We start from the raw sequence: 234555 nt of genomic DNA, 5'->3' as shown, positions 1-234555 counted from the left end.
AGAAAACATAAAGTGGTGGTGGAGGATTACGGAGTATCCAAAAACTAAATGGGAAAAAACCCAAACATTGGTACAGTATGCTAGTGTAAGTGGATAACTACCTAATGAAGTCAGAAAATGACTGATCAAAACACTCTCAATATATGTATTAAAGTTTGGCCTTTAATAAATCCAAGTTAAAAAGTGGGATAGACAAAATACAATAAAAGCCACCAATACGAAATAACACAAACAAAAATAAATAGACCACAAGGGATGATCTACTAAATGTAGAAACAATCTGCCTATGTTCCTATAACACCTATTCCAATGTGGGAGACCATTTAAACAGACATAGTTCTACATAAGCGAAAGTATGGGGGAAATTGCTGCAAATCTTAAAAATTATGAAGTAAAACAAAGTTGTTTTATTTTTTTTATTTAGCATAATTGAAAACTGCACACAACATTTTTTTCAAATTCAAGACTATTAGTCAAAGGAACATGTGCCAAATAATTTCAAAGCAGGAAGCCAGGGACATGAATGAAGAATTTAGAACAAGTTCAGAAGATCAGTAGAGAAACAGATCATATAATGCCAAAGATCTCATGTGACAAAGCTAGGGTCCTTGTTTGCGTATTAGTCATTTATTCAGTGCCACAATGGATTAAGGTGAAATAGATAGTGACATAATCTATAGTGAAGCATAGACTATTTTTTTATTTTATCAAATAAGAAAATACTTAATACGAAGCACAGAACAACTAGCTGCACCTTTCTCCAGGAGAATTGTATTACCACCCAAAAAATAAATCCGCAATAAAAACTTCACCAACGTTTCCATGAATCTAGACTTTTGTCTATTAATTTAAAAGGATTTTAGAATATTATTGGGTTAAATAAATGCTTGTTCTGCTCACTTTTTACATTCAGGGCTCCGATAAATTAAATTTAGAAAAATACCCTTTTCATGTCCCGAGGACTCACTCTTGTGGAGCCTCCCACTCAGGCCCGTGTGGAGCAGGCATATTCTCATGTTCTTGCCAAAGAGAAGCATTGAGGATTAGAAGGGCATGCATTGCAAACGTCGTCCTCCTGAAAACAATGTCATTTCATAATTGTTTATTTTTTTTTTAAAGCACTAAATCCATTGCTTCCCTATGGCTAGCATTATGGCACATTCAATGTCCTCCTGTAATATAACCAAGTCTGCCTCCGTTATAGGAGAAGTAGCACCCTCTAGTGGCTATCAGGAAGATAGACTCTAGAGGATGTGTTTAGCCCTATTATGTAAACTTTGCCATATTTACGAAACTACATTGTTTTACATTGCAGGAATAAAACTATAAGGCAGCAGAACCCAGACCACTTCTTTAAAGGAAAAGTATAGTGCTAGGAATGCAAAGTTGTAATCCTAGCACTATAGTGTCCCCCTCCCTCACACATCGCCTCTATGGCACTGTCACTCACCTGATTCCAGCGCCGATGTCCCTTGGTGCTGGTTCAGACTCCGCCTCAGCTCCTACTGAGCAGAAGGGGGCCTAATGAGCATGCGTGGAGAGCATGGTGATCGCATTGAATCAATGCTTTCCTATGGGTTTTAGCGGATACTGGTTGTCCTCACCAAATGTCGCCTAACCACCAGGAAGTGCCTCTAGTGGCCTAGGGTCTGCTAAACAGCCACTAGAGGTGGAGTTAACCCAGCAGGGTGATTATTGCAGGCTTAAACATATAGGGGCACTGCACCCACACCATTTCAATGAGCTGAAGCGGTCTGGGTGCCTATAGTGTCCCTTTAATACACTAAACATCAGTGAATTGTGAGATTTAGACATAACCAAGCTAACAATTTCTTCCAAATCTGCACCTTTTGTCTAATTTTTTGGCAATTTGGTGGTAATTTTCTAACTAAACAAGGGTTTATTAAGTAAACACAATAACTTATGCCACCAAAGAGACGTTTGGCCACTTGAGGTGGACAGGCAACGTGACCGTGAAAGAGACTGTGTTGGGAGCAAGGATAAGAGAGGTATGAGTGACATCAGGGGAATGGAAAATGGATGGCGTGGCTTAATAAAGCGATGGTTAACAACCAGTCCTTCCCCCTGGAGAGGTTAGTTTTCACCAAAACACCTGGCTATGTCATGTGAACCCCAGCAATTTGCCATCTATGAGTGGCGGTGGATCCGGTGCCCAAACTCAGGAGAGGCGCAGCTGGGTTTTGAGACAAATTCTAAAAAGCTGCTCACACACACAAAGGAGTATACAGTGATAAATACCTGCACACATTTAGTTATAGAAAATGTTAAAAAAGGGGAGAAGAAATAATTGAAAAAATGCTCAAAATCACAAAGTGTGTGTCACTCCAAATCACACAAATAAAATCAACAGAGTATAATAAACAATATAGTGAGCGCAAAAAATGTGGTACATAAACCAAATGTGAATAATAAAACATGCAATATTACCATGTATCTGTATGTCCTAAAAATATAAAACACAAGACATAGTATATAGCCTGTATATAAAGATAAAACAAATGGAGAAGAAAATATCTCACTCACATATTTCTGAGCCTATATAAGTGGCTCAGACTGTAGGCGCCTTAGTAGGAGACCAAATAGCTGGAATGGTGGTATAAAAGGTTCACTGCAAATCTTCCACTTTCCTCCTGGACGTATTTCTCATAAATACCAAACAGGGATGTAGATACAGAAACGAAATCGTTATTCATACAACACAGCTTAAAATCTGGATCTCCAGTAAAGAATATAATGCACAACGCGTTTCGACCAAAGGTCTTTTTCAAAGTGCACTTATATAGGCTCAGAAATATGTGAGTGAGATATTTTCTTCTTCATTTGTTTTATCTTTATATACAGGCTATACTATGTCTTGTGTTTTATATTTTTAGGACATACAGATACATGGTAATATTGCATGTTTTATTATTCACATTTGGTTTATGTACCACATTTTTTTGCTCTCACTATATTGTTTATTATACACATTTAGTTATGCAGCGTCTGCTCTGGCATTGATGCCTTGATTCCTGCGTGTAAAATAATTGCCTCGTTTCCTTTGTATGTGTGGCAGCCGGCTTTACAAGTGGTGGCCCTGGCACTTAACAACTTGGATGTAGGCATACGGGGGCAGAATGAGAGTTACCCCTGCCCGGCCGACAGAAATGACCATGGCTTCTCCGGGGGGATCTGCGAGTGCTACGACTGCAGTGTATGACAAAATATGTGCTTTAAGTGTCTCTGTCGTCAGAACATATCATTACAATCCTCAGTTTAAACACTAATTTAAGGATAGTAAGATTTTCTTCAACAAAAACAATGGTTTTAGATTTGTCACTGTTTCAGGGTGGAGGCCGCCATCTGGGAATTACATCACAACGTTCAAAGTCGGTGAGAGTTCAAAAGAAATAACAGAAACGTTCCCAGCTTTTGGCTGTGCAGAAAAAAAGGCCATTCCAACACAGGCGATGCTTTGTTTCAAAGCAGTGCTGGTAATTTGTTGAATTAATAGAAAAAAAAAAATGAAAAATTGCTGAACAGATTTAAAATGATCAACAGTATTCACAGTTGTGAAAAAAAACAAAAAACCATATGCTGCTGTATAAGTGATTTCTGATAACTGAGCTACTTTAACACTATACAAACCTGAATCAGAAACTAACATTCTATGACCAGTGTATTATCTCTATATATTGCTCTCATTGCCCCTTTATGTTATTGATGAGAATTCTCTGGTATCGACATTCTATGACCAGTGTCCTATCTCTATATATTGCTCTCACTGCCCCTTTATGTTATTGATGAGAATTCTCTGGTATCGACATTCTATGACTATCTCTATGATTATCTCTATATATTGCTCTCACTGCCCCTTTATGTTACTGATGAGAATTCTCTGGTATCGACATTCTATGACCAGTGTCCTATCTCTATATATTGCTCTCACTGCCCCTTTATGTTACTGATGAGAATCCTCTGGTATCGACATTCTATGACATATCTCTTTATATTGCTCTCACTGCCCCTTTATGTTATTGATGAGAATTCTCTGGTATCGACATTCTATGACCAGTGTATTATCTCTATATATTGCTCTCACTGCCCCTTTATGTTACTGATGAGAATTCTCTGGTATCGACATTCTATGACCAGTGTCCTATCTCTATATATTGCTCTCACTGCCCCTTTATGTTACTGATGAGAATCCTCTGGTATCGACATTCGATGACCAGTGTCCTATCTCTATATATGGCTCTCACTGCCCCTTTATGTTATTGATGAGAATTCTCTGGTATCGACATTCTATGACCAGTGTATTATCTCTATACATTGCTCTCACTGCCCCTTTATGTTACTGATGAGAATTCTCTGGTATCAACATTCTATGACCTATCTCTATATATTGCTCTCACTGCCCCTTTATGTTATTGATGAGAATTCTCTGGTATCGACATTCTATGACCAGTGTCCTTTCTCTATATATTGCTCTCACTGCCCCTTTATGTTACTGATGAGAATTCTCTGGTATCGACATTCTATGACCAGTGTCCTTTCTCTATATATTGCTCTCACTGCCCCTTTATGTTATTGATGAGAATTCTCTGGTATCGACATTCTATGAATGACATGCCACCACTGAACATATCACGCAGTCTAACCCACGTGTGCTATTCTCACCACAAACCTTTCATTTCTATTACCGACTAGTGAAGTGTTCTCTATACATACATAACATTAAAGTGTTAATTACTAAACCATTCATTGTCAGGAATTCACTAAGAAATTGCAGATCTTAGATCCATATCGCCAAAATTGGAAACACTCTGTAAGTCGGCTATTTCCAATTCACTTGTATATTCCTAGCAGTTCATAGTTTAGTAAATAGCCCTGATCATATTATTATTTACATCCACACAAAAAATAATAATATTGGTTTTCTAAAAACACCCGTCTCAGACAATTAGCGAACCTATCAAATCACCTGGTTTACATTATGCTAAGCCTGCCACCATATCGCAGTATCACAGTCTACTGCTCTATAGATAGATACATGTATCCATCTTACAAAATTACGCCCTGCCCTTAAACTCCCATTACTCCTGGACGGCAGCCAAGACTATAGAACACATCAGCCCCGATACATACAATAAAAACCAGAGGAAAAATCACCATTGGAGTGATACTAAAAAAAAAACTCCAGTCATTTAAATGTGTATAGCAATTTGGGATAGTGGGCAAGTATCTATTTTCTTTGGTTTTTATTACATTTATCCATCTTCCTACCACACTTTCACCCTATTTATCTATATACCCATCTAACTACCTACCTTATATGGCAGTTTGCCCACGCTATAATTTAACTCAAATTATATCATCAAATCAGAACGGGGAGGGGGGCAGAGGCGTAATAGCCAACATTTTTTTTTATTTCTAATTGACAGCTCTTCTTTAAATTGCAATGTGCAAATGGAGGATAAAGCGAGATATTCCGAATTTAAAGCAACAATTGATTTGAGTCAAACATCATGTTAAATCATGGCACCAAAAAAAAAACTGTTGCAGAGAATAACGTCTCAATGAGCTTGTTTTACTTGCAGAGCGACAGATAGAGACTTTCAGATTGTAGTATTAAATCCAGACTGATGCGTGCTCCCTCTGCTGGACTTTGGTAAACACTGCAATAAACGCCTCTCCATTAATTCATTCTCCTGAATCATTAATTACTCGTCAATTACTTAACCCTCTAACTGCCAGGCTGACTTGCATCACAAATTGTTAGGTTCAGAAGGGTCTATATCCGTCGCTCAATATTAAGTAGTAATTAACTATTGTCTTCTAACCATCGTTTTATAAGTTCAAAGTTTTTATCCATCCATCTGATATTCTCTTCAATGTTCTCTCTTGCTTGCTGGACACAGCGGAGCTGAGAACCCTTTTCGTTCAACTGCTCGAAAAATCCTGCCACCTGCAACAAAATATTCACAATTATTATAAGGGCAAATTTATGTCGTGTTTAGGGGATAATGGACCTATAGGGATAGAGAAACCTAGATGGAACATTCCAATAAGAAACAAATTGAAATTTGTGGAAATAGAAGAAAAAGGAACTGTAAATAATATATAAATAATCCATAATCTGTAAAAGGAGAATCTGGTCAACATTGCTCTTTTTCCTTAAGGTGAAAACAATCCCTTTCCAAGATGTCCCACTGTATCACAAGTAGTGAGGGTTATTCGTGAATTGGGAAAATAACTGCAAACTTTAACTCAAAATATCCAATTAAAATATTCCAACTTGGCTACTTTCCCAGCTTGGTTATTTTGGGCGAATTCCAATACAATTCAAGGTTTAGTGAATATCCCTGATTTAGTTTGAGAAAAACAAACAAAAAAAACATAACGTAAGGACATAATTAAACTTCTACAGACTACCGGGGTTGTTCTTTAGAGTTGTGGGAATTTGATGAGAAATACAAATTTTAGGGAAAATTTAGGCAAATCAGAAGAATTGTCTGCTAAATTCTTCATAATACTTTTATTAGGGCATAATCTCAATTTATTTGTCCACGACACATAGTAGATATCAGCGTGATAGGTGCAGAGATGGAGAGTGATCTAACATTATCAATAGACTGGGTGATGGGTGCAGAGATGGGGAGCAGTCTAACATTATCAATAGACTGGGTGATGGGTGCAGAGATGGGGAGCAGTCTAACATTATCAATATACTGGGTGATGGGTGCAGAGATGGAGAGTGATCTAACATTATCAATAGACTGGGTGATGGGTGCAGAGATGGGGAGCGGTCTAACATTATCAATAGACTGGGTGATGGGTGCAGAGATGGGGAGCAGTCTAACATTATCAATAGACTGGGTGATGGGTGCAGAGATGGAGAGCGATCTAACATTATCAATAGACTGGGTGATGGGTGCAGAGATGGAGAGTGATCTAACATAATCAATAGACTGGGTGATGGGTGCAGAGATGGGGAGCAGTCTAACATTATCAATAGACTGGGTGATAGGTGCAGAGATGGGGAGCAGTCTAACATTATCAATATACTGGGTGATGGGTGCAGAGATGGAGAGCGATCTAACATTATCAATAGACTGGGTGATGGGTGCAGAGATGGGGAGCAGTCTAACATTATCAATAGACTGGGTGATGGGTGCAGAGATGGGGAGCAGTCTAACATTATCAATAGACTGGGTGATGGGTGCAGAGATGGGGAGCAGTCTAACATTATCAATAGACTGGCTGATGGGTGCAGAGATGGAGAGTGATCTAACATTATCAATATACTGGGTGATGGGTGCAGAGATGGAGAGTGATCTAACATTATCAATAGACTGGGTGATGGGTGCAGAGATGGGGAGCAGTCTAACATTATCAATAGACTGGGTGATGGGTGCAGAGATGGGGAGCAGTCTAACATTATCAATAGACTGGGTGATGGGTGCAGAGATGGGGAGCAGTCTAACATTATCAATAGACTGGGTTACGGGTGCAGAGATGGAGAGCAGTCTAACATTATCAATAGACTGGGTTACGGGTGCAGAGATGGAGAGCAGTCTAACATTATGAGTAGACTGGGTGATGAGGATACTGCACTCATCAGTCTTGGCTAAAAATAGTCTTCCTTAACCCACAGTCTGGACTGCTACGGCAGATAAACTCTACACACATAAAGCACTTCAGTGATGTAATTTTTTATAACAATTTAGAAAAGAGCAGAGTTCAATAGAAATCGGAACTTTGATAACCAGGGGCAAAAACTCCTCCCCAGCTGCCACTCAGACAATAAGGGAGCTCCATAGAACTAACACATGTAGCAGACACACTAGGTTAGAGTGCACCTGCCTTCCCTCCTCTCAGTGAGATGTACTTCAGATGACCGAGAAGTATCAGAAAGTTGTGATTGAATGCTCATGCACGACTCCAGCACAGAGATCTCTCAATGAAAATCTTCTGATTAGACAATTTTTTTGGCACACGGAAAGAGGGGAGGGCTTGCAACGGGTGCAGAGAACAGATCTGCAGCGTTTGTATGTTGTTTGTATTTACCCCCAAAGAAAACAGGCAGAAAAAAAAATCCTTCGTGTTTACTTTGCTAAATAGTGAAACAAAAAAAGTGTGAAAATAAATGTAATGTTCATTAAATCTTGCAGTAAATGTCTTAATAATAAACATATAAAAAAAAATCCTTTCCTTTTAGGTTTGAGCTGAACAAGTTCCAGGGCAAATCACACACATTGCATTAATAGCCAAGATGTGAAAAGGGGGCTCATTTCTCAGTCTTCCTATAAGATCCTATAAACCACATGAACTAAAGTGCACAGTATCCTTGTTTTACTCAAAACTTAGAATATTTTAATTAATAGAGAGTTGATGTATCACGCACATATTCCATTTCAGCAATGAATACTGTATCTGTATATCACTGGAAGTAACATTCCTCCTTACTGTACAAAGCCATTAAACTGACCCTTTATAAATAACAAAAAGCTAAAAGTAGGCAGGTACCTCTTGAAGCCATTCCTTTGTTGAATATAGTTTTGTGACTCCAACGACCATGTCGCCAACTGTTCGCGATCCCAGCTCAAACCTGAAACAGAAGTAGTTTGGATTATTATAGAGTGGCACTGCATCCATACGACGACAATCCATAGGTAGCCTGCAATGCTTACTTTTGGACAAAACCATCCCAATTGTTCTTCAGAAACTCCCAAGCCAACATGTGACCATGTGGGTTTCTGCTGACGTAGGAAACAATATGTGGAAGGTCTTGAGTTTTTATATGGTGTCCTTTCATACCCTCGTCCATCAACCTGGAAAATATAAAAATCATTATATTAGTGGTAAATAAACAAGCGTGGTGACTGAATATCCAGTTTGTACCCAAGAAGGACAGTAGATGTGTGGGTGATGATGGGTGTTATGACGGGGAGCAGTAAGCAGAATGGAGGAAGTAGTGATCTCAGGACTGGCGAGGAGGAAGTTATTTGGGGTAAATATTTGTTCCAAGCGTTTGTATTCTGTATCCAGAATTTTAACGGATAACTTAGAACAGGTGATAAATGCCAGTTGTCAGTTGACGCATTCCAGATTGAAGCCGCATTCCAGATTGAAGCCGAGGACAGTGGGGACAAGATTTCTGTTAACAGCACTTCGGAGTTTACCGGTTTGAAAATAGTTTACCCCCATAAGGCATGGGTCCTCAAACTCCGCCCCCCCCCCCCCCCCAGATGTTGCTGAACTACAACTCCCATGATTCTTTGAATTACATAGATAGCCAGAGAATCATGGGAGTTGTAGTTCAGCAAAATCTGGGGGGCCGGAGTTTGAGGACCCCTGCCATAAGGTAACATGGCACCCAGGACCACCAGAAACCATAACAATGTCATTAAGCTGCAGTTGTTATGGTGCCTGGAGTGGTCCATTAAAATTCGATAATATCTCGACAGAGGCTCTTTTCTTTTATCTAGTCTTGGGAGAGGCTGCATTAGTGTAGCCCGTAAAATCATGGCGGGCCGAGGGAAGAACCAACCAATACATGCCTATATTGGTAAAATAATGGTTAAAAATGTGAATTTCACAATATCAGAAATATACATAGACATATAGATTTATACCTACAATGATGGAATGTTCTAATACCTACCATTGCAGTTTCTCCTTGTTTGGTGTTAGACTCAAAGCTAATTCAATCAGATGCATTTCACTGTTGGACAGACTTGTTTTGTATTTTTCGAAGAGAAAGTCCCATCCGTCGGGTTTCTGGCCTCCCACAGCATAAACAGCCAAAGCAACATCACGCGGCAGACTAAAAGATAAAATATATACAGAGACTACGAGATGAGAACAAAGCATTTCATAGAGAACTTAATTTACTTGTTTCACAGACTGGAAGATCTGCGGTTTCCAGACTGGGGAGGCCATCTCTCTTTGCACCATTCACAAAATTCTCATATAAATAAAAAATAAAAATGTAAGAAAATGATCAAGACATCTGCTTTACACTAAAAACAGTTTGCTTTACAATAAAAAAGTAAACACTCAAGCTAAATAGATAATTTAACAATATATATATTTTTTTTAAAATAAGAGAGAAAATGATTTTGCTTTTACCTATTTCTGCAAACGAAGTGAGTCTGTCTAATAATAAGTAACTGTAACCAGTAAACTCTCCTGTTGATGACTCTGCAGCCGTTAACTAGTGGGAAATGTTCACTAATAAACTACAGAATTTCACACCTGCCACAGATGTGTGTTACACTAGGACAAAAACCACATTATATGAATAGAATTCACTGTATCGGTACAAACTGTGTACATCTCACACATTGACAAGTTCAGTATTGCAAGCTTCCCAGTCCGTAAACTGGGTGTAGAACTGAACAGTAATGGACAAAACAAACATACGTTTTACCATTTCTCACAGAGGGTGTAGGAAACTGAGTAAGAGTGAAGGTACAAGACCCCGTGCTTGCAGCTGGCTCCTCACTAAACCCCAAGGAAGATGCCCTCCGGGGACAAAAGATAAGAAAAAAGGACGGTGGCTAAAACTGAGTACGAGTGAAGGTACAAGACCCCGTGCTTGCAGCTGGCTCCTCACTAAACCCCAAGGAAGCTGCCCTCCGGGGACAAAAGATAAGAAAAAAGGACGGTGGCTAAAACTGAGTAAGATTGAAGGTACAAGACCCCGTGCTTGCAGCTGGCTCCTCACTAAACCTCATGGAAGCTGCATGATAAGAAAAAAGGACGGTGGCTAAAACAGAATCAATTGCAGTAATTGTGAGTGTGTTTGTGTTTGTCCAATGTGGTTATTCTCTAAAGTAAGTATTGTCAGGAATTTAAAATGAATTTCAAAGTTCAGGCCAAAATAGTTAAACTAGAAACATAGCTGACTTGGATAATATTTCCATCTCAGCTATTATGGCCTTAAATGTGAAACTCACTTTGCATTACCAATAATTCTCACTTGGTGAATTAACGTAGTGTCTAGCAGGGAGTGTATATTTATGGCAATGTGTATCTGTATCCGTGTACCTGCCAGTGTGCAACAGTTTGTGGGTGTCTGTCAGTGCAAATCAGTGTTTTCTGTGTGTGCCTAAGTTTTAAAGCGTTTACAGTTGCAAGAAAAAGTATGTGAACCCTTTGGAATGATATGGATTTCTGCACAAATTGCTCATAAAATGTGATCTGATCATCATCTAAGTCACAACAATAGACAATCACAGTCTGCTTAAACTAATAACACACAAATAATGAAATGTTGCCATGTTTTTATTGAACACACCATGTAAACATTCACAGTGCAGGTGGAAAAAGTATGTGAACACCTAGACTAATGACATCACCAAGAGCTAATTGGAGTGAGATGTCAGCCAACTGGAGTCCAATCAATGAGAGAAGATTGGAGGTGTTGGTTACAGCTGCCCTGCCCTATAAAAAATACACACCAGCTCTGGGTTTGCTTTTCACAAGAAGCATTGCCTGATGTGAATGATGCCTCGCACAAAAGACCTACGATTAAGAATTGTTGACTTGCATAAAGCTGGAAAGGGTTATAAAAGTATCTCCAAAAGCCTTGCTGTTCATCAGTCCACGGTAAGACAAATTGTCTATACATACAAGTTCAGCACTGCTGCTACTCTCCCTAGGAGTGGCCGTCCTGTAAAGATGACTGCAAGAGCACAGCGCAGACTGCTCAATGAGGTGAAGAAGAATCCTAGAGTGTCAGCTAAAGACTTACAAAAGTCACTGGCAAATGCTAACATCCCTGTTAGCGAATCTACAATACGTAAAACACTAAACAAGAATGGATTTCATGGGAGGATACCACAGAGGAAGCCACTGCTGTACAAACAAAACATTGCTGCACGTTTACAGTTTGCACAAGAGCACCTGGATGTTCCACAGCAGTACTGGCAAAATATTCTGTGGACAGATGAAACCAAAGTTGAGTTGTTTGGAAGAAACACACAACACTATGTGTGGCAAAAAAGAGGCACAGCACACCAACATCAAAACTTCATCCCAACTGTAAAGTATGGTAGTGGGGGCATCATGGTTTGGGGCTGTTTTGCTGCGTCAGGGCCTGGACGGATTGCTATCATCGAAGGAAAAATGAATTCCCAAGTTTATCAAGACATTTTGCAGGAGAACTTAAAGCCATCTGTCTACCAGCTGAAGCTCAACAGAAGATGGGTGTTGCAACAGGACAATGACCCAAAGCATAGAAGTAAATCAACAACAGAATGGCTTAAACAGAAGAAAATACGCCTTCTGAAGTGGCCCAGTCAGAGTCCTGACCTCAACCTGATTGAGATGCTGTGGCATGACCTCAAGAAAGCGATTCACACCAGACATCTCAAGAATATTGCTGAACTGAAATAGTTCTGTAAAGAGGAATGGACAAGAATTACTCCTGACCGTTGTGCACGTCTGATCTGCAACTACAGGAAACGTTTGGTTGAAGTTATTGCTGCCAAAGGAGGTTCAACCAGTTATTAAATCCAAGCGTTCACATACTTTTTCCACCTGCACTGTGAATATTTACATGGTGTGTTCAATAAAAACATGGCAACATTTCATTCTTTGTGTGTAATTAGTTTAAGCAGACTGTGATTGTCTATTGTTATGACTTAGATGATGATCAGATCACATTTTATGACCAATTTGTGCAGAAATCCATATCATTCCAAAGGGTTCACATACTTTTTCTTGCAACTGTATCTGTTTGTGTATCAGGTGCAGTGTGAGTATCTGTGTGTGCCTATGTCTTACAGTGTGTATCTGTTTGTGCGCTGGTGCAGTATGTATTTGTCAGCTTTTCTGTGTGTGCCTATGTTTTACAGTGTTTACAATATTGATATAATAGTAGAAATAAAAGGTTTCCAGGCACTCAGTATTCGAACCACAGGCAGGTTTATTGGCCCTTCATAGGGCAGAGCAAGCTTTCGACTTGCTAAGAGGTCGAGAGCTAAAAGCGTGACAAAGATCTTTTAGCAGGTCAGAATATTGCTCTGCCCTTTTGAGCCAATAAAGCTGATTGTGGCTTTAACACTGAGTGCCTGAATTTTTTTTATTTCTACTATTACAGTGTGTGTTTGTCAGTGTTTCTGTGTGTGCCTATGTTTACAATGTGTCTGGTGCAGTGTGTGCCTATGTCTTACAGTGTGTCTGGTGCAGTGTGTGTTTGTCAGTGTTTCTGTGTGTGCCTATGTCTTACAGTGTGCCTGGTGCAGTGTGTGTTTGTCAGTGTTTCTGTGTGTGCCTATGTTTACAGTGTGTCTGGTGCAGTGTGTGTTTGTCAGTGCTTCTGTGTGTGCCTGTGTCTTACAGTGTGTCTGGTGCAGTGTGTGTATGTCAGTGTTTCTGTGTGTGCCTATGTCTTACAGTGTGTCTGGTGCAGTGTGTGTTTGTCAGTGTTTCTGTGTGTGCCTATGTCTTACAGTGTGTCTGGTGCAGTGTGTGTCTGTCAGTGTTTCTGTGTGTGCCTATGTTTACAGTGTGTCTGGTGCAGTGTGTGTTTGTCAGTGCTTCTGTGTGTGCCTGTGTCTTACAGTGTGTCTGGTGCAGTGTGTGTATGTCAGTGTTTCTGTGTGTGCCTATGTCTTACAGTGTGTCTGGTGCAGTGTGTGTTTGTCAGTGTTTCTGTGTGTGCCTATGTCTTACAGTGTGTCTGGTGCAGTGTGTGTTTGTCAGTGTTTCTGTGTGTGCCTATGTCTTACAGTGTGTCTGGTGCAGTGTGTGTCTGTCAGTGTTTCTGTGTGTGCCTATGTTTACAGTGTGTCTGGTGCAGTGTGTGTTTGTCAGTGCTTCTGTGTGTGCCTGTGTCTTACAGTGTGTCTGGTGCAGTGTGTGTATGTCAGTGTTTCTGTGTGTGCCTATGTCTTACAGTGTGTCTGGTGCAGTGTGTGTTTGTCAGTGTTTCTGTGTGTGCCTATGTTTACAGTGTGTCTGGTGCAGTGTGTGTTTGTCAGTGCTTCTGTGTGTGCCTGTGTCTTACAGTGTGTCTGGTGCAGTGTGTGTTTGTCAGTGTTTCTGTGTGTGCCTATGTCTTACAGTGTGTCTGGTGCAGTGTGTGTTTGTCAGTGTTTCTGTGTGTGCCTATGTTTACAGTGTGTCTGGTACAGTGTGTGTTTGTCAGTGCTTCTGTGTGTGCCTATGTCTTACAGTGTGTCTGGTGCAGTGTGTGTTTGTCAGTGTTTCTGTGTGTGCCTATGTTTACAGTGTGTCTGGTGCAGTGTGTGTTTGTCAGTGCTTCTGTGTGTGCCTGTGTCTTACAGTGTGTCTGGTGCAGTGTGTGTTTGTCAGTGTTTCTGTGTGTGCCTATGTTTACAATGTGTCTGGTGCAGTGTGTGCCTATGTCTTACAGTGTGTCTGGTGCAGTGTGTGTTTGTCAGTGTTTCTGTGTGTGCCTATGTCTTACAGTGTGCCTGGTGCAGTGTGTGTTTGTCAGTGTTTCTGTGTGTGCCTATGTTTACAGTGTGTCTGGTGCAGTGTGTGTTTGTCAGTGCTTCTGTGTGTGCCTGTGTCTTACAGTGTGTCTGGTGCAGTGTGTGTATGTCAGTGTTTCTGTGTGTGCCTATGTCTTACAGTGTGTCTGGTGCAGTGTGTGTTTGTCAGTGTTTCTGTGTGTGCCTATGTCTTACAGTGTGTCTGGTGCAGTGTGTGTCTGTCAGTGTTTCTGTGTGTGCCTATGTTTACAGTGTGTCTGGTGCAGTGTGTGTTTGTCAGTGCTTCTGTGTGTGCCTGTGTCTTACAGTGTGTCTGGTGCAGTGTGTGTATGTCAGTGTTTCTGTGTGTGCCTATGTCTTACAGTGTGTCTGGTGCAGTGTGTGTTTGTCAGTGTTTCTGTGTGTGCCTATGTCTTACAGTGTGTCTGGTGCAGTGTGTGTTTGTCAGTGTTTCTGTGTGTGCCTATGTCTTACAGTGTGTCTGGTGCAGTGTGTGTCTGTCAGTGTTTCTGTGTGTGCCTATGTTTACAGTGTGTCTGGTGCAGTGTGTGTTTGTCAGTGCTTCTGTGTGTGCCTGTGTCTTACAGTGTGTCTGGTGCAGTGTGTGTATGTCAGTGTTTCTGTGTGTGCCTATGTCTTACAGTGTGTCTGGTGCAGTGTGTGTTTGTCAGTGTTTCTGTGTGTGCCTATGTTTACAGTGTGTCTGGTGCAGTGTGTGTTTGTCAGTGCTTCTGTGTGTGCCTGTGTCTTACAGTGTGTCTGGTGCAGTGTGTGTTTGTCAGTGTTTCTGTGTGTGCCTATGTCTTACAGTGTGTCTGGTGCAGTGTGTGTTTGTCAGTGTTTCTGTGTGTGCCTATGTTTACAGTGTGTCTGGTACAGTGTGTGTTTGTCAGTGCTTCTGTGTGTGCCTATGTCTTACAGTGTGTCTGGTGCAGTGTGTGTTTGTCAGTGTTTCTGTGTGTGCCTATGTTTACAGTGTGTCTGGTGCAGTGTGTGTTTGTCAGTGCTTCTGTGTGTGCCTGTGTCTTACAGTGTGTCTGGTGCAGTGTGTGTTTGTCAGTGTTTCTGTGTGTGCCTATGTCTTACAGTGTGTCTGGTGCAGTGTGTGTTTGTCAGTGTTTCTGTGTGTGCCTATGTTTACAGTGTGTCTGGTGCAGTGTGTGTTTGTCAGTGCTTCTGTGTGTGCCTGTGTCTTACAGTGTGTCTGGTGCAGTGTGTGTTTGTCAGTGTTTCTGTGTGTGCCTATGTCTTACAGTGTGTCTGGTGCAGTGTGTGTTTGTCAGTGTTTCTGTGTGTGCCTATGTTTACAGTGTGTCTGGTGCAATGTGTGTTTGTCAGTGCTTCTGTGTGTGCCTGTGTCTTACAGTGTGTCTGGTGCAGTGTGTGTATGTCAGTGTTTCTGTGTGTGCCTATGTCTTACAGTGTGTCTGGTGCAGTGTGTGTTTGTCAGTGTTTCTGTGTGTGCCTATGTTTACAGTGTGCCTGGTGCAGTGTGTGTTTGTCAGTGCTTCTGTGTGTGCCTGTGTCTTACAGTGTGTCTGGTGCAGTGTGTGTTTGTCAGTGTTTCTGTGTGTGCCTATGTCTTACAGTGTGTCTGGTGCAGTGTGTGTTTGTCAGTGTTTCTGTGTGTGCCTATGTTTACAGTGTGTCTGGTGCAGTGTGTGTTTGTCAGTGCTTCTGGGTGTGCCTGTGTCTTACAGTGTGTCTGGTGCAGTGTGTGTATGTCAGTGTTTCTGTGTGTGCCTATGTCTTACAGTGTGTCTGGTGCAGTGTGTGTTTGTCAGTGTTTCTGTGTGTGCCTATGTCGTGCAGTGTGTGTTTGTGTGTCTGTCTGGCACCATTTTCTGTAGGTGTCTGGCTTTGTGTATCTGGGTGTGTCTGATAGAGTATATATATTTGTTTCTGTTGGTAGAAACAGACACAATATACACATCTTGCTTCATAATAAGTGAACTGTTGTAGTGACACTACTTTCTCAGTGCAATGGACAATGTATGTTACAGTATTTATATTATCCTATAAGAATGAGTCATTCAGCTCAATATCCGATTGAAGAATGTGTCGACAAGCTAATGCTTTGTAAATCATTTGGTTCCCTGAGAAAAAGAAATATTAATAACCACTGCCTTCGATACACGTTAAAGGTGACTTTTGAAATGACACAGACCTGTATGTTCCATTAGACTCCCGCCATTCTCTGAAAAGGATTTCTGCTTTCTGTACACAAGGCTGGTAGCCGCGGACACAGGCTAGGACGAGCAGCGAACTGCGCAGCATTCTCTCCGTTACTGTGCCATCGTCTGTCCACGTCTGCACGTCAATCAGGTTGCGAAACAGATTCAAAATGTAAGCCTGTGAGTGGCAGATACAGCGTGTATTAGACGAATGGCCAACAGAAACACTTGACATGGTTTTAACTATTACAAAGTATTCAAATGGCCTCACCTTCATTTTCATCTCAATGTCCTTCATGTCCCTCTTCTCCATGAGTTTGTATATTGGGACCAGCTTGTCCATGCCTTGAGACACTGGCATAATCTTGTCTTCGTTTTTCAAGTACTGAGTCATACTCAGAGCTTTATCAATGGGCAGTTTCCCGATGCTGGCAACAACACGAAAGAAATAACGATCATAAACATGGACATTCTAGGTGTTGTGTGCATCACTCGGATTGTCAAGGAACATTAGTCTTAAAGGGGAGCTGTTACTTTGCTGGAAGACACATCATTAGAGGAAAACAATCACCTATAAATTGTATTAGCCATTATCCATATGATACTGGCTAATTCTATTAAATGTATATTAAATGATTTACAATAAAACCACAATCCTGTTTAGTCCCGGCAGGACAGTTAGGGCATGCATTGCATTCGGCTCTCTATGCTCTGACAGAAACATAGAGCAGAATTATAGCTATTACTGATGGAGGCGCCCAGTTCCAGGGCAGAGAAAAATACAACAGTGTGGGTTTCTACTTTTAATTCAATTTTTCATACCTCGCTATGGACAGATTAGTTAAACGTTGTGGATAAGAATATCTAAATACTAATCCTTGGAAGTGTCCATAGAGACAACTAAACAGGCAAAATCTCTCTCTCTCTCTCAGATATTATCTCCCATATACATGTTATCTATCCTTTATGGTTAAATATCGTGTGCTACTAGATGGGACCTTATATTGAAGCATGAAATTAACCTCATGATATTTTTCATAATATAAGACGCATTCATAAATTTACATGAAAAAAATAAAAATAAAACCACTAGTTGAATGTCTTTAGTGTCCCTTGCGCCCCCCTATTGGCTTTTCTTATCTCCTGTTATAGGCTGGTGCTCCCAGTGAGCGGCTTTCAGTCAGACCAGGTATAGTATAATGAAGATCCTCTATCATGGTCCGTGAGGCCACACTACACAGAATGACTGGCGGGAGGTGGAGCTCTGTGCTCTACTCTCCCTCCAATCACTTGGATGTTCTGCCCCTCCTCCTCCGACCCACCCATCCAATATAAGATGCAGTTTTTTTAACCCAAAGTTTTAGGTAGAAAACTCTGTCCTATATTCCAAAGAAAATATATGCAGCTAAATTATTAAAAAGGTCCAAGAACTGAGTTGGATAATGTCCTTCTAATGGGGTATTTTGGCTGTCATTATCAATCGTCCGTGTGGAGGGCAACTTTATGTGACTGGGTCTCACTCAGTGACATTTGTAAGAAAACCTTGACTAATAGCATATATTAAAGTATTCATTTATCATCTAATAAAACAGTTAAAACCGTCTCTCATCTTGCTCTCAGATCATTTATGGTACTATTCCAATCAACTAACTATGCAAACCACAATCATTCCACAAAACAAGCCATTGTACGGGAACCTGACCAGATCTATCATACTTACTTATACCCCCTAGCCGAGCTCCAATCTGGCCTGGTTATTGATGATGTATTGATTATTTTGCAGGTGTGTTGTGGAAAACAATTGACTGTATTATAGAACACGGAATCCACAGTCATCCCTACCTTACAAGCTGGAAGGCGTTGCTGATGAGGCTAGCCCGGTCGTTGCTGCTAATAACAGTGTGATTGTCTTTTAAGAGTTTGATCAGAGAATTCCATCCTTCACCTTCATAGTGGACTATGTAGTAGCCAGACATTCCCACATTAAACTTTATCCAATCCACTTCTTCTGAGAGGGCCAACACATCTACATTTCATACGAAAGGAAAATATGTTTTCGTTCTTTAGCAATGCATGTCCATACTGCTCACAGATTTTAATGCTGCTAAATTTAAAAAGCCTTCAAACATCATAACACCTGTGTAGCTCGGAAATTTGACCAAATAACTTGATCCATTAATAAAACCTTAGGCGCAGGTTACTCTATAGCTAGCGGTAAAATAGGGCTCAAGAAGAATTCAAGAGGACTATAGGAATGGGCCGTTCATCTGTGATTTACGGACCTTGTTAGCTGTGTGCATATAAAGACAGGTGGAGAAGACCTACCTTTCTTAGCTGTAAGCAGGAATCTTTGCACTGTGTTAGACTTGCTAGTGATGTATGTCAGAGGGATATGCCACAGCAAACTAAAACAAAAGGAACAACATGTTAAATAAATATATTTTCATTGCATACATATATACATATGAATGTATATAAATGTATGTTAAAGACTAATTATCTAAGGTGGTTATTTAAAATTAATTCCTGCAGTTAAATCATCAATGATCCATAATTTGAGTGTGTGTGTGTGTGTGTGACTGCCTGCCTGTAACTGTGTGTGTGAGAGAGACTGCCTGCCTGTAATTGTGTGTGTGTGACTGTCTGCCTGTGACTCTGTGTGTGATTGTCTACCTGTGACTCTGTGTGTGAGTGTATGCCTGTGACTCTGTGTGTGAGTGTATGCCTGTGACTCTGTGTGTGATTGTCTACCTGTGACTCTGTGTGTGAGCGTATGCCTGTGACTGTCTGTGTGTGACAGTGTGCCTCTAAGTGTGTGTGTGTGTGACTGTCTGCCTGTGATTAGGAGATGGTGTGTGTGTGTGTGTGTGTGACTGTCTGTTTGTAAATGTATGTGTGACTGTGTGCGAGTGACTCTATGCCTGGGACTGGACTGTTGCTAATATTGTTGTATTGTTGTATAAAAACATTAATTCTATGGGGGCTGAGCAGGGGCTTTTGAGAGAGAGGCTGTTTTTTGGGGGGATGGGGGTGCAGGAGTTTTATGGAAAGAGGGTGCAGGGATTTGTTTAAGGGGGGCTGAGCAAGGGATTTGTGGAAGGGGGTTGTTGTCAAACACAGGATCAACCCCGGCTGCCAAATGCTCTGGGTACGCCCATGCTCATGGGATTAAAGATTTAGGTTTAAACAGCACTACTTGCGTAGAGGGGTTTAGCTTATCTTGTGGCATCTGTATGAATCAGATCTTGTTCTCTGTAGTGCGTTGTTTTGAGATTAGAAAAGTAAGCATTACAGATTCTTTTTAACAGCCTGAGTATTCACAATCCAGAACTTTAGTTAACAGCCAGACTTTACCTTACCCCTTATACTTATACAGTTTCAATGCATGAGTCACTTAACAGCACCACCTCCTGGCCGCTATGCTAACTTTAACAAACAGCCCTGTGATACAACCTCTCATTATTGTAACTCAATGTATTTTATCATTTTTAAACACTCCAGGCACCCAGACCACTTCTGCCCATTGTATTGGTCTGGGTGCCAACTCCCACTACCCTTAACCCTGCAAGTGTAATTATTGCAGTTTTTTTTAAACTGCAATAATTACCTTGCAGGGTTAAGTCCTCCCCTAGTGGCTGTCTATTAGACAGCCACTAGAGGACACTTCCTGCTCTATAGCACAGGTTTTCTGTGCTAGAGCGTCGCTGGACGTCCTCACTCTGTGTGAGGACCTCCAGCGCCGCTCTATTCCCATAGGGAAGCATTGACATTCATTTTCAATGCTTTCCTATGGGGTGCACTAATGTGCATGCGCGGCACTGCCGCGCATGCGCATTAGGTCTCCTCGGCCGGCCGGCGAGATCAGTCTCGCCCACCGGCCGACGTAAGCAGAAGGAGGAGCGGCGGGGGAGGAGGAAGCAGCGACGTGGGACCTGTCGCTGCCTCTGGTAAGTCACTGAAGGGGTTTTCACAGCCCCAATCCCCTTCATGCTTCCCGGTTACCTACTAAATCGTAAAACCAGACGCTACCACAGTCCATGCTGATAAAATATACCAAGGCAAATGTGAAATGTAGTATGGGCAGGTACCAAATGTTATGTATACTCACTGCATGATAGACCATGTCAAACTGTTACTGTGTATTACCAAGCAATACTGTATGTACCTAACAATATCAGCTGGATGAATTGTATGATGCTATCCTGTTTACTGCAATAAAAAACTATATATGAAAAAAAAAAAAAAATTAAAAAAAATGATGCGAGTGCTATGGGGAGGGCCGCACATGTGCATTGATGTCCTTCTACCAGGTGACGTCAGAAGGGGCGGGGGGCTGGAATCGGGTAAGTACAGTAAGAGTTTTTTTTTTTAACCCTTACACTACAGTGAGTAGTTGTTACAACCAGCTCAGTCTTGTTCTCCACTCACATTCTAAGAGCATTCTACAGCAGCTCTTAGAATGTTGGTGAAGAACAAGTCTAGCAGCTTAAACCCCCCCATAACTCTCCTAAAAAATGAGTTTTCAGTCAAAATAAAATTTGAAGATTGGCCCGTATGGCCCCAATCTCAGATTAATTAAAATATAAATGAATAGTTTGCCAGCATGTAGAAGATCTATTGCTACAGTAAGTGTATTTACTCCATTCTTTCAATGTATTACATGACATGTGACTTTGTAACTGTACCGCGCGGATTCTGCATCCTTGGTGCCTTTGAGATAATGTTCTTGCTGAAGTTCAACATATTTTCCCTTTAGTGTAACAGTAACCAACGGGAAGCCTTTCTGTAGCGTCCAAGTGTTCATAATTGATTTAACATCCATGATTTCTCCTTGAGACCAGTGCTGGGAACAAAACCATACCTTATATTATAATTTAAAGGCAGCATTAACAAAGCTAGTAGGGATTATTGCCGCGCATGCACATTAGGTCTCCCCTGCCGGCTGACGTCAGTGGGGAGGATTGGAGGCGGAGCCAGTGCCAAGGGACACCGGTGCTGGAATCAGGTGACAGAAGGGGTTTTAACCTTTTTTGCACAACTGGGGGAAGGGGGAGGGCTTGATATAGGGGGGCACCTTTGTTTTCCTGGCACTATAGTTTCCCTTTAATTTTTACTTTGAATTCTCACTTTAGTGAATAAATCTATGAGTGTATTGCCAGTGAACATTACCAAAGGATTCTCTAGAGTATTGGGGACAAGCCAGTAATGCCGGGGGACTACGGGACTTAATGTGACTACAAGGGAAGATTTGAAATGACCGACAAAATATTGTACTTTGTTAAAGGATTTGAATTTTTTTGATTCAATGTGAGAATCAATTTTATGGAAAACAAACAGATTTCTAGGACAAAGGATGAACTAGTTTTATATCTTTTAAAGTAAATTGTAAGTTTAAATGGTTGTCATTATTAGAATATAATGAAATACTCGTATAACTTACAGACGCTTGACGGTTCTTCTTGCAGTATCCACTGATCTCCTTTTGGCCATTAGCTTTCTCCTCCGAAGGACAAATCTATAAAAAATAGAATATGATCGAGCAGGGTCCTCTTCAACCTATTGTTCCTGTAAGTTTATTTGTAATTGTCCTATTTATAGTTAAATCCCCCTCTCATAATATTGTAAAGCGCTACGGAATCTGTTGGCGCTATATAAATGGCAATAATAAATAATAATAAATAATATAACCCCATAGGGTGTAGACACCATAACAGTGAATTATGGTGAATTGTAAACCACATTGCAAACGTCAGACTAAAATAGTCAAACTTTGGCTATAGCTCAGATGGAAGAGTTTTTTTTTTGTTTGTAATCAACTTTGTTGCCTTAATTATGGTTTTAATTAATTAATTTGCTTTTACATTCACTACAATTCGATGTTTATTAAATAAAACCCCATAGGTAGTATTCTGAAAAACTGGCAGAACTTTGGCAAACTTCTCAAGACTAAAATACGTTTTCCCACTTTCCTACCGTGTGTATCACAGAGCTCCAAAACAATAAAACTCACAGTAATGTGCAGTATGTATCACAGAGCTCCACAACAATAAAACTCACAGTAATGTGCAGTATGTATCACAGAGCTCCACAACAATAAAACTCACAGTAATGTGCAGTATGTATGAGTGTATCACAGAGCTCCAAAACAATAAAACTCACAGTAATGTGCAGTATGTATGCGTGTATCACAGAGCTCCAAAACAATAAAACTCACAGTAATGTGCAGTATGTATCACAGAGCTCCACAACAATAAAACTCACAGTAATGTGCAGTATGTATCACAGAGCTCCACAACAATAAAACTCACAGTAATGTGCAGTATGTAGGAGTGTATCACAGAGCTCCAAAACTATAAAACTCACAGTAATGTGCAGTATGTATGAGTGTATCACAGAGCTCCACAACAATAAAACTCACAGTAATGTGCAGTATGTATGAGTGTATCACAGAGCTCCACAACAATAAAACTCACAGTAATGTGCAGTATGTATGAGTGTATCACAGAGCTCCACAACAATAAAACTCACAGTAATGTGCAGTATGTATGAGTGTATCACAGAGCTCCACAACAATAAAACTCACAGTAATGTGCAGTATGTATGAGTGTATCACAGAGCTCCACAACAATAAAACTCACAGTAATGTGCAGTATGTATGAGTGTATCACAGAGCTCCAAAACAATAAAACTCACAGTAATGTGCAGTATGTATGAGTGTATCACAGAGCTCCACAACAATAAAACTCACAGTAATGTGCAGTATGTATGAGTGTATTACAGAGCTCCACAACAATAAAACTCACAGTGATGTGCAGTATGTATGAGTGTATCACAGAGCTCCACAACAATAAAACACAGTGATGTGCAGTATGTATGAGTGTATCACAGAGCTCCACAACAATAAAACTCAGTGATGTGCAGTATGTATGAGTGTATCACAGAGCTCCACAACAATAAAACTCAGTGATGTGCAGTATGTATGAGTGTATCACAGAGCTCCACAACAATAAAACTCAGTGATGTGCAGTATGTATGAGTGTATCACAGAGCTCCACAACAATAAAACTCACAGTAATGTGCAGTATGTATGAGTGTATCACAGAGCTCCACAACAATAAAACTCACAGTAATGTGCAGTATGTATGAGTGTATCACAGAGCTCCAAAACAATAAAACTCACAGTAATGTGCAGTATGTATGAGTGTATCACAGAGCTCCACAACAATAAAACTCACAGTAATGTGCAGTATGTATGAGTGTATTACAGAGCTCCACAACAATAAAACTCACAGTGATGTGCAGTATGTATGAGTGTATCACAGAGCTCCACAACAATAAAACACAGTGATGTGCAGTATGTATGAGTGTAACACAGAGCTCCACAACAATAAAACTCAGTGATGTGCAGTATGTATGAGTGTATCACAGAGCTCCACAACAATAAAACTCAGTGATGTGCAGTATGTATGAGTGTATCACAGAGCTCCACAACAATAAAACTCACAGTGATGTATGGTGTTTTAACAAAATGTAATTGCTATTTAGCGACAATTAATAAGCTTCTGTGTCCATAATCATAAAGGTTTTCAGTGATGTCTTGACCCTAATCACAGACCCCACCCCAATTCGCACCAAACGCGGACCATGCAAGCATCATTCTCAACAATTTAAAATGATGGGAGGCATGCAATCCTATGAAATGGTCATTAACACTGTATTGATCTTACTTACATCTGTCATACTGTCCCATAGGTCTTCGTTTTTAGCACTGCGGTAGCTATACCGACGTAAATAATGTACAATACCAGCTTCAAAACTTTCTGCACCCATATATTCTCTTAGCATATTCAGGATACACGCACCCTAAAAAAAAACGTAAACTATTTAGATCCCTATACTAGGCAAGTTAGAAAAATGGCAGTCACAGGTAACTTCTAACATAATAAAACAATATTCACAAGTTTTCACACTGATAGTGATATATATGTATTTTCATTTTAAACTTAAAATGTGCCATTGCTTAGAAATCACATTGTTCATAACAAATTGAGCAATATTTTCTTTAGGAGATTATGTAAGCAGTGAGTTTTGCTATTTGATAAAGTAATTTTAAAATGATCGATAATGATGATTAAAAGAGTTTAGTTGAAGCGTGTTGATTCATCTAGCGAGAATTTTTATTCAGTTTTTTTTGTTAGTGGCTTCTTTTAGATAAAAAAAAGTATGTTTAATACTCCTTTCTTTAATTACACAGTAATACCAGCCACCTCCCCACTCCCCCCCAAAAAACTAATTGGTGTAATCTGCTTGTGTCATTATTAAAAGCGACACACATGTAAAATGGGCAAAATGTGACATTAATTTTCCCTACACTGTGCAACCTTATAATATATATTCGCTGGTTACATCAGCTGTAATGTGCCTTGGACTAGACACCTAACAATATATATCTGCCTATCTCAAATCCTTATAGGTTGTGAGCTTGTTTGAGCATGCCTTTTTCACCTCACAGTATCCCCTTTCAATAATTGTTACGCGCTTTGGAATATGTTGGCGCTTTATAAATACTAAATCATAATCGATTCTATACAACTCCACAGCTATAGATATATAGATCCACATGATAACACACACAAATTCACAAGGAACATATGAGAAGGAAGGAAAAAAAAACAGACACAAAAAGCTTCACAAATGAATGAGATCCTTCAAACTACATTGAAATACAGGCATTCTTCCCTTTACGACTTACCTGTTTAACGACGGACTTATGACCAGCTCTCTAGCCGGGGTTCAAGGGATTCCCCAAGTTAGAGAGCTGGTCTATGTTTGTGGAATGTTCCCTGAACATAGATTAGAGGGACTCCCTGCTCTGGTGTGCTTGTCTATGTTTGGGGAAATTTCCCCGAACATAGACCTGCACTTTGTGCGCATGCTCTGTAGCGCATCTTCACTTTCCGACCGAGTCGTAAGAATGGAATCCGGTTGGTAAGTGAGGAGTATCTGTACACAATTATAACAGTTTGTAAATTAATTCAGCTGTATAAATTAATACAGCTGTGGACTTCAGTTTCTATACAATCTCACACATAAAAATGGACAAGATGTAAAAACATTGCAGTACCTTATCATAGGAGACTTCATCAAACATTTCTTGTATCTGTTCTGGGGTTTCGACTAGTGCAGAGACAGCGTGAGATGAGTTTAGGGAATCTACATCCATGGCATGGAAATATTTGTCCAACAACAGATCTTCCTGAAGAACAAAAGAAATATTTAGCACGGTCATGTATGACCATGTCTCACGTAAACTTAATTTAGAAACATACAGCTCACTCAACTGGACAAACACTCAAAGATCCTAGACTTTGGTGAGCACAGCTCCGCTCCTGTAACCTCTGCTGTCTATAAGATGTGCACTAGCCAAGCGGAACTATGCAACCTAATGTGAAATGGCCCAGAGAACCCCAACTGGGCCAGCGATAGCCAATATACATTCAACAGCCACAGATAAAAAAATTACTTATCTGGAAACAGACATAAAAAAACGAAAACATATTTCTGAAATCTGCCAGAAATGTACTTTGTATACCCCGTATCGACCACAAAAATGTTATCAGCATTTTATTTTATTTTTGTGTAATTTTTTTATTTATTTATGCCATAGTCACAGGTTTACAGTGAACTAGCCATGGAATGAATAGATAAATATAAATGTTGTTTTTACATTTCTAAGCGCAGAACTCGAAAATATAAGGTACAGTACAGTTACTAGTCAATAGTATAAAAAACATGGCAGGCATTGGATGTATTGTGTGTAGCATGTAGGGCTCAGTGTGGAAGGGGACGTTTAGGAAATTAAGGCACATTAAAAAATGTACAAGTTGTGTTGGGGAGGGAGAAACAAAATACAATTGAACTCACGACTTGCAGTTCTGGATACGTGATGGCAACGGCTATATACTCCATGAATTTTGCAAATCCTTCATTCAGCCAGAGATCGTTCCACCACTCCATTGTTACCAAGTTCCCAAACCACTAGAAATTTGGAAAGTCACAGATAGACATTAGAACACATTCAATTGGTGAGTGAAGTTTAACTCTTTGACTGCTGGGGATGTATGATTTATGGCATATATGATCATCTATTACAACAGACTGATTTAGACTAATAGGCGTACGGACAGGGTAGGAATTGATGATGATGCACCGTCCAGTTCCGGATAGTTGTTCTTTGTTTCATTACAAGACTTATAGTTGTGTTTAAAGAAGAAATATGTATCTACTTGATGCAGGATAGCAACTGGCACTCCATTCCACAAAATAATAAAATCAGTATTCTCAGCCATCCACTGTCCGTCATGCGGACGTGTAAATTCTAAAATATATTTATATTAATTCTAATAATAATAATTAATAATGTGGCCAGGGAGAGGGCTGCTCCCAAACTCTTTGACAAGGAACTGGAACCAAGAGGGTTCACTGGGCTGCAATGGTTTTAGAAGCACTTATAGCTGTATGAAGTGAATGACCAGCCCTCTGTCCGAGGGAGAGACACCAATCTTTCTCTACAACACTAATGGTAGTAAAGGAATACGATTCCAGGACCTTCTGTAGACAAATCAAATATATTCAGGCAAACGCTGAATAATATGGAGGAAACACACAAACTGTCAGATCCAACATTGATACATTTACTTCAATACTAAAATGCTTGGGTTTCGGCTTCCCAGATCTGCCATACCATATTTCCTTTCTGTAATACCAGTGCATGCCTTATCCTGTTACTGTAATACCAGTGCATGCCTTATCCTGTTACTGTAATACCAGTGCATGCCTTATCCTGTTACTGTAATACCCGTGTAATACCAGTGCATGCCTTATCCTGTTACTGTAATACCCGTGTAATACCAGTGCATGCCTTAATTTGGTACTGTAATACCTGTGTAATGCCGGTACATGCCTTATTTTGTTACTCTAATACCTGTGCTATACCGGTGCATGCCTTATTTTGTTACTGTAATACCTGTGCTATACCGGTGCATGCCTTATTTTGTTACTCTAATACCTGTGTTATACCGGTGCATGCCTTATTTTGTTACTGTAATACCTGTGCATGACTTATTTTGTTACTGTAATACCTGTGTAATACCGGTACATGCCTTATCCTGTTACTGTAATACCTGTGCATGACTTATTTTGTTACTGTAATATCAAAAACAAAAAAACAAAAAAATTCACAATACTGCTATAGGGAAACAAAATCAATGTACATACTATGTCATTTTTCAAGGTTATATCATGGAAACATTTCTGTGTGTTTATTAGTTGGCTTTATCTCTGGCACCAACCTGATGGGCAAGTTCATGAGCGATCACCATGGTTATCCACAGTTTTTGGGAGGCTGTTGATATCTTTGGGTCATAAAGTAATGAAGATTCCCGGTAGGTTGTCAGCCCCCAGTTTTCCATGGCACCGGACTGAAAATCAGGAATGGCAGCTAAATCTTTAAAATAAAAGTAATCAATAATGTCAAAGCTGTTTTTTTTTTTTTAAACACAAATTTGCAAAGAGGAAGGATTAATTTGCTTTAAAAAAATATGAATAATAAAAGTAATGTGTGAGACAGGCCAGGATATTACTGTGATGCTGTGTTTGTCACTACTGATGCTGCAGGCAGGCAGGCAATCACAAAAAAATGTCACTACCCAGGGGTAGCGCATGTACGTAGCTGTTAAACCACTCTTACACGGGCTGGTTGCCCTAAGTTGAGTTAGCATGAAGCTTCTAATGATGAGCTCACTCCTTGCTTATTGGAGCATCGAAGAATATACCTGGCCCAGCAACACCAGATTCTAATGCAGGACTGCCAAGAAAACCTAGAACTGCTTGGGTATATCTCTAATGTTATAGCACGAATTATAAAAACAATATATACAGGTTGTCAGTCAGCACTGTAAAAGGCAAAGGGGTGGGAGGGTAAAGTAGCTTTCTGTAACCTATATTACACAACTGAGGTTTAGTTACTCTCACTATACATATGTCAGGGGGCTGTGGGCAATTGGGGTTCATGTCAAAATAGTTTGACTTAAGTTTTCCATAGAAAAGAAAAACAAAGAGCAACACGTAGTGTTTCTCCACAGTAAAGAAAAACATAACGCAGCACATTTTACTGCCCATATAACCTGTATTTCAGCTCTAATTGCTTAAACAATTACGTTTTATTTCAGCAAATGTGTTTTTTCATGCGATTTGATGTTTTTCTGTCTCAGTTTTAAAAATTACCTTGCTTTGGTAACGGGTATGGAATGTCAAAATAGTCTTCATAAAAGTCCAAGAGCTTCACTGCAGCCTCTAGAGCGTAAGCACCCTGCTCGATCTTTTCTGGGACGGCATACACAGAGATCTAGCACATGGGTGTGAGAAATATTTAGAATGTTGAAGCCCTTAATACGTTACATTCATTTTATTGTGAAGCGCTGCGGACTAAGCTGGAGCTATATAAATACCAATAATAATAATAATAATAATATTTTTTTATTTTTTTTTACAATCTTTATTTTGTGTTTTTATAAGCAAAGAGTGAATAATAAAATGAGTTACAGTGTTAACAAGCATCAAGCAGTTTAGAATAACAAGATACAAATTATGGGACAAGTTCAGGTATGCACTTCCGCAAGTTGGTACAGGTGCGTAAGACAATTATCAGTACTGTCTATCTTGCAGGGGTAACAATTAACATCAGTATATCCAGAAAATACAGAAAAGGTCGCAAAGTGTATGACCCAGATCTACTGAGGTGTACCTGGTCAGATCCAAATAACCCTTGTATTGAGTCACCACCACCTATGCCTGGGCATACTTGGGGGTACTGTTCGGGCAGTCGCTTAGGTCGTGCCCATGTGGGCCAAAGAGTATGTAGTTAAGGAAGGGCAGTCGTGATGAATTGAATTGGGGGGAGCGGAGACAAGGGAAGTGGGTGAACGGGGAACGGAAGAGAAGTAGAAGGGTGGGAGAAGAAGGGGGGGGAGAGAAGAGGAAAGTAAGAGAGGAAGGGAGAGAGAGTAAATAAAAAAAAGGGGGGGGCGGGGGTGCCAGATGGGGCGGCAGTGAGGGATTCCATTTCGGAAATCTCCTCTACCCTATTTATCCACTGCTGGAGAGTAGGCGACCCCAGGCTTCGCCACAGGGTTGGGATCAGGGATTTAGCTGCTGTGAGTAGGTGTTTGGTTAGTGATATCTTGAAGGCCTTTAGGGGCACTGTGGTGTGGTGTAAGAGCATAGGGAGCGGTTGGAATGGGATGTTTGATTCAGTGATTTCCCTGATTTTGGTGTTTAGCATGGTTCAATACGGGGCGATGTCAGGGCAGGACCACCAAATATGGAGCATTGTGCCCGTGTGGGACCTGCAGCGCCAGCATTCCTCAGGGGTTATTGGGTTCATTCGGTGGAGTACGTCAGGCGTCCTGTACCAGTTGGTCAGCACTTTATAGCTCATATCCTGGTACTTAGAGCTTATGGAGCATTTATTGGTCAGAATATATATCTTGTCCCATTCCTGGTTAGTGAGTGTCTCCCGTCTCCCACTCCCATCTCATCGTGAATCTTGGGGTCTGTGGATCACCTCCTTGGAGGAGCATACTGTATTGTGTGGAGATCCCCCTGAGGATATGTGTTCGCGAGGTGCATAGGGTTTCGAACTGGGTAAAGGTTATGTATAGCCTACCACTCAGGGAAGTGTAGTACCCTTTGACCTGGTGGTACCAGAACTGTTGTAGCCCTGTCGGGTGACCCGCAGAGTTACTACTCTGCGAGTGTTTTGAGAGTGTCCGCGGTACCCCATTGGCGTAGGTACGTCCAGTCCGAAATAGGGAAGCCCCGTAGGCCTTTTGGCCTCAGGCCCTCCGCGAGGTTGGGGTTATTTGAGATGGGGGTCAGTGGTCTAGGGTCTGTGGTCAGCTGGTGGGAGTATCGTAGGGAGCACCACACTCATAGGGATGTACAATGAGAGTCCTTTGCGTGGGGGATTAGGAAGTCTGTGGATGCGTAATGAGGAGATTACACGGTGTGCAAGGCACAGGGGCCCAGCTCACATAAGAACAGCATAGTAACCTTCCTAACATGTGCAGGTGTGCGGGGGCAACAGCTATGAGTTCAGGCAAATGCAGTGCCGGGGGGGTCCTAAGTTCAGGGTACAGACCAGGGCCCGGGAGACCAGGACCCAGGGGGAGCGCTCACCTCTGGTGGTAGGCCTTGTTGGTACTGGGATTAGGTGGGTCCCTACTCTTCTGGGCCTCCTCTGTGTTGTGGAGGGCCAGGCCATCCTCCACTGGCGGTTATCGGCAGGGTCCCAGACCTCGGAGCTTGCTGTGGGAGCGGGCCGTCGAGTATCCAATTCAAGACTGCCACCGCGGGTAGCTTCATTGCGCGCAGGAAATGGGGGGGGGGTCGTTGGGCCAGCGTACTGCAAGCCAGGTACGGGCCTGAAGGCATGTACGGGCCTTTTGTCCTGTAGCAGGCGTGTGAGGGGACTGAGAGCTCTCCGCGTCTCCAGGGTCAAGGAGGAGAGGTCCTGGAACAGGGATACCTGTGCATCCATGAATTGAATGGAGGCCTGTGATCGGGCCACTCTCATTATGGCTTCCTTGAGCTGGAAGGACAACAGGCAGCATACAACATCCCTTGGAAGGCCGGCTCTCCTAGGGGCTCGGAGGGCCCTATGGGCACACTCTATGCTCTAAGTCGCCAAGGATCTGCGTGAACAGTCATAAAAAGATTTCTTGCAGGAGCTCGCCGTCGGTCTCGGGAAGGCCCTGGATGCGGATGTTGTTCCACTGACCCCTATTGTCTAGGTCCTCCACCTGTCGCCGTAGCTCGAGGAGCACAGAGCCTTGTCTGGAGATTGCCAAATCTGTGACCTGGTAGTGTTGCAGAGCGCGTTCGCCTTCAGCTTCCAGCTCCTCCACGCGGGTTTTCGAGAGATTTGTGAGGTCCCTGCGCACTTTGGTAATTTCTTCGCGGATCGCCGCTCTCAGCTACGTAAACCATAGCCATTTTTCTCACTACGGGTAAGCATGTTCCTGGAGATGAAGGTAAGTTTTTTTTCCCCTTTTGCAAAGTGAAAACTGCCTTGAGTTAGGGCTTTGTGAGCTGGGGCCCACGAGCGACTACAGTCTGCGTCCGTCTCCCTCCATGGGCAAGCCAAACCCCTGAATAATAATGTTATTATTTCATTATCATAACATACTTCTTAAGTGTCCCTATGTAGGAGGGACAGTCCCTATTTTGAACCCAAATCTTTCTGTCCCTCTTGTCTATCCAAGTCTATCTAGAAGCTTTATATATCCACAGCACTAATACCCTCATTAATGTCTCTTTAAAGCCTGTGTAAATATGATGCATTGTTATTGATCTAAATTACATTTTAGTTGTATAAATTGTTATAAGTAAGTAACCTAACATTTTTAAGAACAATCTTTCCCTGGCCACACCGCCTCAAGCATTGAGTGGCATGCTCACAATAAAAGGGACAAACGTATAAAATATAATAATATGGACTTGTCACATAATATCAATGTATGGTTTTGTTAGTTTGTTTTGGGTTTGTTTTTATTTTTTTATAAAGATGTCTGAACTCCTTTTGCTAATTTGTCTCAGTTCTATGCCTTTGGTGGAATCTTTTGGGTGTGAGTTAGGTTATAAGCCTTTTATACTTCTAAAGTAGCTAATTACCACTAACACTAATCTGCAGTAATATTTTAATATACTATCATTAAGACTTTGAGCAGAATATCTCAAACTCTGCTTTACACAAGCCACGTGCGTCGAACAAGGATGCACACGTTCCTTAAACACTGCATCTGCCATGCCTTGGTTTAAAGGTGCCGGAACATATATAAACCAAACCTTACTTCTGTTTTGGGCATATGCAAATATTACAAGTTTTTAGAATGAAAAGTGCACTTGCTGAAGTGCTCTATGGGTGAGGAGTAGCCTAGTTTAACCCCAGTTTATAAAAGTGCTGGTTTCTATGAGAAATCAGCAATTTTAGAAATTTGCTGTCACTCAAACAGCCAGGGAGATTTGCAGACTCCTTCTACTTGAGCGTGCCTGCCTCCCCACTCACCAGCTCCAGACCTCAGACCAGACGTGTGTGTGTGGTCACAAACCCGCATGCGCACACATATCTGTGTGCACCAATTCTCAATAAGAAGCCTCTGATTAGTTAGTTTCCTGTTAAGAGACTGCAAGCCTTTTCTGGGGAAAAAAAAGAAGACTGCTTGCTAAGGCTGCAGTTAATAAGACTGAGAGGGGGTGTGTGGTCTGACTGTCAATGAGACTAGATGTGTCTTACTAGAGCTCCGAGCAAACGCGCCTAAAAAGCTAACAAAAGAGACCTTTTTCTCCAGCAATATCCCCCACGGAGATCTCCAACATGGAGAAGAGACTCCCCAAGAAACAGCCGAGGAGGGGTACCGAATCCGGGGGAACCATTGGCACATAGAGAGGGCGCACAGAGCCCTGAGAAGCCAAAGAAACAACGTTAATACCCCGAGAGACGTCATAATCCGCTTCCTTCACTATAGAACTAAGGAGGCACTTATGAAAAAGAGCCGCGAGGGGCCCATATGGTACGCAGGGGGGGTGATATCCCTCTACCATGATCTGGCGCCCTCCACACTGCAATGAAGAAGGGACTGGCGACCCATAACAGAAGCCCTGAGAGGAGCCGGCATCAAATATGCGTGGGGTTTTCCCTTCAAGTTGATGGTGTTCCGTGGAGACAAGGCGCACATCCTCTCCCCGAGAGGGGACCCTCACCGACTACTTTGTGGCCTTGGAGTACAACCGCCACCCGATCTTCCCAACGTAGCGATGTATCCGGAGGGCCTTCCCCAGCTGCAGACGGAGTGGCGTGGGCAGGGACCGAGAGGACACTGATAACCAAGGATGGTATTGTATTACTAGGCCGCAGACTGCCCTTCCCACCCTGGGGACCCGAGCCCGAGGGAATTTTGGGTGTGTGTTTATTTTTTGGGGAGGGGGGAGAACGGGAGGGGACCCCTATTCCAGGCCCGGGTCCTAGCCTCTAAGCAACCCACTTATTGATTTCTCGTTTTCCCTGTAATTTTTGTGCATTGGGGACTGCTTACCATGAAGGCCCGGAGAGATGCCTCCCACTCTTTACACGAGGGTAGCAGAGGGGACCTAGTCCTACGCCTCATCCATGCGGGGATCTAGCCAAGACGCAGTGGTACAGCCGGGGCAGCGACCAGACGGATTGGGAGGGGGACGGGGCGATATTGCTCATACAATCCCTGACTGGCCCGCCTTGACAGGGCGCTGACTCTCAGTCACGCACACCTGGACCACGAAGCTTATGGTTCGATCCTCCAGGAGGGACTCCAGGTTTAACTTGATATTGTGGTTCAGTTTGTTTTCTTTTCCCTTTCCTTCGTTCCGTATAGCGGCTCCCCCCTGGGGTGCGTCCCTCTCGTTAGCCACGACCTTTACTGGCCCCCACCCTATCTCCACTTGGTAAATTACTACGGAGTTAATATGGCGGCAAGGTGGCACGGGACCCTCGCATCCCCACGAGGGAGAAGAGTTTTGCAAAAACAGTTAGGGGGACAATGAAAAAAAAATACAAATAATAATAATAAACAACAAAAGGAAAAACAAAAATAATAATAATACAATAACGATTGTAATGGGATAAACAATAAGTAAAATGCGAAAAAAGAAAAAGGGCAAGGAGGGGGTAACGAACATAAAAAAAAAAAAAAAAAAGGGAAAAAACAAACAAAAAAAACCCTATTATTGTATGTTGTTACGGGAGGGGGGTAAAAATAGGTAGCATACTGCAGTGGAAGGGGAGGAAACCTAAAACTTGTCGAAATTTTAAGATTTGTACAAAATTTAGATGATGCTCCATTCTACCCCCCATACGATAAGAAAGGTAATCGAGTCACACAAAGAACATACAATGAAAATACACACAAAATTGAACGATAGAGGGGGAAAAGGGGGAGGGAGGAAGAAAGGGGATAACATACAGTAAATAACACAAACTGAAAGAAAACGAAAAAATATTCTAAAAAAAATCAACAACAAACACAGAATAGACCGAATCCAAGTTGGGAAACCTACACTGCTACTTACTTCCACATTCTCACCATAAAATCCACAATGCCCCAGGTCCCAAGACCGTATGTTATCTACCCACCTACCCGTCCTTGAGATGGTGTATTCTTGATTCTTAAAGGAGCTTTGGGCAACCCTTAGATGGGTTGGTTGGATGCAAAGGGAGACCCCTGAGAGGAGAGGCAATTGTTCACTTACATTAGTCATAACCGATACACTGCTTGGCTAGACTGGAAACCTTGCACACACGTAGTATGCAGGGGTTCCCATTAGGGTGGGCAACACACTTGGGCCTATGGTCCCAGCGGCACGAATGTCAGCCGCCTCCACACGGAGAAGGCGAGATGCTCCCAATATGTCCTACGCAGGGTCTTCTTCTCTTCCATTAGATCAGTTACACGGATTATGTTGCCTATATGTGTACCATGTTGGTCTATGTTTATTGAATCTGTTATGTTTACTCTTTTCTGTATTGCTAACTGAGAGTCTTGATTTGACAGAGCTTAAGCCGCGCACAAGTTCACTAGTATTAACCGCATGACAATGTACACGATTGGGACCCTAGCTTGCCGTAGTCGCATCTGACCCGCCCCTGCCAGACGAGGGCTGAGGTTTCCATAGATATGGAGGTAGTGACAGTATAGTGGTCCCGGTAGGGGGGAGGGGTCTGGACTGCCCTCACTCCTCAGTGTCCCCCGATCTTCTCCAACTACTATATGCCTCAGGCCGGATCTCTCCAAGTAATAAACCTGCGCCCACTGCCCCTGTAGGGACAAAGGAGGTACGTTAGAGTATTGAGACGTAGGGAAGACATAGCACCAGGAGGCGGGGATGGAGTGGGACGGTGAGGGCAGGAAGGATAACCCCATAGCTTAGATTAGATTCAGCCAAAGGCTGCCATAAATGGCCCGATTGGTGGGCGGGGATTGATCGGGGGGAGGGACCGGGATCCCCACCGATATTCAGGGCGTATGAGGGGTAAGAATTTTAAATATCAGCACCCAGGTATTCATGCGACTATCACCGCAGAGGGTGGAAATGTAAACGGCGATTAAATAGGGCTAAGTGACCGGTCGCGGTGAAGCCAAGAAGTCAAAATAGGATAGGACGCGTGCGTAGGAGACGGAGCTTTAGGGATCCTCAGTTTCCTCCACACGTTGATAGTGGCGGGGACGCGGGCCCACGCTATCCACTACCTTCTGGCGATTAGTGAGTCCAGAATTACCTTCGCATCGGACACAGTCCAGATGCCATTGTTACTTTTCTCTTATCTCTTTTCCCTATCTTCCTCTATTTCTTCCTGTCCTGTATCCTTACTCTCGGGGGTGGAGGGGGTGGCGTGCGGGGTGTTGGTACCGTGGGAGTGCCCTAGCACACAGTTGGGGCTCACCAAGCATCTACAGAGACAAAGCAGCTTAGTTGAGATGAACACACTTCATGATGGAGATCAAGATCACCACATTGAACGTAAAGGGCCTAAACGCCCCCAAGAAGCGACGCCTCTTGTTTAAGGAATTAAAGAGGATGAACTCGGAAATAGCTTACTTACAAGAGACCCACCAGCTAAACAGGCTAACTTTGGATTGCGAGACCACACGTATACTGGCTCATTCGAAGCTAGATCACATCGTAAACGGAATGGAGTGGCCATCGTTATTAAACGTACTTGCCCCTTCCAGATGACAACCCAGGACGCCGACCCGGAGGGACGATACATCTTTGTATCGGGCACTTTGCATTCACACTGCATTCATTTGATAAATATTTACGCCCCAAATCAACCAGACGCTGGTTTCTGGGATTTGATACGGGAAAAGGTTGCAGCGCTGCCGCATGGCATGATCCTCATGGGAGGGGATTTTAATGCAGCCCCGTGTCCGGCGATAGACAGAAGCTCGAGAGACGGAGGCCCGAGATCACAGGGGAGGGGAGGTCAAGACCGCATGCTGAAAGAATTTATGGCAGGTTCAGGGTTGGTAGACGTATGGCGGGCACAGCACCCAGTAGATCGAGATTAAACGTTTTACTCGGCCCCCCACGGGACCTACTCCAGGATTGACTTGTTCCTGGTCAACGCAACAGGTATGTCCAGGATTGTGGGATCGGAGGTTGGCAATATTTCCTGGTCAGACCACGCGGACGTTTCTATCGTACTGGGTAACTTATGTGTGGCGAGTCCTTGGACCTGGAGACTAAACGCATCATTGTTAACTTAATCAAATTGGCCACAAGGAAGAAGAAAATGAAGCACCATCAGCTTGAAATCCTACTGAGACAACTGAGGAATCTTGAGCAGAAACACCAATCCGCCCCAGACGATGAGACATACGAGTTGCTGGGAGCAGTCAGAAGGAACATACATACCCTTCTGTTGGACGACACGGCCAGGTCCATGACGTGGTTGAAACGCACGTTTTTTGACAAGGCCAACAAAATGGACACGCTCCTGGCTAGGACGCTACGGCCTAGGCAAAACCGGTCCCGTGAGGAATTTCCGTGAGGGTCAAGAGGAGGACGACATCTTACATTATTTGGAAGGCTTAGGTCTGACCAAACTGACAGGAGAGGCAGTGAATAATCTAGCGGCGGAAATCAGTGAAGACGAGGTCGACAGAGCTATATCGAGCCTGAAGGGTAACAAAGCACCGGGACCGGATGGATTCGACGTACTATAAGACCTTCAGAGAAGAGCTTGCGCCCCAACTGATGACGCTATTCAATCACTTGAGGCAAGGGGAACACCTGGGCCCTGAGATGGCACTGGCCACGATAGTTTTACTGCCCAAACCTGAGAAGGACCCGCTTCATCCTGAAAACTACAGGCCCATATCGTTGATTAACCACGACTTGAAGATCTTCTGAATTCACTTATTCACGCGGATCAAGTCGGATTCATACCAGGTAGGCAATTATTTGAAAACACCAGACGGAATGTCGACCTCATCTGGAAACAAGTGACCACTGGAACACCTTCTCTAGTGCTCTCCATCGACGCAGAGAAGACTTTTGATAGGGTTAGGTGGCAATTCTTGTTCTCGGTATTGAAACATCTCGGCTTCCCGGAAGAATACATGCGAGTCACCAGAGCAATGTACCACGACGTACGGGCACAGATACAGATAACAGGGGCCCCACTGAAACCATTTCCAGACAGGGGTGCCCTCTCTCTCCCCTCCTCTTCGTGCTGGCTTTAGAACCCTTACTACAGGCAATACGTAGGCATCCAAGCATTAGAGGGGTTAGAGTAGGTGATATGGAATTCACAGTTTCCGCCTATGCCGACGACATCCTCCTGACCGTCACGAACCTGATTGAGTCGATGTCGGTGTTACAGGAAGTAATACGAGAGTACGGGGAACTTTCCGGATACAAAGCAAATATCCAGAAATCCAGTGCTATGTCAATCGGATTAACGGCGGCCGATGCGGCCCTGATAAGGGAAAAGTATCAAATTCGGATGGAACCGAAATCCTTAAAATATTTGGGCGTCCATCTAACGGCAGACCCGGGACGATTATACTCTGATAACTATGACCCCATGCTACGGGCGCTGATAGGTGATCTGGAGAAGTGGACGGATAAACCTATCTCTTGGATAGGGAGAATTAACTCTGTAAAAATGAACATCCTCCCCCGTATCCTATTTTTATTTCAGGCTCTACCTGTCCGAGTCACAAAATCTCAACTGGTACCGTTACAAAGGGCGATAGGTGATTTTGTTTGGCAAAATAAGAGACATAGAATAGCCAGACAAGTCCTGTATAGGAGAAAAGATAGAGGGGGTTTGGGACTACCGAACCTGTATTACTACTACCTAGCGGCCCAACTAACTTAGGTGGCCATGTGGCACTCCCCAATGGGGGAACGAAGGTGGGTGGAAATAGAATCCATGATGGTTGGACTCGACGTCCCCCAGTTCACGTTATGGGTCCCAAAGGACCATAGACCTATGATAAGAGTGACATGCCCGGCCATTCTCAATTCACTTCGATTATGGGATGCTAACAGCGTCAAATATGGGCTTACTTCCTCCCCCTCCCCTATGGCTCCGATAATCAGAAACAAAGAGTTTCCACCTGGAATGGCCCCTAGAAACTTCCGAAACATAGAAAAAACTGGGCTGCAACGAATCCACCAACTTTATAAAAACGGGAAATCATACAATTCGAAGAACTTCAACAAGGTAACCATTTGACCCCTGCAGATTTTTTTCGATATGTTCAGATTCATGACTTTGCTAGGAGACCCCACATTAAAGCAGCAGCCCAGGGAAAGCTGTCTTTTTTACGAGAGATTATGTATGGAGGGAACCGCCCCCAAGGGCATGATCACGCTTCTATATGCCCACTTTAGCACTGAAACTAAAGAATGGGGTAGATTGAAATACATCGATAGATGGGAGGTGGACCTGGGGGAGGAACTAGAAGGAATTGAGTGGCATGAGATTTGGGAAGCGACCAAGAACGTTTCCATATGTGTCACGTTACAGGAGCAGGCATGGAAAACCATGCTCAGGTGGTATTCTACTCCAGTGACATTACACAAAATGCGTAAGGTAGACACGGAGGATTGTTGGAGGGGATGCGGATTACGAGGCACGTACATCCACATGTGGTGGGAATGCCCGAAAATACACGGCTTTTGGAAATCGGTAGAGGACCTATTAAAACAGACGTTCGGCAAACCTTTGGTCATGGACCCATGGATCTACCTGCTCAACAGATCTATCGAGGGATGGACAAAAAGGGAACAGAAACTAGTGCACGTTATAACCTTAAGCACGCGCAGAGCAATAGCAACGGCATGGCTCTCGCCTGAGGGACCGGAGATTCGAGGGGTCATATCCAGGATTAAAGCAGGATACGGGAAGGCAGAGTCATGGACGACCTGACTGCGAGATTAAAGGGGACGACCGTATCTTTTCAAAGGACTTGGGAACCATGGGACAATAGTTTGGTGGGCTCCAGTGGTGACTGAAGGGATCTGTAAGAGGAAAAATTGGGGACCAACACTGCAGGGACCCAGCGGTGACCGGGACTCTGACGGCCTCGTATGTTGAGTTAGGGCTCCTCATTAAGCTGCATAGCCTGGAATAAACATAAAATTCTCGATGGGAGGCAAGGCATAAGGGAATTACAGAGAGGCTTGTTCGTGTGGGCTTATGTCAACTATGTTTTTGTCCAAGAAAGTTCTTTTCATTGTTGGCTTCTGCGCAAGCCTGAAAGTTGTGAAGTACTTGCTGTACCTATATTGTGGAAAATAAAGAATTAAATAAAAAAATAAAAAATAAGACTGAGAGGTTGACTTGTTCACGAGGGTAATGTTATTTTATTTTAATGATATTTTGAGCATTTACTTTAACCTTAGAAACTCTGCTATAAATTATTATAATGTATTATTACGTTTTTATATGTCTATATTTATATTGTATTCTCAATGATTTATATATTTTAAATAGAGGTACTCTTACTAACCATATAGTATTGTAGCTAAGATATCTAAGACTAAGAGGCACAGAGTACAATGCTCTGTCTTAGACTAGTTGCATTCGTTCACATTTTGGCAGGTCGTCCTGAATTAAGTAACGAACGCTCCATGTGAGTGTATGAAATGACACAGACATTGGCGCAATATGTTTAATCGATCAATTTCTGACAATAATGACATTATTATAATATTAGCTAAGTGGAGCGCTATTCAACTTTAAGATATGCACACCACATGTGCCAAAAATCATATATATATATATATTATTTATCTGTGTTTTTTGTACACTTAGAGTGTATATCTAAAAGCTAAAAGTTAATTTATTATGTAGGTTGAGATTCCACACAAAGTGTGAAGCCGCTTGGGTAAAAAATTAATATTCACATACTGAAAGCTATATTCACTATAGCACTGGTACACAATGGCATGTTTTGAATTGTTTGACCAGAACTATATTAATTGAAAGGGGAGGGGAAATAATTATATAATTTGCAATACATTGATGGGCTCATTTTTCATGCACTTTTAAAATAATTTTCCTATATCATTGCACGGACAATATTTGGATGAGCCAAATCAGCAAAATGCTGTTAGACCAAGTATTGTTTTTTTTTTTTTTACTTCGGTCGAAATATTTCAGCTGAAATGTTGTTTTGCATACAGCACTGTTCAATAGGCAGAGAATACCAACCATAACAGGGTTAACTCGTCGCCATTATTGATGGCTACAATGCACACAGACAATGAATGCCACCTGGGAGGATTATCAGTACCAGTGTTGCTTTATGTGCCATTTATTCATTCCAAAAAGTGCATTTTATGGTAATTTGATATTTATTTCCATGGGATAATATCTTTATTTAATTTTCTAATCTAAGAAAATGACAAAATCTTTTGCCTCGGGCAAAATCTCTTGAAGAAAAAAAAAAAGCATCTCTCTAATAAAATTCCATATTTGGTCTTCTTTGGAGGCCTTTGATATAAGCCCACACTTCAGAGAATGTTCAGTGCTGGGTTATCTCCAGGAGGCCAGTTCATACAGCAGCTACGTTGGAGAATTGATTTGCAAAATAAAGTGAGGGAAGCCAATTATCATTAAACATTCTAAACCAGCGATTGCAAATCTATGGCACAGGAGCCCTCACCGGCTTAGGTGTCTCTAAAGTGTCATCATTAATCAAGGAGACCTAGTTAAACCGGTCGTATCTAGCGAACAGAACTTTTTGATCCTCCCGTGGAGGAAACGTGTCCGAGTAAGATGGCCTCTGTGAAGCAATGTATTGGACCAAAATAAAGAATTCACTTTTATTAGATGTTAAATAAATATCTGTTGAACACACTGTTAGATGAACAGGGCTTTCCTCCACGCATCACTAAAACACGACACGTACTGGATAATTTATTAGAAACCAGGATGTTACATTAAAGAGCATATATCACTTTTTTTAATATGTTTACTTATCCCTATATCAAAGAAACATGTATTTGTGAGGTGTGCAAATTATAATTAAATGTCTTTATCCTCCAACTGGGTGCCTCCGTCTTAGCTCCCTGTTAATCATGGTTATTAACTTTGTCCTTTGCACATGGCAGTCAGTGAAGAGAAAACATACAGAGAAAAGGAGAAATTAAACAATGTTTATCCTTTTCATTTGTAATACGTACTTTGGCCTCTGAATTTGGTTTTGTTGCTCAGTGGAGCTAAACTCAATAGGCGGCAATTGCCCAGAGCACCTGCCTTGCAAAGACTTCTCATCGAACTGCATTGGGGTGTCTGTGATTGGACAGTCACAGAAGTCTGGGCGGAGTTAGAAGGGGAGGGCTTGCAAAGGCTGCAGACAAGAGAACTGCAACTAGTTTAAGCAGTTTTAAGATATACCCTTTATTAATAAATGCATAGTAAAATACATGCATGTTTTCATTTGAGTTATATCTACTAAATAGTGATTTGGATTTGGCAGTGGAGTGTCCTTTTAAGCATTTGTTCATTTTACCTCCTTGAATCAGATTTCTTACCTTGACTCCATGATCCATCACTTGACTGATTGATTTGAACTCCGATACAATGAAAGCCACCAAGTATGTGCTCATCTTAACACTGACGTCAAAGTGGTCTTCAAGGAGCCCTTTGCCAATATTTACAGTTTTCACCTAAAGAGAAAAGAGGAACGTACATGCTTCAACAGAAATAGTGTAATATATTTATAAACAAAAGCAAGCAAAAAATAAACTTTCAATTAAATTAAAAATTAAGCTTTTCGTTTGCCGTTTCTTGTTGTTGTTTGTGTTTATGTGAGTGTATCTATGTATATTTATAGTTGGTAACAGATGGAATCGGTATGTTTTTATCGAACAGATAGAAGACAAATCCCACAATAAACTACAAAAATTCACCACGGACAGATTGCACACCATAATATTTAAACATTTGTATTAAAAAAAAAAAAATAATAATAATAATAATTAACTTATACAGTTCAAAACTTGTTAGACACATTGTAGACATATTTCTGACCCTCCAGGTATAGAGCAGTGGAGACATTGCTCAGTGAGTCTGCCAGGTGTTCATGCATAGACAGGGAGGTGGACACTTAGAGAGTACATTATTGTATTTATTTTAAGAATCTTACACAAAGCGTAAGAGTAGAAGTTAGATGAAATGGCAAAGTTAGTACATACAAAGTAAAAAATAAGAAAATGAAGGAAGGAGCTCAAACACAAGTGCGTGGGATGAGAGAGACAGACTGGAAGGGGACAGGCACAGGACAATAGGTATAAAGGGAAAGAGAGAGGCAGAATATGGGCTTTGAGACAGATGTAGGACAGCTGAGAGAGGCATGGCGGAGAGACTGACATAATACAGGTAAGCTCAGGTTGGAGAGAACCGAAAGAGACAGAGGGGAAACAGGGACAGAGAGGTAAAGAGAGTGAAATAACAGCAATAAGGGATAACTGAGAGACAGAGAGTGCTAGAAAAGGTGGAAAATAAGAAAGACGCAGAGAAAGACAGATATAAAGCATGACGTGGAAACGACTGAGCAAGAGATGGAATCACATTATGTGGAAAAAGAATGAGAAGCGATACACAATTTCAAAAGGTGAAACGTTTCATTTTGTTGATAGGTCATATTGATTGCTACATTTGTACATTTCCGTTTATAAAAGGAAAAAGAACACGTACTATAGGCATGTTAGACACTGCGCTGTGTCTGGGTTCTCTTCGGATCTTTATTAAGAATGACGCTTTAAACGCTGGTTCGTCGAAACAGGGAAACGCCATCCGTGCGGCTGTTGGCTCAAACTGGGTTGTAGCAAGTACTCTGCAAAAAGTGAGACATATATCACGGTGAATTCTAAAAAAAAACACCTAAATTCGAACTTCTCCCAGAAGCAGCTCTATACAATGAAAATTATACATTTCCTCCAAAACAGGTGTTATTTGTGTATTCGCAGGATGGACATTCCATGAAAATAACTTGCATTAATGCTATAATTAAACTAGTGCACTCCGAGAAAATTTGGCTTAGTCAAACCATTTTTTGGGACACTCGAATTTCAGTCTTAGGCCAGGTCGGCTCAGCAGAATTTTGGAACTGAGCTTTAAATTCGGGAACCGAATCAAAAGAACAAAAAAGTGTGAACACTGGCCAATCAGTGTGCTGCAAAACATAGACATAATATGATATTATAACATAAATGTTACATACACTGATTGGAGCATTTTTCCACCATTTTGTTCACAGTTCAAGTGAAATAAAGTAACCGATAGAGAGAAAAATAGAAGTAAAAATCTATATTTAGACTTTCTATATTTAAATATAGATGTTCCTACTTTTTTTCCCTTTATTGCTTGTTGCTAGGGTAATGATGTAGATATAGACAATAACAGATACAGATCCAGATAAAATAAATAAAAAGTTTATTTTGTTCATATGAACAGTCTATTTATTTTTTCTGGATCTGTGATCCTGTTGTTGCTGCTGGAATTTCTGCGGTACTTTTATGCTGAACACGTGGATACCACCTTGGTGTGGAGATATGCTGTTTTCTTTTTGATACATTGTAAGTGCAATATATACAATAAATTGCTCTACTTTTCGTGCAATCTGCACTATCTATTGTCTTCTTTGATTTGAGTGATTAAGGAGATATCCCATATTCCAAAGAATTTCATCGCTGGAGGATTGTCTATATCTACACCATTACCCTAATATTAAAGGGACACTATAGTCACCTGAACAACTTTAGCTTAATGAAGCAGTTTTGGTGTATAGAACATGCCCCTGCAGCCTCACTGCTCAATCCTCTGCCATTTAGGAGTTAAATCCCTTTGTTTATGAACCCTAGTCACACCTCCCTGCATGTGACTTGCACAGCCTTCCATAAACACTTCCTGTAAAGAGAGCCCTATTTAGGATTTCTTTATTGCAAGTTCAGTTTAATTAAGATTGTCTTATCCCCTGCTATGTTAATAGCTTGCTAGACCCTGCAAGAGCCTCCTGTATGTGATTAAAGTTCAATTTAGAGATTGAGATACAATCTGTTTGAAAGTGAAACCAGTTTTTTTTTCCTGCAGGCTCTGTCAATCATAGCCAGGGGAGGTGTGGCCAGGGCTGCATAAACAGAAACAAAGTGATTTAACTCCTAAATGACAGTGAATTGAGCAGTGAAATTTCAGGGAAATGATCTATACACTAAAACTGCTTTATTTAGCTAAAGTAATTTAGGTGACTATAGTGTTCCTTTAAGGGAGACATGCCTGAATTAACCATCTTCCTGGGAGTTTTCTACCACCCCCACCCCCCACTTATGTTAATTGTACTATAGTATTTTTATATTTTTTCCCAATAGATATGTACCTATGGTAGATTCTACCAATTACTATACAGATACACGGTGCTTATGGTAAAACTACATCTACTACAATTTATTATAACCACTTTTTGGTGAATTACACAACACTCTCCTTTGGTTTTTTTCTTTTTGTATTAATCTATAGCATTATATACATATACAACGTGGGGGTTATTTGATATCTTTAAGGTTTTATTACAGGATATTGTGTTAGTTTATTTCACTCTTTACAGAATACTGGCCGTGTTTAAATAGCCTTCAGCATATATGTATCTGTCATTTAGAAATGACGAGATCAGCTTTAGGCATGTCCACTTATCAAGGAAAACCACATCTCCCAACCGTGAGCTGTATGTAACTGGGGCAGCACCTGAAGGTTTTGAAGGGGTGTGCCAGTGTAATCATGTGTCACTGGTGCCACCATCCAAATGGGCTTTCGCACCAGGAAAGGAGGCGCAGGCACAGAAGGGTTGTTTCAGCCACGCATGAAGGCACCCCACGCACTAAGTACTGCTGAAGAAATCTCTGCATGGTCCTAGTGCCCCCAGCACCATCTACATGTGGCTCCCCAGTACAGCTCAAGGAAGTGAACAAGTGTCTATTAGAAGAGTCTTCAGGGTATGGTGCACTCATGGTGGGTCAAGCTAAGCAAGTGATAGGGGGTCGTGTTTAACAGTAATACATGCGTGAATTAACACTTGTGGTGCTGTCAACACAAATACAATACCCCTTTATGAAACACCCTCTGCTCACAACATTAATGGAACACTATAGACACCCAGGCCAGTTCATCTCAACGAAGTTGTCTGGGTGCAGTAGTCCAGTCCTTTTAACTCTGAAATGTAAAACATTGCATTTTTATTTTATTTTTTTTGAAATTGCAAAGTAATTTACATTGCAGGGTTAAATACACCTCTATTGGCTGTCTTCCTGACAGCCACTAGAGGCACTTCCGCTGCACTGACCGAATAAATTCAGTCATGCGACGTGGAAGCTCATAGGAAAGCAGTGAATACAATGAGGAGCATTGGACTGGGATATTGGCGAATGAGGCCACAGCTCCTTGATGATGTTGTGGGAGTAAGAGAGGTGAGCAGGTAAATGGGCGAAGGGGGGCTATCTAGAAGTAGGGACATGGGCACTATAGCACTAGGAATACAGATTACAGATTTGAATTCCAAACGCTATAGTGTTCCTTTAACCCTTCTCATTAGACGTAAAGATCATGTATAAGCAGATTAAAAGAACTGGTCCCAGGACAGAACTCCAAGGCACTCTACTTACCACTTTTGTCCAATTTCAAAATTTCCATTTACAACTATTCTCTATTTCTCTGCACTATTTTTACCCCGTATTCTATTCAAGAACATTATTTTTCATCTAAACCAAGGATTCACGTTTTTATTAATAACCTTAGCAAAATCCTAGTAGATCACAACTACTGGATCACCCTAATCTATATTTATACTAATTTCTTCATAGAACACGATTAAGTTGGTTTGTCATTACATCTTTCATAAAACCATGTTGATTCCTGCTAATGGTATTATTGTTCAAAATGTAATTTGATTATCCCTTAACAGATCTTCAAATAATTTCCCAAGCACAGCTGCTAAGCTCACAGGTCTTTAGTTTCCAGGTTGAGTGTTTGAACCCTTTTTAAATATAGGCACCACAACTGCTTTACTCCAAACCTCTGGTACAATTCCTGAAAGAAAAGAATCTTGAAAAACTAAGAACAGTGGTATGGATATTTCTACACTAAGCTCCCCAAGAACACATGTGTGAATACCATCTGGCCCTGGGGCTTTTTTAAAAAAAATTATCTAATTTATGTAGCACCATACCCTGTGTTAACCAATCACTTGTTTGCTGTAAGGCTTTTTTAATAGGGAATTGCAAATCTACAACCATAGATTCTTCTTCCCTGTATACTGAAAACAATACAGTCCTGATCTTCTTGATTAACTCACCATCTCAAATTCCAATGGACCAACACTTTCACTCTTAACCTTTTTTGCATTAACGTACTTAACTTTTTTTGAGCTGCTCTCTTTGCCTATGAGCTTTTAATTTTCAAGTTTATCCCATCTAATCATCCTTTTGCAAGCCTCTATTGGTTATAGGATGCAACTGACTCCTCTGAGGTTAATGTGGTGAACAGATGTGCTCTGTACAGTAAATATTACCTGATCTCTCCATCTGCGGTTTTGTAGGTACCTTTATAAAACCCACGGAAGCTCTGAGAAAGGTTAGCGTGGTACTCAATGTATATAGTGTAATTCTCCCCAGGATTTAAAGGTTCAGAAGCAATAAGTGCAATTTGCTCATTTGTGGGGTCTTCAAGGAGACGCAGGTCTTCGTAGACTTTGCTGCTTCCACGTTTTCGTTCTATACCGGTCTTTGTGACATCCAGGTGTTTGCTGTGCAGTACCACAAACTGTGTTTGGCGTGTTACACTTACGGTAATCTTGGTGAAGCCACTGAAAGTGAGGGTGGTTAAATTAGGATGGATGAGGAGGTCATACTGCAGTGGGATTACAAAATCTGGCAACCGAAACTCTTTCCATGGAAATAAATTGCCACCCGAATCTGAATTGACATTGATGGAAGAACAGCAAACCAGACGAGAATTTAATACAATACTCAGAAATCCCACATAGAGGAGACTGATCATAGCTGATCTGAACGGTTTAGTGTCGTTTCCCATCTGTCGTCACTTTAAGAACAAGGCGCAGTCAAGGGCAAACCTGAAAATACAGAGACCCTCCTGAGTGTACAGAAAACACATATAGACCTTTATATTAAATAGGCTCATAAACATCTTACCCTCATGCTTAAAGATGGTAAAACTATGTAAAAGAACACTTTACTATAAAAACAAAACAAAACAAAAAAACGTTATTGAACTCAATATCAAAAAAAAATCCCACAATAAAAGAATTGGAACAATCTATAAAATAAGTTCATTTGAAAGCAGAAAGCCAGAAAGTCTGAGCGGAATGTTGACTGGTGTATGAGAAACATTATTTTAAATAAACAAACACTCTCCTGCAGGGGTGTATCTGGGGGGGAGGGGGGGAGGGGGCGAGAAGGGGGACTGTCCTAGTGGGCTTTTGAAATGCCATGGGTCTGATTTTAACGTCTCCAGATTTCTGCAATTGAAGGTGTTATTTTTTTCTCAGAATTATATCTACTCCTTTAGTCAGGTTTTTTTTAATCTTTCTAACCATTTTTACTGATTCTCTTAGTTATGCAATTATGATTTATGTAAGACTCTAGACTAGTGGGAGTCAACCTTTTAATACCTGCCGCCCACTTTTGTATCCTTGTTGATGGTAACATTTCCTTACCAACCACCAGTGCCACAGTAACTAATTTTATAGCGCAAGTGCAATTTTTTTAATTTCTTTTTTTTAGAAAGGAGGGTTTAAAATAAAATAAAAAAAGTACTTTAATGTATCTATTTCTTTTTCCAAAAGTAGAATATTTTCTATTCTACTTTTCTCCTGTGTGTGCATGTGAAGGGTGCTGTGTGTGCATGTGAAGGGTGCTCTGTGTGTGTATGAATTGTGCTGTGTGTGTGTATGTGTGTGAGAGGGGGCAGTGGTGTGTGTGTGTGTGTATGTGTGTGAGAGGGGGCAGTGTGTGTGTGAAGGGGCAGTGTGTGAAGGATTCTGTGTGTGTGAGTGGTGCGGGCAGTGTGTGAGGGGGGCAGTCTGCGTGTGAGGGGGGCAGTCTGCGTGTGAGGGGGGGCAGTCTGCGTGTGAGGGGGGGCAGTCTGCGTGTGAGGGGGGGCAGTCTGCGTGTGAGGGGGGGCAGTCTGCGTGTGAGGGGGGGCAGTCTGCGTGTGAGGGGGGGCAGTCTGCGTGTGAGGGGGGGCAGTCTGCGTGTGAGGGGGGCAGTCTGCGTGTGAGGGGGGCAGTCTGCGTGTGAGGGGGGCAGTCTGCGTGTGAGGGGGGCAGTCTGCGTGTGAGGGGGGCAGTCTGCGTGTGAGGGGGGCAGTCTGCGTGTGAGGGGGGCAGTCTGCGTGTGAGGGGGGCAGTCTGTGTCTGTGTGTGTGAAGGGTGCACAGGGTCTATGCTGTGTGCAGGTGGGTGAGATGTGAAAATCTTTCTTAATGTCTCCCCCTCCCTTCGTCTTCTTACCTTTTACCAGGGAGGGGGGGACATATTGCTGTAAACCCTGGTGGTCCATGTTAACTATAGCCTGCAGCTCCTCCATCTGCAGGCTGACTCTCCTGTCCTCCTGCGAGCACAGCACTGTATCGGAGCGTTGCCACGCGTCACCAGCCTGAAGACGCTGACGTCCATAAGAAAGCATTAAGTAATGCTTTATCTATGGGTGTTTGAATGCGCGTACGGGTCTTGCAGCGCATGCACATTTGGATCTGATGTCGCCAGGGGGTGGAAAGTTCCCCAGCATAGAGGGAGCCAGGCGCTGGAGAAAGGTAAGTGGCTGAAGGGGTTTTAACCCATTCAGCCCAGCGGGAGGGGGGCCCTGAGGGTGGTGGGAACCTAATGACCCTATAGTGCCAGGAAAACGAGTTTGTTGCTCCTTTAATCACTGGTGAGAGGTCAGTTAATTTGCTGAGTCTATCTAAAACTTCATCTCACTCCCTGTTAACTCCCTGTAAGTGATTAACACATGCAAATGTATTGGATTATGAATAAAATAAAAAAATGAAAATCTTCCAATCCACCTTGCTGCATGGGTTCCAGACTGTACTAGTCCAGACCATATAAATGTTTCTGATGCAATCCACATCAATACTCTGGTTATTCATTACTGATTTAAAGGGATACTATAAGTGCCAGAAATAGCCCAAACCCAAAGCTGTAAACATTGCAGTTTCTCAATGAGCTGAAGTGGCCTGGGTGCATACAGTGTACCTTTTAAAGCAATTACCTTCAACCTGAGCTTCAGTCCATGTCTCACGGAGGTTTATCGTGCCAGTTATCTTAAAGGACCACTATAGGCTCAATGAAGTGGTCTGAGTGCAGCTTAAAAAAATAGCAGTTTCAGAGAAACTGCTATGTTTACATTGAGGATTAATCCAGCCTCTAGTGGCTGTCTCACTGACAGCCACTAGAGGCGCTTCCGCAATTTTCAGTGAGAAAATTGCACTGAAATGACGCGGGACGTCCTCACGGAGTCCAGTGTCAAATAAAATCCCCAAAAGGAAAGCATTGAGAAATGCTTTCCTATGGACTGTTTGAATGTGCGCGCGCCTGGACGTTGGCAGGGGGAGGAGAGGTCACCAGTGCTGAGGGAGCCCGGCGCTGGATTAAGGTAAGTGGCTGAAGGGGTTTTAAGCCCTTCAACCCAGCGGGAGGGGGGTCGACCTATTATCCTTATAATGCCAGGAAAACGGGTTTCTTTTCCCGGCACTATAGTGTTCCTTTAAAATCCAGGCTCAGACTTTAGATTTATGTAACTTTGCTTGTAAGGCCAAAGTAGTCAAACTGTAAACATTCTCTAAGTCAGCAATGCTTTCAGTTTGGCTACTCTGGCCTGAAATTTAAAAGTCACTTTGAATTCTAACTTCAGTAAATAATCCTGCTAGTGTGTCAGTAAATGACAAAAACAATGCAAAATTAGAATATTGATTACCATGCCACAGAAACAAAAAGATTTTAAAAAAAGAAGCACATGTTGCCATGTTATCGTTTGTGAAATCCCTCCTGAATCTTAATTTCTTGTTTTGGAATGTATATATAACTCCTATACTGTAAGCTACATCACTGTACCTCCAATATGTATTCTCTCTACCTTGTGTAAGCAAATATCAAAGTACACAATTGTATCATAGGTCATTATATGGAGTTTAAATTATAAAAAGAAAAAAAGAAATGTATACGATCAGATTTATTAGAATTTAAATAACATTTTAAGTCCAGAGCAGCCAAATTGAAAGCTGAGCTGGTTTAGAGCATTTTCCTAGCTCTGTGGTGGAATCTCGGTAAAAATAAATTTAGTAGGCCGAGATTACCACGTGGCATGTGTACGTGCATATGCTGACGTATCGATCAGTTGGTTGCACGAGGCAAGATACGATCAGTAGTGTACGGAGCATGTGCAAGAATACAGGATATAGTATTCCCCTCCTCCATTGTGCTGGACAAGCCATGCGGTCAAACAGGAAGTTAATTCTTATTTGTGTTGATTGGTTAAGAGAATGTGCGGGTGGAGCTTAATATGGGAGGAGTTATATGCCTATATAAGGAGCCTGCACTATTGTCCGGGGCTCAGAACTTGTGGTATTTTGGTGACGCTAGTCCCTCTGAGTCCCGATCGGTGATCCAATAAAGAATCTCTTCCTTCCTGAAGAAACCTGTGTCCATCTCTCTGTGCTTGGCTTCCGTCAGTTTCTCCGGTATCATTTGGTGCATTGGCCGGGAAGCTCATCGTTCAACGGTAGCTGAGAGGCAGAGGCGTGAGACGGTCTATCTTTGCCCACGTTCTCTACGGCTGCACCCCTGAACTTCTGCGTGGACCTCCCTTCGTCTCGGCGCCACTGGGCCGTTGTCCAGGAGATCATCGGCCTCTACGTGAGAAGTGCTGGGGTGTCCCCGTCGATGAGTGTGAACTCAGGTTCAGGAACGAGGAGGTAAGACAACTGCTGTTTTAGACGGCAGGACCCACTAGGGGTATACCGATTGTGCGGTAGGCCCAAAGGGGTTTGAATCTGTGTATCTGCCCCCTCTGTCGGAGGGAAGGAGCGAAGGCGCACCGCTCGATCGAACGCTCTTTAGTCAGACCGTTTGATTCTGTTAGTCAGGCGGGGCTCTGGTGTAAATAGCCCTAGCCGGACACCGGTGTCTTGTCTTGATACCGGAGAAACTGACGGAAGCCAAGCACAGAGAGATGGACACAGGTTTCTTCAGGAAGGAAGAGATTCTTTATTGGATCACCGATCGGGACTCAGAGGGACTAGCGTCACCAAAATACAGCAAAGTCTGAGTACTGAATACATAGAGTACATTCCTTATATAGCACTGTAGCTCCTCCCACAATTAACTACACCCACACATACCCTTAACCTATTTAATGAATAGAGTCTAAACTCATCCATCCGGTCTAACCACGTGGCTCATCTGATACAAAGGAGAGGGACGCGTAATTCCAGTTCTTACATTCCTGCACCTGGTCAGTACAGTGATGACAGTATCTTAGCTACGTGTTATTAACTAACTGATACTACAAACACATATACATACATATGCCTTGTGGCAATCTTAGCCTGCTAAACTTGTATTTTACTGGAATTACATCACAGTCTAGACTAGCGTTCTAGGGTGTACATTTTGTTCGCTAGGTCGGAGGGACCGGGAGACTAAGCGGCGTCTGTGTAAATTCGGTTCGCTAGTTCTCATCCTATCTGGGCTAAGTGGGAAGGCGTGTAAATTTGGAACCCACTAGACTTTTGATAGTGCGACTAAGAGGCGTCTGTGTAAATTCGGTCCTCTAGCTCGCTATATATGTGGTGATTGGGCAGTGTGGCTAACCAAAACGTATGTAGATTGTTTTTAGGTAGTCCATCAAGGTACTGGCCAATAGTTTAGTTGGGAATTGTAAATGTGTTAACGATTGTTTAGTAAAGTGTATATCTTGTTAGATAGCGCGAGCTCAGCCGTCTAGCGAGAGTGTTAATAGTGTGTTGCTGTATTATAGTGCACGGTACCATAACCCTGTATATTTACTGACACTGTATATAAGTACTAATCACTGTCGTCCATTGCATGTTTTAACACCATAACCACTAATAATTGTATTGTGACCTTAACTTGTGCTTTGACCTATGCTAACCGTACTGTAACCGCTATTTGTAAAAGACGATGTTACTGGGGTGTGTTATAGACGGGTAATTCGTATATAGAGAATTATAGCGTGGGTGACTGTATAGTTACGCCAAAGGGCATAATATTGATTATATAGTGACTGGTGTAACAGCTGTGTGTGTACGGGAATTCCCTGAGTGTTTATTGTTATTGTGTACGTTTCACTTGGTAACCGTACCACGTGGTGCTGTTGCCAGAGGAAACGGGTGTGACTGTTGAATAGTACGCGTGTATAGTATTCGTTGTCGACGACGTTCCATTGTTAAGTATGGGTGCGTCGCAGTCAACGATTCCGGATCCCTTAGGTTGTATGGTGAAGAATTTTAAAAAGGGATTCAAAACTTGTGATTTTGGGGTTAAGATGTCTCCTGTACGTTTAGTTACTTTGTGCACTAGGGAGTGGCCTACTTTGGTTGCGGCATGGCCGCCACGTGGCAGTTTGGATCCAACTCTGGTACAGCGCTTACACGTGGCTGTATCGGGTAGGCCTGAACTTTACGGCCAGTTTCCTTATATTGACTGTTGGAGACAGGCCGTAAATGACTCGCCAAAATGGCTCCAGACATGCCACGAGGAGCAGTGTCGCCTCATGGTAGCTAGGACTTGTTCGTCCACTAGGACCGGTGTTAGGCCCATTTTGGACACGCCCCCTGAGTCCGAGATCCCTTTGCCGCCCCCTTACTTTCCGTTAAGAGGAAGTGACGCAAACGCAGGAAGTCCTGCACCCCTCCCCTCATTACCCTCATCCACTTCCGCTTCCTCCTCCAGTACAGGATCCACCCCCCCTCGTACTAAATCTCCCCTTCCGGAACCAGAACCCACCCCCATTAGAAACGAATATCCTGATTTGGCGCCACTTCAGACTTCAGGTCAAGCTTCATCTAGCTCGGCTCGAAGTGTTTTATTTACGACCTTTTCCCAAAACCAACCTCCCACATCCCCATACCCTATCTCTCCCCGACCGGAACCCATGACTGACGCCTCTCTACGTAGCCCCATCCAAACCCGACAGTTGACTGGTGCCCAACAATTAAAGCACTATCAGATGCCTCTTCGTCTGAATCCCGGGTCAGCTTATATCGATGCCGCAGGTCAAATGGCACACGCTGACCCAGTCTTCGTATATGTCCCATTTACCACAACCGATCTTTTAAACTGGAAGACCCATAATTCCTCGTATACTGAGAAACCACAAGCTATGACTGATCTGTTCACCTCAATAGTACAGACGCATAATCCGACATGGGCTGATTGCCAGCAGTTACTAATGACTTTATTTAACAATGAGGAAAGGACAAGAATAAATCAAGCAGCCATAAAAGCACTAGAGGATAGAGCCCGTGCTTTGAACCAAGCTAATCCAGCAGCATGGGCCGCAACACATTATCCCAACACTGATCCCGATTGGAACGTAAATGGTGCTGATATGGTTCAACTCAGAGCCTATAGAGACGCTATAATTGCTGGCATGAAAGCAGGAGGAAAGAAAGCCATTAACATGTCGAAGACAGTTGAGGTGATCCAGAAAAGCGATGAAGCGCCCAGTGTCTTTTATGACCGATTATTGGAGGCATACCGCTTGTATACCCCCTTTAATCCGGAAGACGCAGATAATTCCCGAATGGTTAACTCCGCCTTTGTCAGCCAAGCATACGGAGATATTAAGCGCAAGCTACAAAAGTTAGAAGGGTTTGCAGGTATGTCCATCACCCAACTAATGGAGGTAGCAAATAAGGTTTATATGAACAGGGATACAGAAAGTAAGAAAGAGGAAGAGCGCAAGATGCGTAAAAAGGCTGATATGCTAGCGGTAGCGATCGCAGGCGTAGATAGACGGGGCCCAGATAGAGGCGATAGTAAGTGGAATGAGGAACCTCTAAGTAGAAATCAGTGCGCTTACTGTAAAGAAGAAGGGCATTGGAGAAATGAGTGTCCGCGAAGAGAACAGTCTGAGAGAGACAGACCTAGGTCAGGTTACGGAAACTTTAGAGGCAGAGCGAGAGGTAGAGGAGGCCCCGGAGGGAGTAATGGTTATAGAGGGAGTAATGGGAACAGAGGAAGTGTTAGGGAAGACAGGTATATTCCAGCAGCGCAAAGGTCCCGCGATAGAGAAGGTAGGGACTTTGTAGGATTGGCTGACACGGTCATGGAGGACTATTGATACCGACCGGGCTCCATCCCCCTTGGTCGAGCGGAGCCTATGGTCGATGTATCAATAGGGGGAAAAAGGAGTGCGTTCATGATCGACACTGGTGCTGAACATTCAGTGGTGACTAATCTAGTTGCTCCTCCATCTGGAAGGACTATTACTGTGATAGGAGCAACTGGAAGAAGTGCTGAAAAACCGGTTCTTAAAAGTCGACTCTGTACATTGGGAGGCCACGTAGTAAAACATCAATTCCTTTATATGCCTGAATGTCCAGTCCAATTGCTGGGACGTGATATGCTATCAAAATTACAAGCGCAGATTACGTTCCTACCAAATGGAACAACATCCTTAAAGTTTAATGGACCTTCAGGTATTATGACTGTATCCGTACCAAAGGAAGAAGAGTGGCGACTTTATACAGTGTTGACTAGCCAAAACCCTAGGAGTGATGAGACATTATTCAACATACCAGGAGTTTGGGCAGAGAACAACCCACCAGGACTGGCCCGCAATATTCCACCTATAAAAATTGAACTGAAACTTGGGGTTTATCCAGTGAGCCTAAGACAATACCACATCCCGCAGAAGGCTAAGAAGAACATTCAATCCTATCTGGATAAGTTCATACGGTATGGTATCCTAAAATTCTGTACTTCCCCCTGGAACACCCCATTGCTGCCTGTTCAAAAGCCCGGTACAGATGAGTATCGACCTGTGCAGGATTTGAGAGCAGTCAATGATGCGGTTGTTAGTATACATCCAGTTGTACCCAATCCATATAACCTGCTTGCTTTAATTCCGGGCGGGGCTACTTACTTCACAGTCTTAGACCTCAAAGATGCCTTCTTTTGCCTCCGAATTGCCGCAGAAAGTCAATGTATTTTCGCTTTCCAATGGGAGAACGCTGTAACGGGCTCAAAACGCCAAATGACTTGGACAAGACTACCCCAAGGGTTTAAAAATTCACCTACCCTATTTGGTTCAGCTCTAAGTCAAGATCTACTGGATTTCGAGTCCATCCCAGGAGAGTGTGTATTGTTACAGTATGTAGATGACTTGTTGATAGCAGCAGTTACAAAAGAAAAATGTCAGCAAGCAACGCACGATCTACTACACATTCTCTGGAAGGCAGGATACAAGGTGTCCAGGAAGAAGGCTCAGTTGTGTTTGCCAACTGTCAAGTATCTGGGATTCCATATCTCTGAAGGTCAAAGGATTATGGGGCCAGAGAGAAAAGAAGCTGTCTGCCAAATACCAATACCCAAGAATAGAAGACAAGTGCGAGAATTCTTGGGGGCAGCAGGCTTCTGTAGGATATGGATTCCCAGCTATGCGATACTGGCAAAACCTCTGTACGCAGCCATCAAAGGTACAGAGCACGACCCCTTCTTATGGACTCAAGAACAGCAAACGGCATTTGAAGATGTGAAGAAGGCTTTGATGAGTGCCCCAGCATTAGGTCTACCTGATCACACACGACCATTCTACCTATATGTACATGAGCAAAGAAGAATGGCTGTGGGAGTATTGACACAGTACTTGGGATCATGGCAAAGACCTGTTGCCTACATGTCTAAGCAACTGGATGCAGTGGCCAGCGGACTTCCACCTTGTCTAAGAGCCGTAGCTGCAGCCGCCCTGCTAGTAGCTGAAGCCGATAAACTCACTCTGGGTCAAGAACTTTATGTACGAGTCCCACATGCAGTACAGACGTTGTTGGATTACAAAGGAAATCATTGGTTTAGTAACAGCCGTATGACCAAGTATCAAGCAATGTTGTGTGAAAACCCAAGAGTGCATTTAGAGACTGTAAACACCTTAAATCCAGCTACCCTTTTGCCACAACCTACTGAAAGTCAACATGATTGTTTGGAAGTAATGGATGAAGTATTTTCAAGTAGACCAGATCTTCGTGATTTTCCCATCCAGAACCCCGATGTTCAATATTATACCGACGGCAGTAGTTATGTGAAAGAAGGGATCCGCTATGCAGGATATGCAGTAACAACAATAGACAAGGTGATAGAAGCTCGGCCACTGGCAAAAGGAACATCAGCACAAAAGGCAGAATTGATAGCACTAACACGAGCGTTACAATTGGCTGAAGGTTTAAGAGTAAATATCTATACGGACTCTAAGTATGCGTTTTTAACCACTCATGCCCACGGAGCTTTGTATAAAGAAAGAGGACTACTGAATTCAGAAGGCAAAGAAATCAAGTACGCAGCTGAAATCCTACAACTATTGGAAGCAGTGTGGGAGCCGAAAGAAGTCGGTATTATACATTGTCGAGCGCATCTGAGAGGAGATGGTGATGTAACCAAAGGAAATCGGATGGCAGATAGTGCAGCTAAGCGTGCTGCTGAATCAGGAAGACAGGAGTATGTGGGGCATATAGCTGCTCTAATACCAACCCCACTGTCTCAATGGACTCCAGTTTATACAACTCAAGAAGAGGAGTGGTTAAAGACTGAACCGGGAAAGTATTTGGAGAACAAGTGGTATCAGCTAGAAGATGGAAGAATAGTCATACCAGCATCACTAGCAGTAGAAATTGTCCAGAACTATCATAACGGGACACATTCTGGGAGAGACAGTACAGAAGAATCTCTCAGGAAACATTTCTACATACCAAGATTGTCCAACTTGACTCAGGCCATTGTACGTAGATGTGTAACGTGTGCTAAAAATAATGCAAGACAAGGACCAGTAAAGCCACCAGGAGTCCAGTTTATGGGGGGACTCCCCATGTCCGATCTACAAATAGACTTTACAGTGATGCCTAAATCGGGTGGACATCGTTACCTGTTGGTAATTGTGTGCACCTATTCAGGCTGGGTAGAAGCATGTCCTACTCGTACAGAGAAAGCAGGAGAAGTTGTGAGATTCCTGCTACGAGAAATAATACCCCGATATGGACTACCCTGTTCTATAGGATCGGACAATGGTCCAGCTTTTGTTCACCAGTGCCTACAACAACTGACTCATATGCTTGGTATAAAGTGGAGGCTTCATACTGCATATAGACCCCAGAGTTCTGGTAAGGTAGAGAGAATGAATAGAACTATTAAGAACCAGTTGGCTAAAATGTGTCAGGAAACCCAACTTAAGTGGAACGTTCTCTTACCTATAGCTCTATTGCGAATCCGCAGTACCCCTACCAGAAGGATGGGCCTCTCTCCTTTTGAAATCATGTATGGGCGACCACCTCCCGTACTTGGTAACTTAAGGGGGGATTTGAGTCAGTTGGGAGAAGGAATTACCCGGCAGCAGGTTGTAGAGTTGGGTAAGACTATGGAGGAGGTACAGAAATGGGTACAAGATAGATTACCTGTGAATATTTATCCCCCTGTTCATAGTTATCATCCAGGAGATCAAGTGTGGATTAAAGAGTGGAATAATGTACCGTTAGGGCCCAAGTGGAGAGGTCCTTATGTTGTTCTTTTGTCTACCCCTACAGCGATAAAAGTAGCCGAAGTGACTCCGTGGATACATCACTCCAGGGTTAAGCCAGCAGCAGTCGATTCTTGGCAAGTTACAGCAGATCCAGAGAATCCCTGCAAGATCCGGTTGAAACGCACTACTCAGTCGGAGTAACGAGGAATCGTGTGGATTACAAATTTTATTGTTACAGGTGTGAGTGAGAAGGCCATAATAAAGCCTGTCCGCTTACCAACACATAGTGTATAAGCCAGGAAAGTCTCGAAGGGACACCTGTGAAGACGAGCAGAACTCCATTCCCTGCAGCCCTCACATCCTGGAAGCTGAGGCTCCATCGCACGGACGAAGACTGAGGATGACGGCGAAAGATGTGCTTTTGATTGTGTTTATTTACATGTGTTTTTATATTCAGGAAGGTAGAGGTACCGACACTCCTAGCTGTGAGGTATGCATTAAGACTACGAGAACAGGTAACCATATTTCCCAAACCCTAATTTGGCATTCACAATACGAATGTAAAGGAGAGGTATCAAGATGTAGATACCTAAATATAGACTATAGTGTGTGCCATTTAGGAGTAGGAGAACCTAAGTGCTTCAGTCCAGAGTATCAACCTCGTACAATTTGGTTGACTCTCAGGAATGGAGATCCTCAGGGGACCCTAATTAATAAGACGGTGTTAGAATCCGTATATTCTTCGGGTGTTCTGCTATTTGATGCATGTAAGGCGATATCAAGTGGTAGAAAGCCGTGGAATGTATGTGGGGATCTTAGATGGGAGAGGACGTATGGATCTAACGATAAATATATTTGTCCCAGTAGTAAAAATAAATATGTGAGTCCTAGATGCCCAAATAAAGACTATAACTTTTGCCCATATTGGTCTTGTGTGGGGTGGGCGACTTGGGGACAGACAGTAGATAAAGACATGATAGTGACTAAGTTGCCGACTAGCCCTTATTGTAAGTCTATGGAATGCAACCCAGTCCATATACTTATTAATAACCCCGACAAGTTCTTAGATAAGTATGGCAATTTATTTGGGTTTCAAATATACGGGACGGGTTTAGATCCTGGGACATTATTGTTTATAGGAATAGAGACTGATACGGTATCCTCCCAGACTCATCAAGTATACCATTCCTTTTATGAAGAGATGAGTATAGATAATAAGATCCCCCATAATGCTAAGAACCTGTTCATTGACCTAGCTGAGAGTATTGCCGGTAGTCTTAATGTTACCAACTGCTATGTGTGTGGAGGTACTAACATGGGAGACCAATGGCCTTGGGAAGCAAAGGAGGTAATGTCCGGTTCTGAGGCAGTTGACCAACTAATATCTACACAAGCCGATTATCATTTGAGTGTTAGAGGTAAATCTGAGTGGAGATTAAAGACCTCCATCATAGGTTATGTTTGCATAGCAAGGAAAGGAATAATGTATAATACTTCTGTAGGAGAATTAACTTGTCTAGGGCAAAAAGCTTATGATGATGATACTAAAAATACAACTTGGTGGTCGGCTTCAAATGTCTCAGAACCATCTAACCCGTTTGCTAGATATGCCAGTTTAAAGGATGTGTGGTTTGATCTATCTATCACATCTACCTGGAGAGCCCCAGCAAATTTGTACTGGATCTGTGGTAAGAAAGCCTATTCGGAGCTGCCACAGGACTGGGAAGGGGCATGTGTGTTGGGTATGCTCAAACCATCCTTCTTCTTGTTACCTATTGAAACAGGTGAGACTTTAGGTGTTAAAGTGTATGATGTGAATCATAGGAAGAAAAGGGGACCCTTAGAGATAGGCACCTGGGAAGATAATGAATGGCCTCCCCAGCGTATTATAGATTATTATGGGCCAGCCACGTGGGCAGAAGATGGTACCTTTGGTTATAGAACCCCTATTTATATGCTCAACCGCATTATAAGATTACAGGCGGTGGTTGAGATTATCACTAACGAAACATCACAAGCGCTCAATCTCCTAGTGAAACATAATACCAGGATGAGGACAGCAGTATACCAGAATAGATTAGCCTTGGATTACCTTTTGGCAGTAGAGGGAGGTGTATGTGGGAAGTTTAACCTAAGCAATTGCTGTCTTCAAATAGATGACGAAGGGCAAGCAATAGCTGAGCTTACTAGCCATATGGTTAAACTAGCGCATGTGCCTACTCAGGTATGGAAAGGGTACAATCCAAGTAGTTGGTTTGGTAGCTGGTATGAGTGGTTTGGAGGGCTTAAGGCAGTGGTAGGTGGAGTCCTACTGATCTTACTGTTGTGTCTACTCCTACCGTGTCTTATACCCTTAGTAGTTAGGTCTGTGCAAAGCCTGATAGGAAGTATAGCAGAGAGGAAGGCTGCTGCACAGATAATGGCGATATATAAGTATAAGGCTCTAGATCAAGGAGAACCAATGCAGGAAGATGAGTGTTAAAAGATTCACATCATAAGATAAGTCTGGTCTGGTTCAAGGTAACTTGCGGTGTAAGCAAAACTAAGGTTATGTGATGCCTCAAGTAATTGTAAAATATCAAGAGGCATCAAAGGGGGGAATGTGGTGGAATCTCTGTAAAAATAAATTTAGTAGGCCGAGATTACCACGTGGCATGTGTACGTGCATATGCTGACGTATCGATCAGTTGGTTGCACGAGGCAAGATACGATCAGTAGTGTACGGAGCATGTGCAAGAATACAGGATATAGTATTCCCCTCCTCCATTGTGCTGGACAAGCCATGCGGTCAAACAGGAAGTTAATTCTTATTTGTGTTGATTGGTTAAGAGAATGTGCGGGTGGAGCTTAATATGGGAGGAGTTATATGCCTATATAAGGAGCCTGCACTATTGTCCGGGGCTCAGAACTTGTGGTATTTTGGTGACGCTAGTCCCTCTGAGTCCCGATCGGTGATCCAATAAAGAATCTCTTCCTTCCTGAAGAAACCTGTGTCCATCTCTCTGTGCTTGGCTTCCGTCAGTTTCTCCGGTATCAGCTCGGCTACTTTGACTTTAAATCTCAAATAAATCTCACTTTTACTTCACCTTTTAATCTTAATTTAGTGAATAACTCTATAAGTGTATAAACGAAGTTCCCCTTTAACAAACATGCACACGCTCCTTAGTACGTTTCAGGTTACGGTACTCGATTAATGTAATATTAGCCGATTTCCTGCTTTCATTCAAATTCACAATGAATGTCTGTAGCACTTATTCAGTATTCAGTACTAGCTCAGAGCACGTGCTCAAAATGGCTGACAAGATAACGTCTGCCTATAAGTAAACGTGTTTGACAAGGGGATTTCCTGAATCAAGGCCACAAATCATAACGCTATATATATAAACATAAAAGCTTACTTAATAAAATGCAGCACGTACGATCTGCTTTTTTTTTTTTTTCTTGTCAAAATGATCAAACAAAACAGCTGATCGTCTGTTCGTTCATGTCTTACAACAATTGTATACAGTAATACGGTAAAGTTATCATAACATAATTATAATTAATGGCAATGGGTAGGTTTTTATTTCGATATTATATAACACTCATTATTCACTGAACAATGAGTGACTCGGAAGCTGAATTGTAAAACATATACAGAGTTATTCACTGCAGTGAGAATTCAAAGAGAATTCAACGTACATTTTATATTTAAGGCCAAAGTAGCAGCTGACAGAATAGCGGACTTAAAGATTGATTGCGATTTGGCTATTTCGACCGTAAATTTGAAATTCACTTGGAATTTTCATTTTAGTAATTACATTGTTAGGCTAAAAAACTATTTGATAAAAAAAAGTCTCCTATTGAGAATTTTATGTCATGACCAATCTGGAATAAATTGATAGTTTGCAATTCATCGTTTACTAAATAAACCGTAATTAAAGAAAAAGGGTTTATTCACTAAAACACAAAATTGCAGTAAATTAAAAACCATATTGCGAAAACTTCAGGGAAATATAACTGGTTTGAAAAAAATATTTTTTACAGCTGAGTTATAATCACAGCTTCTTTGGTTTAGCCTGAGTTTTGTAATTAGGTTTCCATTTAGCATAATTCACTGTGTAGTAAATCAACCATAGCATAGTAAAAGGCCTCAGTATGGTGAAACTCATGAGAATAACTCACAGGTTTGTTCAATAAAGTGAGAATTGCTCTGATGAACTTGACATTTAAAGAGTTACTCCAACCACCATGACCACGTCAGTGATTTGAAGTGGTTATGGTGGTATGAGTAAGTATGTGCAAATACTGCATAAAACACTGCACATACAGAGATATTCTTAATTGTGAGACGGGGGCTGGTTCCCCCCCAGCACACGTGACACCGGCAGTCCAAAACTCTGTATTCATGATAACTAAAACCATTTTATTTCAGGTTTTACTGGTAATTGAGAGCAGGGACCTTTCCCACAGTACCCAGTACGGCATATTACGCTGAAAATAAATGTCCCCCCTCTCGGTAAGATTATAGTAACCCTTTAAGGCTACAATAGCTGGGCTGGAAATATGAGTTTTTTCTTCGAATTCGACCAATGTGCCCTTACTTTTTAAAATTAACTTTACATTTCTGACAATTCTCACTTCAGTGAAAAAACCTGCACGTTTCGCTGGGAATGTATTCTGGCTCGGTTATTCGATCACACACATTTTGATTATGTAGATCAGGTCCAATGAAAGCATCTAATTTACATGCAGGAAAATGACTTACGTGCACCAAGAACCGAGATGTCTTGCTATGTATCAGTCCTCGGTAGCCTTGTGGGTAGAGAGGGGTTAACACCGTACGACCCCAGACTTTAAAGAGTTTCCATAAGGCTGACAAATCCACACAAAGCTTTCTCTCCCCTGCATTAACACGGCCTCGGCAGGCTTCAAACTTTCACTTTCACTTCTGTATATAGTAGGAAGCAAAGAGAAAGAAAAACAAAAAACTTTATTAAGATAATGTGTATCAATCAAAAGCAGTGTGCCACACCTCCCATCTGTCTTTATTTTGGGTACAAATCTTTGTCCTTCTTTTCTATCCTAATGTCCCTCTTTTCTATGAGCTCCATATTGTGTCTGTGTCTGAGTGTATAACAAAGCTCCATAGCATTAATACGCACAGTAATATTATTATTATTATTATTTCTATAGCGCCAACAAATTCTGTAGCGCTGCATGTCTTTAAACCACAATAAACCCCTCACGCCTGCAGATTTCTTCAGGTACCTACAAATAAAAGATTTCGTAAAACTCCCATGGGTCCGGGCGGCTGCCCGAAAACCCATGACGTTTTTCGAACAAATATGCCTTCAGGATCATGTGCCTACGGGTCTGATAACTCGGCTGTACGCTCACCTCTGCTCTGAAACTACCGAAGGGGGAGATCTAGCTTACACTGAACAATGGGAGAGGGACTTGGGGGAGCAATTGGAGGGAATAGAGTGTCAAGAGATCTGGGAAGCCAATCACAAGTCCTCCGTATGCGTAACGATACAGGAGCAGGCCGTTAAGACGATGCTTCGTTGGTATACAACTTCTGTAAAGCTGTACCAAATGAAAAAGACCCCCACTGACGTCTGTTGGAGAGGGTGCGGTATGAAAGGGACATATATCCACATGTGGTGGGAATGCCCACTGATAGAACGATTCTGGCAACAAATTGGAGATTTACTACTCCAGGTGCTGACCAGCCCCCACCTATTAACATATTAAAGGGGCACCTTAGTCACCAGAACAAGTACAGCTTCATATAGTTGTTCTTGTGTATTTACTCAGACAGCCACTAGAGCTGCTCCCTGGGTCACGGAGATGCTTAACCTTTCACATAAAGATGTACTGATTAAATACATCTCTATATGGAGATGCTGACTTGCCAGGTGGTGTTTCTCACCACCCTCTTCCCCACCTCCTTGGCTGAGATAATCAGAATGGTGATAATTCTATAGGAAAGCATTGGATTGGCTGAGATAATCAATTCTGATGATGTCAGCCAATGAGACCGATCAGTGGCAGAGCCAGTTCCGGCTGACTATTTAGGGGGGAACCCAATAAATAATGCTTTTTATTTTGCTGGTAGCTACTAGTTAATTGGTAGGAGGTGGGATTTGAGTCACTCATCTCGGATTCTTTCATGATTGTTGCTGGAAGGATCAGGGATAAAGGTGGTGGACACATTTCTGCCAATCAGAACAGGTATAAGAGCACCTAACATAATGCATAATGTTTTTAACACTATAGCCGGGTCACGAATACAGAATACATGTTTGTGTTCCGCCCCGATTTAACCCCTTAAGACCGCAGCCAAATGTACAAGTTGTGATCCAAAAAAAACGTAAACAAAACCTGGCATTTGCGCTATATGTCTGTCCAACCATAATTCACCTCTTTCATATTAAATGCACCCACACTTATTATATATAATTTTATTCAGGAGAAACAGGGCTTTCGTTTAACATCAAATATTTAGGTATGGAACATAATTTAATATGAAAAAAATATTACAAAAATGGGAGAAAATAAGAATTTTTTTAATTTTTTAGTTCTACGTGACATTCTAACTGTGAATGTCATAATACTGTTTGCTTTTACTGCAGTAACATACACATATTTGTATTCAGCGATGTCTCATGTGTAAAACAGTACCCCCTATGTACAGGTTTTATGGTGTTTTGGGAAGTTACAGGGTCAAATATAGCATGTTACATATTTCAGTTTTTTCACATTGAAATTCGCCAGATTGGTTACGTTGCCTTTGAGACCATATAGTAGCCCAGAAATAAGAATTACCCCCATGATGGCATACCATTTGCAAAAGTAGACAACCCAAGGTATTGTAAATGGAGTATGTCCAGTCTTTTTTTAGTAATAACTTGGTCACAAACACTGTTTTGAAACACTAATATTTGTGTTCAGCGAAGTCTTCAGAGTAAAACAGTACCCCCCATGTACAGGTTTTATGGTGTCTTGGAAAGTTACAGGGTTAAATATAGTGCTAGCAAATTAAATTCCCTATAGTTTCAGCATGGGTTGTCAGGCAGGTCCCGCTAATTGTAATTAATAAAATGGCCTAATTATGTAAAATGATTACATAAATATATGCGTAGAATTATTATATATATATGTGTGTATATATATATATATATGGGTGTATATATATGTATATAATCTTTTTTTATTATTTTTATTTATATATAGGTATATATTTAGTGATATATACGTTTTTACTTATGTATATAGATATATATATTATTTCGTTCTACATGTATTTTGATATCAATATATATATATATTAATTTTAAAATACAGTTAGAACGAAATTACGCATGTTTATATATTTTTTATCTATTTATTTTGTATTATTTTTTTTATTTTATTTTTTAACGTATTTATATATTTATTTATTTTTTATTATATATTTAATCCATATCATTGTACGTGTATTTTGATATTAATATATATAATTATGTATATATTAATATTAAAATACACGTAGACAGTGTATGTATATTTATGTGTATATGTGTATATATATATACTTAGATCATATATATAATAAATATATATATGATCTAAGTATATATAATGTTATTTTTACACTGATTTAACATGTTTTATTTTATTTTCAGGCAGCAGGGGGAGTACCTCGCGATCACATGGCCCTGGGGGGCCGAAGAGGACGGAGGGGGACTCCCTGGGCTCCCAGGTAAGTCTCCCATACCGCGATCGCCGGCGTGGGATCGCCGGCGACCGGGTAAGTACATAAGATCGCAGGACGTTCTATGCCGCCCTGCGGATTTTAGAGCCATCTAAATAAGGACGGCATAGAACGTCCTGCGGTCTTAAGGGGTTAATAAGCTTTCCAAATGATTAATCTGCAGAAGTCACCAATAGAGTGTATGGGGATTTTTTGTAGATGAATTAGATAAATCCTTTGGAAAGTTTTTGTTGGAAATCTTATTATATTGAGACCTAGAACCAGAACTGGTATTCCTGGCCCTATATTGTTAAAACCACAATGTAGGTGGCTTGCCCCCTCTTAAAAAGAGATAATAAAACTTACCTTATTTCCAGCACCACGTGGGTCTGCCGACGCTGAACCCTGCATATGATCCGCCTCCTTGCTGACATCAGAATTTCCGTATACAGCCAATCTAATGCTTTCCTGATAGGCTGAAATCGACAAGGAGGGAGGGGGCGGGGACAAACGCCGGCTTGGTCAATCAGCACTTCCTCATAGAAATGCATTGAATCAATGCATCTCTATGAGAAAAATTCAATGTCTCCATGCAAAGTGTGGAGACGCTGAACAGCAGTGCTGTAGTAACAGGAAGCACCTTTAGTGGCCATCTGAGGAGTGGCCAGTGGAGGTGTCCCTAGGCTGTAATGTAAACACTGCCTTTCATCTGAAAAGGCAATGTTTGCATGAAAACAGATAGAAAAAAGGGAATAATTATACCCACCAGAACAACTAAATTAATAAGTGTCCCTTTAAATGAATTCACACTGGCAGAGAAATAGCAAATTTTAGGGGTTCAGCATTGGTGGGTCTGTAGGGAGACTGTGAGGGGCTTTGCACCCTCAATCTACAAATACAGAACCCCAATGTATAGGCCACAGACAATAGGAGGACATATTTAGTTCCAAACCTGAAGGTCACAGCTTGCTTATTATAATGCTACATGGCCTGTCATTGAAATAGGACCCAAAGAGAATCTGGGGGAGGGGGGGGGGGGGGGGGGGGGGGGAATCAGCCTATAGTACTCCTAGCCCAATTTAGGGAGCTTGCAGTTTTCTACAGTGAAATTATATATTATCACTAGGGAGTGTACTAAACAAGTAGCAAATAAGTAAACAACTATTTTAACAAATCGTTAGTTTTTCTTATCATATGATCTTAAAAGCCACACCAGATTTTTGTGGGGGATTCGTCCCCCACATACTCTCGGTTCCTACACCCAAGTGACCTTGTTGGAAATATAACTATATATCTCTCTGAGCCTTGATGGTTTTTAGTTCATCACAATCCACTATTCAGAGAATAAAGTGTGTGTTACTTGGTGATGACTAGGAGGGGGAGAGTGGGCAGTCTGCACTGGGTGAAAGGTGATAGGGAATTGGGTAATTAGTAGACACTGATCTCTGCAGCTCCCCACTGGACACTAGGGATGATGTTCCACTTCTGTTTTTCATTTAAAAGCACTTAAGGGAGGCTGGGTGAATATAATATTATATTATAGTACATTATGGTCACCCAGACCACTTTATCTGATTGAAGTGATCTGGGTGCAGTGTGACTGTCCTCTTTATCCTGTAATGTAAAACAATGACGTTTTTGAGAAACCCCAATATTTACTTTGCAGGTTTAAGTTCACCTCTAGTGGCTGACTATCGGTATGAGAGTTAAAAATCAGACTTGTGACGAGGAAGCCGCGTAAGAGAGTATTGAGTCAATTTTTAATTCTATGTGTTGCTTAGCTCAGAAATGCTTAGACTTAAAGGAATGGAGGATCTCCTCTAAGCTTGTCGTTCCAAAATTATGTTAATCGAATAATAATAATAATTGATATTACGAGATACTATGTTCATCTGTTATTTTACACCTACATCATTGAACAAGAATAGCTACAATATCTGCTACAATATCTATTTCCTTACCTGGCTATACTGTCAGAGAGACTTCAACTTCCAGACCAAAAACAATGCCATGCTGATGAGACCCACAAGGTTGAAACTGCTGTCCATGGCTGGTTTCTGGTCACTGGTCCTTTTGGATCAGTTAAAAAAGAAAAAAAGCTGTGTTTGAAACAGTGTCCATTGCTAAGGGTTTCTGCAGAAATGCAATATGAAGTTTGAACCACAATGCGTGTCTGTGCTTAATTGCACGTCAAGCCGGGCCCAGCTTGCTGTCAGTTTGCCCCTGCACCAAAAAGTAGGTAAAAGCGGGTGCAAAATATACAATATGGGTAAATCACTGAAGTGACTATGGTGCTTGGGGTAACCCTTTAAGTATCATTTAGTATTTTTTTTGTTTGTTTTAATAAAAACAAAGAAACAAAAAAGAATGTTCTGTAATAAAAAAAAAGTTCATGGGGTACATCCTAATTAAATTTGCCGCCTAGACTAATGCTAATATTATATTAATAATTTGAAGTATAAAATGTCCATATTGTGACAACGTCACCTATAAGACGTCTAGCTGAGGTAGGGAACTAATAATGTAATGAAGAAAAATTGCCTTAAGAACTATATTTACATAGTGAAAAACAAACCTTGCACTGTCAATTATTAATTGTATTTAATACCTTTCTGTGCTAAAGTGTAGTTGCTGAACTAGCAATATTATATTTTTTAATGACATCGGTTGCTGATCTACCTATTCAAAGATATTATTTTCACATTTAAGATTGATGTATAAATTTACTTTTAGAAACTGCTTACACCGGCAATGTTCTGGACATATTTGCCAAACTGTCAGAAATGTTATCAGGGCATGTCTGCATTTTTAACGCCTGTCCCTGAACAAATTGTGTCTTAAAGGAATACTCTAAGCACCATAACCACTACAGCCTGGAGTGTTATCTCAGTTTGTCACAGGGCCCAGTGCCGTATTCTGAAATCCTTCTAATTTTAATCCCCTGATGAGATTGTCTGTGATATTATTAAAGTAATAAACGTGTCATATTTATTTTGCTGGTAGCTACTAGTTAATTGGTAGGAGATGGGATTTGAGTCACTCATCTCGGATTCTTTCATGATTGTTGCTGGAAGGATCAGGGATAAAGATCTGCCAATCAGAACAGGTATAAGAGCACCTAACATCACGTGATTACTCTGACCCTGCCCGTGCGATCTTGCTACCCTACATTAGTTTCTGCTATCTGACTAACGTTGCAAACAACGAGAGCCAAGCAAGTTTCTTAAAAAGATTAGGTAAGGAACCTCGGTCATGTTAAAAATGTTCTGGACATATGAAGTGAATTTGTTAAATTTAATTGATTAAATATTTGTTATGGAACAAGGAGGGTCCCTTTTATTATTATTATTATTATTATTATTTTAAATCCCACCATGTTTTTCTGAACACACATATTTTCCTTATGTTAATGGGCAGAGCAGGAATAGTGCTGCCCTGCAGCATGTAAAATTTGTATACATAAGGATTGCACAATGAGATATTATGGATTAAAACTGATCCCTATGTTTTTCATGCATTATGTAAGTAATTTATGCCTACGGAGCTGTTCCAATCATCACTTAGGATGATTGGAACTGCTTTATAAACAGATAGAAACAGTACTGCAGCTGTTAAACATAATAGTTCACTGTTCAGTCAATTGGTCTATCTGACTGGCAGACACTTACTCCACACATACATCTGCAGCTCAACCTGTTTTACAGGGAGGAGAGAGAGCTTAATACAATTAGGTCAAAATTCATATTAAACATTCTGACAGCCTTGATTGACAGCATTGAGAGGTTGGCTTACAGCTGCAGTAATTTTAACAAATTGCTACAGTTCTACAGTTCAAAAACCACAAAACAAGCCACGGTCAGGGTTATATAGAGCATCACAAAACAGGCCAGGGTGATATAGAACATCACAAAAACCACAAAACAAGCCAAGATCCAGGGATAGAGAGGATAGAATAATCAAGGATTAGTCAGAGCAGATACCAAGCAGGCAATGAAAAGGAAAATGCACTCTCGGTTACCAAAACAGAAACCACGACGAAGCAATGACCTGTCCGTAACGAGGTTTAAACAGGACATGCATCACCATATTAGTGAGCGTCACAAGGGATAGTCCAGGTACGAAGTTGAACCTTCGTCTGAAAAGTGACATTGGCATGGAGCGGTATAAAAGGACACATGGCTTCCTGCACCAAACATTACGCCAGCATAATGCGCAGTGCAAGACTGGCCAGCAAGGCGATGAGGCATAGGAGGAAGTACTGGAGGTATCATGAAACTGGTATCTTTAAAGGAGTGTCTCTTTAATAACTTAATTTCTCCTAATGTCGTACAGAACATATATGCCGACAATCAACATATATAATATATCTCCCAGAAAATGTGGTGGAACTGGCAATGCTACAATAATCTATTGTCAACTACTCAGCATCTGCGATCAAAGTCATGTGGTAACGCAACAAAAAGTCACCTCCCTTTCATTACCAATAAACCATGACCACAATTATTTAGAATGGATTGACGGTTGGTTTTTAAAAAAAAATCTTTTTGTGAAATGTCCACATGAATGACTTCTCCGCTTATCTCCCTAAACATTCACAGCAAGCCACACACGGCAGAAGTGTTAACTATGAGTGAACTCGTATATGTTTCATGTGACATATCTGTATGGTAGTAATCTGATAATACAGCAACACTTTAAGAAAACACAAAGTTTCATAACCCACACCCCAAAATATCGTTAAAAAGATTAAAGGAACCTTCTATAGTAAAACTAGCGTGTTATTGGTCTATTATTAATTAATAATGGTTTATTGATAAGGATCAAACATTATATTCTGCAGCACATGAAACATTTCAAAGACAAACAGACAAATACTCATACACCACCACTCATAACACACACGAACCCAACTGACACACGCATACGAAAAAAAAGGTAAAAAGTAAAAGAGGCCTGCTAATGTTGAATGTTTATAACTGTTGATATTATACAGATATGCTTTTGTAAGTCTATAGCACTATCTAAAACCGAAAAACTTGTAAACTTTCCTCAATAAAACAATGACTGACAAAAAACAAATACTCGTACACATTGTGACAAAATACAAAGCAGCATTGAAGCAGACCTGTCTTACTTGACTTATAAAGGTTAATTTGTTCTGAAATACTGAATATGTATTCAATCTAATGCCAAAACATTCCATGGTGTCTTATGTATGACTACGGGGCAAGGCTAGACCTCTCCTAGGCAACAATAAAAAACAGGAAGGTGTACAATGCACCAGAGAAGTGGAGCGTGTAAGGTGTACTATAGGATACGCATACCCTTTGTTGGGACGTAGGGATTAAGCTGTAAAAAAAGGGACTAATAGTGTAATAATTTCAGGGGTATAAGTGGACTGTAGGGGTCCAATGGTCCAACTCACATTGGCTGGCTCAGATCGTATAGGCAGAAGTGAACTAGGTGACAATCCCCTCTTCTGTCCGCTCAAATATGGTATATGAAATGAAAAAGAAGTGGGGAAACAAACCAGTAGACTTCTGGTGTAGTATGTAAGGTATGATAAAACAGATACACAATTAAAAGATCTTGCTAACCTATTCCAGAGCCCATAATGTCTGGCTCAAGGTGATAGTGCTCTGTGCCTATGAGGGGGCACACCCTTCTTTTTAAGCAAGCATAATAAATATTACAATTAAAAACAAAGTGTACACCGATTGAGAAAGCCCTAGTAGAGGGTGAAATGCGTATCGGAGGAGGAACAAGGACAACTTGTTTGTATTCTTGGCAGCTAGCTTTTAATACTTTGTTTTTAATTGTTATATTTATTAAATAATATAGTCTTATAAATCACTCCTGCCTGCTTGCTTGAAAAGAAGGGTGTGCCCCCTCAGAGACACAGAGCGCTATGACCTTGAGCCAGGCATTAAGGGCTCTGGAATAGCAAGATATTTTAATTGTGTATCTGTTTTATCATACCTTACATACTACACCAGAAGTCTACTGGTTTCCCCACTTCTTTTTCGTTTCATATACCATATTTGAGCGGACAGAAGAGGGGATTGTGTCACCTAGTGTACTTCTGCCTATACGATCTGAGCCGGTCCTGGAAGGCTCATTCCCAGGTGAGTTGGACCATTGGACCCCTACAGTACATTTATACCCCTGACGTTATTACACTATTAGTCCCTTTTTTAAATATAATAATAAAGAAATATAGCTACTGATTATTCCAGGAGAAAAATTAAACCTGTGCTTTAGTTCCCATTATATTTTGGCGATATAAACTGCCCCTCAATCTACAAGGGAGATAGAGAGATAAGGTATGCTAATTGTGGTGGAAAAGATCTGTATGCATAGCTAGAACTCCATCCGCTGAAAGTCTCATACAATATGAATTATTGATATAAATTGATTGATACTTAAATAACAACAATGACTATGCTTATAAGTGCAACTGTGCTCTGACTGAACCCGCTTGCAGGTAAAATAGTGGATTTAGAAAGTGAATCTCCAACTCAGCTAGAGCGAAAGCTTGGCTCAACTTTGCATTATCGGATTTCAGCAGCCAACAATACCATAACAGTTATTTGATAAACTATACATTTTCAGGAATTCACTGAGAAATGGCAGATTTAAAGGAACACTCCACTGGAAAATATTTTATATTTTAGCAATTTTTAACCCCTAAGAAAACATACATGCTAAAAGATCTCATGCCTGCGGCCTTTGCCAGCCCTCCCGTTTTCCCCCAGCAGAGACTTTCAGTCTGTGTCAGGAATAGACCTTCTGTGTTGTAGCTGCAAGTGCGCGCATGCACACACACAATCACAGCCTTCGTACTCTTCTAAATAATACAATAATTCTTCTGTGATACAGCTCACTGAAAAGGAGGGAGAGGCAAGGGCGAACAAAGGTGGTTCTGCCCCAATTCTAAAAGTTCATATTTCTAACCAATTGTGAAATTATGACAGGCTCCAGGCACGTAAAGCACTTCAGTAATCTGGTACTTTGTGTGTAGTGTTCCTTTAAGACTAAAATAACTGAGTTGGAAATACAGTAAACTTGGATACATTTCCAATTTGGCCAATTTTGGACCAAACTTTACAATACCTAGCCGAACCACGCAAGTCACACCTTTGTGAATAACAATGACTACTGGCAGTTTATATATCACATTATTAATTGCAAGGAGCGGACAAGGAAATTATACATTGTAGGCCAAAATAACCTGTCTGGTAAAAAAAATACTAAATTCAAGAATCTTCCCATTTGGCTATTTATATGTAAAATGTATAGCTCCCTTCTCAATTCTCTGCTGTCAATCATTCAATGAATAAGCTCACAATTGTATTACTAATCGAATCTTAATTTACTATTTGTTTGTTTGTGACTGTGTTATTATATCCCCCCCTCACCCCCCATTGTTATAGTTTGCAGTTATTGAAGAAATAAGAAAACAGTATTTATATTTTTTCCCTCTCAGTTAATTTTCTGATTATTTTTTTACATTTAGCAATTTAAAAAAAAATTTTTTTTACATTCCCTCCCCCCATGTTTAACCCCTTAAGGACCAAACTTCTGGAATCATGACATGTCATGTGTCCTTAAGGGGTTAATTCTAAAGCCCAATAAGACATGATGCTGTGTGTTCCCTGCTAAGCAGTGAGTGTAGTGTAAACTCTCCCCCAGTGACACAGATCTCACTAATACATGACAGGATCAAAGCACACAGCAGCCATTACCCTTCCTGTGCTCAGCAGGAGGTAGTACTCAGTCAGATGCTGGCTGGCTGGGGAGGCTGCCTGTTGGAGATGGTTGCCAGCCCAAGGAGGGGTGGCTTGTAGAACACAAACAGTGGTGGGTGCTGTTTGTCATGGGCTGTGGGAGGAGAGACATGTTAGCTGCCAGGGAGGGGAGAGGAAGTGCAGCACTGAGAGAGCTCCCTCCTCCTCCATCACAGCCCAGTCCAATCCCAGCTCTACCCCAGCAAGCTCACAGAGAGGGCTGTGAGAGCACATGATGGCAGGGAATTAAAAGCTCTGTTTGCAGTGCACCCCCTGACACCCTACTTCAAACCCACTGCTCCCTTGGGCACACACTGGGCAGCCTGGACCAGCCTGGGCATGGAGGACCAGTTAAACGGTAAGTGGGCACAGGGGCAGTGCTAACCCATCTAGGGGTTACTTGAGGGCAACTAGCCCAAATAAGCACAGAGCCAGCCCCTTGTTAAAGAGGACTATTATGGGCATACAGATCCTGGGGCTGCTGATTATCTCACACTGTGCTGGTTCTGTGCTGTGAGCAGTGTTTACAGGGGGGTTGCAACATTGTATCTAGCGATTGTTGTGGTTACGTTGAAGTTGCAGTCAAACTATTGTTGTTATGACAGGCGATAAGATCATAGAAGCATCTTCAATCTAAAGTAGCCTTTCCAGTGTTCCAGATCTTTACTGGGCATTGGGCAATACCTACTCTGGTAGTGTACCTATCTGTCTAGGATTGGTTGTCACTCTGTGGACACATACTGTGCTCTAAAATCGATTGTAAGCTCTTTGAGCAAGGCCTTCTGCACATTAAAGTGGTTCTATTCGTTTTGGATTTCTTTGAATACCCAATATAGAATCTGTGCTATATATTAGTGCTTTGTTAGAATGTCCTAGGGGGGGGACTCCTTGTCACAGCCATACAGGGCTTGCAATCTATACCTGCCTTCAAATATAAAGGGGAAGGTCGCAGAGAGTCCCAGTAAGGTGTGTATATAAGCACCTGTTGGCTAACTTTAATATTTAATTCCTATAAATGTTGATTTCCAGCAATTTAAACTCCGTGCACAAGCCTGCAAATGGCATGACTGATTCTAGCCTGGCAGTGAATTATCTAAATATTCCATTTATGATTTCTGTATATATTTGCATTTACAAGCATTACCTCTTTGCCAATTTGTTTTAGATCTGTATTTCAATAAGCCATCAAGGTTAACGCACAAACCAAAAGGGAGCAGGAAGTGTTTTTCAGACAAACTAGTGGTTAACATTCTTTGCTGCAGAATTGCATGTGTGAGAGGTGTTTGCCTTGCACTTCGCTGTCGTTTATAAACCGGCAATGCTTGTCAATTTTAAATGCCATTAAATACTGCTTTCCCAGTAATAACTAGGCAGGCGTATGACCTGCCACTACTGATGTTCTCCGAGATGAAATACATTTTCAAATGATTAGGGAAACAAGTACAATAAACTAAAAATGGTGCTTTTAAGTATAACAAAGTTAAAAAAAAAAAAAAAAAGGCATGCACTGAGGTTAGAGGTTGCAGTTGCAATCAAGAGTGTTAAAGCTTTTTTTCTAAAATGATGTGATTTGTTTACTGGATATTAATATAATTTACAGGGTTATTTACAAACGTGAGAATTCAAAGGGAATGTCAGATTATATTTAACATTATAGGGCCAAAAATACAAACGTTTATTCCTGACCATATAGTGTTCAAAACACTATTTAGGTTGCTGGCCACCCCTTGGCCCCCTTAATAGGTTATTTCAGCAACACAAGGGGGTTCGTCGGTGCTGGCCTCGCCACCGATCTGCCTTCTTGACTGAGATTGCCAATTTAGATGATCAATCAGCATCTTCTCTTAGAGATACATTGAATCAATGCATCTCTGTGTGAAAAGTTCAGCATCCCCATGTGACACGTGGAGACGCTGAATGGTAGGTGCTGCACTCTGTTCATCACTGACTCAGGAAGCACCTCTAGCGACTGTCTGAGTGGCTGCCACTGGAGGTGTCCCTAGGCAGCAATGTAAACACTGCATTTTTTTTCTGTAAAGGCAGTGTTTACAGTAACAATCCTGCAGGGACTGACTACATTCACCTGAACAACTACAATAAAGGGACACTGTAGGCACCCAGACCACTTAAAGGAACACTATAGTCACCTAAATTACTTTAGCTAAATAAAGCAGTTTTAGTGTATAGATCATTCCCCCTGCAATTTCACTGCTCAATTCACTGTCATTTAGGAGTTAAATCACTTTGTTTCTGTTTATGCAGCCCTAGCCACACCTCCCCTGGTGCCTGCATGAAAAAAAAAACTGGTTTCACTTTCAAACAGATGTAATTTACCTTAAATAATTGTATCTCAATCTCTAAATGGAACTTTAATCACATACAGGAGGCTCTTGCAGGGTCTAGCAAGCTATTCACATAGCAGGGGATAAAAAAATCTTAATTAAACAGAACTTGCAATAAAAGCCTAAAAAGGGCTCTCTTTACAGGAAGTGTTTATGGAAGGCTGTGCAAGTCACATGCAGGGAGGTGTGACTAGGGTTCATAAACAGAGGGATTTAACTCCTAAATGGCAGAGGATTGAGCAGTGAGGCTGCAGGGGCATGTTCTATACACCAAAACTGCTTCATTAAGCTAAAGTTGTTCAGGTGACTATAGTGTCCCTTTAAGCTCTTTGAAGTGGTCTGGGTGCTGTGACCCCTTTTGCACTTAGTGCTGCATTGCTAAACATTGCAGTTCCAGAGAACTGCAATGTTCACATTGCATCACTAAGTCTGCCCTCAGTGGCTGTCTCCCAGACAGCCACTGGGGGCGCTTCCGGAATCGTAACAGACTTTTGGTCCGCTATCTGGACATCTTTGATTCAATGCTCTCGTTTTGGGAGGTCTAATGCACGCGGCATGTGCAGTAGACCCCACTCATCGCGGGGCCGCGGTTCGACCCAGCGACGAGGGACATTGGTGCTGGGATCAGGTAAGTAAATAAAGGGTCTTTAACCCTTTATTTACCGTGAGGGGGGGCGCGAGGGAGGGAGAGGCAGAGGAATCGGTAGTGCCAGTAAGACAGCTTTTTGTTCCTGGCACTACAGCATCCCTTTAAGCTGTAGTTTCACTGGTGACTATAGTGCACTTTAAGTTCAGAGCTTGCTAAGAGCATTTTTCCAATTTGGCAATTATGACTTAAAATTTTAATTGAATAAGCCCTGTTACACATTTGTTCATAACACACACTATGTATAACATAAAAAGCAGAACAAATTATGTACGTGACAGCCAGTGAAACTGGTTTCATGAATTGAGGGGTATTACTGCTGATTTGAGTTGGTGATTGAAGGAAGTTTGTTTTTTTTGGTGTGCACTCGTTCCACCGTAACTCTTTCTCCTTACAGGGTTACTCTAAACACCATAACCGTTTCAGTGTTTTGAAGTGGTCGTGGTGTCTGGAGCCTGTCTGTGCAGCTTTTTTGCTGTGAAACACTACACGTGTCAAGATTGAACCCCTCTACTGCCAGAGGTGTAACTCATTGAGGCGTCATTAGCTATACTGAAACAAAGGTTCCTGGTGGCTAATGTGAATCCTGTGAAAATTACACATCTGACATGCTGGCGCCAGACAGCCAATCTCAGCACATAACCCACCACCCATTGCCCTCCTCTTATTTTTTTATAATAAAATAAAAGTACACTTTAAGTACCTATAATGCTATATCTTGTTTTCTAAAGGGCAGATAAAGGGGTTTCTTATATCCAATATATGTACGTAGCACAATATTCGGTATGAATATAATATTAAAAAATGGGGTAGCCCATCCCCCCCAAAAAAAATATTTTAAAACAGATCCACTTATCAATCCTGATTTTGGAAATGCTTTGTATGTCTCAGACTCAGTCATCTTTTAGCATCGATAGATACAATTGTGCCAAGGAAGACATTTAATATCTTGGAGCTAAAGAATTTGGTACACTGGGAAATACTGTTTTATTGTTTAATAGTAATAATTTAAATCCAAAACCACAAAAAAAGTATATACTACAAAACCATATAGTTCTAGAAAGTAGACACCCCATAATATTTTACTAATTATTTTCACGTAATCGTTTTATCACTAAACACTGCCAAAATGTGCTGATGTGTGGAGCCAGGTTTGTGGGGAATCATAGTTAAATTATACATATGTGCTTTATTTGGTAGCCCTTTTTTCTATTTGGCTTGGCTTTTGGGCTGGAATAGCAAACTCCAAATTCCAATTACCCTATTATGATAAACATTCTCTAATTTTGAATTGACACTTAGGTATTTTCCCATTGACGCTATCTGATGAAGACACTTTATCTGTGTCACTATACTGACCATTGCCAAACTTTGACCTAAATTACATACCGGTAATTTCATTGTCAACACAGTGTTATTTGGCTTCTAAATGTATTTTCTTCTGCTGTTGAAGGCAACAAAAGTTTAGGGCTTTTCAGATCTTCTTTAAAACCACCCAGACTTTCATTGTAATATTTCAGTGGTTTTCAGCCACTGTGCCCAAACCACAGTATAGTGGGTTTGCGTTGTGCCACGAGCACGTTGATTTAAGGGCTGTACTATGCTGGTCTTAAAAATGTCCTATGTAGCAGTTATATAAAAGTAGCCAGTTTGGCTATAAGTATGTGCACATCTCTCTGGTAAGGTTTTTCAGGTAACATGTGACATCAAGGCTTCATGTGACATTTATAATCTAATGAAAAGGAAAAAGAAATTGCTGTGCGAGGAAATTGTTCGTATTTTTATTTTTTTTTGTAAATATAATTTTTATTAACGTATTTTCAATGATTTTACAATACGAGGTATGCAAGAGGGAACAGGACTCGCAGGTCCCTGGAAACAGTAACAAATAATAATCGCTGGTGGGCTCGCAGTCCCCAATAATACTATAGAGACTCACAGGTCTCTTACTTTTTGATCGACATGTTTAGAGTCGTTTTTCATTAGTTGCCTCGATGGTGAGACTCGCAGGTCTCTCACTGTACTAGACGTTCGTGGATGCGCAGATCCAGTTGGTGACAATTACAGCTTCAGGTATGTATAATGTACAAGAGCCCTGGGGCACTTGGTTAGTGTAGCTTTCTGTCGTGATCTTTAACATCCTAGCATTCTAAGGTTCTACCCCCTTCTTCCTTAACAGTAGATAGTTGTATTTAGTAGGTCATGTCTCAGCTGGGTTAGCCGGGTGAGTTCCACTTTATGTCATACCCTTAGTCCAAGCTCGTTAGTCCACTTCAGTGACTGACCCGTGTGTCTCTTTTTGTAAGTGTGGGGGGTGTCTCTGTCCATTTTCTCTATCGTGTGTTTAATGTGTTTTCAGCCTTGTCTTAGCGGTTGGTGTCCGTGTTCCACCTCGCCATGTTAGTGTGGCGTTGGTGGCCTACGTCTTCATGGTGAGCCGTGGTGTGTTTGGTACCCTCCACTGATATGCAGCCTTAAATGTGCCATACAGCACCCTATCTTGGTTATGTGTGATAGTGCTGTCGTCGGGCTATTGTACGTCCCTGAGTCGGTTTCGTGTCTTGGTGTTGTGGGGGTGTAGCTGAGTACGGGAGGTTGGGTTTCCCTGTCTAGGACGGTCTGTTTGTCTCCGTCAGATCGGGCCTTCGGTTCGTCCAGGGTAGTCCCCCGTCCCTTTCTCTGAGTCTCTAAGGGTGCGGTCACTAAGTGTCCATGGCGTTGCTGGTGGTCTCGGGGGTGTCTTTGTGTCGGGTAGCATTGACCTTCGGTGTGTGCATACTGTTAAGTGGGGTCTGTCGGTGTTTTCTCTGTAGGATTGGGGGAAGGATGGGTAGGTGGGGGTGGGGTGGTCCGGTCCGTCGTCAGTCATCAGTCCTCCGTCTCCCTGGGTGTTTAATTCCCGTTTTTAGGTTGGGTGCTGGGGGTGAGCGTCGGTGGTTATCCTGAGGTCTCGTTGGAATTTCGGTTTCGCTGTCTCTAGGATCCAGTATGTCCATATGTCAGTGTATGTCGTCGGGGCATTGTTCGTCGTCAGTGTGAGTTCCTCTATTATCCTTAGTTCCTCCATTTGGTTGAACCAGGAGAGCAGTGATGGTGTCACAGGTTTCTTCCAGAATTGGGGGAGTACTCGTTTGGCTACATTTAGTATCCTGATGGTCATGGATTTTTTATATTTTGAGTGGGGAACTGGTGTATGGTGTAGGAGCATCGCGGCCGGTTCCAGGGGGGGTGGTCGTTCTGTGAACTTCCCTAGCATTTTGTGTATGCCCTGCCAGTATGGGGTGATCAGTGCGCAGTCCCACCAGATATGTTTCAGTGTGCCTTCCTCTCTTTCGCATCTCCAGCACAGACTGGATAGGCTTGGGTTCATTCGGTGTAGGAGATGCGGTGTTTTATACCAGTACGTCAGGAGTTTGTAGGCCGTTTCCTGCGTTTTACTATGTGTGGAGCAGTGGTGTGTTAGGTAACATATCGATTCCCATTCCCTTTCCGTGAGTGTGATTCCTAGGGCTGTTTCCCATTTACCCATGAAACGGGGTGGATCGGTCGGGAGTTCCGACTGTAGCATGGAGTACAGAGAGGATATCCCGTGTGGGAGTGGGTCCGGTTGTGCGCTGATTCTTTCTATTGTGGTATATTCCCTGCCAAGCGCTGACCCCTGTGGTAGGGTGTGAATGTAGGCTAAGAGTTGGGCATAGCGAAAGCGGTGCATGAAGGTGGGGGGCGTGTCTTCTAGCATATCTGTAAGCTGTTTGCAAACCCCACTCTGTAGAGTGTGATGTAGGCGCGGGGATGTGCTCGGGATGATGTTTCTGAGAGCCCGTGGGTCTAGACCTGGGGGAAAATCTTCGTTATGTGTCAGAGGCATAAGGGGGGAGGGGTATGGTGACAAGTTCCCCTGTCGTTTGGCCTTCCTCCATACTCCCAGGGTGTTTTTCGTATATACGGACATGGTGTGTCCGTCCGTCTGTTCGCGTCTCCATGGAAGTCCCGCGATCGGTCTACCTGCCTCCGTCTCTTCTACCGTTTTCCACAGCTTGTGGACCCCTTCCTTGGACCATTCTACAACCCTCTGTAGGTGTGTGGCCATATAATAAAGTCGAAAGTCTGGGAGGGCCAGTCCCCCTTTGTCTTTGGGTCTGGTCAGTATGGAGAATTTTGCTCTAGGTTTCCCCCCGCCCCATATGTATCTGGTCATTTCTTTCTTGAGCGTGATGAAGAAGGGTCTCGGGATTACAGTGGGGATGGCTTGAAAAAGGTACAAAAGGCGCGGGAGGAGGTTCATTTTTATGACCTGTACTCGCCCTAGCCACGAGATATGGGGGTATGACCATTCCCGCATGTCTCTCTGAAATGTCTGTAAAATTACCGCAAAGTTGTCCCTAAACAGGTCTTCTGAGTGTTTGGATAGCCAAATACCAAGATATTTAATCTTGTCCTCGGCCCATTGAAAGGGGAAGCTACTTCTTAGGGTTTCCGTTCTCGTGTGGGGTACGCTAACGTTTAGGATATACGATTTTCCGTAGTTAATTTTCATGTTTGATAGGTCCCCGAATGCCTGTAGTTCTCTCATGATGTTCGGTAGTGTGATGGTAGGGTTGGTCACCACAAAGAGTAGGTCGTCCGCGTAGGCCGCTACTTTATGGTGTACTGGGCCTGTCGTCAGGCCGGTCACGTCTGCGTTGTGTCTGATGTGTGTGAGAAACGGCTCCAGTGCTAGAGCGAACAGGAGCGGCGATAGGGGGCACGCCTGTCTGGTGCCATTATGGATGGTGAAGGCGTTAGTCAGTGCCCCATTAACTAGTACCTGGGCAGTGGGCTCGCTGTACAGGGCTTCTATCCATTTCCTTAGGTGGGGGCCCAGTCCCATGTGTGCAAGCGTCTCAAAAAGGTATTCCCAGCGTACTCTGTCGAAGGCCTTCTCCGCGTCCGTGGACAGCAGGAGGAGGCCTCCTTCGGCCTTTCCGCCGCCGTGCATGAGGGTGAGTGCCCTGATGGTGTTGTCTCGGGCCTCGCGTCCCGTCACAAACCCCACCTGATCAGGGTGGATCAGTGATGGGATGTGCTTCGTGAGGCGCGTGGCGAGGACCTTCGCCAAGAGTTTGACGTCGCAGTTAATTAACGAAATGGGTCTATAGTTCCCACAATGTTCCCTGTCTTTGCCCTCTTTGGGTATAACAGTTATGTGGGCTGTCAGGGCCTGCTTGGGGATACGTTCCCCGTCTCGTACCGCATTGAACGCCTCCACCATTGGTGGAAGTAGCTCTTCTGCGTATGTCTTATAGTATTTCACCGGCAGGCCGTCTGGCCCTGGGCTTTTACCGGGTTTGGTGTTCTTGACTGCTATCGATAGCTCCTCTATAGTGATGGGCTCGTCTAGCGTTTCGGCGATTTCTGCGTCTAAAGTCGGCATTGGGTACCTCGTCAGGTATGTTTGGATCGCGTGGCGAAGGCGGGCCTTCGCCGGTTCGGTCTGTGGTTGCGGGAGGGTATATAGGTCCGTATAATATGCGCGGATTGTGTTCATGATGTCCGACGGGAGTCGGTGTAGGGTCCCCGTTTTGTCCCTGACCCTGTCTATGTATGTGTGTAGCCTCTTTTTCCGTAGCATAGCAGCCAGAAGCTTGCCGCTCTTATTCCCGTGTAGGGTAAAGAAAGCTTTATGTCTCGCGGCGTCTCTGTGGTGTTTAGAGTGGATTAGCGTAGCTAATTCTCTTCTGAGTTGTAAGAGTCGGGTTTGGAGTGTGTGGTCTGGGTCGAGTTTGTTTTGGTCATCTGTGTTGTGGATTTCTTCGAGGAGGCTCGCCTGTCTCATTTCAGTTCTCTTTTTTATGATCGCCCCTTGTTGAATGTAATGTCCCCGTATCACGGATTTGTGCGCTTCCCAACGTATTGTCGGGGATGTGTGTTCGGCAGTGTTAAGGGATAAGTAGTCTCTAATTTTGTCGCCTATATGGGTTACGACCTCCGTGTTAGTGAGTAGGTATTCGTTTAGTCTCCATTTCGGGGTAGTGGGGCGAAAAAGTGGTGATTTTAATTTGAGGGTGACAGGTGCGTGATCTGACCAAGTCGCCGTTCCAATCTTGGCTTCGGTGACTAGGGAGAGGTCATATTGTGTGGTGTATATGTGGTCTATCCGGGAGTATGAGTTGTGTGGGTGGGAGAAGAAGGTGAAATCCTTTGTATCTGGGTGGTGTGCTCTCCAGCAGTCAACCAGGCGGTGGCTGCGGAGTAAGGTTTTAATGTTTTGTCGTTGTTGCGTGGGAATATGGGAGGAGCCTGATGATGTGTCCCATGTCGGGTCTAGTGCGATGTTGAAGTCCCCTCCCAGTACGAGGGTCCCCTCTCTGAACTCCATGAGTTTGCGGAGTGTTTGCTCGAGGAAGCGGTAGTTTCGCGTGTTGGGGACATAAACTGTCGCGAATGTGTATTGGCGCTCAGCTATTTTCCCCTTAAGGAACAAGTATCTGCCCTCCTCATCCGTCATGCTTGTTCCCCCCTGGAACGGCACGCTTTTATGTAGTAGGATCGCTGTTCCCCTAGCTTTACCCCCGTGATAGTCACTGTAGTAGCCTTGTGTGTATTGGTGGTTAGTAAGTTTGGGTCTGGTTCCCTTTTTAAAATGTGTTTCCTGTATCATAACTATTGAGGCTCTCTGCTTGTGAAAGTCCCTTAGCGCTCCGGATCTTTTCTCCGGTTTGTTTAGTCCCTTTGCGTTGATAGTGATAACGTGTAGAGGTGCAGGTGTCAGGGCCATTTCTCTCGTCATGTGTGTATCGGGTGAGCGTCTCGTCTAGTTCCTGGTCTCTTTTGTATGGGAGGTGTAGTAGTAGTACGTGTGTCGTAGTCGGTAGGGTTGTCCGGAGTCAAGTATAGGTGGTAGTAGGGTGTACGGGGGGGGGAGGTTGGGTAGGATAAGGGGTATGTCTCGGTCTAGCGACCGTTAGGTATAGACGTCGGGGAGTCACAGTCCGCGGCACCACCTGTGGTGCACGTGGGTTGCTCACCGTTTGGTCGGCGTCTCTCCTACTAGGCGTAGGTCGGGTGTCCGGGCGTCAGTGTCGGCGTCTCAGTGACATGTCCCCTGGTGTCCCTGTGCGGCTCTGAAAAGGTGATTAGATGGAATGTGTTCGGCTTCCCCGTCTCGAGGTGTTCCTTTCTATGGGTTTGTGCGTGTTGGTCAACTCACGTATGTAGCATGTCCGGTCGCTACTGTTAAGTGTGGTACAAACAACAGTATTAGCATTATATCATTCAGTACAACAAGTATCAACAGTTAACTAGCATTTCAAACATTATATATTTTTTTTTTTTTTAAACTATGGAAGAACATCAAGAGTGCCGTTACCCCTCTCTCCTTCGGTCCCCCCGGCTGTGCTAACTGGTGCATCGTGTCTGTCAATATTTCTTTCCTGGCTATTATCCCTCTGACATCTCTGTTGGCTGGGGTCCCCGCCCCGGGTGGGCCCCGCCGGTGCCACCGCCCGCCCGCTCCCCGGAGTTCGTCACGGGTCAGGCGGGTGGCAGCAGCCGGGCCCAGCCGGCGCTCGGGGCCCCCCCTCAGCTTAAGGTAAACATCGCATTTGAAATTATGAGACATCACATTGCTTACATTTCCCCCCCGCTGCCCCCCTCCCCCCCAATGAGAGTCCCAGCAATGCCTGTGGGGTCCGTTAGGTTACCCTACTCCACTGAGCCGTGGAGCCCTTGATGTGTGCTCGGTCTTTGTAGTTTCTTCGTCTCCGTAGGGGGTCGGGTCTCTCTCTGGGGTGGCCGGTGGCCGCGTAGCGGGATCTATTCGGTGTGTCCGAGGACTCTGTTTTGTCAGGTCGGTGTTAGGATTGAGTGTTCAGTTTGGTAACGGTGCCGGTGGTGGGCCTCAGGATGGGGGGTTCATAGTGCTCAGTCCTTTACATGTTGGCGCCTGAGGGGCGCGTGGTTTGTTGCCTTGTTCTCCGAGGTCTCGGTGGTTGCTGCGGCCTGGTCTGCATGTCGGGTGAGAAGGTGTAAAAGGCTATCGGGTCCGGCCAAGGCATGTGTATCTGTGGCAGTTGAAGGTCCCGTACAATGTCTCTGAGGTCGTCTTCGCTCTTTACCATGTATGGGCCTGTATTCGTAGTGATTTGTAATCCGGTAGGAAAGCTCCAACGGTATCTAATTTTGTTGGCTTGTAATACTCTCGTGAGGGGGCGCATGGCCCTGCGGTACGCTAGGGTTGCTGGTGATAAATCAGGGTAAAGTTGCAATTCCGCGCCTTTGTGCAGTATTTGCCTTTGGTCTCTGGCGGTTTTCAGGATATCTTCCTTAACTTGGAAGTGTAGTAGGCAACAGATGACGTCCCGTGGGGGGGACTCCGGTGGGCCTCTGGGCCTAAGTGCCCTGTGTGCCCTGACGAACTCGACGGGTGTATTGGGCGGCCTCAGCAGTAGGGCATTAAATATTTCCGTGAGAGTTTCACGGATCGGCGTGGTCTGGTCTAGTTCTTCGGGCAGGCCCCGGATTCTGAGGTTCTGTCTTCTCCCTCTATTATCTAGGTCTTCCATATGGAGGGCCATTTGGCGGAGCTGTGATTCTTGTCTGTTCAGGGTGTCTGCGGTTGCATTCTGCGCTGACATGACATGGTCGCAGTCTGCCTCTAGCTGTGCCACTTTGCTGTGTATCCCCTGTAAGTCTTCCCTCAGGGCCTGCAATTCCCCTGCAATCGATTTGTGAAGGGCCTCATTGGCCTCTTTGAGGTCTGTTTTCGTGGGCAGGTTGCTCAATATAGTCGCCCAGTCCAGCTGGGGTGGGGGTGGGTCGGGTGGTGTAAGTACCTGTTCTAGGTGCCCGCCGCATGGCAGGGCCGCATGGCTTGTGCCTGATGTTTCTGCGTCCCCTGAGGCCTGATCGGCCTGTTCCGTTTGGGCCGTTAGGAATCTGCGCATGTTCGCAGTTTGAGTCCCCCTCGGGGTGTCGGTGGTCGTAGTGGCGTGCTGGGACCGGTGATTTCTTCCCATATTTCTGTTGTTGAAGCTGGTGAGACGGGTTTGTGATCTTAGCCTGCAGGGAGCTCCTGGTTCACGCCGCCATTCCGCTCGGCGCTCAAGCCACGCCTCCATTGTTCGTATTTTTAAATGTGCTGATTTTTTATGATCTTCACGTTTTGGTATCACCACACACAGCATGATGATAGAGAGTGTGGCTAATGATTCTCTTAGAGAAACATCGTATTCAGTGCTTCGTCATGAGAAGCACTGGATTGTTGGCGCTTGACAATTGCCACCCCTGCTCCAGGTATCTGCCATGCATTTAGATGAACCATTCTCACCGCGGGTGGATTGGACATCTGGAACCTGGATTCTACCTTTTTTTTTTTCCCTCTAATGCTTTCCCATAAGATGGGAGGTCTGAGTGACTGCCACTAGAGGTGTTACTAAGCAGCAATGTAATGTGTTTATATTGAGAAACCTGCAGGGACATACTATACATACCAGAACCACTTCATTGAGCTGTGGTGGTTCTGGTGACTATAGCATCAATTTAAGAATTGCATTTTTATAGCTGAAAATAAAGCTTAGTTTGTTCAAATCAATGCTGGCTCCTAGAGAAAATGTGTCAAGCCCTGTTTTATAGTATCTGTTAAGGCAGGGTTAGGCAACCTTCAGCATTCCATATAATGTGGACTACATCCTCCCTGAGGCTTTGCCAGCATTATACCTGTAACAGCTTTCTATGAAATGTAGTCCACAACATCTGGAGTACTGAAGGTTGCTTAGCCCTGTGTTAAGGTAATGCTCACCTCCTGTGCAACGATGCCAGTGTTTTCATGACTGAAGGTTTGTGGGTGTTACAGTAATGTGTCCCTCTCTGCCCAGTCCATTCTACCTACACAATACTACTGGCCCTGCGTGAGGATACATCTTCTCTTGAGCAGGGCAGTGCTCCTGACGATGATGTCAATGCCACTGCAATGCACTGTTGTTGCTCCTTGTAGGATGGTTCTCCTGCTCTCTCTCCTGTCAATCAACTCTATTATGACTCTGTGACTGAAACATTTATTGACAGATGATTAGGGACTAAAACTGTATTTAGGTTTTAAAGAAATGTTGCATGTTTGTTAGGAATTATGAGTGCACAATATAGAGATTAAGTTTTATTTGCAATAAGTGTGTACCGCACAAATACACTTTTGGAGCTGATCTCTGCCACCCTTCTCAGTAAATTGCTCTTGTTATGGCAAACATGACTTGGTCAAGCAATCATTTACCTGTGTCTTCTCTAGAGATTATCTAGACATTGTGAAGGAAAGTGCCCATGTATAGTCCAAAAGCCATTTTTATTATGGAAACGATGTTCTGTGCGTTATTTGGAAATTCAAGTAACGCCTGATCATTCTCCACGTCCATTGACAGCTGCCATGATCTTCGGGTAGTTATATAATTTTATCGATTTTGCTCACAATATCACCAGCACAATGTATCGATTAAATCTTCACCCACCTCGAGGTAAACTTGCAAGTCACACATTCAGTGGGTGACGGGTTTCCGTTAAACATGTGTTGTTGTCTTTACTGTTATCCTTACCTCCCACAAATCCAATCTATTTGTTCCTCTTCTACCTACCAGTTTCAATTCAACCTGAATTAGTGTAAAATACAAATACATTTTTTAACGCTTGTTTGTGTATCAAATAGGATTTGACAAATCAACAAGCACAAATCACCTGTCAGCTTCCTGAATGTCATGTAAAACCAAGATAGTTTGCCTTGACATATTACAAGTTTACTAATCTGTTCTTAAACAAGAAAAGTAATTAAAAAATCTGCCGTAATGGCACTTGGGAACCGGTTTGTGAAAGTCAGTTCTGTTTTAATAGTTTGCCTCAAACATTGCTGTGAGTGTGTATCTTAAACATCTTCTGTTTCTACGAAGCGTGCAGGATTTCATGTACCCACCTGTGCTTTCACAACCACACGATCAAAGCCATGTCTTCCATATGTGAAATCGGGGCGGATCTTTTTTTATTTCTTTGTTTGTATAGACGGCTACAAAGACATCTCTCCTGCTCTTTCACATTGTTTGCGTCTTTGTGTCATGCGAGATGTCCCCAGAGATCTTTTCCATTCTTCTTTAACCCCTTGAACGATCTTTCAGCGCTTTATCCTGCCTGGTTTTATTTTATTTTTATTGATTTTTATTATTTTAATGGTGCTACACCATTAAAATGCAGAGAAGAATTGCCCCACCCCCCTCGCATTCTTCACATAGGGATGGTCAATGGGGCCAAGTAAATTAATAGACCTGGGACCCCTCTCTGACCCCTGGGCCCGAGGCAGCTGTTATGTTGTTTTAAGGTTAATCTGGCTGGTTTTAAATATATAATTGTGTCTTCAAATCAAATCAATACAAGTGCAATTTTTGGTGGTCTGTTGATTAAAAACCAAATTTAAATAACCCGGTGCAATACGTGGCCGTCCAGACTTTGAAATCCAGATATTTATTTTAAAGGATCACTATAGTGTCAGGAAAACAAATTTGTTTTCCTGGCACTATGTAGTCCTTAGGTTTCCCCCACCCTCATGGTCCCCCTCCCTTGGTGCTAAAGGTGTTAAAACCCCTGTGACGAAGTGCCCTTTGCCACTTTGTCCTGGAGAGGCCTGCTTGCCTGCCTCCTCCCCTGCGACTATGGCCCTGGACTATATTGCCCTGTAAAACTTACATTTGGGGGTGGCGAAACCGACCTCGCCACGTGTCCTTGGAGGGGGCTGATTGCCCGCCTCTTGCCTTTGGACTATGGACCAGACTTTATGGGAATGTGATACACCAGATAGCTATACCATGGAGCCTATTCATATAATGAAAGACTATGGGAAAGACTTTAGCTCCATGGCAATTGTACTGTGTGAATAGGATCTGCGCGCTATTCGGTAGTTTTGTGCGCTCAGATCCCAGCTATCTGGGGATATGTGAAATGTCTGTGTGTTATGGATAAAAAGTAACTTTCTGTATTTTAAAGTGTTTTATGTCTTTCTGTAACCATGTGGTTAATGGAGTCTGCTTCTAGCCCTGGATAATTGGATTACTTTCCTCTTTGTCTCCAGGATAGAGGCCTATGTAAAACCTGTCTAAACTGGTTTGCCATGCGGCTAGTAAGGGACAAAAGATACTTTTAGTAACTTTTGAACCCCTGGTCGGATTCATGCCATTTTTTAATATGTTGTTCCCCTGAATGGTTTGATTGTGGATATGTATTTTTATGTGAATGTGGTGTATGGTTTTAGAGTTATGAAAGTTGAGTAAAAAGTATATTTTAACTGTATGTATAATGGGATTATGTGTCACACTAAGGGGAGGGGATGTGTGGGTTGCAACCATGATACTATTGGTTATTTTATGCCTCCCCCTGGGTGTGGCCTGTATGTGTACACTTGTAATAAAAACCAGGCTGGGTGTTCCAGCACCTCAGACCTCTTCTGACCCTCAATACGTAGCCTTGTCTCGTTATTGGAGGGAACTGCTATATCACACTGAGGATTGCTATGCTCTGCATATTCCTCTGAGCTTAATCACTTGGCTCTTTTAAGAGCTAGTCCGGATACGCTCTCCTGGAGGAGAGGTCTTCCCCACACGGTCCTGGAGGACAGAATTCGATCCAGGGTGGAAGGAAGACGGCGAGGCTCCAGTTAAGCTACGTGGTTGTGGAGCCTGCGGTGGTTGTGGTGTCGTCTGCAGTGCTTGGAGTCCTCTGTAAGCGCTAGGAGCATCCATCAACGGAGGGTACTTGGTCGGAGTACACAGAGCTCCGTTACAACCCCTTCAGCCACTTACCTTCATCCAGCGCCGGACACCCTCAGCGTTGGTGACCTCTCCTCCCACTCCGAAGTCGGCTTTCCTATGGAGGTTCTGCACGGTGAATGCGATTTTTCGCATCCAGCGTCGCAGAAGCGCCTCTGGCGGCTGTTAGCGGAGACGGCCACTAGAGGCTGGATTAACCCCTTAAGGACCAAACTTCTGGAATAAAAGGGAATCGTGACATGTCATGTGTCCTTAAGGGGTTAAAGGGACACTATAGTCACCTGAACAACTTTAGCTTAATGAAGCAGTTTTGGTGTATAGAACATACCCCTGCAGCCTCACTGCTCAATCCTCTGCCATTTAGGAGTTAAATCCCTTTGTTTATGAACTCTAGTCACACCTCCCTGCATGTGACTTGCACAGACTTCCATAAACACTTCCTGTAAAGAGAGCCCTATTTAGGCTTTCTTTATTGCAAGTTCTGTTTAATTAAGATTTTCTTATCCCCTGCTATGTTAATAGCTTGCTAGACCCTGCAAGAGCCTCCTGTATGTGATTAAAGTTCAATTTAAAGATTGAGATACAATTATTTAAGCTAAATTACATCTGTTTGAAAGTGAAACCAGTTTTTTTTTTTCATGCAGGCTCTGTCAATCATAGCCAGGGGAGGTGTGGCTAGGGCTGCATAAACAGAAACAAAGTGATTTAACTCCTAAATGACAGTGAATTGAGCAGTGAAATTGCAGGGGAATGATCTATACACTAAAACTGCTTTATTTAGCTAAAGTAATTTAGGTGACTATAGTGTTCCTTTAAGTGGTCTGGGTGCCTACAGTGTCCCTTTATTGTAGTTGTTCAGGTGAATGTAGTCAGTCCCTGCAGGATTGTTACTGTAAACACTGCCTTTACAGAAAAAAAAATGCAGTGTTTACATTGCTGCCTAGGGACACCTCCAGTGGCAGCCACTCAGACAGTCGCTAGAGGTACTTCCAGGGTCAGTGATGAACAGAGTGCAGCACCTACCATTCAGCGTCTCCACGTGTCACATGGGGATGCTGAACTTTTCACACAGAGATGCATTGATTCAATGTATCTCTAAGAGAAGATGCTGATTGATCATCTAAATTGGCAATCTCAGTCAAGAAGGCAGATCGGTGGCGAGGCCAGCACCGACGAACCCCCTTGTGTTGCTGAAATAACCTATTAAGGGGGCCAAGGCCAGCAACCTAAATAGTGTTTTGAACACTATATGGTCAGGAATAAACGTTTGTATTTTTGGCCCTATAATGCTAAATATAATCTAAACGTAATTTAGGTGACAATAGTGTTCCTTTAACCCTGCAATGTTAACATAGCAGTTTCTCTGAAACTGCTATGTTTACATCTGAAGGGTTAAAACCTGGGGGACCTGGCACCCAGACCACAACATTGAGCTGAAGGTCTAGGTGACTATAGTGTACCTTTAATAATGCATCAATGTCCAGATATTGAAATGTAGCCTGCAAGTTTTAGTGAATCTAGGGAGAATTTTCGCCTATCAGTATGCAACTTGTATGTACGTAGCGGGGAATGTGGTGCGACTAAGAGTAAGGAGACTACCCCAATTCTCCCCCCAATAATGACAAACAACGAATATTGGATGAAACAGGCCACAGCATTTATTAAACTTACAACTGTAGGACTCATCCGAACTTTATTCTTTTTCTTTAATTCAAATATAAATAAACATATAAATATTTACATATACATACCATAATTAACATATAAATTACACTTATTGCCCTACAGCCTCCAACTTAAATAAACGTCCTTGCCAACGAACTTAACCAGGTGCCTATGCACCAAAACTTTACCCACTGGTGTCTCGCCTCCCCCCTCGTCCAAACCAAAAATTCCCATCATCTTAAATGCTCTACCACCAGCCGGCTTTTTGCTCGGTGGGCACGTCCTATTCGGTAACTTAAAAGTTTACCTTACAGAGCAGGGGAGGTTGAGACCCACCATGTCCATCTCCTGACATTCCATCTGGTCCCCAACCCTGTTGGCAAGGACACGCTCCCCGCTAGCTGTGACGGAACAAAAACAGAAAATTAGGGTGGGTGGGAGGGAAGATGTTTGCTGGCCAGAATCCCAAAATGCACTGAGGTAAGATGATCCCTGCCCCACTATAAACCCATAACCACTCCCCTAAACACATATAGCCAATTACTAGCACCATCCCCACACTCATACATGTGCCCTTGTCCGTTTAGCTGTGCTGACTCCCCAGGGCCTGAATTGCTGATATTGTGAACAGAACGATAGAAAAACACATCCGAATACTCCGAACAGAATTGGCCACTATCTGCTTGCAAATTTTATTCAACCAAATGAACACAATTCGTGTGAATTATCAGGCAGATAGGAGCCCATATTAATACAAAATTCGATTTAGCATTTATTATGTATTCTACCAATAATTAATTTTTCTTTTTGCATTTTAACATTTTGGCTGCTGGCTGCTTGTGTTGTCGGGGCAAACACAGTGAATATCTGTATGGTCAGCAGTGAAACGCAGGTGGATTTTCCTGTACTGGATTTATTGAGCGGGAACCCAGCTGTATCTTATATTTTTTTTTTTTTTTAGGATTTTACATATATTACTGATATTACTGATATTAAAGAATATTGTAGGTCACTTTAGGAAGAAAAAAAACTATGAAGATTCTATTTAATATGTATTTCTGCTTATTTTTAAGCTCTTAGTGAAATCACTGTTCGAAACACCATAATGTCTGCATTGCTTCTAGAAAAAACTAAAAGGATACTACAGTGATCAAAACCACTTCAGCTTAATGAAGCAGTTATAGTATATAGACCATGCCCCCCCCCCCCCCCCCCCCACACCCCCACAGTCTCACTTCTCAATTCTCTGCCATTTAGGAGTTAAATTACTTTTGTTTCTGTCAATATAGCCCTAGCCACACCTCCCCTGTCCGTGACTGACACAACCTGCATGAAAGCAAAATGGTTTAATTTTCAGTTATTAGTATTATTATTGCCATTTATATAGCGCCAACAGATTCCGTAGCGCTTTACAATATTATGAGAGGGGGGGATTTAACTATAAATAGGACAATTACAAGAAAACTTACAGGAACGATAGGTTGAAGAGGACCCTGCTCAAACAAGCTTTTCACTTAAGAAGTTGTCATTTCCTGCTATGTTAAATCACTACAATAATCCGTTTTACTTGCCTTTTTTCCAGCGCTGAGACTCGGTACTGCCTGTCTCTCCGCCACCTACATAAAATGTGACGGCAGATAAGATCCATTCGGCCCATCTAGTCTGCCCAATTTTCTAAATACTTTCATTAGTCCCTGGCCTTATCTTATAGTTAGGATAGCCTCATGCCTATCCCACGCATGCTTAAACTCCTTTACTGTGTTAACCTCTACCACTTCAGCTGGAAGGCTATTCCATGCATCCACTACCCTCTCAGTAAAGTAATACTTCCTGATATTATTTTTAAACCTTTGTCCCTCTAATTTAAGACTATGTCCTCTTGTTGTGGTAGTTTTTCTTCTTTTAAATATAGTCTCCTCCTTTACTGTGTTGATTCATATTATGTAGTTAAAGGGACACTATAGTCCCCTAGACCACTTCAGCTCAATGAAGTGGTCTGGGTGCCAGGTCCCTCAGGTTTTAACCCTTCACATGTAAACATAGCAGTTTAAGAGAAACTGCTCTGTTTACATAGCAGGGTTAATCCAACCTCTAGTGGCTGTCTTCCTGACAGCCGCTAGAGACGCTTCTGCGACGTTGGATGCAAAATTCGCATCCAACTGTGGTGGAATCTCGGTAAAAATAAATTTAGTAGGCCGAGATTACCACGTGGCATGTGTACGTGCATATGCTGACGTATCGATCAGTTGGTTGCACGAGGCAAGATACGATCAGTAGTGTACGGAGCATGTGCAAGAATACAGGATGTAGTATTCCCCTCCTCCATTGTGCTGGACAGGCCATGCGGTCAAGCAGGAAGTTAATTCTTATTTGTATTGATTGGTCAAGAGAATGTGCGGGTGGAGCTTAATATGGGAGGAGTTATGTGCCTATATAAGGAGCCTGCACTATTGTCCGGGGCTCAGAACTTGCTGTATTTTGGTGACATTAGTCCCTCTGAGTCCCGATCGGTGATCCAATAAAGAATCTCTTCCTTCCTGAAGAAACCTGTGTCCATCTCTCTGTGCTTCGCTTCCGTCAGTTTCTCCGGTATCATTTGGTGCATTGGCCGGGAAGCTCATCGTTCAACGGTAGCTGAGAGGCAGAGGCGTGAGACGGTCTATCTTTGCCCACGTTCTCTACGGCTGCACCCCTGAACTTCTGCGTGGACCTCCCTTCGTCTCGGCGCCACTGGTCTGTTGTCCAGGAGATCATCGGCCTCTACGTAAGAAGTGCTGGGGTGTCCCCGTCGATGAGTGTGAACTCAGGTTCAGGAACGAGGAGGTAAGACAACTGCTGTTTTAGACGGCAGAACCCACTAGGGGTATACCGATTGTGCGGTAGGCCCAAAGGGGTTTGAATCTGTGTATCTGCCCCCTCTGTCGGAGGGAAGGAGCGAAGGCGCACCGCTCAATCGAACGCTCTTTAGTTAGACCGTTTGATTTGGTTAGTCAGGCGGGGTCCTGTGTAAATAGCCCTAGCCGGACACCGGTGTCTTGTCTAGACTAGCGTTCTAGGGTGTATATTACGTTCGCTAGGTCGGAGGGACCGGGAGACTAAGCGGCGCCTGTGTAAATTCGGTTCGCTAGCTCTCAACCTATCTGGGCTAAGTGGGAAGGCGTGTAAATTTGGAACCCACTAGACTTTTGATAGTTATCGACTAAGAGGCGCCTGTGTAAATTCGGTCCTCTAGCTCGACTATATGTGGTGCTTGGGCAGTGTGGCTAACCAAAACGGGTGTATATAGTTTTAGGTAGTCCATTCAAGGTACTGGCCAATAGTTTAGTTGGGAATTGTAAATGTGATAAAGATTGTTTAGTAAAGTGTATATCTTGTTAGATAGCGCGAGCTCAGCCGTCTAGCGAGAGTGTTAATAGTGTGTTGCTGTATTATAGTGCATGGTACCATAACCCTGTATATTTACTGACACTGTAAATAAGTACTAATCATTGTCGTCTATTGCATGTTTAACACCATAACCACTAATAATTGTATTGTGACCTTAACTTGTGCTTTGACCTATGCTAACCGTACTGTAACCGCTATTTGTAAAAGACGATGTTACTGGGGTGTGTTATAGACGGGTAATTCATATATAGAGAATTATAGCGTGGGTGACTGTATAGTTTCGCCAAAGGGCATAATATTGATTATATAGTGACTGGTGTAACAGCTGTGTGTGTACGGGAATTCCCTGAGTGTTCATTGTATTATTGTGTACGTTTCACTTGGTAACCGTACCACGTGGTGCTGTTGCCAGAGGAAACGGGTGTGACTGTTGAATAGTACGCGTGTATAGTATTCGTTGTCGACGGCGTTCCATTGTTAAGTATGGGTGCGTCGCAGTCAACGATTCCGGATCCCTTAGGTTGTATGGTGAAGAATTTTAAAAAGGGATTCAAAACTTGTGATTTTGGGGTTAAAATGTCTCCTGTACGTTTGGTCACTTTGTGTACTAGGGAGTGGCCTACTTTGGTTGCGGCATGGCCGCCACGTGGCAGTTTGGATCCAACTCTGGTACAGCGCTTACACGTGGCTGTATCGGGTAGGCCTGAACTTTACGGCCAGTTTCCTTATATTGACTGTTGGAGACAGGTCGTAAATGACTCGCCAAAATGGATTCAGACATGCCACGAGGAGCAGTGTCGCCTCATGGTGGCTAGGACTTGTTTGTCCACTAGGACTGGTGTTAGGCCCATTTTGGACACGCCCCCTGAGTCCGAGATCCCTTTGCCGCCCCCTTACTTTCCTTTAAGAGGAAGTGACGCAAATGCAGGAAGTCCTGCACCCCTCCCCTCATTACCCTCATCCACTTCCGCTTCCTCCTCCAGTACAGAATCCACCCCCTCTCGTACTAAATCTCCCCTTCCGGAATCAGAACCAACCCCCATTAAATCCGAATATCCTGATTTGGCGCCACTTCAGACTTCTGGTCAAGCTTCATCTAGCTCGACTCGAAGTGTTTTATTTACAACCTTTTCCCAAAACCAAGCTCCCACATCCCCATACCCTATCTCTCCCCGACCGGAACCTCTAACTGACGCCCCTCTACGTAGCCCCATACAAACCCGACAACTGACCGGTACCCAACAATTAAAGCACTATCAGATGCCTCTTCGTCTGAATCCCGGGTCAGCCTATATCGATGCCGCAGGTCAAATGGCACATGCTGACCCAGTCTTCGTATATGTCCCATTCACGACAACCGATCTTTTAAACTGGAAGACCCACAATTCCTCGTATACTGAGAAACCACAAGCTATGACTGATCTGTTCACCTCGATAGTTCAGACACATAATCCGACATGGGCTGATTGCCAGCAGTTATTAATGACTTTGTTTAACAATGAGGAAAGGACAAGAATAAATCAAGCGGCCATTAAAGCGCTAGAGGATAGAGCCCGTGCTTTGAACCAAGCTAATCCAGCAGCATGGGCCGCAACACATTATCCCAACACCGATCCCGATTGGAACGTAAATGGTGCTGATATGGTTCAACTCAGAGCCTATAGAGACGCTATAATTGCTGGCATGAAAGCAGGAGGAAAGAAAGCTATTAACATGTCGAAGACAGTTGAGGTGATTCAGAAAAGTGATGAAGCGCCCAGTGTCTTTTATGACCGATTTATTGGAGGCATACCGCTTGTATACCCCCTTTAATCCGGAAGACGCAGATAATTCCCGAATGGTGAACTCCGCCTTTGTCAGCCAAGCTTACGGAGATATTAAGCGCAAGCTACAAAAGTTAGAAGGGTTTGCAGGTATGTCCATCACCCAACTAATGGAGGTAGCGAATAAGGTTTATATGAATAGGGAAACAGAAAGTAAGAAAGAGGAAGAGCGCAAGATGCGTAAAAAGGCTGATATGCTAGCGATCGCAGGCGTAGATATACGGGGCCCGGATAGAGGCGATAGTAGATGGAATAGGGAGCCTTTGAGTAGGAATCAATGCGCGTATTGCAAGGAAGAAGGGCATTGGAGGAACGAATGTCCACAAAGAGAGCAGTACGAGAGAGACCAACCCAGGGCAGGTTACGGAAACTTTAGAGGCAGAGCGAGAGGTAGAGGAGGCCCCGGAGGGAGTAATGGTAATAGAGGGAGCAATGGGAACAGAGGAAGTGTTAGGGAAGACAGGTATTTTCCAACAGCGCAAAGGTCCCGCGATAGAGAAGGTAGGGACTTTGTAGGATTGGCTGACACGGTCATGGAGGACTATTGATACCGACCGGGCTCCATCCCCCTTGGTCGAGCGGAGCCTATGGTCGATGTATCAATAGGGGGAAAAAGGAGTGCGTTCATGATCGACACTGGTGCTGAACATTCAGTGGTGACTAATCTAGTTGCTCCTCCATCTGGAAGGACTATTACTGTGATAGGAGCAACTGGAAGAAGTGCTGAAAAACCGGTTCTTAAAAGTCGACTCTGTACATTGGGAGGCCACGTAGTAAAACATCAATTCCTTTATATGCCTGAATGTCCAGTCCAATTGCTGGGACGTGATATGCTATCTAAGTTACAAGCGCAGATTACGTTCCTACCAAATGGAACAACATCCTTAAAGTTTAATGGACCTTCAGGTATTATGACTTTATCCGTACCAAAGGAAGAAGAGTGGCGACTTTATACAGCGTTGACTATCCAAAACCCTAGGAGTGATGAATCCTTATTCAACATACCAGGAGTTTGGGCAGAGAACAACCCACCAGGACTGGCCCGCAATATTCCACTTATTAAAATCGAACTAAAACTTGGGGTTTATCCAGTGAGCCTAAGACAATATCACATCCCGCAGAAGGCTAAGAAGAACATCCAATCTTATCTGGATAAGTTCATACGGTATGGTATCCTAAAATTCTGTACTTCCCCCTGGAACACCCCATTGCTGCCTGTTCAAAAGCCCGGTACAGATGAGTATCGACCTGTGCAGGACTTGAGAGCAGTCAACGATGCGGTTGTTAGTATACATCCAGTCGTGCCCAATCCATATAACCTGCTTGCTTTAATTCCGGGCGGGGCTACCTATTTTACAGTCTTAGACCTCAAAGATGCCTTCTTTTGCCTCCGAATTGCTGCAGAAAGTCAATGTATCTTCGCTTTCCAATGGGAGAACGCTGTAACGGGCTCAAAACGCCAAATGACCTGGACAAGACTGCCCCAAGGGTTTAAAAATTCACCTACCCTATTTGGTTCAGCTCTAAGTCAAGATCTACTGGATTTCGAGTCTATCCCAGGAGAGTGTGTATTGTTACAGTATGTAGATGACTTGTTGATAGCAGCAGTTACAAAAGAAAAATGTCAGCAAGCAACGCACGATCTACTACACATTCTCTGGAAGGCAGGATACAAGGTGTCTAGAAAGAAGGCTCAGTTGTGTTTGCCAACTGTCAAATATCTGGGATTCCATATCTCTGAAGGTCAAAGAATTATGGGGCCAGAGAGAAAAGAAGCTGTGTGCCAAATACCGATACCCAAGAATAGAAGACAAGTGCGAGAATTCTTGGGGCAGCAGGCTTCTGTAGGATATGGATTCCCAGCTACGCGATACTGGCAAAACCTCTGTATGCAGCTATCAAAGGTACAGAGCACGACCCCTTCTTATGGACTCAAGAACAGCAAACGGCATTTGAAGATGTGAAGAAGGCTTTGATGAGTGCCCCAGCATTAGGTCTACCTGATCACACACGACCATTCTACCTGTATGTACATGAGCAAAGAAGAATGGCTGTGGGAGTATTGACACAGTACTTGGGATCATGGCAAAGACCTGTTGCCTACATGTCTAAGCAACTGGATGCAGTGGCCAGCGGACTTCCACCTTGTCTAAGAGCCGTAGCTGCAGCCGCCCTGCTAGTAGCTGAAGCCGATAAACTCACTCTGGGTCAAGAACTTTATGTACGAGTCCCGCATGCAGTACAGACGTTGTTGGATTACAAAGGAAATCATTGGTTTAGTAACAGCCGTATGACCAAGTATCAAGCAATGTTGTGTGAAAACCCAAGAGTGCATTTAGAGACTGTAAACACCTTAAATCCAGCTACCCTTTTGCCACAACCTACTGAAAGTCAACATGATTGTTTGGAAGTAATGGATGAAGTATTTTCAAGTAGACCAGATCTTCGTGATTTTCCCATCCAGAACCCCGATGTTCAATATTACACCGACGGCAGTAGTTATGTGAAAGAAGGGATCCGCTATGCAGGATATGCAGTAACAACAATAGACAAGGTGATAGAAGCTCGGCCACTGGCGAAAGGAACATCAGCACAAAAGGCAGAATTGATAGCACTGACACGAGCGTTACAATTGGCTGAAGGTTTAAGAGTGAACATCTACACGGACTCAAAGTATGCGTTTTTAACCACTCATGCCCACGGAGCTTTGTATAAAGAAAGAGGACTACTGAATTCAGAAGGCAAAGAAATCAAGTATGCAGCTGAAATCCTACAACTATTGGAAGCAGTGTGGGAGCCGAAAGAAGTCGGTATTATACATTGTCGAGCGCATCTGAGAGGAGATGGTGATGTAACCAAGGGAAATCGGATGGCAGACAGTACAGCTAAGCGTGCCGCTGAATCAGGAAGACAGGAGTATGTAGGGCATATAGCTGCTCTCATACCAACCCCACTGTCTCAATGGACTCCAGTTTATACAGCTCAAGAAGAGGAGTGGTTAAAGACTGAACCAGGAAAGTATTTGGAGAACAAGTGGTATCAGCTAGAAGATGGAAGAATAGTCATACCAGCATCACTAGCGGTAGAAATTGTCCAAAACTATCACAACGGGACACATTCTGGGAGAGACAGTACAGAAGAATCTCTCAGAAAACATTTCTACATACCAAGATTGTCCAACTTGACTCAGGCCATTGTACGCAGATGTGTAACGTGTGCTGAAAATAATGCAAGACAAGGACCAGTAAAGCCACCAGGAGTCCAGTTTAGTCCAGTCCAGACGAGGACTGAGGATGACGGCGAAAGATGTGTTTTTGATAGTGTTTATTTATGTGTGTTTTTATATTCAGGAAGGTAGAGGTACCGACACTCCTAGCTGTGAGGTGTGCATTAAGACTACGAGAACAGGTAACCATATTTCCCAAACCCTAATTTGGCATTCACAATACGAGTGTAAAGGAGATGTATCGAGATGTAGATACCTAAATATAGACTATAGTGTGTGCCATTTAGGAGTAGGAGAACCTAAGTGCTTCAGTCCAGAGTATCAACCTCGTACAATTTGGTTGACTCTCAGGAATGGAGATCCTCAGGGGACCCTAATTAACAAGACGGTGTTAGAATCCGTACATTCTTCGGGTGTTCTGCTATTTGATGCATGTAAGGCGATATCAAGTGGTAGAAAGCCGTGGAATGTATGTGGGGATCTTAGATGGGAGAGGACGTATGGGTCTAACGATAAATATATTTGTCCCAGTAGTAAAAATAAATATGTGAGTCCTAGATGCCCAAATAGAGAATATAACTTTTGCCCATATTGGTCTTGTGTGGGGTGGGCAACTTGGGGACAGACAGTAGACAAGGACATGATAGTGACTAAGTTGCCTACCAGCCCATATTGTAAGTCTATAGAATGCAACCCAGTCCATATATTTATAAATAACCCCGACAAGTTCTTAGACAAGTATGGCAATTTATTTGGGTTTCAAATATACGGGACGGGTTTAGATCCTGGGACAATATTGTTTATAGGGATAGAGACTGATACGGTATCCTCCCAGACTCATCAAGTATACCATTCCTTTTATGAAGAGATGAGTATAGATAATAAGATCCCCCATAATGCTAAAAACCTGTTCATTGATTTAGCTGAAAGTATTGCCGGTAGTCTTAATGTTACCAACTGCTATGTGTGTGGAGGTACTAACATGGGAGACCAATGGCCTTGGGAAGCAAAGGAGGTAATGTCCGGTTCTGAGGCAGTTGACCAACTAATATCTACACAAGCCGATTATCATATGAGTGTTAGAGGTAAATCTGAGTGGAGATTAAAGACCTCCATCATAGGTTATGTTTGCATAGCAAGGAAAGGAATAATGTATAATACTTCTGTAGGAGAATTAACTTGTCTAGGGCAAAAAGCTTATGATGATGATACTAAGAATACAACTTGGTGGTCGGCTTCAAATGTCTCAGAACCATCTAACCCGTTTGCTAGATACGCCAATTTAAAGGATGTGTGGTTTGATCTATCCATCACATCTACCTGGAGAGCCCCAGCAAATTTGTACTGGATCTGTGGTAAGAAAGCCTATTCGGAGTTGCCACAGGACTGGGAAGGGGCATGTGTGTTGGGTATGCTCAAACCATCCTTCTTCTTGTTACCTATTGAAACAGGTGAGACTTTAGGTGTTAAAGTGTATGATGTGAATCATAGGAAGAAAAGGGGACCCATAGAGATAGGCGCCTGGGAAGATAATGAATGGCCTCCCCAGCGTATTATAGATTATTATGGGCCAGCCACGTGGGCAGAAGATGGTACCTTTGGCTATAGAACCCCTATTTATATGCTCAACCGTATTATAAGATTACAGGCGGTGGTTGAGATTATCACTAACGAGACATCACAAGCGCTCAATCTTCTAGCGAAGCATAATACCAGGATGAGGACAGCAGTATATCAAAATAGATTAGCCTTGGATTACCTTTTGGCAGTAGAGGGAGGTGTATGTGGGAAGTTTAACCTGAGCAATTGCTGTCTCCAAATAGATGACGAAGGGCAAGCAATAGCTGAGCTTACTAGCCATATGGTTAAACTAGCGCATGTGCCTACTCAGGTATGGAAAGGGTACAATCCAAGTAGTTGGTTTGGTAGCTGGTATGAGTGGTTTGGAGGGCTTAAGGCAGTGGTAGGTGGAGTCCTACTGATTTTAATGTTGTGTCTACTCCTACCGTGTCTTATACCCTTAGTAGTTAGGTCTGTGCAAAGCCTGATAGAAAATATAGCAGAGAGGAAGGCTGCTGCACAGATAATGGCAATATATAAATATGAGGCTCTAGATCAGGGAGAACCAATGCAGGAAGACGAATGTTGAAGATTCACATCATAAGATAAGTCTGGTCTGGTTCAAGGTAACTTGCGGTGTATGCAAACTAAGGTTAAGTGATGCCTCAAGTAATTGTAAAATATCAAGAGGCATCAAAGGGGGGAATGTGGTGGAATCTCGGTAAAAATAAATTTAGTAGGCCGAGATTACCACGTGGCATGTGTACGTGCATATGCTGACGTATCGATCAGTTGGTTGCACGAGGCAAGATACGATCAGTAGTGTACGGAGCATGTGCAAGAATACAGGATGTAGTATTCCCCTCCTCCATTGTGCTGGACAGGCCATGCGGTCAAGCAGGAAGTTAATTCTTATTTGTATTGATTGGTCAAGAGAATGTGCGGGTGGAGCTTAATATGGGAGGAGTTATGTGCCTATATAAGGAGCCTGCACTATTGTCCGGGGCTCAGAACTTGCTGTATTTTGGTGACATTAGTCCCTCTGAGTCCCGATCGGTGATCCAATAAAGAATCTCTTCCTTCCTGAAGAAACCTGTGTCCATCTCTCTGTGCTTCGCTTCCGTCAGTTTCTCCGGTATCACAACGACCATAGGAAAGCATTGAGAAATGCTTTCCTATGGACTGTTTGAATGTGCGCGTGGCTCTTGCCGCGCATGCGCTTTTCGCTCCACTCGGGAGCTGATGTTGGGGAGGAGAGGTCAACCGGTGCTGGATTAAAGTAAGTAGCTGAAGGGGTTTTAACCTTTCAGCCCAGTGGGAGGGGGACCCTGAGGGTGAGGGTCCCCAAGGATGAGGAAAATGAGTTTGTTTTCCTGACACTATAGTGAGTTTCTATCATATCCCCCCTGTTTTGTCTTCCCTCCTAGCTATACATGTTTAACCTTTCCTTGTAAGTTTTATCCTGCAATCCATGAACCAGTTTAGTAGCTCAGATCTTGAGGTTAGGGCTCAATCAAATATTCTATACTCTGCCGTTTTTAAGTCCAAGATGCATTATCTTGCACTTATCCACATTAAATGTCAGCTGCCACAACTCTGACCATTTTTCTAGTTTACCACCAACAACATCACGGAGGAGGCTTGGCCTTCTCCATTGATGTCAAATCGAATACTCCTCATAGATGAGCATTGAGGACCTAATGCGCATGTGTGGCGAGTGCTGCATGTACATTCACGCTTGAATCAATGCGACGGGGCAAGGTTAAGAGAACATGACCACTTCATTACGATGTAGTGGTCTGGGTGACTATAGTGTCCCTTTATTTTCTCTATGACAGGGAATTAAGCAGTTAGACCACAGCAACCTGAGCTATGCACCCAAACTACTGTATTTAAACTAAATTTGTTTTGGTGCTTATAGTGTTTAAGTGGAATGTTCACATGATGTCCACCGATCTCTTTCATGCTGGAGGCAGCAACACAATAATGAGATGGATACTTTCTTGTAAGGTAAAGCTGTGTACATGTGTGATGACCTGAACCTTCCTTGGCAGTGAAAGTCTCCAGCAGTCTAAAGCTTAACCCTTTCCACTCGGATAAGATTTCAGTGTCGTTCACCAAATGTATTTATAGAAATCACTTCGTGGGTGCGTTTTTTTTTTTTCCGTTTTTTTCAAGCCGCCTTTATCCGATAACGTTATGTCCCTCTGGGTGAGCCGTACGATCGTCAAACTTGTATGCTATTCATATATCCCACCAGGTGGGACATACGATCGGAATGAGAAAATTAAAATGTCCCACCCTGTGGGACAGTCGACGGGAAAGGGTTAAAAAAAGGTATCAGGACAATCTCTACTTTCAAGCTCGACCTTTAAACGGTATCGCGAATCTTGATGACCTCTGGTCCAATCAGATGTTTTTCTATGAGAATCTTTGGATATGTTTGATGTCATTAGGCTGTGCGGAAGAAGTACCTTTATTGGGTGCCTGTTTGACAGCCAGATGAGACTTGCTCCCAACAAAAATGGATTTATCTGCAGGCCTAACCAACCTCACAATTGAGACTTACCGAGCAGAAGAAAATGATAATACTGCCTCCCAGATGTGTTTATGGCAAAATGACTGTTGTGTAACCATACATGCCTGCACTTATTCATTTCTTTTTATCTCAAATACACATATTAAACCTCTACATTAATCTATACTTCAAGTTTTATTTATTTATTTCTATTTTAGATCCGTGTTTGGCTCATTACAGACTGCAATATTTGTCTTATTGTGACTTTATCGCGAGGTGTTACTGTACAATCACTTTGGCTTACAATGTGTAAATTTAGCCTTAATTTGTTCGACAACATTCTTCGAGGAAAACAAGGCATGTTATGCTTCCTGTTACGAGCTCAGGGTTTACAGTAATTGCTGTTGAGTACTTTTTTTAAATAAACACGGAAGAACTTTGTGCACAGTGACAGGCACATGCAATGCTGTGAGTCATGTTTGTGTTTGATACAAAATATTATTTCTCACTTCTAGCCAGTGGACTGTACAGATCAGTGAAAACATTCAGTTTAAGACAAATCAGAGGTCGGACGTTTTGCGGACCTCTCCCATAAGTTTTAACTCCAAGTAAAAGATGTAAGCTTGAGCCCAGGTCAGGTTGCTATTGGGGTTAAAGGGACACTATAGTCACCAGAACAACTACAACTTAATGTAGTTGTTCTGGTGAGTAGAATCATTCCCTGAAGCCATATTCATGCAAACACTGCCTTTACAGTGTGTCACGACAAGTGACCCCAACACAGGGATGTATCTATCGCAAGGCAAATAAGGCATTTCCCTTGGCGGCAATTTCCAGGGGGCGAGGAAAAACCCCAAATGCCCAGGCTAGTGCATTGTTTGCCTCGTTTCATGGGGTGCCCAAGAGCTGGCCGGCTGGACACCTTTTGGGCTCCCCCGGGGTAGGCGGCCAGTTGTTTAGCGGGCGGCGAGGGGACACTTTTCCCTGAGCTCTCTCTGCTCAGCTCCCTCGCGCATCTTGCACTGATGCCGGGACTTGTAATATGACGTCAGTCCGGCACCCGGCATCATTCTGCGGCGCGCGAGGAAACGGAGCAGAGAGATCACAGCTGCCTCGCTGAAAACTTAGAGCACCCGCCCTCCTGCACGTCCGCCTGCCTTCCTGCCCAGCAGCCCGGCCAGCAGCCCCACTGCACTAGGGGAGCACCATTTCAAAATACACCACAGCTCCAAAATGCAGAATAGTCTAGGTATGGCCAACGTCAAGGAAAACCAGAGATCAGGATAACGATAAGGAGTAGCCGAGTCAGGAAACCAGAAAACAGGGAAAACGAGCCGAGTCAGGATACCAGAAAGCAGAATGGTCAGTATAATACAAACAAAGTCAAATGCCAAAACACAGACAGAAATCAGTATAGCACTCGAGGGAACAACCAGTGAACCACAATAGGGCAATGAACAAAACCAAAAAGCACAGGTCCGTGTGATTAAGGTAATTTATCATGACACAGTGTTTACATTGCCCCCTAGGGATACCTCCACTGGCCACTCCTCAGATGGCTGCTAGAGGTGCCTCCTGGGGCTGCTGCACAGTGTGCAGCACTGCCGTTCAGTGTCTCCACGCTCTGCATGGATACGCTGAATTTTCCTCATAGAAATGCATTGATTCAATGCGTCACTGAGGAGCTGCTGATTGACCAAGCCGGTGTTTGGGCCCACCCCTGTCCTGCCACCTTGCCGATTTCAGCCAATCCAATGCTTTCCCTATAAAATTTATAAGGTATAGTTTCCTACTTTTTTAAAGGGGTTGAGGAGGGGAAAACCACATAAATGGTTGTATTAACACTATTGGGTCAGGAATACATGTTTGTGTATTTAATGCAGTGACACATTAAGGTGAGCCTACAAATGGCTTTATTAAAATATTTTGTAATACTTATAAAGTGTTCTCGCCTATCAATATTCTAAAACTCAATGCTTATATTTCTTTATACAATAAGTGTTTTATATACCGTGACCTATTCCCTATCCGATGAGCGTGTATGGAATTTCTGTTATCTCCAGTGTTAAAATGAACTTGAAGTTGGATAATACAGTGAGTAAGGTAATTAGCTGCAACATTCGGCCGAACATACTTGGATTGCAGGTGACACGAAAAGAAAACAGCAGTTTGCTGTGGTCACTTGTGGTTTTGGTTTGATAAACAGCTTACGTGACAAAATTGCAGAAAATATTAACCCCTAATGAATCTGGTGCTCAAAAGGGGATCAAAAAACTGTCAGGAGTATTAATTTTGCATCAGCATTATCTTGTGGCTCTACAGCCAATCACGAGAAACTTTTCACATGTTGCCTTTTTCTATCCATTTTCTTTTCGTATGGGCATACTTGTGCACATGCGGTGTAACTTCACCATTCTATATCTGCAGAGATAATGACAAATTTAGAGGGATCGGAATTAGAGAAAGGAAACTGCATTTTTTTTTTCTTGAAACCTCAACTTTCTTGCATTTCTTGTAGTTTCCTAAACACATGAACTATTTTACAGATCTGGTGCTGTATAAAGGTTATATACTGTACGAGGACCTTTGTCGTAGATGCACAAACATCCACAATACAAACACATTCTCTGTCCTGATAGCATTTTCCAAGTTTCCACAAAAAGCCACAATATTGAATGGATTTTCTATAGGTTGACTTACAGTATACATATGTTACTCAGGAGTCGATTGACACACACATTGATACTGTCTTTGGAGTCTTTCCTATTAAATTATCCTTGATGGGATTGATCCAGGGTAATTTTTTGGGTTTTATCCTTCTTTCACTTGATTGAAAGAAGATTGACTGAGCCACGTTGAGGGTGATCCCTACCAGAAGACTATACAAAAGCACACCCAATATTGGTCATCAAACAGGAACCAGCCGGCACCTCACCTACCTCCCTACAGTTAGACCCGACAACCATCATGACCTGGGGACACCCACCATTCAAAATCATTGGCGTTGTAAGAGCCCCCACCTGGGAGCCTTTTCTTCTCAAAAGGTGCTGGTCTCGACCTAACGCACCACTTTTTTTTTTTAAGACAATCTTTATTTTCGTTTTATATTTGACATACATCAAGAGGGTGATACAAGTGTACATTTATCAATAGTCATTGAAAACAGGTTAATTGGATGAAAAAGTTAACATCGGTTTAGTAACATCAGAGTCTACTATTCATTCGTTATATATGCACAGTAACATCAAAAGAAGGTAAAACTTGTAACAGGGATTGCTTCCTACCAAATATGGGTGACAGCAATTGTACGGGGAAACGGGAACTCGGGGCGTCTCTACCAGAGGGGGCGCTTTAGGGGCTATCCCCCGCTAGCGGGTAGGACGTTCCGAGGGCGAGATGAGGAGGTCAGTACCGCAGGAGGGTTGCACGGTTATCAAGTTGCTTATACCCTGTGAGATGGATTTTTCAGTCAGTTGGTAAGTGAGAACCGTCTTGTTTGTCAAGTTATTGCTATCATCCTGTCTGAGGTTGGTACGTGTGGGTATACTATGTCGGTAGTTCCGGTCTCTTAGGTCCGTTTTTCGGGTATCTGGCCATGTCTGGGAGCAAGTCGCACGTCTGGATTTGTGCGGGCGGCACTCAGGCAATGGACCTGTGCATTGTAGGCATTGACGTTGTCAGTGTCCGGTCATCTCAAGGCCTTACAAGTATGTAGCGGTAGGTATGGGGTACGGTGGAGGTTGGAACTTATGAACACAGGGGGCGTCCATTGAGGGAGGGCGTTTATGAGGTAGGGTTAGTCCTTACTCAGTCGACTGGTTAATTGTCCATTGTTCGGTCAGGGGGGGCATGACAGGGAAGGAGGGGGAGGGAGGAGAGGGGGGGGGGGAGGGGGTGGAGGCCTCCGGCTTCCCGCTCCATCCATCATAAGGTACCACAACCATGGCGCCCAGGTACGATCACATTTCTCTAGCCTCCCATAAAGCGCTGCCGTGAGTGATTCCATATGGTGTATTTCTCCCACCTTGTCCAGCCACTGCCAGAGGGTAGGCGCATCCTTCTGTTTCCACCTAGTTGGGATTATTGCCGCTGCCGCGGACAACAGGTGTTTGAGTAGTGATTTTTTGTATGCGGAGATGGACATGTCTGTGTGGTGAAGGAGCATAGCGAGGGGTTGGAGAGGAACGGTAATATCCGTTATGAGACGGATGGTCTCCCTGATCTCTGACCAGAAGGGAGTGATATCAGGGCAACTCCACCAGATATGTATAAAAGAGCCATCGGGGGCCCCGCACCTCCAGCATTCGTTTGGTATACTCGGGTCTATACGGTGTATGATGTCCGGGGTTCTATACCAGTGTGTGAGGATTTTAAAGCTAGTCTCCTGAAGCTTAGAGCTGATGGAGCATTTGTGAGTCAGTATTAGGATCTTGTCCCATTCCTGCTCTGTGAGCGTGGACCCTGTCTCTGATTCCCATCTCGCGATGTACCTCGGATGGGGCTGATGTTCGCCGTTGAGCAGGGTCGCATATAGCTGCGAGACCCCCCTTTCCGGATGGGTTTGTGCTATACAAAGGGATTCGAACTGCGTGGGCGGTCTGGTCAGGCAATGTTTATTAGGGAAGGTCGCGTAGTAAGCTCGGATTTGGGCGTAGTGAAAGTGATCAACTCCAGTTGGTGTCTTGTCCCCCAGTATATCGGTGAGAGGTCTGAGGTGGGTACCCCGCAGCAACTGCCGAAAGCTGAGCCAGCCAGTGTCTGTGAAAGCGCGTAAGTCTGAAGGCGTGAGTCCCCCTCCCACCCGTGGGTTATGTGTGATGGGTGTAAGGGGGCCGTCGGTGGTGGTGAGTTGGTACGGGAACCGTAACTTACACCAGACTCGCAGTGTGGCGTCGGTCAGGGGATTACCTGTTCGTAGCGCTGTTAGAGTGAGTGAACTGAGCCACAGGCGGGAGGGGAGTGTTCCTCCCGTCTGCGTCCGCTCCATGGGGACCCACAGTTTGGCCGTGGGACGTGCGTGCCAGTCAACAACCCTGAGTAAGTGTGCCGCATGATAGTATCCCCGGAGAGATGGGAGTCCCGCGCCTCCTTTACTTTTAGGGCGCTCTAGGAGCTTCCTGCTTATTCTGCTTGCCTTACCGTTCCAGACAAACTGCCGTATCGCTGTGTCTAGTGTTTGGAAGAATGACCTGGGTATCGTAATGGGGATGGCTTGAAACAAGTACAGGAGGCGCGGGAGTACATTCATCTTCACGGCATTAATTCGGCCAAACCAAGAGACGTAGAGGCCTTTCCAGCGATGAAGATCCGCCTGAAGGACTGAGAGGATGGAAAGAAAGTTTAACCGGAACAGGAGTGTTAGGTCACTGGGCAACCAGACGCCGAGATACTTGAGTTTCGTATCACACCAGGAAAAGCGAAACTGCGACTTTAAGTGCGCGACTCTCTCGGCGGCGAGTGAGATCGGCAAGGCTTCCGATTTGCTGAGATTTAGCTTGAGATTAGAGATCTCACCGAAGATTCGGAAGGCCCGGAGGAGATTAGGGAAGGAGACCGTGGGGTTATCTAGAAAAAACAGCATATCGTCGGCATAGGCGGCAACTTTATGTTCTGAGTGGTGGTGCCTATACCCGGTGATACCCCCGTCCCGTCTGACCGCCTCTAGGAAGGGTTCTAGAGTGAGGGCAAACAGGAGGGGGGACAGGGGGCAGCCCTGCCTGGTACCGTTCCGAATGGCGAAGGGGGCTGAGAGACCGCCGTTAATCCGAATGCGGGCCGTCGGGTTTGTGTACAGGGCGAGGATCCACGAGCGTATGTGGGGGCCAAACCTCATGTGGCTGAGGTTGGCTTCGAGGTACTGCCAGTCGACCCGGTCAAAGGCCTTCTCCGCGTCTGTGGAGACCAGGATTAGGCTACTATTTGTCGATCTAGCAGAGTGGACCATGTGTAGGGCTCGGATGGTGTTGTCTCGAGCCTCCCGTCCCTGAATGAACCCCACCTGGTCGGGGTGGACCAGAGTGGGGAGGACGCGGGCGAGTCTCACGGCTATGGTTTTTGCGAAGAGCTTAAGATCGGCATTGAGGAGCGAGATCGGTCTATAGCTCCCACATTCAGTGGGGTCTTTCCCCTCTTTAGGTATGACCGTGACCATGGCGCGGAGGGTGTCCGTCGGGAACCGCCCACCGTCCAGCAAGGAGTTGAGACCCTGTAACAGATGTGGTAACAGTATGTCTTTGAACTTTCGCAGGTATGAGACCGTCAAACCGTCGGGGCCCGGTGCTTTATTCGACTTAGAGCTTTTTAGTGCGGCGGCGAGTTCCTCCCCCGTCAGAGGCTGTTCTAGCTCCTCGGCTAGTTCCTCCGGGAGCGTTCGGCCTATGTGTTCTGTGAGGAAGGCATTTATTTTGTGCAGGTGCTGGGGTTTATCTGAGCGTCGTGTTGTGGTATCTAGATTATATAGCTCCTCATAGAAAAGCCTAAACGTGTGCAAGATATCCGACGGTGTCCTTCTCAGTGTCCCATCCTTCCCTTTACTCTGGTGGATATGGTGTTGTCTCCGTTTCTGCTGCAGTGTGCGGGCTAGTGTGCTACCGCATTTGTCAGAAAACTCATAAAAGTGTCTGTGGGATTTGCGTATGGTTTGAAGTAAGTTCTGGGATAACAGGTCTCTAAGCTGCCTACGTGTGTCTGTGAGGCGTCGGTAGGTTTCGTCCGTCTGGTCGCTTTTATGTGTCGTCTCTAAGGTAGCTATTTCGCGTAGCAGCTCCTGCGTTCTGGCTGAGCGCTCTTTTTTCCGCCGGGAGCACAGTTTAATCATGTGTCCCCGTATTACGCATTTATGTGCCTCCCAGACCGTGAGGGGTGCAGTGTCTGGCCTAACATTGTCTTGGAAGTATTGGGTCAGAGTCTGGGTTATTTGTGTGGCGATAGCGTCGTCCGTCAGGATAGTTTCATTTAGCCTCCAGTGGCGGTCACTGGGTTTGAAGAGCGGTGACTTAATGGTGGCTCGGACCGGTGCGTGATCAGAGTCGTGCTGTAGCCCTATCGAGGAGGACATGAGGAAGGGGAGGTATTCCTGTGCTAGGAAGATATAATCAATTCTGCTATACCTATTATGTGCTGCTGAGTAGCATGTGAAATCTTTATCATCAGGATGCGCCACCCTCCAGCAGTCCACCAGGCCCGATCTGGACAGGGCTTGCTTAGCTTGTCGGATACAGTGCGGGGGGATGGCGCTAGAGCCCGCGGAAGAGTCCATCTGGGGGTCCAGGGGGATGTTGAGGTCACCGGTTAGGATCAAAGTTCCCTCCCGAAACCTCTCCAATTTCACGAGAGTTTTTGCCAGGAATCGGTGTTGCCCTTTATTGGGGCAGTAGATAGTAGCGAACGTGTATTTGTGGTCAGCTATTGTGCCCTTAACGAATAAAAATCTGCCCATGGGATCAGCCTGTGTTGCTGAGCTGAGAAACGGGGTGTTGTGGGAGAAGAGGATGGCAACCCCCGCACGTTTAGCATCAGGGTGGTTAGCGTAGAATCCTAATGGGAATCTCCTGTCTTTGATCTGCGGGGCATCACCTCCTTTCAGGTGAGTTTCTTGTAGAAATGCTACTGAAACCTTTTGTGACCATAGAGTGTGCAGCAGATGGCGCCTTTTATTAGGGGAGTTGAGACCGTGGACATTATGTGACCGCAGGAGCAAGGGCGAGGGTCTGAAGCCCGACGCCATGTCCGAGCAGTGGCACCGTACTCTTGGAGGGAGCGGGGCGCCGGGGGTAAGGAGGAGGGGGAAAAGGGATGTAAAGGGCAGAGAGGGGCAGTAGGGAGGGGGGTGGGTAGGAGAGGTTAGGGTGCTAGCCCGTGAAGGGGCTCTGTGGTATAGGCAACCGTAGCCCTAGGTCTAGCTAGGGTGACCTAATTTACAAGAGGGCCGGTCGCAGGGGGTCTCGGAAGTCGAGCGGGTGTGGTCTGTCAGGAGATACCAGGGACCGCGGTCCCTCGGACCACGATATCGTTCAGCAGGTCTTCTGGGGGTCTCGTCAGTAATCTGGTGTGGGCGGGCTGGGAATTTAGTCCGGGCGGGATTAACGTGTATCCCCAGGGGCGTCCCACCGTAAACCGTCAGGATCGTCAGAGCATTCGGGCGACGGGCACCGGGGAGGGGGGCACTATGTCCTATGCTATGTCTCTAGGGGGGTAGCAACGGTAGGGGCTATCCAGCCATGCCGTGGTGGGTCGGGTGTAGTGAATGAATTCGTGTCCCGGTTCATGAGCCGTCTCCGGGCCGTCCGGGGAGGTAGTAGAAGAGGGGGGGGGGCGGGGGGGGCCGACCCAGCACCGACCCAGCCAAGGGGACCCGGTGGGTACCTCAGTCAGGCCAGTCCAGGGATCGTCTCACACAGAGGCAGGATTATTCGGGTTTTCACAAACAGTACTTATCATGCAAAGTCATACATTGCTCTCGACATTCCCACTCAGCCCGCTCAGCCCCGGGAGCGAAAATACAACAGCAGCATGGCAAGCATAACATAAAGGCAATTAACGGAAAACAAACTTTATGGGTGCGTGGAGGCATGTGAACAGACATATAACAGGACTGGGGGACGAGCATATTCAACACAATACCATGGGTAGGTCAGATCACCCCAGGGAGCCCCCCCTCCTCCCCCCCGCTAAGGAATCATATGAGCGGCACATCGTATGGGTGGGGGGCAGTTGGTGCCCTTGGGCTAGAGTGTCGTAGCGGTGTGGCCATCAATTCTGCTCAAAGTGCCAAGAGCCCCAAACAATAAGATCAACCGATAACATGCGGGTGTGTAATAAACAGGGCAGGTTACATTTCACAAAACATGTGACACTCCAGTCTAAGCAAAGAACCCCCAATGTTCCCGGGCCCCCACCACCCAACCCTGATTCAGTGTGTGTCTACTCGGCCCCAGTTTATGGGTTATCATGCGGGTCAACAGTTACTGGTGAGGTGGACGGCGGGGCAGGAGGGGAGGCAGACCTCCATTAAGTCGGTCCGCGAGAGGGGTCCAGGGCAACGGCATGGCATGAGGGGAAAGCAAAGCCAGGATACCTCATCTCAGGAACCCCGGTAAGGTGAGTTCCGCTACACGGCTGACCCGGGAGGCATCGGTGAATCCCTCGCCCGTACCCCACCCAAGAGACAGTCAGATCGTAAGAAGTGCAGGCCCACCCCAATAACCCGTGGTGTTCAGAACTATAGGCCCCAGGCCCCCCTTACCCTTGGCAGGATGGGGAATGTGGCAGCACCCCAGTGGATGAAAGTGTGGGTACTTATCTGGTATCGCGAAGCCATGGGGTAACCTCAGCAGGTTAAGTCAGTGCAGGAGGGCAGGGAAGCTCCGGGGCCCGTGTGGGTCAGTCTATTCTTCGGGTTCATCAGGGCCTCCCCATCGCGTGGGCTGTGTGTCGCTCCGTGCCTGGTTACGTAGCGGTGCCGGTACTTCAGGGTTGTCCGGGCGGGCCGGAGGTTGGTCCAAGATCCAGTTGCGGATGGAAACCGGTGGCAAGTCCATCGTCCTCAGGAAACTAGGTATGTCGTTGGGCCACCTCAGTGTGCACCACGTGTTCCCTCGCTTGGCCTGGAGGCTGAAGGGAAAGCCCCACTTATAGGGAATACGTTTTTCTTGGAGAGCATGCGTGAGAGGCCTCAGTGCCCTTCGTGCATCTAGAGTGAGGGTGGATAGGTCTTGATACAGCGAGATAGTGGCCTCTTGGAAGGTGATGGTCTGAGGGCGCGCCGCTCTCATAATGGCGTCCTTGAGTTGAAAGGACAGGAGGCAGCAGATCACATCTCGTGGTAGGCCGTCTCTCCTGGGGGGGCGCAAGGCCCTGTGAGCACGTTCTATTTGAAAGTCCTCTGGGGCGTTGTCGCCCAGGATGTGGGTAAATAACTGTGTGAGGGTTGAGGTCAGGTTTTCTTGGTCAGTTTCTGGTAGGCCTCGAATTCTAATATTATTGCGTCTCCCCCTGTTGTCCAGGTCCTCCACTTGTCTTCGGAGGTCAAGCAGCACAGAGCCTTGCCTCGCTGTGGCATGGTCTGCCTATTGGGAGTGTTGTATGGCCCTGAGGTTCTCCCCTTCTAGTTCTGAGACTCTCTCCTCTAGCGCTGAAAGGTCTCTCCGTACCTCCTGTATCTCCTCTCGTATCGCCGACCGCAGCTCCGCCACTAGGGCAGTCTTATCGGACTTTGAGAGCATGTTAGCTGAGATGGTTGCCAGTTCGGCAGTGATCCTCGCAAGAGGGTCTCCGCCGGTCGCCCCTGGCTCCGAGCTTGCGTTACTCTCCGCCCCTGGGGAAGCGGCCGCCATCTTGTCCGCGTGTCTCGCGGGTCTCGTGCTATCAGAAAAGGAGAGGAATTCATCTAGCGGACCTGCGGTTTTTCTTTGCGGGCTGGACCCAGATGGTCCCGGGGTGCCCTGGCGCTTCGTTCTGCCCATCGTTGTGGTGTAGTGTGGCATTGATATGGGGCTTTGTGGTCCGAGGCGGCGGAGCTCCTGTGGTGTGCGACTCACTCCATGCACGGCAAGCCACGCCCCCTCCTAACGCACCACTTTTAATACAATGTTATCAATGCAAAAATTCAACTTGTTTTTCTCTGCATCTTTACAGACAACTGATGTGCCAACTGTACTACGCTTGCTGTATGTATTGTCCCTTTAGTTTGTATAATGTTCTTGAAAACGATCTTTATAAATGCTACATAAAATCTCAAAATAAAGAAATTTGAAGAAGGGAAAAAAAAGGAGCCAGCCCTATAAAATGACAGAGCAACTCATGTCGAAGCAAAGGTCCCCACACTGCCTTCTTGGAATACGATTCCAAAGCACTGCTCGCCAGCCTGTAATCTCATCCAGCGCATGTTAGTAGGCGGGAAATTCAGCAATGCTCCGCATGATGTAGCCGCTGGACTAATAAAGAAGCAGTTAGATACTCAAAGCCCTGGGTGGCATCCTGATATTCTAGACTGCAGTCGGTTATGGCTAGATTCTGGAGACCACCTCTCATTGTATCTGAGATCCTGCAGCCACAATCCTTTTTGGTTCATCTTCCAGCCCAACCATCCAGTGTCCTCCCATTGCTCAGGGTTTTCATTTCCTGTATGTGACTTTTGGCAAGTTACTGTCCTTTCCATGAAGAAGGGGACACCTGCCGTGAAAAGTGTGCGCGCCTTGGTTATTGTAATCCTGTGTTTGTAGTAGTAAAAAAAAAAAATCTTATAAGCTTTCACAGGGTTATAGCCCAGCAGAGTACAGCATGATAAACCTCATCAAATTAGTAATGTGTATTGTGTTATTTCCATTTTCAGAAGTAAATGCCAAAAATCCCTTTTTACTACTCCTATATCAGTTATTTACAAAACCACAACCTTTGGGAAATTACCAAGGAATGTTAAGGATAAAATATCTGTGCTGGAGTTTTTTTTTTTTTTTTCTTATTTTAGTCTTAAAAATCCCCCACAATTAAATAACCGTATTTGTGTTCTCAATGGTAATGAGTAATTGGTAATCTTCTCAGCATGAGACTGTACCCACAATATTCATATACTGAAATTACCATTATTTAAATAGCCCCAACATATTCCGCAGTGCTGTACAATAGGTTAAAGACAAACAATTCTAATTGGGCTGTCGCTGAAAAGCTATTTTATACATAACACACAAAGTGCACCATTATCCAAAGCACGGTTTGTTTTTATCTTGTAGTTTGGTGGGTGATGTTCTAACGTTTTTGTCTATGCTCATGTGAATTTGGGCTGTGTTTCCTGTCATAATGAAAGAGGAAGTTGTGCTGTAAATGATGTACCCGTGACACTTGCAGTTATGACGACGTTGCAACTTTCCTCACTCTCAGTTTGAAAGAACCTGCACAAAGCTACAGTTTGTGTTGAATGTTCCAGGAATTCTAGACTCAAAAAAATGTCCGTTCCCCCTTCCAGCGTTGTGCAAGCAGTTTCCTTATAGCCATGAGCACTTATCAGATTGCAAGCCTGTGTGTTGGTGGCCGCCCCATCGTATCAGCAGATCTCACACTTTAAAGGCCTAAACTAGTTACCAGGATTAAAAATAACTTGTCACCATAAGCATGCGTGCACAGCTCCTGAATGAAACTAGTGATGAGTGCAGAACTAATCTCAGTCACTTCTAGGTCCCAGCATAACCATCATCTGTGCCACCAACAAGGGCAATGAGAATTATTTTTAAACTTAAAGCTGCACTGTCACCCCCCTGAAAAATTTGTATTTCATAATTGAATATTTATGAAATACTCATTATGGCTGTGTTGGAATGTCACTGAAGTAGGGACTACTTTGTCTGTGTATTTCTCCTCCACCTGACTTTCTTAGACTCGGGGCAGATTCTAAGTGTTAATCCCGACACCAGTGATGGCTGCATGGAGTTGGCTGTGTCTGTCTATGGAGGGTCTCGGGGGATGCATGCGCAATAGTACAGCAGTGATGTTGGCTCCTGTTGCTTCAGCGCCATGAGTTGAAGAGGAGTAATGCAGGGAAGATGGCTGCGATCGAGAAAGGGACAGGTACAGGTAATCTCACTCTTACCTGCCCCCCGCAGCTAACGGACCACCAGCAGTGTTGTCCCTGTCTGGGAATTAAGCAAATTGCTAAATAACAGTGCCGTGTTATGCCTAGAGTGAAAAGTGGGACCTTAGATTAGGGATTTGGGCCCAAAATAGGGTCTGTCCCTTTTAAAGGATCACTATAGTGTCAGGAAAACAGTGGTTTTCCTGACACTATAGTGCCCTGAAGGTGCCCCCACCCCTTCAGCAGCTTACCTTATTCCAGCGCCGGACTCCCTCGGCGCTGGTGACCTCTCCTCCCCCACCGACGTCAGCTGAGCCGTCCAACGTCACAGGAGGCGCATGTGCGGCAAATGCCGTGCGCGTATTCAAAGTGTCCATAGGAAAGCATTTCCTATGGACACTCTGCGCGATGGAGGCATAATATGCCTCCAGCATCGCAGATGCGCCTCTAGTGGTTGTCCGGAAGACAGCCACTAGAGGATGGCTTAACCCCAAATGTAAACATAGCCGTTTCTCTGAAACGGCTATGTGTGCATCTGAAGGGTTAAAAATGGAGGGACCTGGCACCCTGAAGTGGTCTTGGTGACTATTGTGTCCCTTTAAATACCGACACTGGGGAGGTACGAAATTGATCAGTTTCACTTTATGACAAGATAGAATGCTGCCACAACAGTGACACTGCACTCATATCAAACTGTCTTTTTTATTTATTTATCCCCATTACTCTACCATGTCCTGCCTGAGCTGCTACTGACACTCTTACACTCTTAGATCTTCACTTACATTTCGTGCAAAGTCACTCTCTTTTAGTTTCCATTTCACAGGTTGTTTTGTCAACACCATAAGCGATCACACTCATTCCCACAGTAATTATTTTATTTTGATTTTGAAATCCACCACTTCAGTATCTGCAACCACGAAATCATTCCCCTTCCTCTTTGCTGGAGGGTGTAATACTTGTTGATTAGCAGATAATACGCAGTACCAAAACCACAACCTTACAGATATTTCACACAAACAAAAGACTGTGTGTGTGTGTATTGAATATTGTAAATATTGTACTTGCTGGTAAATGCAAGTACATAATCTCTGTAGAATAGTGATCTAATATTTTATTTTTGGATAAGAGTTTGATTAATATACAAATCATCCACCTTGGTCTTCTTCCAGTACAAAATTTGGTATAATTAATAACACACGACGTGGAAATAGTCTCTCTACAGAGCAGCTCTCTCACACAATGCTAGGAACTAAGGCTGGGGTAAAGTGTCATGTGATCTTGTGTTTAAAGGTACATGGATGAACTACAGATAATTTTAGGGCATATGCAATCACCTTATCAGTGCTCAGAATTTGGGCAGCTCTGATTGGCTACCACGCTGGGGAGCATGTCATCTTACGTTTAGTGGGGTGACCTGCACCTTTTATGGTCAGGCACAGGACTTGAAAAGCAAATTACGTCATTGTCTCTCCAACCCATCCTCCTCCCTCCACAATCACAGTCCTAATAAACCTATCAAGGAACAGATTGCATTTCAGGGGTAAAAAAATATTTATTTCTGTTATCTGCACATCTAAGTTATTTTATTAGCAGGAAATTCTCATATCATGCGTATTTTTGTTTATTTCCAGCGTTGTAGTCCTTTTAAATAAACGATGATTAAAAAGGTGGAATTGAGTTAGTGTGCTTTTATGCATCATTTACATGAACTGTTTAAATGGAGCAGTTATACGGAGTACTTTTTTCATTTCAAATGGTATATTGACTCCGACAATGTGAAAGACATAACATGACAAAGTATTTGTGTAAAAGTTTAATTTGATTCTACAGATGTCTGCCATCCTTGTGTAACTCTTAAACAGCCTTAGATCGTGACGTTGAAAATTAAGTCTTGGCTGGGCATGGTTTCAAACCAATTAAAAAGAAAATTCTTTCTGGAGATATAAAACATTGTATATCAGTCATCCAAGGACAAAAAAATGCTAAACGTACTTATTGTGTAGCGAATCTTACGTGAGGCCATTTAAAACCATGTTTAAGGAACATGTCATATCATAAGTGGTGGTTTTGGTCAAACTGTTCTCTCCTGCAGTGGCGAGTTCATCCTTTTGGAAGGGTGGAGGCTTCTTAATCTTTCTAAACCATAAGGTCTGGTCTGTTTATTGAGGGGTGCTGACATTGTAGCTGATGGATATTAAAGACTTTGTTTAGAATTTGGTTTGGGAGACGATTGTTAATCCAATCTTCTTCTTCAAACTGAATCCCGAACCTGTCAGTGTTATCTAGGAGGAAAGAATCTCACTGACTCCACCCTTGGTCTATCATCATCCTGAAGTGTATTCATATTCAGGTCCAAAATCTGATAGATGGCCTACTTACTTCAATTGTTACTGGATAAGGGCAAGATAATCTAAACCTGGTCCATGTAGACGAGATAACCATCATGATCAATACTTGTTGCTAAAATAACTTTGATCATTATGGCAAGGTAAATGATTTACAACATACAAGTAGGTAGGGGAACCTAGAAAAATATATCTGGAGGATATCTCCTATCATCTAAGAGGAACTGGTTGGGATATAATCCCAGGGGCTACCTCAGGATATCACAAAGCATATTTAAGCCAAACATGACTTAATATCTGAGATTAATAGAAACAATTTGCAGTTGTCTCTGCTAATTCAGTCCCTCACCCCTTATTGATATACCTGGAGAGGTGATGACTACTGAGATAAGCCGTGTAGTTTTGTCTCCCCAGCTCCAGTCCTGTTGGACATGTTGGCGAAGTGAAAGGGACTGAATAAATGAAAATAGCAGTTGCCTGGGAAAGTAACTCACACCAAGCTCAGAATGGAAGATTTTATCCAAGATTAAAGGAACCCTAGTTTTTTTATTATATAAAAAAAATACACAACACCGAAGAATGTATCTGGGTATATAATACTATCTTATGGTTTAAGGCTGTAGAGACATTTCCATAATACATGCAGCAATATTATGTATTAGAAGAAACAAATAGTACATCAGTCTCGCTCTTTGATATGACCTGTTTTATACTTTTCCCCTTTGAGTAAAAGTGCTGCTTTTCTGGTTTTGGCAAGGGTAGAAGAATTGAGCTTCTAGAACCTCCTGCTGATAAAACCTGTGAGGCTGAACGTGTTGCACTGTGGAAGCTTTACCCGTTAAAACTGGTTACAGATTTTTGATGGGTTTTGGCATCTTTTGGGAGGAGCAAAACAAGTCATTTTTGTACTTGTTACGAGGGCTAATGATTTATGCAAAGCAAGCTCTGAAGGTACGTGTCCAAACATATTTTGCACATATATACACTCATGCATTTGGCTTTATTTGTATATTCCTGGTATCCTCACTATTCTAAACATTAGTAGTTACGTGAATTCCAAAATTAAAATAATAGCTTCCTGAGTCAGGTGCAATTGGGATAAATGATAAAATGAGCTTCTGCCGTGGACGTGACAGTTGGCAAAAACAGAAAGCATTTTTCATATTTTGACCTTCACGGTGGGCGCTACTGCATCTGTCGCATTCCAGTTAGTGTCCTCGTGTGAATGATGGCTAACTTAAGCAAAATCTGTTATTTTCACCTGTTATTTCATTCATGTTCTTTTTTTCTCTCTTTTTTTTTTTTATTTTGCACTTAAAACTAGAAATAAAATGTGAACATTTCTTTCCTGAACTTGTACAGCCTGTCACAGCACGCCTAGGAAGGTTTTTATTTAGCCGTAGCCTTGCGTGCGGCTCAGAATTCTCTCTTTATAGATGTGATCTGATATTTGTTCTTCGTCGATTCAGTCACTTTCTATAAATCTTGTTTTGTAGGAGATATAAAACCAGGCCAAACAAAAAATAAAGCATGCCAACCAGCCCCCGACGTACATGGTCTGTTTAATACAATGCCAGATAACGTTGTTTGTTGTACGCTTCTAAAATCGCTGTAAATCTTTCATATCGAAATAATAATTAACCATTCTTCAGGTGCTGTAGAACAGCAGGGGTTCGTATTACAGGCTCTGCTTGTGGCTTGTGTTTACACACTGCACTTCATTTGCCAAATCACTCTGCCACGCCATCAAACTGGATGATAAATGCTAAAACTAGCAAGGTGAAAGGGTTCTCTACTGCTTGACCATAACAGGGGGGGGGGGGGGGGTAACCTGTGCTTAACAGCTGATTTACTATGACTAACAACAACTGTAGCCAATCTGATAGTCAGTACTTAGTAACACTTGGGCTGCCAGCTGATCGTCCAAAACTCCCACTAGCCTCCCACTGGCCTCAACCAACCTAAAGATCAATGCTGGGTAATGTGGCTTCTTTTTATTTTCACAAAATCTGTCCTGGCCAAACGTGGGGCAGTGCTGGCTAGCTCTGGCAAACCTGATGTATGTGAACGGCTTGCTGAGCATCATGGGATAGGTTGCGCACAAATGTACTGCGGATCTTAGAGATGGCTGCCGGTGCTCTAGTGGGCAATGATCCAACTGTTTTATACAGGGTTATACTCCCCAGTGCGAATTGTCGTGAATTTAAAATCTATTTCAAACTGTGGGCCAGAATGGCAGAATTTGAAAAGTTATCAACAGTCGCTGTGTTTTCAGTTACGAATTTTGATCAAAGATTTAATATTCACATTGAATTTCTAACTAAAATCACACTCTTTAGTGAGTAAGCCTATCGAAGTGCACTGTTACATTATATTTCTTTGTATCCGTTTCTATTTACAGCACCACAAACATTTTCTTTACCTAAACCGGTTTAAATAATATACCTGACAAATTAATATTTTTATTTTCAGTAAACTATAGCAAATTTAGCTGTGAATATCATATGAAAATGTTTTTCATTCCCTTGTTCAAGCTTTATGAACACCGAAACAAACATAATTATGTTTGCAAATAAGCATTTTTTTTGGTTTTACTTGGAAAAGACAACTCTGTTCTGTAAATTATACAGGTTTTGACCTCACATGCAGACATACATTCATACTGACATACAGGCACTGACATCCATACACACACACATACATACATTCATAATAACATACATTCATACATATATATATATGCATACAGACATGCATGCAGACATACACTGACATCAATACACACAGACAGACATTCAAAATGACATACAGACATACATTGATACTGGCATACATACATAAATACATACTGACAGACATGCATGCAGACAGACATACACACATACATACTAACATACACACACAGAGAGCTAATTTTTCAGCCATCCTCCTGTTTCTTACTTTTTCTTTGCATGAGGGTGGCTGGGGCTGATGGGAGTCGGCACGGCTCTCCCTCTTCACTGCCTGACTGGCTCTCCTCCCACACGGAGTGAGCTGGGAGGAAGTGACCACTTCCTCCCAGCAGCACTTGCGCTGCGGCTGCAATGTATTTTTTTTTTTTTTTTTTAAAGGGGCCGGTCGCGCTATTACACGGCCAGTGCTGATCGGGCCCCTGAAAATATAGGGCCCATTGGGTGGCCTAAGTGCGTGGGCCACCCGATAGGCCCCATCAGCGTGCGGGCCCTGGTGCAACTGCACCGGCGGCACTTCCGCCTCTACACGTGGGGCCCAGGTGGCCCATGGTTGTCACCCCTGATGCCGGCCCTGCTTGGATGTATCACTAGGGGCAATGTAAACATTGCCTTTTCTATAAAAAGGCAGTGTTTGCTTGAAAATGCCTGAAGGCAATGATTATACTCACCAGAACAACTACATTAAGCTGTAGTTTTCCTGGTGACTATAATGTCCCTTTAATATATACTGCTTTGTGCCTCTTTATTTATTCTTGGTAGTGTAAGTCACGTTTATTTATAAAATATTTTACCAGGATGGATACGTTGAGATTTCTCTCGTTTTCAAGTATGTCCTGGGTCTTTGTCCACAAAACATTATATTGTTACAATAGGATACAATATTACAAAAATACAATATATATATATATATATATATATATATATATATAATTACATAACTTGTGTGGAGGTGTTGCTAGGGCTGTATAAACAAAGTGATTTAATGCCTAAATGGCAGATAACTAAAACTGCAGGTTCAGTATCTATACACCAAAACCACTTAAATAAGCTAACATTGTCTTGGTGCCTATAATGTCCCTTTAGCCCATTAAGGACACATGATATGTGTGACATGTCATGATTCCCTTTTATTCCAGAAGTTTGGTCCTTAAGGGGTTAAACTTCTCTTTTCATTCCCACCGAGGAAGTTCTTCCTCAGCCCGATCCTCCTTTCCTAACATCTATTCCCCCTTGCTGGAAGGGGAGGAAGGTTATGGTGGACAGGCTGAGGGGAGAACATCTGTTGTCAGGCACCAACATGCAGTGCGTGCCGGTGTCAGAAGCTAATTATGCACAGAATTGTCATTAACCAGCCCAGAACATTGATCCGGGTTGCCTTACGATGATGTAAGTGGTGGAGGTACACCTCCAACAGCAAAGGGGTTCATCTCTGTATGTGCCGAATTTCAAAGCAAAACACTGCAAGTGCAGGCTCCATACACCATGACCACTTCAAAATCACTGAAGTGGTTGTGGTGCTTGAAGTAACCCTTTAATGTAGAAACGTAGTAAGAACCTGTTCATTTTAACAATTGTATTGTGTGATATGGGGCAGTCCCCTTGCAAACACTGCAGTGATATTATGTGAAATATACAGTCTATGCCCACATTGTTAGAGAAATCTTTGTATATTGGGTGTGACCCATTTCTGCCTTAAGTTTGAATTCTTAATGGCATGAATTTAGCAATGTGCTGGAATCCTGTGGTTAGTACAAACGTTGTTTATTAGCTGCCATTGTATTCTGTAAATAGCTAAGCATTCTTTCACCCAGTTTTTGTTTTATTTAATTATTTTTTCTTCTTCTTTTTAGATCGGGCCCAGTTGCCCAGAAATATGATTGAAAATAGCATGTTCGAAGAAGAGCCTGATGTGGTTGACTTGGCCAAGGAACCCAGCATAAATCCATTAGAATCAGAGGAAGCAGAATATGAACCGAGAAGCTCGCGATTACTGGTTCGTGGTTTGGGGGAACATGATTTGGACGAAGACGAAGAGGATTACGAATCCTCAGCAAAACTGTTGGGCATGTCATTCATGAACAGGAGTTCAGGACTCCGAAACAATGGGTCAAACTTCCGACAAGTTCAAGATGGATTATGTCCTGTGCCTTCTGTAAGGACTGTTATTGTGTGCGTGGTGATCGTTATAATTGCAATTGCTGTAGTTACAGTGGTTTACTTGCTACCCAAGTGTACTTTTACCAAAGAAGGCTGCCATGCAAAAACCCATCCAATGGAACTTGTCTATCCCATCGCCACTAATGGAAAAATGTTCCCATGGGTGAAAAGTAGACTGCCGCATTCTGTCCAGCCAATACAATACGACATTACTTTGCACACAAACCTGTCAAACTTGGCATTTACTGGCGCTGTTCTCATAAAGCTAAACATCGTTGAAAACACCAAGAATATTATACTCCATAGTTCTGGTCTTCAGATCACAAAGACAAGCGTAACTTTAGCTGGGAAATTGTTGGAAAAAGTTGAGGTTCTTGAATATCCGAAGGCTGAACAGATTGCTGTTGTTTTGCCTGAAATTGTTACAAAAGGGAAAGAGTGCGTTCTCGCTATGGAATATATTTCAAATTTTTCCAATACTTACTATGGCCTTTATAAAGTTTCTTACAAAGAAGACAAGGATGCAAGGTAAGCCATTTTCTATATTATTGCAGTATGTGCTCTTGGGGGTGCATACCTCTGCTTCTACTCTCTGTTTGTAAGAGAGTACTGTTGTAAGCTACTGTACAGATCTAAGATGAGCCATGCAAGCTTATTGGTTGAGAGTGTCCACTAAAGGCTCTCGTCAAATAAGTGCAGTCTTGTCAGCAGTGCTTAGCTCTATATAGACATTGGCATCTCCTGAAGAAGATGATCAGTTGCCCAGGGAACTGGGTAAGTTGTCAAACCATATAAAAAAAAAAGTGTGCTGTAGTAGTTATGGTGCTTGAAGTGTTCTTTAGGAGCAGGAACACTACAGACATACCTTCTCAGTCATTGATTGTTTACGTTGAAGAAACACATTCGCGTTAGGAATTAAAATATGTATTCCTAACACTATTGTTCCTGTAAACAAACGATAAAAAAATCAAAAGAAAATAAAAAAAGTATATTAAAAAATCAATATATAAAAATTTTTTTTAAAAAAAGTCTTAAAATAGATATATATTTTTTCTCAATATTCAATAATTTTTTAAAAATCTAAACGAATATTAAATCATTTGAAAAGCTTATTCAGAAATATTAAATCAAGACCAGTGTAGTCAAATAATTAATAGGCGTTCCGATAGCGTCAATTATAGCACCGTGTATAACCACCATGTATATGAATATAAGAAGGTAAGACAAGAAGCAGAGCGTGTACAGGGAAGAGATTCTTTTTTGAAGTCTGTCAGTCGGCGTGGAGATAGATTGGTTATTTCAACCTTTTTTGTAGTTTAATTTATTTGTATTTTTTACATATGTTATTTAAAATACTGCTTGTTGTTATGATCGGAATACGGCGTATAATGTATATGCTGCCTTTATTCCAAAGGATGCTAGAGAAGATTTTTAAGGACATGGTTTCTTTAGACTTAAAGGGACACTATAGTCACCTGAACAACTTTAGCTTAATGAAGCAGTTTTGGTGTATAGAACATGCCCCTGCAGCCTCACTGCTCAATCCTCTGCCATTTAGGAGTTAAATCCCTTTGTTTATGAACCCTAGTCACACCTCCCTGAATGTGACTTGCACAGCCTTCCATAAACACTTCCTGTAAAGAGAGCCCTATTTAGGCTCTCTTGATGGCAAGTTCTGTTTAATTAAGATTGTCTTATCCCCTGCTATGTTAATAGCTTGCTAGACCCTGCAAGAGCCTCCTGTATGTGATTAAAGTTCAATTTAGAGATTGAGATACAATTAGTTAAGGTAAATTTTATCTGTTTGAAAGTGAAACCAGTTTGTTTTTTCATGCAGGCTCTGTCAATCATAGCCAGGGGAGGTGTGGCTAGGGCTGCATAAACAGAAACAAAGTGATTTAACTCCTAAATGACAGTGAATTGAGCGGTGAGACTGCAGAGGCATGATCTATACAAAAAAACTGATTCATTAAGCTAAAGTTATTTTGGTGACTTTAGCGTCCCCTTAAGTTGTAATGTTGTAAACTGCAGCGGTTGTGTGTCCATAAAGTTTAGTCATTGTACGTCTCTGAATAAGCGTCAGAAGGATACAAAACATCCCCAGCCCCACTCGTTTTATCATTTCAGCTCTGGATCAGTGCAGTAAATGCATTGCTGGCACAGTGGCACGATTCAGGTAAAGTCAACATAATAAAATATTCCCTAATGCTTTGTGAATTGAAGGTTATAGATTGTGTTTAATCTTACAAAGTAAACAGGGCAGGGATGAGCCCGATTCTGTTAAAGTGATATTATCCTTAGAGAGAGCTCTCTGACCAAACCAAGAACAATACGTTGAGGGAAGTGGAATAAACTTGAGTAAATTAGGGAGGGGTATGCGACATCCGTTAATAAAGGTTTGCCTTGCAATTCTCAACCTCTAGGGAATACAATAACTTTTTTGAACCCATTGTATTCCAAGATCCCAAATAATGTCCAAATTGTTTTTACAGTGAGTGCAAAGTGTGTGCCATCTTAACCCCTTAACGACCGCTGACGGTTCAGGACCGTCAGCGGTAAAACGTGCGTTTGGACCGCTGACGGTCCTGAACCGTCATAACGGTTTTGGGCTACTTACCTGATCGCCGTCGGTCCCACGGCGGCGATCAGTGCTCCACCCGGTCCAGGGGGGTTGCCTGTCTGCCCAGGCAGTCCCCCTTCGGCAGATCAGGACCCCACGGCCATGTGATCACTCGATCACATGACCGCAATAGGTGTCCATGTGTCTGCCTGCAGGGGGACTGTCTGTGCTGACAGGCAGTCTCCCTGCAAGTGAAAAATCCAAAATAAAGTGTAAAAAAAAAAATCTGTGTAAAAAAAAAAAAAAATATGTGTATATATATGCTATATATACATGTATTATATCTATATATACCTATATATAATATATGTATATATATCATATATATAATGTCACACTAAGTGTATTTTTATATTTATATATACGTATATAATTATAAAAATACACTTATATTTAAATTACACACGAATATATATAATAACTATATATATGGTATATATATATTATTATAAAATACAAATAATATGTTAATAAAAATAAATAACAAAAAATAAAAATAATTTTTAATAATTAAAAAAAAATTATATATATATATTCAGTTTTATTCTAACAGTATTTTGATATTGATATATATATATTTATATCAAAATATACTTAGAATGTAATGATATATATATCTATGTATAAATAAATAAATAAAAATAATACGAAATATACATATGTCCACATACATAATTACATAAATAATTTCATAAATATACACGTAGACGTCAAATATATAAATATGTATATATATTAAAATTCTACGTGCATATTTATGTAATATTTTTACCTAATTAAGTAATTTTAATGATTGCAATTTGAGGGACCTGCCTGCCAACCCAGGCCAAAAGTCCAGATAATTTAATTTGCTAGCACTGTGTTTAACCCTGTAACTTTCTATGACACCCTAAATCCTGTACATGGGGGTACTGTTTTACTCGGGAGACTTTGCTGAACACAAATATTAGTGTTTCAAAACAGTAAAACATATCACAGCGATGATATTGTCAGTGAAAGTGAAGTTTTTTGCATTTTTCACACACAAACAGCTCTTTCACTGAGGATATTATTGCTGTGATATATTTTACTGTTCTGATACACTAATATTTGTGTTCAGCGAAGTCTCCTGAGTATAACAGTACCCCACATGTAGAGGTTTTATAGTGTTTGTGAAAGTTACAGGGTCAAATATAAGGCTTGATTTTACTTTTTTTTTTTTTATTGAAATTTGTCAGATTGGTTAGGTTGCCTTTGAGAGCGTATGGTAGCCAAGGAATGAGAATTAGCCCCATGATGGCATACCATTTGCGAAAGAAGACAACCCAAGGTATTGCAAATGGGGTATGTTCAGCTTTTTTTAGTAGCCACTTAGTCACAAACACCGGCCAAAGTTAGCGTTTTTTGCATTTTTAACACACAAACAAATATAAATGCTAACTTTGGCCAGTGTTTGTGACTAGGTGGCTACTAAAAAAAACTGGACATACCCCATTTTGAATACCCTGGGTTGTCTACTTTAAAAAATATGTACATGTTAGGTGTGTTTCGGGGATTTATGACAGATAACGGTGTAACAATGTCACTATTGATACATTTAAAATATATATATATTGAAACAGCAATTTCCTACTTGTATTTATAGGCCTATAACTTGCAAAAAAAAGCAATAAAGCATGTAAACACTGGGTGTTTTTAAACTCGGGACAAAATTTTGAATCTATTTAGCAGTTTTTTTCATTAGCTTTTGTAGATAAGTAAAAGATTTTTCAAGTAAAAGTCCAAAAACATGTTTTTTTTTTTATTTTTCACCATATTTTATTATTTTTTTTAAATACAATATATGACATAATATAAATACTGGTATGTAAAGAAAGCCCTTCTTGTCGTGAAAAAAACAGTATATAACTTGTATGGGAACCGTAAATGAGAGAGCGGAAAATTACAGCTAAACACAAACACCACAAAAGTGTTAAAACTGCTCTGGTCCTTAACGTACAAACATCGCAAAAACAGGCCGGTCCTGAAGGGGTTAAACAAACACTCACTGTAGATTACCGTTTGTATTTGTCTGTGTGCATATTGTAATGCCTCTTCCCCAATTGTACATACCTACTGAATATGTTGGTGCTTTATAAATGCCAGGAATAATAATAATAATAGTAATCTATAAATGTTAACAAACTGTTTTTAAAGAGTGGTTCACATGCAGCATTGCTGGGACCTGTTATGTCAATGTATGTTTTTCTGTCCGTAGCTGGCTTGCCGCGACGCAGTTTGAGCCCCTTGCAGCAAGAAAAGCGTTCCCTTGTTTTGATGAACCAGCATTTAAATCTGCATTCCAGATCCGGATCAGAAGAAGCGAAGAACACATTTCTCTTTCAAACATGCCGAAGGTAATCCAATAATCCTACGCTGCTGTTTTATCTTTGCCAGCGCTTGCGTTATCTGGAAATTCTTTACTCTGAGGCTGAACAGAACACTTCACAAGAACACAAACTGGGCTTTGCACCTTTTTGTTAGGAATTCTAATTGGGCCACATTCTAACTGAGGATAACCAGTGCCGGGTAACAGAAGTTGTAAGGCCATAATTATCTTAAAGTGGCTCTGTCATGAGTTCTGGTTTCCTTGTCCCCAGAGTAATTTAGTGATTGTAACCCCCTCCCTACCTTGATTTATAATCTTTCATCCTTGCTTCAGAAGCAATACCACCATTGCATTCCATTGTATTCCATATGGTAATCATGGGCGAAAAATGCTGGTCCAGTCACCTGTTCACTCTGGCCTATAATTGCCACTCAGAGTGGACAGATGGTATAGCACTATCTATGCAGTTAAAGAGTAGGGCAAGCAGCAGGTAACTTTCAACACATTTTCTGTGAACGTATGTGGGGAAGTGACAGAAACTTTGATATATCTTCTTAATAAAGCTGGAGAAGTAAGATTTTTGGAGTAAGAGACAGGATTTGAAGAAGTATAACAGGTTTGTCACTCACTAACTTTGGCTCCCTGTCGTCAATTTTGCCATAGTCTCAGCTATCTAGGCGCAATATCACTGTCACTTGGTCGCGCTCGCATCTTTCCCATCTTGATCACTCTTTAAATGTTGCAACCCGTGACCTTGGCACCTTTAATGCATTTTGAGATTACCGCTCTCTTAACGCACTGCACTTGTGCATATTGACGCAGTTTGGGACTATTTGATCTTCCGTCTCGTTAGGTCATTCCACTTTTGTGGTTTCTTGCCCATTTGTTTCTGATTGTGATTTCTGATTTTGTGATCTGGTTTGTTATGTGGATCCTGATATCGGACCTGGTTTGTTATTTGGTTCCTGATATCTGACCTGGTTTGTTATTTGGTTCCTGATATCTGACCTGGTTTGTTATTTGGTTCCTGAAATCTGACCTGGTTTGTTATTTGGTTCCTGATATCTGACCTGGTTTGTTATTTGGTTCCTGATATCTGACCTGGTTTGTTATTTGGTTCCTGATATCTGACCTGGTTTGTTATTTGGTTCCTGATATCTGACCTGGTTTGTTATTTGGTTCCTGATATCTGACCTGGTTTGTTATTTGGTTCCTGATATCTGACCTGGTTTGTTATTTAGTTCCTGATATCTGACCTGGTTTGTTATTTAGTTCCTGATATCTGACCTGATTTGTTATTTGGTTCCCGATATCTGACCTGGTTTGTTATTTGGTTCCTGATATCTGACCTGGTTTGTTATTTGGTTCCTGATATCTGACCTGGTTTGTTATTTGGTTCCTGATATCTGACCTGGTTTGTTATTTGGTTCCTGATATCTGACCTGGTTTGTTATTTGGTTCCTGATATCTGACCTGGTTTGTTATTTGGTTCCTGATATCTGACCTGGTTTGTTATTTAGTTCCTGATATCTGACCTGGTTTGTTATTTAGTTCCTGATATCTGACCTGATTTGTTATTTGGTTCCCGATATCTGACCTGGTTTGTTATTTGGTTCCTGATATCTGACCTGGTTTGTTATTTGGTTCCTGATATCTGACCTGGTTTGTTATTTGGTTCCTGATATCTGACCTGGTTTGTTATTTAGTTCCTGATATCTGACCTGGTTTGTTATTTAGTTCCTGATATCTGACCTGATTTGTTATTTGGTTCCCGATATCTGACCTGGTTTGTTATTTGGTTCCTGATATCTGACCTGGTTTGTTATTTGGTTCCTGATATCTGACCTGGTTTGTTATGTGGTTCCTGATATCTGACCTGGTTTGTTATTTGGTTCCTGATATCTGACCTGGTTTGTTATTTGGTTCCTGATATCTTACCTGGCTTGTTATTAGGATCCTGATATCTGACCTGGCTTGTTATTTGGTTCCTGATATTTGACCTGGTTAATTTATTTCACCATCAGTAATCTTGTATAGGATGTATTTGGTTCTAGCTTTGGTTCTACAACTTCCTATTTCCTTCTAAATGTCTGACCTGGCCACTCTAAGGTTCCACAATACCAGCACAATCTCTTTCTATATTACCAAATGTCCATTAGTTGTATAGCTATTTACAACAATCTAATTGCCTGATCCCATTTCAGACCAATACCACCAAAATCTCGGACGGTCTCTTTCAAGATGAATTTGCCACAAGCGTCAGTATGAGTACCTACCTGGTTGCCTTTGTTGTAGCTGAAATGAAGAATATTTCTAAAGAATTAAATGAAACGATGGTATGTATGTGATAATGTATTGATCGTGTTTGCTTTATTATCATTAATATGCAAACCTTGCTCCAGGGTTGTTGTTGGGTTTTTGTATTTTTGGCTTTTTTATGGTGGTGTTATCTTTGGAGACCCACAAAAAAAAGGTCTACAACCTATGTTTATTTCTGCTGTTTACTAGATCTTCTACAGCATAGAATGTCAGTCGCTGTCGCATAGTAAAAGCTTTTCTATGGCAGAGGTTAATATATTTGTTTTTGATTCAGGCCAAAACACGTTACATTTATAAAAAATAAAATAAAAAAAACACTTTGCCAAAAATGTGCATTTTTTCCTAAACCCTATGAATTTGTTTATCTTGGTTTTGCAAATGGTATGTTTTCCCGAATACAATTGTATTCATACGTTTCTACTTTGTTTGGAACACAGGTGTCTGTCTATGCAATACCACAGAAAATGGATCAAGTGCAGTTCGCACTGGATGCAGCCACGAAGTTCTTGCAATTCTATCAGGATTACTTTTCATTTAGCTATCCTCTCAAGAAGCTAGGTTTGTACCAGACAGTCAGCATTTTCAATGTATACTGTCATAATGTTTTCATTGCCCGTCCATTTATAACGAAATAAAAAAAAACATTTGTGCAGAGTTCGTCTTCCTATGTACAAATACATCAAATTGAACCTGGCTCTATAAATAATTTATGGCCATAATGAGAGAATGATTAATATGTGATCTGTGTTGCCGCTTGGCAGTCATCCGTCCTAAAGGTGATTTATCTCTGGTTTAAATTAGGAAAACAAAAATATTAAGACAGATTGGCTTCATTTGATCAAGTGATAGTATAAAATGAAATTTAAGAATGAAAGTGAAAATGAAGAGTTTTAGAGAGGTGGACTATATAATTTAATAACAGCACTAACACTTTATTGGTGTTTATTGATATATATATAAAGTGTAGCAATTTTCTATATAAATATAATTTATAGCATTATTCTGTTTAGCTACAATTTCTCTGCCTTTGTGTCCCTGCTATCTAGGACTAGGTACATGAACATTGTGGCGTGTTTAATTAAAGATTCACAAAAGATGGGAATTTGTAGTGGTGTTGTACTACTTGATTGTCATGGCAATCACAGTCCTGTAACAATCTCATCGACAAAGCTAAAGTATAGTAAGTGTGTCATCATGGGATATAAACAATAAGCTAGTAGAGAAACTACCAAAGAAATATTAGGGTAACTGTGTCTCATGGGATATCACAAGAATTTAAGTAATTGTGTACTTGTGGAATGTCACAAGGTTGTAACAGGGTAACTGCGCTCATTTCGAATGTCACAAAACTATATTTGAATGACTAATTGGAATTGGCCTGCACAGCGATTACCCCCAAATATGGTTACTGGATAACTGCAAGAAATGATTGTGATTGCGTTTTTTTTTTGTTTGTTTGTTTTGTTTTTCTATGCTTCTCAATTCTGTGTGTGTAAAGTTCGCTTTTTGGTTTTTTTTTTTTTTCTATTTCGATAAAAATTGTGAATAACCATAACGACTATGTGAAATCCCTTAGTTAGGCAAAAATCTAATTTTTAAGACATTTTGAGGAGTGACAATCATGAATGTTTTTAAAAACCCATATCTCAGACTATGAAATGATATTACATTTAAGGTGATTTTGGTTTCATCCTTTTTTTAGATATCAATGTATACAGCTGCATATTGTGTTTTGGTTCCTTAATGCCAGAGTGTGTATAGCTGCATGTTGTCAGCTTATTAAAGGGACACTCCACTGCTACTTAAAATAAAAGCATTGTTTAGTAGATATACCCAAATGAAAAAAATGAATGCATTTTTCTTCATTGTGATATATCGAAAAACATTTTGCAAAAGTAGCAGATCCCTTGTCTGCAGCCTTTGCGAACCCTCCCCTTCTAACCCCATCCAGACTTTCTGTGGCTGTCCAATCACAGACTTCCCAATGCAGCTCTATGAGAAGTCTTTGCAAGGCAGGTGTTCTGGGCAATTGCTGCCTCTTGATATTTTATTTTTTATTTTTTGTCAATGTTTATTTTTTGCAGTGTTGAGATGTATACAGTCACCAGTCTTGTCCCAACAACAAGAACAGGCGTATGCGAGAACTCGATTATACATATAGTTTGATAACAGGATATGATATTCAGAGATTAGTTATGTACAATAGCGATGGGACAGCACAAATTTATAGAAGAGGGAATAACCAAGCAATACAGTGAATGCTACATAACTCAACGCTAGTTAGTCAAGAGTAACGGTAATAGAAAGACAAGATATTTGATGGGCAAACAGGCATTTCATCGCATTGCACATTTTATATTATATATTATAATGTTATTGATGCATAGCAAACGTACTGCCTTTTTGAAGGTATTATGAGGTCGCATGCTTAAAGGACCACTATAGTGCCAGGAAAACATACTCGTTTTCCTGGCACTATAGTGCCCTGAGGGTGCCCCCACCCTCAGGGTCCCCCTCCCGCCCGGCTCTGGGGAGAGGAAAGGGTTAAAACTTACCTTTATTCCAGCGCCGGGCGGGGAGCTCTCCTCCTCCTCCTCTCCGCCTCCTCTCCTCCCTTTCGGCTGAATGCGCATGCGCGGCAAGAGCTGCGCGCGCATTCAGCCGGTCGCATAGGAAAGCATTTACAATGCTTTCCTATGGACGCTTGCATGCTCTCACTGTGATTTTCACAGTGAGAATCACGCAAGCGCCTCTAGTGGCTGTCAGTGAGACAGCAACTAGAGGATTTAGAGGCAGGCTTAACCCTTATATAAACATAGCAGTTTCTCTGAAACTGCTATGTTTATATAAAAAAGGGTTAAACCTAGCTGGACCTGGCACCCAGACCACTTCATTAAGCTGAAGTGGTCTGGGTGCCTAGAGTGGTCCTTTAACTGACGCATGTCTTGTCTGCGCGCTTTATAAAATAACAAGGTTTGGCATTACTAAGGATTAACTGCTTATACTTTTCAGGGGGCCTCCACCCTATGGTGGCCACAGCTTCTCAAAGAGCTGGGGCGTGAGACTGTATATATATCAGCAGGATTTCACATTATGGAAAGGCAGAGAGCATAAACTGAAACAATAAACATAAGATTAAATAATCATCAAGCAGCATGTCTAGGTAGGGCTTTGGCCCCTTTACTGCTTAGACCAGTGATTCAAGACTGCACTCCCTTCCGGTGTACTTCCCCTCACTCCCCCACGGGATCCTGTCCAATGTCCATACGTCAGCAGTCTCTGGAAGTCAGCTTGGTAAATGACCGTCAGCCAGTGTGCCCAAATGTCCCTCAAGTCGTTGTAGGTCCTCAATCTTATCACACTGTCAAGGGAGGGGACATGTCTTTTTACCAGATCAGAGGCAACAGTTTGGCGGTGTGCAGGGATTTCTTGTACGTCGTTGTTGGCATGGTGGTGTGATGTAAGAGGTAGAGGGCCAGTCGGAAAGGGGGCGGGTTGTCAGAGAATTTGTTTAACTCTTCACCTATTGCCTGCCAAAAAGGTGTTACCCTAAGGCAGGCTTTCCCAAACTCCGGCCCTCCAGATTTTGCTGAACTACAACTCCCATGATTCTATGAATGAAATAGGCTGAGAATCATAATAGTTGTAGTTCAGCAACATCTGCATGGCTGTAGTTTGGGGAAGCCTGCCCTAGGGCATTCCCACCAAATGTGCAGGAACCAACACAGCGCCAACAATCGTCTCCCAGGGCCAGATTCAAATACCTTAGAGCTTGTGGGATCCTATACCATATTGACAAAACCTTACAGGCCGTCTCCTGCTTCTTACTGGCTAATGCGCAGTAATGTACTAGGTCACACATCTTGCCCCACTGCTGGTCTGTGAAGGTTTCCCCTAGTCAAGTTTACCATTTGCCCATGTACGCAGGGGGAGGGAGGTTTCTATTTTGTAAGGAGTATAGAAAGGATACCGCATGCTGTAGTGGGTCCGGGTCATCGCCTAGGGTTTCAAACTAGGTTAGTGCCCTAACCAACTTGGGTTTTTGTGGGATGTGGTTTATGAACCGTTTCAGTTGTTCATTTATTCCCTGAATAAAAGTGTGGTGTGCGCTATCTTCAAGCTAACAAAGGGTTCCGGGCTTGTACTTGTGGCTGCGGAAGTAAGCATGTGAACGCTTTGTCCTCTGTTCTGGGGGGAAATTCTGTGGTTATGTATCAGGGTATAGGGGGAAGGGAAAGGATGAAAGCTTCAGTTTCGTTGCGGTCCTATGCCAGACTTCTAGGGTGGTCTGTACGAAAGGTTGATGGTACGAAAGTTTTCTGCTCGCTGCCGGATGCATCCACGTGAGCGCCTTCAGAGAACCTCCCATCTGGAATTGCTCAATCCCTTTCCACATTTTGGATCCTCCATCCTTGACCCACTCAAACACTCTCTGTAGGTGGGAGGCCCGGTAGTATAAATGGAAGTCTGGTACCGCCAGCCCCCCTGCAGTCTTTGGTCTCGTTACTAGTTGGTACGCCAACCAGTGGCGTACATACCGGGGTCGCAGGGGTCGCCCTGCGACCCGGTATGTATGTCACTGGGCCAGCCTCTTCTCCTGGGGGGCCCAGGAGCCGGCCACCTCCGGGCCCCCCGAGGCTGGCCCTGCTGTCATCCGGCTGGCCGGTACTGCGGGCGCGCGAGGGAGCACTGTCTCCTGGGTGCTTCCTCTTCAGCTCCCTCGCGCACCGCACTGATACCGGAGCCGGAAGATGACGTCATCTTCCGGCTCCGGCATCAGTACGCGGCGCGCGAGGGAGCTGAAGAGGAAGCACCCAGGAGACAGTGCTCCCTCGCGCGCCCGCCAGCCTGCCTGCCCACCGGGTGACCGGCCCCCCAGGAGCCCAGCAGCACCACTGGACCCCAGGGAATCCCCTCAGCTCTCCCACAGGTAAGGAGGCTGGGGGGATTTAAAAAAAAATGTGTTTGTGAGTGTTAGTGTTAGTGAGTGTGTGTTAGAGTGTGAGTGTATGTTAGTGTGTGTTTGTGAGTGTATGTTAGTGTTAGTGAGTGTGTGTTTGTGAGTGTATGTTAGTGTGTGTGAGTATGTGTTAGAGTGTGAGTGTATGTTAGTGTGTGTGAGTGTGAGTTAGTGTGTGTGAATGTATGTTAGTGTGTGTTTGTGAGTGTGAGTGTATGTTAGTGTGTGTGAGTGTATGTTAGTGTGTGTTTGTGAGTGTTAGTGTGTGAGTGTATGTTAGTGTGTGAGTGTGTGTTAGTGAGTGTGTGTGAGTGTATGTTAGTGTGTGAGTGTGAGTGTATGTTAGTGTGTGTGTTAGTCTTAGAGTGTGTGTGAGTGTATGTTAGTGTGTGTGTTAGAGTGTGTGTTAGTGTGTGTGTCTGTTACTGAGTATGTTTGTGTGCATCTGTTAGTGAGTGTGTATGTATGTCTGTCACTGAGTGTGTGTCTGTCAGTAAATGTGTGCGTCTGTTCATGAGATTCTGTGTGTGTGTGTCTTAAGCACTTACCTTTCTCCAGCGCCGGACTCCCTTGGCGCTGGGAATCTCTCCGCCTCTCAGCTCCGAATACGCATGCGTGGCAAGAGCCACGCGCGCATTCAAACCGCCCATAGGAAAGCATTATTCAATGCTTTCCTATGGACGTTCAGCGTCTTCTCACTGTGATTTTCACAGTGAGAATCGCAGAAAATCCTCTAGCGGCTGTCAATGAGACAGCCACTAGAGGCTGGATTAACCCTCAGTGAAACATAGCCGTTTCTCTGAAACGGCTATGTTTTCAGCTGCAGGGTTAAAACTAGAGACCTGGCACCCAGACCACTTCATTGAGCTGATGTGATCTGGGTGTCTGTAGTGGTCCTTAAAGTGTATGTGTTTATGCATGCACTGGCGTACATACCGCGGTCACACAGGTCGCAGCCCTGCGACCCGGTGCCCGCCGCCATGTGTTGCGGCCCCTGCCCGCGCAGCGTAAGTGCGCGCGCGGGGGGGCCCACGGATCAGTTTTCGCACCGGGGCCCCATGGGTTGTGTGTACGCCACTGACGCCAACCTCGCTTGTATGAGCCCCAGATGTATCTGATTATCATTGACCTGAGAGATGTGAAGAAAGCTGTTGGAATATGAATGGGAAGCGTTTGAAATAGATAGAGGATGCGCGGTAGCAAGCTAATTTTCGTCACTACAGTATGCCCCAACCAGGATAGGTGTGGCAGTGCCCACTCTTCCAGGTTCTTCTTAAATATCTTCAGCATGGCATGAAGTTATCGTTATGCAGCATGGGCATGAAGTTAGCGTCTGAGGAAGATCGACAGAGAGCCAGATTCTCAGGTATTTGACAGCCTCAACCCCCCCAGTGGAATTGAAAGCATGGGTGTAGCGCTGAGGCCTTTCTGGTCGGCACCGTGACATTCAGTACGGTAGATTCAAACTCCTGCATTATATTAGGAAGGGTCATCTCTGGCAAGGAAACGAAAAATATCAGGTCATCCGCATAGGCGCCCACCTTATGCGACATGGGTCCCACTCTGAGTCCCTTGATGTCGGGGTTGCGTCTCACAGCTTGAAGGAACGGCTCGAGGGCAAGGACAAAGAGCAGCGGCAACAGTGGACAGCCCTGTCTGGTGCCATTGTGGATCTCAAACGGGTGGGTAAAAGCCCCGTTGATAAAGACCTGTGCCGTAAGGTTATCGTACAACACTGTGATCCAGGTGTACATCTTGGGACCCAATCCCAGTGCCCGAAGAATGCAACAGAGGAAGTCCCAGCTCATTCTGTCGAAGGCCTTTGCTGCATGTGTGGAAAGCAGTAGAAGGTCCTCCCCAGTCCTCTGGGCTTGATGAATCAGCGCCAGTACTCTTGTGGTATTATCTCTAGCTTCTCGGAGAGGGACAAAGTTTACTTGGTCCGTTTTTACCAGCATAGGTATGTAAGATAGCAGCCTTGTAGCTCAGATTTTAGCGAAGAACTTGAAGTCGCAATTCAGAAGAGAGATCAGCCAGTAATTAGCGCGCTGCTCCAAGTCCTTGCCCCCCTTGGGTATCAACGTGATGTTAACCGTCAATATCTGGGAAGGGATCCTCTGACCCTGGGTGAGCGAGTTGTACGCCTCCGGGAAATGTGGGAACAGTATGCCCGTGAATTGCTTATAGTAACGGATAGTGAGCCATTTATTGGTCTATTTTGGTGCAGCCTTTATTGTTGTTTTTATTTTTTGTATAGTGAGCCGTCCGGGCCTGTGTTCTTGCCCGGTTTCGTGGCTTTGACTGCTGCCGCCAGTTCTTCCATCGTCAAGGGAGCCTCCAGTGCTTCAACCGCCTCTGTCGGTAGTGTCGAGTGGACATTGTCTCTGGATACGCGTGAATAGGCTCCAACTTCGGCGTACGCTGTGGGGAGTCCGGTATGGGTGTTTTCGAATACAGTGTCGAAAAGTATCCACATGCCACATCGGCTATTCTGTCAGGTTTTCGCTGTGGTCAGCCTTGGGTACCCCGTAGGCAGGCTATGTACCACTTATTTCTCTTTATGTTAAGAATGTGGGCAAGCAATTTGCCACATTTATCGCTATTAACGTAGAAATAGGCTTTGGTATGGAGCAGGGATCGTTGCACGCGGTGGTCGAGGTGTGTAGCCAGTTTGCGCCTCATGTCGCCCAATTCCTGGAAGGTGGTCAAAGCTAAAGGTTCTTTAGGGATCCAAAGTGTCCTTTTAATGTGCTAGAACAGACCTTGCACAACTTGGCAGTATGTAGGTGCCAAAATTAAAATTGGGCTGCAGGTTTTTGTGCCTCACTTTCCAAGTAAAGGTATAAAATTGCATATAAAAATACAAATACACACACACACACACACACGGACAGACATACAGATATCCACACGGACAGACATACAGATATCCACACGGACAGACATACAGATATCCACACGGACAGACATACAGATATCCACACGGACAGACATACAGATATCCACACGGACAGACATACAGGTACATACACAAACACACAGGGACAGACACACAGATACCCCCCCCCCCACACACACACACATACACATGCAAGTCAAAATATACACTTTTACAGCCACCCTACAGTTTTCTACCTTTTTTGGTACTGGAGAGTGACTTCCTTGATGACCAGTTTGCAGGCTGAGGATGTTGGGCGTTAGGGACTGGGTCTTGCAGCCTGCCCCCACTCCTCTCCTGCCTTCTCCTCCTCCTCTTGTCCCTGTCTCTCTTGGCCTGGCCCCATTCTAACTCCCTCTTCCATGCATCTCTGGGAGGAAGTGACTCACAGCCCTCACTTCGTCCAAGGCTGCCGATAAGTAAGGGGCACGGCGCTCAACCGTGCCCCTGCTGACAAAGGCCCATTGGGTGTACATAAGTGCAGGGACCACTCGATGGGCCTCCTTAGGGTGCGGGCCACACAAGATGCTTTGGTGGGCCTCATGTTGTGCCGGCCTGTGCTAGAAGGGCAATGGTACGTTGTAGTTCATCCTTCGCCACCTACTCCATGAGTCGGTGTAGCCCAGGGTGAATTAAATGTAAAGCCCCTTCACTGAGCCTTTGTCACCTATATTTTTAGTTTTTGTTGACATTATTCATTTATCACATAGCCTTTGAAACTAAGAATAATTAAAATTCTAGCTTAATTATGAGTGAAAATGTCATCAGTTTTAATTAGACTTTGCATGTATGTTCTTATTTTATAGATTTGGTTGCTATCCCTGACTTCCAAGCAGGTGCAATGGAGAATTGGGGGCTCATTACCTTTCGGGAAACAGATCTTCTCTACAATGAAAACACTTCATCAATTATGGATAAACAATTAATTGCTCTGGTGATTGCGCATGAATTGGCTCATCAGGTAAATTATCAAAAGTACCAGACTTAAAAACACTGGTTTATGTCCAACTTTGGTCTCAAGTCCCAACATGGACAGCAAAGGTTTTTGTATGGCGTCCATGGTTTCTGGTTACAATAGTTTTTATGACTTCATTGTTTTGTTATGTCTGACCTATTCGTATCACTGTCTCTTTCATCTACTTTGTTCTGCAGGATGTGGGGATTATTTAAAAAATATTACGGGGTCTTCTAGACCATCTAACTGTTACAATCAGTTAAATGAACATCTAAATTAAGTTATGTTGCCAGGTCATTGGCACTTGCTGATTATGCATCAAGAAGGAAGATTATGGAAGATTATGGCTGCCGCTGGCAGGGGCATCGCTGGTTGGCACAGTTTGGTCAGATGATGCTCTCAGCCAATATGTAACTCCCTGTTTGTATAAGTGGCTGGCTTGAGTAACTTCCATAGTTTTCTCAATCAGCGGCATCGCTGCCTGCTAAAGATCCAGCTCTGGAACACAGGCTTTGTGGTTAAACTGTTCGTGAATGGCTTAACCACCCACAGGAACCACCAGGCACCATATCAGTTTCAATGAAGTTGTTATGGTGCACAAACTAGTCTTTTAACATTAAAGAACATCTATGAAGACTGTATATCTGCTGTATCTGAAGAAAGGACCAAGTGACCCTGAATCTCCTGACACATAACCCCTGGAACTAACCATGGTGAAATTTTTCCATACTTTCAAGGACATTACCAATATAGATCTAGTTTGCAACATAAGTAGATTTTTACTACCAGATTGTTGGGATATACTTATATTTTAGCAGTCCTATATTGTCCTAATTTTAATTTGAACATGCATGGACATCTAATTTAACTTGTAGATAAATGTTCTTTAAATTGAGAGATGGGATTTGTAAAGGAATCTGTTGGTATGTCTGTGCATGGGATTCCTAAAATCCCAGCAGAATGTAGAAACTATATGGAGATAATGACCATATAAAGTCAGGGGTGTACTTTAAAATGTAGAAACACCCACACATTTTTCTTTTTAAATGTATTTAGGATTAAGCAGTGTTTGCATTTTTTTTCCATGTATTTAGAACTGAGCAGTGTTTGTGTGTTTGAATGTAAGCATGTTTTTGTAAGAAGTATGTGTGAGTGAATGTAGCAGTGTGTTTGCATGTAGTGTTGGCATTTTAATGCACGTGTGCATTTTTGTGTAGTGTGTTTTTTGAATATGTGGTATGTAGTGTTGAAATTTGGATGCAGGGGTGTATTTGTGTGTAGTGTTGGCGAAATGCTGAGATGTATGCACATATACACATATACTCAAATATACACACACGGACACATGTGCAGATACATAGAAACACAGATGCACACACTGGCACATACAGATACACATGCAGATACATAGAAACACAGTCATGCACAGATATTTCTAGCTGGATGGCTGCCCACTTCCTTAAACTCAACTTGACCAAAACTGAAATTCTGGTCTTTTTCCTTAAAGTGTTGCTACTCCTGTGTCTGTCTCCCTCCAAGTCAACGATGCTACCATCATCTCCACCACGCAGGCTCGCTGCCTAGGTGTTCTCTTTGACTCCAACCACTCCTTCAAGCTTCATGATCAGTCTATCGCCAAATCCTGACGCTTCCATCTCAAAAACATTGCGCGCATCCAGCCCTACTTAACCCCAGATGCGACTACGGTGCAGGTCCACTGTCCTTTCTCGCCTTGACTACTGTAATCCGCTTCTCAGTGGTCTTACATGCTCTCAACTTGCGCCATTACAGTCTATAATGAATGCGGCGGCGAGGCTCATCTTCCTGTCCAAGACAACGACAAGCGTATAGGAGAAAGTGGCTGTAGATTTACAAATATAACACAAAACAAAACTTAGCGTAATACTGTTGTGAAAATAATAAAATGCGCAAATATAATGAGCACTCACAAGATGTAGTGGAATAAATCGCAGAAGGGTGCCTCCCCTGATAGTATGGGGGGCTATAACCTATACGCCTCTTCCTTTAGCAAACTGCTGCAAGTATGGAGAGCCGGACTCCGGTTACAGGTGATAAACTGCTTTTATTTATCCAAAATTTAAAATAGAGCTAAAAAAGCCTTAAAAATACAAAGGTTGCTTAAGAGTAATCCTACATGTTTCACCCAAAATAGGGCTTCCTCAGGGAATCTCCCAAAATTTGTAGCAACATAATACAAAAAAACAAAAATATAATTTAACAAAGTAACACAATACTATAAAGCAGTATATAACCCTCCCCCCTGAGTCTCTCTTTATAAATGGCTCTTGATTGTTGTAACCTCGGGTGTTTCATCTTCCTGTCCGCCCGCACTGCCCATGCCTCACCCTTCTGTCAGTCCCTACATTGGCTTCCTGTAAGATATCGGGCTCAATTTAAAATTCTGGTTCTTGCTTTCAAATCTCTACATAATTCTACTCCCACCTATCTATCCTCCCTAACACACAAATATGTCCCATCTAGGCCCTTAAGCTCTGCTGAAGACATACGTCTATCTTCTGTCCGTACTCCCACCTCTGATGCTCGCACATTGAGGTGGTGTTTCAAGAAATAAACGTACCTTATTGATCCTGGAGTGTTGCCTGTGTCCTTCTGCTCCTGTGATTGGTCTAATACTATCCTTGCCTTTTGTGTCACTTTACCCCACTCCCTCTAGCATGTAACATCATTGAGCAGGGCCCTCAACCCCTCTGTTCCTGTGTGTCCAACTTGTCTGGTTACAACTACATGTCTGTTCATCCACCCACTGTAAAACGCTGCGGAATTTGTTGGCACCGTATAAATAATAATAATATACAGAGAGACGCACAGATACAAACACACATATAGATATACACACACACGTACAGACACACAGGTATAAGTGTGTGTGTGTGTTTTTGAAGTGTTTGTGTACTGTATGATGTGTGTGTGTGTGTGTATTGTTTGTGTGTGTGTGTCCCTTCCTGACTCTTACCTGTGTCCAGGGAGGGGGGACACACTACATTCCCTGGTGGTCCGGTGGCACAGTATGGTTGCCCAGTGAAGATTGCCCCAGAAGTCTCCACATCCAGCAGCAGCATGTCCTCTGTTCTCGCTATCCGAATTCTGAAAATGCGCCCCGGGCCCCCCCCCCAGTGAGTGGCACCCAGGGCGGACCGCTTCCCCCCGTTAGTACGTCACTGTATAAAGTAAATACAGAGAATGGCTAATCTGGTTTTCAATGGACAGGACACTATTCCCTCTTACACTTGTCTGTTATTGTGTGGCCTTGTACAATGAGCTTGAAAGCTCTTATACAAAGCACAAGGGGTGACATATGCAGGATTTGAGTGGATGGGCTAGGTAAGTAATGCAAAATGAAACAAAGTTTGCAGAGAGATGGTTAAGAGACCTAACATTTATATTGTAATTAACGTTTTCTTGTTTGCTCTAGTGGTTTGGGAATCTTGTGACCATGGAGTGGTGGAATGATCTCTGGCTGAATGAAGGATTTGCAACTTATATGGAACACGTGTCCTTGTGGAAAGTCTACCCAGAGCTGAATGCTGTAAGTGTACTGTGACAAATTCCAGATAGTACGATCATACTGTTAAGAAAACCTGAAGCAGTGACACATTGGCCTATTATTTGTACGCAAGGGGGCAAACATTTTAAAAAAAAAATCCAAGTTGCCTTATCCATAGTGTTACACATAAAAAGTACTGTTAGTCCTTAGGGAATGGCTACAGAGCTAAACATCAGATACGCCACAATGAAACGGACACCTGTACATCATAAGGAAGGGAAAGCTTAAATTAAACGGATAGTACTATTTGTTTAATGTTTAAAACTCAGCTGTATCACATCATAACAAGAACTTAATCATAGGGTTCAGTCCGCCAACCAGGAACAGTTGGGACCCTGATGTATATAAGAATATTCGCTTCTAGAAAATGAATGGGGATCTTTCGTAACAGGGCCACCTTAATAAATGACAACTGCAAAAGTAATGAATATATCATTTATTGTAAAGATAGATGATATATTTCATTGCTTTAGGAGTTAATATTTTTACTACAGCAACCCTGCCATTACAGAAGGCTCCCGCTCCCATGTACGTCTCAACCCTCTCGTACTGAACTGACCCCACTGGAGAACTCTTCTATTACTCCCCAAGGATGCTGATATGCTAGTGTCACTCTGCTCATATGAATGAGAGTGACAGATTGATTCTGACACAAGACACTCACCAGATGAATATCACTGCAATACCATTGTGCACAGCAACTATACTACATGCTCTGTAGTTCCTGTGACACTGTGCAAGAAAACTCTCTATACAAGAATTCTCCAGTTCTCCGTGTTACTTGGTTATCACCACAGATGTTTATACTTCTGACATGTGGAATGGACCATATTTTAAAAAAACATTTCTCTAAAAAAATCTTACTGCTAGCACAATATATAAATGTTTAATTTGTTTCTTTCATTTAATCTAAAGTGTTGTCAAACATGGCTATCTCCTTTTTAAATGTTTGTGGCAGCAGCGTGGGGATAATCGAATGTTTCTAAATATTTGACAAATCATGAAAATAACGCAACATTAATTTAAAGGAATATATAGTCGACATTTGGACAGCGACTACAGTGTTTGCAGGAAATGAAGGCGTGTCGCCTTGTTTTGTGCATTTTTATCACTTTAAATATATTGTCACAGATGGCAAAACAAATCTGGCCAACTAGTACAGAATTCTCTGAATTAATACTTAACTTAACCTTCCAAATTTCTCTTCAATTATACGTTATATATGTTATATGTTATGATGTATCATAGTCTGGTCATCATAGTTCTTACCAAATATTACCACAGTTTGCTTTGGCCAAACAAATCAGTAATCTTTACATGTGGTCAATGACCGCAAAAAAAATTCTAAAAAAAAATGAAGTAATGTTCATCCATTATCTACATGATCATTAGTACAACACAGACATACAATTCAGATGCAAAAAGCATTTAAACGATTTAATGCACAATTTGCCAGCACAAAATGCCAACAGTTTGAAAAACCATTTCTTGTTTTCACGTTCTCGAACACGAGAGCAATTTGATAAGAACCAGATAAAGAAGTGTGCAGCCACAATGGTTTCTGGGTACACCCACAATGCACTGTGCGCAAAATTTTTGTTGGTTTTTAGTGATATTAATATCTGTCTATCAAACATTTGTCCAAGCTGCATCTTTCAAGATCTGGACAGCTTATAGCCTGTTTAATCACGTTTTTAATACACATCCCATTGGCATCAGAACAAAAGGGGACTGTTTATATACAAATTGTAATTTGCTCTCATGAATCATACATACATAGGAAGAAAACAAAAATGTGAAACAATCCCAGCTAAATAACTGTATGACGCAGGCTCAGTTCTTTGTATCAAAATGGTTAAACACAACCATGTAGAACTACGTTTTAATTGTGCCTTAATAATTTATTGTTGCAAAAGCAAAAATGCCAAAATCCGTTTTTCCCCAGCCTAACATTTTAGTATTTGTAAAAATGATCTATGATAACACACATCTAGTTTATTTCTGTGTGGGAAATTTTAAGGAGTGTTGTCTGACCTTTCAATTTTAGGAATGATTGTCGCAAGCTATTTCTATCTTGGTTTCCTTTAGAAAAATCGTATTATTATTATTCAAGGTCCTTTATTTTTTATTTATTTTTGGATCATCTTGAATCACTAAACCACAATCAATGCATTGGAATTCTGAATTATAGATTGGCTTAAGATCAGATAATACCAGAATTCAGGGCTGGCTTACCAATTAAGAAGCCACCCAGGCACTCAGACAGTGGCCCCGGCCCTTCTCGAGCCGTAAGGGAGGTCAAAAATTCTCTCTGCTTGGTCCTATACCCCTCCAAGTCACCGAGGGAGCATTGTGGTCTGTACCAATATCAGGTGCAGACACGATGGAGCTCCCCCACCACCAGGGATCCAGCTCACCCTCCACTGGACCACCAAGGAAGAGGTAAGCTGGATTCACACACATACACACTCAGACTCCCCTATACACACATAATTGAGCCACACTGAACCAGCACAGACAGACACATTCCGCCTCCTTCACACACAACACCCTGCCACTACATACGCATTCACACACACAACACTCATTCAACACAAACACCACTCACAGAAACAAGCCTATGGGTGTAGGAGGGGGCCCCAATCTGGCAACCTGCCAAGGGCCCTGGGGAACCTTAACCCAGCTCTGCCAGGATTAGATGAAATCACCCTACTATTAATAGGATATATAAATAGGATGGTGCTCAAATCTAACCTTCCTACCTATCATTATCCAGATCACAGTTAGACCAAAAGTATTTCCATTTGTAGCAAACTTCCCTAAATCAATAAAATCCCCAAATTAAATTTTTACTGCTACCCATTAATTAATGTTATTTTAAATTGAAGGGTATGGAATTTTGTGACACAATTGTCAGTTAAACGCATATACCCCTTTATAATGAACCGGCACCAGCAAGACCGTGACCGTTTCAGCATCGGAAAGATAAACGTATGGGTATTCACAAAGTGTCCCTCTTGCGTGGAGTCTCGTGTCGGTCTGTATTACATGTCGTGTCGGTCTGTATTACATGCATGTGGCAGTAAACAATGCTGAGAGGTCTGTTCATCTTCAGAGTTCTCCTAAGTGGTTTGATTCCCCCCACACCACATGTAGCAATGCATGCGAAAATGTAACATGTATCTTTGGGGAGGAAGTGAATTTCCTTCCCTTTTTGTAAATTACTTTTAGATTTTACAATGCAGTGTTTGAACATCATTATGTTGGCGCCATCTTGTGGCTGAAAATGTTATATGGTGATTTAAATAAATACTCTATGCTTCCGATCCTTTACAGCATAATGTAGTATGGCTGGTGCAAAAAGGCTATCGATGCTGAGAAAGGGTAGTGTTTACAATGGTCACTCTGCGTTTATTTGTAGGGCTGTATCTACAGCGTTTGTGTTCAATTAAACAATATCTGACCTGACAGTGCGTATTAGACTTCATGGGTCACTCTAAGCACCATAACTACTTTGTTATTGAAGTGTTTATGGTTCACAAACCCTATTTCTGCAACTTTTCAGCCAGAATTCTCTTTTCCTTGCTGGCAATATCAGGTTTGTGCAGCTTTTCTGTCAGTTGTTGGCACGCACAGATGATAACCACAGGCATGGTGGACAGTCCGTGCAGTTTCTCCAGCTTATCCCTGTGGCTGTCACCCAGCCAGCAGTAGTTATGGTGCTGACTACGGCAGCATACATATTTCTTTATAGCTGTACAAGAGGACTGCAACTCCTGTCATGCTCAATAAGATTTTGGATGTGACTGGTGGGAGTTACATACATCTAATGTAATGGCATGGTGAAGCTATCACCTGCTAAACAGTTTATGTAGAATATTGTCATTTAGTATTATTCATATTATCATTTATAAAGTGAATTAATGCTTTCCTAAGGGGGCTGCAGTCATGTGACAGTTGTTGTACATGTTGCAGCTGTAGAAAGCACCTCTAGTGGCCGTTAAGATGATAACCACAAGAAGTGGAGTTAACCCTGCAATTAAAAAATTCCGTTTCTAAAAAAACTGCATTGTTTTACATTGCGGGTTAAACCACAGGACCACTTTACTGAGCCTTGGTCACTTTAGTGGTCCTTTAAAGAATACGTACAAATTGGACTTGCAATTAATATAACACCAATGTTTTGTTATTTTTTTTCGCTTTATACACTTTAAAAAAAAAAAAAAAAACCCAATAAAACCACTCATCTTTTAAACTAGAGATGTATCCCCAGTGCCTCTCTTTTAGAAACATTTAACTGGACAATGCAGAGCATTAAGAAACAAATAGGGGCTCTACAAAAAGGGGCTCAGAGGCCATTCATGCAGGTAAAGAAATGTAAGTTGTAAGGGCTAAGGAAATATTTGTGCACGCTTTAATAATTGCATAATTTGTTTCCGTTGATTATGTGCGTTAAAGGGACACTGTAGGCATCCAGACCACTTCAGCTCATTGAAGTGGTCTGGGTGCCTACAGTGTCCTATCACCCTTAACCCTGAGCATGTCATTATTGTATTATTTTTATAAACTGCAATAATTACCTGCTAGGGTTAACTCCTCCTCTAGTGGCTGTCTACCAGACAGCCACTGGAGGGACTTCCGGGCTCGAAGGCGACTTTTGGTCACCTAAACGACGCTGTACATCCTCACGCAATGCATGAGGACTTCCAGCGTCACCGGAATCCCCATAGGAAAGCATTGAATAATGCTTTCCTATAGGGAAATCCTAATACGAGCGCGGCTCTTGAATAGATAAGTGACACACTTGCCGTGCATGAGCTTCTCATCCCTAATGCTTCAAATCGGGATGAAGTTGCAGGAGAATGAGGGGGCAGCAGCAGCACTGAGCAAGTCTATGCATTGGAAAATAAGTTTTTATTGCAGTTGGCGGAGAGGGAGCTAAATCTAAATTGGAACTAGAGAACTCTAGCGTTAGGAATACATGCTTGTATTCTTAATGCTATTGCTTTCCTTTAAAAAAAAAAAAAAACAGAATTTTTAGACACAGTTTCAATTTAAAGGTCCATTTTCAAGCTTTCTTTTATTACAGAAGCACTATTTTACCAAACCAGGAAACCCAAGGAAAAAGTTATCCGTACCCAAAACACTGCCCGCCTGATTTGATGTTTTTCACAAAGACTATGATTGGTTGGCTTTTTTAAAAAAAAAAGAAAGAAATGGAAATATATATATATTAAAAACAAGTTATACTCTTTTTTTTAAACTATGAGGGAGATTAATCAAATAATTGCCTTTTTGGCAATGTATTAAATCTATGACTTCTTTTTCTCTAAGCATCATCTTTTTTTTTTTTTTTTTTTTGGTAAAACAGATTATCAATTGATATCCTATTCATTAAAATTTAATTTTTTCCGCCAAATGGTGGGATTTGGGCTTAGAAAAAGACACTTTCTAGACTTTTCAGAATACTGTGATATGTCTCCCCTTGAAAGTCTACGGATCGGATATCCTGAGCTGCATTTTCACTAGGACCCCCTCTTGAAATCCTATTAATTTCCATTTTATTTTTCCTAGGATGACCTCTTCCTGACGCAACGTTTCAAGGCCATGCAAAAGGATTCATTAACTTCGTCTCATCCTATATCTACAGATGTTCAGTCTCCGGAACAAGTTGAGGAAATGTTTGACGACCTTTCTTATATTAAGGTATCAGCTCATTTTGCGTATGATGATTTCTTGTGTGATGTGTATTTAAGATGGGTTTCTGAATCGAGGTTGAAAGGACACTCCACATATCTACGCATGTTGGGCACCTTGGCCAAGTTAGGTTAAATCACAATTTTTTGTTTTTGTTTAATATTAATAATTATTAGTTTGTAATTAATTTGACTCATTTTTGGAGATAAAGCAATCAGCTCACAATAGCTGCAGAACTGAAAGACCTTTAATTTGTCTCCTATCACAGACTTTCTTGTCTATGCCAGAGAATAGCCAATAAGACTTGCAGACAGCCACTAACTAATAAAGCTGATTGAGCAGTCTGTGAGTAAAGCTGATTGAAAGTCTGCAGGCCAAGCACCAGCGTGTGCACACTCGAGTGTTGCTTGTTACTGTGCATAGCTCTACAATCATGTCTATCTGCCTTAGCTCCACAGTGTAGCCAGGGAGTTAAAGGGCCACTCCACCAGTTTTTTGGTGGAGACTTTTTTTTTCTGTTAAAAATGCCCTATTGGGCACTATTATTTAGTCCCCCCTTACAATTTCTTGCTGTAAAACATGCAAAAAAGATTTACATTTTATTAATTTTTTTACTCCGCTGGAATCTAACACTAGGCAAAGCTCCCAGCGCTGCCTTCTTCGCGTGTATCTGGCATATGCAAGGGCCTTGTGCAGTCCAATTAGAGACTTCTGACAGATAAGCCTTTGATTAGACTGTTTTGCCGGCTCAGAGCGCATGCACGCAATCTGAGCTAAATATATAATCTTTATGAAATAATCATACTGACTGTGTTGAAATTTAAAAAAATTTCACTGAAATTCCAACCCAGTTAAAAGATATACAAAGTATGAACTACTCTATCTCCGTATGTTTTCCTATGCCTCACACTTCTTGGCATTGTACGGACCTAACGCCGTCAGGACGTGTCAATCGCCCAGCTGCAGGGAATTGATTCTATGCATGGTCTGTATACCTCAATGCTGTACTCTCACGCATGTATACTTGTGTCTTTACAAATGATGCCTACCTGCAAGGCAGAAGCTCAATGCATCCATTGCCAGTGTGCAGCATGCAATGATGACAGATTTATTTTATGCACAGAGTTGACATGTGGCAGTCTGGAACAGAGTTCTAAGCTGCCAAAGTCACATGTGCCGGGGCTGTAACATACTCTGCATGTGCAGCATTTCAAGCAGAAAGTGGTCGTGGTGACGGGGTCATGGTGGTTGGAGTAACCCTTTAAAGCAGGTGTGCTCTGGGACAAGCACTTTCTCCATGGATCTAATGTAGGCAGAATAAAAATATCTTCCAGCTGGTTGACTGACCGCCAGGAAGGTGTAAATGGTTAGAATTATCAGAGTGACCATTCCTATTGAAATTGTCTCATATAAAACAAAAAAGAGACACATTGTTCACACATAAAGCATTGCAAACTGAAGTGCTTTATTTGTTTGGAGTACATCTTTTAAGTGATCTGCGATACTTCCTGGTTTGGTGAGAGCTCATGGTAGAACTCGGTTTGTGAATTTGCAGTAATTTCAGGAACTTCAAATACGAGCATTCTTTTCTATTTCTATAATTTTTAATTTACTATTTTGTATATTTACATACTCTGAAATATGTCTGGAGTGTCTTTTTCTTTTTTTTTTAACTAACTGATTGTTGCAGTTTTAAAATGTACCAGCAGGTGGCAATAATGTACAGATGTATGTATACCCTGAAATATTCGAATTTCCCTACGCAATAAATTTAAGATATGAAATCACATGCAGCTAAATATTACCCATCTTTCTTTTGCACTAATTAATAAGGATAAAATTGTACTTTTCTCAAACATTTTATAAAAACGCAGAGTGTTAAGAAATGATCTGTCTTCTACTTAGGGAGATGTCTTTTGATTATCATTCTGTTTGCTATGGTTTTGTATCCCGTGCACATGATGACAATTTTGAATAAAAAAAAAAAATACTTTGAATACTTCCAATTGTTAATTTGTCTTCATAAAAATACTAGAATCTCACTGTGTTTGGCCGGCTGAGGAACCCACAAAGGCTGACCGTTGAGACCAGATGCCTCTCTGTTTCCCACCCCAATTCTCGGGGAATAAGATCTTTTCAAAAAGGCAAACCCCCCTCTTACACCCTCAAAGATCCTTCATCAGCTGCACAAAGAAATCCAAAATATCCCACTTTTTGGATCCAAACACACCAAATCTCATTAATAAACCAATTCTAGACTTGCACAGGAAAGACTTGAGTTGTGTGTGGGAAGTAGAACAAATCACCGATCCTTAAATAACTCCTAATCAGAATAGAGAAGAAAATCCCTATAGTGTAATATCGTATGGTAACAACATTTGTCTTTCAGATTGCAAAATGCACCAAATTAAATGAGCGCAAATAAATGTAATATCCGAGACCACCTGTGCCCTGTTCGTCTTCATGGAAATCTTTAATCTTCCTTAATTCACTTAATGTCAGAGGCAACATTAAGTATCATATTTGTTTATATTGCCAAGTGGATTCATTTCATGCACTGAAAATGAACTGGCCACTCAAAGAACCATAAATGATAAATGCTGTAGCTAACTGTAGTGGTCATGGTGTCTGAGACGACGCCCCGCCCTGATTTTTCCCAAACCGTCGTGGGATGGTTTCTAGCTTAGCCACTCTCCCATCAATAGAAATTCTCTTATATAATAACTGAATGGGAGCAAAGTGGTTGAGCTGTAGGTGCATGTAGATCTTTGTTTGGGTTTTGCCAAACCACTCCAAGTCAGTTTGACAAAAAAAAAATGGCACCTCGGACTTGTTCTGCAATAATCTATGTGGTTGGCACTTAGAGTGGCATGAAAAAAAAACACACAAAGAACAACCTGTAGGGACTGTGTCCTGTGTTGTTCCCCAAGCATTTTACTTAGAACTGTATGGGTGTTTCCCTCCATAGAACTGAGACATCTGATTGACTCCTAAATATACACGTAGGGCTTCCTACACTAGCTGGCCATTGGTTGAGCCATGGATGGGGCTTTTTTGAAATGTATTTCTCAAGCGCTGTAAGTGAGTTTACTTAAAATGTTATTTATTTGTGTATCTATAGACTGCAAACTGTATTGCCTTAGCCACTATCTTATTTTGATGTCGTTTTTTTGTTTTTGTTCACAGGGTGCAGCTGTTTTGTTAATGCTAAATAACTTTCTCTCGGAGGATGTTTTTCACACTTGCTTAAAAGATTATTTGAAGATGCACAAATATGGCTCCACAACGAGTGATGGTTTGTGGGAAAGTATGAATATGGTAAGTTTTCTACTGAAACTGTGAACAAATTGGAATTAGTTTTTTGGTATTAGACTTACCGTAGGTCTTTGTTTGTTCATACATGTGCTGGTGGGCCATACCTTATTAACAGACCTATAAAGAGCTGTCTTTTACCTCATTCTGTATCACCAGAAAGACCTCTTGCAATATCTTTTGTTTTTGCTTACATACAGGTTCTTAAAGTTGCACTGTCAACCCCCCCCCCCCCCCCCCCATCTCCTGAAGAATGTGTATTTTATAAAGATAAAATCTTTATGAAATACTAATTTTCAGTGTGTTGGAATGTCACTGAAATTCCAACCAAGTCAAGAGATCTATTGAGACAGTAAAAACTACTTTGTTTCTGTTTGTTTACCTGACACCTCTAAGCACTGGTCGTTTCTGTTTGTTTACCTGACACCTCTACCGCCGTCTAGTCCAACCCCCAGCCATCACCAGAAATGGCTGCAGGAACTTCCTCTGTCTATGGAGGAATCCGCGGTCTTGCAGGATCCTCCATAGACTTCAATGCTGTCCTCTTGCTCATGTGCAGTGATTGGCAGCTCCTGGCCCCAGGAGCTGAAGAGGACATGGCAAAAGAAGGTTGCTCCAACCGCGAGGGACAGGTACAGGTAAGTAGAACTCAACTGCCCCATCCCCTGGACCTCCAGCAGTGTTGTCACCGTCGGTGGTGAGTGCCACTTTAACTGATATCATGTGTTCGGTAAATCAAGTGACGTGTTTTCAAAAGGAATTATACTGTGGTTTTGCACTGACTTTCGTTAGGAAGTAAATTATGCAGACATTCTTTGTCACAGTTATGGACAAGTCCAATAACCACCATGTGGGTGTGCTAGGACAGAGATTGTCAACCTTCGGCACTCCAGATGTTGTGAACGATATTCCCCATAATGCTCTTATACCCATACTGGCAAAGTATCATGGGAGGTGTAGTCCAAAACATCTGGAGTGCTGAAGTTTGCGTATGCCTGTGCTAGGAGATCATGTGTTTGCTCTGTCGCTCTGTCCTAAGTACCCCTACCTTTTTTTTTTTTTTTAATTAGGATCTTCACCATTTGTTTTAGACAGCTAGACTTTGAATGTAGGAACTATTTTTTTTTTGTGGTACATTAAAGGACCACTATAGTGCCAGGAAAACATACTCGTTTTCCTGGCACTATAGTGCCCTGAGGGTGCCCCCACCCTCAGGGACCCCCTCCCGACGGGCTCTGGGGAGAGGAAAGGGGTTAAAACTTACCTTTCTCCAGCGCCGGGCGGGGAGCTCTTCTCCTCCAATCCTCCTCCTCTCCTCCCATTCGGCTGAATGCGCACGCGCGGCAAGAGCTGCGCGCGCATTCAGCCGGTCTCATAGGAAAGCATTATCAATGCTTTCCTATGGACGCTTGCGTGCTCTCACTGTGATTTTCACAGTGAGAATCACGCAAGCGCCTCTAGCGGCTGTCAATGAGACAGCCACTAGAGGCTTTGAGGGCTGGATTAACCCATTTATAAACATAGCAGTTTCTCTGAAACTGCTATGTTTATAAAAAAATGGGTTAACCCTAGCTGGACCTGGCACCCAGACCACTTCATTAAGCTGAAGTAGTCTGGGTGCCTAGAGTGGTCCTTTAAAGTTAATAAGAAAGATATTTGCTGGCTGCATAAGTATGATACTCTGTTTCTACTTGTGATAGCTACCTTGGAATACATGTACATCTGTGAAGCTTTTGGGTTAAGTGTCTACTAGTAATTTATTTGTGGATCCTGCAGTTTTTGATTATTTTTCTTGGATAACTTGCTGTCTCGTCTTTTCCCTTTGGCAGATCCTAAATGGGATTTGTTACTTATTTATTTATATGCTTATTTTTCTGTTATAGTTATAGTTGTCCTTGGATGTTTTCTCCCTTCTCAGCTGTGGATCTACCAAGTTCCTGCACAGTTACCTTTGGCATCTTGATTGCATATCTGACTAATGCACTACCCAACCCAGATTAGTACTTTAGACATGCAGAACTTTAGCCCAGACATGTTTTATAGTTCTTTTGTCTTCGCAATGCTGTTTGTTTAGATAAACTTTCTAACAAACTGTGGGGCCCTACAGAAACAGATGCATATATTTTTAGATTATGTGAAACTTTCATTGGACTCCACTCTTTTTCTTATGTAACTTTTCTTGCGTAAGTTGACTGTACCAGATCATACACAGATTAGCCACAATGTTAAAACCACCTGCCTAATATTGTGTAGCCCCCCCTCATGCTACCAAAACACTTCTAATTGTATCCTATGGTATCTGACACCGAGACTAGCAGCAGACCCTTTAAATCTTGCAATTTGCAAGGTTGGACCTTCATTGGATCAAATTTGTTGTTCCAGTACATTCCACAGATGCTCCATCGGAATGAGATCTGGAAAATTGAGGCCAAGGCAACACCTTGAACTCTTTGCCATATTCCTGATATTCCTCACAGCGGAACAATTTTTGCAGTGTGTCAGGGTGCATTATCCTGCTGAGAGAGGCCACTGATATCAGGGAGCACCATTGCCATGAAAGGCTGTACGTGGTCTGCAACAATTTCTAGGAAGGAAGTACATGTCGAAGTAACATCCACATGAATGCCAGGACTCAGCAGAACATTGCCCAGAGCATAACACTGCCTTTGCCCGTCTGCTTTCTTCGCATAGTGCGGCCTGCTGTCATCTCTTCCCTAGGTAAACAAGGCACATGCACTTGGCCATCCACCTGATCTCAAAGAAAACCTGATTCATCAGGCCTGGCAACCTTTTTCAATTGCTCCATGTTACAGTTCTGATGCTCCCTTTTCCATTGAAGGTGCTTTCAGCAGTGGAGAGGGATCCTCATGAACACTTTGACTGGTCTGCGGCTACGCAGTCTCATACGCAGCAAACTGTGATGCACTTTGCTCTGTCACCTTTTATAGCATTAAGTTTTTTCAGCCATTTGAGCTACAGCAACTCTTCTGTGTGATCGGTCCAGACGTCTAATGCCGGTTCACCGGCTGTCCTTCCTAGCACCAGTTTTGGTAGGTACTAACCACTGCATACTTGGAACACTCCACAAAACCTTCAGTTTTGGAAATGTTCTGACCCAGTTATCTAGCCATCACTATTATGCCCTTGTCAAAGTCAGATCTTTTTGCTTGTAACACGGGAAATTCAAGAACTGACTGTTCACTTGATGCATAATGTATCCTATTCCTTTGGCAGGTGACATTGTCGTAATATAATCAATGCTATTCACTACACTGGTCAGTGATTTTAAAGGGACACTCCACTGCCCAATTACAAAATAAATAAAAATCACTGTTTAGTAAATATAACCCAAATGGAAACCTGCATGGGTTTAATTAAGCATTTTTCATTGGGGTTATATCTAAAATGAGAAAGCAAAAGCTGCAGTTTTTTTTTGTCTGCTGCCTTTGCAAGCCCTCCCCTTCTATTCCCGCCCTGACTTTCCGTCACTGTCCAATCACAGCCTTCCCAATGCAGCTCAATGAGAAGTCTTTGCAAGAGTTTTAGATTAACCGAACTAGCCAAACCAGGAAATAACAGGACGTGTTTTCCGATTGACAGCCAGGGGGTATAACCAGGTTCATTTATAAAAGTGTAAATTTCTATTGAAATCTGCACTTTTTGCAAATTGAAAAAAGTGGACACTCTATTCACACATACAGCTTTTCAGCAAGTTAATAAGGGGTCTGGAGTGTTCCTTTAATGTTGTGGCTGATCAGTTTGTTTTGGTGTTTCTTAGCAACAGTGGTGAATACTTGAACCTTTTTATATGATTCTCTTTGTGTCGCAACGCAATATATTTAGCATTTTCAAAGTGCTAGGTATGTATGAAAATCAATATATGGAATTAAAATGAATTTTATTAGAAATCAAGGCTTCAAATGTTGAATTTTGAAATGCATGTATTGTAAAATAACCTTCAGAGAATTCAGCATGGGTTAGGGGTGGGAGCGAGCAAAAGAGAGCCATTAAAAGCCACCTCCAGCCACATGATGAATTGGTATACAATTAAAAATCTTTCTTAAAATGAGTTACCGGTATATAGAAAACTTTTGCCATTTCTTATTTTTTTTTTTTCCTTTAAATAAATTACTTTTATTATTAGTAATTATTTTTAATTTCACAGAATCGGACGTAGTTGAGTTCAGCGATAATCCAGGCAGACACGTCCATCTTTTCTCTGTCTGTTTAGCTTACTATCCATCTATTTCATTCATAAGTCTTGTGATATCAGCATGCACCGCTCAAGTCAGGAAATAAGTTAATTAAAAAAATGAGTTGACTCAAAGTTTACAGGGATATTTCAAACAATACAAGACTACTATTTCTACATCCACAGGGCACGGGGAAAGTTATTCATGTCTGTCGGAGCTTGAAAATATTTAATGTTTGTTTTGTCCTCTGCTTTTGGTGGGTCAGAGCCTCTGGGATCATGCATTGGGTCTTTGCATTAATATTGCGATGTAATGAGAATTCTATAGTTCTAATCCTGGAATTATAATGCAATATAGGAGAGTGCACCTTCAAATAAAGATATTGATCTGCATTTTAGATTGATTTTGGAATCTCTAAAATTGCAGCTGTTATTGGACACTACAACTTCCAATTTTGATAAACCTGTACAATTACTGTTCAAATGTGTGTGTTTTGACAGTTACATTACTTTATGTAGTTACATAGTAATCTAGGTTGAAAAACACTCAAGACAATCAACGTCACCCTTTAAAACACATATTTTTACGTAGTTGATCCAAAAGGAGGCAAAAAAAAACAACAATTTGAAGCGATGGCCAATTATGCCTCAAAAAGGGGGGAAATAAATTCCTTCTTGACTCCATAACGGAAGTCTGATTTTATCATGACTGATTTGTTTATCATTTGTTGATCATGGTTTTTTTTTATAACTCTACAGCTGGAATACGTGGGTCTGTTGTGTTTTTGTGTTGACATGGTTTATAGGACACACATACATTCTGCTTGCAGCTGGGGATTACATTGTGAAATAAATCTCTGAGTCCAGGCCTGTCACTTTATTACGTGATCATTGCCAAATATAATCTCATCTGTCTGGTGATGGGAGCACTTTTCATCAGCATGTGTCGCCTCCAAAGAGAGACATTGGATAGTTATATGTATATTAAAGTCCCTTTAAGGAAATGTTAAACCTCAATTTTAATTTGTTTTTTTTCCAATGATTTAAATTAGTTTAATGCAATTTTAAAATGGTACATACAACTTTACCATCAATGAGAGGTGCTAATGCATTTTATCGCACAGCCTTGGCCAAACGTATATCCCAGATGTTGTAGAATTCACCGAACATAATGCCTTAACACCCCTAAGACTGGGGTCTACCTTTAGAGCTAGCTCTACAGACACCTTCAGTTACAGGTTTATAGAAATGTTTGTTTGTTTTTAAAGCAGGGTTCACTTAAAGAAAAACCACAGCAACTACACAATGTGTACTGTGTAGAATCACAGTAACTACATAATGTGTAGATGCCATGAAAGAGAGTTCTCAAACTATACCCTGCCAATATATTCTCTGTTTAGAGTACTAAACCCAGCAAGTGAAACAGGACCCCTCCCCCCCCCTTGGGGATTTATAGAAGTAATGCTTTCTGTTAAAATGGGATCTTTTCTAAAATAAGGCAAAGTGCTTTAGGACATGGGTGTCCAACCTTTTGGTTTCCACGGGCCACATTGAGCGAAGAGGACTTGTCTTGGGCCGCACATAAAATATGTAATTGATATAATTAAAGTTCAAAAGACCATTTCTTAATTTTACTATTTCATTTGTTTAGTAGATAACATCCTTATTTTGTATCCTTAACTACAGATATCCCACACAAGGATAACAAATAAGTAAGTTATCTACTAAAAAGATAGTCATGTATATGCATATACACATAATCACAGATATGCACATACACACAATCACATGTATACACACACATAATCACAGACCTATTCACACACACACACAGTCATAGACCTATATACACACACACACAATCATAGACCTATATACACACACACACAGACACACACAAAATCATAGACCAACACACACACACTCACACACAATCATAGACCAATACACACACACGCAATCCTAGACCTATACACACACACGCAATCATACATCTACACACACAATTACAGATACACAATCACAGACACACACACCATCATAGACCTATACACACACACACACACACACAAAATCATAGACCTATACACACAATTACAGATGTACACACAACCACATATACCGATAATTACTGGCCTACACACACGAAAATCATATTCATACACACACATTTAGTAATTAAGCAGTCCACCATAATACCTACCTAGCCCTGAGAGGGCTGAAATGGATCCTGGTGGCTGGTGGTTGCAGCTGTGATAGGATCACTGCACAGGTCCCACATGCGCCCAGTAGTGATGCCGAGATAACGTCATATCCCAGCTGCTGACTCACTGCAGGGATCGCGAGGGAGCTGTGCAGAAACTGCATAGTAAGTAATGGGCTCCCTGCCTCCCCAGAGCCCGGATGGCAACCGGGCCGCATTACAAGCGGTTCAGGGCTGCGGATTTTACATGCCTGGTTTAGCAGAATGAATCCATACATTTGCTAGCACAGTATACAGATCAAATTTACAGCTCTCTAATATGAGCAGAATTGTTTTATACAATCGTCCCAAACTGATCTTTAAATTTCCTCGTTCACAACTGAATGTCCTACATTTTTAACAAAAACAACAATGGATAGAGTTAAAAATGCTAAGCAAGGCAACCCTAGCCAATTAACTATTTAAGGTACCAGTGCGATCAATCAGAAATTCAAGTTGAATTCACTTTACATTCCCAACAATTTCCTGCTAGACGATTAACCACATCAATGTGCATTAATCTAATTATTCGGACTGGTGGATCAATAATTTCTAAAAATGTAGACTCCACCATGCAAAGTCAGGGTTAAATCTCACGTGTGAGTGCAGTATCTTTTGGGTTTGTTCTGTTTTGAATTCACACTACACTCTATGTAGTTGATGATGGAAAAGCTTTTACCATGCTAATAAATCTATATATTTGTAACTTCTAGATCACTAAATCAAACCCAGATGTGAAAATTTTGATGGAGTCCTGGACCCGGCAGGCTGGCTACCCTCTCGTGACTGTTCAGAAAAAAGGAAAAGAGATCCTTCTCAGCCAGGAGCGATTTCTGCAATTGAGCAACAACACATTAAATATCAGGTGGGTTCTCTGGAACAAGCATCATTTTGATTAATTTAATATTAATTTTGCTGTATTTCTTGACACCTTGTATAAATCATGCCCCTACAGTCTCGCTGCTCAATTATCTGCCATTATGGACTTAAATCACGTTTGTTTCTGTTTATGCAGGTCTCCTGGCTGTGATTTGCACAGTATGCATGAAAAAAAAAACAAGTTTAATTTTCAATCCGATCTTACAGCACAGTGTGTTTACTATATAAGTTTTTTATCTCCTACTCTGTTACTTGAAGTTTAATCAAGCACAGGACGTTGTGGCAGGTTAAATTAACAGAGCAGGAGATAAAACTTTTTCAAGTGTATGGCAAGGTAGCTTTAATCTTTAGACTCTCTTTTTCAGGATGTAGGTAGAGCGACTGTGTGAGTCTCAGCCAAGGGAGGTGTGGCTAGGGCTAAGTAAACAAAGGTATGTTTTTATTTAACTCCTTAATGGCAGAGATTTGATCATTGAGACTGAAGGGACATAATCTATACCCAAAAACTGCTTCATGAAGCTACTGTTGTTTTGGTGCCTTTAATTCTGAGTATATTCATGCAGATTAGTTATGCATTTAGTTTTATTTCTGGTTTAATGGAGTTCAAGAGACCACTTTAAAATGAATACTTGTCATAAGGTTGACTACAACCCTCTGTTGCCTGTCACTCAGCCACTGCCTTACCCATTCAACAATATTGGAATCCAAACTTAAAGATTACAGTTTATTGATAAGCCTTCTATGTGCAACAGTATCAAAAGCTTTACTGAAATCTAGGTAAGCAATGTCTACTGCACCACCCTGATAGATAAAAAGAGGAAAAAAAGAAGAAAAGCTGACATTTTAGCAGTTTGCTGGTCTGGAGCATTCAGTTGTGTGTTAACACAATGCCAAGGAGGAACGACATCAGCAATGATCTTAGAGAAGCAATTGTTGTTGCCCATCAAACTGTCAATGGTTATACGGCCATTTCCAAACATGTTAAATTCTATCATTCTATAGTGAGAAAGATTATGCAAAAGTGGAAAACATTCAAGACCGTTTTAAATCTTCCCAGGAGTGGATGTCCCAGCAAATTAAAAAAAAAGACAAGAGTTACATCTCAGACTCTACAAGCCTCCGTTAGCGTGTTAAATGTTAAAGCTCAAGACAGTACAATTAGAAAAATACTGTACAATTATGGTTTGGAAGGGTTGCCAGGAGAAAGCTTCTTCTCTCAAAAAGATTATGGCAGCACAGCTTAGGTTTGCAAAGTTGTATCTGAATAAACCACAAGACTTCTGAAACAATGTCCTTTGGACAAACACTACCAAAGTGGAGATGTTTGACAATAATTCACAGCGCCAGGTTTGGTGAAAACCAAACACTGCATTTTAGCACAAACACCTCATACCAACTGTCAACCATGGTGGTGGAGGGGTGATGATTTGGGCTTGTTTTGCAGCCACAAGACCTAGGGACCATCCATTCATTGAGCTGATCATGAATGCCTCTGTATAACAAAGTATTAATTCTAGAGTCAAACTTGAGGCCATCTGTCAGACAGCTAAAGCTTGGCCAAAATTGAGTCATGCAACAGGACAAGGATCCCAAGCACACCTTCAAATCTACAACAGCATGTCTGATAAATAAAATAATCAAAGTGTTACAATGGTCCAGTTAAAGTCCAATGACTTTTCCATTTGGCTTTATTTTTCTAAATACATTTTGACACGGTGTAAATGTCATGTGTTGTTACATCTGAGGTTGTATTCACCAAATTTTAAGACCTGCTAAGGAACAGATTATGTCCTGATTTGTAAAACCATACACTTCGACATGGGACTTATCCTGCATAGTCATCTCACACGGGGCCACAATGTTGGAGGCAATCTGACACCCTGCTGGTTCGAGAGATAGAAGATCATAGGCCTTGATATGCTGCATGGGGCTATGCATTCCCTATACAGGGGGTTGGCTAACTACATCCTGGGACATGAGCGAATTTGACAGGGTGCTTTTCTACTGTCTTGGGGGACACTCTCTCTCCATTACATGCCCTAAGTATATATAGGACTCAAGAGTCTTTCTTTGTTCAGATGCATGAATCATATTCTCTTCCTATATATAGTTTGATAAAATACATAGCCTGAGAATTGTATCAAACATTTTGTTTTACTGACTCACATTCTCTTGTTTCTGATTTTAACTATACAAAGTGCAGTGTCTCTGGCATTTAAAGTTCAGCCTGATTTTCGAATCTTCTGATTTTATTTGTTTAAATGTCCATGTATCCAAATGTTCTGTTTCACCATGCACAACAAAAATAAAGATTATTGAAAAAGAATTCAAGGAGGGTGCACTTTCTTTTTCCCATAACTGTGTATGTATGTGTGTGTAGATATGTATTTATTTATGTATATGTATGTGTGTGTCGACGTTTCAGTCTATTCAGACTTTTATCAAGAGGGTCTTGATGGAAATCTGAATAGACTGAAACGTTGACTTTTTTACGTGTATCACTGTAATTGCTTAAATAAAGCAACAGTTTAAAATCACTATTAAGACTCCAGAGTGCTCTCTACTTGGATTTTATATTTGGTTGGAGACTGCACCGGAGCGACTGAAAGACCGGGAGCATCGAGAGCTGGGACCTAGGGTTAGATGAGTGCTGCTCCCCGCCTCCACTACAGCCAGCAGAATGTCTGAAGCTCCTGCTTAGTAGTTCCCATTTGCTCTCCTGAGCCAAGACTTGCAGTGGCTGACAGTGTCAGCTGATCACTCTTAGCCACTGAGCTAGGCTGTCGTGTAGACTGGGAGCGATGGCCATCCGACTCCATGTAAGAAGTCAAGCTGATCTAAAATTGCTCTAGGGCATTCTTGGCACCATGACTAGTACAGGGCATTGTAGAGGTCATGTTCCATCAAACAGGATATGATGCTATCTTTTTTAATTAATTGGCAAGTTAATATGAGATTGGTGTGATATTAAGCATTTAAGAAATTCAAAAGTAATAATGTGATATTTTGTCTTTAATGTAGCACTGTGTGGAACGTTCCTCTCTCCTATATCACCAGCAACTCTAATGGAAGCAGTTATACCTACCTACTAAACCAAACAGCAGGCAAGTAGCAGTCTTGTTTAAATAATATAGAATAATGCAATACAAACAAATAGGTCATGTTTGACGATAAATATCTGCTCGCCAAATGCTAAATAGGTTGACACGTTCAGTGGATCGTTGTGCTGTTTGATGGATGCATTGATGGTGACACCTTACAGTAGGCACTCTTACACTTGGGATTTGTTTTTGCCAGTCTGTTCTCTGCATTAAGGAGTGTGTAGACCACAGAAACACCTGAGACTTGAGGTCAAAGGAAAGCTTTGATGACTCGTACACTAAGAAAGAGCTGGAAATGTCATGATATATCCCCTCTTCTCTGTGTTATGTTGCTGCCTTTCAGTGTTATTTGTTCTGTTCTCCAGCATCTTGCCCCATCAACAATAACCCAGGGGAATTGGCCCACTCCCTCTAAGTAGCTTGGATTACCACTAGACGATCTAAAGTGATCTTTCATTTTATAATAAGCATCTGATTTGAGAAGCCTGATGTAAAATTAAAAATAAACACTAATAATCTCTGACCTTCTCCATCGAATGTAGGCTGTAAAGGGCCCCACATCTAGAGCTTCAGCCTCCAACCCTTCCCCTTCCCCCTCCACTTTGCTAGCAACCTTTTACTATATTTTCCTATCAATCTGTTTTCCGGTGAATGACAATGGAAACCAAGACCACTAAGACATAGCCCCTTTCCCAAACCCCCACCCATGCTACATACTACTTGTGATATACTGTGGATATACTCCTATAACCTCCGATCCAGTACCAGCACTTTATTTAGTCTACCTCAATACAAAAAGAAAGCGGCCCGATCCTCCTTTTCCTACAGAGCACCGCAATTATGGAACGACCTCCCGCACACTTTCAAATCTTCCCCAAGCCTAAAGTCCTTTAACCAGACTAGCGGTATTCCCGAGCGTGACTCAGGGTTAATTTTCGCTGCCAGAAGCGGTAACCCCGAGTCACGCTCGGGGTAGATAACAGAGCTGGCAGCGGAGTCTCCTTACCTTCTCCTTGCGATCCAGCGATGTCCCCGCGCTGTGATTGCCGGTGAGAGCCCCGGCGGATGCCTCCATCTGACTTCCTGGTTCCGTCTCTGTGAGCCGCAGAGGCTCATGGGGGCGGAACTGGGCGCGTAATTCAAATGTTTCAAGCATAAAAGTGACACACACACATAAAGTTAGGTGATACAGTGAAATCCTGTCAGATTACATTGTATCACCTCAGATTTGACACAGTATCACCTCAGATTTGAAACTTGATCATCCTACACTGCCCTGCCTGCCCTTTTTGCTGTAATTTCTGCCCATAAAATAAATTTTTTACCATGGCATCAAAGCGTCACTTTAGCATCTCCAAAGCCAGTTTGGATCAGATGAGTGACAGCGGCAGCGACACAGAGCCCCTCGCAGAATTGAGCGACTGCGATAGCGATTCGTGGCAAGATTCGTCATCCGACTCTGACAGTGACCAGAGAAGTGGCGACAGCGACAATTCTGCACCCGAGCTCAGTGATGTGCGCACTTGGTGCCTTATTGATTGCGGTATGGATGAGGTACCGCCGCCAAGATTTCCGTTTACTGGATCACCTGGGATGAAGGGAGACGTTGAGCACAATGATCCTTTGGCATACTTAAAATTATTTCTCACAGATGACGTCATTGAAAAGATTGTCACGGAGACAAATCGCTACAACGAGCAGCAATCAGCTACTCTGCATAGCAAGTTTTCCAGGAACAGAAAATGGGAACCGGTATATTATTTATTAGATTATAATTCATGATTTTATGTTTCGAACTTTATCACATCTGAGAGTACTTTTGGTCAGGTTTAAGAAAGTAATTACTGGCCTACAATACATAACACTAAATTTCCATGCAAAAAAATGGTACCGCTTTTGGTACAAAATTCCTGACATAATCATACCGCCAGGGAGGTTAAGAGATCCCTCTCTAGATATCTCAAAACAGAATGCACGTGTCATGGTTGATTATATATTTCCTACCTAATGTGTGTTACATTTTGTATATATTGTGAATCAATATTGTTTTTGTATTTTATTGTACCCTATTGTATCAATGCAATTTTTTGTGAAACCAGGACATACTTGAAAACGAGAGAAATCTCTATGTATCCTTCTTGGTAAAATATTTTATAAATATGGTATATTGAGATTTACCCATTGTGATGTACCCATGCAGCATTATTTGTAGGTGTTGACTCTTTCCTGCTTAGCTGGTATAAGCCACAAAGGGGTTATTAATAGTTATCAACTTTGGAGCGTTATGAAGTAATACACCACTTGTTACTTTGGTTGTTAAATTTAGAGATTTACCTTCTCAGAGGAACCTTCTAAAAAGAACCGTATAAAGGAAATTATAATTTTATTGAGCAAGAGCAAAGGGTATCAATAAAAGTCACATCAACATAGCATTAGAGAATATTCCACAAAAATCATACAACATAAAAAATCAATAAGAAAGTCACAATGAGGGGCGTGGTCTGACCGTCGATGAGACTAGACGTGTCTCACTAGGGCTCCCGACGAACGCGCCCAAATAGCTTACAAAAGCGACCTTTTTCGAAAATTCTACCCTAACATTGCTCCGCAATGGAGAAGAGAAGTACCAAAAAGCTGTCCAAGAAGGGACCTGATTCTGGGGGCACCGTTCTGGACCTCATGTCGGCACAGAAACAGAGCCGCCCGGGGACCCAAGATGGCGCTGGTACTACCCCGCAAACCTCTCCTCGTGCAGACAGGGAGGCATCCCCTGAGAACCGGGACTCGATCCTGGCAAAGTTGGCGGAGGTTAGGGCCTTCCTAGCCGGCGAAATTGCGAATAGTACAGCGATCCTGCAGGCAGAGATCGGTGCCCTGGGAGAACGGACGTCGAAACTAGAGGACCGCGCAGAGGCCTTAACGCAGGCCCATAATGCCGTAGTGGAGCGAGTGAACGGCGTGTCTGCTCATATGGTGGACATGGACCTCGCCCTTGAAGATATGGCTAACCGGTCCAGGAGAAACAATGTCCGTATGAGGGGCCTGCCGGAAAGCTCCGATGAAGACCTACAGGGGCTTATACTTACCATCCTGAAGCCACTGCTCCCGCAATTACCGGAGGAACGCTGGCACATGGAAAGGGCCCACCGGGCGCTCAGGAGTCAACGGCGCGACAATAACTCCCCACGTGATGTTATAATCCGCTTCTTTTACTATAGCACTAAAGAAGCGCTCATGAAAAAGAGCCGTGAAGGGCCCATACTGTACGCTGGTGAGATGGTTTCCCTCTACCATGACTTGGCCCCCTCCACGCTGCAACGGAGAAGGGACTGGCGACCCATTACAGAAGCCCTGAGAGGAGCAGGCGTCAAATATGCGTGGGGATTCCCCTTCAAGTTGATGGTGTTCCGGGGAGACCGGGCGCACGTCCTTACTCCGGGAGGAGATCCCCACCGGCTACTGAGCGGCCTCGGCATTCAACCGCCTTCGGATCTCCCTGACGTGGCGATGTATCCTGCGGACCTTCCCCTGATGCCTCAGGAGTGGCGAGCAGCGGGACGGAGAGGTCACCGATAAATGCAGAGGGTATCGTACTATCTAGCCCCCTTTTTTTGTGATTTTCTTTGTGGGTTTTTTCTCCCCTTCGTTGGAATGAGGGCACTGGGCCTGGAGGAGGATGCGGTGTCTACCTCCCCCCTCTTTTTGGGGTGGGGAACGGGTTGGGCCCCCTGTTTCGGGTTTGGGATTTGGTTTTTTCCCGTATTCCCCTCACGGACTCCCTGCTAGGCTTTTCGTTTTTCGGATCCGGGGTCCTGTATTTACAACGGGGGCGGATGGGTGCCACTGTCCCGCTCATTGCCTTGGGACCTAACAGAGACATGAGGGCTTGGATCGGGCCTTTTTTCTTTTGTTTTTTCTTCCGCTAGCTTGGGTGGGGACCGGGTTTTTACTCTTCGCTACACTCCGGATGCCATGCACCTGGGCCTACCACCCCGCATGATGCCCTTGGTGACGAACTTTCCACTCGGGTGGATCCGGGCTTACCCCTATGGGACTGGTTACCTGATTGTTGTTGTACTGGTTCTGTATGTTCTACGCCGCTGCTGCCCCTTGGGGGGATACGTCTCCCCCATGCCGCTGCAGCGGAGGTTTTCAATGGTGCCTTCCGCCCCTCCTCTGATACGGTGGTAGTGGTATTTGTATTGCAGTGGGTTGTGGTGGAGAGTTGCCCCCCCGGGGGAATGGGGACGGAAGTACCCACGATAAAGAATTGGCAAATTACTTTAAAAAAAAAAAAAAAAAAAAAAAAAAAAAAAAATAAATAAATAAATAAATAAATAAAAATTATCATAATAATAGAAACCCATACAAGAATAAATTCAATGTATATGTGTTTATGTACGAATAAGGGGACAAACAGGGAATTTAAGTAAATTGTAATCCATGTATAGTAAAGCTGACGGAATTTCCATCTTCCCAAAACGTAAAGAAACCTGATAGGAAAATAATAATGCGATGACGATGTTTACTACCACTAATAGAAGTTACACTTCCCCACAATGTAAAGACCCCTAAAAGGAAAGTTAACACAGCGACTTCAGCTATAATATTACTAAACTGTATATATACCCTGTTGGCCCTCCATACTGATTAGGGGGGGGGGTGGGGGGGGGGGGAACTTGTTTTGTGTTTCAGTTCAGGGGCGAGTGGGGATGAAGTATCGGTAGTAGGGTAGAGCGACTTGCCGGGCCGCCCTTCGCACGTGTTGCGGTGGGTGCCTTGGGGTCCCCTGTGATTTTGCTAAGTAACACCTCCGCAACTACCCTACCAGCCTACCCCGCAGAGCCATCTTTATATGGGGGGTGGGATGGGGAGATGTAGGTGAGCGGGCCGTTAAGGGAAGATAATAAAAATAATAAAAATAATACTTAAACGTTGAATAAATAAAAATAACTGCCATCTGTAAAACTGAAAAACCCGTAAACAAACAACGGAAAATTTATGTGAGAAGAAAACCACAACATATAGCAAGGGGACCAGGTCCCGAATAATACTATGCGGAGGCGAATAACCTGTATGTTCGCACCGCAGCACCAATAGGTTTGCAGACCACTTTACTTGCTTGAGAGGTCCTCACTCGCTACTTGATTCTTTAATTAGGACGCAACAGGTTAGGGTATCCCGGAACTAATCACCCCAGGATCTATACCCATTTGGCTAAGGTCCTAGGGGCGTTTTTATTCCTGGTGCCCTTTGAGAGATATAGGATCGCCTTCGCAAGAGGGATCTAGCGAATAATAATTGGAAAATATACTATGTTACCCTGGTTCTCGACGTATTCTGTATGGTATGTTTTGCCTTGTGTTGTTTTATTTAATGTATTAATGTATTATGTATATGCGTGTACAACTTGAATGTGATGTACTGACACAGCCTAAGAAGGGTGGGTAGCGACGGGGCACGTTAGGTAGCTTCGCCTAAATAGGGACCTTAAATTTTGCAGCCGTGGCTCCTGCCAGTATCGATTAGGGGTGAGCGGTGAGGTCCCAAGGTTTAAGGGAGGGGGGGTTTTATAGAGGGCCTTAGGGGAGGTCATATTGGGGCTTTTTGCTTCACACCTTTGAGCATGGCCCCACCTGTCACCACGACACTTGGATGGGATCCCCTCATTTCTTATGCACTTGGGCCCACCTCCCTTTCGGAATTGAAGCAGGGATGTGCACCGTTTGACGCAGAGGCGCACCCCCTCCTTTTGGGCGCGGATCAGGAGGGAGGCGGGAGAGTTTTTTTTTTTTTTTTTTTTTTTTTTTGAGGAGACCCCTTGGTTTAGAGCTAGGTGGATGTCTCATCTGTGGCCCTTGAGGGATGGGTGGGGCCTACACGGGGAACAGGATATGTATCTTCAATGTTGAACGGGGTGGGAGACGGGAGGTGACCCTACGTATGCATCCCTCGACCACTGCAGGAAGGATAATGGGGGGTTGGCACTGGGAGGAGGACTAAGGTTCGGTATAGGGAAGTATTGCGATAGAACAGAAGGTCACTATAGGATTTCCTGGGCGCGTGGGAGGCGGGACTCTAGGGATCCTCAGTTCCCTTCACACGTTGATCGTGAGGGGGAAGTGGGCACACGCCACCCATATTTTTCTGGCATTTTGTAAGACCAGATTTTTTCGTTTGTTTTTTCTCGTCATGTCGGACGGGGTCCGGATGATATCTCTGTTTTTCTTTTCTCTTCTTTTTCTCTCTCTCTCTTTACCTTCTGTATCCTCCTTCTATAGGGCTCAGGGGGGGGCGGGCGAGCTACTAGCCCTGGACGGGGGTTCGGACGCTCGACTAGCGACTATTTGTACGGACAAGGGCGCAGCAGTATTAGCAGAGTTCGTCGTGCTTCGGAATGGAGATTAAGCTTACCACTCTGAATGTTAAGGGCCTTAACGCCCCTAAAAAGAGACGTCTCCTGTTTCGGGCCTTGAAAAGGATGGACTCGGACATAGCGTACTTACAAGAGACCCACCTCCCCAAACAGGCTACTTTCAGCTTAAGAGATCATATATATACGGGTTCATTTGAAGCTAGATCCTACCGTAAACGGAATGGGGTGGCCATAGTTATTCGACGTACTTGCCCCTTCCAGGTGCTTGCCCAGGATGTAGACCTAGAGGGACGATACATTATTGTCTCGGGGACCCTACACTCTCACAACATCCATTTGATTAATATATATGCCCCGAATCAGCCAGATGCAGGGTTTTGGGATAAACTGCGAGGTAAGATTGCCGCATTGCCTCATGGTATGATCCTTATGGGGGGAGACTTTAATGCCGCCCCGTGTCCGGCGATAGATAGGAGCTCACGGGATGGAGGCCCGAGATCGCAGGGGAGGGGGGGGCAGGACCGCCTGCTGAAGGCATTCATGGCGAGCACGGGATTGATCGATGTATGGAGGGCGCAACATCCGCTGGACCGGGAGTATACGTTTTTCTCGGCCCCCCATAAGACTTACTCCAGGATTGACTTCTTCTTGATTAACGCGACGGGCATGCCCAGGATAGTGGGATCGGAGGTTGGGAACATATCCTGGTCTGACCATGCGGATGCCTCTATCATACTTGGTAATTTATGCGTCACGAGCCCTTGGAGCTGGAGGCTAAATGCGTCGTTGCTGCGGGATACGATGATAATAGAAGACGTTCGAACGGCTATAACAAATTACTTTAATGAGAACACCACCCCGGACGTGAGCATTAGCACTGTATGGGCAGCGCATAAGGCGGTCATAAGGGGGAACTTGATCAAATTGGCCACGAGGAAGAAGAAACTGAAGCACCAACAACTGGAGACTTTGTTAAAACAGCTGCGGAACCTTGAACAAAAACACCAATCTGCCCCGGACGATGAGACTCTCGGCCGCCTAGAGGCGGTTCGTAGGAACATACGTACCCTTCTGCTTGATGACGCGGCTCGAGCCATGACGTGGTCCAGGCGTACATACTTTGATAAGGCAAATAAAATGGACACGCTCCTGGCTAGGACGTTGCGGCCCAGGCACAGCAGATCCCACATTATGGCCATCAGGCATCCGGATGGCACTACAAAAACAAAACCGGCTGATATTGCAAAGGTGTTTGAGGACTTCTACGGGCAACTGTACAATCACACACCGGACGGGTCAGCTCAGGAGAGACGAGGGGACGATGACATCTCGCGATACCTTGAAGGTCTGGGAATGACCAGACTGACGGGGGAGGCGGCCGAAAGCCTGGCTGCAGAAATTAGCGTAGAAGAAGTTGACAAAGCAATAACAAGTCTAAAAGGCAATAAGGCACCAGGCCCAGACGGATTCGATGGGACGTATTATAAAACTTTTAGGGAAGAGCTTACGCCCCGACTGGTGACGTTATTCAACTACTTACGGCAAGGGGGAAGGTTAGATCCGGGGATGGCATTGGCTACGATAATACTGTTGCCCAAACCGGATAAGGACGTACTCCAACCTGAAAATTATAGGCCTATCTCATTGATTAACCAGGACCTAAAGATATTGGCCAAAATACAGGCGGATAGACTGAATCCGCTCCTGACTTCACTTATCCATGCCGATCAAGTCGGGTTCATCCAGGGTCGGCAACTGTTCGAAAACACCAGAAGGACTACCGATCTAATCTGGAAGCAAGTGGCGACAGGTACACCTTCTCTAGTGGTCTCAATTGATGCGGAGAAGGCCTTCGATAGGGTTCGGTGGAACTTTTTGTTTTCGGTATTGACACATCTGGGGATTCCGGAAGAGTTTATGCAAATAACGAAGGCAATGTATCATGATGTCAGGGCACAGATACAAATAACAGGTGCCCCCCTGACTCCCTTCAGGTTGCATAATGGAACCAGACAAGGGTGCCCACTGTCCCCCATCCTCTTTGTCCTGGCTCTGGAACCCCTACTTCAGGCGATACGCAGACACCCAAACATAGGCGGAGTCAGGGTAGGGGGAGAAGAATTCACGGTCGCTGCTTATGCGGACGACGTCCTCCTTACCCTGACGAACCCAATCGAGTCACTAGCGGCATTACAGGGAGTCATAAGTGAATACGGGGGCCTATCTGGTTACAAGGCAAATATACAAAAATCAAGTGCGATGCCCATAGGACTGACTGCGGCTGAGGTGGCTTGGATACAGGCAACACACCGTCTAAGGCTAGAACCGAACTCCTTCAAATACCTGGGAGTCCACCTGACGGCGGATCCAGGTCAACTATACTCTAGCAACTACGACCCCATGTTCAGGACCCTGATAGGAGACCTGGAAAACTGGTCGGACAAGCCAATCTCGTGGCTGGGACGTATTCATTCGGTGAAAATGAATATTCTTCCGCGCCTGTTATTCTTATTCCAGGCTCTCCCTGTACGGGTCACGAAATCTCAATTAGTTCCGTTACAGCGGGCGATCTGCGACTTTGTGTGGCACAATAAAAGGCATAGAATAGCCAGACAAATCCTTTATAGGCGGAAGGATAGAGGAGGATTGGGACTACCAAACCTCTATTATTATTATTTGGCGGCCCAACTGTCTCAGGTGGTCATGTGGCATTCCCCTGTTGGGGAACGGAGGTGGGTAGAGATTGAATCACTGCTAGTGGGTATGGACGTCCCCCAATTTACGGTGTGGGTCCCAAAAGAACATAGGCCCATGATAAGGGCGACATGCCCGTCTATACTTAATTCAATTCGGTTGTGGGATGCGAACTGCGATAAATTTAGACTCGCCTCCTCTCCATCCCCTATGGTTCCGATACTCAGAAATAGAGAGTTTCCGCCTGGAATGGCCCCTAGAAACTTCCGAAGTATTGAAAGGGCAGGGCTACAACGCTTGTACCAGCTGTATAAAGACAAGGAAATTGTACCATTTGAAGATCTCCAACGCGATAACCACCTGACCCCAGCTGACTTTTTTAGATATGTACAGATCAGGGACTTCGCTAGAAAACCCAGGATTAGAACAGCAGCCCAGAGTCCGCTCACTTTCTATGAGAAGCTTTGTAGAGATGGTGCTACCCCTAAAGGATTGATTACGCTTCTCTATGCTCATCTTAGCACGGAGACTAAGGAATGGGGTAGATTGAAGTACATAGATAGGTGGGAGTCGGACCTGGGGGAGGAACTGGAGGGAATTGAGTGGCAGGAGATTTGGGAAGCAACCAAAAGTGCGTCCATCTGCGTCACGCAACAGGAGCAGGCATGGAAAACCATGCTTAGGTGGTATACCACTCCGGTAACTTTGCACAAAATGGGTAAAATAGTTACGGATGATTGCTGGAGGGGATGCGGAATCCGAGGCACATATCTCCACATGTGGTGGGGATGCCCGAAAATACATGGATTTTGGAAGTCTGTTGAAGACCTAATCCAGCAGACGTTTAGCAAGCTCCTAGTCATGGACCCGTGGATATATTTGTTAAACAGATCTATAGAGGGATGGACGAGACGGGAACAGAAATTGGTACGGGTAATGACTTTGAGTGCACGCAGAGTCATCGCTGCGGCATGGCTTTCGCCTGGAGGCCCAGAGATCCAGGGGGTGATTTCTAGGATAAGGGACAGCAGAATTATGGACGACCTGACTGCTAGGTTGAGGGGGACTACCGCTAGTTTCCATAAGATTTGGGAACCATGGGACTCTAGCATAATAGGCTCCAGTGGCGACTGAGGAGAAGGACGTATAGTGAGGACCAGGATATAGTACCGAGTGGTCTAGCATTAAGGGAGACCTCAATGGCTTCGCTCGCCTCCCTCACCCCTAGCCCTTTCACCTTTTTGCTCCTCTCTCCTTCTTTTCTCCCCTATCCTTTGCTAACTCTTTTCTTTTTCTCTTCTTCTACCTTTTCACTTTCCACATCTAGTTGTTTTCCTTTTCGACGTTTATTGTTGTCTCAATTCCTGTGTTTGTTTTTATTTTTTCTCTCTCCCACAGGCATAAGTATGCTGATGGAGAATTGAGGATGCCTAAAGTTCACTAAAGCATTGATATGATTAGGGCTCCTACTACAGATATAGTGCCTGAATAAAATTACAAAATCCACGATAGGGGGCGGGACATGTAGAAAGTATACCGAGGCATAGCAAGTGGGCTGATGTCAGTATTGGTATCTCCAAATTTGAGCCCGGGTACTCTGATCTTATACGAAAGCCTCACGGGTATATTGCTCTGGCTATGCCTATCGAGGGCTCAGCGTGGAATTTTAAGAAACCATACAATCCTCGAACGGGGAAAAGTCTTTTCCAGAATTTATACAGTGGTTTGCGCTGTCGTCTACTGTCAATGATTGTGTGTACGAGGTTGAAGTATTGGCTATTGGCTTCTGCGCAAGCCTTCAAGTTGTTTTAATCTTGCCTTACCTATCGTGTGCAAAAATAAAGAATTTAAAAAAAAAAGAAAGTCACAATGAATACAGCGGGCATCAATGAAACAAATGTTGCCGTATGCAAGGTTAGTAACGAAAGTGAAAAATCCAAGTCAATTTCAAACTAAAGGCGAAAGTAAAAGAATTAGAAGCCAAATTTTTGCAGTTCAGATATTTTGACAATTTAATTTAAATAAGCCTGATTGTTTTATCAAGCTGAATCTAGAAGATCAGGGCTGCCATCAGAAATGTTGGGGCCCCTGACAAAGCCCAAGGTCTGGGTGTGTAAATGTGTAGTGAATGCAGAGTGTGTGTAAATGTGTAGTGAATGCAGAGTGTGTGTAAATGTGTAGTGAATGCAGAGTGTGTGTAAATGTGTAGTGAATGCAGAGTGTGTGTAAATGTGTAGTGAATGCAGAGGGTGTGTAAATGTGTAGTGAATGCAGAGGGTGTGTAAATGTGTAGTGAATGCAGAGGGTGTGTTAATGTGTAGTGAATGCAGAGGGTGTGTTAATGTGTAGTGAATGCAGAGGGTGTGTTAATGTGTAGTGAATGCAGAGGGTGTGTTAATGTGTAGCGAATGCAGAGGGTGTGTTAGTGTGTAGCGGATGCAGGGGGTGTGTTGGTGTGTAGCGGATGCAGAGTGTGTGTTAATGTGTAGTGAATGCAGTGTGTTAATGTGTAGTGAATGCAGAGGGTGTGTTAGTGTAGTGAATGCAGAGTGTGTGTAAATGTGTAGTGAATGCAGAGTGTGTGTGTAAATGTGTAGTGAATGCAGTGTGTGTAAATGTGTAGTGAATGCAGAGTGTGTGTAAATGTGTAGTGAATGCAGAGTGTGTGTAAATGTGTAGTGAATGCAGAGTGTGTGTAAATGTGTAGTGAATGCAGAGTGTGTGTAAATGTGTAGTGAATGCAGAGTGTGTGTAAATGTGTAGTGAATGCAGTGTGTGTAAATGTGTAGTGAATGCAGAGTGTGTGTAAATGTGTAGTGAATGCAGAGTGTGTGTAAATGTGTAGTGAATGCAGAGTGTGTGTAAATGTGTAGTGAATGCAGAGTGTGTGTAAATGTGTAGTGAATGCAGAGTGTGTGTAAATGTGTAGTGAATGCAGTGTGTGTAAATGTGTAGTGAATGCAGTGTGTGTAAATGTGTAGTGAATGCAGAGTGTGTGTAAATGTGTAGTGAATGCAGAGTGTGTGTAAATGTGTAGTGAATGCAGAGTGTGTGTAAATGTGTAGTGAATGCAGTGTGTGTAAATGTGTAGTGAATGCAGAGTGTGTGTGTAAATGTGTAGTGAATGCAGAGTGTGTGTGTAAATGTGTAGTGAATGCAGAGTGTGTGTGTAAATGTGTAGTGAATGCAGAGTGTGTGTAAATGTGTAGTGAATGCAGAGTGTGTGTAAATGTGTAGTGAATGCAGAGTGTGTGTAAATGTGTAGTGAATGCAGAGTGTGTGTAAATGTGTAGTGAATGCAGAGTGTGTGTAAATGTGTAGTGAATGCAGAGTGTGTGTAAATGTGTAGTGAATGCAGAGTGTGTGTAAATGTGTAGTGAATGCAGAGTGTGTGTAAATGTGTAGTGAATGCAGAGTGTGTGTAAATGTGTAGTGAATGCAGAGTGTGTGTAAATGTGTAGTGAATGCAGAGTGTGTGTAAATGTGTAGTGAATGCAGAGTGTGTGTAAATGTGTAGTGAATGCAGAGTGTGTGTAAATGTGTAGTGAATGCAGAGTGTGTGTAAATGTGTAGTGAATGCAGAGTGTGTGTAAATGTGTAGTGAATGCAGAGTGTGTGTAAATGTGTAGTGAATGCAGAGTGTGTGTAAATGTGTAGTGAATGCAGAGTGTGTGTAAATGTGTAGTGAATGCAGAGTGTGTGTAAATGTGTAGTGAATGCAGAGTGTGTGTAAATGTGTAGTGAATGCAGAGTGTGTGTAAATGTGTAGTGAATGCAGAGTGTGTGTAAATGTGTAGTGAATGCAGAGTGTGTGTAAATGTGTAGTGAATGCAGAGTGTGTGTAAATGTGTAGTGAATGCAGAGTGTGTGTAAATGTGTAGTGAATGCAGAGTGTGTGTAAATGTGTAGTGAATGCAGAGGGTGTGTAAATGTGTAGTGAATGCAGAGGGTGTGTAAATGTGTAGTGAATGCAGAGGGTGTGTAAATGTGTAGTGAATGCAGAGGGTGTGTTAATGTGTAGTGAATGCAGAGGGTGTGTTAATGTGTAGTGAATGCAGAGGGTGTGTTAATGTGTAGCGAATGCAGAGGGTGTGTTAGTGTGTAGCGAATGCAGAGGGTGTGTTAGTGTGTAGCGGATGCAGAGGGTGTGTTAGTGTGTAGCGGATGCAGAGGGTGTGTTAGTGTGTAGCGGATGCAGAGGGTGTGTTAGTGTGTAGCGGATGCAGAGGGTGTGTTAGTGTGTAGCGGATGCAGAGGGTGTGTTAGTGTGTAGCGGATGCAGAGTGTGTGTTAATGTGTAGTGAATGCAGTGTGTTAATGTGTAGTGAATGCAGAGGTTGTGTTAGTGTAGTGAATGCAGAGGTTGTGTTAGTGTAGTGAATGCAGAGTGTTAATGTGTAGTGAATGCAGAGAGTGTTTGAGTAGTGGATGTAGTGTGTGTACAGTGATGTAGTGTGTGTTTGTGTAGTGGATGTAGTGTTTGTATGTACTAGATGAAATGTGTTTAGTGGACGCAGTGTCTGTAGTGGATGTAGTGTGTGTATTAGACGCAGTGTCTGTGTATAGTGAATGCAGAGTGTTTCAATTTGTGGTGGATGTAGTGTGTGTACTGTGAATACAGGATGTTTGTGTAGTGGATGCTATGTGTACAGTTGATGCAGAGTGTATGTTAGTGTAGTGAATGCAGAGTGTATGTTAGTGTAGTGAATGCAGAGTGTATGTTAGTGTAGTGAATGCAGAGTGTATGTTAGTGTAGTGAATGCAGAGTGTGTGCATAGTTTAGTGAATGCAGAGTGTGTGTTAGTGTGTAATAAATGCAGAGTGTGTGTTAGGGTGTAGTGAATGCAGAGTGTGTCAGTGTAATGAATGTAGTGTGTGTGTAAATTTGTAGTGAATGCAGAGTGTGTGTTAATGTGTAGTGAATGCAGAGAGTGTGTAAATGTGTAGTGAATGCAGAGGGTGTGTAAATGTGTAGTGAATGCAGAGGGTGTGTTAATGTGTAGTGAATGCAGAGGGTGTGTTAATGTGTAGTGAATGCAGAGAGTGTGTTAATGTGTAGTGAATGCAGAGAGTGTGTTAGTGTAGTGAATGCAGAGAGTGTGTTAGTGTAGTGAATGCAGAGAGTGTGTTAGTGTAGTGAATGCAGAGAGTGTGTTAGTGTAGTGAATGCAGAGAATGTGTTCATGTGTAGTGAATGCAGAGAATGTGTTCATGTGTAGTGAATGCAGAGAGTGTGTTCATGTGTAGTGAATGCAGAGAGTGTGTTCATGTGTAGTGAATGCAGGGAGTGTGTTCATGTGTAGTGAATGCAGGGAGTGTGTTCATGTGTAGTGAATGCAGGGAGTGTGTTCATGTGTAGTGAATGCAGAGAGTGTGTTCATGTGTAGTGAATGCAGAGAGTGTGTTCATGTGTAGTGAATGCAGAGAGTGTGTTCATGTGTAGTGAATGCAGAGAGTGTGTTCATGTGTAGTGAATGCAGAGAGTGTGTTCATGTGTAGTGAATGCAGAGAGTGTGTTCATGTGTAGTGAATGCAGAGAGTGTGTTCATGTGTAGTGAATGCAGGGAGTGTGTTCATGTGTAGTGAATGCAGGGAGTGTGTTCATGTGTAGTGAATGCAGAGAGTGTGTTCATGTGTAGTGAATGCAGAGAGTGTGTTCATGTGTAGTGAATGCAGAGAGTGTGTTCATGTGTAGTGAATGCAGAGAGTGTGTTCATGTGTAGCGAATGCAGAGTGTGTGTCAGTATAGTGGATGCAGTGAGTGTGTTAGTGTGTAGTGTATGCAGAGTGCATGTTGTATTAGTGAATGCAGTGTGTGTATTGTATTAGTGTATTAGTGTATGCACTGTGTGTGTAAGTGTATGCAGTGTGTGTTGTGTTAGTGTATGCAGTGTGTGTTGTGTTAGTGTATGCAGTGTGTGTTGTGTTAGTGTATGCAGTGTGTGTTGGGTTAGTGTATGCAGAGTGTGTGTTGGGTTAGTGTATGCAGAGTGTGTGTTGGGTTAGTGTATGCAGAGTGTGTGTTGGGTTAGTGTATGCAGAGTGTGTGTTGGGTTAGTGTATGCAGAGTGTGTGTTGGGTTAGTGTATGCAGAGTGTGTGTTGGGTTAGTGTATGCAGAGTGTGTGTTGGGTTAGTGTATGCAGAGTGTGTGTTGGGTTAGTGTATGCAGAGTGTGTGTTGGGTTAGTGTATGCAGAGTGTGTGTTGGGTTAGTGTATGCAGAGTGTGTGTTGGGTTAGTGTATGCAGAGTGTGTGTTGGGTTAGTGTATGCAGAGTGTGTGTTGGGTTAGTGTATGCAGAGTGTGTGTTGGGTTAGTGTATGCAGAGTGTGTGTTGTGTCAGTGTATGCAGTGTGTGTTGTGTCAGTGTATGCAGAGTGTGTGTGCTGTCAGTGTATGCAGAGTGTGCTGTCAGTGTATGCAGAGTGTGTTGTGTCAGTGTATGCAGTGTGTTGTGTCAGTGTATGCAGAGTGTGTTGTGTCAGTGTATGCAGAGTGTGTTGTGTCAGTGTATGCAGAGTGTGTTGTGTCAGTGTATGCAGAGTGTGTTGTGTCAGTGTATGCAGTGTGTGTTGTGTCAGTGTATGCAGTGTGTGTTGTGTCAGTGTATGCAGAGTGTGTTGTGTCAGTGTATGCAGAGTGTGTTGTGTCAGTGTATGTAGTGTGTGTGTGGTGTCAGTGTATGTAGTGTGTGTGTGGTGTCAGTGTATGTAGTGTGTGTGTGGTGTCAGTGTATGTAGTGTGTGTGTGTGGTGTCAGTGTATGTAGTGTGTGTGTGTGTGTGTGTTGTGTCAGTGTATGTAGTGTGTGTTGTGTTAGTGTATATAGTGTGTGTGTTGTCAGTGTATGCAATGTGTGTGTTGTATCAGTGTATGCAGTGTGTGTGGTGTGTCAGTGTATGCAATGTGTGTGTTGTATCAGTGTATGCAGTGTGTGTGGTGTGTCAGTGTATGTAGTGTGGTGTGTCAGTGTATGTAGTGTGTGTGTGTTGTGTCAGTGTATGTAGTGTGTGTGTTGTGTCAGTGTATGGTGTGTGTGTGTGTTGTGTGTTGTGTATGTAGTGTGTGTGTGTGTTGTGTCAGTGTATGTAGTGTGTGTGTTGTGTCAGTGTATGTAGTGTGTGTGTGTGTTGTGTCAGTGTATGTAGTGTGTGTGTGTGTAAATGTGCAATCTGGGGTGAGGGGGGGCATTTTAACATTTTTTTTTTAAATTACATTTAATTAAATAGTTTCTCCCCCCCTCCCTGCTTACCTGTGTCCAGGGAGGGGGAGATTCCATCCCTGGTGGTCCGGTGGCATGATGGGGCTCCCTGTTACCGCAGAGGGGGCCCAGGCAGCACACTGCCTCTTCTCTCCTCCAATAACTCTCGCGAGACCCGCGGAGCGTTGCCATGGCAACCGGGTCTCGCGAGAGTTATTAGCAGAGACGAGAAGAGGAGGAGAAGCTGTGTGCTGGGCCCCCTCTGCGGTAACAGGGAAGCCGGGCGAATATCGCTATCTATGTGTGCAGGGAGGGAAAGTGGGGCCCGGGACTGCCAGAGCAGTCCGGGCCCCCCAGGGCCGCCGGGCCCGTGACAACTGTCATGGTTGTCACCCCCTGATGGCGGCCCTGTAGAAGATTAAACAAAAGTTATGATGCGGCATACCGGCGTAATCCTAACCAGTCCCTCTCTATTCTATTTTTTTTATTTTTGTTAATACAATTACAGAACACAGCTCTAAAATGACCATGATAGGGACAATACCATACGCGCCCTGAATGTCATGCATGCCTCGAAACAATCGGGCCAGAAGGTCCTTCTCCTCTCTACCGACGCGGAAAAGGCCTTTGACCGCGTAGATTGGCGGTATATGTTGGCGACACTCCGAGCAATGGGCTTCGGCCCCCACATCTTAGCATGGATCTCTTCCCTGTATACAATACCGTCGGCCAGGGTAAGGGTAAACGGTGCATTGTCGGACCCGGTACACATACGCAACGGGACAAGGCAAGGATGCTCGCTGTCCCCCCTTCTGTTTGCCCTCTCCCTGGAACCTTTCCTGGGGGCGGTCAGACAGGACGGGGCAGTAAAGGGTTTTGTGATGCATGGTCGAGAACATAAGGTGGCGGCATACGCCGATGATATGCTGTTCTTTGTCAGCGATCCGATTGTCTCGCTGCCGAATCTCCTGAAGGCCTTTGCGGAATATGGACAACTATCAAACTTGAAACTGAACACTGACAAATCAGAGGCTCTACCCATATCCACGGGGGATCAGTTGACCACCCACCTTGAAACCCAATATGCATTTACATGGTGCCATGACAAACTACGATATTTAGGTATCTGGTTATCGGCAGACCTGTCCCAGCTGTACGCTCACAACTTTACACCAATACAAACAAAACTGAGTCCGGACCTAGCCAGATGGGCCGGACTTAGCGTCTCGTGGTTCGGGAGAATGAATGCAATAAAAATGAATCTCTTGCCTCGACTCCTCTACCTGTTTCAGACCATACCGATCGCTATACCGAAGCCCTTTTTTAGAGCCATGGACACGGCCATTACTCGGTTCATCTGGCTATCCAAGGCACCTAGACTAAAGAGGACACAACTCAGTCTGCCAAAGTTGCAAGGGGGAGCAGGTCTACCATCGCTTCTGGATTACTATAGAGCGGTACACATCCACAGGATCGTTGACTGGCATGTCTCAGAAACACAGAAGCAATGGATACATATGGAACGGAACCAATTGAATGGCTCACTACCAGCGACGCTGTGGCTAGGAGGCCCGTTAACCGTCACGAGAACCCACAAGCACCCGTTTATCGGAGCCACCCTGAAAGTCTGGTACGCCATCAGGTCTAGACTGGCACTGACGACTACCCCGGGACCGCTGACACCGATCACGCACAACCCAGACCTAGCTGGAGGACTCACACCACGCGATATCGAGGCTTTTGGGGCCGCGGACTGGACGTATATGCAACAGTGTGTGCAAGAACGACACAATGCAGCAACTACCCGACCTAATACCTGATCGGACACCGACGGGGCTGGACAGATTTCGATACTTCCAGGTCAAATCTTACTACCAGGCCCTCCCGGGGAAAAACTTGATACACAGACCCCTGACTAAGTTCGAGAAACTATGCACACAGAGACGACACATCTGCAGGGGAATCTCACACCTCTACGAGATGCTGATAACCTCCACACCGAGGGAACCACTGAAACACATAGCGCGCTGGGAGGAAGCCACAGGAGTCACGCTGACAGCCCATCAATGGACTAATATACATACCCTGACCCACCAAAGCTCATTAAGCTCCAAACAACAAGAACTCAACTACAAACTGCTGACCAATTGGTACAGGACGCCCGAGCGGATCCAACAAATGATACCAGACGCCTCGGCGACCTGCTGGCGCTGCGAAAACGAGATTGGCACGACCCTCCATATTTGGTGGTCCTGCCGGAAGATAACCCCATACTGGAGTCAAATTCGAAACCAGATCAAACATATCACAGACACAGATATTCCCATGCGACCACTCCAGATGCTTCTTCATCACACACCGCTCCCCATCTCAAAATATAAAAAGACTCTGGTCAAACACCTCCTGAATGCAGCTAAGATACTCATCCCAACGAGATGGCGCACCTCACAGGTACCCACCCTGCAAAACTGGATGGACAAGGTGGAGGAAATACACGGAATGGAACAACTGACCGCCGCGTTACGTGGCACCACAGAAAAATACATGCAGGTCTGGACACCGTGGATACTACACATATCGGGTAGACCGACCCTACCACCTGCACCAGCGACCGACGCGGAATCGGGACTTGGGCCGCACCGGGTGACAGAACCGTGAGGGACCTTCCCTGGACCCCGAGGAGGCGTGCGGCTGGATACCGGAGTAGGTTGTGGGGGGACCGCGTTCCCTATGGCGACTGTGACCTCTCACCCCCTTCCCTCCCCCCTCTCCCCCCCCCAAGGAAACACCCCGACCCTAGGTCAGGCGCCTAGGATCGGCCAGTTTAGTTGGTAGCTAATTCCTGATAATACATGAAGAAACATGGAAATATGGGATGTCCATGGGTGCATACTGGGAGGCATAGAGGCCCCGGGACCACAAAAGTGGCTGGCAGAGGACAGACCCTTGAAATCCACATAGGTACTTACCCTACGCCCTACAGGTCACCAGATAGGGATCTCAAGACTTACAAATATTGAAGCCAGACAGACCAGAGACTGTGCATCCAATAACGCCCACTGATAGCGCCGACAATTGGGATCTACCCCCCGAGCAGTACCTCCCAATCCGCCCCTAGTTAAACTTACCAAGACCCCGCACACTTACATTTCGGTGCTAAATACACTGCTAATTATCTCAGTATGTTCATAACAAGTCGGACTGCTAGACGGCACACCTGCAACCCATTATTTGAGACCTTAGACGTGCGTAGTCAGACTACTTGTTTACAGTAACATTTGACAGTCAAGCTTAACATGTACACGTAAATTGGACAGCTGTTACCCCATAGCAGCCTCACGTACACCGAACCTGTATTGTGCTAGGATAACCATGCCATGCCTAGATGTACTATTACTGTACCTGTACTGTTTCCGAATAGCATACTTACTCAGTTATACTGTACGCATGTAAACTACTGTTGGAGCAAACACAGACTAACCTTTATACCATTTCTTGAAACATGGCTTGTGTTGCAGCGATAGGCGCATCTAATATAAAATGAGGATGTAACGCGCTAGAAAAGCTATATTGTAACATTAAGACCCCAAATTGTATGGAAAACGCACACTCCCTTCTCTTCATTTTGTACCCCATTTCATAAATGTTTCAATAAAAACAGATTGACAAAAAATAAAATGACCATGATGCAGTTGTAGAAAGAAATACTGACAACAAAACTAAATTATCCAAGATATATATATGTTTTTTTTGAACATGAAATAAATCACAGGAGTGCACCATATCTTTTAAAAAAATTATAATAAAAAAAAAAATATATATATATAAACTATAACTTTAAAGATATGTATGAAGTTATTCATTCACAAGAAAGTAGTAGACATAACATATAGAAAGGAATATACAGTGGTACCTCGGTTTCCGAATTTAATGCGTTCTCCGGGACGTTTCTTATTGGGAAACATTTGTAAACTGAAACGCGATTTCCCATAGGAATGCATTAAAAAACAATTAATCCGTTCCGGAGGTCATAAAAAAGTCAAAATGAGCTGGCATGGAAACCAACCCACAATGCAGAACTCACAATAAAAGGCATGCAAACAATGAAGCTCAGCTCCCTACCTTTCCACCGCTTGAGAAATGTACAAAAAAAAATTCCAGAATGGCTCCAAAACTCAATGCAAAAGCCGCTCCAACACCTCCACACTTGACGCCACGTGCTACCCACAGACTCCAGCATTCATGGGGGCGGCGCTATAAACCTCCCAGGCACAATGCATCCTGGGGAAACTCGCTTTGTGTTGCAAATTTTTTTTGTAAACCGAGGCATTATTTTCAATGGATTTTTATTTGTAAACTGAAAATTATGTTAACCGAGGAGTTTGTAAACCGAGGTCCCACTGGATAAGGTTTTTCATTCACAAAGAGACAGTTTAGTGTTCACAAAATTAGTTTTACTGTAACACCCCATACCCCCTTACAGAGATCTAGCTACTCCCAACTAACACACCTCTTCAAATCAAATCCTTCTCTTTTGAAGGGAAATAGAGAACTTACCATATACGAAACAACATGCTGCACCCAAACCATTAAAAAGAAACATCTATCCATTTTCTATAAACTACTACAACAAAAAGTACCAACATATCCGAAATTCCTAACCCATTGGGCCGCAGAACTCAATATTACATTCAATGAAGACTAACACAAAAACATAATGACCAACATCTTCCGCACCTCAGTCAGCAATGCTATCCACGAGAGCAATTACAAACGAGTGTCTAGATGGCACTACACGCCCTCACGCCTCCATCATCTCTTTCCCAATACCCCAGATACATGCTGGAGGTGCGGTCAATCACAAGGTAACTCATGCGGGGTAATCCAAAGCTTCTGGACATGCATACTGACACTAATTCACCTGATCACAGACATACAATTACCTCCTACACCAAAAGTGACAATATTCCTTCTATATCCCATCCCCATACCTAGAGACAAACGTACACTCCTGAACCACCTCCTAACCGCAGCAAACCTTTTAATTCCTATGCATTGGAAAAAAATGCAAGCCCCAACTATAAGAGAATGGATAACAAAGGTAGAAACACTGAGGGTAATGGAAGAACTAGATTACTCCTTATCAAACCGGTACCAAATCTATCTAACATGCTGGCAACCATGGCAGACTTACCTGGAAAAAGCAGGCAACTCTCCACCCTAAGCAGCAACCCAACCCATCACTTTCTGAAAGAGAAAGGTCGACCTACAAATCCTATACCACCACCCTCCATCCATCCCCTCCCCCTCCCCCCTCTCCACCCTAAGCAGCAACCCAACCCATCACTTTCTGAAAGAGAAAGGTCGACCTACAAATCCTATACCACCACCCTCCATCCATCCATCCCCTCCCCCCCCCCCCCCCCAAATCCTAATCTACCACAAGGGGTCAACACATATTGGTAGCAAATTCTTTTCTGGCCACCAGAGCTAAGTCAACCCAGGTTTTAATGACCACACTTTACACAAAGTCATGTTAATTAAAAGATGCAAGAAACAGCACAGACTATGCTCTAATGTTCTAATATAATACTATCCTATGTTATGGTATTATTGCATTCAAGTTAACTAGGAACGCAATGTATCGTTAGAAATAACTAAATGATATTGTTATGCTATGAAATTATAACGTATCGTTGTATCAATACCAGAAATATCGTTTTCTAAATGTTCTTTATGTATCACGCAAATCTTTCATTAAAAAAATAATAATAATAGCGTCCATGTAAAAAAAATAAATAAATTGTTTTACTGATTTCCACTGTATTTCATCGTGACTTTCTCATCCATGTTTTTAAAATGCCCAACGCGGAAATGTCACTGCGAGTGTAGTAGGGTCAATAATGCAATGGAGGTAAATAAAATAAAAAATTACCTCCACTGCACTTCCGCCATAGTGACAATTATGTCTGTAAATAAGTTAGTAACTCATGTTTTTTTTTCCATAACAGGGAAAATAATTATACCAAGTGAAGAATCTTGGGTAAAATTCAATGTTCGAATGACTGGATACTATTTAGTCGACTATGGTAAAGAAGGCTGGATTGCACTGATTAGACAACTTCACGATAATCACACCGTTCTCTCTCCAGACGACCGAGCAAATCTAATCCATGACATATTCTTAATTGGGGGGTAAAACAATAAATTCCTTCCTTCTTTTTTTTTTTTTTAATTTACTTATGTATTTTTAATCTGCATTTTATTATAGTTGTTTTTCAAGTACGTTGGCAACTTTTCATGTAAAATTTTTTTTAAATAACTCCATTTAAAAAATGTAAATAAGAGAAGTTTTATAATGTCTCTTGCACTTTATACATGGGAAAAGTCAGATATTTGTTTTTCCAGAGCAATATGTTTCATTGCATATTGGAATGTTCGTGTGTTTGTTTCATACTGGACAGGAAATGATGATTGACCTCAACCTAGCCCTGGATATTTCAACATTCAGTTGATTTATTGAAACTGCTAAGTGAACAGAATGCTGTATCTTGTGGTTTGTGCAATGCACGTAGCTGTACAAGGAAGATTCTGAATGATGATGATTTTAGTTAAAAATATTTTAGGACTTTTTTTCATTTTATTTTTTTTAAAACAAACTTGGATGAGTAATAGCATGTCAGATTTTTATATCTCTTTTGTCTACTAGTTTAGTATTAAAATATAACATGTTTCTGTGCTGTTGGAATTACTCAGGTTTTCGTCTTCCTAGTTGTGGCCTCCTGTTAGTTTCTGTGCCGATTGCTACTAATTTAGCAGCTTGGCCAAGAATCCTTATGCCTTGATAAACTAGTCTACTGGGTGACCAGATGGCTTGAGAATCAAGTTCCTTCTGTTTTAAAGGACCACTCTAGGCACCCAGACCACTTCAGCTTAATGAAGTGGTCTGGGTGCCAGGTCCAGCTAGGGTTAACTAATTGTTTTATAAACATAGCAGTTTCAGAGAAACTGCTATGTTTATCAATTAGTTAAGCCTTCCCCTATTTCCTCTAGTGGCTGTCTCACTGACAGCCGCTAGAGGCGCTTGCGTGATTCTCACTGTGAAAATCACAGTGAGAGCACACAAGTGTCCATAGGAAAGCATTATGAATGCTTTCCTATGTGACCGGCTGAATGCGCGCGCAGCTCTTGCCGCGCGTGCGCATTCAGCCGACGGGGAGGAACGGAGGCGGAGCGGGAGGGGGTCCCTGAGGGTGGGGGCACCCTCAGGGCACTCTAGTGCCAGGAAAACGAGTATGTTTTCCTGGCACTAGAGTGGTCCTTTAACTTCATATTTTTTATAAATGTACATTGTGACACATTGCTGCTAGAGAGTTGTATCATGGAGTCATTTGAAATTAACTCCGCAGTAATGGATTTGTGCAATAATTTGTTTGACGAGATTCATCCGAATTAAATTTCTTGTTAATACGGGAACAAATTGCTTCGATATTATACAAGAGAGATGTGTCCAGCCTCCGTGAATAGCCAATAAACGTATAACTATATTATTATCACTTTGTATCATATTGTACTTTATCAGTTAAAGTGCTGTAAATAAATGTGACACAAGTCGCCTAAAGTGCCGGTGCATTAAAATACGTGCACTTTTACAAATATAAAGCACAACAAAGGTGTGCTAGTAGCACTTTGCCCCAAGGTCCACTTATCTCCAGACAGTCTCATTCTTTACTGCTCAGTTGGTAGACAAGTGCTCCTTAAAGAAGATCCTAGTTCTGGCCTTAGTCCAGATAAGATGAAACGTGCCAAGCTTATTCTATACATGTGGTGTTGACAGGAGGCTTGCAGACCATAAAAGAAGTAAGGCAAGGAATAGGATCTTCTTCACTGAGGACTTGTGGACCATCTGAGCAGTAAAGAGGGGGACTAATTGGAGATAAATGACCCTTGGGGCAAAGTGCTATTCACACACTCTTGTTGTGCGCTTTGTATTTGTAATAATGAACCATCACTTTAGGTGATGTATGTCACATTTATTTACATTGTCCACACATTTGCTCCAGACACACTTTTGGTGTTTGCTTTCCTTGCATAGCCAGCAGTAAAGTTCATTGTGTAGGAGTGTATTATAGAGCTCTGGAGTAATGTAGTATTCTAGTATTGTAACCACTACTTTAGAAACTCGCAGTACACAACCCTGTTGAATTAATTTGATTGGTATATTTCTCTTCTGATAGGGTGGGGAAAGTCGGCTTATCAAACGCTTTTGATCTAATATCATATATTGTAAACGAAACCGATGTTGTTCCCATTAAAGAAGTGCTACATCAACTTCATCACATCCATGCGATCTTAGACAAACGTTCGGAGATGGAATTGGCTAACAAAGTAATGGTATGCATATCACTTGGCTCAGTTTTATTTACATAAATTTAATCATATATTATTGTAATTGTGATATTATCTTGATTTTGTTGCATTTATTTTCTTAGTATGTCTATATGAGCCCCATGGCGTGTATTTTAGAAATTGAATTGCATATTCTCGGTTAACAGGATTGTACCAATTATTGGTCAGAATTTTCACATTTATTAATCTGTGTGAGCTTTAACCGTCACCTCCCTATGAAATCACTACCTGCATCCCTTTCCATATTCAGACATATTTAATTATGTTTCCATGTACACAATGGAGGGACTGCAGTCATGTTGAATTGGAATAATCTACTGTGTAAAGGTGCTATATACCGCTGGAGTGGCAAGGCTCAAACTATAACTTCTACTCTACAGGAAAGTTGAGGCACTTGAGACTCTTAAAAAAACATTTCGGCCAAGCTGTTGCTGTCTTTCTTAAGCTAGAGCACTGACTTGACAAAGGCTACATGGATCGTGTGGCTGAAACGTTGTCACGATTGCTTGGATGTTTTAATTAAAGTCTGTGTTTTTAAGAACTTGACAAAGGCTACATACATTGTGTGGCTGAAAAGTTGTCACAATTGCTTATGTGTTAATTAAAGTTTGCCCTTTTAAGAATTTTGAGTGCCTGGACTTTCCCATATATTTCATTTTGTGACCAGAAATCAAATAAAACAGTCCAACCGGGCACTTATAAAGAAAATGTAAAAGAAAATCAAGGAAACTTGCTTGTACAAAAAATGCTAGATCTTGTTTTCCCCATAATGATAAATAATACACAGACCCAGTGTTCTCACACTCATCTCCCAAAACATCATTTTGTGCAACCTGATGTTTTGCAGAGATAAAGGAAGCAGCAGCTATAGTAAATACATTGTTACACTTCATTACATACATCGATGTGTAAGCATTTGGCTCATGAGCATTTTTGTCCACGTAGCTCAAATAAAAATGATCAATAAAGTTGTTTTTAATATGACACTATTTTCAAATGTTCATGTGATTTCAGCAACGTGGTTTGAGCTTATTGAAGGCCAGAATTGATAGTCAGACCTGGAGTGATGAAGGAAGTTTACCCCAACGAGAGCTGAGATCCACCCTTCTCGATTTTGCTTGTTCTTATGGTGATAAAGAGTGTATAATTGTTGCTACAAAGCTTTTTAACCAGTGGAAGAACAATGGAACACAGTAAGGACGGGGCACGTGGTTTCCAGCCATTGTTGGGTCCAGTGTTATGTGACACACATTTGATGAGATATTGCATACTGTTCTATACATATAAAAAAATGTTATTCTAAGTTTCTTTCTTACAGAGACACTAAAACCAGCTATTTGGCTGTATGGCATAATCTACAGCTTTCTTTTATAACATTAACCACTTCAACATGCTAATTATATAGCATAAATTATATATATCACGTGCTCAACCCGTATATTAGATGAGTTGCTGGGGGATCAGACTTATTTGGACTGGAGTCCCCTGCAGAGTCCTGAAAAGCTCCAATTTGACTTTGGAATCCTTACATTTGCCTCGATTTAATAATGTTGGATACGTTTTTCAAATGGTTTAATATTTTTAGGATAAACATGTATAATTATTTATTCAACGTATTACAATTTTAAAAAATATATCCCAGATATAAATATATATCCTCTCTGTGTGTGTGTGTGTGTGTGTATATATATATATATATATGTATATATGTATGTAAAAAACAGATAAAATCCGTATCTTGTAATACCTTTTTTATTGGACTAACAGAATTTTTTAATGACAAGCTTTCGGGATAACCTCCCTTTCTCAAGTCTGAAGCATTTCTGAGCAAGACAACACATTTTCTACCAAACCTGTGTCTTATCTACACTCATGTCGCTTTAACCCGTGTATCACAACTCAACTTTGAATTCTATGTGTCGTCTTGCTCAGAAATGCTTTAGACTTCAGAAAGGGAGGTTATAGGTCAAATGCTGTCTCTCATTTACAGTAGAGCTGTGTGTACCACGACAGGTACACTTTAACTTCCAAACTTCTGGAATAAAAGGGAATCATGACATGTCACACATGTCATGTGTCCTTAACCCCTTAAGGACACATGACATGTGTGACATGTCATGATTCCCTTTTATTCCAGAAGTTTGGTCCTTAAGGGGTTAAGGGGTTAAATTAAAGGAACAGCAGTTTCCATATTTTTTTCAAGAGGACTAATGAAGCAGATTTTTTTCCCATAACTGTAAAGAAATTTTTGTTTGGGATTCCAGGGAGGATGATTTAAAACCCTGGAAACCTTTGCCCATTGAATGTGGTTTTGCAAAATTCCAATTATATTTCACATACTGGCATGCGAAAATAACAACAAATATTCCCAGATCTACTGAACATCATCTTGCCACCCCTATTATAATTGTATTACGTGAACACGCGCTTCTATAAATTAGAACACAGTGTATCTCTTCTTTTCTTCTTCAGACTTCCCACGGATGTAATGAAAGTTGTGTTTAAAATTGGTGCACACACAGATGAAGGCTGGGCGTACCTCTTACAGGTATACATGTCTTCCTCGTACGCAGCAGAAAAGTTGAAAATCCTTGAAGCACTTTCAAGCACAGATAATGCCAAGAAGTTAATTTGGTATGTACACAAGCTCCCGAAAATGCAAATGAAGTTTGTGTAAATTGGCAAAAAAAATTTACTTACAATACTGACGTATAATTGGATAAGTTGGGTGGGTAGGATTTTTTGGGGGTGTGTTTTTTGAAATTCTTAAAAAAAAATAAAAATAAAATAAAAATCACTCTTTTTCTTCCATATTATTTTTGTGACATGACTGCTTCAATGTTCCATTTCAATTCCATTAACCAAGTGGGCTTAATGAACTGGTTGATGCTAGAATATAATAGTGACTTTAGCAGAAAGAAATAGATTTGCAGAAAAATGCCGCAACTTGGGTATTTGGTCTAAAACTGCAATTTTCTTTATAATCCTGTATAGTTTTTATGGGTGAAAGTATAGTTTGATCTCAGGGAGGCTGTTTGGTTCTAGAACGTCCTGAAAACAACCTCTTTTTCTCCTCGTTAGGTTAATGCAGGAGTCCCTCCGAGGACAGATGATAAAGTCTCAGGATCTACAAACGGTCATTGCTTATATCTCTAGGAATGTACCTGGCTTCTTAGTAGCATGGAACTTCGTGAAACAGAACTGGAATGAAATCACTCAGAAGTAAGGGCACAGTTTACCACATGGACAACTAGCTTCTCAGAAATGTATCTTCTGTATGTCTCTTGCAGTGTTACTCCAGTAATGCAATCAAAGTGTACAGTTTAACGGCATCTATTTGTGGAAAAGTTAATTTCAATCGCAACAAATGTTTTCTACCATTACCACCACCTACAGGGGAAATAAAAAAACAGAGAAAGGTGGTCTGTTATTATCAGGCTCCCCATTTAAGTGTACCCAGTTGAAGGTTGAGGAACGTTGGCGTATTGCCCGAAGTTACTGTGTTTCCCTGAGTTCCTATGTAGTAGATATGCTATTGCAGTAGGTTGATCGTATGCCTGGATGATTAAAACTGTGATCATGATTATTTATTTACTTGAATTCTAGATTCCAGCCTGGATCATTTCCCATACAGACAATTGTCGCCAAGACCACGTTCAAGTTTTCTACAGAAGCCTATTTAAATGAGGTCAGTGATAGCCGAGTAATGTTAATTCAAAAGTATTGCCTATGGTTTTTCTTGGATGATCACAATATTTTGCACTAAACCTCATTGTTTAGCTTTCCTGATGGCAGGAAAGCAGAATTGCCACAGTTTCAGGATTTTGGCCAAGTTCTACATTTATTAAACCTTGTAATAACTAATACTGGCAAATGATGTGATGGTGATGGTCTTTACATCACATTAGTGAATAAAACAGGCCTATGACCCCAACTGAACTGAAACATTTAGCATTTGCTAAGAGGATGTTATAGTGACCAGTAAGGCTTGATAAAAAGCCTACCGTCCCCTGTGAATTGGTATTAAAGACTTAGTTTATGTAGCGGAAACAGCCTAGTAGCCACTTCTCCTTCCCTCCATCCCCTAGGTGTGGGTTATGGAGGAATAATATATAAATAAATATATATAGAGATAGATATAGATAGATGAATTAGTGGTACCTCAAGCATCCTAGATAGAAATTAATTACTCAAGAGAAAATGCGAGAGGAACACCCATCCTCGTGGTCCATAAGTGACCTATAATATGACATGTGCCACTGGGTGCCCAATCCATTTTGTACTGTAAGAACTGTGTCCAGTTTCCGCAAATATATTAACAGATTTTTTTTTTTTTTACAATATCTTACCCTGTTGCAAAGATTTTGTTTCTTCATACAGACCTCTGAAATGTGGTAGATTTAAGTAATTTTTGAATGTGGCAAGATGGAATCCTGAGACTATTAAATATTCTCATGTAATTCCAATTTGGTCAGTTGTTCATTTAATTTCACGGGAGACAGGAGATGTTGTCATTCTGCAGTGTACGAGAAATGGAGATTAGTCCATATTTTACTGGTTCTACTGGTCCATATCCACGCTCATGAAGTCGCAGACAAGGGGACATCCTACTATGTCTGGCATCCTCTTGCACAGTGCAACGATTTACGTGTGATATTTCATTGCACTATTTCATTATACACCTGTTAGTCTGTGTAAGAACTCTTCAAACTTGGCAACACTCTGGCCACATCCATGGCTGGCAAGGGGGGGGTATTTCCCAAAGTCCCAGCATACAGGTTACAGCCTCACAGCACCATTCTCCTGCAGATTAAGGTTGTGGAAAGTGCTTTGGAACATCTGTTGGTGCAGGAGTGAGGCAGCAGGCAGGATTTGTGCAAGGCCATAACTAGCCTGATGTATGATATGGCTTTATGCATGAACTGGTCCGCTTGGATATTTTCTAGAAGAATACAGTATCTGGGACTGACCTATATGACCTAGTACGTCTGATGTCCCTGTGATGACTATGTACGATGTCCCTATGATTATTATTTATAAAGTGCCAACAAGTTCCGTAGCGCTGTACAATGGGTGGACGCGTATTTGTAACCAGACAAGTTGGACACACGGGAATAGAGGGATTGAGGGTCCCGCTCAATGAGCTTACATGGGAGTGGAGTATAGTGACACAAAAGATCAGGGTAGGGTAGAAAGGTAGGTTGCTAGGATAGTATTCATTGAGGGCTTAGTGTTTTGGTTTGATGACCGTTTCAGGGGAGGAATCGGGGTGCGGGGAGGGAAAGCTGTTCACAGTTTAATTGACATGCTTTCCTAAAGAAGTGTGTTTTTTTTCCAAGTTTTTTTGAATGAGTGGAGATTGGGTGAAAGTCTAACCGAGAGGGGAAGGGCGTTCCATAGGAACGGTGCAGCCCTAGAGAAGTCTTCAAGGTGATTATCAGAGGTAGGAGTACGAACAGAGGTTAGACGTAGATCCCTAGATGGGACATATTTGTGTATTTACTTTGTGTAAGTAGGTCGGAGCAGCATTGTGTAGATATTTGTAAGCAAGTGTCAGGATCTTAAATTGAGTCCTATATCTTACGGGAAGCCAATGTAGGGATTGACAAAGTGGGGAGGCGTGGAAGGTGTGGGGCAGACAGGAAGATGAGCCTCGCCACCGCATTCATTATAGACTGTAACGGGGCAGGTTGGGAACACATAAGACACTAAGAAGCCAATTGCAGTAGTCAAGGTGAAAAAGGACATCGGCAATGGAAAAGCACCTTATCAGGTGTTAAATAGGGTCGGATGCGCAAAATGTTTTTGAGATGGAAGTGGCAGGATTTGGCGATTGATTGGACATGAGGGGTGAAGGAGAGGTCGGATTTAAAGAAAACACTTAGGCAGCGAGCCTAATGATTTGGAGGGACACAGACAAGGGAGTAGCAACACTTCAGGGATGGAAGACCAGAAGTTCTCTTTTGGACAGGTTCAGTTTAAGGAAATGAGCAGCCATCCACTTGGAAATAGCAGAGAGACAGTCAGAGACATGAGTCAAGAGGGGTGGTGAGAAATCAGGGTAGGACAGATACATTTGCTTGTCATTGATGAGTATGTATGATGTTTACAAATAGCGGTAGGGTGACACACCAGTTATCGTTGGTTGCAATGGTCTTGCAGGAAATAGAGTCTGCATCTCTTAGGCTTACACAGGTCTTTGTGAATGATGTGTCAGAGCTGTGCAAGTCACACCTAACATCTTCAACAGCCTCTATATGTAAAAACCATATTGTGAATGTTCCGCATAAGTAACGGCATTCACACAAAGATGTGAGTTTTGTACACAAAAATTGTCCATTAATTTGTACTTTCCCCCCCAGTCCAAGAGTTTCCATTCCTCCCCTGGCCACAGCTGCTTGACTCATGTTATTAGCTAGTTGCTTAGAGAAATCAACTCACTGCTTAACCCCTTAAGACCGCAGGACGTACTATGCCGTCCTTATTTTGGTGGCTCTAAAAGCCGCAGGACGGCATAGTACGTCCTGCGATCTTATGTACTTACCCGGTCGCCGGCGATCCCACGCCGGCGATCGCGGTATGGGGGACTTACCTGGGAGCCCAGGGAGTCCCCCTGCGTCCTCTTCAGCCGCCCAGGGCCATGTGATCGCGAGGACCCCGCGATCACATGGACGGCATAGCCGTCCAAGGCATTGCCAGCAGGGGGAGTGCCTGTAATGACAGGTACTCCCCCTGCTGTCTGAAAATAAAAAAAAAATGTTAAAACAGTGTAAAAATAAATTATATATACTTAGATCATATATATATTTATTATATATATATATACACACATATACACACATACACATAAATATGCATACACTGTCTACGTGTATTTTAATATTAATATATACATAATTATATATATATATATTAATATCAAAATACACGTACAATGATATTGATTAAATATATATATATAATTTTCATTATATATATTTATATATAATAAAAAATAAATAAATATATAAATACGTTAAAAAAATAAATAAAAAAATAATAAAAAAAAATAGATAAAAAATATATAAACATGCGTAATTTCGTTCTAACTGTATTTTAAAATTAATATATATATATTGAGATCAAAATACATGTAGAACGAAATAATATATATATATCTATATACATAAGTATATACGTATATATCACTATGTATATACCTATATATAAATAAAAATAATAAAAAAAAATTATATACATATATATACACACATATATATATACACACATATATATATATAATAATTCTACGCATATATTTATGTAATAATTTTACATAATTAGGTCATTTTATTAATTACAATTTGCAGGACCTGCCTGCCAACCCAGGCCAAAAGTTCAGGGAATTACATTGTCTAGCACTATATTTAACTCTGTAACTTTCCAAGACACCATGAAACCTGTACATGGGGGGTACTGTTTTACTCGGAAGACTTCGCTGAACACAAATATTAGTGTTTCAAAACAGTAAAATATATTACAACGACGATATCGTCAGTGACAGTGACATTTTTTGCATTTTTCACACACAAATGGCACTTACACTGACGATATAATTGTTGTGATACGTTTTACTGTTTTGAAACACTAATATTTGTGTTCAGCGAAGTCTCCTGAGTATAACAGTACCCCTCATGTACAGGTTTTATGGTGTTTTCAAAAAGTTACAGAGTCAAATATAAGGTTTGCGTTTCAGTTTTTTCACATTAAAATTCGCCAGGTTGCCTTTGAGACCGTATGGTAGCCCAGGAATGAAAATTATCCCCATGATGGCATACCATTTGCAATAGTAGACAACCCAGGGTATTGCAAATAGGGTATGTTCAGTTTTTTTAGTAGCCACTTAGTCACAAACACTGGCCAAAATTTGCGTTCAAATTAGTTTTTTGCATTTTCAAATATTAACACTAACTTTGGCCAGTGTTTGTGACCAAGTGGCTACTAAAAAAGACTGGACATACTCAATTTGCAATACCTTAGGTTGTCTACTTTTGCAAATGGTATGCCATCATGGGGGTAATTCTTATTTCTGGGCTACCATATGGTCTCAAAGGCAACGTAACCAATCTGGCGAATTTCAATGTAAAAAAACTGAAATATGTTACACGCTATATTTTACCCTGTAACTTCCCAAAACACCATAAAACCTGTACATAGGGGGTACTGTTTTACACGCGAGACATCGCTGAATACAAATATGTGTATTGTATTGCAGTAAAAGCAAACAGTATTATGACATTCACAGTTAGAATGTCACGTAGAACTAAAAAAATTTAAAAAATTCTTATTTTCTCCCATTTTTTAAATATTTTTTTCATATTAAATTATGTTCCATACCTAAATATTTGATGTTAAACGAAAGCCCCATTTCCCCTGAATAAAATGATATATAATAATGGGGGGTGCATTTAATATGAAAGAGGTGAATTATGGTTGGACAGACATATAGCGCAAATGCCAGGTTTTGTTTACGTTTTTTTGGATCACAACTTGTACATTTGGCTGCGGTCTTAAGGGGTTAAATAGCCAGTAATTGCACAAGTTACTGTAAACAAAGTACTAGTTTTTATTAACGAAGTACCAGTTACCATGACAATATACCAGTTCTTGACAAAACAAAATTACAGGTTTATAACCCTTATTTTTCTGTTTAGGTCACAGCTTTCTTTGCATCGACAAAGGGCAAGAGTAAAGATATGTGGTGCGTTAAAGAAGCCATTGAAAACATTAAGGTGAACATCCAATGGATTGAGAAGAACCTAGACGACTTAAAAAAATGGTTGTAGCATTCAACAAGTCAACATGCCCACAGTGAAACTGTTGGAGATTCGTTTTTTTTCCTCCTTTCTTTCTGCAAAACGTGAAGACAAACAAGGAAATCACTGCAACATTGTGTGCACTACAAGAAGGTTTTCGATGGCTCAGGGCGACCACAACAAAAAAAAATGTTTTTTTTTCTCTTTTGCACGAGTGCTTGTTGGAGTGAAGAGCGTGGTGAGAGAATGTATTTATTACGGTGTAGTAGATACCATGTTGCCTCTCTTGGCTGTGCATTGCGGTATACATGGCTGGAAATATTAAGCAATTTCTCTATGACCACTGTGTTCAAATTCCCAGTTTGAAAAGATTTATATGCAACTACTACTGGTAGCACATTTTGTCACAAACGCTGCTGAAAGTCCTTATGGGTAGCTTCTAAAACTGTGTAAATAATAGTTACAGCCATATTCATTATGAATAATGTTTTTGTGCCAGTTTGTTATATTAAAGGTATATGAAGAGGTAACATTTTAGGGTGACTGTCCGAAAGGTATGGGGGGGGGGGGGGGGATTTAAAGTTAAAAATGAGATGCATTTAAAAACCAACAACCCATGTTTATGAAGCAGTGATATTTGCACTGTAGGTTAAACGTTCACTTGTGTTCCTTTAATGCAGAGATTGGGCACGTCTAAAATTCAGCCCACTCAATTCAACTGTAAATCACATGTGTTATTATAAAAGCCTTTTTAGGGATATTTTTTTACATTTCTGTATTCAAACTGCTGTCGGGGTAAGCTCTCGCTCTGTAATAAGAGTTAATTGAATAAACAGTGTGCTTGTTCTCTACGAACAAAGAAAATTAATAAAAAAAAAAAAATGTTTTTCTTTTAATGCTTTTTTTAAAACATTTTTTTTCTAGGGAATGCTTTCATAAAATAATATCGGCTTGGTATGGGGGGAAGAAATGCTGTCTAGTTTTGGCGCTGACTTAACACAATACTTGCACAATATCCCGTGTGTGTAGGAAAGTTACGGCAGACCTTGGCACTAAATATGTTTGTGTACCACATTTCCGTTCAGATTCTGCCAGTCTTTGGGTTGATCTTCCTTTCTTCGGGATGACTGTCTTTTTGTAATACGTTTAATATGATCTGGGTGCTTTTTGTCCCCGTGCGGAAAGCAGACCTAAAACTCGTAACTGCATCAGAAATATTTTCTTTCTAAACAAATGTCTTTCTAGAGGTGTTTTCAGATGCTTGCTGTTTTTTTTTGTTTTGATTGAAAATGGTCAAAAATAAAATAATTGGATACAATATCCGTGACTCCTCGTTTTTTTTTTTTTTTTTTTTTTTTTTACTTTAGCTGAATACGACACTTGTGTTTCTCTTTCTTAATTCTATATTCTTTTTATTCATTTAAATGTATCACTTTTTTTTGCCTGGGGATTTTGTATCTTCATCATTTAAGGCTCTTACTAGCTGGAATTGTAAATCCTTTGCTGAAAGAAAAGTGTGAGGTGATGACAGGTGTGAGATGATTAATATTGAAGTGTCTGTCTTTGGCTCTTTTCTATTCTCTTCTGTGAGTGGGTGTGCGGGAGAGGTCTTGTGGCCACATCTGAAATTGTTAAAATGACGTCTGGGAGCATCTGTAATTGTGTATTATACCTAATTTTTGTCTGTCAAAGCATTTATCAGCATATTTTTTGAGGGAAAGGGAAATGTACTGCTAAAAAGGGAGAGTCCATTGTGGACTATTTAACTACTTACATATTGTAACTTGTGGGTAAAGAATGTTCTATTACTCATAGGACCTCTGTATATAGCTTTGGGACAGAACTATGATGAGATAATGGGAATCCAGTGCCTCGGTACTATGAATATTTTCTATAATTTTCTTTTAATTTTTTTAAAAAACATACTTAAACGCTGTTTGTTTTGTTAGATGGGTCCTCCATCCTGAAGCCAAGGATTACTTAAAGTGAAGGATGGCGATATCTTCTAAAACTCAGGGAAAAGTGTTCTTTCTTCTGTGTAGTATTCTTACTCGTCTGAGACCATTTTGTCTTGCCTGTTCTAACTGCTAGTCTCCCTTGGTTGATTATCTTGTTTTTCTAATTTCATTATATATCCTTCAGCCATTACCAATACCCTAAGGAGCAAACAATATTATATGATACATAATAACATTGTTTGCTACATGCATTACTGCCATTTGTCAGTGCAAATGGATCTTGAATCTGTACTTTTATGAAGTGTTCCAAAAATAAGACAACAGATAGACTGCACATCTGTCAGCCAAGTGCCTCAGCACATTTGGATTTTATTCTGCTATCATCTTGTATATAAAATGTACTTTTACTCTTTTTCTTTCGAACCCAAGAAAGCTTGCATATCACAAATACAGTTTTATATAAATGAAGCAAAAGATTCCACTATGTATATCTTGATCGATTTTTGACAAGCCATTTACAGGAGATGGTAATGTTGTACCCTAGTGGTTAAACTGCAGATATAAATATCAAACCTTAATGCAGGTAAGCAAGGTGATAATAATCAAGACATGAAATAAAAATGAAGAAAAAAACAAGCAGCAGGTAAAACAAGGCATAAAGAAATCATAAGAAATAGGTGCCCACACTAAAGAAGAGAGAGCTATGGGTCTAGAGGCATTGAATAAGACCAGTGTACTGAACCCAGGCCCATCATAAAGTGGATATTGCCCCAGGAACAAAGGAGACTCATGTCCCACATATCTGTATCCCACCATCCCCAAAACCCAACACAGCCCATATCACTGATCACTGCCTTCCAAGGGAGTGAACAGTGTCCAGATGACTGTCCCGGTTTGGGCCGCGGTGTAGGAAGGTGGCGATTCACAACAGGGCCGAACCTACGATGGGTTCGTGCCTTCCGTGGAACCTGCTTCTGCCTCCCCGCTTTCAGTGTAGTGTTGAAGCTTCCTCCAGACATTGGGTGAGTGCAACCCAGAAGGTCGCATATAGACTATCCAGCTTCTCTGTGAAAGTCGGTTGTAGGGCTCGAGAGCCGGGTTTGCATGTGGCGCCCACCATCTTATGCACACTAGGCAGGCTGCTACTGCTGTTAGGTTGCAGTTACACCACCAATGTAGCACAGATGTGAGGTGCCGGGATATCCCTTCCAGGAGGGGTGTGGGGGGGGGGGGTGAAGAAGTGATCACCAGAGAATCGTGTGGCAACATGCTGAGGGATTGGCCTCCTCCCTCTCTGTAACTGTAAGTAGGCCTCTTGTAGGCCACAGATCCACCTCTGGAGAAAAGCCGCAGATCTTGGTCTTATTCAGTAGAAATCAACTGCAGCAGATGCTTCCTGGCACTGGGATGTCCCAGCTGGTAAAATCTGAGGTAAAAGTATGCAGTTGGGCCTATTTTAGAGCTGGCCATACGGTGCTCACAAGATGAGCGACCGGTCAGCACGGCTGTTGGGCTTTGCCCCCATGTCAGAAATATTTAGTCAATGAAGAGGGCATTCTATCTTGCTGGTACTTGTTGGGCGTTTAAAACAATTATAAGGGGATATAGCTGTTACCTGAAGCAAAAAGAACACACAATAGTGTAATACAATTAACAGTGGTCGGTGGATAATAATATAATATATACTTGTTAGGTGCTATAAGAAATGTGGTATCTTACTCCCTTAGCCACGTATTATTTAGGGGTCACATTGATGCTAGAAGGATTTGTACAGTTCTATAGTCCTGAGCCTACAAAAAAAAAATCAGATACACCCATTTGTGGTTTTGGTTGCCTGGATTCTAATTTAGCTTGTTTTCTTTGCTCTGCTTTTTAGCTGCCCGACTTCAAGCCGTCTGACTTGCTGACATTCACCACTTAATTAATGCCCTTCCTTTAATTCTCTGATATGTGTACCATTTCTAAACCTTACAACATGTTCTTGGACTAGTCTTTGTTGTTAAACTATGTGTGGAACACATCTTCATCATGTGCTGAGGTATACATGTATGAATTACATATCCACTCCATTCTTATGCTTCTGCAATTATCCTGCCTATGTTATAATCGTCTCATACCTTTCTCTGTCATGTGCTACACTTTGTGGGCTTATACATAATACCATTCTGTTAAATGCAAAAACTATCAATCTACTAACACATGCTATGAATCCGTATTAAAAGAACTTATTTGAAACAACCATCCCAAATCCAAGTTGCTGGCAAGTAGAATTGAGCAAAAATTAATTTATAGTGATTTGTCCGTGTCAAATTCCTGTTTCTCAATAATAAGAACGCTACCTCCCCCCCTCCCCCCCCCCCCTTCCTACCTCGATGAGGCTTGCGCTGTTCACCCTGGTCTTCGCGCCTCTCTGTGACAGCTACCACCTCTCCGTCAGCCGAAACTTCAGGTTTCATACGAAAAAAACATACGAACGCTTAAAACACACGAATGCTTGAAACACACGAACGCTTAAAACACACGAACCCTCAATACCTGCTATACCAGGTTGTTCGTCAATTAATACTACATGTCAATTCGAGCATTACTATCCTTTCGGCTAGGTGTGGAAACGATAATTAGGTCACTGTGTATGCACAGAGCTTTCCTGTGCCAATTGTATGCATGCATCGAATGGATGATTTTCTTGAGGTCCACTTTTATTCAGGTGATGTTCACTGTCTGTTTCTGTTGGTTGCACAATATAATTTACTACAATTGTTTAGGCATACATTTTACATATACCAGTTACAGGTTATCCTATTAACTTTCCACAAGGCTGCCATTCCAAAAATGCTTAGCCAGCTGGTACTAAGGGTTGGAGATCACCCACCCACCTACAGTGAAAGGGGGTGTTCTACACTGAATGCAAAGAAAGAGCAGTCTGGGTCTCTCACTTACACCATTAGTTGGCGCCAGTTTACCTGTGTAGCTCACATCGTCCCTTTAACTGAAACGAGGAAGTACAGAGCAAACTGACACATCCGGGTAGGATCAGCATATGCCCCCCGCACCGCTAGTCGAGCCAGGGGTACCATGGCCTCAGCAAGCTGCGCCCCATCTCACCTTGAGGACTTCGTACATACTGACAAGCAGGGAGAGGGTTAATCTATCCAAGCCCTAGGTTCGAGCAGCTAACCACATTATTACCTATTAATCACCATAGGGTTGGACAATTACATCAAGTTGATGCTTTTACAGCGCTCTGGCACCTGGTGTGTATTCATTGTCAGTATGTTCACATGTGTGTATAATTCTCTGGTTGTGATATTTGTGTTTTTCTTTACATGTATGGCTGGTATTATCCAAAGGGACAAAGGGAGCATTGTAACACAAGCAACTCTCTTATGGGGCACTGGCTGTACAGACTTCCACTGCTGTGTCTGTATTATGTTTATTACGTTATGCACAACCACTTCTTCAAATGTTATCTGTTTATTTATTGTGGTACTACATTGTGTGTAATTCCGTTAGTGTTCAAATTGCCTCCTTTTGTACAAGAATGCCATATTTTAAGGCTAACTTGAATTATGTCCATAACACTAGAACATAGTTGTCGGTTGATTCAGACTGATCAGTTGACAGTACAATTGCCAACTACAATTACGTAAGTTTCTATTACGTAAGTTATCTATTATCAGCCACTTAACCACAACCTTAAATATCATAGTCTGAATAATGGCATAATCTATATGGTTAATTAAGAGGAGGTTAATAATTTGGAGGTATCCTTAATGATACCCTTTCATGTTCAGAACCACACTTCATTTTCAGGTTAAGAACGATGTTCTATCATTTAGTCAGTTTGGGTTCATTATTGTCTCTAAGAACTACAATATGCTAAACATCAATTTTATTTAATTTTTCTCCCTCTCCTCTCACTCAACTACAGTTCCTTTCTTCTTCTTCTTTCATCGTCCTTCCCCTCTCTTCTTTCTCTCTTTCTCCAACAGGGGAACCTCAAGGTACTTTTGCAAATCACAACTTGGGTGTCGCTAAATACGTTACATTACCTCCTAATCAAGCCCCCATCTAGGGTCAGATAACTGGCTTTCTAGGGTTAGGAGCTGGCCTTTGTTGTACAAAGGAGCTGGTCCCGCAAGGCCAGCTCCCCAATCTCATAACGGAGATTTTCACCCCTCGGCCCAAATCATAGTTAGAGCCTCGCATTTCATCCACCTATCGGGTTTATAGTCAGGGCCTCACCTGTCACGGCCACACATGTTTGGTCTTTTACTGTCACAGAGAGGTCGACACCCCTCCACCACGCTAATGACTCGAGCCCCATGCCCAAATCATAGGTAGAGCCTCGCACCAGCCGCTTGGCAACTAGCAGGGCCTCACCTGTCATGGGGTAGATAGTTTTTCGCTTCGCCACTAGTTAGCCAGCCAGTTCTACATAAACTTAACTGTGTTTTATTGATCAGTTCATTGTTGTTGTGTGTTTTTTTTCAGCATGTCCCATGAAGCCAACAACAGGAGAAGAACCGTCCCTCCCTAGCACAACTGCTAAGCCGTACACCCCCACTAGGCTTGCTGTCCTCAGCATACCTCTATTATCATACACACCAGGCTCTTTTAGATTCCAAACTATCCCCAGGAGGGTTTGCACAAACACTTACTCCACCAACTCACTGGGTAGGGCCCATGCATCTCCCCCCCCCCCCCCCCCACTATCTGAGTATTCACCACTAATTCGTAGTAATTTTATCACAAGAATGTATAGTTCTAGCAAATACAGCTTATGTTACGCATGCATCATATGCCTTGGGACTCATGGCAACCGTATACCCGTAAAAGTTGAATGTCATTATATACAAGGCAAACAAGAGTGGTCGTTCTACTGAGGTCTGTCCCCACACTTGGGAATAACCACACACGGGTTCCACACTTGGTCGAGGTCACTCCCCGTAGACACCTAAGATGTCCCTCTTTCCTCAGCTAGGTACGTACCGTATACTGTAGACCACCAGCAATACTCCTAAACAACGCCTCAACATTGTTATGTCCGCTCATTCATCCATAACTCATGCCTTAACGCCCTTATATTATCCACATAATTTTCTCTACACTGTGTCACAGCAGATACAAGTAATTGTGAGGGCGGATATACCACATGGCACAGCAAGACTGATGTCACCAACACCTTCATGTTGCTAGTCATCCGCCCCCCTTATGACATGTTCATGGGGGTAAGTGGTGTGGGAAGTGTTGCTTTGCTTTGGTGGAAGTAGCAGGGAAATATTTGATGCATTTACAAAAGGCTCACTAGCTACCCCTCATTATCACTAGGTGCATCACGGTGATACATTATCTAGTAGATTTCTTAATAGTCCTGTCTTAATAGTCCCAGTCTCATACAGAGGCGACCGCTAATACTGGGTTACAGCAAATCTACAAACTATTGAGTGGGGATTGCTGGGTAAGAGTCTCGCACTACCGTCCTTACAAATACCGTCCTTATTCGAATTACCCGTTAAATGACGGCCGCATTCGCATAGAGAATCCTGATAGGGCATGCCAGTCAAAGGTTATACAGAAAGGGCAGTCTGTGGCATAATTTTCATACAGGTCATTCATCTTCATTGACCATTATGAAGATAATTTGCGGGCTGTCCTGGTTGTCTAAAACTTTCAGCTCTTCCTCTATCAGGAATGCATCCCAAGCTACTCCAAATTGGCCACATACGCTTTTGCCCCATTGTTTGTTAAGAATTTTTCGTTCCTCACCCAACTGCCAAACACCCAACCCAAACGCTACATTTCAACGATGTAATCCAGTGTAACCTGGCTATTGGCACACGGCAACGAGTTGTCACGAATAGCCGTATCCGCTAACACTAAATTACACACAATAGCACTATGGACATTCTTCGAGGGTTCTCAGTGGAATACAACGTCCACAAGCGTACAATTCAAATTATGGTCTAATTTTGCCGCATTTTGCCCCCTTCATTTTTCAGACAATATCAAACTCTTCCCTTTCAGACATACAGCACCACCTTCCGACAGCCATTTTTAAACCATACTTCTTTTTCCTTAAATACTTACTCAACAAGGGTTTCAAGGTATAAGTAATGGATTCATCACCCCGCGAATAGAGTTCTGGGTGTCATCAGTCTCTCTAGACAGCATTTGAATTACACAAACCAGGTCGTATACCCCCTTGTATTGAACCTTCTTTGGCTTCCTAAGTCCTAGGAACTTCTCGATTAAAGCTAATCAAACAGGCATTATATCTCACCAAGAAGACTTCAAAGGGTACGGCCACTACCTCATGTCACTCCAACATTCTAACCAGAATTAAGTCACTTGCACTAGGCAATCCCCTAACTACTCAAAGTCGATTCTACATGTAACTCTATGCATAAAATCAGGTAATAAGACATCCGTTCAAAATAGGACCGCATTAATCACATCCAGTAGCAAGACGACTGCACACATAATCAATGGGGTTCACTTGGAATCAGCTATTCTTTACAGATACATTCCACAACGGGGGAAGAGGTAAGGCAAGTGTATCTTATATTGTAATCATGTTGCTCTAAGTGTGTTTTCCTGTATTTCTTTTTGTCCCCTTTTTTAGGCCTACCCTACGTTGGTCCCGGCACCCCACACCGACTTAATTCCAATCACAAGGTATTTCACGATCACGATATTGACTGACCACAAATATTATATTGAAAAGACAGAAAGACTGCACTGGGTTGTGCATAAGGTGTGTGCATGTGCGCTTTCACACAAGGTCCGGTTTTGCGCACAGTTCCTCGCAGCTCCTGTCAGAAGGAGGGGGCCACTGGGATGAGTGGCCCGGTGGCCGACTTGCCACATTAGGGCACCCCTGAAGTGGACACTCATTCAGCAAAGCAGAGTAGCACCTGTTTTCCCCACATGGCAGATGACTACTCTGCTGATATACACCAGGAAATGTGTGAGGAAGCAGGAGGTGGTGGGGGCGAGATGTTTCCTGTTCCTCTCTATAACCTTGCAAGTCCCCTTAGTGATGCCATGAGCTGGAATATGACATCACTCCAACACCAGCATCACTACAGAGGGCCCGCAAGGGAGCAGAGAGGAAATGGAAGATCCATTCCCCACTGGACCCCAGGGAGAGGACCCACACCAGCTCTCCTAAAGGTCAGGAGGCTGCATGGGCCTAAAAAAAGAAATAAAATAAAACAACAAGAAATAAAATTTATATGTGAGTGTGTGTACAAGAATGTGTAATTATTTGAGCGTGTCTGTCAATATGTGTGTGTGTGTGTCTGTCAGTGAGTGTATGCGTGTCTTTCAGTGAGTTTTTCAAATTAGTGAGATTGTGTGTCTTTTATTGAGAATGTTTGTCAGTGCATGTGTTTGTCAGTGAGTGTTTCAAATCAGTGAGAGTGTGTGTCAGTGTTTCCGGTCTGTGAGTGTTTCTGTCAGCTTGTGTTTCTGCGAGTGCCTAAGTGTGTCAGCATGCATGTGTCGATCAGTGGATGTCTGTCATTGAGAGTGAGTCAGTTTGTCTTTCAGTGATTGTCAGTGTGTGTGTTTCAAATAAGTAAGATTGTGTGCCTGTCATTGAGAGTGTGTGTCTGTGTGTTTTAGAAGCATTAATGTCTATGTCACCATTTATTGAGCAAAGAGTTCCTTTTGAAATATCCATGCGTGACATGACATCGCTCCTCCTCTCCATATGGGACATACGCCATTACATCAAGATATTATTTTTGTTTATAAGAAACATTAATGAATACCTAACCATTTATTGGGCAAATAGCACCTTTTGTAAATTCAATGGGTGTCAAATGTTTGCCATAATTGTCTTAGCTGAATTTGGTTTATGTGTAAGACGCATTTGTTATGTCTATTACACCATTTATTGGACTGCATTCAATTTCTGGATTACATTGCTATTTACTGTGATGAAGGTGGGGCTGAGACTTTGTGGCAAAGTATATAGGCAAGTCGCTGGAATTTTTTCTTGAACATTTTAATTGTGTGTACCCTTGTCAGCACAGTTGCCCCCTATTGCTTCCTATGGACTGTCTAGCAGACCAAAATGGGCATTAGCAGAGAGGCTTGTCTGTCTGAATGGCTGACATTACAGTAATATTGCTGTGTAACTACTAATACTACAATATAACGTAGTAATGCTGTAATGTACTGTTATAAACCACGAGAGAAAGGCCGCGTTGTACCAAAATTATCGAGAAACAATTTCAGGTTTACATTCGCGAAAACATTCAGTGCGCACAAAATTTTGGATCGGTAAAAAATGTTTGCACAAGAGAAAATGTCTGCGCGCACACCAAGTGAGAAAAATTAGAGGGAACATTGGTTACATCGGGTTTCATTAATATCGTGCAAATCGCACTTACAGTTTGGTTTGAACTTGTTTTTGGATAGGGAAACCTAAATATTTTAGCTTCTTTCTCACCAGTCTAAACCATTATGTCTGTTTATTCTATCTTGGGTACATTGCTTTTAGCTAAAAATGTCTAGGGAAAATACAAGTCGCGGGAATCGTTTATCTTCTATTTGATTTAAGATTAAGCTTTTAAAGCTCAGCGCTTCCGCTTTTCTTATTTAAAGATCTCGAAGTTTAGATTCTTTTAAGGCTGAAGATCAGGATTGTTTGATAAGCCCAAGCTTTCCATATTAAACTATTTCAGTATCCAGTGCTTCATTCATTCTGTGGGTTTATACTGGTAAACCGCTCCAAATAGATTGTCAGATACAGAATAATCTAATACAGTAGATTAGAATGCTATGTGTCAGTGATATAGAACTTTGATTTTTGTGTTTTTTGGATTCCTCTTGTGTTTGAATATGTGTAGGATACAGCATTGTTACGCGTGAGAAATTTATTGGCAAAAATTATACTCTAAGAAATGAAAAGAGAGTATAATTACACCAGTTGCTAGACGATACATGTGGAGGCTGGAGGTAGATTGCTAAAGCTGTATTTATATTGTGAAAGGCCATCACTAACTTGCTGCTAAGCCAATAGATACACTACAACTGTCTACAGATTGTCCACACATGGTTTTCACTCTCATTTTACCATCTTTCTCTCTCAGCAAGTTACCGTAATCCAGAATTCATGATACCACGGCCAACTTCCACCATGAGCCCAGCAAAACACGGACAGATCTGATTAGAATTATTCCATCATTAGTCCTTAAGTCCCAGACGACTGTGAGATTAATTCCGTCATGTGGTGGGAAAGGGAGTTTCTATTCGGTAGACCTCAAGCACTCATAATTATGCATTTCAGAGGGTTTTAGATATTTGAATAGTTGTGTCATTCAATTATTATTGTTTTTTTACTTTTGTTTCACTACATGGGGGTTCGTGATTATTAGTACAGTGTTTGCTAGTTTAGAAGTGTCCATGGACCAAACAATATCAATGTTATTTTCTAAAGGGAGAATTGCAACGTTAATTTCAAATTCAAAGCCAAACTGAAAATAGAACTTTAATGTCGAATTTTTGAGATTTGGCTATTTTGGCATAAATTTTGGAATTAATTTTTAATTTACTTCAGGTTCTAGGTAATTCTCACCTTAGTAAGTGATCCTGTGTGACTAAGGAAAATTAAAAAAAACATTCTATTAAGTAAATCCTTATACAGTGAATTGTGACCAGATGACAATGATTTACACAACTGCCGGTGTTGAAACTGTGATTGGACAATTCATCGATGTGAAAAAAATATATAGTAACGTGATTGTGTGTTCTATTATCTGTTAATGATACCCTTGTGGAGCCTATCCTATGTTAAATATCAATACGTTTGATTTTTGAGTTAGAAGTATATGCTTTTGAAAAGAAATTGTGTGATGGTTCATGTAAGATTTTTCAATCTTCTTCTGATAAGTAGGATTATCACATAGAAATATGGAAAGGTATATCAAAATAGATCTGAAAAGAAAAAAATATACAATTGTAAACAGGGTAGGCACCGTCTAGACAGGTGACTCTAGGCATATTCCTAATGTGCCTACTGCCAAATCCAGGCTCCTGGGTTACTGTGCTTTGAGTGCTTATCTTAAGAATACCTGACCGTGTCGATGCAAAATGCTAGTTACTTTCCTCTTCGTAGGAGCTACTGAAACCTCCGACTATATTCACCGTCTGCCATCTTGGATCTAGTAGCTTGAACCTACAGCTGTTTGGAACCAGAGCCAATCACCTCCTCGTTCCCTTTACATGTTATCGGCTGCTGCATTAACTCTCTCTGTCATCACATACAAATTCCTCTGCTATCTCTTGTCTCATCTCCCCATTTTAACCTTTCGATTGTAAGCTCACGGGCTGGGCCCTCTACCTGTTGTACGGGTCTGTTCTTATTGTGTTTTGTCTTTTTCCCAATTGTACTGCGGAATTTGTTGGCGCTTTATAAATGCCATTAATAAATAAATAAATAGACTGTCCTGCTAGGTGGAAACTATCTGACGTGCTCACAGGAGCGTTTCCTCAGTCCGATATTATTGAGTGAGTAGCATCCCGCAAGGTAAACTAGTTTCTTTCAAGTAATTATAAAAAGAAAAAGCAATGGTTTGTGAACAGCAGAGTACAGGAACAGAATTAAATCTAACAATGTTCGCTCTTTCCTACTGGAGGTAGCTGATATATTATTTTATTTTTTTTACTCACTGATTCCCAGATGTCAGAAACTATTGAGATAAAGTTCTGTCCATGATTCGTGATGAAACATTGTTAATTGTTACAAGATGGCTTTCGGTATCTGTTTCTTTGGCCGGTGCTTCTACGATATATTGTTTTCGATACGGGAACTCTACATCTATCATATAATGTTTTAGTAAATTAGAGTTGAAATTCTACATACCCAAACTGAAAGCTAATATATGAAGGTTCACACGATACCTGATAATTTATTGATCTCGATCCAGAATTCATCTTATTCAGGAAACTGTGATAACTAAGAATTATTGAATCACATAAGAAAATATCCACGTTCTATTCCTATATAATGCCGATTCATCTGTTACATATGTTTCTAATCCAGTGTTTAGCCATTTCTAGGGCCACATTGTGGCAATGCTCCAACGCGAAATGACTGTTAAAGAAACACTCCAGCACTTATTATACCTAAATATATTTATTTATAACTCTGTATTATTAAAGCTTTAATTTAGACTCATCACCCACAGAGTCATAAAAATAGTTGGCTTACCTCCAATCCAGTTGTGAGAGGGTCTCCTCACCACTTGTGAAAAAGACAGAGCAAAAGGAATTGCTTATATAGGAGTAAAGTAAAACCAATAAAAATTTATTAATATGAAATAATAAAATGAACAATAGGATTCTAACATTTCAATTATGTTTACCAGCATATAATTACCAAGTGGCTCTCTATGTTAATCCCACAATATTCAACGATCCTCCTCCTTCACAGCAGCGGCAGTTGTGGATTCTGTTTGTCGGAATCCCATAGGGTATCAGGATTCTAAAGAGGGATTTCAAAATCAGGCCTTCAATAAAATCACCAGATCTCGTGTCCCCATTAGTCTTGACTGGCCAGTCTTGCTGGGACCCACTATCTGAACTGATTGTTGACAGCACTTTATTGTACCAGCACTACGTCACTGATATCTCTGGTGCTTGGCATAGCACTGTGCAGTATTTTTTAAAAAAAATATTTTATAAACGGTATTGTCTACATTGCAGGGTAGACCTGCAAGTCCACCTCTAGTGGCTGTCAGAATGAAAAAGTAAAACTTGTTGTGTTATGCGGGAAAGTTTAAATGCGCATGCGGAAATTGACGCACATGCGCATTAGAGTTGGACATCAGTGGAGGAGGCCATGCCTTTTCCGTGATGTTGTGGAAGGCACTAAGTGAGCAGAGTTTTGGCACTGGGAACAGGCAAGTAAAGCTATTAAAAAAAAAAAAAGTAGGGACAGGTACACTATAGCGTTAGGAATACAGATTTGTATTCCTAACCCTCTAGTGTTCCTTTCACAATGTTACCAGCATTTTTTTTTTATTGTATCACAGAACGAGATATAAAAACAACATAAAGTGCTCAGAGAAACAAACCTCGGTTTAACAAGGAAAAAAATATTTTTAAAAATGGTTCTTGCCATTGTCCTCCAGTGTGCTGTCATACGTCCCATCCTAGTCAGTCTATTTAAGGTCCCAGTGTTGGTTAAGGAGTTGAATTGATTGGAAATGACAGTTATAAATCACTTTAATCTTTTTCTCACTGCACTGGAAATAAAGATAAAGTAGACGGTTGTACGTAATATAACCAGCACAACTATTCAGACATCTCATAATTTATAAAAAAAAAACTATATACAGTTACAGCTTGTTGCATTCGTCAATGGATTTTATTTTGACTCCAGATTTTATATTGATAAATATGAAAAATAAAGATTGTAATCTTCTTACAAAATGCATCAGCACTTGACAAAGGATAAGTGCTTCTATGGAACCAGAGAAGGAACAGATTTGTTTTGTTATGTCTTGTTAGGATCACTTGTTCGGGTCAACTTTAAAGAAGAGCAGAATTCTTTGATTCTATTCCCAAAATGTAAATATTATCAGATATGTTTATATATCTTATGTTGGGGGAGCTAAAGCAGATCCTTCATATTTTTTGTTTTCTGGCAACCAGATGAAATTCTCTATACGTGAATAAAGCCGAATATCTTTGTTAATCATTTAATTAAGCTCCACAAATGCCTTACATAGAGCAGTGACAAATAACTAAATCTAATTTTGTGATTCTACCTTGATACATTGAAACATATCATTTCGTTATCACCTCGAGATTCATTGTCTTCATCATGAGTCCATCATCATGGGGCTCTGACACAATACTAAGATATCGCAAGACGAAATAGAGCCTGCTCTGTCTTATGTGTTCATTTTTGTTGGCGAAAGGTAGATCTTAGATCTTCTTTTTGCATACTCAATCATGACATTTCCACATGAGCCACTCCTGACAAAGGCTTGAGGCTCGTAGGAATAGATATTTTCCCACACGTTGTTCATTAAATGTCTATAGTAGGTATTTGTGCATCCACAAAGGTTCTCGATGACTCTTCTGGCTTTGAGAGACTAGATAAGCGGTTTGGTTGCACAAGTGGTGCCTTCTGACACTACTCCATCTGTGCCTCCACATGACCTGATCTCCCAACAAGAAGACGCCCTCAAGAAATTATAGAAATTAGACATGTGAGCTTCACTTCTGTGGTTGGGAAAGTATTTGAAATGTTATTAAGGGATAATAGTCAATAATTCCTTGAGAAGAACGTGGTTATCAGCAAAAATCTGCATGTTTTTTTTTTTGTTTTTTTTATTCTTTATTTTTGGTGCAATAAGAATTACAAACAGGCCTGTGGTGCCACGACAGCAGACACAGGCTCAATGATGCAGACACAGTCATGACAATATTCAGTTGCACGATTTTTGTATATAAGACAGGATGTATTCGCATGTGTGTTGCATATAGAATGTGTACATCGGCATTTGTGAGATGCGTTTCTAAAGAGTACAAGAATTTAAACTTTGCTTTTAAAACTAGGAACATGCTTAAATAACTTAGGCTAAACATGAGAAATAAATTGAGAAAACACACTTATGGGTTGTGCATGAGACTGTGGGTATCATGTTGTAGAGCTTGGGTGTTTAACTGTATAGATTGTGTCACCAGTTTGAGAGGTAGGGTAGCTTGTACCGGTAGGGTTAAACTGGCTTTAAGTGCTTGTGGGCCTTGTTTTTAGTTTGGTAGAAGCTCACAGGACAGGTGAACCGGATAGCTGGGGTTAAAATCTGCATGGTTTTATGAAGCACAGGTCATGTCACACTAACTTGATTGCATTCTACAAAGAAGTAAGTAAAAGTATAGATCAGGGCGTTGCGGTGGATGTGGGTTTTGCCGAGGCATTTGATATAGTTCCACACAATAGATTAATGTTCAGGCTCAAAAAAAAATCGGTTTAAATGAAAATTATTGTTCCTGGGTAGAACATTGGCTTAAAAATACAGTACAGAGAGTAGTCATTAATGGTACATTTTTAAGCTGGACAGAGGTGGAAAGTGGTGTCCCTCAGGGGTCTGTTCTGGGACCCCTTCTATTTAACATATTTATAACATTGAAAGTCATGTTTCTGTGTTTACAGACTACACAAAACTCTGTAAAGTAATACAATGCGAGCGAGATATTACTTTGCTGCAGAGGGATTTAGATAGACGGGGGACTGGGCACCTAAATGGCAGATGAAATTTAATGTTGAAAAATGCAAAGTTATGCACTTCGGTGAAAAAGAATGCACAAGCAACGTATACCCTTAATGGAAGCAAATTAGGGATAACAACACACAAGAAGGATTTGGGATTTGTTATAGACAACAAACTATGCAACAATGAACAATGTCAGTAAGGTATTGTCAAACATGAAAAAGAGCATTCATTCTCGGGATGAGAATATAATTTTGCCTCTTTAAAAAAAAAAAAAAAAAAAACTGGGAAGATCATATCTTGAATATGCTGTGCAATGTTGGGCACCTGTTCTAGATATGCTGTGCAATTTTTGGGCACCTGTTCTCAATGTTGAAGAAGCGGGCTACAAAATTAATAAAAGGAATTGAAAATTTTAGCTATGAAGAAAGGTTAACAGATGTAAACTTCTTTAATCTAGAAAATTGTTGCCTGAGAGGGGATATGATAACATTATACATATATATCCGAGGCCAATACAAACCATTGTGTGGAAATCTATTCACAAACAGGACTATAAATAGGATACAAGGTCATGTGTTTAGACTGGAAGAAAGAAGATTTAGTCTAAGGCAAAGGAAAGGTTTGTTTTTTTACCGTAAGAAAAGTAAGGATGTGGAATTCTCTGCCTGAAGAAGTGGTTTTATTAGAGTGTGTAAATATGTTTAAACAGCAACTAGATGCATACCTGCAAAAACATAATATTCATTGATCTAATTTTTCAATTGTAGGGTAATAGCTTATTGATCCAGGGATAAATCTGACTGCCATTCTGGGGTCAAGTGGGATTTTTTTTCTAGTTTGTTGCAAAATTGGAAGTGCTTAAACCTGGTTGTTTTTGCCTTCTTTTGGATCACCAGCAAAAAACAAATGTAAGGAAGGCTGAACTTGATGGACGCAAGTCTCTTTTCAGCCTACTTAACTATGTAACTAAGAACTTAAGGAATAGCTGGTGGCCAAGCTCAAAGCCCTACTCCACTTAAAATATTTACCTTCAATAAAAGTTCTTAGACTCAGCCATTCTGTGGAATTTTCAATGTCAGGGTGTAAATAAAAGGCAAAAATTAATTTAACAAACAAAATGAATCATTGCACAATAGTGCTATTTTTGGCTCCAATCCCAGTGCAGGTCAAGGGAAATCTCAAAGAGAAAATTAAATACTTTAAGGTTTAGCTTTAATCAAATCTCCTTTCCTCTTTTGGTGACATACCAAACAAAACACCATATGCAACAGTGTGGGGATACAGGTAGTCACCAATATAGCACAATAAAATATTTTACGCAAATCTAAAACTTGAATTGAATTGTACAGAAGAATATCCAGACAGTAAACCTAACACTGCAAGTCAGCCTTCAACCATTAGATGGCGTTGCACCAAATTCAAAGTCAAAACGACATCTATACAGTAAACTTTGAAAATATATTGCAGGTTGTCACAATGGAGATATAAAAGAAACAGCAAGAAATTACAAAACTAAGGGAAAAGAAGGCTCTAAATGTTAATAGGGCCTTGATTCGTCCAGTTTACAACCTATGTTGTGCTCAGGCATCAAATACAATTAATTTTTTTACATTTCTTTTAAGAAATCCACACTTTGTTGTTAGTTATATGTTTTTGTCTTACATTTAACTTACTGGTTGCTATATATTAAATTATATGGGGAATCTATATATATTTATTTTTTCTCTATATGTATGTATAATGTTTATACATACCATGGATACTTGCTTTGTTTTCAATCTCTCCATATTATGAATACAGAGTTCAAACAGTGTTCCGTATTTTATCATTGCTCCACAGGCTGCAGACAACATCTGCTTAATCTAAAATATAAGTGAACTCAGGTGCCGTGTATCTTGAAAACCGTACAACAGCAGTAATTTATAACACCCATCACATTACACCTACAGGTTATTTTGGTTTTATCACAGCTATTTTATAACTGGAAATATAAACTGAAATATATATACCTCTGTGTCTACTTTTGTTTTGTTTTTTTAATATTTGGGGTGGGGGGGGGTTCTTTTTTTTTGTATATTTTACTTACTAAAGTACTTACATTGATATTAGGGTTTGCTACAGTGTCCATTTGTCCACTTGGCATTGAAAGCAAGGGTGAAGGAGGGGTGTCTAGCAGAGAAACAAGGGAAATACCTAGTTAAGTGATAGAGAAGGGGAACAAATGGCCCCCCTTTCTGGCATACTTCCCAAGCTCAGTATGTGTCCAGAGGGGGGCAATATGTAAAGCTTTGCCAATGGGGCACCAGTCTCCCAAATATCCCGCTTCTTGTCATAGACAAAAAAAAGTATTTGATAGAAGTTACCACCACTTCTATTTTTATCATTATTATTATATTTATATAGCGCCAACAAATTCCATAGCGCTTTACAATGGCTGGACTAACAAACATATACTTGTAACCAGACAAGTTGGACGCACAGAAACAGAGGGGTTGAGGGCCCTGATCAATAAGCTTACATGCTAGAGGGAGTGGGGTAAAGGGACACAAAAGGCCCGGGCCCCACGTGTATCAGCGGAACTGCCGCCGGTGCATCTGCACCGGGCCCCACTCGCTGATGGGGCCCATTAGGTGGCCCAAGCATTTAGGGCCACTTATCTTCAGGGGCCCGGTCAGCGCTGTAATAGCGCGACCGGGCCCAGTGGCGGATCCAGGGGGGGGCAACGGAGCAATTGCCACCCCCGAGATTCTCCCCCCGCCGTCTAGTGCAGTGCTGGCATTGCCCAAGTGTCAGCCCTGCAATGTGCCTGCGGACCGGGGAGATCAGAGATCTCCCTCCCCGGTCCGCAGGCACTGTGATGACAGCCGGCGGGGGAGGGAGAGAGGACCCGGGAGCTCAGTCAGCAGCTCCTCCGGGTCCTCCTCTCGCGAGATTTGGAGCATTGCCGCGGTTACCACGGCAACGCTCCAAATCTCGCAAGAGTGAACTGAGCTGTAGTGGTTATTGTGTCTGGATTATTTATTTAAATAATCTACAAGTGCCCCTCCCGAGATCAGGCTCTGGATCCGCCACTGACCGGGCCCCTTTAAAAAAAATAAAAATACAGCCGGAAAGCAAGTGCTGCTGGGAGGAAGTGACGTCCGGTCACTTCCTCCCAGTTTACTCCGCGTGGGAAGGAGGAGAGAAAGGCCGCGAGGAGAGGCAGCTGACTCACATCATCCCCAGCAACCTGCGACGAAATGGTAAGGAAGAGAGGAGGGTGGCTGAAAATGAGGTGTGGGTATGTGTATGGCAGTGTATATATAGAAATGTATTACCCTTTGTACAGATCGATAAAAAACAAAGCTGGCTATAAAATGTCCAAAACGCTATTTATCTGACTGCAACTGATGGACATTATTTTTTTCTAATGATGTTATATTTGTATTCCTGGACCCAGCAGCTGGTACACCAAAGTGCCAAGATGCCATGTCCATTGTTTAACTGCTGGAGTTAACCCTGCTGATCATAGGAGGTATCTTTCCGCTCCTCACTCAGAGAAAGCTCAAAATCCCGGTGGGAACATAGTGCCACCATCAGGGAAGTACAACCCCTACACATGTAAGGGATCCGGGTCCCATATCCACAATATTGAATAGCATAGGGGGTAGGAGGCTCCCAGCCTTCACCTCCATGAAAGGCCCTCCTATTCTCGTGAGTCCCATCTCACAGAGTATTTCAACGGTTAACACTTTGAGCTGTGTAAGGGCCTGTGTGAGCACCCCAACAGTACACCCATTATGAGGGTACCATGGGAGTGCATAATACAATTTTGGGAAACATTTCTATACCTACTATTTCCCTTGAATACCAAGTTCTAGACAGTTGAGGTCAACACAGAAATATCTACTCCTGCTTGGCCATTCTTTAAGAGGTTTATTATGGTACCTGTCCAATGTTCTATCTCACTTTGAGGTCAATTCAACATTTGAGAAGTATGTATATATTTTTAATAACATTATTATCGAGTCTCACAGTTATCTAAACTGATAGAAATAGCTGAGAACTGGGTTTCATTTACCTTTATTGCAATTTTTTTTTTTTTTTACCTAATTCAATTCACATGTTTTAGATTGTGTTTGTGTAATAATTATGGCCTGTGCCAAATTACATTTTCTCTGCCTCTCCCAACGTAAGTACATATTTTTCATCACTAACGGAAAGTAATTCCATTAAGTTAATGTTTGGATTTTCGTATTCTTATTAAAGCAAACATCTTATGTTTAATTTTCTTTTTGTATTAAGTTTTGATTTTCTAACCCCCCTAAAGCAGTAATCCATTTCTAATCTTACATAACAATTTGATGTAATCATTGGAGTACAATGCTGGAGTATTTTTCAAGTCTCCAGACACTAGATATGCTCAGTACGAGCATAGAAATGCTACTTTTATTTGACTGTGTCCATGCCAGATCTGGAGGAGGACTTTGGTCAATATTCCTGACAAAGAAATTTAGCCATCAGACATAAATGCCCCATACCAAGTATACATTTTCTGTACTCATAACGATTAGGTTAGATTGGTACGTGGATGACATACAAACAACGTACTATTATACTTATATTGTAAGTGTGATTTAAGAGCATGAAAACAAAATTTGACAGTTCCAAAATCTGCAAATACTGAAGAACATTGCAAAGAAAATAGAATGAAGAATTTGTAGAACAGAATGGTTAAAGGGACACTATAGTTACCTGAACAACTTCAGCTTACAAAGTTGTTCAGGTGAGAACTATAGCTCCCTGCAGCCTTTCTCATATAAACACTGTATTTTCTGAGAAAATACAGTGTTTACATTGAAAGCTAGGAACACCTCCAGTTGCAGTCACTCAGAGTGAACCAGAGGGACTTCGGAGTTGATGGAGGCATAATATGCCTCCATCCACTCAGATCTGCTGTCAGCAGACAGAGGGCAGCACTGTGCACAGCATCCTGTGATTCAGTATCTCCTCCCTCTGCATGCAGACACTGAACTTTCCTCATAGAGATTCAGTGATTCAATTAATCTCTATGTGGAGATGCTGATTGGCCAGGGCTGTGTTTGAATCATGGTGGCTCTGCGCCTGATCTGCATCTTTGTCAGTCTTAGCCCAATCCTATGGGGAAGCACTGTGATTGGATCAGGCTACCACATGTCAGCAGACTGCTTGTTTTTCTGAGTCTAGCAGCATGCAGATTTACAGCTTCAAACTTGAATACAGTAAGATTGTTCTATATTTATGGAGGTACGAGGGGTCCAGGGAGGCTAGATGGTGGTTTTAACAATATAGATTCAGGAATACATGTTTGTGTTCCTGACCCTACAGTGATCCGTTAATGGAGCTGTTAACAGTGTCTATGAATAGGCTAGCTCAAAGAGAGGAGCAGCAGATTAATTTGTACAGAGTAACTTCTTGAATATGAGTAGATTACAATCACGGCTGGAGGCTCCCTGGGTTTAACAATGACGTTTCAGATTTGTAACACTTCGCAGAAATGGAGTGGTGCAATGTAGTTACATTTTATGGTACTTGTAAAGATATAATAGAGCATGCTTGAATTGGACCGTCCAAATTTCTCTATCACAAATTGTGTTATTACTTCAAGTTAGCATAGTGTGCCATGCAAGGATACATAACAGGAAACAGTGTATTATAGGAAAATAATATCATGGAGGGGTTCAAGAAACATCACAATAAATTACCGAATCATGCGATCAATCAATGCCTCAGACACTTTAATTCAGGGTAAAGGTTAGATCTAGGATTAGACACACACAGATACACATACAAACCCACATTTACACACAACACATATAGGTATAAACACACACTTGGTTGCTTGTTTGGTTAACACAAAAACATATATGACGTGGTCTACCCAAGAATAATTTGAGTTACACTCCCCGACAGCAGGTTCTATTTGTAGAAGCCATCATTAATTCAGTGCCTTGTCACTGACAGACAAGGCCCTGGTGACAGACTGGAAAAGATGTTTTAGCGATAGAGACTCAGCGTCTATCTCTTCAACGATACTCAGATGGCATTTGAGTACTGGGATGATGGTAGAATGAATGTTGGCAGCCATAATTATTTTCTGCTGCTGTGTCATATATTACTCCCATCTGTCTTTGGCAGATCAGGCATGCATGGTGCTGCTGCCTGAGGCTAATGGGACATGTGGTTTACAAAGTCAGTCACTCCCTGTGTGCATGATACAATGTCACAGATGTGAAGTGATTAATAAACATGATCGGACTATTGGAAGGACACCATAGCACACATCAGCCCCAATACAAAAAAGAGTTACCTGCACACTAGCCCAAATTCCTATGCATATTTAACCCCTTAAAGACTGAGGCAGTTGTATGTTGGCAGGACAGAAAATGCATTTCTTTATAATAGCTCTAAGGATATTATCTAAATGTATACAAAACAAACAAACAAAGATCAGCCCACACACACAAAATGTGTACTTGTAATCGCCAGTCTCAGATTAAATTAGTGAGGATATATTCATACTATAGGGCCATCTATATGGTGTCAATACTCAGATTCTCCTCTGTTCCCCTGACTTCTCTCCTGGAACGAGATGTCATCCTGTTTTATAAACGGTAATCTTTCTAAAACTGATCTCCTCATCGTCCCCGGTCATCTATTAGTCCTCCTCCATCTATCCCTCTGTAAGTCAATGGGACACCTATTACCCAACCCCCAAGCTCACTGCCTTCATGTTACCCCCAACCCCTATTACCCAACCCCCAAGCTCACTGCCTTTTCTCCTCACATCCACTCTGTCTCCAAATCCTGTTACTTCCACCTTAAAAATATTGCCTGCAGGGGCGGGGCCTGGCTACAGAGGGGAGCAGACGCATGTCGCTGCTGCTCCCGCATATAAACTCACCTAAAGCCGATTATCGATGAACGGAGGCAGTAAACCGATGTCTCGGTGCTCCCAAGCGATAGGGGACATCGAGACCGACATGTTGACACCACGCAAGTGGTTCTATGTACCGGATCCGACCCACGCAGGATTGCTGCCTACAAGCATGGCGGCGGTGGGGGAGACTGCCGCTCTCCCACTGCTGATACACACGGCGAGGCGAAGTTGGAAACCCCGTCCCCCCCCCCTATGGACCGGCGGGGGTTATCCCGGTCCCCACCGAAGCGACACACAGGGCTGCACGGACGGCACCTGCCCACACAGGCTTGGGATCCGGATGCTCCGGGCCCAGCAGTGTGACAGAAGCCCCATACCATATGGATTCCGTACCCGCGCAACCCACAAGCCTGGATTTGATATTCCAACACTTTATGGAAAAGCTGGACCGACTCTTCGCAACACCCCATACGAAACTCGGAGGTACAGCATGTGGGCCGGGGAAACAGAGGCGGAACGGGCCTACTAAAGGCCCTTCATATCCTTTAGCGCCAAAGTCGAGCACCGACTGCCCTCCCGGGCCGAGGGTCACCAGGAGGCTAACTGCTCAGCATCGGCCACATCGCCGGAAGCCTAACCGCCGCTGGCGGCGACGGAACACCAGGGCTCTCCGAAGCGCCCTTACAGGGAAAAACTTGGCCTCTAGTAGCACCCGAGTTTGTGGCGATGCAGACCCCACACGGAGCCTGGGGCCAAAGGGAGACCCGGCTGCCCTCGCACCTCTCCCGCACTCGACGATCTCCTGAAGTATCGATACCCACACTGATAACACAGCCCCCCACCGGCAGCAGACATAGACGGGGTACCCCCTCAGGATGTATTAGAGAGGACGTCTCACCGAGGCATCAACCCGGCCACGGTGTGTGGCCCGTCCGTCCAGCGCTCAAAGCCGGCATAGGCTGAACAAAGCGGACTGTAATTATGATTGCATGTAACCCTGCAGACTTAACTGTAGAGACACAACAGGTTACCGTCGTGCAATTTATTGATTAATGATTTATGAGCAGTATAGCGCTAGGGTGTTTAAGCACTCTGTATTTACCTTACTTTAGTCTAGTCAAGGCTCTCTCTCAAATCATTAGTCTAAGCAAGTTCGTTATAATAAAAATGAGCCTTTGTTTACTTAACTAGCATCACTAACATAACCAGCCTATTAGTGTGTTATTATATCTTTTGTTCTGACGCTTATAAACATTATAATTTTTGCTATTCGTATACCGACTAACACTGATACCTGCATGTCATATAACGCTAGATAGTCTCACCACGTTTTAAAAATGTTTAAAGATGTGCTTCCGGCCACACTGAACATATAATTAACAAGTGTAGTACCAGCTTTACTGTATTGTTTTACTTATATTGTTTCATGCTGTTGCTCAACAGTAATGTGTATGCAATCGAACCATTTTTCTTGATCTTACTTACATAGTCAGCCAATGCGACCGAATGTTACTCTATAATACTTCTATATATGCCTACCTAACTTGATACCACAATGTCGTTCACAACAAAAAATTAAGCAGATGCTCATGTGAGAATATATCAATGTTATTGTCTACTGTGCAATTTCACTTATGTATTTCTCCTTTTCTTCCCTTCTGTAACGTATTCATAATGCTTCAATAAAACAAAGATTGACAAAAAAAAAATATTGCCTGCATTTCCCTTTTCTAACTCAACATACAACTAATGCACTTGTTGATGGACTTTTCGTTTCTCAATTTGACTATTGCACTCACTACTTATTGGCCTTTCATTACTTGCACTTCTTCAGCCGGCAGTGAATGCTGCCCCCGGGCTCATCTTCCTGACTCACCACTACTCCCATACTCCCTTTGCCAATCATTACATTGGCTTCCTGAACCCTTCAAGATCCAATTCAAACTGCTAACACTGACCTACCTAGCCCTCACTAACTACACTCCTCACTATATTTACCCAACAAAGACACCCATTTCGTTCCCTTCGCTCTGAAAATGACCTTCTCCTGACATCTGCTTGTTCCCTCATTGCCAACTCTCATCAGCAGGATTTTATCAGACTCTTCCCCTTGCCTCCAGTCCTTTATAAAGTCACTGAAAACTTACCATCATCTTGGGTGAAGCTTCTCTCATTTCACATTTCACACTTGCCTCCATAGCCCAACTCACTCTCTCCTTCTATCACCTTTACCGGCTTATTTCATCACAAGCATCTTATCCATCAATCCCTCCAACCCTCCGACATGCTGTTATTTCTCGTGTGTGTCTTTACCCCATTCTCAGACTGTAAGCTGGTCTTCTCCATCTCTTGTCTCTGTTACATTCCATATGTAAATGACCTGTTATTTTATAATTGTAAAATGCTATGGATTATGTTGGTGCTATTTAAATACTTTTTTTTTAACGACTATTAAAACACCTGCAGGCCAAACTTAGAGACTGCATTTATTGTGGTCTGTTTTTTACTGCTTTCATACAATATAAGATATATTGACCAACAAACATCACTTTTCATGGAGATTCCTGGTGATATTTTATGGGATATCAAATGAGTGCAGTTATCTCAAGTTTTTTGTTTGGTGCTGAAGAATGGATTTAGGTCAACAGGGAAGTATGCACTGAAAGGCTACAGGGGTTTAAATCAGTACAAAGGAAATGGAGAGCACTGCCCTTGAGTTTATTATCTAGCATTTTGTCTTTATTTAATATCCTACAAACGCTAGCAGGATGATCCATGCACATACATTGCAGAGAATATTCAACAGAGGATTGAACACAGCCAGCAAACTCTACATGTATATTAAATGCTGAACACATAGAGCGTATTAATGACAAGAAGAGTAATATTTTATTTATGCATTAATTATTTTTTGGAAAAATTAGGCAAAAAGCCACTTTGACACAATTTAGCTTGCAAGATTCCGCTTGGAGGTACAGCGACTGCAGCTGCAGCCCTGTGTAAATGGTTTTTAATGGGGTCTTAAACACAGGGGGTCTCTGTGGGCTTTGGATTAGAAATGAGGACATCATTGGCAGTGCAAGCAGCTCTTCCTAATTGTCGCCATTTTTCATAGGCCAGATATATTATCACTATTGTGTTCAAGCTCCACACTTATCTGACTAGATCATTTTTCTATTTTTGCCACAAAAATTATATTTTTCTTTTTTTTTACACCCCATCTGAAAGAATATAAAATGAAAGATATAATATAGGCTTTGTAGCCTTTAACCACAACCCCAGTATGCTGGCAAATAATTAATAAATACAATAGGATGAATTAATACAATAATCAGAATTGCAAAGCAAACCATCAAAACAGCAAGGCACTGGGATACAACAAGGGAAGATTAATCTGACACTTATCTGTCACTGGACCTCTTCTAGAAGAGCTTGACAAAGGTCCAATAACAAACATTTTGCTTGTTTGTATCTGGGAGATGGTCGAAACAAACAAAACTCCAGTCGTTTCCCATATTGCTGAATGACCGAGGGATTCTATGTTCTGTAGCTAACCCAGCGTCGTATTTTCACTTGATCATCATATGGTCCTACTGACCAGGTCCATACGCACTTTGCAAGTCCCTTTGAACTATGCTAAATTTGCACATGACCCCTACATCTACAGATCTCCTCAACATTAAAATGACCCATCTAAATTCTACTTGGGTTAGCTATTGTAAAAATGTGTCAAGTTTTTAAATTACTTTTGTTATATATAATTATTTATTTAAAAATACACAATCCAGCGCAATGGCTTTTTTTACTAAACAATCATTTCAAACCTTAGAGATTGTAATAGTTATATGTAAAAACATCTCACCTAGGCAAAAAAATAATGGGGGTTTAGTTACATTACATGATCATATATTGCATAAGCCTGCCACAACGTCAATGTACAACGTCGATGTACCCCATTCTTGGCTTGCAGAGAGTATTTCCCAGGTAAGTGGATTCATCTCATAAGAGCGAACATTAGGCTGCTAGAGTAGGACCTGCCAAGAATGGGGTACATTGACGTTGTGGCAGGCTTATGCAATGTACGATCATATAATGTAACTAAACCCCCAATATTTTTTGCCTAGGTGAGGTGTTTTTAAATAAAACTATTACAATCTCTAAGATTTGAAATCATTGTTTAGTGAATAAGCGAGTGCGCTGGATTCTGTATTTTGTATATTTTGGCCCCAGCAGCACCCTATAATGTATGCATGTTCAGGTGAATGCACCCCTCTTGGTTTCATTTAATTATCTATTACCGTATAAAGTCGAGGATAAGCCGAGTTTTTCAGCACATTTTTTGTGCTGAAAAACCCCAACTCGGCTTATACTCGAGTCAATAGTCTGTATTATGGCAATATCTCATCAAGCTGAGGGACTGGGGACTTCCACTCCCATCCACCGAACCCATTAAATCAGCAAAGGCCCCGCGAATGTCGCTGGAGTGGTCGACCCAATGAGACATTCAAGATATACGTAACTATACACCACATACACCTTTAAGTTCAATTACCAAATGCTGAGCTAGAATACTAGAAACTACCAACAGACACTCTCGCCTTATGGCGCCATACACGCCTAGGTTTACCATTGGCCTTAGCCACTGTAGACCCGAAGCATAGGCAGCATATACTGCTGGCAGTGGTGTACTAAGGAGGGGACGAGGGGGGGGCGGTCCGCCCCGGGTACCATCAGGTAAGGCCAGGCTTGGAGTTCAGTGAGCTGTGTGGCTGCACCGGGTGCCATAGCTGCAGGGGCGCCGGGCAGCCGACACAGCTCACACGCAGGGGCTGGCAGCAGGAGCAGGAGATCTGCACGGAGATTTGGGGGCAGAGCCAGAACGGCCGTGGGGGCGGAGCCAAGCCTGACATGGGGGCGGAGTTAAATGTAGCCTCATACTGCTGCACCCCTGCTTCCCCAACTACAGCACAGGAGGGACTGGATCCACTCCTCCTCCAGCCCAAGCTTACTGTAAGTGAGAGAGTGTGTGCTGTGTGTAACTGTGATTGTGACTGTATTTGACTGTGTGTGTGACTGCCTGTGATTGTCTGTGTGACTCTGTGTGTGTGATTGTCTGCCTGACTCTGTGTGTGTGTGATTGTCTGCCTGTGATTGTCTGTGTGACTGTGTGTGTGATTGTCTGCCTGTGTGTGTGACTGCCTGTGATTGTCTGCCTGACTGTGTGTGTGATTGTCTGCCTGACTCTGTGTGTGTGATTGTCTGCCTGACTGTGTGTGTGATTGTCTGCCTGTGATTGTCTGCCTGACTCTGTGTGTGTGAGTGTCTGCCTGTGATTGTCTGTGTGACTGTGTGTGGTATTGCTGCCTGTGATTGTGTGTGACTCTGTGTGTGTGATTGTCTGCCTGTCATTGTCTGTGTGACTCTGTGTGTGTGATTGTCTGCCTGTGTGTGTGTGTGTGTGTGTGTGTGACTGCCTGTGATTGTCCGTGTGACTGTGTGTGTGATTGTCTGCCTGTGTGTGTGTGTGTCTGCCTGTGATTGTCTGTGTGACTCTGTGTGTGTGATTGTCTTTCCGTGTGTGTGTGTGTGACTGCCTGTGATTGTCTGTGTGACTGTGTGTGTGTGATTGTGTGTGTGTGTGAGACTGCCTGCCTGTGTGTGTGTCTGTGTGTGTGTGTGTGTGTGTGTGACTGTCTGCCTGTGATTGTGGGTGTGTGTGTGAGTGACTGTCTCTGACTGTGTGTGTGTGTTTGTGACTGTCTGACTGATTGTGTGTGTGTGTGTGTGACTGTCTGCTTCTGATTGTGTGTGTGTGACTGTGATTGTGTTGTGTGTATGTGTGACTGTCTGTGACTGTGTGTGTGTGACTGCCTGTGATTGTCTGTGTGACTCTGTGTGTGAATGTCTGCCTGTGATTGTGTGTGTGTGCGAGTGACTGTCTGTGACTGTGTGTGTGTGACTGTCTGCCTGTGATTGTGTGTGTGTGTGACTGTCTGTGACTGTGTTGTGTGACTGCCTGTGAATCTGTGTGTGTATGTGTGACTGTTTGCCTGTGTGATTGCCTGCGTGTTTGACTGTCTGCCTGTAACTGTATGTGAGTGACTATGTGAGTGTGTGTGGGACTGTGTGCATCTGACTGTGTCTGATGGTCTTCGCCCTGCAGTGAGCCGGAAGCCAGGATATGATGTAATTGCGGCCTCTGCGTCATTACACGGCGTGCGATGGACCTGTGCAGAAAGAGCACAGAGATCCCAGCAGCAACCACTGACCACCAGGGACTGAGGATCCACTCCAGCCCTTCTAGAGCAAGGTAGGGAGACTGGGTGGACCTCTTAATTATTAAATGTGTGTATGTATGTAACGTTTGTGTGTGTATGTGATTGTGTGTCTGTGATTGTATGTGTGTGGGTTAGTGATTGTGTTTGTGTATATCTGTGATTATGTGTATATCTGTGTATGTGTTTAGTAGATAGCTCCCTTATTTCCTGTCCTTAAATATTGCAATCCCACATAAGGATAACAAATAAGGGATTTATCTACTAAACAACTGAAAATAAGAAAAGGGCGTTTTTTTTAATCCTTTAGCTGTTTAGTAGATCATTCCCTGAATTGCTGCCCTTATGTGAGATATTCATATTTAAAGATGCCAAATGAGAGTGCTGTTTAGCAGATAGCACCTTATTTGGTGTCCTTAAATATGTATATGTATCTGCATGTGTGTATGTCCGTGGATGTGTATATGTGCAGACATCTAAAAATCTCACCAACACTACACACAAATACACTCATGCATTTCAACGTCAACACTACATACAAACCCCACCATTATATACAACCATACCATTGCATTCAAATACCACACAACACACAAATGCATGCTTGCAATCAAACGCCAACACTACATACAAACACACCGCTACATTCACTCACATATAATCCATACAAAAACATGCATACATTCAAACACACAAACACTGCTTAGTGCTAAATACATAAAAAAAAATGTGGTTGTTTTTATATTTAAAGTTGAGGGGGTGGGGGGAGGCAAGGGGGTTGCCAAAAATAGGACCCGCCCCGGGTGCCAAATGCTCTAGGTACGCCCCTGACTGCTGGTTAGAATTCGACTCTGCCCACTAAGCATACTCTACCCCACAGGGGAAAGGAGTGAGCAGCAGACAATGTCACACACAGACATATTGGCTGAGAATGTTCACAAACGTTATATTATGTGTGTTATATAAATGTATTAACTGTTTTGTAGGTTTGTACACAAGTTGCAATTGCTCTGAGGTTTCTAGGTGATTGACCGACATGTTAGACGGGTTCCTCTGCACCCCCGCCCCCCCACCACCTACTAACCGCCCCGGTCCTGGGAGCCATACTGGGTACACCACCCACAGGTTGTTTCAACCACTCTCTACCCCCCCACCCACCTTATTCCTAGACATACAGTCCACACTTTGCAATTTCAGTTAGATCATTCCCCAAAACAATCCTAGCACTCGGCATATGACAATAATCCCAAGCTACCAATCCAAACAGGCATTGCACGAACCATCACATTGTCCCTCATGGTACTGTTGACCCAATATGAAACTATTGACATATAATGTAAAGGGGTTAAATACCCCAGGCAAGAGACGTCTTTTATTACAAGAACTCAAGACTCGGGGGACTGATATCGCCTGCATTCAGGAGCCACATTTCAAAGATACTAAGACCCCCGAAATATACACTAAACTCTTTCCGACTCAATACCATGCGGTTTCGGCAAATAAGACCAAAGGGACATCTATTTTAATCCACAAAGATGTGGCGTTTGTAGAACATGGAAAGTTTGTCGATCCCCAGGGCAGATGTATTATCCTGATAGTCCTCTTCAATAACGCTCAATACACCCTGGTTTCCGCATATTTTCCCAACACGGGTGCAGAGACATTCATCCAGCGCTTATTGCAAAAAATCGAGAAACACAAACTAGGAGGGTTGATCCTCTGCGGAGACTTTAATTTCATTACAACTCCAGAGGAAGATACAACAGCACGACATCAGGGCGTAAGAAGGGGACACATGATATCCATGTGTAAATCGTTAACTACAAGACTCACACTACACAACCTATATGACAGCTGGAGAGTCCTTTACCCTGGGGAGAGGGATTATTCCTTTCACTCGAAAGTACACAATACCTACACCCGCATAGACACTTTTTATGTAGACCAACCAACATTGGCACAGGTCTTGACCTGTAACATTGGTGAGATAACTTGGTCGGACCATAGCCCGGTATATCTCGACCTATTCGACTCATTTCAGTTTAAAGGGAGAGGGACCTGGAGGTTAAACGAATCACGCTTTTCTAAACCAAGTGAAGACGGAACTAGCTGACTATTTCCAAACAAACTCTGAGGGTGATGTGTCCGATCAAACTGTGTGGTTAGCACACAAGGCCGTTGTGAGAGGACTCTTTATTAGACATTCCTCATATCTCAAGAAGTGTAGACAAAAAACTAGAATGCCAGAAACAATTGGCCGTAGCGACTGCCCAAAACAAACTGAACCCCTCCCACACATTGGCTAACCAGGTCCAAACTCTGACAGATCGATTAACCGAACTGAATGCAACAAAAACTGCTTACTTTCTGCAAAAGATGAAAGCAACATCTTATCACCATAGTGGAAAAGCCACAAAATACCTCGCTAACCGACCACGGGCGAGACTGGCAGCGTCTAAAATAACACACAACACTGAGGGTAAAAAGGTACAAAAACCCCTAGAGATTTCACAGGAGTTCGCGAATTACTACTCGGGCTTATACAACCTAAAAGAACAACCTAACGTCACCCCCCTAAATGACACTTCGATCCGCACATATCTGACGGAACTTCCCCTCCCGCACCTAGACCAGACCCAACTCACAGCTTTACTCGAGCCAATTACCTTAGACGAAGTCCTGGATACCATCAAACACCTGCCCGCGGGGAAATCCCCGGGGGCGGACGGTTTATCCAATGCATACTACAAAACATTTGCAGACTTACTTGGCCCGTGGCTGGTGCGGATGTTTCGGACAGCAACAGACACGGGACAACTCCCTCCCGAGATGCTCCTGGCCACAATAGTAACCTTGCCCAAGCCGGGGAAACCCCCAGATCAATGCTAAAACTTTAGACCCATCTCATTATTGAACTCAGATGCTAAGATCTATGCTAAAATATTGGCCACCAGAATGGGTAAAATCCTCCCAACATTAATCCATGATGATCAAACTGGGTTTGTGTTGGGGAGGCAGGGAATGGACAATATCCGGAAATTGTCCCTCGTAATGGAGAGGATGAGGGGGTCGGGCCCAGGAGGACTGCTCTAGATGCCGAGAAAGCCTTCGACCGCCTGGGTTGGCCCTTCCTCCGTCAGGTGTTAGGAAGGTTCGGGTTCCTACATCAATTTATTAACCAGATATTTGCCCTGTACTCCCACCCCACAGCCCAAGTACTACAAGCTGGGTTTTTGTCAAAACCATTCAAAATTACGAACGGCACGAGACAGGGGTGCCCCTTGCCCCCCCTGCTCTATGTGCTGGCCTTAGAGCCTCTACTTACAGCAATTAGAACCCATCAGGAAATAGAAGGGGTAGACTGAAACGGGAGAAAAATAAAGATCAGTGCATTTGCGGATGACATCTTGCTGTACGTAACAAACCCTGAAAAATCCCTACCTATTATCATGACACTCATCACAGAATATGGGACGTTGTCCTGCTACTCCCTCAACACCACTAAAACACAGGCACTGGGACTCCGCCTGGACCCGCAAGTACTAACACGACTGCGGAGAGACTACCCATTTGAATGGAGAAATGGGAATATAAAATACCTGGGCCTGACATTCACCAAAAACCCAAATGATATGTTCCCCTCTAACAACAATAGGGTCTGGAAGGAGTGTACTGAGGTCCTGAAGGGATGGGGACAACTATTTTTATCCTGGTCGGAGCGCATAATAGCGCTTAAAATCACCATATTGCCAAAACTTCAGTACCTATTTAGGAACCATCCCTGGCGAGTACCAAATTCTTACTTCAAAAGCATACAAACTAAGATGCTACAATTCACCTGGGGCATGGGACGAGCACGAATCTCACAAAAATTGTTAATGGCCCCTGCGAGGAATGGCGGGATGGCATTCCCACACGTCAAATCATATCACCAGGCCACGATATTGACCTCCTTGCTCACACATCTTATCAAAACAAATCAACCCCAGTGGGTAAAAATGGAGAACCAAGCTATAGCTCCCTTCCAAGTCCCTAATCTGTTGTGACTGAACAAAACCACTAGACCAGCCACCCCGAACATGCCCACACAACTTGGCTTGGCATTATATACCTGGGAAATACATAGACCGTGCTTTGAGTCAAAACACCCACTATCTATGGCAACCCCCATAGAAGCTATCACCTATTGCATCCCTACATTCCATGCAGCACCGTGGAAAGAAAAGGGAGCTACACACCTCTCACACATGTACGCGGCAGGCAAATTACTGTCCTTCTTGAAATTATGCTCTCTTTATAATATCCCACACACATCACACTACTCACATGTACAGCTCCAATCCTTTCTACACAGACATAACAAGGAACAGGCACAAGGACGCAACCAACGAGAGGAACCCTCGATATGGGAAAAAATAGGGATTTCAGGAGTACCCCCGCCTAAATTCAAGCCACTATCAGAATGCTTCAAACTCATCCAACCATACCAGCCGTTTTACAGCTCCACACAAGCACAACACTGGGCCTCTGACCTGAACACCACTATAACCGAGAATAAATGGAAACACATTGCGTCCTCTGTAAAGAGGATTATTAAGTCTGCCCCACTTATCGAACAATACCAAAAAACAGTGTATAGGTGGTATATGGTGCCAACCCGCCTGCATAGGTTGTACCCTCACACACCCCCGACTTGCTGGAGATGCACACGAGACCTGGGTTCAGTTCTACATACCTGGTGGGGATGCCCCAAGTTGGAGAGGTTTTGGAAAGAAATACGGCAAATTATAACCCGAATCACCAAAACCGACATCAACTTCGAACCCTTGACATTTCTATTACTGGACATTCCCTCCGACTAGCCTGCCAAGGCAAGGAAATTAATATACCATATCCTGTTAACTGCACAAAGAGTAATAGCGAGATCCTGGAAGTCCACCACAGCCCCGAATACCCAACACCTCTTACAAGACATAGATAAACAACTAATATACGAAACGCAATATAACGCAGTGCACTCACGAACACAATGTTATAGGGGAGCGTGGGAGATGTGGAGCTCCTGGAGACGAGAAACCATAGGCCACTCAGTGCCAAAGGCCCCCGGGACAACATAGGGACCCCCCTACCTGTCACCCACAGACACAAGATACAATCGGCAGACACAGTAGGGGAGTGACGCAAATATAGGGAAAGAGAGGCAGAAAGGGAAATTAGGAAGGGACAAGCTAGGTCACAGGAGCAACACCTAGTGACTATAGATAACACAATGGTTGGCTACTGCTGTGACACTTACAAGATGTGTAAACATAACGTACCCATTAGCCTACTGTGGAATGTCAGTACAAGCGACCCCAAACCATCAATATATGTATGTCGTAAACGGATTGTAAAGCCAAATTGTGAATGAAATGCAAATCTGTAATGTGACTGTTTGTCCCCCCCCATCCTTTCTCTTCTATACCCTACCCCCCCCCCCCCATCTTATGACATGTTGAAAACTCAATAAACCTCAAATTTAAAAAAAAAAATACTCTTGTGGATCTATCTTTCATTCTTTTGTAGTTTGTTTGGAACGTTAAGTACAACCTCAAAGCAGACGATAGCCACTTTGTTCTGGTTTAAAAACAGGTTTCAGGCAGAACTGTGTTTCCTGTAAACTAAAAGATGCTATCTAACCCTATACTCTGATGTTTAAAAAAAATGCTGTTTCATTATTCTTGGATTTTATATAAATATTATACATCTGGACCACATGCATGATGTCAACTGCTCAGTCTTTTTTCGCACTTACTTTCCCTACCGCAGAGATAGTATGTGGAGCTCCCATTCTGTTGTATTTCTTTTTATCAATGTTTAAATAAAAGTTCTGTGACAAAGGGTAATTTTACTCATTAACAGATCTCGGTAAATATCTGAAAAAAAAATTGTGCACAGAGAATTTAGGCAAATGATTATAACCGTGGTTTATAAATGAGAACAGATGACAATAATGAATGCAATAGTAATGTTTCTTGTAGCTTTAACATCTTGATTTCAATGATAGAAGTGTATGCATTATATGGAAAAACAGAACAGGACAATTAATTATCACAATTCAGAAAGTATCAGATATGTGCAAAAATGTGTTTTAAGTGTCCGAATACAATTCCTGGTAATTTGTGAGCAAGTCAATTCAGAATCGTTTTACCTGCGGAGTAGCCATGTACAAAAAATAGGTTGCCGGGGGCGGAGCCTGACAGCGCGCAGGAGCAGTCGCCATATTCCCAAGCTCCGACAAAATAACAACAAATCCACTAAATATCAACCACATTGAACCCATACAAACCACGAAAGAGCCAGACAACAACAGAGGGCATCCCACTAAACCCGCTGATGCCTTTCTCCCACACCGCGACAAGAAAAACCTGCAGCCGCGGACCCAAGGCTTACCGCGCGGGAAGCCTCACACTCGAGGCGGACTGGGCCCCCCAAGTGTGGAGCAGCCTAGGCCTAATCGACCCAACCCCGACCACGCTCCCAACAGAGGAGATGGGACGGAAGTCCCAGAAGCAGCCGTCGAGTGCCCCCATAACCCACCGGGACATCGGCCAGATGCTGCGGACGCCAGCACCAGCCACAGCCCAGACCCAACAGGCGGATGAAGGGGAATCCTACCATGACCAAGCCCCTGCAGAAACCAGGCAAACTACCCCACACAGGACAGAAGAAACGGCTACTGCAACAAAGGGGGACATACAAGATATGCTGGCTACCCTCCAACGAAACCTCCGACAGAGGCAGGAGGAAAAATATTAAAATCCAGGGAGTCTTAGAGACTGTACCCTTAGAGGAACTACCACACTTTATTAGAAGGCTGGTGTCCTCCCTCATCCCAACACGTCAGGCTAAACACTTCGGGGTCTACTGGATAACTAAATCCCCACAAGCCCCCACTGCAGCACCACGCGACATCATGCTACAATGCCACACATTAACAGATAAAATGGGCTTAATAACCGCCCTTAAAAGGAAACCGCCGTACAAGTTCAAATCCAGCAACATATCCTTCTTTCGGGACTTGAGCATATCCACATTGTTATGGCGAAAGGGCATGCAGCCCATCACTAAACTCCTCCAAGCCACAGGACTAACTTACCGCTGGTCAACTCCCAGATCGCTGCTGGTTACGAAGGAAGAGAAAACATACAAAGCATCAGACCCTGCAGACGTCCCTACCTTACTGTCAGCATTGGGCCTCACTCCACAGGGGACACCCACTCCGGGAATACCCAGTACTAGTCCGACGGACACTGATGACATCCCCACTTTCACGCACAGAGAGGGACGAAGCTCAGAAACCTGAACTTGCACCATCAAAATCAGTATACAATGTTTGTTTTCAAAATGTTTATGGTTTTACTATGCATAGCCACCATCACTTTTTCTGTTAGATTCAAACTACATGACGGTAGCTCCGTGCTCCGACTATACAACCCCCCCCCAGTGCTCCAGGGTTAAGGGGCACAGTCAACCAAGGAGCGCTACACCACACACCCCGAGCCTAACACATAGAAGACACATAGCCTCAGCAAACAGCCACAACAGGCTGAGCCTAATGGCTTAATGGACACACAAGCTCCGACTCACACCACAGTCCCACATAGACGACGCCCTACTAGCTAGGCAGAAAAAAAAAACAAATCAGTCCCACGCATTAGGGGTCACGGAAAGCTTTAACGACATAGAGCGAAGCAAGACTGTTGGACAATGGTGAGGGGGCAACACAAGAGAAGCCTATCACGCTCCACCTCCTCTCCCTTAACTCTCAAATGAAACACTGCAGCACTGAGACATGGGCCACCCGACAGAAAAGAGGATACCATACACTCGTTTATACTCGGGGCTAACAAGCATACAGTACAACATCTCAGGACCCCAAGGCTACCTACACCATGTAACGGGGCAGATGGCTTATAATTATAAGCGCCTAACCCAAAACAGCCACCAGCATGGTGAGGAACCACAACTTCACAATTTCTAGCCTAGCCACTACCATTACTACTGAAGGTGAATCGTTATAACCTACCAGACCAACACTATAAAAAAAAGTGCATTAAATGTTCTAGCCAAATCACTGTACTGACATGTTCACCATTCCGACTCAACTCTATAATGTTGTGGCATATACAAAATGTCTGTAACACTATTATTGCACTGAAAATAAAGAATTAAAAAAAAAATAGGTTAACTCATAAACAAACCAAACTCTTAAAATCCTAAAATCCTTTTAATACACACCTAAATAAATCAATTTGCCTTTATTTTACATATGTGTGGATTAAAATAATTTTGATTTGGATGATTTCATTCATTTATGAATTAACCAAATTTTTGCAGAAAGCTAATGCACAGGTAAAACGATTTGGAATCAATCCGTTTACAATTACCAGGAATTTTATTCAGACGAATTGCTTCAAACTAGACATGTGCAATTCGTTTTGGTCCAAATTTAAATTCTGACGAGTTTCGGAAGTGCCGAACCGAATCGAATTGCCGAAGTGCCGAATTTCACAAATGCCGAACTGAAATGCTGAAGTGCCAAAGTGCTTTGGATTTCTGAAAAGTGGCAAAACAGGAGAGGGAGGTAAAATTAAGGGAACGATGACAGGAATCTAACCCTACCCCTAGCCGAATTGCCGAAGTCTCGAATTGCCGAAGTGCCAAACCGAACGAAATTTTTTGCACATGCACATCCCTACTTCAAATGTTTTTTTTTCCATATTTAGGAGGTCACTCATATGTTGCTGAGCATTTGCCAGA

The 234555-nt window shown here is 42.5% G+C and overlaps 2 protein-coding genes across 2 annotated transcripts; one reads left to right on the top strand and one right to left on the bottom strand.

Annotated features, from left to right (window-relative positions):
* Window positions 1–3048: 3048 nt before the first annotated feature.
* On the bottom strand, window positions 3049–74134 carry ERAP1 (endoplasmic reticulum aminopeptidase 1). Its single transcript, XM_063453680.1, has 20 exons — window positions 73979–74134; window positions 63264–63446; window positions 47320–47880; window positions 43458–43596; window positions 42293–42427; window positions 28931–29051; window positions 27997–28151; window positions 26570–26683; window positions 25770–25901; window positions 24377–24508; window positions 22086–22160; window positions 21331–21488; window positions 18971–19050; window positions 18488–18671; window positions 16917–17073; window positions 16639–16823; window positions 9668–9829; window positions 8694–8834; window positions 8530–8611; window positions 3049–5968 (listed from the first exon to the last, which is right to left on the bottom strand). Exons 3-20 carry the CDS (start codon window positions 47838–47840, stop codon window positions 5825–5827), a joined length of 2817 nt encoding a protein of 938 aa, XP_063309750.1. The 5' UTR covers window positions 47841–47880; window positions 63264–63446; window positions 73979–74134; the 3' UTR covers window positions 3049–5824.
* A 17-nt stretch (window positions 74135–74151) lies between these two features.
* On the top strand, window positions 74152–196960 carry LNPEP (leucyl and cystinyl aminopeptidase). The gene is made up of 18 exons (XM_063453675.1): window positions 74152–74378; window positions 123453–124287; window positions 128616–128754; window positions 130931–131062; window positions 131483–131603; window positions 139750–139904; window positions 143353–143466; window positions 149059–149190; window positions 152368–152499; window positions 159641–159792; window positions 162828–162910; window positions 185190–185373; window positions 187416–187572; window positions 188602–188780; window positions 190060–190221; window positions 190669–190809; window positions 191194–191275; window positions 196281–196960. The coding sequence occupies exons 1-18, from the start codon at window positions 74360–74362 to the stop codon at window positions 196410–196412; spliced, it is 3051 nt and encodes a 1016-aa protein (XP_063309745.1). The 5' UTR covers window positions 74152–74359; the 3' UTR covers window positions 196413–196960.
* Window positions 196961–234555: the final 37595 nt, after the last annotated feature.

This window comes from Pelobates fuscus, chromosome 5, assembly GCF_036172605.1.
Source record: "Pelobates fuscus isolate aPelFus1 chromosome 5, aPelFus1.pri, whole genome shotgun sequence".
In the NCBI taxonomy this organism is placed as follows: domain Eukaryota; kingdom Metazoa; phylum Chordata; class Amphibia; order Anura; family Pelobatidae; genus Pelobates; species Pelobates fuscus.
The sequence above is the reverse complement of the archived record's forward strand: the minus strand, read 5'-3'. Positions and strand labels throughout refer to the sequence as shown.

Coding starts and splice junctions, on each gene's coding strand:
- ERAP1 (XM_063453680.1), bottom strand. CDS start 47,840: ATGGGAAACGACACTAAACCGTTCAGATCAGCTATGATCAGTCTCCTC. Junction 29,052..42,292: donor TGATGGATCATGGAGTCAAG/GTAAGAAATCTG, acceptor CCCATGTGCTAG/ATCTCTGTGTATGCCGTCCC. Junction 28,152..28,930: donor ATACCCGTTACCAAAGCAAG/GTAATTTTTAAA, acceptor TTTATTTTAAAG/ATTTAGCTGCCATTCCTGAT.
- LNPEP (XM_063453675.1), top strand. Junction 131,063..131,482: donor AAGAATTAAATGAAACGATG/GTATGTATGTGA, acceptor TTTGGAACACAG/GTGTCTGTCTATGCAATACC. Junction 191,276..196,280: donor CAGAAGCCTATTTAAATGAG/GTCAGTGATAGC, acceptor TTTTCTGTTTAG/GTCACAGCTTTCTTTGCATC.